A 280,656-nucleotide genomic window follows, 5' to 3' on the forward strand; every position below is an offset into this window, starting at 1 on the left:
GGCATGTTCTCTCTCCTGTTTTTCAAGTTTACTTTTTTTTTTTTTTTTGTCTTTTTTTGAGATGGAGTCTAGCTCTGTCACCTAGGCTGGAGTGCTGTGGCACAATCCCAGCCTCCCTACAACCTCCACCTCCTGGGTCCAAGTGATTCTCATGCCTCAGCCTCCTGAGTAGCTGGCATTACAGGCACATGCCACCACACTTGGCCTATATATTTTTTTATGGATGGGTTCTCACTATGTTGCCCAGGCTGGTCTCAAACTCCTGACCTCAAGCCATTCCTCCAGCCTCACCCTCTTGAGGCAGTGGGATTACAGGTGTGAGCAACCACACTCAGCCTTGACTAGCTCACATACAGGTTTTTTTGTGGTTTTTGCTTATTTGTCTGTTTGTTTTTGAGACACAGTCTGGCTCTGTCGCCCAGGCTGGAGTACGGTGGTGCCATCTCAGCTCAGTACAGCCTCCACCTCTCAGGTTCAGTTCAGATGAATTCTGAATGTGCAGCCTGGGCTGGGCAGAGCACAATCTGGAAATTTCATGCACAATCTGGAAGAGTTAGGGAGAGAAGGAGGGGGCATGCAGAAACCGGAAGATTCAGCGATTAACAATTGCCCACGCCTCCCTCAGCATGCTTTCTGCTTCTCCCAGTCCTTCACTCAGAAAGCGCTTACTGAGCACGTACTGTGCTCCAGGCTGTGTGCAATGCACTAGACACAGAGTGAGGCACAAGAAACCACACAGCCAGCTGGGTGCAGTGGCTCACGCCCATAATCCCAACACTTCAGGAGGCTGACGCAGGAGGATCACTTGAGGCCAGGAGTTTGAAACCAGCCTCGGCAACATAGTGAGACTCCGGCCTCAACGAAGAAAACAAAATATAGTAAAATTAGCCAGATGTGCTAGCATGCCTATGGTCCCAGATACTTGGCAGGTCGAGGCAAGAGGATTGCTTGAGCCTGGGAGTTTGAGACCAGCCTGGGCAACATAGCAAGACCCCATCTCTACAAAAATAAAAATAAATTAGCTGGTCGTGTGATGTGCATCTGTAGTCCCAGCTACCTGGGAGGCTGAGGTGGGCTGATTACTTGAGGTCAGGAGTTCAAGACCAGCCTTGCTAACACTGTAAAACCCCATCTCTACTAAAAATACAAAAATTAGATGGGAGTGGTGGCGTGCGCCTGTAACCCCAGCTACTAGGGAGGCTGAGATGGGAGAATCACTTGAACCCAAAAGGCAGAGGTTATGGCTAGCCAAGATTGTGCCACTGCCCTCCAGCCTGGGCGACAGAGCAAGATCCCATGAAAGAAAAAAAGAAAGAAAAGAAAGAAACAAAGAAAGAAAGCAAGCAAGAAAGAAAGAAAAAAAAGAGAGAGAGAAGGGAGCGAGGGAGGGAGGAACTTTGCAAAGTGGACTGGCTGCAGTTTGTACTGTGGGTCACCCTATTGTCTCAGCAGGAATGACTGGGATTTACAAGGATAAATAACCACGTTCCCAGAGTCTCACAGACCCATTTCCCCTGCAAATGTCTCTCTCTATATATAAACACAGCAAAATTTCCTTCCGGAGAGGTGGACAGTTCTATGAACTTTAACACCTGTCCAGATTCATGGAGCCACCAGGGCCATCAGACACAGCTGCCGCATCCCCCCGAAGCTCCCTGGAGCTGCCCCTCTGTCATCAGCCCCACCCCCCAGCCACAGGCAGGCATGAATCCATCTGCTGTCTCACACTGTAGTTTTGCCTTCTGAGAATATGATATGACTGGAATCATACACTATGGGGACTTTTGAGTCTGGCCTCTTTCAGGCAGCATCATGCATTTGAGACTCATCCAAGTACTTGCCTGTCTCAATAGTTTGCTCATTTCTGTTGCTGAAGAATATTCCATTGTAGGGAAAGATGCTGGTTTGTTTCACATTCACCCACTGAGGGACAACTCCATTGTTTTAAGCCATGGGTGATGAATAAAGCTGCTATCAACATTCATGTACAGGCTTTTCTTCTATTTTACTTTTTATTTTTTTAGAGACAGGGTCTCGCTCTGTCACCCAGGCTGGAGGGCAGTTGGTGTGATCATAGCTCACTGCAGCCTTGAACTTCAGCCTCAAGGGAGCCTCCTCCCTTGGCCTTCCAAAGCTCTAGGATTACAGGCATGAAGCACTATTCTGAGGCTTTCAAATTATTAATTTATTTTTTAGAGATGGGGTCTTGGGGGCTATGTTGCCCAGGTTAGAGTACAGTGGTGCAATCGTAATTCGTGTAACCTTAAACTTCCGGCCTCAAGTGATCCTCCCACCTCAGCCTCCCAAATAGTCTTGCCCAGCTCATGTACAGGTTTTTGGCTTGTTTGCTTCTTTGCTTTTGAGACAGAGTCTTGCTCTGTTGCCCAGGCTGGAGTGCAGTGGCACCATCTCAGCTCACTACAACCTCCACTTCTTGGATTCAAGCTATTCTCATGCCTCAACCTCCTGAGTAGCTGGGACTACAGGCACCCGCCACCACCCCCAGCTAATTTTTGTTTTTTTGGTAGAGATAGGGTTTCACCATGTTGGCCAGGCTGGTCTCCGACTCCTGGCCACAAGTGATCCATTCACCTCAGCCTCCCAAAGTGCTGGGATTACAGGCATGTGCCACCGTGCCCAGCCATATACAGGTTTTTGTGAATATCCATTTTCATTTTTCTTGTTTTTGTTGTTGTTAATATCCATTTTTATTTCTCTTAGGTCAATACCCAGGAATGGGGTTGCTGGATCATAGAGTGCTTACACGGTAAGTGTTTTAAGAACCACTGTTTTCTTAAACCCTTCGGGGGTCGGGGTTTCGTACAAAACAAAAAACCACCGTTTTCCAGGCTGGGTGTGGTGACTCATGCCTATAATCCCAGCACTTTAGGAGGCTGAGGCGGGCAGATCATGAGGTCAGGAGTTGAGACCAGCCTGGCCAACATAGTGAAACCTCGTCTCTACCAAAAATACAAAAATCAGCCAGGCATGGTGGCGCACGCCTGTACTCCCAGCTACTTGGGAGGCTGACACAGGAGAATCGCTTGAACCTTGGAGGCAGAGGCTGTGGTGAGCCAAGATGGTGCCACTGCACTCCAGCCTAGGCAACAGAGCAAGACTCTGTCTCAAAAACAAAAACAAAAAAAAACCAGAGAACTACCATTTTCCAAAGCCTGCTGCACCATCTTGCATCCCCACCAGCAGCGTATGAGGGTCCAGTTTCCCTGAATCTTCCTCAGCACTTGGTGTTGCTGGTATTTTTCATTCAGCCATTCTAATAGCTGTGAAGCAACAGTCTATTAAAGCTGGCCTTGTGAGCTGAGGTGCAGGATTTGAACTCGAGTCCCTGGGCATCTAACCACTGTAGGGTGTCAACGCCTTTTCTTTGCAGAGCTGCTGGGCTAAGAAAATGTGGTCCATCTAAAAGGTGGAGCTTTGTCAAAGTCATTGCCATCTGCTCTGAATGGTTGTGCTGAGAAGGATATATAGACCGGGTGCAGTGTCTCACATCTGTAATCCCAGCACTTTGGGAGGCTGAGGTGGGCAGATCACTGGAGGTCAAGAGTTCAAGACGAGCCTCGCCAACATGTGAAACCCAGTCTCTTCACTACACAAAACAAAACAGGGCCAGGTGTGGTGGCTCACGCCTGTAATCTCAGCACTTTAGGAGGCCAAGGTGGGCAGATCACGAGGTCAAGAGATCGAGACCATCTTGGCCAACATGGTGAAACCCCATCTCCACTAAAAATACAAAAATTAGCTGGGATTGATGTTGGGCGTGGTGGTGGGCATTTGTAATTCCAGTGACTCAGGAGGCTGAGGCGTGAGATTCCCTTGAACCTGGGAGCTGGAGGTTGCAGTGAGCCGAGATCATGCCACTGCACTCCATCCAGCCTGGGGAATAGAGCAAGACTCTGTCTCTAATTTTAAAAAAAGAGGCCAGGCATGCTGGCTCACGCCTGTAATCCCAGCACTTTGGGAGACCGAGGCAGGCAGATCACCTGAGGTCAGGAGTTCAAGACCAGCCTGGCCAACATGTGAAACCCTATCTCTACTTAAAAATACAAAAATTAGCCAGGAGTGGTGGCACGCACCTGTAATCCCAGCTACTCAGGAAGCTGAGGCAGGAGAATCGCTTGAACCTGGGAGGCGGAGGTTGCAGTAAGCAAGATCGCACCATTGAGCTCCAGCCTGGGAAACAGAATAAGACTCTCTCTCAAAAAAAAAAAAAAAGAATGTATTGAGATTGCATCATCAATTATAACAAATGTTCAGCAGGATGCAAGGTGTTAACAGGAGAAATTGTTGGAAGGGTGGAAACTCTCCACCATCTGCTCTATCTGCTGTCATTTATACTATTGTAAGCAATAAATCTATTAGTTAAAAAAAGAAAAGCATCCCTCCTGCTTGTCCCCCAGTCCCACCAGTTTCTTGGAAGACTGAAGAGAATGTCTGGAAAATCAAGGAAATACAGATATATACATTTTTCCAAATATTTTACACAAAATGTGGCCTCAGCCGGGTGTGATGGTTCACGCCTGTAATCCCAACATTTTGGGAGGCTGAGGCAGGAGAATCGCTTGAGGCCAGGAGTTTGAGACCAGGCTGGGAAACAAAGTGAGATACCGTCTCTAAAAATAAAATATTTTAAAATGAAGTGAGGTCCTGGGACAATGTACATGTCAAGCGTCCGGTGGCTGGGCCATCTGTTCAAAGAAAAACAGGAAGCCTGTGGCCTGCCCCTCTGGCCTGTCTAGGCCCAGCTTTTGTCTCTGTGACTTAACTTTCAAAGGTGGGCCTGGACACCCTGGTTGGCCTCCAGCTTCCTTCCCCAGCTCCGGAAACTGCAGGAAAAAAAAAAACAATTCAACATGTCAGCGTCTCCCCCACTTTTGTGCTCTGTAGACGCCACCTCACTGGCCCCATCACTGCCCTGTTAGCGCAGCACTGAGGTTACTGCACCCACTTTGCAGATGAGGAAACTGAGGCCCAGAGGGGTCCAGGTGATGCAGTCCAGCTGTGTGGCCAAGTCAGAACTTGAATCCAGGTCTCTCTGGACTCCAAATCCTGCTCATGACTGTTCCTACTATGAGTTCATCACCGATTGCAAGACACCCATTCATTCACTCATCCATTTATTCATTCAAGTAATTCACCAATTGCCACAATGCACCTGAAAAACCAGGGGAGAGAGCCCCTGAAGTGGGTTGGAGTCCTGCAACTCCAGTGTTGTGTGATTTTTTTTGTTTTTGTTTTTGTTTCTGTTTTGAGATGGAGTCTTGCTCTGTCACCCAGGCTGGAGTGCAGTGGCGCAATCACGGCTCACTGCAGCCTCCACTTCCCAGGTTCAAGCGATTATCCTATCTCAGCCTCCCAAGTAGCTGGGACTACAGGCGCCCACCACCATGCCTGGCTAATTTTGTATTTTTAGCTAATTCTCTACAAAGGGTTTCACCATATTGGCCAGGTTGATTTCAAAGTCCTGATCTCAGGTGATCCACCCGCCTCGGCCTCCCAAAGTGCTGGGATAACAGGTGTGAGCCACCGCCGCCTGGCTCACCAGTGTTGTGTGATTTGAGGCTGGTGGCTGCTCTTCTCTCAGCCTCAGTTTCCTGCACCTGCGGGATAGTGACTGGGGATGATGATTCCACCCCCCGGGGTGAGTCGGCGCCTGCAGATGGTAGATGCTTCGTGGATGCCTGTTGCGTGGATGTCCCTTGTATGTTATTCCCCTCAACCGGCCGGACCTGCTTGTTTTGCTCCTCAATTCTCCACGTACCAGCAGGGTTCTCTGCCTATGGGCAGGACGGAGCAAGCGTCCTGGGCTGGCTGGGCCCACCATTCCCACCATAGGCACCAGGGGCCAGTGGGCAGCCTCACTCAACCTCCCTCTTCCCCATCTCCCAACACCTCTCAGTTTGGGAGGCCCAGGCAGACTCCCTCTCCATGAGGCGGACTCTCCTTTCCCTGCTGTGGGACTGCACCCGCCACACTGATGGTATCAACACTGGACACCAGGGGACAGAAAAGCAGTGAGGTCCCCTGGCCTGTGGGGCCCTGTACTACTCTGGCTCACTCATTCTCTTACTGAGCACCTACAGTATGCACAGCCCTGTCCTGGGTGCTGGGAACACAGCAGTGAATAAGGCAGAGAGGCCAGGCACAGTGGTGGCTCATGCCTGCAATTCCAGCACTTTGGGAGGCTGAGGTGGGACGATTGCTTGAGTCCAGGAGTTCGAGGCTGCACTGAGCTGTGATCATGTCATGGCACTCCAGCCTGGGTGACAGAGCAAGAGCCTGTCTCAAAAAAAAAAAAAAAAAATGCTTGGGCAACATAGCGAGACCCCATCTCCACAGACAATTTTAAAACTACCTGAGCATGGCGGCATGATGCCCCTGTGGTCCCAGCTGCTCAGGAGGCCGAGGCAGGAGGATCCCCTGAGCCCAGGAGATCAAGGTTGCAGTGAGCTATGATTGCATCAGGACACTCCAGCCTGAGTGACAGAGCAAGACTTCATCTCAAAAAACAAACAAAAAGAGCAAAAACAAAAAGATATTTATGGAGTACCTGCTAAATGTCAGGTGCTAGGAACCCCACAGGGACAGGTAACCCAGCAACTGGGATGTGACGGGGGCCTCCATGGGGGAGGCAGCGGGCAGAGGCAGGGATGTCCACGCTGAGATTTAAGGGACAAAGAAGGATGCAGGCAGATGAGCAGTGGGTGGCACCGTATTCCAGGGGGAGGGGGCGGCATTAGCGCTGTGGGTGAGGGAGATGGTTTTCAGTCCCTCATGTGCAGACGGACTCCCTGTTCATTCACCAGTCAGTCCATCTGCCCAGCACCCACCGACTTCCCGCCTCCCCCGCACCCTCACCCCATCCAGCCTACTACCCCCGACCTGGACCAGCACCGTCCCTCCTCCCTGGCCCACCAGCTCCAGCCTCATGCCCAGAACATGTTCTCTGTGCAGCAGAGCAGAGGAGACCAAAGTCCCCCGCCACCACGCTCAGCCTCTGTTTGAGCAGCTGTCAGGGACACCCCAGCCGCACCCAGCTGAGTCAGGACTGATGGTGCCCTGGAGAGAAATATCCTCCCCAGCCAGGTCTGGCAGGCACTGGGGCGGGGACTGGGCTTGAGGAAGCTGGGGTAGGGCCTTTGATCGGAGGGATCTTTAAAGCAGCGTTCCCACCGAGGCAAGGCATGGTGGGCTTAGGGAGGAGATCAGCCCCTTTGGCTTAGGAGATCAGCCCAACAAGGGCCTGAAGTTTGCTGCTCCAGGGTTCAACCTACCTCCCAATGTCTGTGTCTCAAGCTGTGACCGACCATGAACTCTCAGGGAGCCAACAAGGAAACTGGGACTCAGAAAAGTCGAGCAATTTACCCCGGCTCACACAGCCAGGTCCGACGGAGACCCAGTGAGACTTCAGAGATAACCGCTGTGGGGTCAGGCTCCCTGGATCCAAATCTCGGATCTGACACTGATTCACTAGGCTAAATTAGGGCGAGTCCCCTCTCTGGGTGTTCCTCAGTTTCCTGATCTGTAAAAGGGGGCTAATGGCAGCACCCACAAATGGGAAAGGGAACAGGACATGCAAAGGTCCTTGGGTAGGTGGAGCTGTGTCCTGACATCGAGAGGAGCGTCCGGGAGGCTGGGGCGGCTGGAGTGGATGGAAAGAGGGAAAGAAAGGGAAGAGGCAAAGCCGGGAGGGGACAGGGCTGATCGCACGGGGCCTTGGGGGTTGTGGAAGGACTTTGTCATTTTTTGTTTGTCAGTTGGTTTGTTGTTTTGTTGCTGCTGTTGTTTTGAGACAGTCTCGCTCTGTCGCCCAGGCTAGAGTGCAGTGGTGCGATCTCGGCTCACTGCAACCTCTGTCTCCCGGGTTCAAGCAATTCCCTGCCTCAGCTTCCCAAGTAGCCGAGACTATAGGCAAGCCCACCACACCTGGCTAATTTTTGTATTTTTAGTAGAGATGGGATTTCACCATATTCACACTGGTCTCGAACTCCTGACCTTGTGATCCACCCGCCTCGGCCTTCCACAGTGCTGGGATTACAGGCGTGAGCCACCACAGCTTGTTGTCATTTTGAGACAGTGTCTCACTCTTTTGCCCAGGCCAGTGGCACAATCTCAGCTCACTGAAACCTCCGCCTCCCAGGTTTAAGCGATTCTCATGGCTCAGCCTCCCTCGTAGCTGAGATTACAGGTGCGTGCCACCGTGCCTGGCTAATGTTTGTATTTTTAGTAGAGATGGGGGGTTTCACCATGATGGTCAGGCTGGTCTTGAACTCCTGACCTCAAGTAATTCACCAGCTGTGGCCTCCCAAAGCGCTGGGATTACAGGCGTGAGCCACTGCGCCCGGCGGGTTGTAGGAGGACTTAGGCTTTGACCCTGAGTGAGGTGGGAGCCACAGAAGGTTCTGAACAGAGGGGGGACCTGATATGCAGGTGTTCCCAGGCTCTTTCTGGCCACTGATGCAGGAATGAGCTGTGGGAAAGATGAGCAAGGGAGCTGGGAGACCAGACATCAAGGGGGCTGGACTGGAACTGGGCTGAGAAATGTGCAGATCTTCACTCATCTGCATGTTTCCTGCCCAGCCCAGCTCCCAGCAGCCTGAGAGGCAAGGCGGGGACTTTAGCCGAGAGACTGCAGGGTGACGCTGGGTGGGGCACGGCAGGGAGTGATGGGCGGAGTTCCACCTGGTGTCTCCCAGGCCAAAGTGGCTAGACCACTCCGGGCAGGCGCGTGGGCACAGGTCACATGCCAGGCGGTGAGCAGCCCCACTGCAGCCTGACTAGCAGGATGCTCTCCTGGGTCTGAGTGGCAGGGTTTGGGGATTCCCCTACAATCCAGGCCTCCTTCCTGTGGGTTCAAAGACTGACATGGATTCACTGGGCAGCAAGGCAAGAAACTGTCTCAGGGCGGATGAGGTGGTTCACACCTGTAATCCCAGCACTTTGGGAGGCCAAGGCAGGTGGATCACTTGAGGTCAGGAGTTCGAGACCATCCTGGCCAACATGGTGAAACCCCACCTCTACTAAAAATACAAAATTAGCTGGGCATGCTGGCGCACACCTGTTAGCCACAGCTACTCAGGAGGCTGAGGCAGGAGAATCGCTTGAACCCCAGAGGCAGAGACTGCAGTGAGCATTGTACTCCAGCCTGGGCAACAAGAGTGAAACTCCGCCTCAAACAAAGCAAAAAACGAAAATAGAGGTTATAATGCCAGCAACCCACAGACGGGAAGGAGGACAGCACGTGCAGAGACCCTGAGGTAGAGCCTCGGCCTGGTGTGATTCAGCCTCAACTTCTCCCTGGCGCATTTGCTGAGCAGGGAAGGATAGGGCTGTCCGGAAGGACCTGGCGGTACAGAAGCATCCAGGTGGGAAAGGGGTGAGCCCCTCCAGAGGGTCGTGTGGGCTGGACGATTCTCTAAAAATGCTGCACAGGTGCCAGGAGAGAGGCCAGTGGGGAGAGATTTGAGACCGCAGATTAACCAAGACATCCCCACCTCTTCCTCTTGGTGGAGGCAGCCCGGCCCGTCCAGACTCCCAGACTGCCTCACTCAGGTCCCACCACTTGGACCTGGGTCACATCTCCTGGCACCCCAGTGCCTAGCCAGGCTCCTCTTCCTCCCATGCTCTAGACTGGGAACATGGCCCATGCAGGCCCCAGAGACCCCTGGGAGTCACTCTGAGCAAGCACCTGAACACCTCTGTGCCTCAGTTTACTCATCTGCAAAATGGAGGAAAACGATAATTTCTTCTGCATGTGTGAACTGCAGGCTAGATGCAATGACACCTTTTTTTTTTTTTTTTTTTTTCCTTGAGACAGGGTCTTGCTCTGTCACCCAGGCACAATCACAGCTCACTGCAGCCTCGACCTCTCAAGGCTCAAGCAATCCTCCTGCCTCGGTCTCCCGAGTAGCTGGGATTACAGGCACACAGCACCATGCCCGGTTACTTTTTGTATTTTTTGTGGACACGGGGTCTCATTATGTTGCCCAGGCTGGTCTCCAATTCCTGGGCTCAAACAATCCTCCTGCCTTGGCCTCCCAACGTGCTGGGATTACAGGGGTGGACCACCACCCACGGCCACGATTATACTTACAGGTATGATTATGAGATACGCAAAGGTCGTTACTGTTTTCCAGCCAGGAGTCAGAAAGCTGAAAAGCGTCCCCACCAGATCCCGGGAACCTATGGCCCACTCAGCCTGGGTCCCAGGGCCTCCCCTCCCTCCCTCCCTCCCTCCCTCCTTAGCCTCAGTTTCCCCAGCCCTGTTCCTGGGGTGAACAGAGCGACCTCCCTTAAACCCCGGGAGCCTGGGTCTCAGCGCCTCCCTTCTCTCCCTGCCCCCTCAGGCTCAGTTTCCCCAGCCCAGCTCCTGGGGTGGAAAGAGCGCCCCCCCCAGCCTGGGAGTCCGGGGCCCACCCAGTCTGGGTCCCCCACTTCCCTCCTCAGCGTCAGTTTCCCCAGTCCTACTAGGATGGAAAGGGCGTCCCCCCGAGTCCGTGAGTCTCAGTTTCCCCAGCCCCCAGGACTCCAGGCGACCCCTCCGCCCGGCAGGGGCAGCACGGAGCGGCCCGGGCCACCCGGAAGGGCCCCGCCCCCGCGCCGGCCCCGCCCCGCCCGGGCTGCCCAGAACCGGGAGACAGCGGCGGCTGCGAGGCCCGGGCGCAGGGCGGAGGCGGCGGCGGGACGCGGGGACCATGGCGGCCGCTGAGCGCCGTGCCTTCGCGCACAAGATCAACAGGTAGCGGGGCCCCCTCCGCCTCCCCCACGTGGCCCGGCCCCGCCCCGGGGCGGTGCGACCCTCCCCGCCGGGGCGCCCCCAGTTCAACCCCTTTCCTCCTGGGCCCGGGTCCCGCCCGCTTCCTCCTGCCGGGGCTGGGGGCTGGAGAAGGCGGGGAGGGAGGGCGGCGGGGGCCCGGCGGGGGAACCCCAGCTGGGAGTCGCGTCGGAGCCGGAGCCGGGAGCGCGATGGCGGCCGTCGTTCTGCCTTCCAGACGCGCGGGGGCGTGTCCGGAGGGCTTCGCGGAGGAGGCGGCGCGGGGATGCGGGTACCGGGCGCCCCCTGCACTCCCTGCGCGCCCTCGCTGTCCCCGCGCCCTCTGAGATCAGGGGGGCCGGACTTTCTGTTCCCTTCTCAGTGCCTGGTTTGGGGCAGGGCAGCTCCAGGCTCTGAGATTTGGGGACAGAGATGGGCTCCTTGTTGGCTTTTGAAGCCATTCGAGTTTCCCGTGCCCTTCCCCCTCCAGGGTCCGGTGCCCAGCTGTCGGGGGGCGGGGGAGGGGGACAGCTGTGGACGCCCCCCCACTCAGTGCTTCAGGCTCTCCCAGCACGAGCTGGACCGCGCTGGGGATAGATGGGTGATTGAATAGAGGGAGTGGGGGCTGGGGACAGAACCAGCTGGTGGGCAGACGGGGGAGGGGACAGACGCCAGGCGCTGGGGGATCCATTTTCGTGGCCACTGGTGATTGTGAGAGTCACAGCCTGGGAGGGGGATGTCAGACTCTCTGGGGCTGAAAGACCTTGTCCTCATGATTGGGAGGGGGGTCTTTGCGCAAGGGTGGGTTCAGAAACTCAGATAACCTCTCCCCCGGAGACATGTCCTGACTGCCCCCAGGTGAAAGAGCCGCCCTGTGGGTTGGGCCCTGGTGTCCTGTAGACAACCCAGTCTTGGGATGTAGTGACGGAGAGAGAGACCAGAAGCCTCATCAAATAGACTACCTGTCACTGCTAAGTGCTGTGGAGACAAGACAGAGAAGGGTGATGGGAGCACCCAGGCTGCTTGAGATGTGGGAGGTGGGTCAGGAAGCCCTGGATGAGCAGGTGCTTTTGAGCAAAGACCTCAAGGAGTTGAGGAAGGGATCAGGGCCTGTTTGTGGGGGAAAACAGTACGAAGAGTTTGTGCAAAGGCCCTGAGGCAGGAACAGAGAGCTGGAGGGGGCAGTAGGAGTAGAATGTGCAGGGTCCTCTGGGCTGTGCAAGGGACTTTGACTTTTGACCCCAAGTGAGATGGGAGCCATGGAGAGTTCTCAGCAGAGGAGAGATGTGGCTGGGGCATAATGGCTGGGCAATTTTTATGTTCTATCATTATCTTCGTCTGTAAATTGGCTCTCTGTTTTAGACTTTTGGCATCTTTGAGGCTGCAAACATTATTACTTTGTTTCTTTTTCTTTTCTTTCTTTCTTCCCCCACCCCCACCCCAAGATGGAGTCTCGCTCTGTTGCCCAGGCTGGCCAGTACAGTGGTGCGATCTCAGCTCACTGCAACGTTGGCCTCCCGGGTTCAAGCAATTCTTGTGCTTTGGCCTCCTGAGTAGCTGGGATTACAGGCGCCCACCACCACACCCAGCTAATTTTTGTATTTCTAGTAGAGATGGGATTTCACCATGTTGGCCAGGCTGGTCACAAACACCTGACCTCAGGTGAGCCGTCTGCCTTGGCCTCCCAAAGTGCTGGGATTACAGGTGTGAGCCACCGAGCTCAGGCTTTTTTTTTTTTTTTTTTTTCTTCTTCTTCTTTTTTTTAGACAGGGTTTTGCTCTGTCACCGAGGCTGGAGTGTGGTGGTGATACCTTGCTTGGCTCACTGCAGCCTCAACCTCCCAGCTCAAGTGATCCATCTGCCTCAGCCTCCCAGGTAGCTGGGACTACGTACAGGTGTATGCTGCAACGCTTGGCTAACTTTCTAATCTTTTGTAGAAACAGGATCTTACTATCCTGCCCAGGCTGGCCTCAAACTCCTGGATCAAGCGATCCTCCTGCCTCAGCTTCCCAAATGCTGGGATTATAGGCGTGAGCCATTGGGTCTAGCCTGCTGTTTCTCTGCATTTCAGTCCCTATGTCCTTGGGTCCTGGGTTTTACTCAAGTGAGAAAGAGGGGTGTGGGGTACTGTAGAGCTCCGGGTAAGAGCAGAGAATGATCCTGGGGCCCTAGTGAGCTGTGAGCAAGTGACCCAGGCCTTCCAAACCAGGCACTCAGGTATCTGCATACTCAGAGCTGTTTTTATATTCATCTGGTCATCCATTCAGTCATTTATTCCACAAATGCCAAATTAACCTGAAATATTAGGCCATCCAGATTTCTATTGAAAAGATTCTTGGCCGGGCGCGGTGGCTCAAGCCTGTAATCCCAGCACTTTGGGAGGCTGAGGCGGGTGGATCACAAGGTCGAGAGATCGAGACCATCCTGGTCAACATGGTGAAACCCCGTCTCTACTAAAAATACAAAAAATTAGCTGGGCATGGTGGCGCGTGCCTGTAATCCCAGCTACTCAGGAGGCTGAGGCAGGAGAACTGCCTGAACCCAGGAGGCGGAGGTTGCGGTGAGCCGAGATGGCGCCATTGCACTCCAGCCTGGGTAAGGAGAGCGAAACTCCGTCTCAAAAAAAAAAAAAAAAAAAAAAATTCTTTATTTGTTTGTTTGTTTGTTGAGATGGAGTTTCACTCTTGTTGCCGAGGCTGGTGTGCAGTGGCGTAATCTCAGCTCACCGCAACCTCCACCTCCCGGACTCAAGCAATTTTCCTGCCTCAGCCTCCCAAGTAGCTGGGATTACAGGCATGCGCCACCACACCCAGCTAATTTTGTATTTTTAGTAGAGACGGGGTTACTGAACCTAAGGGGTACTTTTTTTGCTTTTTGTTTTATTTTTGAGATGGAGTCTCACTCTGTTGCCAGGCTAGAGTGCAGTGATGCGCTCTCCACTCACTGCAACCTCCGCCTCCCAGGTTCAAGCAATTCTCCTGCCTCAGCCTCCTGAGTAGCTGGGACTACAGGTGTGCGCCACCACGCCCAGCTAATTTTTGTATTTTTTTGTAGAGACGAGGTTTCACCATGTTGGCCAGGATGGTCTCGATCTCTTGACCTCGTGGTCTGTCTGGCTTTTCCTCCCAAAGTGCTGGGATTACAGGCTTGAGCCACTGTACCCTGCCCTGAAACTGAGGTTTAAAGTGGTTGTCACTCTCGGCCAGGCATAATGGCTTACACCGGTAATCCCAGCATTTTGAGAGGCTGAGGCGTGCGGATCACCTGAGGTCAGGAATTCAACACCAGCCTGAACAACATGATGAAACCCCAACTCTACTAAAAATACAAAAATTAGCCAGGAGTGGTTGCACATGCCTGTAATCCCAGCTGCTTGGAAGGCTGAGGCAGGAGCATCACTTGAACCCAGGAGGTGGAGGTTGCAGTGAGCCAAAATCAGGCATTGCACTCCAGCCTGGGCGATAGAGCAAGACCCGTCTCAAAAAAAAAAAAAAAAAAAGGTTGTCACTCTTGAAAGTGTCCAAGAGGAAGTGAAACAAGAACAATTTTGGAGGCCGGGTGCGGTGGCTCAAGCCTGTAATCCCAGCACTCTGGGAGGCCGAGGCAGGTGGATCACAAGGTCAAGAGATCGAGACCATCCTGGTCAACATGGTGAAACCCTGTCTCTACTAAAAACACAAAAAAATCAGCTGGGCATGGTGGCACGTGCCTGTAATCCCAGCTACTCAGGAGGCTGAGGCAGGAGAATTGCCTGAACCCAGGAGGTGGAGGTTGCGGTGAGCTGAGATTGCGCCATTGCACTCCAGCCTGGGTAACAAGAGCGAAACTCCGTCTCAAAAAAAAAAAAAAAAAAAAAAACAATTTTGGAAACCTTTTTGTGAAGATGGAATCTTACTGTGAAGATGGGATCAAACTCCTGGCCTCAAGGGATTCTCCCACTTGGGCCTCCAAAGTGTTGAAATTCCCACTCTCAAATATCCCCCAGCATGTTTATTCGACTTCTTCCTGGGCCTCTCTGACAGTGACACCTTCATTTTCAGCTTCAGATGTCTGATGTGAGCCAGTTTACGTTTTACATTTAAAGAAGTAATGGCCGGCTGGGCACAGTGGCTCACATCTGTAATCCCAGCACCTTGGGAGGCCGAGGTGGGCGGATCAGGAGGTCAGGAGTTAGATGCCAGCCTGGCCAATATGGTGAAACCCGGTCTCTACTAAAAATACAAAAATTAGCCGGTGTGGTGGCGTGCGCCTGTGGTCCCAGCTTCTTGGGAGGCTGAGGTAGAAGAATCACTTGAACCTGGGAGGCAGAGGTTGCAGTGAGCCGAGATCGCACCACTGCATTCCAACCTGGGCAACAAAGCAAGACTCTGTCTCAAAATAATTAATTAATTAATTAATTAAATGAATATTTTTAAACAATTAAAAAATTTAACAAAACAAAACAAGGTCAGAAACCCAGCTGCCTAGAACTGTCTTTGAGGACAAGATGGTGGCAGCAAGCCTTAATTGAGCATTTACTGTGTGCAAAGCCTTAACTCAGAACAGCTTAAGAAGATGGGCAGTGTCCTGAGTGCTGAGGCTGAGAGGCTGACGGTCACTGCGTTCCATGGCTCCTCGTGCAGAGCCCTGTGATGCAGTCAGCTGGCTCCGTGGCCATGGTATTGCAGACCCAGCCTTTTCCACTGCAGCGGCCTCTCTCCAAGGCCAAGGGGAAAATGAAGCTGGAGGCCCAGCCGTCCCTGGTTCCCTCTCCCTCCTCCGGAGCAGCAGCTGCAGAACAGCTGGAACCAGGGCACAGCTTTGTCCCCTGTCCCAGCATCTTTTGTAAATTATCCCCGATCCCCTGTGTGCCCAGGGTTCTGGAGGCAGCGGCCCAACTTTGGGAATTTGAAGACAAAAGCCCTCATTTTTTACATCCTTTGAATTTCCCACAAGCGCCGTTCTCACCCCCGTCAGTAGAAGCAAGACTCTTAAGAGACTGTTAAGAGCAAAAATAGACGGACTATAGGGATGGAGGAGGGAGGCGGGGCCTCAGACTAGAGGCCTTCACATTGTAGGAAGGTAATGATCAAGTTTTGTGTTTGACCCTTACGATTTTTTTTTCTTTATTGAGACAGAGTCTCGCTCCGTCACCCAGGCTTGGAGTGCAGTGGTGCAATCTCGGCTCACTGCAACCTCCACCTCCCAAGTGCAAGCGATTCTCATGCCTCAGCCGCCCAAGTAGCCGGGATTACAGGCGTATGCCACCATAGCTAGCTAATTTTTTGTATTTTTAGTAGAGACGAGGTTTCACCATATTGGCCAGGCTGGTCTCGAATAGCTGACCTCAAGTGGTCTGCTTGCCTCAGCTTCCCAAAGAGATGGGATTTACGGGCATGAGCCACTGCACCCAATCAATTTTTGTTTTGTTTTGAGACAGGGTATTGCTCTATCATCCAGGCTGGAGTGCAGTGGCACAATCGTGGCTCGCTGCAGCCTCCACCTCCCAGGCTCAAGCAATCCTCAGCCTCCTGAGTAGCTGGGACCACAAACCCCTACCACCATGCCTGACTAATTTTTTAATTTTCTATAGACTGGGTCTCTCTGTGTTGCCCAGGCTGGTCTCAAACTCCTGGGTTCAAGGAATCCTCCTGCCTCAGCCTCCCAAAGTGCTGTGATAACAGGCCTAAGCCATTATGCCCAGCCAGACCCACATAGATTTTAATTGAGAGGCCTCCAGGCTGGGTGCAGTGGCTCATGCCTGTAATCCCAGCACTTTGGGAGGCCGAGGCGGGTGGATCATGAGGTCAGGAGTTTGTGACCAGCGTGACCAACATGGTGAAACCCCATCTCTACTGAAAATACAAAAAATTAGCCAGTATAGTGGCGGGCACCTATAATCCCAGCTACTTGGGAGGCTGAGGCAGGAGAATCACTTGAACCCAGGAGACGGGGGTTGCAGTGAGCCAAGATCGCGCCACTGCACTCCATCCCGGGGACAGTGCGAGACTCTGTCTCCAAAAAAAAAAAAAAAAAAAAAAAAGAGACCTCCAGACAGGGCTGAGACTCCAGTCTGGAGGCCTTAGTCTGCCCCACCCCCATCTGTCCTTAGAGACTTCTCTGTACCTGCCACACATTCAGCTCATTGATGGCCCCTGGGCCATGGGGTTTGCAGTAATTGGCATTGCACTTTTTTTGAGCACAACTGTTTTTTTGGTGTTTTGCCCTGTCACCCAAGCTGGAGTGTAGTGATGCAATCGTAGCTCACTGCAGCCTCAAACTCCTGGGCTCCAGCGGTCCTCCCACCTAAGCCTCCAAAGCAGCTGGGACTACAGGCACGCACCACCATGCCCATTTTTAAATATTTTATAGAAATGGGTCTTGCTACAACTTTGTCCCCACCTGGGGAGGCTTGTGAGTAACCCAGCTCCCTGGTGAGCCCTAGGTCCGTGAGCGGCTGAGAGATATGTTTATTTCTTCAATGTTTTTCAGGGTTCAGTTTACTCAGTGGCATGTGCAAGCTGGTCTTGAACTCCTGGCTTCAAGTGATCCTCTTGCTTCAGCCTCCCAAAGTACTTGGGATTAGAGGCATGAGCCACTGTGCCTGGCTGAGCACAGCTGTTTTGTTGTTGTTTTGCTTTTTTTTTGAGATGGAGTTTCTTTTTTTTTTTTTTTTTTTTTTTTTTTTTGAGACGGAGTTTCGCCCTTGTTACCCAGGCTGGAGTGCAATGGCGCGATCTCGGCTCACCGCAACCTCCGCCTCCTGGGGTCAGGCAATTCTCCTGCCTCAGCCTCCTGGGTAGCTGGGATTACAGGCACGCACCACCATGCCCAGCTAATTTTTTGTATTTTTGGTAGAGACGGGGTTTCACCATGTTGACTAGGATGGTCTCGATCTCTCGACCTCGTGATCCACCCGCCTCGGCCTCCCAAGGTGCTGGGATTACAGGCTTGAGCCACCGCGCCCGGCGAGATGGAGTTTCAATGTTGTTACCCAGGCTGGAGTGCAGTGGCGCGATCTCAGATCACCACACCTCCACCTCCCGGGTTCAAGCCATTCTCTTGCCTCAGCCTCCCGAGTAGCTGGGATTCCAGGCATGCACCACCACACCCAGCTAATTTTGTATTTTTAGTAGAGATGGGGTTTCTTTTTTCTTTTTTCTTTTTCTTTTTATTATTTTTTTAAAGATGGGGTTTCGCCATGATGGCCAGGCTGGTCTTGAACTCCTGACCTCAGGTGATCCACCCACCTCGGCCTTCCAAAGTGCTAGGATTACAGATGTGAGCCACCGCACCCGGCCCGAGACAGGGTTTCTCCACGTTGGTCAGGCTGGTCTCAAACTCCTGACCTCGGGTGATCCACCCACGGTGGCCTCCCGAAGTGCTGGGATTACAGGCATGAGCCACCACACCCGGCCCTAGCACAACTATTTATTGTGAAAATTTACTTACCACTCCACTGCATACCTTGTTGTCTCAGAAAAAAAAATTACAAGCACACAGAAAACTGGGACGCAGAAGGGAGTCAGGCCTGAACACCCAGGCAATTAGCTTCTCTATTTTAAGAGGGACAAAGGCCCAGAGAGGGTATCCTACCTGCCCAGAGCCACACAGCTAAAAGACCTGGGGCTTCCCCTCATGCAGCAGATTTGGGCAGGTCTTAGAAGAAGACTGAGAGGGACTCACTCATTCTATCAGAAAAAGTAGGAGGTGGGCAGATCGCTTGAGGTCAGGAGTCCAAGACCAGTCTGGGCAACATGGCGAGACTCTGGCTCTACTAAAAATAGAAAACTTAGCCAGGCGGGGTGGTGCAGACCTGTAATTCCAGCTCCTCTGGAGACTGAGGTGGGAGGAGGATCACTTGGGCCTGGGAGGCAGAGGTTGCAGTGAGCTGATATCACGCAGCCACACTCCAGCCTGGGTGACAGATCAACCCTGCCTCAAAACAAAACAAAAAATACATAGGCCAGGAGTGGTGGCTCACACCTATAATCCCAGCACTTTGGGAGGCCAAGGCAGGTGTATCACATGAGGTCAGGAGTTTGAGACTAGCCTAGCCAACATGGTGAAACCTCGTCTCTGTGAAAAATATTAAAAATTAGCTGGGCATGGAGGTGGGCACCTGTAATCCAAGCTACTCGGGAGGCTGAGGCAGGAGAATCGCTTGAACCTGGGAGGTGGAGCTTGCAGTGAGCCAGGATCACAGCCATTGCACTCCAGCCTGGGCAACAAGAGCAAAACTCCATCTAAAATACAAATTTTTTTAAAAAACTGGGTACAGTGGCTCATGCCTGTAATCCCAGAACTTTGGGAGGCCGAGGCGGGCAGATCACGAGGTCAGGAGTTAGAAACCAGCCTGGCCAACATAGTGAAACCCCATCTCTACTGAAAAATACAAAAATATTAGCCGAGCGTGGTGACAGGCACCTGTAATCCCAGCCACTCGGGGGACTGAGGCAGGAGAATCACTTGAACCCTGGAGGCAGAGGTTGTAGTGAGCTGAGCTTGTGCCATTGCACTCCAGCCCAGGCAACAGGGCCGGACTTGGTCTCAAAAAAAAAAAAAGTAGTGAGCGCCTAGTATGTGCAAGGCCCTCTCTGGGGGTGACACAGCTCTAGTTCCTGCCTTCACAGAGACCCCAGGGAGCAGGAGTCTCCACACTCAAAGCTCGGAGCCTCGTCTCATGGCCCTTCCGCCTGCTGTGACCCTGCCTGGCATCCTCCCCCACCACCCCACCGTAACTGCATGGCTCTCTCTCCCTGCCCTCCTGAGCTCAGCCAGAGGAGCTGGAGGCCTGAGCCGCCCCTGTCCCCACCAGCTCTGCTCCACATTCCTGCACAGTCCCCTCTGCTACGAGTGTTACCCCTCCACCACCCTCATCCTCCCAGATTTTGTTTCGTTTTGTTTTGAGATCAAGTCTTGCTCTGTCACCCAGGTTGGGGTTCAGTGGCACGATCTCGACTCATTGCAACCTGCGCCTCCTGGGTTCAAGCGATTCTCCTGCCTCAGCTTCCCAAGTAGCTGGGACTATGGGCGTCCAGCTAATTTTTGTATTTTTAGTAGAGATGAGGTTTCCCCATGTTGGCCAGGCCCGTCTTTACCTTCTGATCTCAGGTGATCTGCCCACCTCAGCCTCCCAAAGTGCTGGGATTATAGCTGTGAGCTACTGCACCCGGCCGTCCTCCCTGATTTTGAAGGCCTGCTCAAGTGGCCCAGGAAGACCTCAGGGCCCACCTTGGTTGCAGGGGGTTACTTAAAAGGCCTCCCAGCTCTGGGACCCGCAGGCCAGGTTGGCCTCTAACACAACGGCCTCATCTCAGAATCTCTGCACCTTCAGGCCAGGCCCCAGGCTCCGCTCTGCCCAGCAGCCCTCTGAAGTCAGGGCAATAGCTACAGGTGGGGAAACTGAGGTTCAGAGGTAGAAATGCCTTATCCCAGGCCTCATAGCAAGGATGGGCAGGGATGTGTGATCTGGATGGGGTCCAGGGGGCAGGGCTGGGTGTGTTGGGGAACACCAGGATGGACAGAGGTCCCCCAGGTGAGGGAGCAGAGGCCAGGGACCCGTGGGCCTCCCTCCAGATCTGGAAGGCCAGAGGCCCAGCTGGGAGGGGAAGACGAGTCTCTGAGTCTCTGATGGCTTCAGACCCCACTGTGGTAGCATTGCCATCTCCTGATCGGTGCTTGATAGGGAAAGGGTTGGGAGGGTCCAAGGCCCAGCTCGGGGGAAACTAGGGAGCTCTGGGCCCCCAAAGCCTCAGCAGTCCTGGTTCTCTTGGCCCTCAGCCTATTTATTCCATTCCACAGTCTGGATTTTCCTCATAGAAAGAATCTGTCGGCAGGCTGGGCACAGTGGCTCCCGCCTGTAATCACAGCTCTTTGGGAGGCCGTGGTGGGTGGATCACGAGGCCAGGAGTTCGAGATGAGCCTGGCCACCATGGCCAAACCCCATGTCTACTAAAAACACAAAAATTGGCCGGGCGCGGTGGCTCAAGCCTGTAATCCCAGCACTTTGGGAGGCCGAGGCGGGTGGATCACGAGGTCGAGAGATCGAGACCATCCTGGTCAACATGGTGAAACCCGGTCTCTACTAAAAATACAAAAAAATTAGCTGGGCATGGTGGTGCGTGCCTGTAATCCCAGCTACTCAGGAGGCTGAGGCGGGAGAATTGCCTGAACCCAGGAGGCGGAGGTTGCGGTGAGCCGAGACCACACCACTGCACTCCAGCCTGGTGACAGAGTGAAACGCCATCTCAAGAAAAAAAAAAAATCTTTCGGCCCGAAGCCTGGGTTCTCAGGGCCCCGCTGCCTGAGTTTTCCTGCCCCCAACGGGCCCCTCCCTGTCTTTTCAGGACGGTGGCCGCAGAGGTGCGGAAGCAGGTGTCCCGGGAACGCAGTGGCTCCCCGCACTCCAGCAGGCGCTGCAGCAGCTCCCTGGGGGTAAGTCTTTGGGGGTCCGCCCCCAGCCTCCAGCCCCCGCCCTCTCAGACAGAGGCACAGGCTTCCTTGTCTTAGGTCCCACCCCTCCCTCCCGTGCCCTGGCCTGTGGGGAAACAGAGAGGGACCCAGCAGGGTCGGGGGAGGGAGTCCCTGTCCTGGTCTTAGTACTGTCACCAATTCCTGTGGCCACTCTCCCTGCAGCTGCTTGTCACCTTGTGGGTGGTCACAGGGAGTGGCTCCCTCCTGATGTTGCCCGCCACCTGTCGCTTAGACCACCCAGATGGGAATAGAGGAGGGGGGCGTTGGGGGAGGGGAGTGACTTTCACCTGAGAGGGGCGGGGCCCTCTTGCCCAGGGGATTGGGGGGCTTTAGAAATTGTCTCTTGCCTGGCCTCTGTCAACTGTTCCTTTCCTTCCAACACGAGTGCCTGCCCTTTCAGGCCTGGGGTGTGGTTTCCTTCCTGGAGCCCCCGGAGGGAGAGGCCGGGCAGGGAAAGCTGAGCTGGGGGTGGAGAGTCTGAGGTCACCGTCCTCCGTAGCTCCAGCACCTCCATGGCTCCCACCGCCCTCCTGTTTGAGTTTGAAGCCAGCACACACCCACTCCCACCTCATGCCCCGTACCCCCAGCCTCCTGGGCAGTGCGACCACGGCCCCTCTGCTCCGATCCAGGTCCCGCTGACTGAAGTTGTTGAGCCGCTGGACTTTGAGGATGTACTTCAGAGCCGGCCCCCAGAAGCTGAGCCTGGGCCCCTCAGGGACCTGGTAGAATTCCCAGCTGACGACTTGGAGCTGCTGCTGCAGCCCCGGGAATGCCGGACCACAGAGCCTGGGATCCCCGAGGATGAGTGGGTTCAGCCTCACCCTCTCTACCTATGATTCCACTCTGTCTCTGCCACTCCCATAACAGCCGAGTTCAGCTCCTGGCTCGGTAGTGACCTTGGACAAGCCATGCTTTTCCTCTGAGCCTCCCTCTCCCCTTGTCTGGAGTAGGCAGGGCAGTATCAACCTCACAGTCCAGTGGGAGGATTCACAGAGGCCCTGACTCTGTTTACCCTGATTTTCTTTCTTTTCTTTTTTTTTTTTTTTTGAGACAGAATTTCACTCTTATTGCCCAGGGTGGAGTGCAATGGCACAATCTTGACTCACTGCAGCCTCTGCCTCCCGGGTTCAAGCGATCCTCCTGCCTCAGCCTCCCTTGTAGCTGGGATTACAGGCGCCCACCACCATGCCCAGCTGATTTTGTATTTTTCGTAAAGACAGGGTTTCTCCGCGTTAGTCAGGTTGGTCTTGAACTCCTGACCTCAGGTGATCCACCCGCCTTGGTGTCCCAAAATGTCTGGATTACAGGCGTGAGCCACCGCGCCCGGGCTTTTTTTTTCTTTTGAGGCAGAGTTTCACTGTTGTTGCCCAGGCTGGAGTGCAGTGGCACGATCTCGGATCACCGCAACCTCTGCCTCCCGGGTTCAAGTGATTCTCCTGCTGCAGCCTCCCAAGTAGCTGGGATTACAGGTGTGCACCACCACACCCAGCTAATTTTATATTTTTAGCAGACACAGGGTTTCTCCATGTTGGTCAGCCTGGTCTTGAACTCCCAACTTCAGGTGATCCGCACGCCTTAGCCTCCCAAAGTGCCGGTCCCCGGCTACCCTGGTTTTCTTCTGCTGCAGAAAACTGGATGCCCAGGTGAGGACCGCGGTGGAGATGTATGCTGAAGACTGGGTCATCATCCACAGAAGGTGGGTCTGACTTGGGGGCACATCAGGAGGTTCGGAATCCAAAAGGGCTGAGCTGCTGTCTGCAGCCAGTCCTGCTGTGTGTCTGCCCACTACCCCTGCAAGAGCAGGCAGACTCATCTGCTGGAGCACAAGGAGGGTGGCCACACAGGCACTGTGGTGTGGGCGAACGCTGGGGAGCCTCGGGGGGCTTCAGCCCTCCCTGCCTGCCCAGCCCCATTTCCTGCTAGATACCAGTACCTGAGCACCGCATACAGCCCCATCACCACGGAGACGCAGCGAGAGCGACAGAAGGGCCTCCCCCGCCAGGTCTTTGAGCAGGACACTTCTGGGGACGAGAGGTCCGGCCCTGAGGACTTGGTGAGGAAGTCCCTGGCTTGGGTCACTGCAGGGGTATGTGTGTAGGCTCCGGCCTCAGCTTTTGGTCACATGTGACAAGAAATGACCCAAACAGCCTTGAGCTCAAAAGGAATTACATCAGTCCCCACGAGTAAAAAGTTAGGGGTAGGCCGGGCATGGTGGCTCACACCTGTAATCCCAGCACTTTGGGAGGCCGAGGAGATCCAGACCATCCTAGTCAACATGGTGAAACCCCGTCTCTACTAAAAACACAAAAATTAGCCGGGTGTGGTGGCGGGTACCTGTCATCCCAGCTACTCAGGAGGCTGAGGCAGGAGAATCGCTTGAGCCAGGGAGTCAGAGGTTTCAGTAAGCCAAGATCATGCCATGGCACTCCAGCCTGGGCAACAGGGAGAGACTCCGTCTCGGAAAAAAAAAAAAAAAAAAAAGATACGTAGGGGTAATAATTATATAATTATAAGCATTTATTGAGTGTTTAGTATGTACTAAAGGTTTTATATGTATCCTTTCCTTTCATTCTGTGAGTCAGAGCAGCCATTACACCCAGGTAAGGAAACTGAGGCACAGCAAGGTTCTTAGAGGCCCTGAGCCTATATCTTGTCAATCAGCATTTACTAAGCACCTACTGTATACGAGTCATAATTATTCCAAGGATTATTGTTTTCATTATTATTATTTTGAGATGGAGTCTCGCGCTGTCACCCAGGCTGACTTGCAGTGGTGCAATCTCAGCTCACTGCAGCCTCCACCTCCCAGGTTCAAGCAATCCTCCCACCTCAGCCTCCTTAGTAGCTGGGATTACAGGCATGAGCCACCAGGCCTGGCTAATTTTGTTATTTTTAGATGTAGATAGGGAAACTGAGGCCCTTAGAGTTGCGGGTCAGAGACCCCGTGTCACAGAGCTGAGCTAGGATTTGATTCAGCACAGGAAGGTCAGGAAGAACTCTTCCCTCCCCTGGCAACAGTCCCAGGGAAGGCTCTCATTGGCCCAGCCCAGGCCCTTAGAGCCAATCCCTAGGGTGAGTAGATGTGTTCTGATTAGCCAAATAAGGATCACCTGAAGCCCCAAGTGTGGGATAAGGAGGAGCCTCCCCAACAATGGTAAAGGTTGGGGGGCTTGGTCAGGCACGGTGGCTCACGCCTGTAATCCCAGCACTTTGGAGGCCAAGGTGGGCAGATCACCAGGTCAAGAGATCAAGACCATCTTGGCCAACATGGTGAAACCCCGTCTCTACTAAAAATATAATACTTAGCTGGGTGTGGTAGTGGGTGCCTGTAGTCCCAACTACTCGAGACACTGAGGCAGGAGAATCACTTGAACTCGGGAGGCAGAGGTTGCAGTGAGCCAAGACTGTGCCACTGTACTCCAGCCTGGCGACTGGGCAAGACTCCGTCGCAAAAAAAAGTTGGGGTGCTCGCTAAAGTTTCTTGAAAGAGGGTAAGCAAAACCCCCAGGTAACCCTTACCGTGATGACCCTCACCCCCTGGCCCTCTATTTCCCCATCTCTAGAATGAGAATGAGGACACTCTCACCAGAAGTGGGGTGAGGGTGTATACAGTTGGCACTCAGTGCTTGTGCATTCTCTACTGGCAGGATGACTCCCGGCGCGGCTCGGGCTCCCCAGAAGACACCCCTCGAAGCAGCGGAGCCTCTAGCATCTTCGACCTGAGGAACCTGACAGCTGACTCACTGCTGCCCTCACTGCTGGAGCGAGCGGCCCCGGAAGATGTGGACCGGCACAATGAGGCCCTGCGTCGGCAGCACCGGCCCCCAGCCCTGCTCACGCTCTACCTCGCGCCTGACGAGGTGGGTGCCCCTTCCCAGATAATCAGCCGGCCAGAATTTACTGGGTGCCTATTGTATATTTTATGTTCATTCAATAGCTTCTACGGATGGACATCTACTATGTACCCCTATAAATAATCCAATCAGCATTTATTGGGCACCTACTGTATATCCTATGTTTATTCAATAGCTTCTATATGTGGACACCTATATACCCTTATATTTATCCAACCAGCATTTATTGGGTGCCTACTGTATACCCTACGCTTATTCAAGAACTTCTAGGCTGGACATGGTGGCTCATACCTGTAATCCCAGCAATTTGGGAGGATGAGGTGGGCAGGTTGCTTGAGGCCAGGCGTTCAAGAACAGCCAATATGGTGAAACCCCATCTCTACTAAAAATACAAATGTTAGTCAGGCATGGTGGCAGGTCCCTGTATTCCCAGCTACTTGGGAGGCTGAGGCATGAGAATCACCTGAACCCGGGAGGTGAAGGCTGCAGTGAGCCGAAATCACCCTCACTACACTCCAGCCTGGGCAACAGCAAAACTCTGTCTCAAAAAAAAAAAAAGTAGCTTCTGGCTGGGTGTGGTGGCTCATGCCTATAATTCCAGCACTTTGGGAGGCCAAGGCGGGTGAATCACCTGAGGTCAGGAGTTCGAGACCAGCTTGACCCATATGGTGAAACGCCGTCTCTACTAAAAATACAAAAATTAGCCAGGTTTGGTAGTGGGCACCTGAAATCCCAGCTACTCCAGAGGCTGAGCAGGAGAATCACTTGAACCTAGGAGGCAGAGGTTGTAGTGAATCAAGAGCACACCACTGCACTCCAGCCTGGGCAACAGAGCGAGACTCTGTCTCAAAAAAAAAAAAAATAGCTTCTTTATATGGACACCTACTTTATACCTCTATAGTTAGCTAACCAGCATTTATTGGACACCTACTGTATCCCCTATGTTTATTCAGTAGCTTTTATATGTGGACACATACTATCTACTCATACATTTATCCAATCATCAACACCACAGGAAAGGTAAAAAATAGAGAATAAATTTTTAAACATTATTTATCCAACAAGCATTTATTAGGTACCAACTGTATATCCCTATATTTATTCAATACACGAATGCCTACTATATAGTTCTCTATTTAATCAACCAATATTTATTGAGCACCTACCACATATGCCTTTATTTATCCAACCAACATTCATTTGGTACCTAGTATATACTCATTCCTGTGTTTGTATTTAGCCATTTATTGAGCACTTACTATATACGCCCATATTTATCCAATCAGTACTTATTGAGTGCCTTATTGGGTGTATATCCCTATATATCTCCAATCAACATGTATTGAATGCTTTCTGTATATGCTTATGTTCATCCAACCGACTTTTAGTAGGCACCTATTGTATACCTCTGTAATTATTTGACTAACATGTTTGGGTACCCACTGAATTATTAGCACTGGGGATATAGTCATGAATAGAGAGACCCAGTCCCTACCTTCAGAGTTTACTAGTGGAGGAGAGACCCCTCTTCTAGGAAATAACAACCCAGAGCAGCGCCATGATGAGGTGCTAGTCATCATCCTTTACAAGGTCCCCAGCGTCCCAGCCGCCATGGCTCATTACACCAGGCCACTGTGGGCACCTGGATGACGTGCCTGTTCAGGCCTCAGGGGTCAGGGAGGACTTCCGGGAGGAAGTGTTGGTTGAGCTGAGACCTGAACAATGAGCAGACATTGGCCAGACAAGGAGGAGCGGGAGAGGAAGGGCACTCCAGGCAGGGGAACAGCATGTTTGTAAAGGCTCAGAGGCAGGGGCGGAAAGCAGCTTAGTCAGGCTGGGGTAAAGCTGGTCTGAGGCTGGGCACTCCAGGCCCTTCCTGGAGGATGTCCCAGCTGCTCCCCCCCAGCCCCTGCCCCCGACTCTTGGCAGGATGAAGCTGTGGAACGCTGCAGCCGTCCAGAGCCACCCCGCGAGCACTTTGGACAGCGGATCTTGGTCAAGTGTCTGTCACTCAAGTAAGTGTACTGATGTGTCCCTCTTCTGAGAGGCATGAAAGGACCACATGGGCTCCAGTGGCGTACACACTACATGAGCAGTGCCATTATCATGTGCAGCCCTGTCACCTACAAGGCCACCTATGGCCACCACATACGCCTGTATTTATCCAACCAACATTTGCTTGGTACCCAGCGTATACTTCTGTGTTTGTATGTAGCCATTTATAGGGGGGAGTAAGACTTCCTTTTTCGTTATCCCAAGTTGCCAATCCTTAAGTGCCAATTGTGTGCCAGGATCGGCCCTCAGCCTCTCATATATATGAACCCACCTAATCTTCACCACAACCTCATGAAATGGGCACAGGTGGGGAAACTGAGGCACAGAGTGGTAACATTATCGTGCCAAGATCATATGACTTGGGAGGCTGGAGTCTGGCACTTGCCTACTCTGCTGCTGGGATCCGGGGTTTGGTAGGGAGGTTTTGGGGCGGGTGCTAGCGACCCTGGGCCTAGCTGTCAGCGGCCCAGGGCCCCCTCCACACCAGTCCCTGGGGAGCAGCAGAAGTGCGTGGGAACAGAGCTGAGCAGGATGTGGACTTGGACCTGAGCCTGGCCCTGCCTCTCCCCACCCGGAGTTCCTGCCTGGATTGGGGCAGGAAAGGGAGGCTCCATTCTGGCCTGAGGCCTGGGTGGGCCTCTTGCCCTAAACACAAGGATTGGGAACTGGCTCTGTGGGCTTATCCAGTCATTCAACAAATACTTATTGGCCTGGTGCGGTGGCTCACGCCTGTAATCCTAACACTTTGGGAAGCCGAGGCGGGCAGATCACCTGAGGTCAGGAGTGCAAGACCAGCCTGGCCAACATGGCGAAACCCCGTCTCTACTAAAAAAAACAAAAATTAGCCAGGCGAGGAGCAGGCACCTGTAATCTCAGCTACTCGGGAGGCTGAGGCAGGAGAATCGCTTGACCTGGGAGGCAGAGGTTGCAGTGAGCCAAAATTGTGCCACTGCCCTCCAGCCTCAAAAAATAAAAATTAAAAACAAACAAACAAAAAACACATACGAAGTCCCTACTGTATACAGGACACACAACCATGTGATGACCACACAGAGCCAGGATAAGACATGCTCAAAGTGCCTAGAGTCCTGGAGGAGGCTCCTGAACCAGCTTGAGGGGTGGAAGCGGGTATCTGGGACAGCTTCCCTGATAGGGGGATGTATACACAGAGACCCGAGGAGGAAGAGGAGCTGGCTGAATAGAGGGGTTAGAAGGGATGTAAGGGGCACACCACACGCAAAAGTGGGGAGACATGAGTGTTTAGGCACCCCTTCCTTCTGGAGATGGGGGAGTATGAGACTGAGCGTGGGGCGGGGCGGGGCCAGGATTTTGTGCTGGGCCCTGCTGCGGAGGCCAGGAGTGCCCAGTTTTTCAGTTTGGAGGTGTGTGGTGAGCCAGGGCCAGCAAGGTGGAGACAGAGAAGCAGGTATGGTGGCAATTCAGGTGAGCGAGATGGGAACTCCGTGCAAAGTGACAGTGGTGGCAGATGACACCCCAGAAAGGAGGGACAGGAAAGCCCAAAAGTTGAGATTTTCAAGATACGGGGATTGTTGAGCCCAGAACTGCTCCATACCAACTGAACAAGGGCTGTGGTGGTTGCAGGGAGGAGAAGCACTGTATGGGTTACTTACTGATGGTGTAGGAAAGGGGGAAAAAAAAAAACTTCAGTGCCTCAGTTTCCCCTTTGCAAAGTGAGAGGTACCTTTTCTGTAAGCCCTTAAGTGGCGGTTCCATGTGGCCCAGTGGGAGTCGGTGCCCCCCACGTTGGGTCTCAAGAGGGAGTGGGGTGTGTGGATGGCAGGGGGTGTCAAGGAGAGCCCCCGCCCTCCCACTTACTTCCAGGTTCGAGATTGAAATTGAGCCCATCTTTGGGATCTTGGCTCTGTACGACGTGCGGGAGAAAAAGAAGGTAGAAGCCCCTTTTTTCTCTTTCCTCCCCTTCCTCCTCCTTGTTGGGGGGCTGTGGGCTTCCTAGAGGTGGTGGCCCAGCTGCCTCTGGTGTCCCCAGATCTCAGAGAACTTCTACTTCGACCTGAACTCGGACTCCATGAAAGGGCTGCTTCGGGCTCATGGCACCCACCCCGCCATCTCCACCCTGGCCCGCTCCGCCATCTTCTCCGTGACCTACCCCTCGCCTGACATCTTCCTGGTCATCAAGGTGCCTGCTGGGGCTGGGCAAGGGGGTGGTAATGGTGAATGTCACTGGTTCAGTCCCTGGCTTCCCAGAATGAGAAAGATATATCACCAAGAAGGGTAATCAGGGCCGTTGTGGGAGAAGTACAGGCAGGGAGGAGGCCCCTGACCCAACTCAGGTGCGGAGAAATCACCGAGGGCTTCCAGGGAGAGGCAATAGGAGTGTCTGAGGGCCCATGAGGGTTCCAGGAGGCTGGGGAGCCGGGCGGAGGGGACAGAGGGTTTGAGCAGTGCCTCACTGGAATCATTCATCGGCCCCGCAGCTGGAGAAGGTGCTTCAGCAAGGGGACATCAGTGAGTGCTGTGAGCCTTACATGGTGATGAAAGAAGTGGACGCCGCCAAGGTAAGCGTGTGGCCGAACTAGGGGCAGGGCAGATCCCTGACTCAGCGGTCCTGGGATGCTGAGCTGGCAGGGGACGGGGATCTCCCCATAGAACAAAGAGAAGCTAGAGAAGCTGCGCCTGGCGGCCGAGCAGTTCTGCACCCGCCTGGGCCGCTACCGCATGCCCTTCGCCTGGACGGCCGTGCACTTGGCCAACATCGTGAGCAGCGCTGGGCAGCTGGACCGGGACTTGGACTCGGAGGGCGGTGAGGAGGCGGGGCTCGGGGCGGGGCTAAGGGGTGGGGCTGCCGGGCCTGGGGCGGGGCTACGGGGTCAGGAGGTGCGCCCTCTGCTGGCTGAACTGTGCCGCCCCTGAGTCTCCCAGTGTCATCTCGGTCCCCCGTTTGTTATTGTCACTGACTCCTCTAGAGCGCCGGCCAGCCTGGACGGACCGCCGCCGTCGGGGACCCCAGGACCGGGCGAGCAGTGGGGACGATGCCTGCAGCTTCTCTGGCTTCCGTCCGGCCACACTAACTGTCACAAACTTCTTTAAGCAGGTGTCCTACCCCGGGGCCAGGGACTCCCCCATTCCCCACTGGCCACATCATCCCTGGGGACCCCTAGCACCCTGGCCCAGTTTGACGGCAGCGGGTCCCATGTAGGAGGCTGAACGACTCAGCGATGAGGACCTCTTCAAGTTCCTGGCTGACATGAGGCGCCCATCGTCCCTGCTGCGGCGACTACGTCCTGTGACTGGTGCGTGGCACACCCTGTCCATACACAAGATGTGTACTCTCAGTCACTCAACAAACCTACGCCGACAGCACCTACTGTGCCAGGCCCCAGAAACCCAACGATGACCGTGATAGACAAATCCCTGTCCTCAGGGGCTGGCTGCACCTGCTAACGGGGACCACAGACAAGAAGCAGAATAAACGAGATGGCTATCCTGTCAGTAGGGGGCTAACAGCAGGGGACAGGCAGGAGTCCCGGGGACAGAGCTGATCAAATGTAGGGATAAGGCCGGGATGCAGTGGCTCAAGCCTGTAACCCCAACCCTTTGGGAGGCTGAGGCAGGAGAAGGGGCATTTGAGCCCAGGAGTTCAAGACCAGGCTGGGGGGGGCGGCCAGGTGCATTGGTTCATACCTGTAATCTCAGCACTTTGGGAGGCCGAGGTGGGTGGATCACCTGAGGTCAGGAGTTTGAGACCAGCCTGGCCAACATGGTGAAACCCCTTCTCTACTAAAAATATAAAAATTGGCCAGGAACGGTGGTTCAAGCCTGTAATCCCAGCACTTTGGGAGGCCGAGGCGGGTGGATCACGAGGTCAAGAGATCGAGACCAACCTGGTCAACATGGTGAAACCCCGTCTCTAAAAATACAAAAAATTAGCTGGGCATGGTGGCACGTGCCTGTAATCCCAGCTACTCAGGAGGCTGAGGCAGGAGAATTGCCTGAACCCAGGAAGCGGAGGTTGCAGTGAGCCGAGACCACGCCATTGCACTCCAGCCTGGGTAACAAGAGCGAAACTCTGTCTCGAAATAAATAACTAAATAAATAAAATAAAAAATAAAAATTAGCTGGGTGTGGTGGGTCACACCTGTAATCCCAGCTACCTGGGAGGCTGAGGCAGGAGAATCACTTGAATCTGGGAGGCAGAGGTCACAGTGAGCCAAGATCTCCAGCCTGGCAGAGGTTGCAGTGAGCACTCCAGCCTGGGCAACAGAGTTGAGGGCAATTTCTGTCCCTGGCATCTGAGGGACACAGCCCCAGTCCCCAGAGAACACTGTGGGAGACTCTGCCCTGACTTCACCATCCAGAGAGGGTGGGCTGGGCCAGGAGGCTCCCAGGCAGGTGCAGACCGGTTCTTCCCTCCCCAGCCCAGCTCAAGATCGACATTTCTCCAGCTCCTGAAAATCCCCACTTCTGCCTCTCCCCTGAGCTGCTTCATATCAAGCCCTACCCGGACCCCAGGGGCCGGCCCACCAAGGAGATCCTGGAGTTCCCTGCCCGAGAAGTCTACTCCCCCCATACCAGCTACAGGTACGGCCTCCGGGGCCCAGCTGGGCACTTAATGGGGGGTATTCCTGCATCATGCTGGGTGGGGTCTCCCTAAGCTGAGGACACACATAGACACCCCGAGTGAGATGCCACGACTCTGCTTTAATGAGGGGTGTATAGGCGTGAAAGGGTACACATCCTTCCTCCACCCCTCCGCAATGGGACTAGTCCTCCGCCTTTGTCCCGGCCCACGTCCGTCTCTGCTCTGTGCTCGGAAGTGGGGCCCGGCGCCCTGGCTGATCGCAGTGGACAGGCAGCGCCTCCCTGGAGGGGGGCCTCGTGGGGCATGGCAGTGTCCATTGCAGCATGACTGGTCCTCAGTTCCATCCAGGCAGGTTCAGGCTGGGAGCGCTGCTGTGTGGAGTCTGGGGAGGGAGATGTGGCTCAGCCCAGGTGAGGGGGCCCCTTTCTAGCTGCCCTGTGTGCCCCCCATCTAGCTGCCCCTCCTGCCAGACCCCCACCAGGCTCACCTCTCATGGATCTGTCGCAGCCGGTGCTGCTGTGCCACCATCTCCCGCCTCTGCCGCTGAATGTGGCCTGTGAGGGCCCAGAGGGTGTGGCTCTGCTTGTCGGCGTGAGCCTGTGGGGTTCAGAATGCAACCCTCAGCTGGCGGCCACCTCACTTCCCATCCCCTGACCCCCTTCCCAGGCCTCCCTGCTGTATGTGTGACCCAGCAAGTCATCAGTGCTCTTTGGCCTCAGTTTCCCTATCTGTAAAATTGGGATTAAATAGGACTTCATGGGGTGGTGATAAACATCGTATGGATTATTAAAGGGCATAAAACAGTGCTGGGTACTTATTGGATACTCACGAAATGTTAACAGTTTCTCTAGTAGTAAGAATTTATTGGCTGGGCACAGTGGCTCACACCTGTAATCATAGCACTTTGGGAAGCCAAGGCAGGCAGATCCTTTGAGGTCAGGAGTTCGATACCAGCCTGGCCAACATGGTGAAATCCTGTCTCTACTAAAAAATACAAAAATTAGTTGGGTGTGGCAGTGCACGCCTGTAATTCCAGCTACTCGGTAGGCTGAGGAAGGGGAATCGCTTGAACCCAGGAGGTGGAGGTTGTAGTGAGCCAAGATTGCACCACTGCACTCCAGCCTGGGCAACAGAGTGAGATTCCGTCTCAAAAAAAAAAAAAAAAAAAAAGAAAGAAAAAGAAAAAAAAGTGGCCGGGCGCGGTGGCTCAAGCCCGCCCGTAATCCCAGCACTTTGGGAGGCCAAGGCGGGTGGATCACGAGATCAAGAGATCGAGACCATCCTGGTCAACATGGTGAAACCCCGTCTCTACTAAAAGTACAAAAAATTAGCTGGGCATGGTGGCGCGTGCCTGTAATCCCAGCTACTCAGGAGGCCGAGGCAGGAGAATTGCCTGAACCCAGGAGGCGGAGGTTGCGGTGAGCCGAGATCGCGCCATTGCACTCCAACCTGGGTAACAAGAGCGAAACTCCCGTCTCAAAAAAAAAAAAAAAAAGGAATTGGCCAGGCGTGGTGGCTCACACCGGTGAACCCAGCACTTTGGGAGGCTGAGGCGGGCAGATCACAAGGTCAGGAGATCAAGACCATCCTGGCTATAAACCCCATCTCTACTAAAAATACAAAAAATTAGCTGATCATGGTGGTGTGTGCCTATAGTTTCAGCTACTTGGGAGACTGAGGCAGGAGAATTGCTTGAACCCAGGAGGCGGAGGTTGCAGTGAGCTGACATCGTGCCACTGCACTCCAGCCTGGGCGACAGAACGAGACTCCATCTAAAAAAAAAAAAAAAAATGATTGAGCACCAACTGTGCCCACCCCATGCTGGATATTTTACCTGCATTGAGTGCCTGGCTCTCCTGGGAGATATCAGGTGTTGCCCCTTATTTGCAAATGGGGAAACTGAGGCACACAAAAGGACATGGGTTTTGTCCGGGGATATGCTGGGTAGGGGCCATGGAGCTGAGAGGCTGATCTGGGAGGTCTTTGGGACTCAAGTTGCAGAAGCGAGTTCTGGCCAAGAATCAGGGTCTCAGCCCACTAGGGCTGGGGGAGACCCTTACCTTTAAGGCCTCCAATTCCTCGTAGGCATGCCCCAGCCAGGCGCGCCTCAGCTGGACTTCTAGTTGCCGCACACTGTCTTGTAGAACCTTCTGCGCCTGGGCCACCTCCCCCAGCACCTCAGCTGTGGCCTCTGCGTGCAGCTGCAGGATATCCTCCTCCTTCTGCTTAATAAACAGTGGGTCACTAGTAGGATGACCAACTCATCTTTGTGTACCGAAGACTTGCCTGATTTTATCACTGAAAATCTTGTATCCCAGGAATCCCCTCAGTCCAGGGCAAACCAGGATGACTGGTTACCCTAGACATAAACTCCACTTTGGACTCCTGGCCACCCCACAGTGTCCGAGCTATGGTGCCCACCTGAGTATCCAACAGGCTTGCTCGAAGTTCCTGGGCTGCCTCTCGGCCCTGGCTGACCTCCTGCCCCAGGAGTTCCACTGTGCGGCCGTAGAGACCCAGGTTGCGCCTGGCCTTGGCCAGCCGTGTCTCTGTGGTCCTGTACACACCATTGAGGGCCTGGCCCAGCTGCAGGGTCCCATGGAAGAGCAGGGTCAGCTCCTCATGGCGTGCCAGTTCTGTGCCGCCCCCAGGGGCCACTGAGGCAGGCCAGGCTACCATTGCCAGAGCCCACAGGAGGCACAGAGCGAGCACTGGCATGACGGAGGGTCTGAGTTTGCAGCCACAGCACTGCCACTGATGCCTTTTATGCCTCACACCCCGCCAATCCCCAGTCAATCGTTAACTGGCCAGCCGGGTGCCCCACATTGCACAAGGGCCTGGCGGTGGTGCGATAGTTGCATCAGGCGAATGTCCGGCTGGGCCATGCTGGGATCACGCTTCCTGGGGCTCAGGGCCAGGTGTGGGTGAGGGGCACTGGGAGAGGACGGGCTCCAGACCCTGCTGGGAGTTCCTGAGACTCACCGTGCTCGGCCTGTTTCTCCATCTATGAATAGGCATTGCAATGATGATGGTCATAATGGTAAAGAATTTATAAGTACTGATGGTTTGCCCAGAGCCATTCCAACTGCCATTACAATATCTGCTCGTTCCCCTTCCACACATTTGCCACACTGAGGGGGCTTTTATTGGCCTGGTTCGTGGCCAAGGGAGCAGGTGCAGGTGGCAGAGACTTTCCCAAGGTCACACAGCCTGATCCAAACCCTGCATATGCCTGGATCACCACTGACTGCCATTTTACTCCCTGGGTGACTGTGCAAGTACCTCAGTTTCCCTGTTTGTAAAATGGTGGTGATGTTAGTCCTGCTTCATGAGCTACTTGTAAGAAGTAAATGGGTTATTTCATGTTGAGTGCTTAGAATGGGGCCTGGCACACAGTAGGTGCAATTATTGTATTGTAGTAGTAGTGTGTGGTGCAATTATTGTCATTGCTGTTATTTTATCATCATCAGTATCATTACACAGGCTCAGCTGTGTAAAACCGAGTGCCCATTATACACACAGGGAAACTGAGGCCCAGAGAGGGGTCAAGGCTTGCACAGAGTTGCCCCTGAGGGAAGGAGGCAGGACTCTGACTCTGGCCTCAGTTTCCGCACCTGAGAAATAGGCCTCGTGACTCTAGTGACTTCCTGAGGGAAGGGCAGTCAGGCCCCTGGGTGCGGCTTAGGCTTGACCACTGGCCACATGAGCCACCTTGGAACTCTGGCCCTGAGTGCCTCGCTGTTCTCTGCCTTCTGTGTATCACTGTGCCCCGTGAGTGCCTCCAAGGTGCCTCTATTCCCTCCCTCTACCATGCTGTCCCCAATCTGTGCTTTGAGGGTGCTTACTTGTCCCCCACCCTCTGCCCTCTGTCCTATCTCCTACCTGATGCCTGTATGACCTCCTGCCTGGCCCTCAACGCCCCAGCCTCGTGACCCACTCTCCCCGGACAGTCTGTGCTCCCAGCCAGCCTTGTTCCATCAGCCCAGCCTTGTGTGTGTGCACCTTCAGGGGCCCTGTCCCTCTGACACCCCCGTCTCGTCCCCCACAGGAACCTGCTGTATGTGTACCCGCACAGCCTCAACTTCAGCAGCCGCCAGGGCTCCGTGCGCAACCTCGCCGTGCGAGTGCAGTACATGACAGGCGAGGACCCCAGCCAGGCCCTGCCGGTCAGTGGCTGCGCCCCAGGGGAGCGGGGCAGGGCGTCCCCCGTGGATCCCTCATGCATCCACTCCTGCAGGCCATCTTTGGCAAGTCCAGCTGCAGTGAATTTACCCGTGAGGCCTTCACACCGGTGGTCTACCACAACAAGTATGTAGGGGACACATGAGGACCTTTGGGGTACCCCTGGGGGTAGGAAGATGTCCCTTATATCTACACATGGGGCAGCACTGATGGGAATACAGGATGAAGGGAGGAGGAAGCTCCCAGAGTGCTAATCAGGGGAACTGAGGCAGAGAGCAGGAACAGCGGAACCCACAGCAATGAGGGGGTGGCACAGAAGATGCAGCGGGGCAGACAGTGGGGACCCCAGCCCCAAGCAGATCCCCCCAGCCCGATTCCGCCAGGTCCCCCGAGTTCTACGAGGAGTTCAAGCTGCGTCTTCCAGCCTGCGTGACGGGGAACCATCACTTGCTGTTCACCTTCTACCACGTCAGCTGCCAGCCCCGGCCGGGCACTGCCCTGGAGACGCCTGTGGGCTTTACTGTGAGCTGTCCCCTCCCTAACTCCCCCAGAGCCCTCCTCATCCCCAAGCCTGGCCACAGACCTGACCCCCAGCCTCTCCCCAGTGGATCCCACTGCTGCAGCACGGCCGCCTGAGGACCGGCCCCTTCTGTCTCCCGGTGTCCGTGGACCAGCCGCCACCCAGCTATTCCGTGCTCACACCCGATGTATGTGCCCCGGAGCTCCTGCTGCCAATGCACAGTCCCGAGAAGCCCTCCCAAGTCACCTGCCTTTCTTCCTGTCCATCCTGAGAGGCTGGTTGTCCTCTGCTGCATAGCTCATCACCCCGTTAGTGCCTAGCTGTGTCCTAGCTGTCCACGAAGATTCCCGTCGCCTCTCTGCTCCATTCTCACTTTAGTCACCTGATCGCTGTCCCCGGCCCCCTTAATACCTTGTCATTCCCCACGAGTGCACCATCGTTAATGCCCCAAGGCTGTGAATCCTCCCATGCCATTTCCTGACCTACAAGATGATTATTCATTCACCCTGTGTCTCCGTGCTCCATCCCCCTCCTTGGCATGTGGGTTTCCAGCCTGCCCAGTGGACCCCCTCAGTCTCCTGGGACCAGGGCTGGGGCCAGGGTGCTTGGCTGCACCCCCCTACCCAGCCTGGGCTACACTCCGGCCACAGTGTCGCAATGGCTGGGGCTGCTGGGTGACCTGATCAGTCAGGCAGGGTGACCAGTGCCCACGCGGGGCCTCCCTCCCACAGGTGGCGCTGCCGGGCATGCGCTGGGTGGACGGTCACAAGGGCGTGTTCAGTGTGGAGCTCACGGCCGTGTCCTCTGTGCACCCCCAGGTACGGGGTGGGGCGGGAACCCAGGAGTCCTGCCCTGCTCCCCTCTTGCCTGTCCTAGGATTGAGTAACAGTTGCCAGTGGCGAGGTCTGGCCTCGCACCGTGGACGTGACTTTGGTCAGCTGGTTCCAGCTTACAGGGAATCTGCTGATTCAGACGGGGGGTGATCTTCGTCCCCTGGGGCCCCACCCTGCTCACCCCACATCCCTACCCAGGACCCCCACCTGGACAAGTTCTTCACTCTGGTGCACGTCCTGGAGGAGGGGGCCTTCCCATTCCGGCTCAGGGATGCTGTGCTGAGCGAGGGTAACGTGGAACAGGAGCTGCGGGCCAGTCTTGCGGCCCTGCGCCTGGCCAGCCCTGAACCCCTCGTGGCCTTCTCCCACCACGTGCTGGACAAGCTCGTGCGTCTGGTCGTCAGGCCCCCGATCATCAGTGGCCAGATTGGTGAGCGACTTTGGCCCCAGATCTGTCTCTCCTTCCAGCACATGGCTTCTCCGTCCTGAGGAGCTCTTCTGTAAGCCCATTGACCTCTCTGGCCATTTTCCTTACTTGAGCAGCGACCCCCAGCCCCCTGTACCCAGAGAAGGTCTTCTGTGACCCTTTAATGGGTCATGATCCCACGAATCCTGATGTCTCTATATTTGGAAAGTGGGCGGGGAGGGGAGAGGCCTTGGGCCCTGGAACCTGACCTCTGCTTGCCCCACAGTGAACCTGGGCCGTGGAGCCTTTGAAGCAATGGCCCATGTAGTCAGCCTTGTCCACCGGAGCCTGGAGGCAGCCCAGGATGCCCATGGCCACTGCCCACAGCTGGCCGCCTACATTCACTATGCCTTTCGACTGCCTGGCACTGAGCCCAGCCTCCCGAGTGGTGAGTGTTTGTAGAAAACCCTGGGAGACAAGAGCTATGTGGGAGAAGAGGCCAGGTGTGGTGGATCACGCCTGTAATCCCAGGACTTTAGGAAGCTGAGGTGGATGGATCATTTGAGGTCAGGAGTTCGAGATCAACCTGGCCGACATGGTGAAACCCTGTCTACTAAAAATACAAAAATTAGCCAGGGCCAGGCATGGTGGCTCATGCCTGTAATCCCAGCACTTTGGGAGGCTGAGGCAGGTGGATCACTTGAGGAGTCAGGAGTTTGAGACCAGCCTGGCCAACATGGTGAAACCCTGTCTCTACTAAAAATACAAAAATTAGCTGGTCGTGGTGGTGGTGGGTGCCTGTAATCCCAGCTACTAGGGAGACTGAATTGAACCCAGGAGGCGGACATTGCAGTGAGCCGAGACCATGCAGCTGCACTCCAGCCTGGGTGACAGAGTGAGACTCCATCTCAAAAATAATAATAATAATAATAATAATTAGTCAAGCAGGGTAGCACACATTTGTAGTCTCAACTACTCAGGAGGCTGAGGCAGAAGAATCACTTTTACCTGGGAAATGGAGGTTGCAGTGAGCTGAGATCGCACCACTCCACTCCAGCCCGGATGACAGAGTGAGACTCTGTTTCAAAAAAAGAAAAAAAAAGAATGAAAGAGACATCTGGCAGAAGAGCATCCAGGTAGTGAGAATAACACGTGCAAAGGCCCTGAGGCCTCACAGGCCTTAGCTGGTTTGGGCAACTCGAAAGAGAGGCAATGTCTTGCCCACTTTTACCCCGTCCCTGGGGTGGGGTCTCTGTTTGTTTGGCTGGAAAGTGATTCAGACAGTCAGCAAGCCTCTTCAGTAGCTTGGAGTAGGGGCTGAAGCTGAGCTGCCTGGATGTGAATCCTGGCTCTGCTGCCTACAATCTCTATAACCTTGAGCAAGTGACGTCACTTCTCTGAACCTGGTTTTCCTTTTATAAAATAGGGATTATAATAGTATCCACCTCATGGGGACACTGGTAGTAGTAAGTGACATAGTAATGCACACGAAATGCTTAGCACATAGTGAACACTCAATTCTGCTGGATTTTTTTTTAATTTCCCAAAAACAAAAACAAAAAAATACTACCTCCTATGTGTCAGGATTATTCTCAGGATATTTTTTCTTTCTTCTTCTTTTTTTTTTTTAAGTCAGGGTCGACCGGGCATGGTGGCTCAAGCCTGTAATCCCAGCACTTTGGGAGGCCGAGGCGGGTGGATCATGAGGTCAAGAGATCGAGACCATCCTGGTCAACATAGTGAAACCCCGTCTCTACTAAAAATGCAAAACATTAGCTGGGTATGGTGGCGCGTGCCTGTAATCCCAGCTACTCAGGAGGCTGAGGCAGTAGAATTGCCTGAACCCAGGAGGCAGAGGTTGCAGTGAGCCGAGATCGCGCTGTTGCACTCCAGCCTGGGCAATAAGAGTGAAACTCCGTCTCAAAAAAAAAAAAAAAAAAAAAAAAGAGTCAGGGTCAGCCGGGTGCGGTGGCTCATGGCTATAATCCCAGCACTTTGGGAGGCCGAGACGAGTAGATTGCCTGAGGTCAGGAGTTTGAGACCAGCCTGGCCAACATGGCGAAACTCTTCCTCTACTAGAAATATAAAAGCTGGGCATGGTGGTGCACGCTTGTAATCCTAGCTACTCAGGAGGCTGAGGTAGGAAAATTGCTTGAACCTGGGAGGCAGAGGTTGCAGTGAGCCAAGATCAAACCGCTGCACTCCAGCTTGGATGACAAGAGCAAAACTCTGTCTCAACACAAAAAAAGAGTCAGGGTCTTACTCTGTTGGCCAGGCTTGAGTGCCAGAGTGTAGTGTCATGATCATAACTCACTGATGCCTTAAACTCCTGGCCTCAAGTAATACTGTTGCCTCAGCCTCTCCAAGTAGCTGGAACCACAGACATGCACCACCACGCCTGGATAATTTTTTCTTTCTTTTTTTTTTTTTTTGAGACTGAGTTTCGCTCTTGTTACCCAGGCTGGAGTGCAATGGTGCGATCTCGGCTCACCGCAACCTCCGCCTCCTGGGTTCAGGCAATTCTCCTGCCTCAGCCTCCTGAGTAGCTGGAATTACAGGCACGTGCCACCATGCCCAGCTAATTTTTTTTTTGTATTTTTAGTAGAGACGGGGTTTCACCATGTTGACCAGGATGGTCTCGATCTCTCGACCTCGTGATCCACCCGCCTCGGCCTCCCAAAGTGCTGGGATTACAGGCTTGAGCCACCGCGCCTGGCCTAATTTTTTCATTCATTTTTTGTAGGGACAGAGTCTCGCGATGTTGGCTGGGCTGGGCTTGAACTCGGGCTCAAGCAGTCCTCCCAGCTCGGCCTCCCAAAGTACTGAGATTGTAGGCATGAGCCGCTGTACAAGGCCTATCCTCAGTTTTTCAATACCCCCCACATCCCTGTGAGGCAGCAGCGATTATACCCGTGTTATAGATGAGGAACCTGGAAGCTCAGAGAAGAAAAGTGATTTTGCAAAGATTAGCTGAGTAGGAAGGGACTGAGAGGTGTCACATCAGGTGGGTGGGTCGTTGACCCTATTCATTCCATCCTCAGGGGCCCCTCCAGTGACAGTACAGGCTGCTACACTGGCCCGTGGCTCTGGTCGCCCCGCCAGCCTCTACCTGGCCCGTTCCAAGAGCATCAGCAGCAGCAACCCCGACCTCGCCGTGGCCCCTGGCTCTGTGGATGATGAGGTTTCCCGCATCCTGGCCAGCAAGGTAGGGCAACGGGGGCCCTGGAATCTCCAGCCTCAGTGGTGGTGGCTGCCACCTGGGTGGGCAAAGAATCTCTGTTGAGGAAGCACGGGAAACAACAGAGATGGTAACATGGATGAAGGCTTAACTCTGGGCAGTAGAGTTGGGCTGGGCTCTCACAGGCTGTGGGATATGAGTCAGACTTTGTACTGAATTCTGTACTCCACGACTGACCCGAGGGTGGGTGGTGGAACTTGGCGTGGCTGAACAAAGAGCAGCGTGTACCTAGTGTAACAGGTGCATATACACATCACCCATGCATATACCTGCACAGGTGCTTGTACACATTCACCCCAGGCATATACCTACACAGATGCGTATACACATTTACCCCACACATATGCCTGCACAGGTGTGTATACACATTCACCCCACACGTGTACCTGCACAGGTGCGTATACACATTCACCCCACGCGTGTACCTGCCCAGGTGCTTGTACACATTCACCCCATGCATGTACCTGCACAGGTGCCTATACACATTCACCCCAGGCATATGCCTGCATAGATGCATATACACATTCACCCCACGCATACGCCTGCACAGGTGCTTGTACACATTCACCCCACACATATACCTACACAGATGCGTATACAGATTTACCCCACACATATGCCTGCACAGGTGCGTGTACACATTCATCCCACACGTGTACCTGCACAGGTGCGTATACACATTCACCCCATGCATGTACCTGCCCAGGTGCTTGTACACATTCACCCCATGCATGTACCTGCACAGGTGCCTATACACATTCACCCCAGGCATATGCCTGCATAGATGCGTATACACATTCACCCCACGCATACGCCTGCACAGGTGCTTGTACACATTCACCCCACGCATATACCTGCATAGGTGCATGTACACATTCACCCCAGGCATATACCTGCATAGGTGCGTATACACATTCACCCTACGCATATGCTTGCACAGGTGCATATACACATTCACCCCACGCATATGCCTGCACAGGTGCGTGTACACATTCACCCCACGCATATGCCTGCACAGGTGCCCGTACACATTCATCCCACGCATATGCCTGCACAGGTGCATGTACACATTCACCCCACCCATATGCCTGCACAGGTGCGTGTACACATTCACCCCACGCATATGCCTGCACAGGTGCCCGTACACATTCATCCCACGCATATGCCTGCACAGGTGCGTATACACATTCACCCCGCGCATATGCCTGCACAGGTGCCCGTACACATTCACCCCGCGCATATGCCTGCACAGGTGCGTGTACACATTCACCCCACGCATATGCCTGCACAGGTGAGTGTACACATTCACCCCACGCATATGCCTGCACAGGTGAGTGTACACATTCAACCCACCCATATGCCTGCACAGGTGAGTGTACACATTCAACCCACCCATATGCCTGCACAGGTGCCCGTACACATTCACCCCACGCATATGCCTGCACAGGTGCGTGTACACATTCACCCCACGCATATGCCTGCACAGGTGCGTGTACACATTCACCCCACGCATATGCCTACACAGGTGCCCGTACACATTCACCCCACGCATATGCCTGCACAGGTGCGTGTACACATTCACCCCGCGCATATGCCTGCACAGGTGCGTGTACACATTCACCCCGCGCATATGCCTGCACAGGTGCATGTACACATTCAACCCACCCATATGCCTGCACAGGTGCGTGTACACATTCACCGCACGCATATGCCTGCACAGGTGTGTGTACACATTCACCCCCACACATATACCTGCACAGATGCGTGTACACATTCACCCCACGCATACGCCTGCACAGATGCTTGTACATATTCACCCTATGCTTGTATGTACATGGGTCCATGTACACATTCACCTCATGCATATACATATACAGGTGTGTATACACAAGCATCCCATGCACAGACATACAGGGGTGTGTATGCATGCACACACACACGCACATACACAGGTATGTATAGGCATGCACCTGATGCACCTACATACATGTGCACATTTTTCAGAATTTTATGTGGGTGCACACGTGGGCACATGTATGGTCCAGAACTGTGTTCACACTTGGTGTTTCATGCTGCTTTCCCTGCCCTCCACTGGGGATGCTACCACTTCTCCGTGTATCTCCAGGGCATCGATCGTTCACACTCCTGGGTGAATTCTGCTTATGCTCCAGGAGGCAGTAAGGCTGTGCTGCGACGGGCGCCCCCTTATTGTGGGGCCGACCCCAGACAGGTGCCCTTCCTACCTGTTCCTGCACTCATGTGACACCACCTCAGCATGAGCTCCTCCCACCTTTTTGGCTGCATCTGACTAACCTCGGGGCGGCTGCCTGAAGGAGGTAGCAGACCCATCTCCTGCCTTTGTTTGGGGCTGAGAAGTCTGTGTTTAGACTGACTGGATCATCTTAACTGGCCTTTTGCTGCCACATAGGCCACAGTCTCAGGTAGAGACAGAAGGCACATGGGTGATATGCAAATAGCATGCAAATGAACTGCAAATCCAGTCACCCACCACCTCACTGCCCTGCATGCCCTGTTCACCTCCCTTTAATCCACCCCGTTCATGGGACTCTCAAAGGGCTGGAATTGAGCCTGTTGGCTTCCCTATCCCGTTTTAGACAAAGAGCTCCCCTTACCCTGCCTTTTTCCAGGTACCTGGTGTGGTGGGGGGTGGGCTTTGCCTTCAAACAGACCTGGGTTCAAGTCCTAGCTCTGCTATGAGCTCACCCTATGCTCTGAGCAGTTGGATGCATCTTCCTGAGCCTCAGTTTCCTCATTTGTAAAATGAAATAACACTCCAAATGTTCAGATGCAGTTTGGGCTCACTAAAGTGTTCCCCCAGCAGCCCTGAGCCTGTGCTTGAGTTAGGGCTGAGGACGCCGCCAGCGGGATTTTGTTGGGATGATGGGTTCTTGGTCTGGCCTTGACCCTGAACTTCTAGCTAGCTGGAGAAAGAGACGTGGATCAAACAAATGGATAAGTATATAATCACACAGCATGGAAAGGAAGCCAATAGCACCCGAGTGCCAGCTTCCCTCTGGGTGGTCTTGGGGGCCTCTCCACGGGGGAGACATTTTTTGCTGGGACCTGAAGGGCGAGATAGAGTCAGCTAGGGAAGGGTGCGTGGGTGTGGGTATTCCAAGCAGAGGGCAAGGCACATAGAAATATTGGGACCAAGGTCAGAGGGCCGTAGGCAGGGAGAGGAGGCCACAGGGCTTGCTTCCTTACACACTTGGCCCTGGGACCTACTGCAGCTCTGTGCCCATCAGCAAGACAACCTGTACCCTATGACAGGCCCAGGGGACCATTAGCAGAGCAAGCAGGGGACCTTAGAGCAGTCATTTCCTTGGATTGCTGGGAATCTGGAAATCTGGGTGACAGGGGCTGGGCCTTTTCAATGGAAGGCCCTCCTGGTGCACACTGAGCAGTCAGGGCATGGCTGTGGCTGGGGTAGCTGGACAGAGCCCTCAAGGGTCAAGAGTAGGTCCCAGGGCTGGGTCAGCTCCGTCATCAGACCTCTTCTTCCTGCGAGCAGCCTCACCTCCCAGCCAGCGAAGGAGGAAGCAAGAGTGGAGCTTGAACAACTCTGCCCAAACCCATTTCACAGATGGGGACACTGAGGCTCAAGCCAGGCTCGGCCAGGCTCGGCCAGGGCCAGGCTTAGAACCCTGGGCTCTCTCTGCTTTTCCTGGCACCTCATCCACATCTCACCTCCTCTGTCCTCATCTTCCTGCATCATCTTTCTCTTCTTTACTCATCTTATGTTTAACCCTCTGTCTCCACACACCCTCCTCCACCTCTGCGCCCTCCTCTCTGTCCGCTATGCTCACTAACTCAGTCACACTCTGCCCCTCATCCGCACTCACCCTCACCTCCACTGGCCACACACGTTCTTGCTGTCAACACTGATTTCATCTCCTCTACCTTCGCCCCGCCTGCCAGGCACCCATTCCCAGCCTTCCTGTGTTCTCAGTCCTGCTCCATCCACACTCCTCCTGCCTGTTTTGGTCACACTGCTTTGTCACACACCACCTTACTGTGTTTTCATTGCTATTCTCACCTCCTCCATCACATTCTTTTTTTGTGAGATGGAGTCTTGCTCTGTCACCCAAGCTAGAGTGCAGTGATACAATCATAGCTCGCTGCAACCTCCCAGTCCCAGGGTCAAACAGTCCTCCTGCCTTGGCCTCTTGAGTAGCTGGGACTACAGGCACACACCACCAGCATTTTTTTTTCTTTTTTTTGAGCTGGAGTTTCCCTCTTGTTACCCAGGCTGGAGTGCAATGCACAATCTCGGCTCACCGCAACCTCGGCCTCCCAGGTGCAAGCGATTCGCCTGCCTCAGCCTCCTGAGTAGCTGGGATTACAGGCACACGCCGCCACGCCCGGCTAATTTTTTGTACTTTTAGTAGAGACGGGGTTTCTCCATACTGGTCAGGCTGGTCCCGAACTCCCGACCTTAGGTGATCCACCCGCCTCAGCCTCCCAAAGTGCTGGGATTACAGGCATGAGCCACAGCGCCCAGCCTACTTTTATTTATATATACATATACACATATTTAGTAGAGTCCGTGTCTCACTATGTTGCCCAGGCTGGTCTTAAACTCTAGGGTTCAAGCAGTCCTCCTGCCTCAGCTTCCCAAAGTGCTGGGATGACAGGTATTGAGCCACCCTCCCAGCCTCACATTCCTCTCCCACGCCCACACGCCTTGATCTTGACTCCTCAGCTGTCTCCAGCTCCTCCTTTGTTTGTCCCTGCCCCCACTGCCTTGTCTACCCCCACAGCACCCTGGCCATGCCAACCAGCCTCCCATACCCACACACGCCCACCCATCTCATCCCGGCCTGCCCCCACTGCCCGTCCGTGGCCCCATCCCATCCTTGTGGAAGCATTTCTTTCTCTCTTTTCACACTGACCCACCTCCTTTCCCCAATCCCCGTCTGCGTGGACACATCTCTCCTCCAGCCACGTAGCCCTCCCCTCATCCACACTAACCCTCTCCTCGCCATCACATCCCATCGTAGGCCACCGACCGCATCTCTAGCCGAGCCTCCTCCTACCTCGAGGGCTCCTCCTCGGCCCCACCAGCCACCCAGCCGAGACCCACTGTGCAGAAGGTAGTGGGGGGAGGGATGGATGACTCCATTTGTGTCCCAGCCCCCAGCAAAGGGGTCCAGTGTTCCTCCCCCATCCAGAGCCCAGGGAAAGGGCATGTCGGCTCCTCTGGCCCCTCTCCTCCTGCGTCACTGCTGTTGCACTAACCCAAGCCCGGCAGCTGCATCCTCCCCTGGCATGCCGTCCAGAGGGGTTCGGGAGGGGGTGGTGCCTGGCGCTCTGTGACCCCTGCCTCTGTCCCCAGCTGCTTCATGAGGAGCTGGCTCTGCAGTGGGTGGTGAGCAGCAGTGCTGTGCGCGAGGCCATCCTCCAGCATGCCTGGTTCTTCTTCCAGCTCATGGTGAGAACCCCTTCTCCCTCTGGTGGCAAGATACCCCCAAGAAGAGCCCCTTCCTTTTTTTTTTTTTTTTTGAGATGGGGTCTTGCTATGTTGCCCAGGCTGGAATGCAGTGGCTATTCACAGGCACAATCCCACTATTGATCGGCATTGGTCAGCACAGGAGTTTTGACCTGCTCCGTTTCTGACCTGGGCTGTTTCATCCCTCAGGCAACCTGGTGGTCTCCTGCCCCCGGGAGGTCACCATATTGATGCTGAACTTAGTGCGAACACACGGTCAGCATAGCGCACTACAGCCCAGAACTCCTGGGCTCAAGTGATCCTCCAGCCTCAGCCTCCCGAGTAGCTGGGACTACAGGCATGTGCCACTGCCCCCGGCACCCCTTCCTTTTTTAAGAGAGAGGGCCCCTGAGATTGCAGCTGAGATATTTGAGAAATGGCCCCAAGAGACCCTTCCCACTCCTAAAGAGATGAGAGGTACTTAAGGTGGTGTCTCCCTGGAGAGACTGCAGCTGAAACCCCCTTCAGTGAGAGACAGCCCCCCTTCCCTATGAGCCTCTTTAGGGACAGAAACCATTAAGAGATCCTCACCCAGACAGGAGACCTCCATCCTGCAAGAGATATTCCTTGATAGAAAGGGAAAGCTGTGCCGGGCGCAGTGGCTCATGCCTGTAATCCCAGCAATTTGGGAGACTGAGGTAGGTGGATCACCTGAGATCAGGAGTTCAAGACCATCCTGGCCAACACGGTGAAACTCTATCTCTGCTAAAAATATGAAAGTTAGCCGGGCATGGTAGCATGCATCTGTAATCCCAGCTACATGGGAGACTGAGGCAGGAGAATCGCTTAAACCCAGGAGGCAGAGGTTGCAGTGAGTCAAGATCATGCCACTGCATTCCAGCCTGGGCAACACAGTGAGACTCTGTCTCAACAATAACAAAAATGAAAGCTTTCTTTTTTTTTTTTTTTGAGATGGAGTCTTGCTCTGTTGCCCAGTCTGGAGTGCAGTGGCACGGTCTCAGCTCACTGCAACCTCCACCTCCCAGGTTCAAGCAATCCTCCTGCCTCAGCCCCGCTAGTAACTGGGACTACAGGCACGTGTCACCTTGCCCGGCTACTTTTTGTATTTTGTTATTTCTTTCTTTCTTTTTTTTTTTTTTCCTTTTATCCTGTCCCTCTAGAGAAGTTTTGTATTTTTAGTAGAGACTGGATTTCACCATGTTGGCCAGGCTGGTCTCAAACTCCTGACCTCAGGTGATCCACCCACCTAGGCCTCCCAAAGTGCTGGGATTATAGGCATGAGCCACCACGCCCTTCCCAAGGGAAAGCTTTCTGATCAAGGTAGAGACATCCCTAAAACTCTTCAATAGGTGCATTGAATGCCCCCTTCCCGGGGCCTGCTGGCCATATCCTCTCTGGGCCTCCAATAAAGCTCCCTTCAAGTCCAGTGCCTCTAGCCCCACCCTTTGTCCCACCTCTGGACTTTGCCCTGGTGAGACCTGCATAAGCCCCTCCCATACCTTCTCAGCCTTCCCACGCCCTATATTCCCGGGATGCTCACAGGATTGGCCCATGGCTTTGTCAAGCCCCAGCCACCCACATCCCTCAGGCTCACAGGATTGGCCCATGGCTTTGTCAAGCCCCAGCCACCCACATCCCTCAGGCCTCAACTTCCGCCTGCAGCTCTGGGGCTCAAACCTACCTGCAGCCCACCTCCCTTGCTACTAAAGCCACGCCCCTTCTGTCAAGCCTCCTCCACCCACAGCCCTTCAAGCCCCACCCACAGCCCTCTCACCTCACCTCCAGGTGAAGAGTATGGCGCTGCACCTGCTTCTTGGCCAGCGACTGGACACGCCCCGCAAGCTGCGCTTCCCTGGGCGCTTCCTGGACGACATCACTGCCTTGGTGGGCTCTGTGGGCCTGGAGATCATCACCCGTGTCCACAAGGTGGGAGATGCAGGGTCTCAACGTGGGAAGTAACCTCAGGGAGGACACAGCCAGCCAGGTGTGGGCACCAAGCCTGCCCAGTGCCTCCTGGCTGTAAGACTAAGAATCCACTTTGCCAGGTGGGTCCGTTCATGTATTGTTTCCTGAGTGCCTGCGGTGTGCACAGCCCTGTGCTGGGTGTAGCAACATAACAATAAACAAAACACCCAAATCCTTACCCTCATGGAGCTTTCAAAGGGTGAGCTGAAGAAAGTGACAGATCATTCCATGTGATGTCTGGGGAAAGAGCAGTCTAGGCAGGAGGAATAGCAGATGCAAAGGCCCTGAGGCAGGACCATGCTTGGCGAATAGATGGCTGGACTGCCGTGGGTGAGGAGGGAAACGGGGGTTGGTGGGAGCAGGGAGATGACAGGGTAGACCCATTAGCCCTTAGCACCGTCAGAGTATACAGCAAGTGCTCACTAAATGGATGTTGCTGTTCAGAGACCCTGACAATGGACTTGTTCAGCCCTGGATTACCAAGTCCAACGCCCTTGAGGGCTAGGCAGGCAACACTAATCATGATAGTAATAATATTGAGTTTTTTTTAATCTTTTAATTTTTAAAAGCCAGTCAAATTTAGCAGTGGGGGGCTGTATACCAACTTTAGTGACACTGATGTTAATAAGTTCTGATAACCCACTACCATTGTACCAGCCAATATTGAGCATTTATTGAGCACTTACTGTGTATCTATAGCACTTTATATGGATCGTGTCATTGAATTCTCACAACCTCGTGAAGTTAGTATTGTTGTTATCGCCACTTTACTGACGGGGAAACTGAGTCATCGAATGGGTGAGGAGCTTAACCTTGTATTGCATGACTGAGAAGGGCCAGAATGAGGTTTTGAATGTGAGCCACCAGCTCCAGAGCCCTTGCTGTCAATACGAGTTTCAGTTGGGAAAGTGGGGGCTTATGGTGGACAGCAGATGTCCCAGCTAACAGGGGTGACCAGCACTCAATCCAGCCAACAGAAACCCTGCAGGAATGCGGCTCAGCTGTGGCCAGATTGGCTGTTTTTGTTTTTTGTTTTGAGATAAGGTCTCTTTGCTCTGTCGCCCAGGCTGGAGTGCAGTGGCGTGATCATACTTCACTGCAGCCTCGACCTCCTGGGCTCAAGGGATCCTCCCTCCTCAGCCTCCCAAGTAGCTGTGACCAGAGGCACAAGCCACCATACTCAGCTATTTGTTTTTTATTTTTATTTTTTTTTAGTAGAGTCAGGATCTCACTATGTTACCCAGACTGGTCTCTAACCCCTGAGCTCAAGGAATCCTCCCACTTTGGCTTCTGGGGTTTCTTTGGGTGTGGTTTTGTTTTTGTTTTTATATTTGTTTTTGAGACAGGGTCTCACTTTGTTGTCCAGACTAGAGTGTGGTGGTGTGATCATGGCTCACTGCAGCCTCAAACTCCTGGGCTGAAGCAGTCCACCCACCTGAGCCTCCAGAGTAGCTGGGGCTACAGGTGCATGCTACCATACCCAGCTAATTCTTTTTCTTTCTTTCTTTTTTTTTTGGAGAGACGGGGTCTTGCTATGTTACCCATGCTAGGAGATGGTCTGGTTTCTAAAGTGAAATGGGACCTCTGGATTGGATGAGAACTTTCCAGATTTTTGAAATGGCATTCTGGCCCAGGCCAGCCCTTGCACAATCCCACATGACCTCCAAGCTGGTCTCAAAGGTTTTGACCTTGTCTCACTGGAGTCTTCCCAAAGACTGACATTCCCAGGCGCTGATCCAGATGGTGAGGAAATTAGCCCAAGAAAGAGATCCAGGGAAGAACAATGCCCTTAAGAATCCACGTTTTTTTTGTTTTTTTGTTTTTTTTGAGACGGAGTTTCGCTCTTGCTCTTGTTACCCAGGCTGGAGTGCAATGGCACAATCTCAGCTCACCGCAACCTCTGCCTCCTGGGTTCAGGCAATTCTCCTGCCTCAGCCTCCTGAGTAGCTGGGATTACAGGCACGTGCCACCATACCCAGCTAATTTTTTGTATTTTTAGTAGAGACGGGGTTTCACCATGTTGACCAGGATGGTCTGGATCTCTTGACTTCGTGATCCACCCGCCTCGGCCTCCCAAAGTGCTGGGATTACAGGCTTGAGCCACCGCGCCTGGCTTTTTTTTTTTTTTTTTTTTTTTTTTTTCTGAGATGGAGTTTTGCTCTGTTGCCCAGGCTAGAGTGCAGTGGCGCGATCTCAGCTCACTGCAGCCTACACCTTCCGGGTTCAAGCATTTCTCCTGCCTCAGCCTCCTGAGTAGCTGGGACTACAGGCATGCGCCACCACGCCCGGCTAATTTTTATATTTTTAGTAGAGACGGGGTTTCACCGTATTGGACAGGCTGGTCTCGAACTCCCGACCAAGATCGTGCCATTGCATTTCAGCCTGGGTGACAAGAGCAAGACTCGTCTCAAAATAAATAATAAAATAAAATAAAAATAAAAAATAAATGATGCTGAGAGCGGATCAGTTAGGGCAGAGGCTAATTTGCTTCAGCAGTTACAAGTGGTTTACATAACCAAAGCTTATTTCTGAGCGTTAAGTAGGTTGTGGAGGTGTCAGCGTGGGCCTGGCCCTGGCAGTTCACCGGCACCCTCGTGCTTCTGCCCTATAAGTGGCCGCCTCACTTTCCCCTCAAATCCCATTGGTCAGAATTGTTCATGTGTTTCCACTGCAAGGGAGGCTGGGAAATGTAGTCTTTCCCCAGCTCTGAACTCTGGACTAGAGAGGGCGAGAGGATCTCGCAGTAAGAGCCAAGCCGCTGTGGGGGCTGAGGTTTGGGGAGGAGGTGTGGATGTGTGAGTTGACAGGTCCCTGTGTCCCCAGGATGTGGAGCTGGCCGAGCGCCTCAACGCCAGCCTGGCCTTCTTCTTCAGTGACCTTCTGTCCCTGGTGGACCGCGGCTTCATCTTCAACCTGGTCCGGGGCCACTACAAGCAGGTAGGAGTGGGCGGGGCAGGGCGGGGTGGGTGGGGCGTGGGTGGTGGGTGGGGCGATGTTGACATCACTGCTGCCCGCCCCTCTCCTACAGGTGGCCACGCGGCTCCAGTCATCCCCCAATCCAGCCGCTCTGCTGACCCTGCGCATGGAATTCACCCGCATCCTGTGCAGCCACGAACACTATGTCACCCTCAACCTCCCCTGCTGCCCCCTGTCGCCTCCAGCCTCCCCCTCCCCCTCTGTGTCCTCTACCACCTCCCAGGTAGGTTGGCGTCTTTGACCTACCCCCTCTCACCTTCAGTCCATCTCATAGGGTTCCCTCATTCCTGTCCCTTTCACAGTGGGCCATTGCCTAGGTTAACTGATTCCTTATGTTTGACTTTTTTTTTTCCTTTTTTTTGAAATGGAGTCTCACTCTGTCACCAGGCTGGAGTGCAGTGGCGTGATCTCGGCTCACTGCAGCCTCCACCTCCTAGGCTCAAGCGATTTTCCTGCTCAGCTTCCCGAGTAGCTGGGACTACAGGCGCACGCCACAACACCCAGCTAATTTTTGTATTTTTAGTAGAGATGGGGTTTCACTCTCTTGGCCAGGATGGTCTCAAACTCCTGACCTTGTGATCCACCTGCCTCGGACTCCCAAAATGCTGGGATTATGGGTGTGAGCCAACGTGCCCGGCCCATGTTTGACTTTTTACCTCTAACCCTTCACCTCTCCTGTCATTCTCAGCAATTTCCCAGAAGGATTTTTTTTTCTCTCTTTCTTCTAATTAAAAGAACCAGAAGGACTAACTTCTGACTTCTCTCCCCTAAATCCTAACTCCAGCCTAGTGTTCGATCTGCTATTTCTAAGACCTCTGACTTTTGACCCCATTCCCTATTACATCACGGATGGGTCAACCTCAGCCTCTCACCTCTGGCCTTGAAACCCATATCTACTGTCACCTCCAGATGACTTGACCTCGGTTTCTCATCTGTGGCTACTGGCACCATGACTTCTGTCACCTCTCAGATGGCTTTAATAGTGACCTCTCACCTCTGACCCTTGACTGTTGGCATCCCCCACTTTCCCCCTACTCTCTGCAGAGCTCCACCTTCTCCAGCCAAGCCCCGGACCCCAAGGTGACAAGCATGTTCGAACTGAGTGGACCATTCCGGCAGCAGCACTTCCTATCTGGGCTCCTGCTGACGGAGCTGGCGCTGGCCCTTGACCCCGAGGCTGAGGGGTGAGCAGAGCCCCTGTCTAGACTCAGGGAAGGTGGGACAGTCCAGGAGCCATGTCCGTCCTGTCCTGAGCACCCCGTTATCCCATAGGGCATCCCTGTTGCACAAGAAGGCCATCAGTGCTGTGCACAGCCTGCTATGCAGCCATGACACTGACCCCCGCTACACCGAGGCCACTGTGAAGGCTCGTGTGGCCGAGCTGTACCTGCCACTGCTATCGATTGCACGGGACACCTTGCCACGGCTGCATGACTTTGCCGGTCAGTGGGCCAGGGGAGGATGTGGTCACATGATCCAGGGACTTGGTCACAGAAGGCACGGGATAGGAAAGGTGGGAGAAGACAGTCAGGGGTCGAGTATAGGCATTAGGATTAGCAGAGAAGGGTAAAGCGCTGGGACAGACTAGTCAAGTCATAACCTCGCCGAGCCTTAGGTTTCTCCCCTGTAATGGGAACAGTAATAACACCAACTACTTCATAAGGTTATGTGAAAATGTGGGGGGCTGTAGTACTGATATATTTTCAGCCTACAATAGATGGGAGATATTATTGTACCATTTATTATTTTCTAAGAGCAGAAAGTGGGGAACATCCAGGTGAGAAAATGATTGGAGTTAATTGATTCACTCATTTTCTTTTTTTTTTTTTTTTTTTTTTTGAGACGGAGTTTCGCCCTTGTTACCCAGGCTGGAGTGCAATGGTGCGATCTCGGCTCACCGCAACCTCTGCCTCCTGGGCTCAGGCAATTCTCCTGCCTCAGCCTCCGGAGTAGCTGGGATTACAGGCACGTGCCACCATGCCCAGCTAATTTTTTGCACTTTTAGTAGAGACGGGGTTTCACCATGTTGACCAGGATGGTCTCGATCTCTCGACCTCGTGATCCACCCGCCTCGGCCTCCCAAAGTGCTGCGATTACAGGCTTGAGCCACCGTGCCCAGCTTTCTTTCTTTTTTTTTTTTTTGAGATGGAGTTTCGCTCTTGTTACCCATGCTGGAGTGCAATGGAGCGATCTCGGCTCACTGCAACCTCTGCCTCCTGGGTTCAGGCAATTCTCCTGCCTCAGCCTCCTGAGTAGCTGGGATTACAGGCATGCGCCACCACGCCCAGCTAATTTTTAGTATTTTTAGTAGAGACGGGGTTTCACCATGTTGACCAGGATGGTCTCGATCTCTTGACCTCGTGATCCACCCGCCTCGGCCTCCCAAAGTGCTGGGATTACAGGCTTGAGCCACCGCGCCCGGCAATTAATAGGGAAATTTTTCGTTCATTACGAGTTCACCACTTATGGCTTCTGTTGTGCTGAGTGTCCTGTTGACCCCATCCACTGAGTTATTTATTATTATTATTATTATTATTTTAGATGGAGTTTTACTCTTGTTGCCCAGGCTGGAGTGCACTGGCTCGATCTCAGCTCACCACAGCCTCTCCCTCCTGGGTTTAAGCGATTCTTCTGTCTCAGCCTCCCAAGTAGCTGGCATTACAGGCATGCACCACCACGCCTGGCTAATTTTTATGTATTTTTAATAGAGACAGGGTTTCTTCATGTTGGTCAGGCTGGTCCCAAACTCCCAACCTCAGGTGATCCACTCAACTCGGCCTCCCAGAGTGCTGGCATTGCAGGCGTCAGCCACCACACCCAGCCCATTGAGTTCTTAATTTCAGATATTGGGTTTTTTTTTTTTTTCCATTGTAAAATATCCATTTGATTTTTTTGGTAGATCCCAATTCCCTGTCGAAATTCTCCATCTTTTGTCTCATTTTTGCTCAACTTTTCTTCTAATTTTAAAAGTTTCTCTTTGCTGACTTCCAGATTTGATCATCTATGTATCTGCTTCTTTTTTTTTTTTTTTTTTTTTTTGAGACGGAGTTTCGCTCTTGTTACCCAGGCTGGAGTGCAATGGCGCGATCTCGGCTCACCGCAACCTCCGCCTCCTGGGTTCAGGCAATTCTCCTGCCTCAGCCTCCTGAGTAGCTGGGATTACAGGCACACGCCACCATGCCCAGCTGATTTTTTGTATTTTTAGTAGAGACAGGGTTTCACCATGTTGACCAGGTTGGTCTCGAACTCTCGACCTCGTGATCCACCCGCCTCGGCCTCCCAAAGTGCTGGGATTACAGGCTTGAGCCACTGCGCCCGGCTATGTATCTGCTTCTGTTCTCTCTTTTTCTCTTTTATCCATCACATTTTCCTGCCTCATCACTTGTAGTTTTTTTTATTATATTCTGGACATTGTATAGAAAAAAACCATAGGGATGAAGCAATGTCATCTTTCAGTGAGAAGTCTCCTTTTTGTCTCTTAGGCAGATCGGATAATGGGCTGATCACCTCAGTTCAATCAGGAATTGAGCTAGGCTGGACTGGGCTAGAGCTTTATTTAGACTCAGTCTACCTTTTGTTTCAGGAGACTCTAGGGCAGGCGTCCCCAAACTTTTTACACAGGGGGCCAGTTCACTGTCCCTCAGACCGTTGGAGGGCCGCCACATACTGTGCTCCTCTCACTGACCACCAACGAAAGAGGTGCCCCTTCCTGAAGTGCGGTGAGGGGCCGGATAAATGGCCTCAGGGGGCCGCATGTGGCCCGCGGGCCATAGTTTGGGGACGCCTGCCCTAGGGCAAGATCTGCTATATATTTGTTGGCCACTTCTCCCTCCGTTGAGACTTTTTTTTTTTTTTTTTTTTTTTTTTTTGAGACGGAGTTTCGCTCTTGTTACCCAGGCTGGAGTGCAATGGCACGATCTCGGCTCACCGCAACCTCCACCTCCTGGGTTCAGGCAATTCTCCTGCCTCAGCCTCCTGAATAGCTGGGATTACAGGCACGCGCCACCACACCCAGCTAGTTTTTTGTATTTTTAGTAGAGACAGGGTTTCACCATGTTGACCAGGATGGTCTCGATCTCTCGACCTCGTGATCCACCCGCCTCGGCCTCCCAAAGTGCTGGGATTATAGGCTTGAGCCACCGCGCCCGGCCCGTTGAGACTTTTTAGGAGAGAAAATGGGGGTTACCTTGTTAAGAGCATAGACTTCAGAACCAGACTGTTGAGGATAAAATTGTAACTTTTGGGCTGGGCTCAGGTGGCTCATTGCCTGTAATCCCAGCACTTTGGGAGGCCAAGGCAGGTGGATTGCTTGAGGTCAAAAGTTCAAGACCAGCATGGCCAACATAGAGAAATCCTGTCTCTACTAAAAATACAAAAAATTAGCTGGGTGTGATGGCAGGCGCCTGTAATCCCAACTACTTAGGAGGCTGAGACAGGAGACTCGCTTGAACCCAGGAGGCAGTGAGCTGAGATCATGCCATTGCACTCCAGTCTGGGCAACAAGAGTGAGACTCCATCTCAAAAAACACAAAACAACAAGAACAAACAAACAAAAAACAATAAACATTAACTGGGCGTGGTGGTAGACACCTGTAATCCCAGCTACTTAGGAGGCCAAGGCAGGAGAATTGCTTGAACCTGGAAGATGGAGGTCGCAGTGAGCCAAGATCATGCCATCACACTGCAGCCTGGGTGATGAGAGCAAAACTCTGCCTCACACACAAAAAAAAAAAAAAGCATTGTAGCTCTTCCATTTACCTGCTATCTGACCCTGGGCAAGTAAGTTAACCTCTCTGTACCTCAGTTTCTTCATCCATAATGTGGGACTAATGAAAGTACTTATCTTCATAGGGTTGTTTTGATGATTAAGAGTTATTTTTTAGGCTGGGCGCGGTGGCTCACGCCTGTAATCCCAGCACTTTGGGAGGCCAAGGTGGATGGGTCACAAGGTCAGGAGTTGGAGACCAGCCTGACCAACATGGTGAAACCCCGTCTCTACCAAAAATACAAAAAAAAATTAGCCGGGCATGGTGATGTGTGCCTGTAATCCCAGCTACTCAGGAGGCTGAGGCAGAATAATCACTTGATCCCGGGAGGTGGAGGTTGCAGTGAGATCACGCCACTGCACTCCAGCCTGGGCGACAGGCTATCTTAAAAAAAAAAAGTAATTTTTGTTTTTCTCAAGCTGCTATGATTTGGAGGAGTATTTTTAAGGTCCCTAGAACAGCACCTGGCACATAGGAGATGCTATATCAGGGCTGACTGATGCTATAGTAATAGCATCAAGGCCAGGTGCGGTGTTTCACGCCTATAATCCCAGCACTTTGGGAGGCCAAGGTGGGCAGATTGCTTGAGTACAGGAGTTGAGGACCAGCCTAGACAACCTAGTGAGACCATGTTTCTATAACAAATACAAATATTAGCTGGGCATGGCAGCACACCCCCACAGTTCCAGCTACTCGGGAGGCTGAGGTGGGAGGATCACTTGAGTTCAGGAGGTTGAGGCTGCAGTAAGCCAAGATTGCACCACTGCACTCCAGCCTGGGTGACACAGTGAGATCCTGTCCGAAAAAGATAAAATAAAATTGGCCAGGCGCAGTGGCTCAAACCTGTAATCCTAACACTTTGGGATGCCGAGGCAGGCAGATCATTAGACGTCAGGAGTTTGAAACCTGTCTGGCTAATGTGGTGAAACCCCACCTCTACTAAAAATACAAAAATTAGTCGGGTATGGTGGCATGCACCTGTAATCCCAGCTACTTAGAAGACTGAGGCACGAGAACTGCTTGAACCTGGGAGGCACAGATCACAGTGGGCCGAGATGGCGCCTCTGCACTCTGGCCTAGGCAACAGAGCAAGACTCCATCTAAAAAAAATAAGTAAAATAAGAGAGTTCCCGGAGCAGATAACCAGAGACCCACTCTTGGAACTGTTGTGAGGGAAAACTTTGGTGGTGTTTTTTTTTATCCAAGACAGATTCTCACTCTGTTGCCCAGACTGGAGTGCAATGGTGCAATCTTGGCTTACTGTAGCTTCCACCTCCTGGGTTGAAGCAGTTCTCCTGCCTCAGCCTACCAAGTAGCTGGGATTACAGGTGCCAAAACCATGCCCGGCTAATTTTTTGTATTTTTAGTAGAGACAGGATTTTGCCATGCTGGCCAGACTGGTCTCAAACTCCTGACCTCAGGTGATCCACCTGCCTCGGCCTCCCAAAGTGTTGGAATTACAGACATGAGCCACTATGCCTGGCTGTGAAGGAAGACTTCGGAAATCTGAGATAGGGATAGCAGTTACCAAGGCTTTATCCTTCTCTCCCTCTGTTGTTCCCTGCCAGAGGTCCCAGGTCAGCGGTCAAGACTGGCCTCGATGCTTGACTCAGACACAGAAGGCGAAGGGGACATTTCGGGCACCATCAACCCCTCTGTGGCCATGGCCATTGCTGGTGGCCCCCTAGCCCCTGGCTCCCGGGCCAGCATCTCCCAGGGGCCATCAACGGTGAGTAGGGACACTTGTCCCCATAGATGTCATTCATTTTGAATGAGAGAAGCCATGTATCAAGATACATATTGGGCCGGGTGCAGTGGCTCATGCCTGTAATCCCAGCACTTTGGGAGGCCAAGGCAGGTGGATCACGAGGTCAAGAGATGCAGATCATCCTGGTCAACATGGTGAAACGCTGTCTCTACTAAAAATACAAAAATTAGCTGGGCGTGGTGGTGCATGCCTATAGTCCCAGCTACTCAGGAGGCTGAGGCTGGAGAATCATTTGAACCTGGAAGGTGGAGGTTGCAGCGAGCCAAGACGGCACCACTGTACTCCAGCCTGGCAACAGAGCGAGACTCCGCCTCAAAAAAATAATAATAAAGATACTGATTGGCCAGGATTCACCTCACATGGAGAAAATGGAAATTGACTTTGATTCCTCTCTGGCCCCAGGCTTCTCGGGCGGGCTGTGCCCTCTCTGCAGAGTCAAGCCGGACCTTGCTGGCGTGTGTGCTGTGGGTGCTGAAAAACGCAGAGCCAGCGCTCCTGCAGCGCTGGGCCACTGACCTGACGCTCCCCCAGCTGGGACGTCTCTTGGACTTGCTGTACCTCTGCCTGGCTGCCTTCGAGTACAAGGTTCGAGGATGTGGGCAGGAGATGATGGAGGAGGCAGGCTAAGGATGTACTCAGGGCCCAGGGTGCTGCAGGCTGAGTGGAAAGGGGTGGACTGTCTTTGTGCAGAGGACTCTGTGGGACTGAGAGAAAAGGGGTGGACTATTTCTGTGCTGAGTCAAGGAATCAAGTGAGAAATGCCTTTGTGAATAGAATTTGGAATGTGGAGGCCAGGTATGGTGGCTCACGCCTGTAATCCCAGCACTTTGGGAGGCTGAGGTGAGTGGATCACTTGAGGTCAGGAGTTCAAGACCAGCCAGGCCAACATGGTGAAACCCTGTCTCTACTAAAAATATAAAAACTTAGCCAGGCATGGTGGTGCATGCCTGTAGTCCCAGCTACCTGGGAGGCTGAGCAGGAGAATCGCTTGAACCCAGGAGGCAGAGGTTGTAGTAAGCCAAGATTGCACCACTGCACTCCAACCTGGGCAACAGAGTGAGACTCCATCTCAAAAAAAAAAAAAAGATTTTTATTAAGGGCCCGGTGCAGTGGCTTACGCCTGTAATCCCAGCACTTGAGGATGCCAAGGCTGGCAAACTGCTTAAGCCCATGAATTTGAGACCAACCTGGACACCATAGTGAAACCCCATCTCTACAAAAAATACAAAAGTTAGCTGAGCATGGTGGTGCATGCCTGTAGTCCCAGCTACAGACGTGGCTGAGGTGCATCGCTTGAGCCTGGGAGGTGGAGGTTGCAGTGAGCCATCGCGTCACTGTTCTTCAGGCTGGGCAACAGAGTGAGACAGACTCTGTCTCAAAGAAAAAAAAAAACTGGTAATTGCTAAAAATTTAGAGGAAAGGGGTAAACTGTCTTTAAGCACAGGGGCCCGGAGGTGAGGAAGAGCACAAAGAAAAAGATGGGGCCAGGCCAAGCATGGTGGCTCACGCCTGTAATCCCAGTACTTTGGGAAGTTGAGGTGGGCGGATCACGAGGTCAGGAGACCATCCTGGCCAACATGGTGAAACCCTGTCTCTGCTAAAAATACAAAAATTAGCTGAGCGTGGTAGTACCATGCCTGTAATCCCAGCTACTCGGCAGGCTGAGGCAGGAGAATCACTTGAACCCAGGAGTCGGAGGTTGCACTGAGCTGAGATCGCACCACTGCACTCCAGCCTGGCAACAGAGCGAGATTCCATCTGAAAAAAAAAAAAAAAAAAAAAAAAAAAGGAAAAAAAAGGGCCAGCTCAGGTCCCACCAAAAAGAGCAGAGTCGACCTTGAACCCCAGTTCTCTGCCCTCCCAGGGGAAAAAAGCCTTTGAGCGCATCAACAGCCTCACATTCAAAAAATCACTGGATATGAAGGCGCGACTAGAGGAAGCCATCCTAGGCACCATCGGAGCTCGACAAGAAATGGTTCGGCGAAGTCGTGGTAAGAGGGTGACACAGCCACGTGTCCCCATCCCACCAGCTGCTCCCACCTTGTGTCAAGGGACCCCGTGAATGGGGCCGTCCCTCACTTACTTTCTGCCTCACTTTTCCCGGAGAGAAGTCCAGGCGTCATCACTGTACACATGGGCCTGTGCGTCCCCATCTGTCACTCGTGTCTGCCCGTGTGTGTCCACCCAGCAGGCTTCTGCTCCACCCAGTGTCCTCAGGGGTCAGCCCGCCCGAATATCTTCATGCCTGTGCGTTTCTCCTGGTGTTCACATGTGCCCTGTGTTTTTACACATCTGTGATCATGCGCCCACGTGCCTCAGAGAGGAGCCCATTTGGGAATCCAGAGAACGTGCGCTGGCGGAAGAGCATCACACACTGGAAGCAAACCTCAGATCGCGTCGACAAGTGGGTGTGGGCGGGAGGGAGTCTGCTGGGTTCAGAACGGTTCAGGCTGAGGAGGGAGGATTGCTTGAGTCCAGGAGTTCGAGACCAGCCTGGGCAACACAGTGAGACCCTGTCTCTACAAAAAATTTAAAAATTAGCCAGGTGCTGGGTGCAGTGGCTCACACCTGTAATCCCAGCACTTTGGGAGGCCAAGGCGGGTGGATCACAAGGTCAGGAGTTCAAGATCAGCTTGGCCAATATGATGAAACCCCGTCTCTACTAAAAATGTAAAAGTTAGCCAAGTGTGGTGGTGGGTGCCTGTAATCCTAGCCACGTGGGAGGCTGAGGCAGAAAAATTGCTTCAACTCAGGAGGAGGATGGAGGTTGCAGTAAGCCAGGATTGCGCCACAGTACTCCAGGCGATGGAGTGAGACTGCATCTCAAAAACAAAAAATTAGCCAGGAATGGTGGCATGTGCCTGTGGTGCCAGCCACTCACAAGGCTGAGATAGGGGGATGATTTGAGCCTGGGAAGTTGAGGCTGCAGTGAGCTGTGATCACACCACTGCACTCCAGCCTGGGCAACAGAGTGACACCCTCTCTCAGAAAATAAACAAACAAACAAAACATACAAAAAAAAACAAAACCAGAACAGCTTCGAGGGAGCCAGCACCCCCGGACTGCCAGGGGAAGGAGAGAGCTCAGCCATGGAATAGGATCTCACCCTGAGTGGGGCCCCAAGAGTTCACTTCCCGTTCCAGGACCAAGGATGAAATGGAACACGAGGCCTTGGTGGAAGGGAACCTGGCAACCGAGGCAAGCCTAGTGGTTCTGGACACACTGGAGATCATCGTGCAGGTAGGGCTTGATCCAGCATCTGCCTTGCACTCTGAGCCCAACTGCAGTGCTCTGTGATCTCTGACCCCATAATCCCTCTCCTTCCCTGTCCCCATAACCACCGTAGGCTCTAACACCAGGATTTCTGACTCCCTCCCTTCCAGACGGTGATGCTGTCAGAAGCCCGGGAGAGCGTCTTAGGGGCAGTGCTGAAGGTTGTGCTGTACAGCCTGGGCAGTGCCCAGAGTGCCCTCTTCTTGCAGCATGGCCTGGCCACTCAGCGGGCCCTTGTGTCCAAGGTGAGCACCACTCAACAACCATGATTCTTAGAAAGCAATAGAAGCTTAGGCTGGTGCAGTGATTCACGCCTATATCCCAGCACTCTGGGAGGCCAAAGTGGGAGGATCGCTTGAGGCCAAGAGTTTGAGACCAGCCTGAGCAACACAGCAAAACCCTTATCTCTACCACAAATTTAAAAAATTACCTGAGACTAGGCATGGTGGCTCACACCTGTAATCCCAGCACTTTGGGAGGCTGAGTTGGGAAGATCATGTGAGCCTAGGGTTGGAGACCAGCATGGGCAACATGGGAGACCCCATCTCTACAAAAAAAATCAACCAAGTGTGGTGGCATGCACCTGTGGTCATAGCTGCTAGGAAAGCTGATGATCAGTTGAGCCCAGAAGGTCAAGGCTGTAGCGAGCCATGATCCTGCCACTGTACTTCAGTCTGGGCAGCAGCATGAGACCCTGTCTCAAAAAAACAAATGTCAGCCAGACTGGGTGGCACACACCTGAGATCCCAGCTACTAGGGAGTTACTAGGGAGGCTGAGGCAGGAGGATGGTTTGAGCCTCGGAGTTCAAAGCTGCAGTGAGCTGTGATCACACTACTGCATTTCAGCCTGGGCTACAGAGCGAGACCCTGTCTCAAAAAAAAAAAAAAAAAAAGTACCTCAATCATTGAGGTACTTACTGTGTGCTCTGCAACTCCATGGAGCAGACTGCTTTGTCACAGTTTACAGTGGAAGGCAGGCAGGATCAGAGTGGCCAAGTCACTCGCCCAGGGTCACACAGCAAGGCGCTTAAACCCAGGTCTGAGTCCGAACCCAGTGGCACTTGGCCAGAGAACAGAACACAAACAGACGTCTCTGCCCAAGCAGTCTCATTTAGGCCACTCGCCTTGCGAGCCAGAATGGGGAGGGGCTGGACAGTGTCTGTCTGGGTCCTGGGGGGCAGTTCCCAGAGCTGCTGTTCGAGGAGGACACGGAGCTGTGTGCCGACCTGTGCCTGAGGCTCCTGCGACACTGTGGCAGCCGCATCAGCACCATCCGCACACACGCCAGCGCCTCGCTGTACCTGCTCATGCGACAGAACTTCGAGATCGGCCACGTGAGTGGGGCAAGGGGCTGTGGTCCACACAGGGCTCTGGTCAGGGTGGCCGGTGGGGTCCTGGGGCCATAGAGGGAGTGAGAGATGGGGAGGCAGTCACTGAGCATAACGGGCAAGAGGAGGGCTCAGAACGCAGTTGGGGGTCAGGTGCCCTGGCTCATTCCTGTAATCCCAGCATTTTGGGAGGCTGAAGTGGGAGGATCACTTGAGACCAGGAGTTTGAGGCTGCAGTGGGCCATGACTGCACCACTACACTCCAACCTGAGCAACAAAAACAAGGCAGGCTGGGCATGGTGGCTCCTGCCTGTAATCCTAGCACTTTGGGAGGCCGAGGCAGGTGGGTCATTTGAGGTCAGGAGTTCAAGACCAGCCTGGCCAACACAGTGAAACCCTGTCTCTACCAAAAATACAAAAATTGGCCAATCGTGGTGGCATGCACTTGCAATCCCAGCTACTTAGGAGGCTGAGGCAGGAGAATCACCTGAACTCGGCGGTTGCAGTGAACTAAGATCACACCACTGCACTCCAGCCTGGGCAACAGAGTGAGACTCCGTCTCGAAAAAAAAAAGAAAGAGCTGGGCGCAGTGGCTCACGCCTGTAATTCCAGCACTTTGGTTTTGGAGGCCGAGGTGGGGGGACCACCTGAGATCAGGAGTTCAAGACCATCCTGGCAAACATAGTAAAACCATGTGTCTACTAAACACAAAAAATTAGCTGGGCATGGTGGCGGGTGCCTGTAATCCCAGCTACTAGGGAGGCTGAGGGAGGAGAATCACTTGAACCCAGGAGGCAGAGGTTGCAGTGAGCTGAGATTGTGCCATTGCACTCCAGCCTGGGCAACGAAAGTGAAACTCTTGTCTCCAAAAAAAAAAAAAAAAAAAAAAAAAAAAAAAAAAGAATGCAAGGGCCATGTGGGCAGGTTGAGCAGACCTGAGGTGGGGTCTGCAGTCTGAGACTGCCAGCTCCACTCTCGCTCCCCTGTCCCTGCAGAACTTTGCCCGCGTGAAGATGCAGGTGACCATGTCGCTTTCATCGCTGGTGGGAACAACGCAGAACTTCAGTGAAGAGCACCTGCGACGTTCACTCAAAACCATCCTCACCTATGCTGAGGAGGACGTGGGGCTGCGGGACAGCACCTTCGCGGAGCAGGTGACCCCTACTGGGCCCTCCCCTGCCTCCCCTTCGCGTAAGCCTCGTTCCCACCACCTTGGCTCCGTTCACTTCCTAGCGCTCTCACTGGCCCCTGCACATTCCCCGGCTCTAGGTCCAGGACCTGATGTTCAACCTGCACATGATCCTGACAGACACGGTGAAGATGAAGGAGCACCAGGAGGACCCTGAGATGCTCATCGACCTCATGTACAGGTGAGGCGGGCCAGCCCGTTCCTTCAGCCACACCCACACCCCCACAGGTACAGAGAAAACAGGGATGAGAGCAGATGTCTGAGGAGGTGAGGAGGGAGCAGGGGAGCAAACAGTCCCTCACAGAGGCAGGTGAGGGGGACAGGTGAGCGGACAGGTGAGGGGGACAGGTGAGCGGACAGGTGAGGGGGACAGGTGAGCGGACAGGTGAGGGGGACAGGTGAGCGGACATGAGGGCACAGGTAAGGAGAGAACAGGTGAGTAAACAGGTAAAGAGGATGCCAGAAGAATGTACTGAGAATGCCAGATGGGAGCCAGGACAGGTGAGGTGCCCCAGGTAAACGGATGTTGAGGAGTGTAGGAACGGGCGGACGCGTGATGGGGATGCGGGGTGGGGCGTATTGGAGGGAGAGGTGGGTAGCAGGTGAGATGGCGCACAAGCGAGGGGAAAAGAGCGAGTTCAGGTGACTCAGGTTTCCACAGGTACAGTCAAGTCATGAGCGGCTGGAGAAGTGAGGGGACAGGTGAATAGAGGAAGTGGGAGGTGCTGCACAGGCGAGGAGACAGCTGGGTGGGATGGATGGGTGCGTGGGAAACAGGAAAAGGGTTGCACAGGCAGGCGAGCGGGTGAAGAAATGGACAGGTGAGGACACGAGTGGGGGAGTGTCTGTCCCCTCATCTGTCTGTCCTAGACCCTTCCAGCAGGGGATTTAGAAAGGAGACATATGAGGACACAGGTGACAGGATAGACCGGTGAGGGGATGGACAGGTCGGGGGTAGGGCAGTCAGGGTGTGGACAGGCGAGGACACAGGTGAAGGGATGGACTGGTGAAGAGATGGCCAGCTGAGATGAACAGGCGAGGAGGTGGACAGGTAAGGAGACAGTTACAGGGATGGCCAGGTGAGACGAACAGGTGAGAGAGTAGACAGCTGAAGAGAGTGAGGGGGTGAACAGGTGACAGGACAGACAGGTGAAAGGATAGACAGGTGAGGGGGTGGACAGGTGAGGGCGTGGACAGGTGGGGTGGACAGGTGAGGGAATGGACAGACAAGGGGGTAGATAGGTGGGACAGACAGGTGAGGGGATAGACAGGTGAGGGCGTGGACAGGTGAGGGGATAGACAGGTGAGGGGGTAGACAGGTGAGGGGGTGGACAGGTGAGGGGGTAGACAGGTGAGGGCATGGACAGGTGAGGGGGTAGACAGGTGAGGGGGTTGACAGGCGAGGGAATGGACAGACAAGGGGGTAGATAGGTGGGACAGACAGGTGAGGGGATGGACAGGTGAGGGGATGGACAGGTGAGGGGATGGACAGGTGAGGGGATGGACAGGTGAGGGGACAGACAGGTGAGGGGGTGGACAGGTGAGGGGGTAGACAGGTGAGGGCGTGGACAGGTGAGGGGGTGGACAGGTGAGGGGGTGGACAGGTGAGGGGGTAGACAGGTGAGGGCGTGGACAGGTGAGGGGGTGGACAGGTGAGGGGGTGGACAGGTGAGGGGGTAGACAGGTGAGGGGATGGACAGGTGAGGGGATGGACAGGTGAGGGGGTGGACAGGTGCGGGGGTGGACAGGTGAGGGGATAGACAGGTGAGGGGATAGACAGGTGAGGGCGTGGACAGGTGAGGGGGTAGACAGGTGAGGGGGTAGACAGGTGAGGGGATGGACAGGTGAGGGGATGGACAGGTGAGGGGGTGGACAGGTAAGGGGGTGGACAGGTGGGATAGACAGGTGAGGGGATAGACAGGTGATGGCGTGGACAGGTGAGGGGGTAGACAGGTGAGGGCGTGGACAGGTGAGGGGATGGACAGGTGAGGGGGTAGACAGGTGAGGGGGTTGACAGGCGAGGGAATGGACAGACAAGGGGGTAGATAGGTGGGACGGACAGGTGAGGGGATGGACAGGTGAGGGCGTGGACAGGTGAGGGGGTAGACAGGTGAGGGCGTGGACAGGTGAGGGTGTGGACAGGTGAGGGCGTGGACAGGTGAGGGGGTGGACAGGTGAGGGGGTAGACAGGTGAGGGCGTGGACAGGTGAGGGTGTGGACAGGTGAGGGCGTGGACAGGTGAGGGGATAGACAGGTCAGTAGGCTACAGGTGAGGGGACTGGCTGGTCAATGGGAGATGGCAGGACAGAGGCGGAGGAAGACGGCAGGTAGGCAGGTTAAGAGATGACTGGCCAGCAGGTGGGAAAACAGGTGAAGGGAGACAGGTGGGGAGACAGGTGAGGGAATGAGCGAGGAGATGGGGTGCAGGTGAGATTGGCTGGTGCTTGGGGCAGACCTGGGGGTAACCAGTGAAGGGAAGCAGGTCCCCTCCTCACATCCTCCCTCACCTCACCTCGACTCCAGAATTGCCCGGGGCTACCAGGGCTCTCCGGACCTGCGGCTGACCTGGCTGCAGAACATGGCCGGGAAGCACGCGGAACTGGGCAACCACGCCGAGGCCGCCCAGTGCATGGTGCACGCGGCCGCCCTCGTGGCCGAGTACCTCGCGCTGCTCGAGGACCGCCGCCACCTGCCCGTGGGCTGCGTCTCCTTCCAGGTGAGCGCTGAGGGAGCGGGGGCGACAGGCAGCACGTGCGCACTGGGGACCACGGTCTGACGCCACCTCTCCCGCACCAGAACATCTCATCCAACGTGCTAGAGGAGTCGGCCATCTCCGACGACATCCTGTCGCCCGACGAGGAGGGCTTCTGCTCCGGGAAGCACTTCACTGAGCTGGGGCTGGTCGGGTTGTTGGAAGAGGCAGCCGCCTACTTCACCATGGTGAGACTGTGGGGACTCAGGGCAGGCGAAGGGGCTCGGGCCGGGGAGGCATCATCGGATCTGCTTCCTGGGCACTGTGGCTCACACCTGTAATCTGAGCGCTGTGGAAGGCTGGGGCAGGTGGATCACGAGGCCAGGAGTTTGAGAACAGCCTGGCCAACATGGTGAAACCCTGTCTCTACTAAAAATACAAAATCAGCTGGGCATGGTGGCAGGGTGCCTGTAATCCCGGCTACTCGGGAGGCTGAGGCAGGAGAATCGCTTGACCTTGGAAGGCAGAGTCGCTTGACCTTGGAAGGTCACCCTGTGGTGACCCGGGATCACACCACCGCACTCCAGCCTGGGTGACAGAGTAAGATTTTGTATCAACAACAACAACAAAGGAGAACTGGATTCTCAGAGGCCCTGTTATCTGTCTGTGCCTCCATGAGACCCCTGACGCAGGCCTGATACAGCAAGCCTTCCATACATTGGAGATACTTTCAATTTTCCTTTCTTTTTCTTTTTTTTTTTTTGGACAGAGTCTCACTCTTTTGCCCAGGTTGGCATACAACCCGGTGGTGCAATGGTAGCTCACTGCAGCCTTGAACTCCAGGCTAAAGCCATCCTCCTGCCTCAGCCTCCCAAGTAGCTGGGACTACAGGCATGTGCCACCATGCACAGCCAATTTTTACATTATTATATAATTTTTTCTTTGTAATATTTTGTGAGACAAGGGCCTCCACTCTGTCACCCAGGCTGGAGTGCCGTGGCGTGATCATGACTCACTGCAACTTTGGTCTCCAGGACTCAGGTTATTCTCCTACCCTGTTCTCCTGAGTAGCTGGGACTACAGGCACACATTACCATGCCCAGCTAATTTTTTATATTTTTTTTGTAGAGATGGGGTTTTGCCATATTTCCCAGGCCGGTCTGGAACTTCTGAGCTCAAATGGTTTGCCTGCCTCAACCTCCCAAAGTGATGGATTACAGGCATGTGCCACCACACTCTGCCAATTTTTAAATTTTTTACGTAGAGAGAGTCTTCTTATGTTGCCCAGGCTGGTCTCAAACTCCTGGACTCATGCAATCCTCTCACCTCAGCCTCCCAAAGTGCTGGGATTACAGGTGTGAGCCAGCATGCCCAGCGACTGATTTTCCACTGTTGTGAAGGGGTTTTCTCTAGTTTGCTTGTTTGTATGAGGGCAGTTGGTGGCTTCTGCATTTGACTTGCAGGAGCCCTGGGGCCTTTGCTCCGTGTGTTTTTCTGGTTTGTGTGAGGCTGGCTGTGTCCATGTGATGTCACTTTACCTGCTTCTCGGTTCCTCGCATTTCTGGGGAACTGGCAGTTTCATCTGAGAGCCCAGTGAGATTCAAGGTCACACTTGAAGTCAGGTGTTCCACTGAGATTTCTTCTGTGGTGCTGGCCCTTTAGTGACACTGTATTCATTATTGTCACTTTACTAGATTCTTGGAGACAAAGGCCTCAGGGGTCGGGAGTTCAAGAGCAACCTGGGCAACATGGAGAAACCCCGCCACTACTAAAAAATATATATATAAATGGAGGGAGTTTTGGGGGGAGGGAAAAAAATTAGCTGGGCATGGGCGCAGTGGCTCATGACTGTAATCCCAGCACTTTGGGAGGCCAAAACAGGCAGATCACAAGGTCAGGAGTTTGAGACCAGCCTGGTCAACATAGTGAAACCCCATCTCTACTAAAAATATAAAAATTAGCCTGGTATGGTGGCAGGCACCTATAGTCCCAGCTACTCGGGAGGCTGAGGCAGAAGAATTGCTTGAACCCGGGAGGCGGAGGTTACAGTGAGCCAAGATCGCGCCACTGCACTCCAGCCTGGGCAACAGACCGAGAGACTCCATGTCAAAAACAAAACAAAAAAATTAGCCAGGCATGGTGGCAGGTGCCTGCAGTTCCAGCTACTCATTTCTGGTTAGGATGAGGCAAGAGAACTGCTTGAACCCAGGAGGCAGAAGTTGCAGTGAGCTGAGATCACACCACTACACTCCTACAGAGTGAGGAAAAAAAAAAAAAAAAAAAAGCTGGGCGCGGTGGCTCACGCCTATAATCCCAGCACTTTGGGAGGCTGAGGCAGGCGCATCACCTGATGTCAGGAGTTCGAGAGCAGCCTGACCAACATGATGAAACCCTGTCTCTTAAAAAAAAATTAAAATTAAAATTAAAAACAAATAAATAAAAATAAAGGCCAGGCGCGGTGGCTCAAGCCTGTAATCCCAGCACTTTGGGAGGCCGAGGCGGGTGGATCACGAGGTCGAGAGATCGAGACCATCCTGGTCAACAAGGTGAAACCCCGTCTCTACTAAAAATACAAAAAATTAGCTGGGCATGGTGGCGCGTGCCTGTAATCCCAGCTACTCAGGAGGCTGAGGCAGGAGAACTGCCTGAACCCAGGAGGCGGAGGTTGCGGTGAGCCAAGATCGCGCCATTGCACTCCAGCCTGGGTAACAAGAGCGAACTCAGTCTCAAAAAAAAAAAAAAATAAAATAAAATAAAATAAAAATAAAAAAGCCATGCTCACACAAAGGTCTCAGGGAAAAAGCCAGGGAGTGGACACAGACCTTCTGACAGTCAGCAAATCTCACAGGGCGCCTGTTTTGAGCCAGGCTTGATGCCAGCACCCTCTGGGGGTGAGGGGCATATTACCACATGCCAAGAGGTAGTTGGGCATAGAGGTCATGGGCCCAGGGCCAGATGGGCTAGTGTTTGGGTCTTGGCCCGAGGAATGCCTCCATATGTCTGAGACTCAGTTTCTCCGTTGAGGAGTAGGGGAAAAAAAAACCCTGCTTCTCCCATCAATGAGGGGACACAGAGGGGAGAAGTGCAGACGGACATCATCCCTGTCCCATAGGATATTCTCGTTAAAAGTGGCAAAGGGGCCGGGTGCGGTGGCTCACGCCTGTAATCCCAGTACTTTGGGAGGCCGAGGCAGGCAGATCACAAGGTAGGGAGTTCAAGACCAGCCTGACCAATATGGTGAACCCCGGTCTCTGAAAAAGTAGGTGAAAGGCTGTAATCCCAGCTAATTGAGAGGCCAAGGCAGGAGGATCACTTGAGCCCAGGAGTTCAGACCACCTGGGGCAATACAGTAACAATCTTACTCCATAAAAAGTAAACTTAGCTGGGCATGGTGGCATGTGCCTTAGTTCAGGTACTTAGGAGGCTAGGGTGGAAAGATCTCTCAAGCCCAGGAGTTGGAGGCTGCAATTAGCTATGATTGTAGCACACCACTACACTCCAGCCTGGGTGATGGAGTGAGACCCTATCTCAAAAAAAAAAAAAAAAAAAAAAACAGAAGTGGTGAAGACCATGGAGCCTTCTGTAGAAGCTGAGTGGAAAGGATCAGCCACCATCTGGGATGGGGGTGGTCAGGGTGGGCTTCCTGGAGGAGGTGATGGAGAGTGGGTAGAAGCACAGAGGATCAAAGAGGAGATGGGTAGACAGGGGCACAGTGGAGAAGGGGAGAGAGTTTGGAGAATCCTGACCACACCTCACCCTCAGGGCGGGCTGTACGAGGCGGTGAATGAGGTCTACAAGAACCTTATCCCCATCCTGGAAGCCCACCGTGACTACAAGCGGCTGGCTGTGGTACATGGCAAACTGCAGGAGGCCTTCACCAAGATCATGCACCAGGTGGACCCAGGCCCGCTCCCCAGGCCCCACCCTCAGCCCCACTCCTCATCCTCAGGGCTGCTGACCTTGGCCCTTCTCTCCCCGACAGAGTTCCGGCTGGGAGGTGAGTCAACCTCGGTGGACAGCCACCTGCCTCTGGGACCCCCACGATGAGTGGCCAGCAGCCGTCAGTGAACACCAGGGGGCGCCAGAGGAGCATGGCCGCTGGCCGCTGGGGCTGGGGCTTAGCAGCCAGGACGCACTCACCCCATCACTTCCCTCCCTTCCCCAAAAATGCCCTCCCTCCCGCCCCAGATCTCGAGGGCAGCTTGTGACTCACTCAGCTGGGAGCTCTCCAGAGACACCCCTCCCTCTACCAGGGCCAGCTTGGTCACTGCAGGGGGGTGGCGGGGTGGCTCTGACTCCCTCATGATCTCTTTCTCATCTCTCCGGGTCTCTCACGTGGCTTTCCCTATCTTGCGATCTCTCCATCTCTGTGTCTCTTGGTGTCTGTCCCTCCCAGCCTCCCCCATTTCTGGTTAATGTGTCCCCCCACCGCTCCACCCCTACCCCAACCCTGCTTCTTGCCTGCTTAGGTCTATTTTTAGGCATCTCCTAGTTTGGGGAGAATTTTCTGGCCAAAGACGGCAGAAACCCAGCGCGCAGGCAGGCATGCTGGGTGGGAGCCGGGTGGGCAGGTCCCGTCCCTCCCCAGTCTCTGATCTCTCTCCCCATGGAGTGATTCTTACAGGGCAGTGTTAACCGGGACCCTGGGGGTTGAGGGCACTCTGTCCTCTGACCTCTCCCATGACATTGTCTCTCTGTCCCCCACACCTCTGGCCCCACCACGTCTGCACCACCCTCCCTGGATCTGCCTTGGTAAGTGAACGTGCAGCCATCCCACTAACTTTCCAGTTACAGGGCTGTGTTCTTGGGGTGGTGGGGAGGGGGTTCCTTCTTCCAAACTTAGGGCTGGGGACAGGAGGAGGGGAATGTCATGGAACAAGGGAGCCAGAGCCCCTGTCCCAGAGTGAGAGACAGCCATCCCTTCCCGAAGCCATTCAAGCATTTATTGAGCACCTACTGTATACCCATTCTTGTGGGCAAATCAGGGGAGGGGAACGGGATACACTGGAACAAAGGAGTCAGAGCCTGTGCCCCAGAGTGGGAGACAGCCATCCCTTCCCTCAGCCATCCAAGCATTTACTGGCCATCTTTTGTATACCCTGGACACACCTGTGAGCAATACAGCCCCAATCCTAATTTCATACTGTGATCCATGCCCCGACGTGTTCAGGGTCCCCTGCCTGAGCCCAAGCCCTGATGGTCCCGGGGTCCTCACACGCCCTTCCTGATACTCAAGGAAACCTGTCTCTGGGGCGGGGAGACCTCCAGCAGGGGCCTCCCAGACAACCACACCCCTTCTCACAGCCCCAGCGTGTGTTCGGGACATATTTCCGTGTGGGCTTCTACGGCGCCCGCTTTGGCGACCTGGATGAGCAGGAGTTCGTATACAAGGAACCATCGATCACGAAGCTGGCGGAGATCTCACACCGGCTGGAGGCACGTCCTTGTGGTGGGGGGTGGAATGGAGTGTGGGGCTACCTTGGGGATGGAGTAGGGGCTGTCCCCGGGGGGTCCCAAGTCAGCCCTGTGTCCCCAGGAGTTCTACACGGAGAGATTTGGTGATGACGTGGTTGAAATTATCAAAGACTCTAACCCTGTGGACAAGTCCAAGCTCGACTCACAGAAGGTGGGTCCCCCGACTGTTTCCCCAAAACAGAGCCTCCCAAGTGCTATTTCCTAGGGACCCTCAACTCCTCTTTCTCTGGGAAACCCCAATCATATTTCACAAGGGACCCCAAAACCTATTCCTCAGGGGATTCCCAAACATCCAGACTTAAGACGACCTAGAAATCCCAAAGTCCCCAGACGCTCCTCTCCAGGAGCAGGGTCTAGGCTGCGTGTGCTGCGGACGTGGGCCCCTCACACCCGACCCTGCACGCAGGCCTACATCCAGATCACGTACGTGGAACCGTACTTTGATACCTACGAGCTCAAAGACCGGGTGACCTACTTTGACCGCAACTATGGGCTTCGCACGTTCCTGTTCTGCACGCCCTTCACGCCGGACGGGCGCGCACACGGGGAGCTTCCGGAGCAGCACAAGCGTAAGACGCTGCTCAGCACCGACCACGCCTTCCCCTACATCAAAACTCGCATCCGTGTGTGCCACCGGGAGGAGGTGGGTGGGGACCTTGCGCCCAGGGTGGGGAGGTGGGGGGACATCAGACCCTGAGAGGGGAGGGGAGGGAAGACACAGGGACCCAGACCCAAGGTGGCCCACGGATCTCAGACCCAGAGAGGGGTGGCACAGTGACCCTAGACCAGATTCCCAGGGAGGGAAGGGGAGGAGACATCAGAGCCAGGGGGACCTGGGAAGCAGGATGCAGGGACCCCAGACCCAGGGTAGCCCCAGGGATTCCAGACCCAGAACGAGGAGGCACAGGGAGCCCAGATCTAGGAAGGCCCAGGGAGGAGAGGTGTGGCCCAAGTATCCCAGCACTGGGCTGAGAAGATACGGGGACCGTGAATTCCAGTCTCTAAACGGAAACCTCTACCTCCAGACCCAGGGATTCTAGACCCACAAAGGGGAGGCACAGGGACCCCAAATCTAAGAAGGCCCAGGGAAGAGAAGTCCAGGGACCCCAGATCTGGGGAGGAGAGATGTGGATACGCTAGACCAAGAAATTGGCTCATGTACCCCAGAACCAGGCTGGGGACTCCAAACTCCAACTTCCAGGCTCAAACCTCTACCTCTAGACCCGAGGAAGTCTGGAGACCCCAGATGTCAAGCCCCTGGACTCCAGGGCAACACACCCAGCAGACCCAAGGCTGGAACCCCCAGAATCAGACCCAGGAAACCCCCCCGGGTTCTGTTCATTGCCTGGGTTCCAGGACCCCCTCTTGCTCCCAGCGGGGTGTGAGCTGCCCCCAACTGGCTTCGATCAGGACACCCTCAGTCCCAGCAAGAGCACGCCCCTCCCCTCACCCCGCAGACAGTGCTGACGCCGGTGGAGGTGGCCATTGAAGACATGCAGAAGAAGACACGGGAGCTGGCCTTTGCCACCGAGCAGGACCCACCAGATGCTAAGATGCTGCAGATGGTGCTCCAGGGCTCCGTGGGACCCACCGTGAACCAGGCACAGGCTGGCGGAAGAGGGATGCAGGCCCCACGGGGGGTTCCAGGCACCATGCAGCCTGGCTCACCAGTTCCTCTCACCCCACAGGGTCCCCTGGAGGTGGCCCAGGTGTTTTTAGCAGAGATCCCAGAAGACCCCAAGCTCTTCCGGCATCACAACAAATTGCGGCTCTGCTTCAAGGACTTCTGCAAGAAGTAGGCACAAAACCCTCCAAGAGGGCCCTCGTGCCTGCCTGGCCTCCGTATGATAGCTCCCTGCCTACCTGATCTCTGCACGGCTCCCCCATCTCCTTGATTCCCATTAAGTCCGCTCTCCCTACCTGACTGCCTGTTGCAGGTCTTTTTGCATGTCTGGCCCCGCCTTACAGATGCCCCCACCCCTAGTCCTGCTTCCGATCCCGTGTGCCATCTGTGAGCATCTCTCACCCTCTGGCCCTCAGATGTGAGGACGCGCTGCGGAAAAACAAGGCCCTGATTGGGCAGGACCAGAAGGAGTACCACCGCGAGCTGGAGCGCAACTACTGCCGCCTGCGGGAGGCTCTGCAGCCCCTGCTCACCCAGCGCCTGCCCCAGCTGCTGGCACCCGCCCCACCTGGCCTCAGGTGCCTGCCCCGCTGCCCCCATCCTAGAGACTGGAGAGGGGACACAGAGGCAGGCCGGACAGATACAGGATGGGGACTGTCGTACGTACACAGCAACACGTTCGATTGTAGCTTGGACTTTGTTTCCGGATTTTTTTTTTTTTTTTTTTTTTTTTTTTTGAGACAATGTCTCGCTCTGTCGCCCAGGCTGGAGTGCAATGGCGTGATCCTGGCTCACCGCAACCTCCGCCTCCCAGGTTCCAGCAATTCCCCTGCCTCAGCCTCCTGAGTAGCTGGGATTACAGGCATCCACCACCACACCCAGCTAATTTGCTTTTTGTTTTTTGTTTTTGTTTTTTATTTTTTAAAGAAGGAATTTCACCATGTTGGTTAGGCTGGTCTTGAACTCCCAACCTCAGGTGATCCGCCCGCCTTGGCCTCCAAAGTGCTTGGATTACAGGCATGAGCCACCACGCCCGGCCATTAGTTGTATTTTTAGTAAAGACGGGGTTTCACCATGTTGGCCAGGCTGGTCTCGAACTCCTGACCTCCGGTGATCCACCTGCCTTGGCCTCCCGAAGTGCTGGGATTACAGTATGAGCCGCCACCACACCCAGCTTCGGTAGCTTCAGCTTTGCGTCAGCATCTGAGTATGTCATCCAGGTGTACAAAGGCAGGGCAGGTTCTGAGCAGTCATTTCCCTGCTATATGAATTCATCTTTCTGAGCCTCAGTTTCTACATGTGTAAAATGGGGATGATTCATCCCTAACATGGTGGACTGCAAGAGAGAATCTGAGAATCCCATAGCCAGATCAGGGGCAGGAGAGATGCCAGAAAGATCCTCCGAGGAGGACGAGGAGAACAAAGAAGATGATACGGGCTGGGGCGGTCTATGGAGTTGGGGGCCCCACGGCCATGCTGACACACCTTCATTCCTTTCCCAGGAACTCCTTGAACAGAGCAAGTTTCCGAAAGGCAGACCTCTGAGCCCGCAGGGACCAACGCCGCACCTAGAGGAACGGGCACCCAGGCCTCAGCTGTCTGTGCTGGGAGGAGAGTCTCCCCTGGTGGCCACTGGGCCGTGGGGTGACCACATTGTACTTGGGGCTGGGCCCTCTGTCCCTGTGTCCCCATCTGTGTGCGCACTGATGCTTCCTCCTCCCTTTTTTAATTTAAAATGGTTTTTATAAGCAACCTGTGCAGTGTGGTGTGGTGACTAGGGGCTGGGTCCCATGCTCCTCACATGCTCACAGTCCACACTGCCCCATATCCACACATCCTGCATCATTGATGGAGGCACCAAGAACCTACTGGGTGCCAGGGACATCATAACAACAGACACAAATGTCACATGCTTAATGGGAATAATAATGCCTGGTTTTTTGTTTTGTTTTTTGTTTTTTTTTTCTTTTTGAGACGGAGTTTCGCTCTTGTTGCCCAGGCTGGAGTGCAATGGCGCGATCTCGGCTCACCGCAACCTCCGCCTCCTGGGTTCAGGCAATTCTCCTGCCTCAGCCTCCTGAGTAGCTGGGATTACAGGCACGCGCCACCATGCCCAGCTAATGCTTTGTATTTTTAGTAGAGACGGGGTTTCACCATGTTGACCAGGATGGTCTCGATCTCTCGACCCCGTGATCCACCCGCCTTGGCCTCCCAAAGTGCTGGGATTACAGGCGTGAGCCACCGCGCCCGGCCCCATAGTTTTTTGGTGCAGTGGTGCAACCTCGGCTCACTGCAACTTCCACCTCCCGGGTTCAAGAGATTCTCTTGCCTCAGCCTCCCAAGTAGCTGGGACTACAGGCTCGTGCCACCAAGCCTGACTAATTTTCGTATTTTTAGTAGACGGAGTTTCACCACATTGGCCAGGATTGTCTTGATATCCTGACCTCCTGATCTGCCTGCCTCAGCCTCCCAAAGTCCTGGGATTTATAGGCGTGAGCCACCGCACCCAGCCCACTTTTTTTTTTTTTTTTTTTTTTAAGAGAAAGAGTCTTGCTTTGTTGCACAGACTGGAGTCCAGTGGCATAATCATGGCTCACTACGGACTCTTCCTCCCAGGCTCAAGCAATCCTCCTGCCTCAGCCTCCATAGTAGCTGGGACTACAAGTGCACACCACCATGTCCAGCTAATATTTTTTTTTTTTTTAGACGGAGTTTTGCTGTCACCCAGGCTGGAGTGCAGTGGTGTGATCTTGGCTCACGGCAACCTCTGCCTTCCGGGTTCAAGCAATTCTCGTGCCTCAGGCTGCCAAGTAGCTGAGATTACAGATGTGTACCACCATGTCCCCCTAATTTTTGTATTTTTAGTAGAGGAGGATTTTATGTTGGCCAGACTGGTCTTGAACCATGGACCTCAGGTGATCCACCTGCCTCAGCCTCCCAATGTGCTGGGATTACAGGCGTGAGCCACCTCGAGGCCCTAGCTGAATTTTTTTTTTTTTTTTTTTTTTTTTTTTTTTTTGGTAGAGATGGAGTCTTACTATATTGCCAAAGCTGGTCTCCAACTCCTGGACTCAAATGATCAGCCCACCTCGGCCTCCCAAAGTACTGGGATTACAGGCATGAGCCACTGCACCTGGCCTGATTTTTTTTCACTTAAATTTTTTTTTGTAGAGACAAGGTCTTGCTCTGTTGCCCAGGCTGGTCTCAAACTCCTGAGCTCAGGGAGTCCTCCTGCCTCAGTCTCCTTAAGCACAGAAATTACAGGTGTGAGCCACCTCGTCGGCCTAATATTTATGAAATCCTTACTGAGTGGCTGGCTGTGTACTAAAGGGCTCCCAGAAAGATCTCTGCAAAAATAGGCCACTCATTTACAAGCCTTTTTAACCCGAGAGACCTCCTTCCTAATGGTGAGGCCCCTTCCTAATGGTTAGTGAATTTTCTCAACACTCCTATCAGGTAGCTAACATGATTATCTCCATTTTACAGATGGGTAAACTGAGGCACAGAACAGCAAAAGTTTGGTGGATCTGGGATGAGAATCCAGGTCTGGCCGGCTCCGGCGCCCGGGCTTGTGCAGCCTCCCCTCTCGCGCGGCGGTCACGCCACTGTGTGCCAAGGCTGCGCTGGGCCGCTTCCAGGCCTGGGCCGCCTGGGGGAGGGGTGACCTCCCGCCGCCGCGCACGCCCCGCGCGCCCTCCCCTAGCTGGGCCCCTGCCAGCCCCACCCACTCCCGCCTCCGAGCCGTTCCGCCCCCCGCAGCAGCCCAGGGACAGCAGGCGGTGGGGGGAAGCTGGCGGTGGGGGAACCCTACCTCGGGGACTTAGGGAGGAAGGAGGGACAAAGCCGGACACCCCGGCGCGCACGCACCTGCAGTCCAGGTGAGATCCAGTCTCCAACCAGCGCCTTTGCACCCCCGCCCCCCACCGCGGCCGGGGCGCCCTGGCGGCTGGAGGGGGCGGGGCCGGCTGGGGGCGGGGCCAGGGGAGGGGCGGAGCCACCCCTGAGGGCCGGGCGCCCAGGCGGCGGCGCGCGAGGACGCACCGGCGGCGGGACGCAGGGACGGCGGCGGCCGGAGCGCGCCAGGCGAGTGGCACCCGGGGCTGGGTCGGGGTTCAAGTTCGGTCCGGAGATCGCACCCCCTCCACCTACTGCCCTACCCCCACCTCCGACCCTGAGACACGACCTCGCTGGTCTCAACCAGCCGCTGCCTCCAACTCCACCTTCTGTGTCCGAACTTTCCGGACTTGGAGTGGCTCTGTCCCCGCGTTCCTGCCCCCTCCCCATCTTTGGCCCCTTACCCCATCGATTCTTGGTGCCCTGCCCGTTTCCCCGGTCGTGGCTCCCCTCTCCCCCCTCTCCACTGACTCTGTCCCCTCCCCGCACTATCCCCCCTCGCTGTCCTCCCCGGCCGTGCCCCAGGCGGCGGGAAGACCGCGGGGCGTCCGGCCGGGCTGGGCCTGGGCTTGGCGGCTGGGCCGGCGTGGGGAGCGGCAGCTGTTTGCCATTAGCCGGGGATCCCACAGGCCCCACCCGCTCCCTGCACGGGGCGGAGTCCTTCTCACTCCCCTAAGTTTGGGGCGGGAAGAGGGCCGGGAAGACCCCTGAGATGTGCAGGCCGGTCTGGGGTGGTGGGTTGGGGAGACCCGCGCCCCTTCCCTGAGCTCCCTACCTGTCCCCTCTGGTAGTCTCCAGTCTTTCCATCTCCGTCTTTTCCCGTCTCCCGCTCCCCAGGGGTCCCATAGCGAGAGAAGGGTCTCAGCCACAGACATCCATCTTCCCCATCACACCCTCTCATCTCCTTTCTCTTCTTACCCGCGACTCGCTGGTCCTCATCGAGGGCGGTCAGATGACTGAGGACCCTCAGACCTCAGTCTCCGTATCTGGGAAATGGGTAGAGATATCTGGTGTGGAGTCTGGGGGGGGTGGGGGATCCACCAGGCTTAGGTTCACCTTCAGGCCCAGCCACTTCCCCATGGCCCCAGTGACCCGAGGCAAGTCACTGTACCTTTCTGTGCCCTCTGTATCGCCTTGTCTGTGAAACGGGGTGATAACTGCCCATCTCATGGCATTGCCATGACGAAGGAGTTGTTGTAAGGCCGGGCGCGGTGGCTCAGGCCTGTAATCCCAGCACTTTGGGAGGCCAGGGCATGTGGATCATGACGTCAAGAGATCGAGACTACCCTGGCCAACATGGTGAAACCCCACCTCTACTAAAAATACAAAAATTAACTGGGCGTAGTGGGGCGTGCCTGTAGTCCCAGTTATTTGGGAGGCTGAAGCAGGAGAATCCAGGAGGCGGAGGTTGCAGTGGGCTGAGATACCGCCACTGCATTCCAGCCTGGGACAGAGGGAGACTCCACCTCAAAAAAAAAAAAAAAAAAGAGTTGATGTTATTATTACTGTTACTAATACTATTTGCCCAGGAGCACCGTCACTTCCCCCTGTTATTCTAATCCCGCTCTCTCCCTGCTTCTCCATCTCTCTTTGGTCGCCAGAAAATATTTTCGATCAACTTCCTGTTGCTCTGGGGCGAGCCTCCAGGCAAATGGAAAAACGAATTTCCTGCAATTGGTGACCTGTGTTCCAGGTGTTGAAAGACAGAGAAGCGAAGGCAGGTGAGGAAAGACAGGGAGAGAGACACGGAGAGAGAGAGAGAGAGAGACACGGAAGGACAGAGACGTGGAGACAGAGAGAGACTTGGAAAGAGAAAAGGCACGACGGGACAGGAGAGCAAGGACCAGCTCAGCTGCCCCTGGAGCCCCAGCCCTGCCTTCATGCCCAGCAGGTGCCCTACCTGGCCCATCCTCCCAAGGTACCTGCTGCCCTGGCCCCCAGAAAGGATCCAATCTGGTGGTGGGATGGGCTGGGACCTCTGCAGCATGATGGCTGGAGGTCAGATAACAGAAAGGACCAGCCAAGTTCAGGCTGGTTATATTGGGGACAAAAGAGCCCTGGCCAGCCTCCAGGGCTGAGGGGGGTTTAGTGAGAGGCTCTGATTGTCCCTCCCTTTTGCAGCCTCCAGGCGCCCCCTCTTACTTCCTCCCCTCCACCCCCCTGACTTCCCGGGGCCACCGCCCGGCCCTCTATCCCTACTGAGCCCCTAAGCCCAGACGCATCCTAGGCGGGCAGGAAGTTCTGTGTAGCCCGGCAGTGAAACTGTTTATTTTTAGAGAAAATTGTTTCCATAAAGGGGAAAGGCTTCACTCCTAGCTGCCTCCCCAACTTTCCCTCCTGTGCCCGTGCTGCCCCATCCAGGCCTGCCCGAGCGCTCAGCTTTGGGGTCACTGGGTGTCCCCTTTGCCGCGCTTGGCCTCTCTTCGTCCCCCTGTGCCTCTGTCTCCTCAGATCCTTGCCAAAAGAGGAGGTTCCTCTCTTCCCCCACCCGTTAGCGCCTCAACCCCCGTCTTCCCCTGTGGCCAGCTCTGGGCCTGGGCTGAGGGGAGGGGATGCCGGAAGGGTGGGACCTATTAGGCTTGGGGCCCCCCAGCCCAGGGGCCACGTGGAGGCCAGGCTCTGGGAACAGCTGGAGCCTGTCCAGAGGCTGGACAGATGTGCAGGCAGGCAGTGAAGTTTGATTTCTTTGTTCCAGACCTGCAGTGGGGGGAGGGGGCGGGGAGCCCACCCCTCCTTCCGCAGCCAGGCTGGGTTTGCGCCTCTGAGGGGGTCCCAGGCCTGGGTGGAGGGCCGGGTGGGCCAGCTGTGGAGGGGGCTGCCCTCATGTCCTCCCCTCCCCCTACAGACTCCTCACTCCCGTCAGCGCGGTTCCCTTTCCCCAGGTAAGCCTCAGCCGGTGCTGCAGGCAGTCTGACTCGCAGTTCCTCAAGTGACTTCCGAGGAGCATCTGCAGACAAGAGGATGGCCCAGGTCCTGCACGTGCCTGCCCCCTTCCCAGGTCAGGGGACTCGGGGAAGAGGGCCCTGCCCCGGGGAGCTTCAGTCCTGGAAGGCTGAGGGACAGGGGACCCTGCCTTGGGGGCTTTGCGGGTGGGACACACAGCCCAGCACTTAGAGGTCGAAGGGAGGAGTAAGAGTCCTGCCCTGGGAGGGTCTGAGGCGGGTGGCAGAGTCTTACCAGGAAAAGGGGGTTGTCCAAGCGGGGAGATAGCGCCCTGTCCTGAGGGCCTTTGGGAGAGGACAGGGCCTAGCGCCCGCAGTCTGATGGGGGGACAGCCCTGCCCGGGAAGGTCTGAGAGCAGACACAGTCGAGCACTGCGTCTCCCATCTCGTGGGCACATGAACCCACCTCTCCCCGGGCATCAGTCTTCGTCCTGAGAATGGAGACAGCAGGATTCAACGGTTCTGGTGTTTCTCCCACCCCAGGGACCCCCGGCCCAGCCTCCCCGCCCGCCTTCCCTCCCAAGGAGCCCGACCCACCCTACTCCGTGGAGACCCCCTATGGCTACCGCCTGGACCTGGACTTCCTCAAGTACGTGGACGACATCGAGAAGGGCCACACGCTGCGTCGTGTGGCAGTGCAGCGCCGCCCCCGCCTGGGCTCTCTGCCCCGTGGCCCCGGCTCCTGGTGGACGTCCACCGAGTCGCTGTGCTCCAACGCCAGTGGGGACAGCCGGCACTCAGCCTACTCCTACTGCGGCCGCGGCTTCTACCCTCAGTATGGTGCTCTGGAGACCCGCGGTGGCTTCAATCCGAGGGTGGAGCGCACACTGCTGGATGCCCGTCGCCGTCTTGAGGACCAGGCGGCCACACCCGCCGGCCTGGGCTCCCTGACCCCCAGTGCGGCCGGCTCGACAGGCTCCCTGGTGGGCGTGGGGTTGCCACCCCCGACGCCACGGAGTTCGGGACTGTCCACGCCAGTGCCTCCCAGCGCTGGTCACCTGGCCCACGTGCGGGAGCAGATGGCAGGCGCCCTGCGGAAGCTTCGACAGTTGGAGGAGCAGGTGAAGCTGATCCCCGTGCTCCAGGTGAAGTTGTCGGTGCTCCAGGAGGAAAAGCGGCAGCTCACAGTGCAACTCAAGAGCCAGAAGTTCCTGGGCCACCCCGCGGGGTGCCGGGGCCGCAGCGAGCTCTGCCTGGACCTCCCCGATCCCCCGGAGGACCCGGTGGCACCCGAGACCCGGAGTGTGGGCACCTGGGTCCGAGAGCGGGACTTGGGTGTGCCTGATGGGGAGGCCGTCCTTGCCGCCAAGGTCGCTGTGCTGGAGACCCAGCTCAAGAAGGCGAGGCAGGAGCTACAGGCAGCTCAGGCCCGGCAGGCCCACCCCCAGCCCCAGGCCTGGCCACCGCCGGAGAGCCCGGTCCGTGTGGACACTGTCCGGGTGGTGGAAGGGCCGCGGGAGGTAGAGGTGGTGGCCAGCAGAGCCGCTGGCCCCCCTGCACAGCGGGCCCAGAGTCTGGAGCCTTACGGGGCAGGGCTGAGGGCCCTGGCAATGCCTGGTGGGCCTGAGAGCCCCCCTGTGTTCTGCAGCCAGGAGGTGGTGGAGACGATATGCCCAGCGCCCGCTGTGGCCACCAGCAATGTCCACGTGGTGAAGAAGATTAGCATCACGGAGCGCAGCTGTGACGGAACGGCAGGTAAGCAGCTGCAGGCGGGGAGAAGGGCTAGGGGCAACAGCGGGGGGCTCTTTCTTCCCATGGCTCAGCCTGGACTCTCAGAATGCCAGGGTCCAGGTGGGGTGTGGTGAGGCACACCTATAATTCCAGCAATTTGGGAGGCCAAGGTGGGGGCAGCTCACTTGAGCTCAGGAGTTCAAGACCAGCCTGGCCAACATGGTGAAACCCATCTCTAAATTCAAAATACTAAATATTACTAAAAATTCAAAACAGCCAGGTGTGGTAGTACGTGCCTGTGATCTCAGCTACTCAGGAGGCTGAGGCAGGAGACTAGCTTGAGCCTGGGAGGCGGAGGTTGCAGTGAGCCGAGGTTATATCACTGCATTCCAGCCTGGGCAACAGGAGACTCTCTCAAAAAAAAAAAAAAAGAATGCCAAGTTCCAGCCCCAGCCCTGGCCTTCCACCAGACACATCACTCCAACTCTTAGCGTCTCTGTCTTGTCATCAAGAAAACGGGGAGATTCGTGCAGTCAACATTAGGGCTGTAGCAACCACACAGAGAAATTAGGTGACTGCCACTTTGTCAGTATCCAGGAAGCAGGAGGTGTTTGGGGGAAAGTTCCGCAAGGCTGTTGGTTTGCGAGGCAGGAATCAATCTCAGACCAGTTTAAGCAGTGGAAAGAAAATGTGGTGTTATGTACCTTATGACAGCTTTAGGCATGGCTGGATCCAGGTGCACAAACATCTTGTTGTTGTTTTGTTGTTGTTGTTGTTGTTGTTAAGAGATAGAGTCTCAGCAGGGTGCAGTGGCTCACGCCTGTAATCCCAGCACTTTGGGAGGCCGAGGCGGGTGGATCCCAGAGGAAGTACTGAATCCTCATGCCAGGAAAGGGGGTGCTGGCAGTGCAGAATGTCAGCTGCCGGGTTACCCTGAGGTCCCTGGGAGAAGCCACCCAAATGATTCATAATAATGACAACTGGGCCGGGTGCAGTTGCTCACGCCTGTAATCTCAGAACTCTGGGAGGCTGACGCAGGTGGATCACTTGAGGTCAGGATCACTCAGGAGTTCAAGACCAGCCTGGCCAACACAGTGAAACCCTGTCTCTACTAAAAATACAAAAATTGGCCGGGCGCGGTGGCTCAAGCCTGTAATCCCAGCACTTTGGGAGGCCGAGGCGGGTGGATCACGATGTCGAGAGATCGAGACCATCCTGGTCAACATGGTGAAACCCTGTCTCTACTAAAAATACAAAAAATTAGCTGGGCATGGTGGCACGTGCCTGTAATCCGAGCTACTCAGGAGGCTGAGGCAGGAGAATTGCCTGAACCCAGGAGGCGGAGGTTGCGGTGAGCCGAGATCGCGCCATCGCACTCCAGCCTGGGTAACAAGAGCGAAACTCCGTCTAAAAAAAAAAAAAAAAAAAATACAAAAATTATCTGAGTATTACTGGTGGCATGCACCTGTAATCCCAGTTATTCCAGAGGCTGAGGCAGGAGAATCACTTGAATCCGGGAGGTAGGGATTGCGGTGAGCTGAGATGGCAACACTGTACTCCAGCCTGGGCGACAGAGTGACTGTGTCTCGAAATAATAATAATGACAGCCAGCTGAGCATGGTGGCTCACGCCCGTAATTTCAATACTTTGAGCGGCAGAGGCAGACCACTTGAGGCCAGGAGTTCAAGACCAGCCTGGCCAACATGGTGCAACCCTGTCTCTACTAAAAATATAAAAATTAGGTGGACATGGAGACGCACACCTGGATTCCTAGCTATTTGGGAGACTGAGGCAGGAGAATCACTTCAACCCGGGAGCCAGAGGTTGCAGTGAGCTGAGATCACACCACTGCACTCCAGCCTGGGTGACACAGTGAAACTCTGTCTCAAAATAATAATGATAATAATAATAATGACAGCTGTTCTTGAAACATGGTTGGGGGGGCTCTGGCAGGCGCACTCAGATTCATACTGTGTGATACCGGGTGAGCAGCAGCAGCACCTCTCTAGGCCTAAAGATTCCTCTAGAGAGGTGGAGAATTGATGAATTAATGCATACAGTTAAGTGCTGGTTGCTGCTTCTGCTGATAATGTTCTGTCAACCCTCTTGGTTGGTTGGTTGGTTGGTTGGTTGGTTGATTGATTTAGAGACAGAGTCTTGCTCTGTCGCCAGGCTGGAGTGCAGTGGTGCAATCTCGGCTCACTGCAGCCTCCACCTCCCAGGTTCAAGTAATTATCTTTCCTCAGCCTCCACAGGTGCTTGCCACCGTGCCCCGCTAATTTTGTATTTTTAGTAGAGACCGGGTTTCACCATGTTGGCCAGGATGATCTCGATCTCTGATCAACCCTGTTTATACCTGGGGAAACTGAGGCTTAAGGAGAGGATTCATTTGTCCTGTGTCACAGCCAGGAAGTGGCTGAACTGAGCCAGGATCTAAACCCAGGACATCAAACCTGTAATCGTAGCACTTTGGGAGGCCAAGGTGGGTGGATCGCCTGAGATCAGGAGATCGAGACCAGCATGGCCAACGTGGCGAAACTCCGTCGCTACTAAAAATATAAAAATTAGCTGGGTGTGGTGGCACACGCCTGTAATCCCAGCTACTTGGGAGGCTGAGGCAGGAGAATCGCTTGAACCCAGGAGGCGGAGGTTGTAATAAGCCAAGAATGCGCCACTGCACTTCAGCCTGGGTGACAGAGTGAGACTCCATCTCAAAAAAAAAAAAAAAAAAATAATAATAATAATAATAATGATTATAAATAAATAAACCCAGGACAGCTTGAACCTGCAGCAGGTCTCGAAGGTAGGGCCAAAGTTCTCATCCCAGCCTCAAACGCCAGGTGGCCGGAGTCCGTACCAGCAGACTGGAGGGCACAGGCTGGAGGGCAGGGACCCAGCTCTTTTCTCGCTGGCCCGTGTTGTTCCTGGCCAGCTCTGGACACCACTCGCCTGTTCTATGTCTATCCCGAACACCCGGCCCTGCGGTTCTGGCCCCCTCCCAGAGGCCTCGCCTGGCCCAGCCTCTAAATCTCTGAAAGGCAACCACCATTCCAGACGTGCCTCCCAGAGCAGCCAGAGGCCTTCTGTCTGCAGGACAAAAGGACAAACAGACATAGCGATGTCCACCTTCTGTGCATTCGAGCTGCTGTCCTGAAAGTTCTTCCCAGAGTCTCATTTTATTCCCTCTTGCTGCAACCAGCCCCAATTTCTGCCTTGCTTGGGCCAAGCTGGAATGTCTTAATTCATTTCTATATCTTCCTTTTTTGTTGTTGGTTTTTTTGAGACTGAGTCTCACTCTGTCGTCCAGGCTGGAGTGCAGTGACGCAATCTTGGCTTACTGCAACCTCCACCCCCTGGGTTCAATGCACTTCTCCTGCCTCAGCCTCCCAAGTAGCTGGGACTACAGGCATGCACCACCATGCCCAGCTAATTTTTGTTTTTTTAGTAGAGACGGGGTTTCACCATGTTGTTGGCCAGGCTGGTCTTGAACTCCTAACCTCAGATGATCTACCCGCCTTGGCCTCCAAAAGTGCTGGGATTATAGGTGTGAGCCACCACACCCAGCCCTTAATTCATTTCTATATCTTTTGTGTTTACCGAGTGCCTACTATGTTCCAGATTCTTCTGTGCACTGAGGACAAACCAGTGTACAACACAGACACAAAAACCACTGCAGTATCAGCCAACACGGTGACACATTCCTGTGGTCCCAGCTACTTGGGAGGCTGAAGGTGGGAGGATGGCTTGAGCCCAGCCGTTCAAAACTACAGTGAACCACGATGGCACCATTGCACTCCAGCCTGGGTGGCAGTGAGACCCTATCTCTAAAAAAAAAAAAAAAAAAAAAAAAAAAAAAGCCACTGCAATAAATTAAATAAATAAGAGAGTGCAATAGATGAAGGATGAATTATCATTGCAGACAATGTGTGGGAAGCAGATAGGACAGGCATGGCGTTGATTCCAATCCTGTTTTCCCTACTCCTTAGCTCTGTATCTTTGAGCAAGCGATTTTTTGTGTGTGTGAGATGGAGTCTTGCTCTGTCACCCAGACTGGAGTGCAGTGGTACAGTCTCAGCTCACTGCAACCTTCACCTTCCTGATTCAAGAGATTCTCCTGCCTCAGCCTCCCAGATAGCTGGAATGACAGGTGCCTACCACCATACCTGGCTAATTTTTGTGTTTTGTGTTTTTTTTTTTTTTTTTGAGACAGAGTGTTGCTCTTGTTACCCAGGCTGGAGTGCAATGGCGCGATCTCAGCTCACCGCAACCTCCGCCTCCTGGGTTCAAGCAATTCTCCTGCCTCAGCCTCCTGAGTAGCTGGGACTACAGGCACGCGCCACCATGCCCAGCTAATTTTTTGTATTTTTAGTAGAGATGGGGTTTCACCATGTTGATCAGGATGGTCTCGATCTCTCGACCTCGTGATCCACCCACCTCGGCCTCCCAAAGTGCTGGGATTACAGGCTTGAGCCACCGCGCCCGGCATTTTTGTGTTTTTAGTAGAGATGGGGTTTCACCGTGTAGGCCAGTCTGCTCTCAAAGTGATGCTGACCTCAAGGATCGCCTGACCTCAAGTGATCCACCCACCTTGGCCTTTGAGCAAGTGATTTAATCTCTCTGTGCCTCAGTTTCCTCATTTGCAAATTGGGAGTCCTGGTGGCACAGCATCACTGGATAATGTGTTCATTTGTCTGTGCGCCGTGGCTTATGCCTGTGAGCTCTGGGAGGCTGAGGGAGGAGGATTGCTTGAGCCCAGGGAGTCGAGGCTACAGTGAGTCATGACCACGCCGCTGCATTCCAGCCTGGGCAAGACCAATCTTGTCGGGGGGTGGGGGGAAAAGAATCACTTCATGTCAAGTATTCATCACGGTACCAGGCACATGTCGATATTTGGTGCCTAAGGTCAGCTCTTGGCTCTATAGCCTCTCCAGGGAGCATCTTTGAATGAAGACGGGAAAAGAAAGAAGTCGGATGGGCATGGTGGCTCACGCCTGTAATCCCAGCACTTTGGGAGGCCGAGATGGGCAGATCACTTGAGGTCAGGAGTTCAAGATCAGCCTGGCCAACATGGCAAAACCCCATCTGTACTAAAAAGATAGAAAATTAGCTGGGCGTGTTGGCGCATGCCTGTAATCCCAGCTACTAGGGAGGCTGAGGCTGAAGAATCACATGAACCCGAGAGGAGGAGGTTGCGGTGAGCTGAGATCCTGCCACTGCACTCCAGCCTGGGTAAGAAGAGCAAAAACTCCATCTCAAAAAAAGAAAAGGAAAGAAAGAAGTCGGGAAAGCCAATGTTCCAGGGAGGGACACAGCAGGGACAAAGACCCTGAGATAAGCAGAGGCTCGGGCGTGTCAAGGGGGTTGAACAAACTGGAATGTGATGAGATACACAAGGTACAGGGTAGTCTGATCACTGGGGGTGAGTCCTTCAGAGCTCCTGGGCTGTGAGGAGGAGCATTGTGGGAAATGAGATGACCCAGGGCAAGGAGTTGACAAGTGCTCAGAGGATCCACAAGTGCTCAGATGACCCACTTGTCACTTAGGTGGGTCAGCTTGGTGGGTAAATCAGGGAGGGCTCCTTGGAGGAGGATGCACAGAGGGGCCCAACCTTTTTTTTTTTTTTTTTTTTTTGGTAAAACAGTATCTTCATAACAGCTGGGTACCATGGCTCATGGCTGTAATCCTTTGAGGGGCTGAGGCGAGTGAATCGCTTGAGCCCTGGAGTTTGAGACCAGCCTGGACAACATGGCGAAATGCCTTCGCTACTAAAAATACAAAAATTAGCTGGCTGTGGTGGTGCATGCCTGTAATCTCAGTTGCTCAGGAGGCTGAGGTGGGAGGATCCCCTGAGCTCAGCAAGGTTGAGGCTGTAGTAAGCCATGATTGTACCACTGCACTCCAGAGTGAGACTCTTTCTCAGAAAACAAAATATATAAAATATTTTCATAACATTCAGAGGTCCAACCTCTCTGCTGTCTACTGAGGCCACTGTTTTTCATTTTGTTTTTAGTAGAGTAGAAATCCATGCACTGTAGCCAAAGGGCCGGGGAGATGGAAGGCAGGCTTCCCCTCAGGCTGGCGAAGGTGGGTGAGGCAGGCAAAGGCCTGGAGATCCCACAAAATCCCGCCACTCCCACCCCAACCTGGCAAAGCCACCACAGGGGTATCCATGAACAAAGGAGAAACCTGGTGCTGGGGGCTTCTCCCACAGCTTTCACGTTCCTCTACTCTTTCTACTCTTGTTCAAAGTGTATTCCAGTGAAAGCAGTTTATGTTCTTTGTGAAAGGTTTGGAAAGTACAGAAAAATCTAGAACAGCCTGGGCTCGGTGGCTCACACCTGTAATCCCAGCACTTTGGGAGGCTGAGACAGGTGGATCACCTGAGGTCAGGAGTTCGAGACTAGATTGACCAATATGGTGAAACCCATCTCTACTAAAAATATCAAAATGAGCTGGGCATGGTGGTGTGTGCCTGTAGTCCCAGTACTAGGGAGGCCAAGACAGGAGAATTGCTTGAACTCAGAAGGTGGAGGTTGCAGTGAGCCAAGATTGCACCACTGCACTCCAGCCTGGCTGACAGAGCTAGACTCCATCTCAAAAAAACAAAGAAAAATCTAGGCCGGGCGCGGTGGCTCAACCCTGTAATCCCAGCACTTTGGGAGGCCGAGGCGGGTGGATCACAAGGTCAAGAGATCGAGACCATCCTGGTCAACATGGTGAAACCCTGTCTCTACTAAAAATACAAAAAAAAATTAGCTGGGCATGGTGGTGCGTGCCTGTAATCCCAGCTACTCAGGAGGCTGAGGCAGGAGAATTGCCTGAACCCAGGAGGCAGAGGTTGCGGTGAGCCGAGATCGTGCCATTGCACTCCAGCCTGGGTAACAAGAGCGAAACTCCGTCTCAAAAAAAAAAAAAAAGAAAAATCTAGAACAAATAAAACCCTTTTAAACCCACCACTGCCCAAGTATAGCTGCCATCAAAGCTGCTTTGCTTCTGATTTTTTTTTTTTTTTTTTTTTTTTTTAAGGGATAGAGTCTTTGTCGTCCAGGCGAATCTTGAATTCCCGGTGTCATACGATCTTCCTGCCTCAGCTCCCCAAAGTACCAGATTTTTTTTTTTTTTTTTTAGACAGATTTTTGCCCTGTCACCCAGGCTGGAGTGCAGTGGTGCAATCACAGCTCACTGCAGCCTTGACCCCTCCTGGGCTCAGATGATCCTCCCACCTCCCACCTCAGCCTCCCAAGTAACCACAGGTGCACACGACCATGCCTGGCTAATTTTTGTATTTTTAGTAGAGACCATGTTTTGCCATGTTGGCCAGGCTGGTCTCAGGCTCCCAGCCTCGAGTGATCCACTCACTTCAGCCTCCCAAAGTGCTGGGATGACAGGTGTGAGATACCACACCCAGCCTCAATTTTAAAAATAAACATATTTTAGGCCAGGCATGGTGGCTCACGCCTGTCATCCCAGCACTTTGGGAGGCTAAGGTGGGCAGATCTCCCCACTTTATTATTTGTATTCTTTTTACTAAGATAGGGTCTCACTGTGTTGCCCAGGCTGTTCTCAAACTCCTGGACTCAAGTGATCCTTCCACCTCAGCTTCCTAAGTAGCTGGGGTTACAAGCATGTACCTCCACACCCAACTTTTTCTGGTTTTACTGAAGTATACTTAATATGCAAAAAAATGCACATATTTATTATATACATTTTTGAGTCTGCTGCTTCAGTTCCTTCATTTGGAGTTGCAAAAGCAGCCATAGACAATATGGAAATGAACGAGGATGGCCGAGTTCCAATAAAACTTTATTTGCAGACCCTGAAATTTCTATTTCACATACTTTTCATGAGTCCCAAATTAAATTATTCTTTCCCATCCATTAAAACATGTACACGCAGCACCCACAGGCTGAAGCTCCCCACCCCGTGCTTTCCACTGTCAGTGCCACCCCCACCCTGTCTAATACCATTCCTTGCAATCCACCTTCCAGAAACTCAGAAACTTATTTAGACATTGGAGTGTCCTTGAAAAATATGCCTTGTGCATGTTTAATTTCCTTAAATGGTATTGTGCTTCAGAGAAACAAAAATCTCTTTCTGTTTCTTATTTTTTCCCCTCCGTACACTATTTTTGAACACTCCACACTGATGTTTGTAAATCTGGTTTGTCACTTTTTATTTTCTTCCCTTTTTTTTTTTTTTTTTTTTTTTATCTTTTTCTTTTTTGAGATGGAGTCTTGCTCTGTAGCCCAGGCTGGAGTGCAGTGGCACAATCTCAGCTCACTGCAACCTCCACCTCCCAGGTTCAATCAATTCTCCTGCCCCAGCCTCCTGAGTAGCTGGGATTAGAGGCACTTGCCACCGCCCCCAGCTACTTTTTGTATTTTTAGTGGAGACGGGATTTCACCATATTGGCCACGCTGGTCAGGAACTCCTGACCTCATGATCTGCCTGCCTCAGCTTCCCAAAGTGCTGGGATTGCAGGCGTGAGCCACAGCACCCGCTTACCGTCTTACCTAACCCCCTCATGGTGGGTACCTGGCTGCTTGCAATTTCTGGCCACCATGAACAATGCTGGCATCATCCTCACACATCCCCTCCTGTGGGACTGCCCGTTCCTTGAGGAGGTGCAACTTCAAATTCTGTCTCATCCTCTCCAAAAAAAGCTCTCCCTGTCCACACTGCTAACACCATGCTCAGGTTCAAGGTGTCTGTTTTCCCATATCCTCATCATACCCTCACCAACATATGGCTTTATCTGTCTTTCTAATTTTTCTTTTTTTTTTTTTTTTTTTTTTTTTTTGAGACGGAGTTTCGCTCTTGTTGCCCAGGCTGGAGTGCAATGGCGCGATCTCGGCTCACCGCAACCTCCGCCTCCTGGGTTCAAGTCATTCTCCTGCCTCAGCCTCCTGAGTAGCTGGGATTACAGGCACGCGCCACCATGCCCAGCTAATTTTTTGTATTTTTAGTAGAGACGGGGTTTTCCATGTTGACCAGGATGGTCTCGATCTCTTGACCTCGTGATCCACCCGCCTCGGCCTCCCAAAGTGCTGGGATTACAGGCTTGAGCCACCGCGCCCGGCCTCCTTTTTTTCTTTTTTTTCCTTATTTGAGACAGAGTCTCGTTCTGTTGCCAGGCTGGAGTGCAGTGGCAACATCTCGGCTCACTGCAACCTCCACCTCCTGGGTTCAAGTGATTCCTCCTGCCTCAGCCTCTCTACTAGCTGGGATTACAAGTGTCCGCCACCACAACTGGCTAATTGTATTTTTATTAGAGACGGGTGTCACCACGTTGGCAAGGCTGGTCTCAAACTCTTGACCTCGTAATCTTCCCTCCTCAGCCTCCCAAACGGCTGCAATTACGGGCGTGAGCCACCAAGCCCAGCCCCATCTTTCCAATTTTTTTTTAAACTATCTGATAGCTGCTATGTAATGGTATCTCCTTACTGTTATGTTTGAGACGGGGTCTCATTGTGTCACCCAGGCTGGAGTGCAGTGGCACAGTCATGGTTCACTGTAGCCTCAACCTCCCGGGCTCAGGTGATCCTCCCACCTCAGCCTCCTTAGTAGCTAAGACTAAAGACCTGCGTCACCATATTTGGGTAATTTTTTTTAGAGACGGGGTCTTGCTGTGTTGCCCAGGCTGGTCTCGAATTCCTGAGTTGAAGTGATCCACCTCAGACTTCCTAAGTGCTAGGATTACAGACATGAGTCTCGGAACTCAGCCCTCCTTACTGTTTTCATTGGCATATCTCTGATAGGCAGTGAGATATGGCTTCTGCGTGTGAGCCTAATAAGCTTCCTCTGTAAGTCAATTACTTGTAGCCTCTTGTCCATTTTTCTCTCTGAGCAGTTTTTAGAAGTTCCTGGTATCTTGCAGAATCAAGACAGGCAAACTATGGCCTATGGGCCAGATACAGCCTGACACCTGTTTTTCTACCACCCACAGCTAAGAATGATTTTTATATTTTTTTAAATGGTTGAACGATTTAATTTAAAAGTATATTTTGGGCCGGGCGCGGTGGCTCAAGCCTGTAATCCCAGCACTTTGGGAGGCCGAGGCGGGTGGATCACGAGGTCAAGAGATCGAGACCATCCTGGTCAACATGGTGAAACCCCGTCTCTACTAAAAATACTAAAAATTAGCTGGGCACGGTGGCGTGTGCCTGTAATCCCAGCTACTCAGGAGGCTGAGGCAGGAGAATTGCCTGAACCCAGGAGGCGGAGGTTGCGGTGAGCCGAGATCGCGCCATTGCACTCCAGCCTGGGTAACGAGCGAAACTCTGTCTCAAAAAAATAATAATAATAAATAAAAGTATATTTTGGGCCAAATGCAGTGGCTTACACCTGTAATGCCAGCACTTTGGGAGGCCAAGGCAGAAGGATCGCCTGAGGCCAGGAGTTTGAGACCAGTCTAGGCAATGTAGTGAGACACCATCTCTACAAAAAAATTAAAAATTAGTTTGGCATGGTGGCACACATGTGTAGTCCCAGCTACTCAGGCTAAGGCAGGAGGGTTTCTTGAGCCCAGAATTTTGTGTGTGTGTGTGTGTGTGTGTGTGTGTGTGTGTGTGTGTGAGTGAAGATGGGATTCCACATTTCCCAGGATTTTGAGGCTGCATCATGCTATGATCGAACTCCAGCCTGGGCAATGAAAGTTGCCTAAAGTAGACCAGGCACAGTGACTCCTGCCTGTAATCCCAGCACTTTGGGAGGCCCAGGTAGGCAGATCACCTGAGATCAGGAGTTTGAGACCATCCTGGCCAGCAGGGTGAAACCTGTCTCAACAACAATACAAAAATTAGCCAGGCGTGGTGGCAGGCGCCTATAATCCCAGCTACTCCGGAGGCTGAGGCAGAGAATTGCTTGAACCTGGGAGGCAGAGGTTGCAGTGAGCCAAGATGGTGCCATTGCACTCCAGCCTGGGTGACAAGAGCGAGACTTTATCACAAAAAAAAAAAAAAAAAGTTGCCTGAAGCACTGCCTGCTTCTCTGTTGGGGCAGAATGGGCTTTGGGTGCTGCTCTAAGTTTATTTATTAATATTTTTTTCACATTAAAAAAAAAATAGAGACAGAGTCTCACCCTGTCTCAAAAAAAATGCCTTGACATGAACAAGATTATGTGAAATTCAGACTTACTGGATACAGCCACATGGAATCATTTATATACTGTCTGTGGCTGGTTTTGCATTAGAACTGTGCCAGAGTTAAGCAGTTACAACCAAGTCCTTACATTTGAGGTAACCAAGAATGTTTGCTGTAACCAAGAATGTTTGCTATCTAGCCCTTTCCAGAAAGTTTGTTGACCCTGTTCTAGAAGATTATCCCTTGCCTGTGCAAATGTTGGGCACCACCCTCCACACCCATGAGGATCTTTTTTTTTTTTTTTTTTTTTTTTTTTTTGAGACAGAGTTGTTTCGCTCTTGTTGCTCAGGCTGGAGTGCAATGGCGCATTCTCGGCCCACTGCAACCTCCGCCTCCTGGTTTAAGCAATTCTCCTGTCTCAGCCTCCCAAGTAGCTGGGATTACAGGCATGTGCCACCACATCCTGCTAATTTTTTGCATTTTTAGTAGAGATGGGGTTTCACCATGTTGGCCAAGATGGTCTCGATCTCTTGACCTCGTGATCCACCCGCCTCGGCCTCCCAAAGTGCTGGGATTACAGGCGTGAGCCACTGCGTCTGGCCCACCCATGAGGATCTTAAAGGTCTTCTCTTTTTTTGTTTTTTTTGTTGAGACGGAGTTTCGCTCTTGTTACCCAGGCTGGAGTGCAATGGCACGATCTTGGCTCACCGCAACCTCCTGGGTTCAGGCAATTCTCCTGCCTCAGCCTCCTGAGTAGCTGGGATTACAGGCACGCGCCACCATGCCCAGCTAATTTTTTGTATTTTTGGGGTTTTACCATGTTGACCAGGATGGTCTCGATCTCTTGACCTCGTGATCCACCCGCCTTGGCCTCCCAAAGTGCTGGGATTACAGGCGTGAGCCACCGCGCCTGGCCCATTTTTGTTTTTGTTTTTGAGATGGAGCCTTGCTCTGTCATCCAGGCTGGAGTGCAATGGCACAATCTCAGCTCACTGCAACCTCCGCCTTCCTGGTTCCAGCGATTCTCCTTCCTCACCCTCCCAAGTAGCTGGCATTACAGGTGCCCGCCACCACACCTGGCTAATTTATGTATTTTCAGTAGAGACTGGGTTTCACCGTGTTGGCCATGCTGGTCTTGAACTCCTTACCTCATGTGATCCACACACCTTGGCCTCCCAAAGTGCTAGGATTACAGGCATGAGTTGCCGCGCCCGGCCAGAAGTCTTCATTTTTGATATAGTTAAGACCATTGTGTTCTGCATTTACGGATTATGCTTGGAGGAATTTTTAAAAGAATCTTAACTAGGCAGATTGACTCACCTGTAGTCTCAGCACTTTGGTGGGAAAATTGCTTGAGTCTAGGAGTTCAGGGCCAGCCTACGCAACATAGTAAGACCCTCATTTCTACAAAATACAAAAGCTAGCCAGGCATGATGTTGCGTCCCTGTAATCCCAGCTACTTGGGAGGCTGAAGTGGGAGGATAGTGAGCTGTGATCATGGTGCTGCACTCCAGCCTGGACAACAGAGGGAGACCCTGTCATCCTGAATGAATGAATATGAAGGAATGAATGTGAATGAATGAATGAATCTTTCCCCTTCCTGAGTCCCTGATACTCTGCTACATTATACCCCTTTAGCTTTGTAGTTGTACTTTCTTTTTTTTTTTTTTTTTTTGAGGTGGAGTTTCGCTCTTGTTACCCAGGCTGGAGTGCAATGGCGCGATCTCGGCTCACCGCAACCTCCGCCTTCTGGGTTCAAGCAATTCTCCTGCCTCAGCTTCCTGAGTATCTGGGACTACGCACCACCATGCCCAGCTAATTTTTTTGTATTTTTAGTAGAAACGGGGTTTCACCATGTTGACCAGGATGGTCTCGATCTCTTGAACTTGTGATCTACCCACCTCAGCCTCCCAAAGTGCTGGGATTACAGGCTTGAGCCACCACGCCCGGCCCTGTAGTTGTATTTTCATCTTAATCCTTCACAAATTTTTTTTTTTTTTTTTTGAGATGGAGTCTCCCTCTGTTGCCAGGCTGGAATACTGTGGTGCAATCTTGGCTCACTGCAAACTTCGACTCCCAGGTTCAAGCGATTCTCCTGCCTCAGCCTCCCAAGTAGCTGGGATTACAGATACACACAACCATGCCCAGCTAATTTTTTTTTTTTTTTTTTTGAGGCGGAGTTTTGCTCTTGTTACCCAGGCTGGAGTGCAATGGCGCGATCTCGGCTCACCGCAACCTCCGCCTCTTGGGTTCAGGCAATTCTCCTGCTTCAGCGTCCTGAGTAGCTGGGATTACAGGCACGCGCCACCATGCCCAGCTAATTTTTTGTATTTTTAGTAGAGACGGGGTTTCACCATGTTGACCAGGATGGTCTCGATCTCTTGACCTCGTGATCCCCCCGCCTCGGCCTCCCAAAGTGCTGGGATTACAGGCTTGAGCCACTGCGCCCGGCCTCCAGCTAATTTTTATATTTTTAGTCAAGATGGGGTTTCACCATGTTGGCCAGGATGGTCTTGATCTCCTGACCTTGTGATCTGCCTTCCTCGGCCTCCCAAAGTGCTGGGATTACAGCTGTGAGCCATCACGCCCGGCCCACAATTTCTTTCTTGTGTATAGTATGAGATAGAGATCCAGCTTGACTTTTCCCATGTAAAGTAAGCTGCTTCTCCCAAAACCACACCACAGAATCCACCCTTTCCCACTGACTTGTGGAAACCCCCTCCGTCTTACCCTAAGTGCCCAAAGATTGGAGCGTGTGCTGGGCTGTCTTCTCTGTCCCATTGGTCCATTTGTTAATGCAAAAATGCCCTGCTGTTCTGATGGTTGTGGCTTTGAAATATGTTTTACTCTCTCAGAGACTGACTACTCCCTTGTTCTTCTTTTGTAGAATTGTCTTAGGTCATCACTGGACTTTAGTTCTTTTGTGTAAATTTTGGTGTCAGCTGGCCCCATTCCCCAGTGGGATAACAATAATAAGTATGATCAATTTTATTATTACTTGTTGTTATTCTAGCATTCCATGTCTAACCTTGAACTCCTTAGACTAGAAGGAGCCATCCCAGGTTTTGAAGTCACTTCCTGCATTTCTGTTGGGACAGAATGGGCTTTAGTTTTACACTAGTTTCTTTGGTTTTATTTTTTTTCACTTTTTTTTTTTTGAGGTGGAGTCTCACTCTTTCACCCAGGCTGGAGTGCAGTGGTGTGATCTTGGCTCACTGTAACCTCTACCTCCTGAGTTCAAGCAGTTCTGCCTCAGCCTCCCTAGTAGCTGGGATTGCAGGCAAATACCACCACACTCAGCTAATTTTTGTATTTTTAGTAGAGCCGAGGTTTCACCATGTTGACCAGGCTGATCTCAAAACCTGAGCTCAGGTGATCCGCCCGCATCTGCCTCCCAAAGTGCTGGGATTACAAGTGTGAACCACCACGCCTGGCCCTTTTTTTTTTTTTTTTAAGACAGGCTTCACTCAATCACCCAGGCTGAAGTACAGCAGTGTTATCATAGCTCAGTGTAACCTCAAACTCTTGAGCTTAAGTGATCCTCTCATCTCAGCCATGTGTAGTCCCAAGTAGCTGTAGGCACACTCCACTACACCTGGCTAATTTGTAAATTTTTTGTAGAGATGGAGCCTTCCTTTGTTGCCTCGGCTGGTCTTGAACTCCTAGCCTCAAGTGATCCTCCTGCCTCAGCCTCTCAAATTCTTTCACTTTTTAAAACTATTGTGGTAACATACATACAACATAAAATTTACCATCTGGCCGGGCATGGTGGCTCACGCCTGTATTCCCAACACTTTGGGAGGCTGAGGCGGGTGGATCACCGGAGGTGAGGAGTTCGAGACCAGCCTGGCCAACATGGCAAAACCGCATCTCTACTAACCCTACAAAATTAGCCTGGTGTGGTGGCACACACCTGTAATCCCATCTACTCTGGAGGCTGAGGCAGGAGAATCGCTTGAACTCAGGAGGCTGAGGTTGCAGTGAGCCGGGATCATGCCGTTCGTTGCACTCCAGCCTGGGCAGCAGAGCAAGACTCCATCTCAAAAAAGAAAAACAACTTATCCTGTTAGCCGTTTTTGAATATATCATTCAGTGACATTAAGTACATTTGTGTCATTTTGTTTTGTTTTGTTTTTCTTAACGTTTTTTAGGAACAGGATCTCTCTGTGTTGCCCAAGCTGGTCTCACACTCCTGGGCTCAAGTGATCCTTCCACCTCAGCCTCCCAAGTCCTGGGATTATAGGTGTGAGCCACTGCGTCCAGCCCATTCACATTATTGTGCAACCATCACCACCACCCATCTTTAGAACTTACTCATCTTTCCAAACTGAAACTCTGGCCCCATTAAACACTCACTCCCCATTCCCCTTCCCCAGTCCCTGGCACCCACTGTTCTATTTTCTGTCTGTTTAAATCTGACTACTCTAGGGCCAGGCGTGGCAGCTCACACCTGTAACCCCAGCACTTTGGGAGGCTGAGGCAGGCAGATCACCTGAGGTCAGGAGTTCGAGATCAACCTGGCCAACGTGGTAAAACCCTGTCTCTACTAAAAATACAAAATTTATTTTGTATGGTGGGCACCTAAAATCCCAGCTATTCAGGAGGCTGAGGCAGGAGAATCACTTGAACCCAGGAGGCAGAGGTTGCAGTGAGCCGAGATTGTACCATTGCACTCCAGCCTAATCAATGGAGTGAGTGTCTGTAGCAAATAATAATGATAATAAATCTTAACAACTGTAAGGGACCTTGTGTGAATGGAATCATGCAATGTTTTTGTCTCTTTTGCATCTGGCTTCTTTCACTTAGCATAATGTTGCTCTACCTCATTTATGGCTTCCCCAGGATTTCTTTTTTCTTCCTTTTTTTATTTTTTTAAGACAGGGTTTCATCATATTGGCCAGGCTGGTCTTCAACTCCTGACCTCAGGTGATCCGCCCACCTCGGCCTTCCAGAGTGCTGAGATTACAGGCATGAGCCACCACGCCTTGCCTCTTTTTTTTTTTTTTTTTTTTTTTTGAGACGGGGTTTCGCTCTTGTTACTCAGGCTAGAGTGCAATGGCGCGATCTCGGCTCACCGCAACCTCCACCTCCTGGTTTCAGGCAATTCTCCTGCCTCAGCCTCCTGAGTAGCTGGGATTACAGGCACAGGCCACCATGCCCAGCTACTTTTTTGTATTTTTAGTAGAGATGGGGTTTCACCATATTGACCAGGATGGTCTCGATCTCTTGACCTCGTGATCCACCCGCCGCGGCCTCCCAAAGTGCTGGGATTACAGGCTTGAGCCACTGCGCCCGGCCCTTTTTTTTTTTTTTTTTTTTTTTTTTTAAAGATGGGATTTCACCATGTTGGTCAGGGTGGTCTTGAACTCCCGACCTCAGGTGATCTGCCCACCTTGGCCTCCAAAGTGCTTGGATTACAGGCGTGAACTACCATGCTCGGCCTTTTTTTTATTATTATTGGAAACAGAGTCTTGCTCTATCCCCCAGGCTGGATGGAGTGCAGTGGCATGATCTCGGCTTACTGCAACCTCCACTTCCCAGGTTCAAGCAAATCTCGCGCCTCAGCCTCCTGAATCACTGGAATTACAAATGCCCACCACCACGCCCAGCTAATTTTTGTATTTTTAGTAGAGACGGCGTTTTACCATGTTGGCTAGGCTGGTCTTGAACTCCTGACCTTGTGATCCGCCCACCATGGCCTCTGAAAGTGCTGGGATTACAGGCATGAGCCTGCCTGCCAAGACATGTTTTTATCTGATTTTTTTTTAATTTTTTTTTTTTTTTAATATGGGGTTTCACCATGTTGGTCAGGCTGGTCTTGAGCTCCCGACCTCAGGTGATCCGCCCGCCTTGGCCTCCAAAGTGCTTGGATTACAGGCATGAGCCACCACTCCTGGCCCATCTGATTTTTTTTAAAGAGGTAGGTCTTGCTCTGTTGCCAGGCTGAATTGCAGTGGCATGATTTCTGCTCACTACAACCTCCGCCTCCCGGGTTCAAGTAATTCTCCTCCCTCAGCCTCCCGCATAGCTGAGGCTATAGGTGTTCGCCACCACGCCTGGCTAATTTTTTGTATTTTTAGTAGAGACCGGGTTTCACCATGTTGGCCAGGCTGGTCTGGAACTCCTGATCTCAGGTGATCCACCTGCCTTGGCCTCCCAAAGCCACCTGCTCAAGGGGCGACCTTGGCAGCTCTGTGCCTCAGTTTCATCATTCATAATAATCCAACTTCCCTCTGAGGTCCAGGAAGACTGGATGTGGTAACAACAAAATCAGCCCTTGGACAGCACCCGGCCTGGGGTGTGTGACCCGCAGGGTGGTGGTTTGGCTTTTAGCAGATTCCTCATTTCCTGTCCCTCCAGGCCTCCCACAAGTTCCTGTTGAATCATCCTCGTCACCCCCAGGGTCCGAGGTAGCCTCCCTGACAGAGCCTGAGAAGACCCCAGGCTGGGTGCCCACCCAGGACACCCACAGGGAGCCCACCAGGCAAGCAGCCTCCCAAGAGTCTGAGGAGGCCAGGGGCACCGGTAAGTGGTGGGTAGCCACCAAGAGGCATGGGCACCTGAATGACTTCAACTCGGAGTCTGGCCTTGAAGGGTTCTCATAACACCGCTTCTGTCCTCCCGTCCAGGCGGGCCTCCGGCAGGCATGCAAACTATCATGAAACAGAAAGAGGAGATTGCAGACCCCGTGACCCACCAGAGGAGCCTCCAGTTCGTGGGGGTCAATGGCGGGTGAGAGAAGACCCCCCCCCAACTCCATACTTCCCGCCCCTCCCTCCACTCATCCACACACACGAGTCTCCTAATTTCCTCATTCCAAGCCCCTTGCTTTGGTTAATTCATTTATTAACCAAACCACAATGGAGAGATGAGGAAACAGGAATGAGGAGGCTGAGCACGTTGCTGGAGCTCACTCTGTGTCCTAGGAGTTGGCCCCGGGTGGCCTGGCTCAACTGCTCAGGGTGTCAGCACTCCACTGCGCTGCCCCACGGAAGGTGCCGGACTCCACTTCCTGCCCCGAGAGAGCTCCTGGTCAGTGGGGAGCTGGGCGCTGATGGGTAGTTGGAGCCACTTAGCAGGTTGTGGTTGGAGCTGTGAGGGGGACGACACTCAGGTGGTACAGGGGCCTCAAGGAAGACACAGGTGCCGGGCGCAGTGGCTCAAGCCTGTAATCCCAGCACTTTGGGAGGCCGAGGCGGGTGGATCACAAGGTCGAGAGATCGAGACCAACCTGGTCAACATGGTGAAACCCCGTCTCTACTAAAAATACAAAACCTTAGCTGGGCATGGTGGCGCGTGCCTATAATCCCAGCTACTCAGGAGGCTGAGGCAGGACAATTGCCTGAACCCAGGAGGCGGAGGTTTCGGTGAGCCGAGATCGTGCCATTGCACTCCAGCCTGGGTAACAAGAGCGAAACTCAGTCTCAAAAAAAAAAAAAAAAGACAGACACAGGTGGCCCTAGGGTGATTCCAGAAGGAGGAGACACAGGTGCTGCAAGAGAAGTGGAATCCAGCAAGGCAAAGATAGGGCATGAGGATGGCTCTCCTGGCAGGGGCACAGTGTGGGTAAAGGCTCAGAGGCGGGAAAGCAGAGTGACATGAGAAGCAGGAGGTGCAGGGAGTGATGGCTGGTTTGGGGCTTTGAATGCTGAGCCTAGAAGCTTGATTAGGTTTTGTCCAGAGGCAGCAAGAAATAGGAGAGAGCCCTATTTGCAGTGGGATGAGTGTGTGAATCACCTGTGTTAAAAGGGCTAGAGGGACCAGGCGTGATGGCTCACGCCTGTAATCCCAGCACTTTCGGAGGCTGAGGCGGTCGGATCACTTGAGCTCAGGAGTTCAAGACCAGCCTGGCCAACATCATGAAACCCTGTCTCTACGAAAAATACCAAAAAATAGCTGGGTGTGGTGGGCACAGTTCCAGCTACTTGGGAGGCTGAGGCAGGAGACTCGCTTAACCCAGGAGGCAGAAGTTGCAGTGAACCTAGATCTCACCATTGCACTCCAGCCTGGGCAACAGAGTGAGACTCCATCTCAAAAAAAAAAAAAAAATGCTAGAGGTCGTGTGCAATGGCTCACGCCTGTAATCCCAGCACTCAGGGAGACTAAGGCAGATGGATCACCTGAGCTCAGGAGTTTGAGACCAGTCTGGCCAACATGGCAAAACATTATCTCTACTAAAAAATACAAAAATTAGCCGAGCACAGTGGTATAAGCGGTAGTCCCAGCTACTCTGGAGGCTGAAGCAGAATTGCTTGAACCCAGGAGGCAGAGGTTGCAGTGAGCCGAGATTGCACAACTGGGCACTAGCCTGGGCAACAGAGTCAGACTCGATCTTAAAAAGACAGGGGTGGGCGTCGTGGCTCATGCCTGTAATCCCAGCACTCTGGGAGGCTGAGGTGGATGGATCACTTGAGGTCAGGAGTGTGAGACCAGCCTGACCAAATAATGAAACCCTGTCTCTATTAAAAATAAAAACATTGGCCGGGCGCGGTGGCTCAAGCCTGTAATCCCAGCACTTTGGGAGGCCGAGGCGGGTGGATCACGAGGTCGAGAGATCGAGACCATCCTGGTCATCATGGTGAAACCCCGTCTCTACTAAAAATACAAAAGCTGAGGCAGGAGAATTGCTTGAACCCAGGAGGCGGAGGTTGCGGTGAGCCGAGATCGCGCCATTGCACTCCAGCCTGGGTAACAAGAGCGAAACTCCGTCTCAAAAAAAAATAAAATAAAATAAATAAAAAATAAAAAATAAATAAAAACATTAAGGCCGGGCGCGGTGGCTCAAGCCTGTAATCCCAGCACTTTGGGAGGCCGAGGCGGGTGGATCACGAGGTCGAGAGATCGAGACCATCCTGGTCAACATGGTGAAACCCCGTCTCTACTAAAAATACAAAAAACTAGCTGGGCATGGTGGCGCGTGCCTGTAATCCCAGCTACTCAGGAGGCTGAGGCAGGAGAATTGCCTGAGCCCAGGAGGTGGAGGTTTTGGTGAGCTGACATCGCGCCATGGCACTCCAGCCTGGGTAACAAGAGCAAAACTCTGTCTCAAAAAATAAAAATAAAAAATAAAAACATTAGCTGTGCATGGTGGTGGGCACCTGTAATCCCAGCTACCCAGGAGGCTGAAGCAGGAGAATTGCTTGAACCCGGGAGAGGGAGGTTGCAGTGAGCCAAGATCGTGCCACTGGACTTCAGCCTGGGCAACAGAGTGAGGCTCCATCTCAAAAAAAAAAAAAAAGCAGGGAGTGGTGTGCTAGAAATGTCAAAGAGCAGCAAGTGAGAAGCAGTGCCCCTCGCCCCAAGCATGCTCACGATCACTGCTAATGTTCCCTGAGCACTTACCATGGGCCCGTTGCTGTAGACCACATCCCCGCAGCCCTGAAATGCCAACACTGCCACTGAACAGAAGGGGAAGCTGACGCCCACAGAGGTCAGGCAGCCAGATCCTTGCCTTCCTTTCCCGCCATTTCTCATCCCATCTGCAGCATCTCCCCCACCCTGCTCGTTCCTCCCCAGGTATGAGTCGTCATCCGAGGACTCCAGCACAACAGAGAACATCTCAGACAATGACAGCACAGAGAACGAGGCCCCAGAGCCGGGGGAGAGGGTTCCGAGTGTGACCGAAGCCCCCCAGCTCAGACCTGCAGGGACGGCAGTGGCCAAGACCAGCCGGCAGGAGTGCCAACTGTCTCGAGAATCTCAGCACATACCCACAGCAGAGGGGGCGTCGGGATCAAACACAGAGGAGGAGATCAGGTCAGTTTTGTGGGTGGGAGGGATTTAAGCAGGGCCAGGAATGGATGACCTCTACCTCAAACCCCACCATTCACGCCCTTTGAAGGACCCTCCTATCAGCCATGCTCACTTTAGTCTGAATTATCAAACAATCGCTTGCTCCTTCTGGGCATCTGAAGTTCTAGAGGCTTTGCTAAAGGCCCTGGTGGAAGTATTTTGGGCTGCCGGGGTTAGGATTTAGGGGGCCAGCCAAAGTTTATCCTGAAGCTACCCACCTACTTTGGGACGTTCGCTCTACCTGCCTGTTCTGTTTATGTCTCTTTTTTATTTCCCTGGTGAAAAAATTTGCCCTTGGGAAATATCTTCCATCTGCCAGTGGGCATTTAGAATGAACTTCAGCTTGTGTGTCCATTCTCCCTTGGGGGTCTGCGTGTTCCCCACATCTGCCTTTTGGGGTGCAATGTAAATGTGTGTTCCGGGTGAAGGAGGGTCTGAGATGCCACCATTCAGGTCTCCCTAGTGTGGGTGACATGGTGCAGAACGTCAGGTCCCTTCCCAGGCACCAGCGTGGGATATGAGGATTTGGAGGGAGAACGCAGGGGGCTGGGGGTTACTTAGTTCCCCGCTTGTCTGTTCCTGGCAGGATGGAGCTAAGCCCTGACCTCATCTCAGCCTGCTTGGCCCTGGAAAAGTACCTGGACAATGCCAACGCCCTCACAGAGCGGGAGCTGGTAAGGTCTGGCCCTGGGCCCGCCCTGGACCCCTACTCCCACCACACCCGTGGCCTCTCCTCATCCTCAGTGACTTCCTGCTCCTGCCTAGTGGGGACTCTAAGACCCAAGCCCAAAGCTTCGGGGTGGGTGGTGCTCGAGTTACGGGCCTCGGAGAGAGGCCAGGGAGATAGGGCGAGGCTGGAGGGTGACTGTTTGCTGGCCAAGCCTGGCCTGGGGTTCCTGTTCTTACTGGGAGCTTCCGGGGAGGGACATCCAGATTTCCCTTTTTGGGCGTCTACACTTGACTTTGGAGATTATAACCAGGGCCGGGCGCAGTCCCTGTCATCCCAGTGCTTTGGGAGGTCAAGGCAGGAGGATTGCTTGAGGCCAGGAGTTCAAAACCAGCCTGAGCAACATAGTGAGACCCCATTTCTTTCTTTTCCTTTCTTTCTTTTTTGAGACGGAGTTTCGCTCTTGTTACCCAGGCTGGAGTGCAATGGCACAAACTCGGCTCACCGCAACCTCCGCCTCCTGGGTTCAGGCAACTCTCCTGCCTCAGCCTCCTAAGTAGCTGGGATTACAGGCACGCGCCACCATGCCCAGCTAATGTTTTATATTTTTAGTAGAGACGGGGTTTCACCACGTTGACCAGGATGGTCTCGATCTCGACCTCGTGATCCACCCGCCTCAGCCTCCCAAAGTGCTGGGATTACAGGCTTGAGCCACCGCACCCGGCCCGTGAGACCCAATTTCTACAAACAAATTCTTTTATTTTTTGAGACGGAGTCTCACTCTGTCGCCCAGGCTGGAGTGCAGTGGCATGATCTCAGCTCACTGCAACCTCTGCCTCCCCGGTTCAAGCAAGTCTCCTGCCTCAGCCTCCCAAGTATCTGGGACTACTAGCACGCCTGGCTAATTTTTTGTATTTTGAGTAGAGATGGGGTTTTACCATGTTGTCCAGGTTGGTCTCCAACTCATGACCTCAAGTGATCTACCCACCGCAGCCTCCCAAAGTGCTGGGATTACAGGCGTGAACCACTGTACCCAACCTCTACAAATATTTTTTTATATTAGCCAGTCATAGTGGTGCTTGCCTGTAGTCCCAGCTACTTGGGAGGTGGAGATGGGAAGGTAGCTTGAGCCTAGGAGGGTGAGGCCGCCATGAGCCCTGATCATGCCACTGCACTCCAGCCTGGGCAACAGAGCAGACCCCATGGTTTTAAAAAAAAAAAAAAAAAAAAAAAAGGAAGCCAGACACAGTAGCTTATGCCTGTAATCCCAGCACTTTGGGAGACCAAGGCTGGTGGATCGCCTTAGGTCAAGAGTTCTAGACCAGCCTGGCCAAAACATGACAAAATTCTGTCTCTACTGAACATACAAAAATTAGCTGGGCGTGGTGGCAGGTGCGTGTAATCCCAGCTACTTGGTAAACTGAGGCAGGAGAATTGCTTGAACCCAAGGTGGACGTTGCAGTGATCTGAGATCATGCCACTGTACTCCAGCCCTGGCAACAAGAGCAAAACTCTGTCTCAAAAAAAAAAAAAAAAAAAAAAAAAAAAGCTGGGCACGGTGGCTCTTGCTTATAATCCCAGCACTTTGTGGGGCTGAAGCGGGTAGATTACTAGGTCAGGAGATCAAGACCATCCTGGCCAACATGGTGAAACTCCATCTCTATTAAAAATAGAAAAAATTAGCTGGGTGTGGTGGTGGGAACCTGTAATCCCAGCTACTCAAGAGGCTGAGGCAGGAGAATCGCGTGAAACCAGGAGGCAGAGGTTGCAGTGACCTGAGATCACGCCACTGCATTCCAACCCGGTGACGGAGTGAGACTCCATCTCAAAAAAGAGAGAGAGAAGCTATATCCAGGGTGGAGGCGCTCACACCTTCCTCGAGGGAACATGTTGGGGATTAGAGTCTGCACCCTACTCCGAGGGTCTTATTGGGACAGGGATGTCTACGCTTCCCTCTGGGAGTGTCTGCACTTCCCTTGAGAGCCTTTTCCAGGACGAGGGCACCACACTTTGCTCCAGGGGGCCCGTCGGGGTTGGGGGGTGTCCCAGTGGGCCTCCCCGCCCTCACACCCTTCCCCCGACTCGCATGCAGAAAGTGGCCTACACCACGGTGCTGCAGGAGTGGCTGCGCCTGGCCTGCCGCAGCGACGCACACCCCGAGCTTGTGCGGCGGCACCTGGTCACGTTCCGGGCCATGTCTGGGCGGCTGCTGGACTACGTGGTCAACATCGCCGACAGCAACGGCAACACAGCGCTGCACTACTCCGTGTCTCACGCCAACTTCCCGGTGGTGCAGCAGCTGCTGGACAGCGGTGAGCCCTGCGGGGAGGACAAGGCTCCAAACCGGCTGCTGTCCGCCGTCCCCAGCCTGATAGGGAAGGCACTGCCCTCCCTGTCTGATGGAGGAGGAGGATGATGGGGGAGGTGTGGCCTTCTCAGTATAATAGAGGGAACACCTCTCTCCCAGTCTGACATGGGAGATGCCACCTTCCAATCAGATGTGGAGGGACACCTGTTCTCCAGTCCGATAGAGGAGACACTATCTTCCCAGTTCCATGAGGGGGTACATGATGGCCCTCCCAGTCTGATGGAGGAGATGCTGCCTTCCCAGTTTGATGGGGGAGATGTGACTTTCCCAGTTTGATATGGGAGATGCCACCTTGCGAGTCTGATGGTGGGGGGACACCACCCTCCCAGGCTGATGGAGGAGATACACCTGCCTAGCCTAATGAAGGAGACATCCTCTTCCCAGTTCATTGTCTGGGGGAGGTGGCCCTCCCAGTCTGATAAAGGAGATGCTGTCTTCCCAGTCTAATGGTGGAGACACTGCCCTCCCAGTCTAACAAGGGAGACATGACTCTTCCTAGTCTGACAGCAGAGACTCCATCCTCCTGGTCTTACGGGAGAGATGCTGTCCTCCCAGTCTGATGGAGGAGACACCGCCTTCCCAGTCTGGTGGGGGAGGTACACGTCCTACCTTTAGCCAGCGTAATGGAAAAGGCAGAAGTGATCTTAGGGAAAACACGTGGCCCTCCAGCATCCCCAGACACACCTGCAGGATGGAGGTGACATCCCTGGAGCCCTGGTCTAAGAGAAGGATGCGGCCTCAAGTCAGGCTTGGAAGGAAGACATGGTCCTCAGTTAGGCAGGAAGAAACATGCCCTTCTATTGGGGAGACGGCCTCCCAGGGTGATGAAGGATGCAGGGCCCACAGGCTGATGGGGGAGACATGGGCCAGTCTGAGAGTAAATGGCTGTTCCAAATTAATGGGGGAGACCCAGTTTCTGTTCTCAGCCCTAAATACAGATGCCCAGCATCGGGGGCCCCAGATCTGATGAAGGAGGGATCGTCTCCAAGTTCAGGAGCCCCTGGTCTAGTGGGGTGACCCAGTGGAGATGGAGGCCTCTGGGCAGAGTAGGGTCCTCTGTCTGAGAAAAGCAAGGGAGGGAGGCATGCTAGACTGATGGAGGAGACGTGATACCCATGTTCCTTGGGGTGGTCCACCAGCAGAGATGCCTGGTCTGAGGGTTCACACCACCCCTCTAGGTGTCTGCAAGGTGGATAAACAGAACCGTGCTGGCTACAGCCCAATTATGCTCACTGCCCTGGCCACCCTGAAGACCCAGGACGACATCGAGACTGTCCTTCAGCTCTTCCGGCTTGGCGACGTCAATGCCAAAGCCAGCCAGGTAGGGTCCCTCGGCAGCTGCAGACCCAGGCGGCTCTTCCTGCTTTGTGGCATCCCAGCTGGGTGCCAGGCCCAAATCCGGGTGGTCTAGCTCTTCATGGCCAGGCTGCCTCTGACACAGGCCCTTCTTGTGGAAACTGGAAGGAATGGAGGATATGGGGGTCCTTACCTTTCTTTTTTTTTTTTTTTCTTTTCTTTTTTTTTTTTTTTTGAGACAGAGTTTCGCTCTTGTTACCCAGGCTGGAGTGCAATGGCGCGATCTCGGCTCACCGCAACCTCCGCTGCCTGGGTTCAGGCAATTCTCCTGCCTCAGCCTCCTGAGTAGCTGGGATTACAGGCACGCGCCACCACGCCCAGCTAATTTTTTTGTATTTTTAGTAGAGACGGGGTTTCGCCATGTTGACCAGGATGGTCTCGATCTCTTGACCTCGTGATCCACCCGCCTCGGCCTCCCAAAGTGCTGGGATTACAGGCTTGAGCCACCGCGCCCGGCCCCTTACCTTTCTTAATATGACCCTGTCCTACATCCTGCTGGACAGTTCATTGAGCAGCAACTGGGTTCCCCGAGCTGGATACTGGGGACTCAAATGGTGAATAAGCAGGCATGGTCTCCTGAAGCTCACTAGCTCGTGCTTTGAGACATACACATTTCAGGAAGCACCAGGACTCAAGCCAGTATGGACTCAAGGGCTACAGGAAGCCACCAGGGGAGTTTAAGCAGGGAAGTGGCGTGGACTGATCCCTGGTTTGAGAGCTCCCTTCGGATGTGTGTTGGAAAGCAGAAACAGTTGACTGTGGAGGTGACTGGGGCCTATGAACAGGTGTCTGGGCAAAAGCGCAAGGAAGGCCACGTGCAGTAGCTCACACCTGTAATTTCAGCACTTTGGGAGGACAGTGCGGACAGATCACCGGAGGTCGGGAGTTCCAGACCAGCCTGACCAACAAGGAGAAACCCCATCTCGACTAAAAATACAAAATTAGCCAGGTGTGGTGGCACATGCCCGTAATCCCAGCTACTCAGGAGGCTGAGGCAGGAGAATCGCTTGAACCCGGGAGGTGGAGGTTGCAGTGAGCTGAGATCGCGCCATGGCACTCCAGCCTGGGCAACAAGAGCGAAACTCCTTCTCAAACATAAAGAAAATTTAAAAAAGACCAGAGAAGCAGGGACCTGGTGGGGACAGTGAGGAGGAGGATTGGGAACAGCCTGCAGACAGCAAAGGAACACAACAGGGAGCTGTGATGAGCCATAGAAGGCATGACTTGCTTTATCTTTATTGATTTAATTTTGCTTTAATTTCCAAGAATTTTTTTTTTAGTGACTTCATTTTCAAAAAATGAAGGCCAGGCACCGTGGCTCATGCCTGTAATTGCAGCACTGTGGGAGGCTGAGTTGGGCAGATCACTTGAGGTCAGGAGTTCAAGACCAGCCTGGCCAACATGGTGAAACCCTGTCTTTACTAAAAAATAAAAAAATTAGCCGGGCATGGTGGCACATGCCTGTAATCCCAGATACTCAGGAGGTGGCAGTAAAATCACTTGAACCTGGGAAGTGGAGGTTGCAGTGAGCTGAGATCACACCGCTGCACCCCAGCCTGGGTGACAGAGTGAGATTCTGTCTCAAAAAAAAAAAAAAATTAAGGTGAGGTTTGGCAAGGTGGCTAATGCCTGTAATCGCAGCACTTTGGGAGAACAAGGCAGGAGTATTGCTTGAGGTCAGGAGTTCGAGACCAGCCTGGGCAGCATAGGGAAACCCCCCCCCACCCCCCACCAACCCTCCTCTATTAAAAAAGAAAGAAAAGAAGGTGAAATTCACAAAACAAGATTAACCCCTTTATTTCTAACTTTTTTTTTTTTTTTGAGACAGGGTCTCACTTTGTCACCCAGGCTGGATTGCGGTGGCATCATCACAGCTCACTGTAGCCTTGACCTTCTGTGCTCAAGCAGTCCCCCCGCCTCGGCCTCCCAAAGTGCTCGGATTACTGGCCTGGGCCACAGCGCACAAAACACCCTTTGAAAGGGAACAGTTTGCCTGGGCAACATGGAAAACCCTATCTATACAAAAAATACAAAAATTAGCCAGGCACTGTGGCTCATGCCTATAATCCCAGCTACTCAGGAGGCTGAGGTGGGAGGATCACCCAAGCCTGGGGAAGTCGAGGCTGCCGTGAGCTGCAATCGTGCCACTGCACTCCAACCTGGGCAACAGAGCAAGACCCTGTCTCTCAAACAAAACAATACTAAAATCACTGCTGGCATGAAAACACCTTCACCGTGTTGTGCAACCAGCACCTCTGTCTAATTCCAGAACGTTCTCATCACCCCCAAAGGAAGCCTGTATCCAGTAGTAGTCATTCATTATTTCTCCCCCTGCCTCCGCTTCTCCTAGCCCCTCACAACTACTCTTCTGCTTTCTGTCTCCCCCAGTGATGAGAAGGGTTGTTTGAGATTCAGAAGGAGACCAGCAAGTTGAGGGTACATTTCACCATCAGAGTATGTGGGAGCCACAGCAGGTTCTAGAGCAAGGGTGTCCTGCCCCGGGGCCTGCATGAGCCATAATCCTGTTCCTTGCCCTCCCCAGGCCGGACAGACAGCCCTGATGCTGGCAGTCAGCCACGGGCGGGTGGACGTGGTCAAAGCCCTGCTGGCCTGCGAGGCGGACGTCAACGTGCAAGATGATGATGGCTCCACGGCCCTCATGTGCGCCTGTGAGCACGGTCACAAGGAGATCGCGGGGCTGCTGCTGGCTGTGCCCAGCTGTGACATCTCACTCATGGATCGCGTGAGTCTCCAACCAGGTGCACCCCGGGGAGGGCGGCAGCACAGTGTGGGGACATCCTTCCTAGCACCGATACTTTGCAGGACGGGAGCACAGCTCTGATGGTGGCCTTGGACGCGGGGCAGAGTGAGATTGCGTCCATGCTGTATTCCCGCATGAACATCAAGTGCTCGGTGAGTCTCAACCAGGCAGGGCGGGTGCGCAGCGGGCGGGGCTCTGAGAGGAGACAGATTTGTTTTTATTTTTGTTTTTGTTTTTGTTTTGAGACAGGATCTTTTTTTTTTTTTTTTTTTTTGAGACGGAGTTTCGCTCTTGTTACCCACGCTGGAGTGCAATGGCGCGATCTCGGCTCACCGCAACCTCCGCCTCCTGGGTTCAGGCAATTTTCCTGCCTCAGCCTCCTGAGTAGCTGGGATTACAGGCACACACCACCATGCCCAGCTAATTTTTTTTTTGGTATTTTTAGTAGAGACGGGTTTCACCGTGTTGACCAGGATGGTCTCGATCTCTTGACCTCGTGATCCACCCGCCTCGGCCTCCCAAAGTGCTGGGATTACAGGCTTGAGCCACCACGCCCGGCTGAGACAGGATCTTTTTTTTGAGACGGAGTTTTGCTCTCGTTGCCCAGGCTGGAGTGCAATGGCATGATCTCGGCTCACCGCAACCTCCGCTTCCCTGGTTCAAACGATTCTCCTGCCTCAGCCTCCTGAGTAGCTGGGATTACAGGCAGGCACCACCACACCTGGCTAATTTTGTACTTTTAGTAGAGGCGGGGTTTCTCCATCAGGCCGGTCTCAAACTCCCAACCTCAGGCGATCCCCCCACTTCAGCCTCCCAAAGTGCTGGGATTACAGATGTGAGCCACTGCTCCCAGCGAGACAGGGTCTTACTCTGTCACTCAGGCTGGAATGCGGCAGCACATTTATAATTCACTGCAGCCTCCACTTCCTGGGCTCAAGTGATCCTCCCACCTCGGCCTCCTGAGTAGCTGGGACTACAGGCTCATGCCACTATACCTGGCTGAGTTTTGTTTTGTTTTGTTTTCAGACGGTCTTGCTCTATCACCTAGACTGGAGTGCAGTGATGCAGTCTCCACCCGCTGCAACCTGTATCTCCCAGGTTCAAGCGATTCTCCTGCCTCATCCTCCAGAATAGCTGGGATTATAGGTGCACACCACCACGACCGGCTAATTTTTGAATTTTTAGTAAAGATAGGGTTTCACCAGGCTGATGTTAGCCAGGCTGGTCTTGAACTCCTGAGCTCAAGTGATCTGCCCACCTCTACCTCCCAAAGTGTTGGGATTACAGGCGTGAGCCATCGCACCTGGCCATTTTTTTTCTATCTTTTGTAGAGATGGGGGTCTCACTATGTTGCCCAGGCTGGGCTTGAACTCCTGGGTTTAAGCCATGCTTCCTCCTCGGCCTCTGAAAACGCCAGGATTACAGGGGTCGGCCACTGTCCCTGGCCAGGGGGACGGAGGCTTATGAAGAGCTGATTGTGTCTGGGGTTCCTGCTGAGAGCTTCATGGTCAGCTGCTTGCTAAACCCTCATGGTGCCCCAGTGAGGAAATTAGTCACAGAGAAGCTGCACGGTCATGGATGGCATAACAGTTTTCGCGCCTGGGTCTGTCTGGCTCCAAATGCACGTCTTAGTCACCATTCACTCATTTGAAAAATATTTATTGAGCACCCGCTGTGTGTTAGACCCAGTTCTAGGCAGTCCTCAGGGGTCACAGCACTGATCAAAACAGAAAACAGTATCCACCCATATGGAGGGGGCATTCTGGTAAGAGACATAATCAGGCGGGGCGCGGTGGCTCACACCTGTCATCCCAACACTTTGGGAGGCCGTGTACCTGTAGTCCCAGCTGCTCTAGAGGCTGAGGCAGGAGAATCGCTTGATCCCTGATCCCTGGAGGCAGAGGTTGCAGTAAGCAAGAGATCATGCCACTGCACTCCAGCCTGGGCAACACAGAGAGACTCTGTCTCAGAAAAAAACACGGGACGTGGGATGGCGAGGGATGGGGAGGTCCTCAGAGAAGAGATGACATTTGAGTCAGCACCTGGAGAAGTCAACGAGTGAATCACGTGGCCTTCCAGGCAGCAGGAGCAGGCGGTGCAAAGGCCCTGAGGCAGGAATGTGCTTGATGTGTTTAAGGAGCATTTAGGCCGGGCGCAGTGACTCACGCCTGTAATCCCAGCACTTTGGGAGGCCAGGGCAGGTGGATCACCTGAGGCCAGGAATTCAAGACCAGCCTGGCCAACATGGTGAAACCCTATCTCTACTAAAAATATAAAAATTAGTTGAGTGTGGTGGTGGGCACCTGTACTACTCGGGAGGCTGAGGCATGAGAATTGCTTGAACCCAGGAGGTGGAGGTTGCAGTGAGCCAAGATCACACCACTGCACTCCAGCCTGGGTGACAGAACAAGACTGTCTTAAAAAAAAAAAAAAAGAAAAGAAAAGAAATTAGCGGGGCTTGGTGGTACGTGCCTATAGTCCCAGCTACTCAGGGGGCTAAGGCAGGAGGATTGCCTGAGCCCAGGTGGTTGAGGCTGCAGTGAGCTATGATTGGACCACTACACTCCAGCCAGGTGCAGTGGCTCATACCTGTAATCCCAGCACTTTGGGAGGCCAGGCAGGCGGATCACCTGAGGTCAGGAGTTCGAGACCAGCCTAGCCAACATAGCAAAACCCTGTCTCTACTCAAAATACAAAAAATTAGCCAGACATGTGACAGGCGCCTGTAATCCCAGCTACTCAGGAGTCTGAGGCAGGAGAATCACTTGAACCCAGGAGGTGGAGGTTGCAGTGAGCCGAGATTGCACCATTGTACTCCAGCCTGGGCAACAAGAGTGAAAGTCCACCTAAAAAAAAAAGAAAAGAAAAAAAAAAAGCCAAAATCCTCTCCAAAACCCACCAAGCCGTATACAACCACCCTCACCTTCCCCACTCCCGCTTCTCTCCCCCTCCACCCACACTGGCCTTAATGCCACGCCTCCTCTGCACTTACCCCAGGGCCTTTGCACATGCTGTTTCGGCTGCCTGGAATTCCCTTCCCCTATGGCTGGCCCCTCGATGCCATTCACAGCCAGCTGAGACTTCCCCCTCCCTGACCAGCCACTGTCCACTCTCATTCCCTTCCATCCCTCACCCCCGTGAAGCTCCTTGGCCCCAGTTTGCCTCTTCAAAACGGTGCCCCCAGATGGCCGCCTCCTTGGGGCCAGGGGCCATGCCTCCCTCCCACTCACCCACCACATCTACCAGGCCAGCCACCACATCGGCGCCTCGGGATATTGGCAAGGATCCCAAATGAAAAGAATGCTGCTTCTCCTTTCAGTTTGCCCCGATGTCGGATGACGAGAGCCCTGCATCATCCTCGGCAGAAGAGTAGCCGTGAGGAGGCCACACGCGGACCTCCCCTGGGGGGCCAACCGTCCCTTGTCCCGTCTCCTCCTTGCTCTCGTTCATCCCTGACCCACCCGACTCCCGCTCCCCAGGGCCCACAGCTCAAAGGCAAGCACATTTTCCCTCTGCTTCCCTGGGGGAGCCCGCCGGCCACAGGACTCCAGCTCCAAGCCGGTTTTCTTGGCTCCTCGGTTCAAAGCAGCCGCAGCGCAGACCGAAGCAAAATTCTTGTATACATTGGCGCCAGGGCCGATGCTGGGGTATGGGTTTCATGAAGAACACTGAGAACAATCAGCTGGTAATTATGGATGGAGGAAGAAGGAACAGAAAAAAATAACCGTATTTTTGAATCATTGTTGCAGAAGAGGGGGTGGGAGTCTTATGATTTGTTGCCAGATTTGAAAGTCACTGGAACTTGCATCTTTTCATTTTAATGTTAAGTGTTATTTCGCACCGGTTGGGGCTCACCCTTCATCCCTCACATTTAATTGTCTGATGTAGACTAGTGTTATGTCCACTGCCTCCCAGACAGCTTTCTTAGGGGAATTTTCTTCTGATTGCTTCCCAAGACAGATTCTGTCCTTGTCACCTCTGTCTTTTTACCCTCATTCAAATGAAGGGACTCAGGACAGGCTATGTGACTTACAGGGAACAAATTCACAATTGAGAAAGTACGGGCCAGGCATGGTGGCTCACGTCTGTAATCCCAGCACTTTGGGAAGCCAAGGCAGGAGCTTGAGCTTGAGCCCAGAAGTTCAAGACCAGCCTAAGCAACACAACAAGACCCATTTCTACAAGAAATTTACAAGTTAGCCGGGTGTGGGTGGTGCGCGCCTGTAGTCCCAGCTACTTGGGAGGCTGAGCCCCGAGGTCAAGGCTGCAGTGAGCTGTGATCACACCACTGCATTTCAGCCTGGGCCACATGGCGAGATCCTGTCTCAAGGAAAGAAAGAAAGGGAGAGCAAGAGAGAAATTACTCAGAAACCCGTCCCTTCCCCACATGGAAGCCTTGGCAAAGGTTATTTTCCTAGAAAATCCTTCAGACCTGGAGATGCAGGAAAGGGATCTGGCTCTCAGGTTGGCTTCTGCATCCCCCCACCCTGCCAGGCCCCAGACTACGGTCACAGGGCCATCCTGTTCCTCCCCAGGGCTCCAGAATTTCTCTCCTCAAAGGAAAGAAAACAGGGCATGCGCTTGTTGGCAAAGCGCAGGGCCAGCTCCCAAAAACCCCATGTGTGCACGATTAAAAGTTGGCCGTCCCCAGGCCTCCCGGCGCAAACTTAAAGAGACAGGGCTTTTCTGAAGACCAAACATGGGCCAGCTGGGTTTTTTAACAACCCAGAGACTTTCCGGAGCTGCCTGGACCAGAGCCTGCGGGAAATGGGGCTTGCCAGAGACACTCACAGTTTCCTTCATGGCCTGCTCTGTCCCCCAAGAATCTCCACATCATTTTCTTGTGCCTTTTCCTTGGTGAGCAAGAGAAAGGGAAGGGTTCCAAGCCTCTAAAAATGTGCCTTGTGATCAGGAGTGTGCTCCAAACCAAATATGTGTACTGCCCTTTGGAGGCCAGTGGGCTCAGCCTCCACGGCTTTAAAGCCAAATTTCAGCAAGAGAGTGCAGAGAGCTCGCAGGTTCATGAAAGAAAGCAAAGCAGTGGTTTCTCTCCTTTGAAAAGTAGGTTTCTTGGCTCAGTGTAGATTGGCTTGCTTTGATTTTTAGTGAAGGGAATGTACGTAAAACAAAATAGGGCTTGGCTGTTCAAAAGAGACAACAAGCAGGATGGCTTGAGGATGGATGGATGGATGGATGGAGGATGGGTGGATGGATGGATGATGGATGGATGGATGGACGGATGGAGGATGGGTGGATGGATGGAGGATGGGTGGATGGATGATGGATGGATGATGGATGTATGGATGGATGGATGGAGGATGGATGGATGGATGGAGGATGGGTGGATGGATGGATGGATGATGGATGGATGGATGGATGGAGGATGGGTGGATGGATGGGTGGAGGATGGGTGGATGGATGATGGATGGATGATGGATGGATGGATGGGTGGAGGATGGGTGGATGGATGATGGATGGGTGGATGGATGATGGATGGATGATGGATGGATGGATGGATGGATGGATGGATGGATGGATGGATGGACGGACAGTAGGATGGTGTTTGTGTGTAAATTGCAGAGAAAACAAAACCAAAGCTGATTGGGAACCATTGCTGGTGTCTGACGGGGAAGGGGCAGCTTTGAGAAGCGGTACAAGAGTCCTGTGCCTGTGCGTCCAGCCCTGGAGCCAGCCAGCACATGTATTTTAAGCTCTTGGAAGCAACTCCTGGGCCCAGAAATGTGTGACCCCTGAGATGGGTCTATGGGTCTCTCTGTACTTCCTTCTCTCAGTGGGCTACAGGGATCCTGCCCGTGTGCCCATTCTCTTCTCACGCATCTCCATGAGCTTTAATTTCACTTTCTGATCACGGTACGTCCATAAAGCCAGTATTACACTTACATGAAGTATTCTTTTTTGTAATCGTTTTTTTAGAAGGTAAACAAATTTAATAAACCTACCAATAATTATGATTCTGTGTCTTTTTTCACTGTGCTCCCTTTTAAGCTTTAAAATAGATACATTTTTCTTTCCTTTTTTTTTCTTTTTTTGAGATGGAATTTTGCTCTTGTCACCCAGGCTGGGGTGCAATGGCACAATCTTGGCTCATTCCAACCTCCGCCTCCTGAATTAAAGTGATTCTTCTGCCTCGGCCTTCTGAGTAGCTGGGACTACAGGCACCTGCCACCACGCCCAGCTAATTTTTGGTTTTTTTTTTTGAGACATTGTTTCGCTCTTGTTACCCAGGCTGGCGTGCAATGGCGCAATCTCGGCTCACTGCAACCTCCGCCTCCTGGGTTCAGGCAATTCTTCTGCCTCAGCCTCCTGAGTAGCTGGGATTACAGGCACGAGCCACCATGCCCAGCTAATTTTTTGTATTTTTAGTAGAGACGGGGTTTCACCATGTCTTGACCTCGCGATCCACCTGCCTCGGCCTCCCAAAGTGCTGGGATTACAGGCTTGAGCCACCGCGCCCGGCCAATTTTTTTTTTTTTTTTTTTTTTTTTTGAGACGGAGTTTCGCTCTTGTTACCCAGGCTGGAGTGCAATGGCGCGATCTCGGCTCACCGCAACCTCCGCCTCCTGGGTTCAGGCAATTCTCCTGCCTCAGCCTCCTGAGTAGCTGGGATTACAGGCACGCACCACCATGCCCAGCTGATTTTTTGTATTTTTAGTAGAGACGGGGTTTCACCATGTTGACTGGGATGGTCTCGATCTCTCGACCTCGTGATCCACCTGCCTCGGCCTCCCAAAGTGCTGGGATTACAGGCTTGGGCCACCGCGCCCGGCAATTTTTGTATTTTTAGTAGAGACGGGGTTTCACCATGTTGACCAGGATGGTATCAATCTCGTGACCCCGTGATCCACCTGCCTCGGCCTCCCAAAGTGCTGGGATTACAGGCTTGAGCCACCGCACCCGGCAATTTTTGTATTTTTAGTAGAGACGGGGTTTCACCATGTTGACCAGGATGGTATCGATCTCGTGACCTCGTGATCCACCCGCCTCGGCCTCCCAAAGTGCTGGGATTACAGGCGTGAGCCACCGCGCCCGGCCAATTTTTGTATTTTTAATAGAGATGGGGTTTCACCGTGTTGGCCAGGCTGATCTCAAACTCCTGATCTCAGTTGATCCCCCCACCTCAGCCTCCCAAAGTGCTGGGATTACAGGCCTGGCTTGGTTTTTTTGTCGTGGTTTTTTTTTTTTTTTTTTTGACACAGAGTCTCACTCTGTCTCCTAGGTTGGAATGCAGTGGTGCAAATCATAGCTCACTGGAGTCTCCACCTCCAGGGCTCAAGTGATCCTCCCACCTCAACTGCCTGAGTAGCTGGGAGTACAGGCATGTAACACAACCCCTATTTTTTTTTTTTTTTCTTTTTTTTGAGGCAGAGTTTCGCTCTGTTACCCAGGCTGGAGTGCAATGGCGCGATCTCGGCTCAGAAACCTCGCTTCCTGGGTTTAAGCGATTTTCCTGCCTCAGCCTCCTCCCTAGTTGCTGGGATTACAGGCATCCACCACCATGCCTGGCTAATTTTTATTTTTATTTTTATTTTTTTATTTTTTATTTATTTATTTTTTTGAGACGGAGTTTCACTTTGGTTACCCAGGCTGGAGTGCAATGGCGCGATCTTGGCTCACCGCAACCTCCGCCTCCTGGGTTCAGGCAATTCTCCTGCCTCAGCCTCCTGAGTAGCTGGGATTACAGGCACGCGCCACCACGCCCAGCTAATGTTTTGTATTTTTAGTAGAGGCGGGGTTTCACCATGTTGACCAGGATGGTCTCGATCTCTTGACCTAGTGATCCACCCGCCTCGGCCTCCCAAAGTGCTGGGATTATAGGCTTGAGCCACCGCGCCCGGCCTAATTTTTATATTTTTAATAGAGACAGGGTTTCACCATGTTGGCCAGGCTGGTCTTGATCTCCTGACCTCAAGTGATCTGCCCACCTCAGCTTCCCAAAGTGCTGGGATTACAGGCGTAAGCCACTGTCCGGGCCTAATTTTTAATTTTTTTGTAGAAGCGGTTTTGCTATGTCTCCCAAGCCAGTCTCAAACTTCCAGACTCAAATCATCCTCCCGCCTCAGCCTCCCTAAGTGCTGGGATTACACACATGAGCCACCACAAATCTGTTTTTCAAAATGGCCTTATCTTGGAAAATGTTCAAAGCCACAGAACAATTGCAAGAACATCACAGTAAACACCTTCATGCTCTCCTAGACCAGCACCCAACAAGAGTGCAGCCACTAGCCACATGTGGCTATTTTCATTTAAAGGTAAATGAGGCTGATGCCTGTAATTCCAGCACTTTGGGAGGCCAAGGTGGGTGGATCACCTGAGGTAAGAAGTTCGAGACCAGCCTGACCAACATCATGAAACCCTGTCTCTACTAAACACACACACACACACACACACACACACACACAAACTAGCTGGGTATGGTGGTGGGCACCTGTAGTCCCAGCTACTTGGGAGGCCGAGGCAAGAGAATCAATTGAATCCGAGAGACAGAGGTTGCAGCGAGCTGAGAGTCATGCCACTGCACTCCAGCCTGGGCAACAGAGCTAGGCTCCATCTCTAAATAAATAAATAAATAAAGGTAATTATAATTAGCAGGCTTGCTGGCTTTTTTCTATAGGCCCAGCTACTCGAGGCTGAGGTGGGTGGCAGGTCACTCATGGCCAGGAGTTCGAGGCTGCAGTGAGTGAATATTGTCCCACTACACTCCAGCCTTGGTGACAAAGTGAGACCTTGTCTCTTAAAAAAAAACAAGTTTTAAGTGAATGAATTATACCAGGTGCAGTGGCTAATGCCTATACTCCCAACATTTTGAAAGGCTGAGGCAAGCGGATCATTTGTGTTTGAGACCAGCCTGGCCAACCATGGAAACCCTATCTCTAGTTAAAATACAAAAAAATTAACTGGGCATGGTGGTACATGCATGTAATCCCAGCTACCGGAGGCTGAGGCATGAGAATTGCTTGACCTTGGAAGACAGAGGTTGCAATGAGCCGAGATTGCAGCACTGTACCCCAGCCTGGGCGACAGAGTGAGGCTCCGACTCAAAAATAAATACAGTAGGCCGGGCGCGGTGGCTCAAGCCTGTAATCCCAGCACTTTGGGAGGCCGAGGCGGGTGGATCACGAGGTCAAGAGATCGAGACCATCCTGGTCAACATGGTGAAACCCTGTCTCTACTAAAAATACAAAAAAAATTAGCTGGGCATGGTGGCGCGTGCCTGTAATCCCAGCTACTTAGGAGGCTGAGGCAGGAGAATTGCTTGAACCCAGGAGGCGGAGGTTTCGGTGAGCCGAGATCGCGCCATTGCACTCCAGCCTGGGTAACAAGAGCGAAACTCTGTCTCAAAAAAAAAAAAAAAAAAAGAGAGACAGGGTCTCACTCTCACACCCAGGGTAGAGTGCAGTGGTACAATCATAGCTCACTGCAGCCTCGACCTCCAGGGCTCAATGAATCCTCCCAACTCAGCCTCCAGAGTGGTTAGGACTCAAAGTGTCTAAATTCAAACAATACAGCAGTGTTTGCTGATTGCAGGGTGCCATATCCCACTTAATAGAAATACCGTTGTCGACAATTTAGAGTGTTTCCTACCAAATCTTTTTCTAATATGTTTGGTCTTAATTTTTCTTTACAACACTTTTTTTCTGGAGTTATAAAATGCATATATTTTGTGTACAAATGGTGCACAAAAGTGTACAGCTTCATCCATGCCTTTTTTTTTTTTTTTTTTTTTTTTTTTGAGACACAGTCTCACTTTGTTGCTGGGGCTGGAGTGCAGTGGTGTGATCTCAGCTCACTGCAACCTCCACCTCCCATGTTCAAGCGATTCTCCTGCCTCAGCTTCCTGAGTAGCTGGGACTACAGGTGCCCGCCACCACCATGCCTGGCTAATTTTCTGTATTTTTAGTAGAGATGGGGTTTTACTATGTTGGCCGTGCTGGTCTTGAGCTCCTGACCTCTCGATCTGCCCACCTTGGCCTCCCAAAGTGCTGGGATGACAGACGTGAGTCACCGTGTCCGGCAATATCCATGGCTTTTTTGCAAACAGCACTTCTGGAGTCACCCGCACCGGTATAGAAAAAGGAATATCTTGGTCCCAGCAGCCCGGGCCCTCCCCCTCAGATCTCCCAGAGGGGATCATATCTCCTGACTTCTCATTTCCTCTGTTTATCCCCTAGACTGCTCAGCCAGGAGATAACAGAAGGTTTTGGAAGCCCCAGAAATGTTATGCTAAGGAGTGTATTTCTAGGCAGAAGATCCATTGCTCTTGTCAATTTCCTCTGGATTTGCCAGCCAAGAAGGGATTTTAGGAAAGAAACTTTCTCACAATGCAACTGCCAGACCCATTTGTCATGATCTTTATTTCTTTTGTTCAGCTCACCCTTGAGACCCCATTCCTCCCACCCTCCCCTCACATAGTTTCTTGCTTTGCTTTTTTTTTTTTTTAGTTTATTTTAAATTTTAATTGTGGTAAAGTATACACAGCATGAAGTGTACCATTTTAACCATTTTAAAGTGCAGAGGTCAGTGGTATCAAGTACATTCACACTGTTGTGCAACCATCACCACCCTCGAGCTCCAGAACTTTCTCAGTTTGCAAAACTGAAACTGTCCCCATGAAACACTCCGAATCCTCCTCCCCAGCCCCTAGCCCCCACCATTCTACTTTCTGCCTTTATTAATCTGATGACTCTAGGGACCTCATATAAGTGGAATTACACAGTGTTTGTCTTTTTGGGTCTGGCTTTTTGAGACGGAGTCTCACTCTGTCACCAGGCTGGAGTACAGTGGTGCAATCTCAGCTCACTGCAACCTCTGCCTCCTGGGTTGACATGATTCTCCTGCCTCAGGCTCCCTAGTAGCTAGGATTACGGGCACGTGCCACCACAGCCCACTAATTTTTGTTTTTTTTTGAGACGGAGTTTTCGCTCTTGTTACCCAGGCTGGAGTGCAATGGCGTGATCTCGGCTCACCGCAACCTCCGCCTCCTGGGTTCAGGCAATTCTCCTGCCTCAGCCTCCTGAGTAGCTGGGATTACAGGCACGCGCCACCATGCCCAGCTAATTTTTTGTATTTTTAGTAGAGACAGGGTTTCACCATGTTGACCAGGATGGTTTCGATCTCTCAACCTCGTGATCCACCCGCCTTGGCCTCCCAAAGTGCTGGGATTACAGGCTTGAGCCACCGCGCCCGGCCCTAATTTTTGTATTTTTAGTAGAGACAGGGTTTCACCATGGTGGCCAAGATGGTCTTGATCTCCTGACCTCGTGATCCGCCCACCTTGGCCTCTCCAAGTCCTGGGATTACAGGCGTTAGCCACTGCGCCCGGCCCTGCCTGTTTCTGGCTTATTTCACAAACACATCTTCATCCACCTTGTAGCATGTATCAGAATTTCCTTTCCTTTTTTTTTTTTTTTTTTGAGACTAAGTTTTGCTCTTGTTGTCCAGGCTGGAGTGCAGTGGCGCCACCTCAGCTCACTGTAACCTCTGCTTCCCAAGTTCAAGTGATTCTCCTGCTTCAGCCTTCCAAGTAGCAGGGATTATAGGCATGCACCACCACGACTGGCTAAATTTTGTATTTTTAGAAGAGATGGTGTTTCACTATGTTGGCCAGGCTGTTCTGGAACTCCTGATCTCAGGTAATCCACCCACCTAGGCCTCCCAAAGTGCTGAGATTACAGGTGTGAGCCACCGCATCCAGTCAGAATTTTCTTCCTTTTTAAGGCCTATAATCCCAGCATTTTTCGAGGCTGAGGCAAGAGAATCATTTGAGCCCAGGAGTTTCAAACCAGCCTAGTAATATAGTGAGACCCCCATCTCTAGAAAAAAAAAATTCATGCCTGTAATCCCAGCACTTTGGGAGGCCAAGGCGGGCAAATCACGGGTCAAGAGATCAAGACCATCCTGGCCAACATGGTGAAACCCCGTCTCTATTAAAAATACAAAAAAAATTAGCTGGGCATGGTGGTGCGCCCCTATAATCCCAGCTACTCAAGAGGCTGAGGTGGAAGAATTGCTTGAACTGGGAGGTGGAGGTTGCAGTGAGCTGAGATTGTGCCACTGCACTCCAGTCTAGAGACGGAGCAAGACTCCGTCTCTCAAAAACAACAAAAAAAAAATCAGCTGGGTGTAGTAGCATGTGCCTGTAGTCCCAACTATTTGGGAGACTAAAATGGGAAGATTGCTTGAGCCCAGGAGGTCGAGGCTGTAGTGAGCCATGATCATATACATCACTGCTGCACTCCAGCCTGGCAGACAGAGAGCCTGTCTCAAAAAAAAAAAAAAAAAAAAAAAAAAGGCTGGGCGCGGTGGCTCAAGCCTGTAATCCCAGCACTTTGGGAGGCCAAGGCGGGTGGATCACGAGGTCAGGAGATTGAGACCATCCTAGTCAACACGGTGAAACGCCGTCTCTACTAAAAATACAAAAGTTAGCTGGCCATGGTGGTGCACGCCTGTAGTCCCAGCTACTCGGGAGGCTGAGGCAGCAGAATTGCTTGAACCCAGGAGACGGAGGTTGCGGTGAGCCGAGATCATGCCATTGCACTGCAGCCTGGGTAACAAGAGCGAAACTGTCTCAAAAAAAAAAAAAAAAAATACTGTGGCCTGGGCATGGTGGCTCACACCTATAATCCCCACACTTTGGGAGGCCTAGGTGGGTGGATCGTCTGAGGTCAGGCATTCGAGACCAGCCTGGCCAACATGGTGAAAATCTGTCACTACTAAAAATTTAAAAATTAGCTGGGTGTGGTGGTGGGTGCCTGTAATCCCAGCTACTCAGGAGACTGAGGCAGGAGAATCGCTTGAACCCGGGAGACAGAGGTTACAGTGAGCTGAAGTCACACCACTGCACTCCAGCCTAGGGGACAGAGCCAGACTCCATCTCAAAAAAAAAAAATTGGGGTTGTACGACGGACCACGTTTTGTTTATTAATTCTTCTAGCTAAGAACACTTGTGCTGTTTTCACTCTTTATCTCTTGTGAATAATGGCTGCTATGAATATGTATGGGCAAATACCTGCTCTAGAACCTGCTTTCAATTCTTTTTTTTTTTTTTTTTTTTTTTTTTTGAGACAGAGTTTCACTCTTATTGCCCAGGCTGGAGTGCCATGTCATAATCTTGGCTCACTGCAACCTCTGTCTCCCAGGTTCAAGCGATTCTCCTGCCTCAGCCTCCCAAGTAGCTGGGGTTACAGGCGTGCACAACCACACCCGGCTAATTCTGTATTTTTAGTAGAGATGGGGCTTCTCCATGTTGGTCAGGCTGGTCTCAAACTCTCAACCTCAGGTGATCCACCCACCTCGGCCTCCCAAAGTGCTGGGATTACAGGCGTGAGCCACTGCGCCCGGCCTTGCTTTCAGTTCTTTTGGGGATATACCCAGGAGTGGAATTGCTGATATAGTAATACTATTTTTAATTTTTTGAGGAACTGCCATACTGTTTCCCGCAGCAGCTGCACCGTTTTACATTCTCAGCAAGGGTACACAAGGATTCCAATTTCTCTACGTCTTGGTCAACACTTGTTATTTTCCAGGTTGGTTGGCTGGTTGGTTGGTTTTGGACAGGAGCCATCCTCATGGCTGTGAAGTGGTTCTCTCTTTGCTTTTTTGGAAGGGAGGTGGGCGGGTGGCATTTTTCCACAGGAGCCTTTGCACCTATCGGGCTCCAGTTGCCCAATCTTGCCTGGCTTATCTCTGGGACACCTCCTGGCAGCTGCTAAGAGAGGGCTATCTTTAGCCACTGTGGTTTAGGAAGGTTAGGAACCTGCCAAGGTCACAGGTAAGCTGCAGCATCAGAAGTGGAACCTGAGGCCTTAGCCCCTCTTGATTTCACTGTGCTGTGCGTCTTCGTTATTCGCTGCCTTTAGCCACAGAAAAGGTGAGTCCTGTGACAAGATCACACCGCTGCTCATAGAAGGCATGGTCTCAGACACCAAAGGGTGACGCACACCTGTAGTACCGACTACTGTGGAGGTTGAAACGGAAGGACCACCTGAGCCACTGCACTTCAGCCTGGGGGACAGAGCAAGACCCCGTCTCAAAAAAAAAAAAAAAAAAAAGAGAAAAGAAAAAAAAATCATAGGAAAGCAACGACGTGTTCTTCAGGTGGTAGCACATAAAAAAATGATACCAGGCTGGGCGCGGTGACTCACGCCTGGAATCCCAACACTTTGGGAAACCAAGGCGGGCGAACCAGGCCAGGAGTTCAAGACCACCCTGGCCAACATAGTGAAACCCTGTCTCTACTAAAAATACAAAAAATTAGGCCGGGCGCGGTGGCTCAAGCCTGTAATCCCAGCACTTTGGGAGGCCGAGGCAGGTGGATCACTAGGTCAAGAGATCGAGACCATCCTGGTCAACATGGTGAAACCCCGTCTCTACTAAAAATACAAAAAAAATTAGCTGGGCATGGTGGCACGTGTCTGTAATCCCAGCTACTCAGGAGGCTGAGGCAGGAGAATTGCCTGAACCCAGGAGGCGGAGGTTGCGGTGAGCCGAGATCGTGCCATTGCACTCCAGCCTGGGTAATGAGCAAAACTCCGTCTCAAAAAAAAAAAATTAGGTATATTTTTGTGGCGTGTGCCTGTAATCCCAGCTACTCCGGAGGCTGATGTAAGAGAATCACTTGAACCTGGAAGGCAGAGGTTGTAGTGAGCCAAGGTGGCACCACTGCACTGATCTTTTTTTGTTTGTTTGTTTTGTTTTTTCTAAGACAGGCTGGTCTCAAACTCTAGGGCTCAAGCAATCCTCCTGCCTTAGCCTCCCAAAGACCTGAAACTACAGGTGTGAGCTACTGCATCCAGCTGCGTGCTAGGATTCTATGTTTCATTAAACAACTATATAGCACCTGCTGAATACTAGGCACTATCTTCATTTAATCCTCATGCCAGGTGGTCTAGGTGGAGTTATGCCTGTAATCCCAGCACTTTGGAAGGCGAAGGTGGGAGGATTGCTGGAGGCCAGGAGGTCGAGGCTGCAATGAGCTACGATTGTGCCACTGTACTTCAGCCTGGACCACAGAGCAATACCCTAACCGCTACCCCAAAAAAAGTAATAAGAAGAATCCTCACGGCAACCCTGACATAGGCACTAATATGACCCTGTCTTACTAAGGAGGAAAGTACCGAACAGAGGGGTGAAGTCTGCCTAGGATAACACGGCTACTAGGTGGCAACGCTGGGATTCGAACCCAGTAAATCTGGCTGCAGACGCCATTCTGCTATGCAGCCTGTCATAGAATCTACTCATTCTCTATGCTTATTGTGTGTATCCCACGCACACACTGTAGGATGTAAGTTCCGGGAGAAGCTGCTCTCTGTTTTGCCCTTAGAACCCCTCTCTCTACAGAGAAGGCGCTCGACTTAAGGACAAATAAACAGCTTATTTCCACCCCGCGCAGGCGCATCGGGCGGGATAACGGAGACTCCCCCTTCTTGCGCCGATTGGTCATCTCGGATGACTGACGGATGATTGGGCGCAGGCGCACCAGGCCAGACCCAAGGCGGCCTCCCGCATTCTGGGACGCCGTTCCCTATGCCTATTGGCCATTGCTTACGACTGACGTAGAAAAAAGCCAATGGAAAGCAAACTCTCTGGGAAGTGGGCGGGCCCCTCGGGCAGTCAAATTTGCGCGGGTTGGGGACTGGGGTAGTCATGGCTGCCTTCCGCGACATGGAGGAGGTGAGCCAGGGGCTGCTCAGCCTGCTGGGCACCAATCGCGCCGAGGCTCAGCAGCGACGGCTGCTGGGGCGCCACGAGCAGGTGGTGGAGCGGCTACTGGAGACGCAAGACGGTGCCGAGAAGCAGCTGCATGGTGAGGGCTGGAGCGCGGGCGCGGGCCGGGGGGTACAGGGCCCGGGTGCTGGGAGGGGGCGACCAGGCCGACCTCAAAACCCCTTTTCTCCTGGACTCTACCATCTCCTGCCCTATTCCCCTGGAACGGCTCCCTCTGAGTCTCAGTTTCCCCCTCTGCGAAATCGGCTTTATGACAGCAACCATCCCCCGCCCCCCCCAGAGGTTTAGTGGTAAATATAGGAGCCCGGAGGGGTTGATCCCTTCTGAGCGCTCCGTGAGCAGGAGCTGGGAGTCTCAGGGTTTGAACTGGGGCTTAGGAGTCAAAGCGCCGGGTTTGAATCCCAGCACCCATCCTCACGTCCTCTGTGAGACTTGAAGTGAGTTTCTTAACTGCTCTGTGCCTCAGCTTCCTTCCTTGTCAAATCGTTGTGAAAATAGCCCACCCCTTCTTCCTGAGAAGAATGCACTAGCATTCAGGTGTTTTATGGAGCACCTGCTGCCGCCAGGCCCTGGGTGGCGGCAGGGAACAAAATAGACAAAATTTTTGTCCTAGGGGACTGACATGCATTCTAGTGCCTGGGAGAGGGAGCAGGATTAACAAGACAAATCCATTTGTCGGTCCCGCGCGGTGGCTCACACCTGCAATTCCAGCACTTTGGGAGGCCGAGGCAGGTGGATCACAAGGAGGAAAACTAGGTTGTGTAGGCGGAGTGGTGAAGTTTTGGGGGAAACTTTCTGTGAAGATGATGTTTGAGTAGAAGCCTGAAGGAGGCCTCACACCTCTAACTCCAGCACTTTGGGAGGAAAGGTAGGAGGATTGTTTCAGACCAGGAGTTGGAGACTAGCCTGGGCAACTTGCTGATAGCTCATCTCTTCTGAAAATAAAAAAGTATTATCCCGGCATGGTGGTTCCCACTTGTAATCCCAGCTACTTGGGAGGCTGAGGTGTGAGAATCATTTGAGCCCAGAAGTTGGGGATTGTATTGAGCTGCCCTCCACCACCAGCCTGGGCAACAGGGCAAGATAATGTCTCTTTTTTTTTTTTTTTTTTTTTTTTTGAGACGGAGTTTCGCCCTTGTTACCCAGGCTGGAGTGCAATGGTGCGATCTCGGCTCACCGCAACCTCCGCCTCCTGGGTTCAGGCAATTCTCCTGCCTCAGCCTCCTGAGTAGCTGGGATTACAGGCACGCGCCACCATGCCCAGCTAATGTTTTGTATTTTTAGTAGAGACGGGGTTTCACCATGTTGACCAGGATGGTCTCGATCTCTCGACCTCGTGATCCACCCGCCTCGGCCTCCCGAAGTGCTGGGATTACAGGCTTGAGCCACCGCGCCCGGCCACGATAATGTCTCTTAAAAAGAAACCTGGGGCCGGGTGTCCTGGCTCACACCTCTAATCCCAGCATTTTGGGAGGCCGAGGTGGGTGGATCACCTGAGGTCAGGAGTTCAAGACCAGCCTGGTCAATATGGTGAAACCCCGTCTCTACTAAAAATACAAAAATTAGGGGGACGTGGTGGTGGGCACCTGCAATCCCAGCTACTTGAGAGGCTGAGGCAGGAGAATCACTTGAACCGGGAGGTGGAAGTCTTAGTGAGCTGAGATCATGTGATTGCACTACAGACTGGGTGACAAGAGCGAAATTCCACCTTAAAATAAAAGGGGGGGGGACCATTTTCATGCATCCAAGATGCCATTGAATGTTAAGACTTACTTTATATTAAAGGAGGATTAATTTTTTTGAAAAAAGACTTACTTTAAAGAGGAAAAAAAAAATCTGGGCTAACCAATATCTTTGTGTGTGTGTGGGTTTTTTGTTGTTGTTGTTTTGTTTTGTTTTTTGAGACAGAGTTTCCCTGGGTCACCAGGCTGGAGTGCAGTGGCACAATCTTGGCTCACTGTACCTTCCACCTCCCAGGTTCAAGTGATTCTCCTGCCTCAGCCTCCCAAGTAGCTGGGACTATAGGCACGCGCCGCCACAGCCAGCTATTTTTTTGGATTTTTAGTAGAGACGGGGTTTCACCATGTCGGCCAAGATGGTGTCTATCTCCTGACCTCAGCCTGCCAAAGTGCTGGGACTACAGGCATGCCCAGCCCATCTTCACCATTTTTAAGTGCGCAGCTCAGTGGCGTTAAGCACGTTCTCACTGTTGTGCAGCTATCACCACCATCCATCTCCAGAACTTTCTCATCTTTACAAACCGAAGCTCTCTCCCCATGAAACACTCACTCTCCATCCCTGTCTCAGACCGTGGCACCCACCTACTACTTACTGTCTCAAATTTGACTCCCTAACATCTACCCTTCATAGTGGAGTCATACAATACCGTACCCTTTTGTGTCTGCTTATTTCACTGAGCCTAAGGTCCTCTATGTTCATTCATGTTCTAGCCTGTGTTCCTGGCAGTGTGGATCGCAAATGCAAAGGTCAGGAGGTGAGAATGAACTTGGCCATTAGAAGGGAGTGTTAGAAGGTGAGCTCAGCTGCCGCATGACTGCCAGGCCTGGGGAGCGCCCGGGAGGAGTCTGAATGTTACCCTGAGTGTGATGTCCCGGGCAGCCTCTTCCCTCTTCCTCCTTCCACCCCTCCATTGGAAAAGATGGCCAGGGCCAGAACTGTGTTACTTATAGTTAAATGACTACAAGCTTGCTTTGCTTTTTTACACTGAGATTTGTACCATGGATCAAATATTGAATTAAGAAAACTCCAAACTATGGCACAGTAAAATAAAAGCAGAGATCAAGTGGTAACAGGGGTCCTATAGTAAAGACCATCTGGGAGCGCTATAACCGCGGAAGCTGTGGTGTGGTTGCAGAGCAGGAAAAACTGCTCTGGTCCTACGTCTCTTCCCAACATAGTCTGCGTGAGGGTCTCGTATAAAGAGGGCTTGTGCAAGAACTCTGGGAAGGAATGCAATCTGTGCTCTCCAGACCCAGAGGGTCTTTGCAGATGGGAGCTTGCGAGGCCGGAAGGCCTTCCAGGGCGGTGATAACCGGAACTCCACGCGCTCTATGTTCTCAGAATGTGGAGCAATTCTGATTGCTCTGTGTCCACCATGCTCAGGAGATAAAAGCCCCTGGATGCATTGCATGTGCTCAGACCTTATGGTGCCTTATCAGCTGTCTCTTGCCAGCGCACCTGGATAGGCAATGGGTGGCAGAAACTCAGTGTCCTTAGTTAGCATTTCTTAGAAGAACCACAGTTGCTATTGAATGCTGCAGAGACATGCTTCTCCCCACCATCCCCCAATCTTCCTTCCTAACTCCCCTCCCCCCAGCCTGCAAGATTAACAAGGTAATGCACCCAAACCCGCGTGAGAGTGCCTGGGACCCCTGGACCCATGCTGTGAACTTTTGTCTCTGTCTTCTTTTCTCACTCTCTCATCACCACCAGGACACAGGGCACCCACCTACAGGGTTGGGCTGGTTCCCAACAAACTCCCCCTCCTCTGATGGCCTGGGATAACAGTGTGACTCAGCCAGCCTGGCCTTAGCAGAATGGATGAATCTGGGGCCAAGGAAACGGAGAGTCCGGGTCCAGGATCCTGGGCTTTGAGTCAAACATATGCAGTTCACATCCTAGGTCTGGCGCTGTGTACCTGTAGGCGACTCACTGAACTTCTCTGAGCTGTTTTTCTCATGTCCCAGATGTGGGGCAGAGAGTTAAAGTACCCGCACAGGGCGGCGGGGCAGCTCATGCCTGTTAGCCCAGCACTTTGGGAGGCCAAGGTGGTGGATCACTTGAGACCAGGAGTTCAAGACCAGCCTGGCCAACATGGTCAAACATGTTCTCTACTAAAAATACAAAAATTAGCTGGCCATTGTGGCACATGCCTGTAATTCCAGCTACTTCGGAGGCTGAGACAGGAGAATTGCTTGAACCCGGGAGATGGAGGCTGAAATGAGCTAAGATCATGCCACTGCACTCCAGACTGGGTGACAAAGCAAGACTGTTTAAAAAAATAGGCCAGGTGCAGTGGCTGACGCCTATAATCCCAGCACTTGGGAGGCTAAGGCAGGTAAAACACCTGAGGTCAGGAGTTCGAGGCTAGCCTGGCCAACTTGGTGAAACTCCAGCTCTACTAAAAATACAAGAATTAGCTGGGCTTGGTGGCACATGCCTGTAATTCCACCTACTCTGAAGGTGGAGACTCGAGTATTGCTTGAACCTGGGAGGCAGAGGTTGTAGTGAGCTGAGATTGCGCCACTGTATTCCAGCCTGGGCAACAGAGGGAGACTGTATCTCAATAAGAATAAAATAAAAAGTACCCCCTAAAAGAGTTGTATGAGAATATGTCAAGTAGGAGCACCTTAATAATGAACAGCTGTGGGGTAGAGATTACTACTCAGGGCAGACTCCAGAAAGACTTGTTTGTCTTTGGGAGGGCGAACAGATAGCGGGTGGGAAGGCTGTGTGAGCCGGCTGGAGCCTCAGCTGTCCCAACAGGAAATCAGCAGGCACCGTCCGAACCAGACCCATCAAGAAATAGCAGCATAAGCAAGTTGTTTAGAAATGTGGAGGCCAGTGCCAGAGAAAACAGCTACGACTTGAAAGTGGCTGCTCTGGAGGGGTGGAGAGGCTTGGAGAAGGGTGTGTGCATCTGTGTTTATGTTTTCAGAACCATGTACATGTCGTACTGTGATTAAAAATAACATAAACCCCCCACTGCTACATTTGACTGGCTTTTAAAAAAAATAATGTACGTTTCTAAAAACTTAAACATGGGCCCTTTGGGAATCATTTAACCTGCCTTCTCTGAGTCGGCGGGTTTCTAGGAAGGAACCAGTAGCCTCTTTTTTTTTGTTAGTGGTTTGGTTTGGGTTTTTGGGATAGAGTCTCGTACAGTTGCCCAGGCTGGCATGTAGTGGCACAGTTAGGACAATTATGTCTCACTGTAGCCTTGACCTCCCTGGTTCAGACTATCCTCCCACCTCAGCCTCCCAAGTAGCTAGGACTACAGGTGCACACCACAACGCCCAGCTAATCTTATATTTTTAGTAGAGATGGGGTTTTGCCACATTGCCTAGGGTGGTCTCAGACTCCTGGGCTCAAGGGATCCTCCTGCCTTGGCCTCTCAAAGTGCTGGATTGCAGGCATGAGCCACCACACCCAGCCAACTATATTGTTATAAATCATTTCGGGTGTGTGAAGAAGGACCAGGTTTTATTTTTGGTGTATTTCAATGTGTTTTGATGAAATAGTAGTTGTACAAGTTGCCAGTGGAACTCTCTGGACTCAGGGCTGCAGGCAGGAAGGGGCATGTTTCTTGCCAGTGGAGGTGGCGACCCACCTTCTCTCTACCCACCCTGGGGAAGGACGGACCCTAGGGAGCCTGCTTCTCTCCACGCTGCAGAGATCCTCACCATGGAGAAGGAAGTGGCCGAGAGCCTTCTCAGCGCAAAGGAGCAGATGCACCAGGGTGGTGTGGATCTGCAGCAGCTGGAAGCTGGGCTTCAGGAGGCCAGGGAGGAGGACACCCAGCTGAAGGCCAGCCTCCTATATCCTTTTCTGCAAAAGAGTCAGCCTTGGTGGAAAACATGCATTGGGTGAGGCACAGTGGCTCACACCTGTCAGCCCAGTGCTTTGGAAGGCCAAGGCGGGCAGATCATGAGGTCAGGAGATACAGACTATCTTGGCTAACACAGTGAAACCCCGTCTCTACTAAAAATGCAAAAAATTAGCCAGGCATGGTGGCGGGTGCCTGTAATCCCAGCTACTCAGGAGGCTGAGGCAGGAGAGTAACTTGAACCCAGGAGGCAGAGGTTGCAGTGAGCTGAGACGGCACCACTGCACTCCAGCCTGGGCAATGGAGCCAAACCAAAAACCTGCATTGGGCCAGGTTCAGTTGCTCACACCTGTAATCCCAGCATTTGAGAAGCCTTGGAGTTGACCAGTCTGGGAAACAGAGACCGTATCTACAAAAGTAAAAAATTGGCCGGGTGTGACAGTGCGTGCCTATAGTCTAAGCTAGTTGAGAGGCCGAGGTGGGAGGATTGCTTGGGCCTGGGAGATCAAGGCTGTACTCCAGCCTGGGTGACAGAGCCAGACCCTGTCTCAAAAACAAAGAAAGAAAGACTGGGCGAGGTGGCTTAGACCTGTAATCCCAGCAATTTGGGAGGCTGAGGTGGGTGGATCACCTGAGGTCAGGAGTTCGAGACCAGCCTGGCCAACATGGTGAAACCCCCCTCTCTACAAAAAATACAAAAATTAGCCAGGCATGGTGGTGGGTGCCTGTAATCCCAGCTACTCAGGAGGCAGGGGCTGGAGAATTGCTTGAACCTGGGAGGCAGAGGTTGCGGTAAGCCAAGATCCCACCACTGCACTCCAGCCTGGGTGACAGAGCAAGACTCTGACTCAGAGAAGAAAGTGTGTAGAGCTGAGGCCTCGGCCTCCTGGCTGCACTGAACGCAGGGGCAGCTCCCTCTCAAAAGCTGGAGTCCTTAACTACCTGCCCTACGCAGCTCACCAGAGAGCTGGAGGAGCTCAAGGAGATCGAGGCGGATCTGGAACGACAGAAGAAGGAGGTCGACGAGGATACGACAGTCACAATCCCCTCAGCTGTGTAGGTTCCGCCAAAGCATGCGCCCGCCTGTGCCTCCTTGTTCACTTGTTCAGTCCGGCTCATGGCTGAAGGCAGGCTGGGTAACTTTCTTTTTTTTTTTTTTGGCCTCTTGTATAGGTACGTGGCTCAACTTTACCACCAAATTAGTAAAATCGAGTGGGATTACGAGTGTGAGCCAGGGATGATCAAAGGCAGTATCCTTTTTGGGAGACATTGTAACCCTTATGCTCTGTAGGTAGGGAGGTAAAATGGTGCATAGCAAGACCCTGTAAAAATTAGCCAGGTGTCGGGCTGGGTGCGATGGTCACCACTGTAATCCCAGCACTTTGGGAGGCCGAGGTGAGCAGATCACAAGGTCAGGAGTTCAAGACCAGCCTGACCAACATGGTGAAACCCTGTCTCTACTGAAAATACAAAAATTAGCCAGGCATGGTGGTGCACGCCTGTAATCCCAGCTACTGAGGAGGCTGAGGCAGAAGAATCACTTGAACCTGCGAGGCAGAGGCTGCAGTGAGCTGAAATCTTGCCACTGTACTCCAGTCTGGGTGACAGAGTGAGACTTTGTCTCAAAAAAAAAAAAAAATTCACCGGGCGTGGTGGTGTGCACCTGTAGTCCCAGCTACCTGGGAGGCTGAGGGGGGAGGATCATTTGAGGCCAGAATTTTGAGACCAGCATGGGTAGTACTGAGACCCCTCCGTCTATGATAAATATATAGTAAAGGCAGGTCAGGTGCTGTGGCTCACGCTTGCAATCCCAGCACTTTGGGAGGCCAAGGCGGATGGATCACCTGATGGTCAGGAGTTTAAGACTAGCCTGGCCAACATGGTGAAACCCCGTCTGTACTAAAAATGCAAAAATTAGCCAGGTGTGGTGTCATGGGCCTGTAGTCCCAGCTATTCGGGAGGCTGAGGCATGATAATCGCTTAACCCCAGGAGGTGGAGGTTACAGTGAGCTGAGATCGAACCATCGTACTCCAGCCTGGGCAACAGAATGACTTTGTCTTAAAAAAGAAAAAAGAAAAATCCTGGGCGTGGTGGCTCACTCCAGTAATCCCAGCACATTCAGAGACTGAAGCGGGTGGATCACCTGAGGTTGAGAGTTCAAGACCAGCCTGACCAACATGGAAAGACCCCATCTCTACTAAAAATATAAAATTAGCCAGGGGCATAGTGGCATATGCCAGTAATCCTAGCTACTCTGGGAGGCTGAGGCAGGAGAATCACTTCAGCCTGGGCAACAAGAAGGAAACTCTGTCTCAAAAACAAAAAGTAAAGGCACTGTCCTTTTCCCCGTAGGGTTGTGTGAGGGGCTGTGTCCTGAGCTTTCCTTACATCTGTGCCTCAGTCCATCATGGCCCAAGTGTGGCCCAGCCCATCCACCTTGACAGCACCCAGCTCTCCAAGAAATTCATCAGCGACTACCTCTGGAGCCTGGTGGACACCAAGTGGTAGCCAGGAGCCTCTTGGCTGCGTCTTGCACCCAGCGGGCATCTGCCACCATCAGATCCGTTTCAGCTCCCACAGGTGTTAGAGACAGAGGAAGCAGGGTACCCGAGAGGAGCTGGGAGTTAAGCAAGGGACAGGGCTGTGAGGGGTGGGACGTAATTGAAGGGACAGGAGCTCAGCCATGGCCATTTTTCCCTGTGACCTGTTGGTGTGGTGGATACCACCACTTAGGCTTTCCTTTGGGGACTCACGGGTCCTGTGGCTTACAGAGGAGCCCATCTCTGGCTCCAGGGTGGACTCTGTGTCAGAGACCATGAGATGTGTCTTTTGTCACTCGTTCTCCCCTCCCTCCTTCATAAAGGGAGTCCTTTTAGCTGCCCAGTTAAAACAACACATCCCAGCACCCTTGTAGTTAATGTCCAGCCAGTGAAATGTACATGGAACTGTCAAATGACGCTTCTAGAAGGATTTTTTTTTTTTTTTTTTTTTTAATAATGAGAGGGGGTTTCACCATTGTGACCCAGCTGGTCTCGAACCCCTGACCTCAAGTAGTCCACCTGTCTCAGCCTCCCAAAGTGCTGGGATTACAGGTGTGAGTCACCACACCTGGCCTAGAAGGATTCTTAAAAGACAAGTACACCCTTGCTTCCCCCTTCCTATTTCCTGGAATTTGAGCGTGATGGCTAGAGCCCTGGCAGCCATACAGCCACGTGTGCAGAGGAGTGCAGTCCTGTGGGGATGACGGAAGTCTGCTTCCCTGGTGACGGCAGAGCCAGGTAATCAGCACAGACTTATGCAAATGGGAGAGGCCAGGCGCAGTGTCTCACGCCTGAATCCCAGCACTTTTGGAGGCTGAGGTGGGCACATCATGAAGTCAGGAGATTGAGACCATCCTGGCATACATGGTGAGAGCCCATCTCTACTAAAATACAAAAATTAGCTGGGTGCGGTGGCACACGCCTATAATCCCAGCTACTTGGGAGGCTGAGGCAGGAGAATCGCTTGAACCGGGGAGGCGGAGCTTGCCGTAAGCTGAGATCACGCCGTTGCACGCCAGCCTGGAGATAGAATAAGACTCTGGGCCGGGCGCGGTGGCTCAAGCCTGTAATCCCAGCACTTTGGGAGGCCAAGGCGGGTGGATCACGAGGTCGAGAGATCGAGACCATCCTGGTCAACATGGTGAAACCCCGTCTCTACTAAAAATACAAAAAAAATTAGGTGGGCATGGTGGTGCGTGCCTGCAATCCCAGCTACTCAGGAGGCTGAGGCAGGAGAATTACCTGAACCCAGGAGGCGGAGGTTGTGGTGAGCCGAGATCGCGCCATTGCACTCCAGCCTGGGTAACAAGAGCGAAACTCCGTCTCAAAAAAAAAAAAAAAAAAAAAAAAAAAAAAAAAGACTCTGTCTCAAAAAAAAAAAAACAATAGGGGAGAGAAGGGGAAGAACCAACTTCAACTTCTGCCTTGTGTAAGCTGCTGGTTTGGGGGTTTTCTATGACAGCAAAATAAACCGTAACTGAACACATACTCTAGTCCAGAGCCGGCCAATTGATGTGTTCACCATTCCCCCCTCCTTAGCGTTTGGGGTATCACTAAGGAGAGGAGGCTTGCACTCCACCTGCCTGCCTGAGAGAGGAGAGAGGGACGTGGAGTCCCACTGACACAGCCGCCCCCAGATACAGCTTTGCCCTTGGGTGGGTTCGTTCCATGAACTTGGGCTTGGGTTTCATCATGTCCCTTTCCACAACTAAGTTTCAGTGCGGGTTTTTTTTTTTTTTTTTTTTTTTTTTTTGAGACAGAGTCTCACTCCGTCACCAGGTGCCAGGCTGGAGTGCAGTGGTGCGATCTCAGCTCACTGCAACCTCCACCTCCCAGGTTCAAGCAATTCTGCCTCAGCCTCCCGAGTAGCTGGGACAGCAGGTACGGGCCACCATGCCTAGCTAATTTTAGTAGAGACGGAGTTTCACCATGTTGGCCAGGATGGTCTCGATCTCTTGACCTCGTGATCCACCTGCCTTGGCCTCCCAAAGTGCTAGGATTACAGGCATGAGTCACCGCGCCCGGCCTTTTTTTTTTTTTGAGACTGAGTCTTGCTCTCTAGCCAGGCTGGAATGCAGTGGCACAGTCTCACTCAGCTCACTGCAACCTCCGCCTCCTGGGTTTAAGCGAGTCTCCTGCCTCAGCCTCCCGAGTAGCTGGGATTACAGGTGTACGCCACCATGCCTGGCTAATTTTTGTTATTTTTAGTAGAGATGGTTTCATCATGTTGGCCAGGATGGTCTCAATCTCTTTTTTTTTTGGGGGGGGGGGTTATAAAAATTTATTATACATGAAGAATATTACCACTAACAAATGCAGACAGGCTATGACACCACGGCACTGGGTGGAAGACGGCCGGCTCTTCGGAAAGTGAAAGGTGTGGGTGGCGTGGGCCTCATGCCACGCTGATTGGTCAGTAGACGGGAGGGCACATGCCGAACGCCACAGGGCACCAGGGCAGCGGGGGCCTGCTCTGAGTGCCCACAAGTGTTCCCCGTCTCATCTGGGCCTTCAAAGGGAGCACACCCAAAAGCGGGCACCTGAAGCGGAGGGGCTTCCTAAGGTGCCCCAGGCCTGTCTCTGCAGTCACAGCAACACCATTTTAAGCAATGTGTTTCATTGGATGACTTCCACAAACTGTCCACGAAGTTTCTAACCATCACCATTCAGTGAAGTACAAAACATTAAGTTACAGGCTGTGGGAAGAGAAGGCAGCACCACTGGTGGCACCGTCCAGTCCTGGTGGTTCTGGGGGCAGGGAGAGGAGAAGGTCTTTTTAAACCAAGCCCCTCGCTTCAATGTACAAAAGAATTACTCTGAGCGATATTAAATTGTATTGAAAACAAAATGGACTACAAAGCAAATACTACTCCATGCTGGGGAGGAAGTGGGAGGAAAGAATGAGTCCTTCGAAGCAGGAAGGGAGAGAGCAGGGGACGGTCCTGTGCCTGTGACCCTGGGCGGCCACTCGCGCTGCTCATTTTTACTTTTGGTGGTCTCAGGAAGGTCCGGTTTTTCTTCTCTTTCTTCCCCTCTGTATTGGCTTGGAAATTCCGCCAGCGGTCTACACGACCGTCTCGACCTTCCTCAAAGTTTTCTGCCACTCTCTCTCGTTTGGCTTCTCCTTGAGCTTCGATCTCTTCTTCCCTTTGTTTCCTTCATGCATCTCTGGCTTCTCTCTCTCTCCTTTTATTCCAGCTCAGCAAAGAGTTTCATTGTCTGTTTACATAGAGCTTGTTTGAAGGGCTCAGGATCATCCTCCTCTACAGTCGCGGGTTTTCCTTCCTTTGTTTTTTTCGCTCTTTCACGGTGCGTCCCACGTATTCTTTTCCTGCCTGAATTACATCCAGGGCCCTGTTCTCTTGCTCCTGATCCAGTAGCAACTTGGAAGCTTTGTCCACAGCTTCCAAAGCCTTTTGCGCTCGGTCAGCCTCATCTTGATTTTTGTCAGGATGCACCAGTACGGATAACTGCCGAAACCTCTTATTTCTTCATCTGTAACTTCAGGATCTATCTGAAGAACCTCGAATGGGTTCAAATTGAAGTAAGAGGAACCAGGACGGGTCAGTCTTTCAGTCTGATTTTTGGATGTTAGAACCGAGTCTCTCTTCTCTATTTGTTTCACCTCCCTGTAGAAGGTCATAAATGCCTCCTCTGTGCTGCCTCCGCTGCCCCAAGTCCCGCTGTCTCCTTCAGGGCCCCATTTCCCCGGCCAGCCACGACGTGACCCCGTCTCGATCTCTTGACGGTATTATCCGCCCACCTTGGCCTCCCAAAGTTCTGGGCACGCCCCCACCCAGCTGCAGTTCATTTTTCATCAGAGATGGGCGTTTTTAGGCAGACGGAACAGCTTTAACAGCATCTGTGTACATCAGGTGGACGCTGAAATGGTTCATTGAGGTGACCCTAGGAGCTCTTCGGTGAGAAGGCTGAACTGGTAGCCTCTAGGGAGATCAACGTAGAAAAGAGGGATCTGATTACACCTGTAATCCCAGCACTTTGGGAGGCCGAGGCGGGCAGATCACAAGGTCAAGAAATTGAGACCAGCCTGGCTAACATGGTGAAAGCCGTCTCTACTAAAAATACAAAAATTAGCTGGGTGTGGTGGCACATGCCTGTAATCCCAACCACTCGGGAGGCTGAGGCAGGAGAATTGCTTGAACCAGGACCCAGGAGGCAGAGGTGGCGGTAAGCCGAGGTCGCGCCACTGCACTCCATTCTGGGCCATAGAGCGCGACTCTGTCTCAAAGGAAAAACCTGTTGCGTGCCTGGAAGCCCCAGGCAGGGACCAGTCTGCAAGTCGGGTATCAGGGTTGGCTGAGTGCTGCTGTCACCACCTCGGTCATTCCTCAGGACAGGAGATGCTACCACCAGCCAGTCCCCTCAGCCCACGGCTGGGAGTCCTGGGGTTGAGGGGATGGGAACATTTCCCTCTGGTCCTGCAAACTGCAGCTCCGAGTGCCCTGGAGAGAAAGCAGGCATGGGGGCAGGGGGGCCACTGTGGTGAGGATTCTGGGAGCTGGGGCTTAACTGTACCCCTGGCCCAGTGCCCACACCCCCTCTACCCTGGGGTTGGGGCTCCCTCCCACAGGAATGGCCTGGCTTTATTCCCAGAGGGGGCCAAGGAGCCACTGCCCTGCTCTGTCACTCCCTATCCTCCATCCCAGCAGTCTGGACCTCAGTTTCCCCAAGGAAGAGATGGTCACATCACGGAGCCTGTGCTGGGTCTCAAAGGGGCCCTGCCCACTACCCACATTCCCATCCCCATCCCCTGCAGGCAGGCCCAGGGTCCCCTCTATGGGTCAAGGGAGTTGGAGAGGAACTTGGCCTGGTGGGGACCCAGCAGGCGGGTTCCGGGAGGTGCCTGATCTCCGGGCCGGGAGAGGCCCCACTCCGCATGCCTGGTCCCTGACTCACTGCCGGCGCTGGCTGGATGCCCAGGACAGCATGAGGCCCGTGGCCTCCAGCCCCACCCCTGCCCCCCGTTTGTTCTCCCTCTGAGAGCTGCCCCTTTGGCCACCAGCTCTTTCTTGGATGATGGAGACAGGCCAGAGGCTTGCTGATGGCTCAGCCCAGCCCTGCTGAGGTGGGATAAGGTTCCAGTCCCCAGGACCATCCATTTTACAGATGGGGAAACTGAGGCACGCAGGATAAGGACCACCCTGGAGTCTGAACTTCAGCAGTGAAGCCCCCAAACCTTCCCTAGGTTAGGGTGGTCTTGCTCAGGATCAGGGGCAGTACGTGTATATCAATAACCCCTGGAGGGTCATCCTGGCATCTCCAATGAGAAGCATACCCCTCCTGAGGAGTCTGTCCTGTGTCTGAAGCCACCCAGGTGGAAAGAGGCCAAACAGGGTGGGCGCCCACACCTGCACCTGCCCGAGCCCCAGAGGGCGGTGATGGGACAGCCCGAGGGTCTAGCCACTTAGTCCTTACTGGCAGGCGGTGTGTAGGTCACGAATTCACACCACGCCGACCCTCTGCTGGTGTTTCTGGGGAAGGGAGCCCAGGGGCTGCGGAGGGAGTAGCCTCCTTACTCGGGCCCTGCTGCTCACTGGGCGGCTTCTCCTGAGGACTAGATTTCCCCAGGACTCCCCAGGCCCTGGCGGGGATAAAGTGCATGGGGGCCACCCAGAGGGGCAGGCAGCTGGAAGCAGCTTAGGATGGCTGAGCCTTTTTTTTTAGTGACAAGGTCTCAGTCGACTGCCCAGGCTAGAGTGCAGTGGTGCCATCACAGCTCACTGTAGCCTCAAATTCGTCAGCTCAAACAATCCTCCTGCCTCAGCCTCCCAAGTCACTGGGGTCTAGCTTTTCATGGAACCCCTCTCTGACTGGCATTCAGTGCCTCTTCCCTGATAGTTCTGGACTAAGACGTTCTCAGAGTTCTTCCAGTTTACGGTTAAAAGAAACAGATTGCCCAGGCGCGATGACTCACACCTGTAATCCCAGTATTTTGGGAGGCCGAGGCCAGTGAACCACAAGGTCAGAAGTTCGAGACCCGTCGGCCAACATGGTAAAACCTGTCTCCACTAAAAACACAAAAATTAGCTGGGCGTGATGGCACGCACCTGTAATCCCAGCTACTGGAGAGGCTGAGGCAGGAGAATCGCTTGAACCCGGGAGGTAGAGGTTACAGTGAGCCAAGATCACATCACTGCACTCCAGCCTGGCAAGAGTGAGACTGTTTCAAAAAAAAAAAAAAAGAATCCATTTTCAGGCCTTGTTAAAAAGACAGATGGTGATGGGGCTTGTCTGTGCACAGGAAGCAAGTTTCCAAGGCTGGATTTGAACCCAGGGTTGTTGGATCTGAAACCTGAGTCTCCCTTCTGGACTGGCCAGGAAGACTGGTTTTGCATCATTGGATGACAATGCCAGGATTCCCAGGGGACCCCCTGAGGTCTGGGACTGCAGCCTCCAGGCAACTCACCTAAGTATGTGGGCCACCCTGGTCTGCTCTCAGGGTGGCCCCACGATCTCTGGTGGCCCCTCTCCCCCTTTTTTAAGACAGAGTCTCTGTCGCCCAGGCTGGAGGGCAATGGCACAGTCTCAGCTCACTGGAACCTCCACCTCCCAGGTTCAAGCGATTCTCCTGCCTCAGCCTCCCAAGTAGCTGGGATTACAGGCGCACGCCACCACACCCAGCTAATTTTTGTATTTTTTTAGTAGAGACAGGGTTTCCCCATCTTGGCCAGGCTGGTCTGGAATTCCTGACCTCAGGTGACAGACCCACCTTAGCCTCCCAAAGTGCTGGGATGACAGGTGTGAGCCACTGTGCCCAGCCGGCCTCCCATATTTACTCAGAAATGTGGGCTGGGCCAGGCGCTGTGGCCCACGCCTGTCATCCCAGCACTCTGGGAGTCCAGGGCAGGAGGATTGCTTGAGCTGAGAAGTTCAAGACCAGCCTGGATAACACGGTGAGACCTCTGTCTCTACAAAAAAACTGAAAAATTAGCCAGGCATGGTGTGTGCATCCGTCCTGGCTACTTGGGAGGCTGAGGTGGGAGGATCGCTTCAACCCTGGGAGGTTAAGGCTGCAGTGAGCTAGGATCGAACCACTGCACTCAAGCCTGGGTGACAAAGTGAGACCCTGTCTCAAAAAAAAAGGTGGGGAAGGGAAGGGGAAAAGGGGAGACAAGGGAAAAGGAAAGAAGGGAGCCGGGCGCGGTGGCTCAAGCCTGTAATCCCAGCACTTTGGGAGGCCGAGGTGGGTGGATCACAAGGTCGAGAGATCGAGACCATCCTGGTCAACATGGTGAAACCCCGTCTCTACTAAAAATACAAAAAATTAGCTGGGCATGGTGGCACGTGCCTGTAATCCCAGCTACTCAGGAGGCTGAGGCAGGAGAATTGCCTGAACCCAGGAGGCAGAGGTTGCGGTGAGCCGAGATCGCGCCATTGCACTCCAGCCTGGGTAACAAGAGCGAAACTCCATCTCAAAAAAAAAAAAAGGAAAGAAGGAGAGGGGAGGGGAGGGGATGGTGGTGGGGGTGTGTTGGCTCATGCCTATAATCCTAACACTGAGAGGCCATGGCCGATCACTTGAGGTCAGGAGTTCGAGACCAGCCTGGCCAGTGTGGTGAAATCCCATCTTTACTAAAAATGCAAAGACTCGTCAGACATGGCGGTGTGTGCCTGTAATCCCAGGTACCCTGGAGGCTGAGGCAGGAGAATCGCTTGAACCCAGGAAGCAGCTGTAAGCTGAGATCACACCACTGAACTCTTGTCTGGGCGACAGAGCAAGACTCTGTCTCAAAAAAAAAGAAAGGAGAGAGGGTGGGGAGGAGAGATAGAACAAAAAAAGAGAGAAAAGAAGAAAGAAAAAGGAGGAGGGGGAGGGAGGAAGGGAAAAATGTGTACTGTAAGCCTAACCCGACAGGCCCTCCTTCATAGAGCCACACCCCAGTAGAGGGCACCAGGAGGACAGGGCAGTGCTGTGTGCCTGGGTCTGCGTTACCTTACAAGTGAGGAAACTGAGGCACAGAAGTTTAAGCTATTTGTGTCAGGTTTTCTGCAGGTGGGTGGCAGACCAGCGCTTTAACCCGAGCTGTGTGTGTTCAGAGCTTGTGCTCTTAATCCCGACTGACAAATGAGATCATTTCAGAAAGCAATGAATGAACTGAAGAAAATAAAATGCTATGGGTTGGTGCAGTGGGGACACTGTGGCTCTGTGGGAGGCCCAGGGAGGAGGTGTCATTTGTCTCAGACGTAAAGGAATAAAAGTGTGGAGACTGTGAGCCAGGCAGGGGAAACAGCAAGGCTGGTATGGAGGAAACCGAGGGGGGCAGCAGGTGCTCAGGGGTCCTTGATCACGCCAGACCTGCAGTCCATGGGGCAATGTGCAGAGGATTTTCCTATTTCAAGACAAGCCCCAGCTCTGGGAGAAGGAAACCTGACATGGGTCCCTTGACACACAGGCCCTGCCTGTCTAGGAGACTGATGTCACTATTTACCCCCAGCTCCCTGCTCCCCATCCTAGGAACAGCCCCAGAGCCGCCCAGCCCAGAGGAGGGACAGCTCCAGATAGAGCAGAAAGTCACCAGGAAACTAAAGCGGCTCTGCTCAGTGGGGTGATGAGGTCCGGGGACTCCCACTAAGTGGCTTTTTTATTCCTTCGTCATCACGGAAAATCACTGCCTAAAAGGGAGGCGGATGCTGACCCCAGCCTGGGAGGGGTGTAGGGGGGAACTAGGCTGGGGCCAGCTGCAGGGCTGGGCAGCCCGCACGCCTCTCTCCACCTCCCTCCTGCAGCCCTGGCTCAGCCCAGTGGGCTCCAGGCTGACTCACTGCAGACAGCTGTGGTCTGGGATGCCTCGGGCTGCTGGAAGGAGGCCGGCCTGGGGATGGGAACCGGGGGAGGGGCAGCAGGAGGCACTAGCTGTGGGTGTCATACTGATGAGGGGCGGTGGTGGGGGGGACAGATTCCTCTCACCATCCACCCTGTCCTGGCCAGAGCTCTTGAGCCTGCGGGGACAGGACAGGACCACCGCCTCTCACACCGTCTGCAGGGGTGGCGGTCCCCAAGCTGCAGGCTGCCTCCAGCCCTGCAGGACAAGCACCTTTGGGTGGGTGGGTGGGTGCTGAGCCTGCAGACCAGGGAGCTGGCAGTGCGTTCTACCAGGGCCCCATTCTGAGCAGCCCGAGAGGATCACAATCCAGCCACAGTGACCTGAGCCTCATGTTCCTCTCTGTAAAATGGGCAGCTGCCATCACCTACCGTCGGGAGTTCGAGACCAGCCAGACAAACATGGAGAAACCCTGTCTCTACTAAAAATACAAAATTAGCCTGGAGTGGTGGCGCATTGCCTGTAATCCCAGCTGTTCTGGAGGCTGAGGCAGGAGAATCGCTTGAATCCGGGAGATGGAGGTTTCGGTGAGCTGAGATTGCGCCATTGCACTGGGCAATAAGAGCAAAACTCTGCCTCAAAAAAAAAAAAAGGGCAGCTGTCACCCTCCCTTGCTTCAGCAACCATGAGGGGCAGAACAGTCGATTGTCAGGAAACGCTGAATGCCTGCATGTCTGTGTAACCCTCAAAGCCCTGGTACAGGCTCCCAATGCAGCAGCCAAGGCCGATGCCAGAACCTTGTATCACCCCTGCCTCTCCTCTGGACTGTGCCCCACCCGTGCTGTGCTCCGGCGCCCACCCTGCCTGGGGATGCACCCTAGTCCGGCCCACCCTCCCAGCTCAGTCTCAGCACCCACCAGCTGCCGCCTCCCGGGCCCTCCCGTTTTCCTGGCCACCCGAGCCTGCTTATCCTGTTTGCCACTCGGTTGAGCACCGATTTCGTCAATCAAGCAATTATTGAGCGCCTGTGTGCCGGCCGGGGGCCACTTCCTGTGTGGGCTGCTCGGTTTTCCCTCCCAGGGGCGTTTTGGAAGCTTCCCAAAACAAAAGGCGGAAAGGCAGGAAGGAAGTGCCACCCTGTGGACAGGGGAAAGATGACAGGCCCTGCCTTTGTCTCCGGGCGCCTGCGCAGCCCCCATCCCGCCCCACTTCCAGAGCCCCTGAGGAGGGGGAGATCAGCTTTGTCTCCATTGTTGGGTGGGGAAACTGAGGCTCTGAGGTGCCTGTCACACAGCGAGTCAGTGGCAGAACCGGGATATGAACCCAGATGGCCCGGCCAGTCTGCTCTTTTTGGTTTCTTCCGGGGTTTAGTTTTTTTTTTTTTGAGACAGAGTTTCGCTCTTGTTACCCAGGCTGGAGTGCAATGGCGCGATCTTGGCTCACCGCAGCCTCCGCCTCCTGGGTTCAGGCAATTCTCCTGCCTCAGCCTCCTGAGTAGCTGGGATTACAGGCATGCGCCACCATGCCCAGCTAATTTTTTGTATTTTTAGTAGAGACGGGGTTTCACCATGTTGACCAGGATGGTCTCGATCTCTCGACCTCGTGATCCACCCGCCTCGGCCTCCCAAAGTGCTGGGATTACAGGCGGGAGCCACCGCGCCCGGCCTGGGGGTTTAGTTTTTGAGATGGATTTTTGCTCCTCTTGCCCAGGCTGGAGTGCGGTGGCCTGATCTCGGCTCTCCACAATCTCCACCTCCCAGGTTCAAGTGATTCTCCTGCCTCAACCTCCAGAGTAGCTGAGATTACAGGTATGGGCCACCACGCCCAGCATATTTCGTATTTTTAGTAGAGGCGGGGTTTTCTCCTTTTTGGTCAGGCTGGTCTCGATCTCCCAACCTCAGGTGATTTACCCGCCTTGGCCTCCCAAAGTGCTGGGATTACAGGCATGAGCCACCACGCCCCCAGCCACGTTTGTGGACCTAAGCACCCCAGTGTCTCCCCGACCCTGCCCCTCCTTCGCTCCACCCAATAAGGCACCATTTCTCGGGTGCCATCAGCCTGTCCCTGTTGGGTTCAGCCTGTGGGAGGCACTGGTGGGAGATGGAGCCTGGGGCAGGAGACAGGCTGGGGTCTTCCTTCCCTCGCTCTCCCAGGGGCCATGTCTGCAGCAGTTCTTTTGCTCCTTTGAGTTTCCGGCTCCCCCCAGCTCCCGGGCTCCGGAAACACTGCATTTTCCTCTCCTGGTTTTGTGGTGGTAGCACTTTCTGCTGTTGCTTATTTCTGGCGTATCTCACTGTACCCCCCATTTAATATTGAACACTTTTTATGATATTATGGTCCACTACACATCATATAAAATTGACCGTGTTAACCAGTATATATATATTTTTTTTTTCTGAGACAGAGTCTTGCTTTGTCCCCAAGCTGGAGTGCAGTAGTGCGATCTCAGCTCACTGCAACCTCTACTTCCCGGGTTCAAGCAATTCCCCTGCCTCAGCCTCCCAGGTAGGTGGAACTACAGGCGCGCACCACCATGCCCGGCTACTTTTTCATACTTCAGTAGAGACGAGGTTCTACCATGTTGGCCAGGATAGTCTCGATCTCCTGACCTCGTGATCCGCCCACCTTGGCCTCCTAAAGTGCTGGTATTACAGGCGTGAGCCACTGCACCCAGCTAATCTTGAACATTTTTTTTTTTTTTGAGACGGAGTTTCGCTCTTGTTACCCAGGCTGGAGTGCAATGGCGCGATCTCGGCTCACCGCAACCTCCGCCTCCTGGGTTCAGGCAATTCTCCTGCCTCAGCCTCCTGAGTAGCTGGGATTACAGGCACACGCCACCATACCCAGCTAATTTTTTTGTCTTTTTAGTAGAGACGGGGTTTCACCATGTTGACCAGGATGGTCTCGATCTCTCGACCTCGTGATCCACCTGCCTCGGCCTCCCAAAGTGCTGGGATTACAGGCTTGAGCCACCGCGCCCGGCCGAACATTTTTAATGATTTTAATTGTGGTCCATTACACGTCATATAAAATTGGCCATGTTAACTGTTAAAAACGTGCGCGTTGAATGAAGAGACCCCCCCCAAAAAAAAAACAGGCTTTGTGTGAGCAACATGGCTGTTTATTCACCTGGGTGCAGGTGGGCTAAGGCCGAAAAGGGCGTTAGGGAAGGGCGGTGGGATAGGAGTTGGTGTTACAGATTTGAGGTGGGCAGTGGAAAGTTACTGAGTAAGATGAGCTGCAGTGGTGGGGGGAGGGCAAGGAGTATCCATCACCATCAGTTCAGTGACAATGGCGGGTGGGGTGAGGCATGAGAGTAGTTACAACGGCAGGGGGGAGGGGAAGCTTATGTGTTGGGGGGAAGCTCCGCTGGGGATAATGTCGAAGGCGGGTAGGGTGTGGAGGGTGATCAGCTAAGGCAGGCGGGACTTCAGACTTTCTGGGTCCAGGAGGCCTGACATACCTGTCTTTTTGTATATAGAGAGAAAGAAGTAGAGAAGAGGGGGTGATAACAGGTTTTGGGGGGTAGGGGGCAAAGTTTCTCAAGGCTTTTTCGAGTGGGCTTGGGGGCGGCACAGAATGGTTAAGACTGCTGGGAGATTTCGGGAAAAGGGGTGATATTGTGGGGCTGGTTATTGCCTGTACACGATTTTGTAGGAAGTGAGAGATTACTTGGAAAAACACAGTGTCCGATGAGAGAAAGAGAAAGATAGGATCAGAGGACTACGAACTGGAAGAAGCCGTGAGTCCCAGGCAGGGTCCAGCCGGCCCAGCAAGTCCAGGAGAACCATTTGCCTGATGAGTGAGCTTTCGGCTCTGTCTCTGAATTTATTGATGGTATCATATACGAGGCAGGCTGCTTTGCATGAAAACAACGTTTTTCACTTAGCAATAGGCAAAGATGTTTTTCAGCAGTTAGTAAATGAAGACCTCAGCGGTTTTTCAGGACAGCTGCAGCTAGGGCGTTGACTTGAGCTTGAAGAAGGGGTAATGATTGAATCGATTGTGCAGCGCTGCCAGAGAAATCACTGGAGAGGCCACGGAAGGTGCCGACTGAAGTGGTCAGGCCTGTGCCGAGTGCAGCAGCAGTTCCTAACCCTACAAGTCAGGGGATTCATGGAAGGACCTGCTTGTGTCATGCTGGGACCACTAGGGGGACGGGGAGGCTTTCATCCCCATTTGCAAACTGAATTTTGGGAGTAAGGAAAACCGGGGTGCAAGTGCCTGTGCAGTGGGTGGGAAGGCAGATGTAAGAGGCACCACAGAGGAAAACCGTGCCGGGCTTAGCACTGGAAGTGAAAAGGTGAGGAAGTGTCCTGAGGCGGCTGGGGCTTTGGACCCCAACGCCAAGGGAACCGGCAAGGGCTGGGGCTGTGAAGGGGGCTTGGCCCGGTGGCTGTGGAGGGAGAGCTGCTGTTTTCATGGTGTACGAGGAAGCGCGTGGTATTTATAAGGAAGCGCTCACTTTCATTGACAAGTTTGGGTTTGAGCAGAGAACAGGAGCCAGATGAAGAGTGAAGTATCAGCTGTGATTGCCTGGAGGAAACGTGTAAACCCGCAACTTGAACAAAAGCAGGGCGCGCGAAAGTAAACGAGTACAGGGAATCCCAGACAGACTTTCTGAGGTGTGGTTTACGTAGCAGGGGCGACTGCATCGAGCTGGAGAAGGGTGAAGTCAGCGCATGAGTTGTGCAGAGAAAGGCTGTGAGAGCTCTAGAGGGTAAGGGGGCATAGCCTGTGGCTGAGGGACTTTAAAAGCATTAGGGAGGCCGGGCGCGGTGGCTCAAGCCTGTAATCCCAGCACTTTGGGAGGCCAAGGCGGGTGGATCACGAGGTCAAGAGATCGAGACCATCCTGGTCAACATGGTGAAACCTCGTCTCTACTAAAAAGACAAAAATTAGCTGGGCATGGTGGCATGTGCCTGTAATCCCAGCTACTCGGGAGGCTGAGGCAGGAGAATTGCCTGAACCCAGGAGGCGGAGGTTGCGGTGAGCCGAGATCGCGCCATTGCACTCCAACCTGGGTAACAAGAGCGAAACTCCATCTCAAAAAAAAAAAAAAGAGCATTAGGGCAGCAGCTGCTGCTGCGCGGAGTCCTGAGGGCCAGCCCAGGACTGTGGGGTTAGGTTCTTTGGATAAACAGGCTGCAGGCTGCGGGCCTGGCTGCTGTGTAAGAATTCTGACGGCACAGCCTGTGATTTCTGCTGTGTGGGTAGAGAAGGTTGACAGGAGTTGGGAGTGCTAGGGTAGGGACTGTTTCTAAGGACTTCCTTAGCGACTGAAAGGAAGAATGCGGGAAAAGTTTTGGTTTATGGGGTTAGCTAAGTTTCCCGTCGTAGGTTCATCAAGTGGTTTGGTTACGGGGACAAAAACCTGGCATCCAGAGGTGAAAGTATCTTACAACATCCAGGAAGGAGGGAAGCTGTTGTTTAGTGGATGGGGCTGGAGTTTGGGAAATTCACTGGATACTGTTGGCAGGGAGCCTGTGCCAGCGAAACATTGTAACAGATGGGGAAGAAATCTGGGCTTTAAAAAAAAAGCATTTTTGAGGTCAAGAACAGAACAGTGAGTTGTGGAAGCGGGTATGGAAGGTAGGAGAGTGTGGGGGTTTGGTACAGCCAGGTGGGTGGGAAGTATGATCTGAGGCGGAGGTCTTCGACCAGCCTGTAGAATCTGTCTGGTATTTTGGACAGCTGGGTTAGGGGAAGAAATTTGGGCTTTGGAAGGGTAAACATGATACCCCTTTGAGTATAGATGCTGAAGAAGCAGGAGGGTGAATTAAAAGGCCATGTTGCAATAGAGGGGTGATAACAGCTTTACTTTTTTTTTCTTTTGAGACGGAGTTTCGCTCTTGTTACCCAGGCTGGAGTGCAATGGCACAATCTCAGCTCACTGGTAACCTCCGCCTCCTGGGTTCAGGCAATTCTCCTGCCTCAGCCTCCTGAGTAGCTGGGATTACAGGCACGCACCACCATGCCCAGCTAATTTTTTGTATTTTTAGTAGAGACGGGGTTTCACCATGTTGACCAGGTTGGTCTCGATCTCTTGACCTCGTGATCCACCCGCCTCGGCCTCCCAAAGTGCTGGGATTATAGGCTTGAGCCACCGCGCCTGGCTGGGTGGTTAGGCTTTAAGGGGATGATGAGGGGTGAGTGACTTGTAGGAACAGATGGGAAGGCGGTGTTTGACACCCTAGGGTTAAGGTTGGGGACACAAGGGGAGCTACTGAGGGAGGTGCAGGTTCGCAGAGGAGGACAGCAGTGAGCTGTGGCTGTGGCCCAGGAATAGCGAAGGAGGCAATTTTGTGAGGATATCTCGGTTTAAACACGGGAACTGGACACGTGGGGATGATTAGGAAAGAACGTGGAAAGGAGTGCGGGCCTGATTGACACCAGGCTTGGGGAGTTCTGAGCGGCCCGGAGGCCTTGCCGTCAGTCCCCACAGCGGTTAGGGAGGCCAAGGAGACAGGTCCTTGAAAAGAAGGCAGCGTGGAGTGGGTGCCTCATGAAGATTAAGAAGGGGATGGACCTACCCGCACCGTAAGAGTTACCCGAAGTTTGGCGTCCGTGATGGTCCAGGGGCTTCCGAGATGCCCCGGCAGCGTGAGTCTTCAGCCGCCAAGCCGAGGATTGGAGCTTCAGGAGCGCTGGGGGCAGCCCGGTGAGTCGGACGGTCAGCTTTCCGTGGGGGCCGCGCACAGACGGGGCAGGGCTTAGGAGGAATCCCGGGCTGCGGGCGTTTCTTGGCCCAGTGGCCGGGTTCGAGCGGCTGGACGCTGCCGTCTGGGCGCTTTGAAGCCTTTGTGAGCCGCGGTGGGGCTGGGGTTTGTCTTACGGAAGAGGCAAGCATCTGTAGTTCTGAGATGTGCCGCCGGGCAGATTTTTCCCTGTTATTGAACACCTTGAGGGTGAGGCTGCTTAATTCCTGTTGTGGGGTTTCAGGGCCAGGTTTTAATTTCTGTGCCTTTTTGTAATGTTGGGTTTGATTGGGTGATAACATGCATATTAAGCGTTTTTTAGGGGTGAGAATAAGGATGACATTTAAGTTCCTCCAGGTGAGATTGTAGGACTGGGTTAAGTACTGGGGGATTGGATGAAAAGGAGCCTAACCGGTGGCCAATCGGGAAAGGTTGGATAAAGGGAAAGGAACGTGCGCCCTAACTGTGCCTTTGGCTCCAGCCGCCTCTGGAAGGGGGGATTGTTGGGAGGGGCAGAGGAGGTAGCGGCGGGACTAAACTGTAAGCCAGGCCGCATATGAGGTGGGGAGGGGGCAGGAGGGGCGTAAGGAGGTGGGTTGTGGGCAGAGGCAGAGGAGGCGGCTCTGGGGGGTGGGGTTAGGTCCTGGGTCAGGTCCTGGGTCACAGACGGGGAGGAGAAAGGTCGGAAGGGTTGATGGACAAGGAGGGTTCTGGCTTACTGGCAGAGGAAGGAGGGGCAGACGGAAGGGAAGAGAAGGAGTAGAGATGAGGGAGGGATTGGTGTGTAAAAAAGGCCTGGATGTCAGGAATTTCAGACCATTTGCCGGTGTTGCAACAAAAATTTTATAAAATAGAGAGGTTGAAGGTGCCATGTTTTGGCCGGTTGGAGCCGTTGTTAACTTGTATTGTGGCCGTGCAGCGTTCCAGAAGATGAGACGTTTGGGTTTTAGGTCAGACAGTTGAAGAGGCTTGAGGTTCTCTAGAACGCAGGCCAGCGGAGAGGAGGGAGGCCTATGGTTCTGGAAAGGCAGCGAAGACCAGAATAGGCCATCCAGTCGCTCTATAGGCGTCCCTAGCTGAGCCTGGGTTGAACCTCCTCATTAGTGTGTGGCCAAAGAGAGCGTCCTCCACGTTGGCCTGCCACCAATATCAGCCATGAGCCTGGTGGGCGAGTGACTGGGGTGAACGTCTCCACGACAGTCAAAGCCCTGGGGAAACGGTCCCCGGATCCGTGACCTATGTAGGATTTTTTCTGGTCCTGAACTACACAGAAGAACCCGGTTTACCTGATTTTCCTTGTCTTTGCGGTGGAAAAAGGATGAAACCGAGAGGGGGAGGAAGTGGAAGGGAAAAGACAAGAGAACGGGAAAGCAAAAGAGAGAGACTGCTTACCGAAACGGCCGGTGGTGTGCGTCTGTGGGCTGGTCCGATGGCCCCAGGTCGGTGGGTAGATCTCTTCATGGAGCGGGCACAAGAACAGGGCGGGGCTTGGTCTCCTGCAGGAGTTCCCCCTACCCGGATTTCGTCACCAAATGTTAAAAATGTGTGCATTGAATGAAGAGACCCGCCTCAAACAGGCTTTGTGTGAGCAACATGGTTGTTCATTCACCTGGGTGCAGGTGGGCTAAGGCCGAAAACGGTGTTAGCCAAAGGCGGTGGGATAGGAGTTGGTGTTACAGGTTTGGGTAGGCAGTGGAAAGTTACCGAGTAATCCCAGCTACTCGGGAGGCTGAGGCAGGAGAATCGCTTGAACCCGGGAGGCGGAGGGTGCAGTGACCCGAGATTGTGCCATTGCACTCCAGTCTGGGCAACAGAGCAAGACTCCATCTCAAAAAAACAAAAAGACGGGTACAATGGCTCACGCCTGTAATCCCAGCACCTTGGGAGGCCAAGGTGCGGAGATCACAAGGTCAAGAGCTCGAGACCTTCCTGGCCAACATGGTGAAACCCTGTCTCTACCAAAATTACAAAAATTAGCTGGGTGAGGTGGCATGTGCCTGTAGTTCCAGCTACTTGGGAGGCTGAGGCAGGAGAATGGCTTAAACCCAGGAGGTGGAGGTTGCAGTGAGCCAAGATTGTGCCACTGAACTCCAGCCTGGTGACGGAGCGAGATTCTGTCTCACAAAAAAAAAAAAAAAAAAAAAAAAGACACCTAGCCTTTGTTTCCTCCCCTTCCCTCAAAAAATAAAAATAAAGAACATACAAAATAAAGGCAGAAATGAGCAAACAGAAGAAAGTGCATCAACAAACTGGTCCATTTAAGAAATTTAATCGATCACAATAAGACATTCAGGCTACAAATTCTTCTATACAGTGGTTTAAGAAGTGACACCCCTCCCCCAGAAGCCACTCATACATACCACGGGGACATCATTCTACCGAAAGGTGTCGCACACAGTCCAATTTGTGCAAATAATCTTTGTACATGAAGAAGAGGCTACCAAGTAAAACACTTGAAAAAAGAAGCATTTCGGAGACAGTAAGCCCCTCCTCAGGGCCCCGAGGACAGTCACTGAGCAGCAACCAGGGTTTGCAAAAATAAATAGATTTATGTACATACAAGTGATAACAGTGTCGACCAATATACAAAGTGCAAACATAACAAAAAACCCTGCAACCTGTACAGGGACGCGTGGACACGTTCTGAAACCAGAAAAGCTTGTCATGGTTCCCTGCAGTGGGAGGCCGGGGGTAGGGGCCACAGTGTTTCATCCCTGGGGACAACCGCCAATCCCTCGCGGCAGTCAGCAGGCAGGAATCTGAGGGAGGCTGCCCCTGTCTCTCAGGACGTCAGTGCAATAGTAACATTTAGGGCAGTTACAGAAAGAATCTGAAGTCCCGTGAAACAATCCAGACTGGAGGATTTATGTTTTAAAATAATTTATTTATTTATGAGCTAGGGTCTTGATCTGTTGCCCAGGCTGAGGTGCAGTGGCGTGATCACAACTCACTGCAACCTCCACCTCCTGGCCTCAAGCGATCCTCCTGACTCAGCCTCCCAAGCACCTGGGATCAGATCACAGGCATGCACCACCACACCTGACTGATTTTTAAATTTTTGTAGAGACAGGATCTCACTTTGTTGTTCAGGCCTGGTCTCCAGCTCCTGAGCTCAAGCGATCCTCCCAACGCAGCCTCCCAAAGTGCTGGGATTACAGGCGTGAGCCACCTGTGTCTGGCCAACTTCATGGCCAGACTGGAGTGCAGTGGCATCATCATAGCTCACTGCAGCCTCAAACTCCTGTGCTCAAACAATCCTCCCATCTCAGCCTCGCCATGCCTGGCCAGAGGCCACGGGGTGCTCATACACCATGCATGGTTTTTTTTTTTTTTTTTTTTTTTTTTGAGACAAGAGTTTCATTCTTGTTGCCCAGGCTGGAGTGCAATGGTGTGATCTTGGCTCACTGCAGCCTCCACCTCCTGGGTTCAAGCGATTCTCCTGCCTCAGCCTCTAGAGTACCTGGGATTACAGGTATGGGCCACCACGCCCAGCTAATTTTTGTGTTTTTAGTAGAGACGGAGTTTCACCATACTGGTATGGCTGGTCTTGAACTCCTGACCTCGTGCTCCGCCCATCTCGGCCTCCCAGAGTACTGGGATTACAGGCTCACACCTGACCGTCGTGCCCAGCCTCACCATGCACATTTTAAATGCATGCCCATACACGACAAGATCGGGGAGGTGAATGGCTTGGAGGCATTTGCACAGAAGGGGAGGCACTGGGCAGGCAGGCGCAAAAAAGACAAAGGCAGTTCTCCACATTCAGGACCTCGGCTTAGCAGTCCCGGTCACCCTGCCCTCTCTGGCTCTGGCATTCATTGATATGGGCCTTTCCTGGCTTGGGATCCCACCCCAATGCACAGGACAGAAAACAGTGCAAAATCATAACAGCAATGCTGGATTTACACAGTGTACAACTCGGAACCGAGAAAGTGCACAGGGACCGGGGGGGAGGAAGTGGGGAGGAGTGAGGTGGACGGACACGAGGCTGGTGTCCTCACGGGCAAGGCAACCAGGCGTCTCAGGCACTTAATAAGTATTAAGAGGGACCAGTAACCCCGGCTCTCCCTGTGACAAGTGGCATCATTTGGTGAATGAGTTTGGGTTTTTTTTTGAGATGGAGTTTCGCCCTTGTTACCCAGGCTGGGGTGCAATGGCGCAACCTCTGCCTCCTGGGTTCAAGCAGTTCTCCTGCCTCAGCCTCCCGGGTAGCTGGGATCACAGGCATGAGCCACCACACCCGGCTAATTTTATATTTTTAGTAGAGACGGGTTTCTCCATGTTGGTCAGTCTGATCTCGAACTCCTGACCTCTGGTGATCCGCCCGCCTCAGCCTCCCAAAGTGCTGGGATTACAGGCGTGAGCCACCACGCCTGGCCAGATGAATTTGGTCTCGATTGGCGTCACCACCTCTGGCACCCAGGATTCAGCCAGATCAGTAGCAACGCCTTGAATCCCTTTCCTGGCTGAAAGAAGGTACGAACCCAGCTTGAAAAGCACTGGGTGGGTCATGATTCGGGGGTGACAGGTTAAGGCTACCCTGGCTGTCGAGCAAGGCTTGCACAGAAGAGGTAAATGCTTAGAGTCCTGAGTTTAGGGGCTCAGCTTAGAGACTGGTGGACAAGGCAGGGTCCGGGGTCCCGTTGGTGGCATCTGCTGTCATGTGTTGAAAGCCACTGGCTTCTCTGGGCCTGCATCCCCTTCCCTTTCATCCTCCATCTTTGGAGATTGCATCACGATGGAGAGAAACTCACAACTTCCCAGAGAGAAATAGAGGCATCATCCTGGCGGCCCCCAGGCTCGTTTCTCTTCTCCTTCATAAGGAAATAAAGAAACCAAAAATCCCAACCCAAGCCATTCCATGGGCACCGTCCGAAGCCTGTTCTGCCTCCCAGATGAATAAATATATAAAACAAAGCTCTGGCAGGCAATACTTTGGTCTTCTCTGTCTCGGAATGAAACAGAAGGCCGGTGAGGTCTTAGGAAGGGTTGTGGGCAGCAACGGGACGCCAGGCAGATGTTCACGCCACGTCATCCTCCAGGCTGACCATCTGTCTCTGCCAACACACGGTAAACAGCGGAAACTATCAGTCAGCATTCAGGAAACGCGGTCCGAGTCCACCCACTTCTCACCTCCTGGACCTGGCAGCCTCCCCGATCCTGATCCCCAAGTATATTCCCCCAGCGGCCATCAGGGGGTGCCGGGGAGTACCTGATTCAGACACCCTGTCTGGTCCCTCCTGTCTTTTTTTTTTTTTTTGAGACGGAGTTTCGCTCTTGTTACCCAGGCTGGAGTGCAATGGCGCGATCTCGGCTCACTGCAACCTCCACCTCCTGGGTTCAGGCAATTCTCCTGCCTCAGCCTCCTGAGTAGCTGGGATTACAGGCACGCGCCACCATGCCCAGCTAATTTTTTGTATTTTTAGTAGAGACGGGGTTTCACCATGTTGACCAGGATGGTCTCCATCTCTCGACCTCGTGATCCACCCGCCTCGGCCTCCCAAAGTGCTGGGATTACAGGCTTGAGCCACCGCGCCCGGCCCTTTTTTTTCTTTTTTTGAGACAGAGTTTCGTTCTAGTCACCCAGGCTGGGTGCAGTGGCGTGATCTCAGCTCACTGCAAACTCCACCTCCCGGGTTCAAGCGATTCTCCTGCCTCAGCCTCCCGAGTAGCTGGGGTTACAGGTGCCCGCCACCAAGCCTGGCCTCTGAACCCCTTTTGACTTTCTTTGCTCCGTCACCATCGGACAGAGCTGCTTTGCTTATCCAACATTCCTCCATGCCACCAAGGCCACTATTTGCTGACAGAAACATTCACCCAGTGCTGCCCTTGATCTAGAGGCTGGAGAAGCCTCAGCCTGGTCCCTCGAGGATCTAATGCCTCCAGCCACGAGGGGGCTGCCGTGGGCTCTGGCCTCCTAGAGGGCTCACTCACCGAGGGGTAGCTGTAGCCGTCCTGGTTGCGGCAAATGTGGACCTCATCCTCCGTGGTCTTTTGGTAGACAGGGTTGTCAAAGTTGATGCTGTTGATGCTCTTAAGCCGCCAGTTCCTCCAAAGGAGGAAGGCCCCGACGCAGAGGAAAACCAGGAGCACTGTAGGGTTAGATGCCCTCGGTCACACAGCTGCCCCCGAGACCAGAGACCCAGCTCTGTGGCTGGAGTGGAAATACGGGGCACGTACCGTGCCCTGGATCCCTGGTCTTTGATGTTTTCTTAGAGAGCGTCTTGCTCTGTGTCCCAGGCTGGAGAGCAGCGGCACCATCATAGCTCACTGCAGCCTCAGTCTCCTGGCCTCAAACAATCCTCCCAGCTCAGCCTCCTGAATAGCTGGGACTGTAGGCACGCACCACCATGGCTGGCTGATGGATTTTTTTTGTGGGGGAAGGATTTTTTACTTGATAATGTTTTTGTTCTGAACTGATAGTAGTACTTATTGTAAAAAAGAAATCTATCTCGGCCAGGCGTAGTGGCTCACGCCTGTAATCCAAGCACTTTGGAGGCCAAGGCAGGCGGATCACCTGAGGTCGGGAGCTCAAGACCAGCCTGACCAACATGGTGAAACCCCGTGTTAAAAAAAAGAAAGAAAGAAATGTATCTCATGCCTGTAATCTCAGCACTTTGGGAGGCCAAGGTGGGAGGACTGCTTAAGCCAAGGAGTTCAAGACCAGCCTGGGCAACATGGTAAAAACTTGTCTCTACACAAAAATACCGAATAAATAAATAAAAATAGCAGAGTGTGGTGGCACATGCCAGTGGTCCCAGCTACTCCAGAGGCTGAGGCAGGCGAATCACTTGAACCCAGGAGGCCGAGGCTGTAGTGAGCCGAGATTGTGCCACTGCACTCCAACCTGGGCGATAAGAGCTAAACTCCATCTCAAAAAAAAAAAAAAAAATCTAAAGCACACTGGGTGAGCCATGCCCCAGAAGCAGCTGACTTCTTCCGGATTTCTGCCCAGGATTAGCCACACACAGGGCTGTGGCTGCTTTTTTTTTTTTCTTTTTTCTTTTTTTGAGACGGAGTTTCACTCTGCTGCCAGGCTGGAGAGCAGTGGCACCATCTTGGCTCACTGCAACCTCCAACTCCCTGGTTCAAGTGATTCTCCTGCCTCAGCCTCTTGAGTAGGTGACGTTACAGGCACATGCCAGTAGGCATAAGGTGGCACTGCAGGCGGCGGTGACCTGGAGGACACCGGGGAACTGGTCTGCACTTACCGATGGGGAGGATGATGGACAGAGCCCCCACACTCCTGGGCTTTTCCTCAGTTCCTTGGCCAGCAACGTTGCCCAGGGCTGCAGGAGAGAAGCAAGAGTGAGGCCCACGTCTAAAGGAAAGGTCACCAAGAAATGCAGCAGGCAGGCCGGGCGCGGTGGCTCAAGCCTGTAATCCCAGCACTTTGGGAGGCCGAGGCGGGTGGATCACGAGGTCGAGAGATCGAGACCATCCTGGTCAACATGGTGAAACCCCGTCTCTACTAAAAATACAAAACATTAGCTGGGCATGGTGGCACGTGCCTGTAATCCCAGCTACTCAGGAGGCTGAGGCAGGAGAATTGCCTGAACCCAGGAGGCGGAGGTTGCGGTGAGCCGAGATCGCGCCATTGCACTCCAGCCTGGGTAACAAGAGCGAAACTCCATCTCAAAAAAAAAAAAAAAAAAAAAAAAGAAATGCAGCAGGCAGAGGGCGGTGGTCACGGGCCGGACAGTGCCCAGCACATCTTCCTAGGCACCTGGAGAATTTCCCAAGTCTGCGAGAGGTCACATGGGCTTCTTTGTGAGTTATTAAGGTTGTGGAACTCAATTCAGGTTTAAGAAGGTTCTTTTTTTTTTGAGATGGAGTCTTGCTCTGTTGCCCAGGATGGAGTACAGTGGTGCGATCTCAGCTCACTGCAACCTCCACCTCCCGGGTTCAAGCGATTCTCCTGCCTCAGCCTCCCGAGTAGCTGGGACTACAGGCATGTGTCACCACGCCCAGCTAATTTTTATATTTTTAGTAGAGACAGGTTTTCACCATGTTGGCCAGGATGGTCTTGATCTCTTGACCTCATGATCCGCCTGCCTCAGCCTCCCAAAGTGCTGGGATTACAGGCATGAGCCACTGTGCCTGGCCAGAAGGTTCTTTTTAAATTAGCTGAGTGTTGTGGCACACACCTGTAGTCCCAGCTAATGGGGAAGCAGAAGAGTGGTTTGAACCCAGGAGGTGGAGGTTGCAGTGAGCTGAGATTTAAAAAAACAAAAAACAAAAAAAAAGGTTGTGTCCACAGCAACCTTGGTTTGTATTCGAGTCATGGCACCAAAAACAAACAAACAAAAAAAGGTTCTGTTTTTGCAGGGCTAGAATCAGTGGTCTGGCTATGTATGTTGCCCAGGCTGGTCTTGAATTCCTGGTCTCAAGTGATCCTCCCATCTCAGCCTTCCAAAGTGCGGGGATTACAGGCATGAGAAGAAGGTTCTTGAGCCTCACATTAACGAGGCTTTAGTGGAGAGTCACAGAGGAATTCATGCGAGGTGGTTGACAGGTGGAATTTTTGTCAACCTACTTCTGCATTTTATTAAAATGAGCATATTTTGGGCCGGCTGTGGTGGCTCACACCTGCAATCACAACACTTTGGGAGGCAGAGGTGGGCGGATCACCTGAGGTCAGGAGTTGGAGAACAGCCTGGCCAATATGGTGAAAGGCCATCTCTACTAAAATATAAAAATTAGCCAGGTGCTATGGCATATACCTGTAGTCCCAGCTACTCGGGAGGCTGCAGCAGAAGAATCACTTGAACCCAGGAGGCAGAGATTGTGGTGAGCTGAGATTGCACCATTTTACTCCAGCCTGGGCAACAGAGTGAGACTCTGTCTCAAAAAGTAAAAAAAAAAAAAAAAGAGGCTGGGCACAGTGGTTCATGCCTGTAATCCTAGCACTTTGGGAGGCTGAGGTGAGTGGGTTGCCTGAGGTCAGGAGTTCAAGACCAGCCTGACCAACATGGTGAAACTCTGTCTCAACTAAAAATACCAAAATTGGCCAGGCTTGGTAGCGCATACCTGTAATCCCAGCTACTTGAGAGGCTAAAGCAGGAGAATTGCTTGACTCTGGGAGGGAGAGAGGTTATAGTGAGTTGAGATCACTCCACTGCACTCCAGCCTGGGCAACAGAACAAGACTCTCTTTAAAAAAAAAAAAAAAAAAAAAAAAAAAAAAAAAAACGCGTATTTTGAAGGGCACAAGGGAGTCACCTTCTGACCCCACAATGCCCAGCATGCTCAGGACTGAGGTTGAAAGGCACGAAAGCTGATTGTCCTGCGTCAACTGTCCCAGGCGTTATGGGATGGGAGTAACCTTGATACGGAAACATGGGAGTAGACCTGGGCCATTCAACATAAAGGCCCAGGGCAAGCCAACATTTCAAATCCACTAGAGCTGGGCACGGTGTCTCACGCCTATAATCCAAGCATACTGGGAGGCCAAGGCGGGAGGATCACTTGAGGCCAGGAATTTGGGACCAGTCTGGGTAACATAGCCAGACCCCCCTCGATTCTACATGAATGAATGAAGGAATGAATGAATGACTTCTTTGCCAAGTTTGAGGAGTTCTGGATGGACCTGGCTGTGAAGTAGTCATTCTAGCAGTGCCCACCTCCCCCAGGCAAGGTTTCCCAGTCTCCCCCAGGGCAGTTTCCACTTTATCCTGCTTGTAACTGAACAAAGGTTTCAGCTACTCTGGGGAGGAAAATAAAGAGTAGTCTGGAATCTGCTGATGTGCCATTTTTTTTGTTTGCTGGAAAAGTCTACCAGCACCATTTCCCAGCAGCGCAAAGGAGGTTGGGCGCCCTCTGGTGGACAAACAAAGGAGGTCCTGACCCACGTCCGGGTCTCATCACATCCAGGGAGGACAGTGTGAAGACAGCCAGGTGCTCACTCCAGCCCCCAGTCTAAATGGGGAGCCAGAAAGCTTAGGAATCCAATAATACTCCTTTTTTTTTTTCCTTTGAGACAGAGTTTTGCTCCTGTCACCCAGGGTGGAGTACAATGGTGTGATCTTGGCTCATTACGACCTCTGCCTCCCGGGTTCAAGCGATTCTCCTGCCTCAGCCTCCCGAGTAGCTGGGATTACAGGCGTGTACCACCATACCTGGCTAATTTTTTTTTTTTTTTTTTTTTTTTTTTGGGGACGGAGTTTCGTTCGTTACCCAGGCTGGAGTGCAATGGCGCGATCTCGGCTCACCGCAACCTCCGCCTCCTGGGTTCAGGCAATTCTCCTGCCTCAGCCTCCTGAGTAGCTGGGATTACAGGCATGCGCCACCATGCCCAGCTAATTTTTTGTATTTTTAGTAGAGACAGGGTTTCACCATATTGACCAGGATGGTCTCGATCTCTTGACCTCGTGATCCACCCACCTCGGCCTCCCAAAGTGCTGGGATTACAGGCTTGAGCCACCGTGCCCGGCCTAATTTTTGTATTTTTAGTAGAGACGGGGTTTCACCACATTGGCCAGACTGGTCTCGAACTCTCGACCTCGTGATCCACCTGCCTCAGCCTCCCAAAATTCTGAGATTACAGGCATGAGCCACCGCGCCCAGCAAAATAGTTGGGGTTTAAAAGTAAAAAATAAATATTATTTTGTTTATTATTTATTTGTGTTTATTTTGTAGTAGAGATGTGGTCTTCTTGTGTTGCCCAGGCTGGACTTCAACTCCTGGGCTCAAGCGATTCTCCCACCTTGGCTGCCTGAAGTGCTGGGATTACAGGTGTGAGCCACCAAAAGATAAATTATAGGGCAGGCACAGTGGCTCACACCTATAATCCCAGCACTTTGGGAGGCCGAGGCGGGAAGATCACTTGAGGTCAGGGGTTTGAGACCAACCTGGCCAACATGGTGAAACTCCATCTCTACTAAAAATACAAAAATTAGCAGGGCGGGGTGGTGTGTGCCTATAATCCCAGCTACTCTACTCGAGGGCTGAGGCAGGAGAATCACTTGAACCCGGGAAGCGGAGGTTGCATCATGCCACTGCAGTCCAGCCTGAGCGATAGTGAGACTCTGTCTCAAAAAAAAAGAAAACAAAACAAAACAAAAAAGTAAAATTGTGTTAAAACGTTACTGGGTTCCTGAGCGTTTTGGAGCCTGTGAAAGGCTACGTGCTGAGGAATGCCTCCCTCCTCGCCTTTGTCCTGGCCGTCTTGGGCAGATGCCTGAAACTGAGGCAGCGAATGGGCCTTGATAAAATTTTGGGGCTCAAACTGTGTGGCTGACTGGGAACCAGGAGCTTGAAGGACCAGGGCCCCTCATATGGTTTGGCCCATTTAATTCTTGCAATGAGGGCAAGAGGTGTTATTAGGCCTACTTTACAGATAGAAAAACTGATGCTTCAGAGACACATGGCCCAAGTGAGAGAGGGTCAGCCAGAGAGTGAGGACGCCACCCACACTCCATCACATCATCAAAATGTTTGTGGCCGATGAAGGGACCCACCTCCCAGTGAACAGGGGCCCAGGGAGGGCCCAGCCTTTACCTTGGTGAGACATTGTCACTATCTCTGTCGTGGTGAGCTCAGGGGTGGCCCCAGGCAGCCGGAAGGTGTCAGGAACAGGCTGGGTGGTTGTGTGCTGGGTCCCTGCAGCTATGGAGCTGACCATTCGCCTGATGGTAGATGTCTCCTGGGTGGCCACTGCAGGCTCAGCCTCTGAAAGAATAAAGAAGCATCTCCTAGGCTGGGCTCAGTGGCTCAGGCCTGTAATCCCAGCACTTTGGGAGGCCAAGGCAGGTGGATCACGAGGTCAAGAGATCGAGACCATCCTGGTCAACATGGTGAAACCCCGTCTCTACTAAAAATACGAAAAATTAGCTGGGCGTGGTGGCGCGTGCCTGTAATCCCAGCTACTCAGGAGGCTGAGGCAGGAGAATTGCCTGAACCCAGGAGGTAGAGGTTGCGGTGAGCCGAGATCGCGCCATTGCACTCCAGCCTGAGTAACAAGAGCAAAACTCCGTCTCAAAATAAATAAATAAATAAATAAAAGCCAGGTGTGGTGGTGCATGCCTGTACTCCCAGCTACTAAGGAGACTGAGGTGGGAGGATTGCTTGAGACCAGGAGGTAGAGGCCACAATGAGCTATGATCTGACCACTGCACTCCAGCCTAGTCAACAGAATGATACACTGTCTGAAAAAAAAAAGAAACTGGCCGGGCGCGGTGGCTCAAGCCTGTAATCCCAGCACTTTGGGAGGCCGAGGCGGGCGGATCACAAGGTCAAGAGATCGAGACCATCCTGGTCAACGTGGTGAAACCCCGTCTCTACTAAAAATACAAAAAAATCAACTGGGCATGGTGGCGTGTGCCTGTAATCCCAGCTACTTAGGAGGCTGAGGCAGGAGAATTGCCCGAACCCAGGAGGCAGAGGTTGCAGTGAGCCGAGATCGCGCCATTGCACTCCAGCCTGGGTAACAAGAGCGAAACTCCGTCTCAAAAAAAAAAAAGTCAACAAAGGGGACCATTTCCTCCCTCAGGGCCCCTCTCAGAAATCAGATCACCTCTCCAGGGGGCCGGGAAAGAAGAAACCAGACATCAAAGGGGAACTGGGTAAATGTCCAGCCTAGTGCTAATGTGCCCATCCAAGAGAAGTTAAGGTTATCCCGACTCACAAGTCCTTACAACAACCTCGAGGTACCCATTTGACATATCAGCAGAGACAGGCTGGCGGGGGGGCGGGAGTGGAGGACACAGGAAGCAGAAACAAAGCGTGTGTCGCACCTGTGAGGCAGCTCCTCATGTCCCTGGCCAGCAGCATGCCGTCGGGGCAGGCACAGGTGAACTTGGGGGAGCGGGGGTTGATCTGGGGAGCGGGGAGACACAGGTACTGGCATCCGCCGTTGCTCGGGGTGGTCCTCTCACACCAGTTCACTCCTGGGGCAGAAGAAGTGGAGTCAGGGCAAGAAGGAGATCAGCTAGGCCAGAACATTCCAGAGTTTGCACAAGGAAGTTTCAACGTGTGTGGGGTCTGTGGCTGACCCGCCCTTACCGCTTGGCTGGGTGAGGTTGTGGAAGAGGACCATATCCTCTGGGGACAGCAGGTTTTCTGCCAATAAATGGACATCGGAGCCTGTGAGGCGGTTGGCGCTGAAAATGGCTTCATTGATGATATCTGTCCAAAATACTTTGTCCTAAAGGGGCAGCAAGGAAGATGGCAAAGCCTGTAAAACACCGGGAGACACAGACCACCTTCTCCCCACAACTAGATTTTGTTTATTTATTTTTGAGACAAGAGTTTTACTGTTGTTGCCCAGGCTAGAGTGCAGTGGCCTGATCTCAGCTCACTGCAGCCTCAGCCTTCCGGGTTCAAACATTTCTCCTGCCTCAGCCTCCTGAGAAGCTGGGATTACAGGTATCCACTACCACACACGGCTAATTTTTGTATTCTTAGTAGAGACAGCATTTCGCCATGTTGGCCAGGCTGGTCTTGAACTCCTGACCTCAGATCATCCACCCACCTCGGTCTCCCAAAGTGCTGGGATTACAGGTGTGACCCACTGTGTCCAGCCCACAGCTACTTTTTCATTGTGGTAAAATTCACGTAACATAAAATGTGCCATCTCAGCTGTTTGTTAAGTACACAGTTCAGTGGCCTTAAGTACATTCGTGCTGTTGTGCAAGTATCACCGCCCCCACCATCCATTTCTAGAACTCTTTTTTTTTTGAGACAGAGTCTCACTCTTGTCCCTCAGGCGCAATGGCACGGTATCGGTTCACTACAACCCTCACCCCACCCCCGGATTCCAGTGATTCTCCTTCCTCAGCCCCTGAGTAGCTGGGATTACAGGTGGGTACCACCACGCCTGGCTAATTTTGTATTTTTAGTAGAGACTGAGGTGGGAAGATCAATAGAGGCCAGGAGTTCAAGACCAGCCTGGGCAACATAAGAGACCCCATCTCTACCAAAAAGAATACAAAAATGCCGGGCGCGGTGGCTCAAGCCTGTAATCCCAGCACTTTGGGAGGCCGAGGTGGGTGGATCACGAGGTCGAGAGATCGAGACCATCCTGGTCAACATGGTGAAACCCCGTCTCTACTAAAAATACAAAAAATTAGCTGGGCATGGTGGCGCGTGCCTGTAATCCCAGCTACTCAGGAGGCTGAGGCAGGAGAATTGCCTGAACCCAGGAGGCGGAGGTTGCGGTGAGCCGAGATCGCGCCATTGCACTCCAGCCTGGGTAACAAGAGCAAAACTCCACCTCAAAAAAAAAAAAAAAAAAAAAAAAAGAATACAAAAATTAGCCAGGTATGTTGGCACACATGGAGTTTCGCCACGTTGGCCAGGCTGGTCTCAAACTCCAGACCTCAGGTGATCTCCCACCTCAGCCTCCCAAAGTGCTGAGATTACAGGCGTGAGCCACTGTGCCCAGCCTAGAATTTTATTTTTTTTTTTTTAGACAGAGTTCTGCTCTGCCGCCCAGGCTGGAGTGCAGTGGCATGATCTTGGCTCCCTGCAGCCTCCACCTCCTGGGATCAAGCAGTTCTCCTGCCTTGGTCTCTTGGGTACCTGGGATTACAGGCGTCCACCCCACACTGGCTACTTTTTGTATTTTTTGTAGAGACAGGGTTTCGTCATGTTGGCCAGGCCAGTCTCAAACTCCTAGACTCAAATGATCCTCCTGCCTCAGCCTCCTAAAGTGCTGGGATTACAGGCGTGGGCTGCCGTTGCCCACCTGAAGCCTCTTTTCTTTACAAATTACCTGGCCTCAGCTACTCCTTTATTGCAATGCCATGGACGCACACACTTGGGGGATTCCACTTTTGTTGTTGGCAATCACGCTGCCATGAACGTGGGGTTATGAAACAGTGCTGTTTCCTGAGAACAGGGTTTCCCCACCACGGCTCTAGCTGCTACTTCTCTGTTCTGGGTGTTCAGGACCGTCGCCAGCCTCTACCCACTAGATGCCAACAGTCTTCCCCATCGACTTGTGACAACCAAAAAATTGCCAAATGCAGGCCGGGTGCGATGGCTCATACCTGTCCTCCCAGCACTTTGGGAGGCCAAGGCGGGCAGGTCATGAGGTCAGGAGATCAAGACCAGCCTGGCCAACATGGTGGAACCCCCTCTCTACTGAAAATACAAAAAGTTAGCCAGGCGTGGTGGTGGGTGCCTGTAATCCCAGCTACTTGGGAGGCTGAGGCAGGAGAATCTCTTGAACCCAGGAGGCAGAGATTGCAGTCAGCCGAGATCCCACCACTGCACTCCAGCCTGGACCACAGAGCAAGACTCCGTCTCAAAAAAAAAAAAAGCCAGCCGGGCGCAGTGGCTCAAGCCTGTAATCCCAGCACTTTGGGAGGCCGAGGCGGGTGGATCACAAGGTCAAGGGATCGAGACCATCCTGGTCAACATGGTGAAACCCCGTCTCTACTAAAAATACAAAAAATTAGCTGGGCATGGTGGCACATGCCTGTAATCCCAGCTACTCAGGAGGCTGAGGCTGGAGAACTGCCTGAACCCAGGAGGCGGAGGTTGCGGTGAGCCGAGATCGCGCCATTGCACTCCAGCCTGGGTAACAAGAGCGAAAACTCCGTCTCAAAAAAAAAAAAAAAAGCCAAATATCCCGTGAGAGCTAAGATCATATGTGACCAAAGATCACTGCCTGTCACGACTTTCTGTACAAAGCAAACAAACTGGGCGTGGTGGCTCATGCCTGTAACCCCAGCACTTTGGGAGACTGAGGTGGGAAGAGCGCTTGAGGCCAGGAGCAAAAAAAAGCTGGGCACAGTGGTGGCTCATGGCTGTAATCCCAACACTTTTGGGAGGCCAAGGCAGGCGGATCACCTGAGGTCAGGAGTTCGAGACCAGCCTGACCAATATAGACAAATCCCTACTCCACTAAAAAAATTCAAAATTAGCCGATGTGGTGACACATGCCTGTAATTCCAGCTACTGTGGAGGCTGAGGCAGGAGAATTGCTTCAACCAGGGAGGTAGAGGTTGCAGTTAGCCAAGATCGTGCCATTGCACTCCAGCCTGGGAAACGAGCAAAACTCTATCTCAAAAAAAAAAGTTGGAGGCCAGGCGTGGTGGCTCACCCCTGTAATCCCAGCACTTTGGGAGGCCGAGGCGGGTGGATCACGGGGTCAACAGATTGAGACCATCCTGGTCAACATGGTGAAACCCCATCTCTACTGAAAATACAAAAATTAGCTCGGCATGGTGGCGCACGCCTGTAGTCCCAGCTACTCAGGAGGCTGAGGCAGGAGAATTGCCTGAACCCAGGAGGTGGAGGTTGCAGTGAGCCGAGATCGCGCCATTGCACTCCAGCCTGGGTAACAAGCGAAACTCCGTCTCAAAAAAAAAAAAAAAAAAAAAAGTTGGACATGGCGGTGTGTACCTGTAGACCCAGCTGTTCAGGAGGCTGGGGTGGGAGGATCACTTGAGCCCAGGAGGTTGAGGCTGAAGTAAGATATAATTGTACCACTGTACTCCAGCCTGGGTGACAGAGTGAGATCCTGTCTTTTTCAAAAAAAAAAAAAAAAAAAAAAAGGAGCCGGGCGCGGTGGCTCAAGCCTGTAATCCCAGCACTTTGGGAGGCCGAGGCGGGTGGATCACAAGGTCGAGAGATCGAGACCAACCTGGTCAACATGGTGAAACCCCGTCTCTACTAAAAATACAAAAAAAATTAGCTGGGCATGGTGGCGCGTGCCTGTAATCCCAGCTACGCAGGAGGCTGAGGCAGGAGAATTGCCTGAACCCAGGAGGCGGAGGTTGCGGTGAGCCGAGATCACGCCATTGCACTCCAGCCTGGGTAACAAGAGCGAAACTCCGTCTCAAAAAAAAAAAAAGGAAAGAAAACAGGAATAACTGGGGTCTAAGACTGCCTCCCAGTCACGGCCAATTTTCCACGTGCCTCCTGGCTTGAGTGACCTGCAGCCTGCGTCTGTCCGCCCCCTAAGCACTTGCATCTCACACGAAGGTCGCTCTCAGGCAACAACAGGAAGCCCGGATTTCACTCAAGCTCCCAAGCCGCACCTCAAAGATGGCCAAGGAGAAGGGGTGGGCCAGCCTATCCTCGTCCTCCAGGATGGTCTTCCGGTTGCCCCCATTGACATCGATGCTTGAGATGGAGTGAAGTTTGGAATCAACCCAGTAGAGGCGGCCCCTGGGAAGATCTAGAACACACAAGTGGGTAAGGAGAGGTCACGTGCTGGTGTCAGTCCCAGAAGGGCCTGCAGGCCTGGCCATGCTGCCCTGGACAGGAAGAGCCCCCCAGGAATCCAGCACAGAAGCACCTGGAGAGGCAGCTCCGACCACCTGTGAGCCTGAAGCCCTCCTCTGTGACGTCCAATCCAATGGGCAGGAAGGGAGCCAGAGGAGAGAAAAGCTTCAGGGAGGCTGGGTGCAGTGGCTCACGGCTGTAATCCCAGCAGTTTGGAAAGCTGAGGCAGGAGGATCACCCAGGAGTTTGAGATCAGCCCGGTCAACACAACAAGACTTTGTCTCTTCCCAAAAATAAAATAAAATTAGTCTGGCATGGTGGCATATCTATAGTCTCTGCTACTCAGGAGGCTGAAGCAGGAGGATCACGTGAGCCTGGAAGGTGGAGGCTGCAGTGAGCTATGATTGCACCACTGCACTCCAGCTTGGGTGACAGAGCAAGACCTCATCTCAAAAAAAGAAAAAACTGAGCCGGGCGCGGTGGCTCAAGCCTGTAATCCCAGCACTTTGGGAGGCTGAGGCGGGTGGATCACGAGGTCGAGAGATCGCGACCATCCTGGTCAACATGGTGAAACCCCGTCTCTACTAAAAAGTGCAAAAAAAAATTAGCTGGGCATGGTGGCGCGTGCCTGTAATCCCAGCTACTCAGGAGGCGGAGGCAGGAGAATTGCCTGAACCCAGGAGGCGGAGGTTGCGGTGAGCCGAGATCGCACCATTGCACTCCAGCCTGGGTAACAAGAGCGAAACTCTGTCTCAAAAAAAAAAAAAGAAAAAGAAAAAACTGGCCGGGCGCAGTGGCTCACGCCTGTAATCCCAGCACTTTGGGAGGCCGAGATGGGTGGATTACAAGGTCAAGAGATCAAGACCATCCTGGCCAACATGGTGAAACCCTGTCTCTACTAAAATATAAAAATTAGCTGGCCGTGGTGGCAGGTGCCTGTAATCCTAGCTACTCAGGAGGCTGGGGCAGGAGAATCGCTTGAACATGGGAGTCAGAGATTGCAGTGAGCCAAGATTGCACCACTGCGCTCCAGCCTAATGACAGTGAGACTCCATCACAAAAAAAGATAAAAAAAGAAAAAACAGGCTGGCTATGGTGGCTCACGCTTGTAATCCCAGCACTTTGGGAGGCCGAGGTGGGCGGATCACCTGAGGTCAGTTTGAGACCAGCCTGACCAACATGGAGAAACCTCGTCTCTACTAAAAACACAAAATTAGCTGGCCATGGTGGCGTATGCCTGTCATCCCAGCTACTTGGGAGGCTGAGGCAGGAGAATCACTTGAACCCAGGAGGTAGAGGTTGCAGCAAGCTGAAATCTCGCCATTGCACTCCAGCCTGGGCAAGAAGAGCGAAACTTTGTCTCAAAAAAGAAAGGCTGGGCGCGGTGGCTCAAGCCTGTAATCCCAGCACTTTGGGAGGCCGAGGCGGGTGGATCACAAGGTCAAGAGATCGAGACCATCCTGGTCAACATGGTGAAACCCCATCTCTCCTTAAAATACAAAAAATTATCTGGGCGTGGTGGCGCGTGCCTGTAATCCCAGCTACTCAGGAGGCTGAGGCAGGAGAATTGCCTGAGCCCAGGAGGCGGAGGTTGCGGTGAGCCGAGATCGCGCCATTGCACTCCAGCCTGGGTAACAAGAGCGAAACTCCGTCCCAGAAAAGAAAAAAAGAAAAGAAAGGAAAATCTTCAGGGAGCAGCTGGCGACCACCCTCTGGCCTCCAGCCTGTGCCCAGCTCTGGCTGGGATGGCCGTCCCGCAAACATACCTAGGGTGATGCCATTGGGCCACTGGATGTTGTCAGTCACCAGCGAATAGACGTCCACACCATTCAGGCCCCCTTTCTTGATCTTGGCGGAGATGCCCCAGTCAGTCCAGTACATGAAGCTGGCGGGAAGACAGAGAATAGCTGTGAGGCTGGGGGGCGGGGGAGGATTCCAGCTAACATGTGAGCTCTGGCAGAATCAGCCAGTCCCAGACTGAGGAAGAAGCCCTGCTAGGAACTCCAAACCGGTTTGTTGTTGGTTTTTTTTTTTGAGACAGAGTCTCACTTTGTTGCTTAGCCTGGAGTGCAGTGGCATGATCTTGGCTCACTGCAACCTCCACCTTCCTCTGGAGTAGCTGGGATTACAGGCGCCCCCCCACCACACCTGGCTAATTTTTTTTTGAGACAATCTCACTCAGTTGCTAGGCTGGAATGCGTCGCGCAATCTTGGCTCACTGCAACCTCCACCCCCAAGGGTTCAAGCGATTTTCCTGCCTCAGTCTCCCGAGTAGCTGGGATTACAGGTGTGCACCACACACCCAGCTAATTTCTGCATTTTTTGTAGAGCTCCCAACTGTAGCTTCGAGGACAGTGTGTGTCCCGGGTTGTCAGCACCACACTGAAACTGTGAAATGCCACCCCTCACCTGCTTAGGTGGCAGATGTCGCCTGACAGGTACAGAGTACGCTCGGCAGGCGGTGGGGGTGATGTTTCCTGCCAGGGGACTTGGGTCGGAGTTTCTGAACCCAGGAGCTGCTGAGTCAGCCACAGGCTTGGAAGATACCGTCCTTGGGCCCAGCCACTAACTAGTTATTTTTTTTTTTTTTTCCGAGCTGGAGTCTCGCTCTGTCACCGGGCTGGACAGCAATGGAGCGATCTCAGCTAACTGCAACCTCTACCTCCCGGGTTCAAGGGATTCTCCGGCCTCAGTCTCCTGAGTAACCAGGACTACAGGCACGCTCCACCATGCCCGGCTATTTTTGTATTTTTATTAGAGATGGGGTTTCACCATGTTGGCCAGGATGATCTTGACCTTGTGATCCTCCCGCCTTGGCCTCCCAAAGTGTTGGGATTACAGGCGTGAGCCACCACGCCCAGCCCCCAGTTCTTTTTTTTTTTTTGAGAAGGAGTCTCATTCTGTCACTCAGGTTGGAGTGCAGTGGGGCGATCTCGGTTCACTGCAACCTCCCCCGCCTGGATTCAAGCGATTCTCTTGCCTCAGCCTCCCAAGTAGCAGGGATTACAGTCACGCCCCACCATGCCTGGCTATTTTTTGTATTTTTAGTAGAGATGGGGTTTCACCATGTTGGCCAAGCTGGTCTTAAACTCCTGACCTCAGGCGACCCACCCACCTTGGCCTCCCAAAGTGCTGGTTACTGGCATGAGACACCGTGCCCAGCCAACTAACCAGTTCTTGAAGCCCCTTCCTGCTCCCTGCGTTCCCTCTGCACCCCTCGGCATGTGGATACGCACCCGTGAACAGGATCCACCACGATGGCCCTTGGCTTGGAGCCAGGCTCCCTGAAGAGCGTTTTCCTCTTCACACCCCTGGTATCCGCAACGGAGACAGTGCCCAGGACCGAGTCGGTCCAGTAGATGTTGCTGTGGATCCAGTCCACGGCCAGCCCATCCGGGGCCTGGAGGTCCTTGCTGATGACGGTGTGGTAGGAGGAAAAGCCGTGGGCTCCATCAAGCTGGGTGCTGAGGCAGGAGGAGAGGAGGGACGTCAAGGCCAGGAGCCCTCATCTCACCCTAGGGCCGGGGCTGCAGGAAGGGGCGACGCTCACCTGTAGATCATTCTCTGGGACAGGTCGGACCAGTAGATTCGGTTGCTGGCCACCTCCATGTCCAGAGCGACCACGTTCCGCAGGTTGGGGATGAGGCTGGTGTACTCGCTGCGGTCCAGCGTCATCTTCCTGACCTCGTGCCGATTGGTGAAGATGAGGTAGGCAATGGAGCCTGGGGACCCAGGGAGCAAGGTCAGGGGTGTAGAGGGGACCCGTCAATGGAACCGAGAGTGCCTCCCCATTCCCTCGTGTCACCCCGCAGGATGCAGCTGATCCAGGAGGCACCCAGAAAAACAGGGTGGAAAAGACTTCCCGATGGGAACAGGCACAGTGGTGCCTGCCTGTGATCTCAGCATTTTGGGAGGCCAAGGCAGGAGGATCACTTGAAGCTAGGAGTTCAAGACCAGCCTGGGCAACACAATTGCCACAAATTTAAAAAAAAAAAAAAAAAAAAAAAAAAAGGCTGGGGTGTGGTAGCTCATGCCTGTCATCTCAGTACTTTTGGAGGCTGAGGCGGGCAATTCACTTTAGGTCAGCAGTTCAAGACCAGCCTGACCAACATGGTGAAACCCTGTCTCTACTAAATGTACAAAAACTAGCCGGGAGTGGCAGTAGGCACCTGTAATCCCAACTACTTGGGGGCTGAGGCAGGATAATTGCTTGAACCTGGGAGGTGGAGGCTACAATAAGCCAAGATGGCGCCACTGCACTCCAGCATGGGCAACAGAGTGAGACTCTGTCTCAAACAAACAAACAAACAAAAAATTAGCCAGGCATGGTGGCACATGCCAGTAGTCCCAGCTACTCCAGAGGCTGCACTGTGCTACGGGCTGGAAGACAGAGCAAGACCCTGTCTCTAAAAAATAATAGATGGGTGCAGTGTTTGTAATCCCAACACTTTGGGAGGCCAAGGCAGGAGGATCACTTGAGTTCAAGAGTTCAAGATTAGCCTGGCCAACATGGTGAGACCCTGTCTTACCTCTACTAAAACTACAAAAATTACTGGGCATGGTAGCATGCATCTGAGGTTCCAGCTACTCTAGAGGCTGACTTGGGAGGATCAGGCAATCCTTCTGGCCTCAAATGATCCTCCTGCCTCAGCCTCCGGAGTACCCTGGACCACAGGTAGGCGGCACCACGCCCTGCAAATTTTGTTTCTTTAACCCCTTGAAGTCACTCCCTAGATTGTCACAGAAAGGAAAGCCGGTTCCTATTCCACCAGCCGGGCTAGGGGTTTCGTTAACTGGATTTTTTTTTTTTTTTTTTTTTGAGATGGAGTCTCACTCTGTTGCCCAGGCTGGAGTACAGTGGCATGATCTTGGCTCACTGCAACCTCCACCTCCTGGGTTCAAGCAATTCTCCTGCCTTAGCCTCCCGAGTACCTGGGACTACAGGCATGCGCCGCCATGCCCAGCTAATTTTTGTATTGTTAGTAGAGGTGGGGTCAGGCTTGTCTCAAACTCCTGACCTCGTGATCTGCCCGCCTTGGCCTCTCAAAGTGCTGGGATTACAGATGTGAGCCACCTTACCTGTCTGCCTTTAACTGGCTATTTCTTTCTTTTTATTTTTTAAAGATGGGGTTCCACCATGATGGGCAGGCTGGTTTTAAACTCCTGACCTCAGGTGATCCACCCACCTCACCCTCTCAAAGTGCTAGGGTTACAGGCATGAGCCACCTCACCCGGCCTTAACTGGATATTTCTAAAACCTAGGACACACACAGGCATCCCCCTGACTTCGAAGCCCAAATCCTCACAGGGCAGCAAACTCCCCTGCCAGAGCCCTCGGGAGCAGACAGCCTCCTGGTCAGGGGATGTGAATTTGTGCAAAGTTCAGGTGATGAAACTCCCCAGCACATCTGCCTGCAAGGGGTGAGGCCGACCCCACCCGTCACCACCTCCCCTGCTCACCCACAGCCTTGCAGGCCTTGGTGTGGGGGTCCAGCTGGAAGCCTTCCTCACACTGGCACTTGTAGCCACCCTCCAGGTTCACACAGAGCTGGCTGCAGGTGTCGGGGTCCTGACACTCGTCAATATCTGGGAGACAGAGAAAGAGGCTTGGTCGGGGGGAGGGCTCTTCTCCAATAGCTAGAGATGGATCGATGGGACCCAGGCCAAAACGCACACCTTCAAAGGGAGCCAGGGTACAGCCCAGCCCGTCTGGGTGATGTAATCAAAGAAACAGCCAGGTAACATCCCCAGCCAGGACCCGACCTCACCATTCACATGGGAGCCCAGCCAAGAGTGTAAAGCTGTGTCAGCTGAAATGTCTTAATTAGTAATCCCCAGAGGCAAGAACCTCTGGGCAGCCAGTGCTCATTTTCCATGCCCGGTGGAATCTCATGAAAGCCTCATAACTGCTTTCATGCCCACTTAACAGATGGTGAAACTGAGGCACAAGGCATTTGGTTGCCATGTTGGGAAGTGCCGAGGTGGCCCAGGGGTCGGTCCCACCCGGGAATCACCTTCACATCTTCGCTGGGCCACCAGCTGGAAGCCGTCGGGGCAGAGACACTCGTGGCCAATCTTAAGGTCGTTGCAGATGTGGGAGCAGCCGCCGTTGTTATCCAAGCATTCGTTGGTCCCTGTGCAGCGGCAGGGGACACAGACTGGTCACTCTCGGGCCTCCACCCATCCCTTCCCAGCCAACCTGTGTTATTTCAGCAACTCTATCCCACTCAAAGTAACTTGGAGGCTGGGTAGCAGCAGAACTCTAGAGGAATTCAATAACCATGTCACCTGCCAGGCCACCTAGGAACCCTGAGGACATTTTGGGGATTTTTTTTGGTTTGTTTGTTTTTCTCAAGACAGAGTCTTGCTCTGTCGCCCAGTGGTGTGATCTCGGCTCACTGCAACCTTCACTTCCTGGGTTCAAGTGATTCTCCTGCTTCAGCCTCCCAAATAGCTGGGACTACAGGCATGAGTTTTTTGTACTTTTAGCAGAGGTGGAGTTTCACCATGTTGATCAGGCTGATCTCAAACTCCTGACCTCAAATGATCTGCCCACCTTGGCCTTCCAAAGTGCTAGCATTATAGGCATGAGCCAACGTGCCCAGCCACGTGTTTTGTGGTTTTTTGTTGTTGTTGTTGTTGAGACGGAGTTTCGCTCTTGTTACCCAGGCTGGACTGCAATGGCGCAATCTCGGCTCACCGCAACCTCCGCCTCCTGGGTTCAGGCAATTCTGCCTCAGCTTCCCGAGTAGCTGGGATTACAGGCATGCGCCACCATGCCCAGCTAATGTTTTGTATTTTTTTTTTTTTTTTTGAGACGGAGTTTTGCTCTTGTTACCCAGGCTGGAGTGCAATGGCACGATCTCGGCTCACCGCAACCTCCGCCTCCTGGGTTCAGGCAATTCTCCTGCCTCAGCCTCCTGAGTAGCTGGGATTACAGGCACACGCCACCATGCCCAGCTAATTTTTTGTATTTTTTGTATTTTTAGTAGAGACGGGGTTTCACCATGTTGACCAGGATGGTCTCGATCTCTCGACCTCGTGATCCACCCGCCTCGGCCTCCCAAAGTGCTGGGATTATAAGCTTGAGCCACCACGCCCGGCCTAATGTTTTGTATTTTTAGTAGAGATGGGATTTCACCAGGTTGACCAGGATGGTCTCGATCTCTTGATTGAGATCCTTGTGATCCACCCACCTCGGCCTCCCAAAGTGCTGGGATTACAGGCGTGAGCCACCGCGCATGGCAATTTTTTGTATTTTTAGTAGAGACAGGGTTTCACCATGTTGACCAGGATGGTCTTGATCTCTCGACCTCGTGATCCACCCGCCTCGGCCTCCCAAAGTGCTGGGATTACAGGCTTGAGCCACCGCGCCCGTCTTGTTTTGTTTTTTTTTTTAAGAGACAGAATTTTGCCATGTTGCCCAGGCTGGTCTCATATTCCTGAGGTCAAGCAATCTGCCCACCTTGACCTCCCCAAGCACTAGGATTACAGGCATGAGCCACCACGCTTTGCTCAGTCAAATAAGCCAGTCAAAAAAGGGAAATGCCATCTGATTCCACTAAAAGGAGGTCCCTAGAGTCATCACATTCACAGGGACAGAAAGTGCCAGGGGTTAGGGAGGGAGATGGGGAGTGAGTGTTTCATGGGAGTTTGGGAAGATAAAAGAGTTCTGGGGCCGGGCATGGTGGCTCATGCTTGTATTCCCAGCACTTTAGGAGGTCAAGGTGGGATGATCACTCGAGGTCTGGAGTTTAAAACCAGCCTGGCCAACATGATGAAACCTGGTTGGTCTCTACTAAAAACATAAAAATTAGGCCGGGCGCGGTGGCTCAGCCTGTAATCCCAGCACTTTGGGAGGCCGAGGTGGGTGGATCACGAGGTCAAGAGATCGAGACCATCCCGGTCAACACGGTGAAACCCCGTCTCTACTAAAAATAGAAAAAATTAGCTGGGCATGGTGGCGTGTGCCTGTAATCCCAGCTACTCAGGAGGCTGAGGCAGGAGAATTGCCTGAACCCAGGAGGCGGAGGTTGCAGTGAGCCGAGATCGCGCCATTGCACTCCTGCCTGGGGTAACAAGAGCGAAACTCCGTCTCAAAAAAAAAAAAAAAATTAGGTGGGCGAGATAGTGGGTGCCTGTAATCCCAGCTACTCAGGAGGCTGAGGCAGGAGAATTGCTTGAACCTGGAAGGCAGAGGTTGCAGTAAGCCAAGATCGTGCCACTGCACTCCAGCCTGGGTAACAGAGCAGGACTCTTCTCAAAAAAAAAAAAAAAAAGTTCTGGGCCGAGCACAGTGGTTCACACTTGTAATCCCAGCACTTTGGGAGGCCAAAGCGGGTGGATCACCTGAGGTCAGGAGTTCAAGACCAGCCAGCCTGACCAACATGGAGAAACCCCGTCCCTACTAAAAAATACAAAATTAGCTCCCTACTAAAAAATACAAAATGGCGACACATGCCTGTAACCCCAGCTACTCGGGAGGCTGAGGCAGGAGAATTGCTTGAACCTGGGAGACAGGTTGCGGTGAGCTGAGATCGCGCCATTGCACTCCAGCCTGGGCAACAAGAATGAAACTCCATCTCAAACAAAAAGTTCTGGAAGTGAATGATAGGGATGGTGGTACTTGCATAACAGTGTGAATGTGCTTAAGGCCACCGAACTGTGCACCTACAAATAGCTGAGATGGCACATTTTATGTTGTAAGTAATAATAGGACAGGTATGGACTCTCACTTTGTTGCCCAGGCTGGCGTGCGGTGGTGTGACCTCAGCTCACTACCTCTACCTCCCAGGTTCAAGCATTTCTCCTACCTCAGCCTCCTGCAGCAGGGATTACAAGTGCATGCTACCACATCTGGCTAGTTTTTCTATTTTTAGTAGAGAGGTTTCACCATGTTGACCAGGCTGGTCTTGAACTCCTGACATCTAGTGATCCACCCTCCTTGGCCTCCCAAAGTGCTGGGATTACAGGCATGAACCACCCTGTCACGCCTAAAAATGGCTTTTACATGTTTAAATACTTGAGAAGAAAAATAAAAAGAGAAATTGTCTGGGCGAGGTGGCTCACGCCTGTAATCCCAGCTACTCAGGAGGCGGAGGCAGGAGAATCACTTGAACCCGGGAGGTGGAGGTTGCAGTGAGCCGAGATCGCACCACTGCACTCCAGCCTGGGAGACAGAGTGACACTCAGTTTCAAAAACAACAACAACAAGCCGGGCGCGGTGGCTCAAGCCTGTAATCCCAGCACTTTGGGAGGCTGAGGCAGGTGGATCACGAGGTCGAGAGATCGAGACCATCCTGGTCAACATGGTGAAACCCCGTCTTTACTAAAGATACAAAAAATTAGCTGGGCATGGTGGCACGTGCCTGTAATCCCAGCTACTCGGGAGGCTGAGGCAGGAGAATTGCCTGAACCCAGGAGGCGGAGGTTGCAGTGAGCCGAGATCGTGCCATTGCACTCCAGCCTGGGTAACAAGAGCGAAACTCCGTCTCAAAAAAAAAAAAGAATTCATACATTTTAGAATTTGCTTTTTTTTTTTTTTTTTCCCCCGGCTTTGCCCTTTGTGGCCGGGCGCGGTGGCTCACGCCTGTAATCCCAGCACTTTGGGAGGCGGAGGCGGGTGGATCACGATGTCAGGACATCAAGACCATCCTAGCTAACATGGTGAAACCCTGTCTCTACTGAAAATACAAAAATTAGCCAGGCACGGTGGCAGGCACCTATAATTCAAGCTACTCAGGAGGCTAAGGCAAGAGAATCACCTGAACCAGGAGGTAGAGGCTGCAGTGAGCCGAGATTGCGCCATTGCACTCCAGCCCAGGCAACAACAACAAAGGAGCCCTCTGCACAGGGTGGGCAGAGTGGAGATCCCAGAATCCTACAACACTCATGTCTCAGTCCCATTCCTGGCTCCCACAAGCTCTGCAAGCCGCCTGCACCCGAGGCTCACCGCACTCCTTGAGGGGCTCATCCGACCAGTCCCGGCAGTCTCTAGCTGAGTTGCAGACTTTGTCCAGGGTGATGCATTCGCCGCTGTGACACTTGAACTTGTTGGGCCCCTCACACAGTGTCACTATGAGAGCCAGAGAGAGGAAGGAGGAAGGTCAGGTGTGTCTGAGCTGCAGTCTGCTTAGCACTCATTCACATAATAGTTCATTCACACAGGAACGCATGCAAATGGATTCATTAAGAAAACATGGCATGTTGTGATGGCTCACACCTGTAATCCCAGCACTTTGGGAGGCCGAGGTGGGTGGATCACCTGAGGTCAGGAGTTTGAGACCAGCCTGACCAACAAGGTGAAACCCCATATCTACTAAAAATACAAAAATTAGCCAGGCATGGTTGGGGGTGGCGCATGTAGTCCCAGCTCCTCGGGAGGCTGAGGCAGGAGAATTGCTTGAACCCAGGAGGTGCAGGTTGCAGTGAGCCGAGATTCCACCACTGCACTTTAGCCTGGGTGACAGAGCAAGATTCAGTCTTAAAAAAAAAAAAGTTAGGCCAGGCTCGGTGGCTCACACCTGTAATCCCAGGACTTCAGAAGGGCCAGGTAAGCAGATCACTTAAAGTCGGGAGTTCGAGACCAGCCTGATCAACATGGTGAAACCCCCTGTCTCTATGGTAGAATGGGCTGGTGTATTTTGTACTTTTGTAAAAATACAAAAATTAGCTGGACGTGGTGGTGGGCACTTGTAATCCTAGCTACTCAGGGAGCTGAGGCAGGAGAATTGCTTGAACCCAGGGGGTGGAGTTTGCAGTGAGCTGAGATTATGCCATTGCACTCCACCCTAGGTGACAGAGTAAGACTCCATCTCAAAAAAATAATAGTAATAATTCTACACTGATGAACCTCTGGTTGCTATAGATTTTGCCAGTAGACGCTACTGTGGAAGCTGAAACGCTGGTCTCTGCTGCTCAGATGCAGTTGTCTCCTGGGTACAATTATCTCCTGCCTACATTTCCAAAGGTGGCGCTGTTGCTTTGGGAATTTGGGAAAATGCTTTCTGTTGCAGTGTGTACATCAAAGACACAAACTCTGGACGCAGCAATCTTATGAAATCTCACAGTCCTGAAAACTGTGCTATCATTATGCACATTTTTTTTTTTTTTTGAGGCGGAGTTTCGCTCGTTACCCAGGCTGGAGTGCAATGGCGTGATCTCGGCTCACCGCAACCTCCGCCTCCTGGGTTCAGGCAATTCTCCTGCCTCAGCCTCCTGAGTAGCTGGGATTACAGGCATGTGCCACCATGCACAGCTCATTTTTTGGATTTTTAGTAGAAAAGGGGTTTCACCATGTTGACCAGGATGGTCTCGATCTCTTGACCTCGTGATCCACCCGCCTCAGCCTCCCAAAGTGCTGGGATTACAGGCTTGAGCCACCGCACCCGGCCCATTATGCACATTTTTTAGAAAAGTAGAAGTGACCTGTAATCCCAGCAGTTTGGGAGGCCGGGGCCGGCAGATCACATGTGGTCAGGAGTTCGAGATCAGCCTGGCCAACATGATGAAACCCCATGTCTACTAAAAATACAAAAATTAGCTGGGCGTAGCGGCGGGCTCCTGTAATCCCAGCTACTTGGGAGGCTGAGACAGGAGAATTGCTTGAACCCAGGAGGCAGAGGCTGCTGCAGGCTGAGATCACACCACTGCACTCCAGCCTGGGCGACAGAGCAATCTCCAATGTCAAAAAAAAAAAAAAAGTAAGGCTCTGGGAAGTCAAATCACTTGTCCAGGGATACACAGCTGGTGCAGAGCTGACCTGGGACGTGCCCTCTGACTTCACAAATTATTTGTGAACAGGAAGGCACGGAGAATGGGGGATAGGAAACCAGATGGACGGCGCTCACCGTTAACACAGCCGACTTCATCGCTCATGTCCTTGCAGTCATTCTCCTGGTCACACTGGCGGCTGCCGTGGATGCACTCTCCATCAGAGCACTGGAATTCGTCAGGGCGGCAGGTGGCCACAGCTGGAAAACAGGGCAGAGTATTGATTTTCTCAAGAAGGGACACCAGAGAAAAAGGACCAAGACCTTCAGCTGGGCGCTGCTTACACCTCTAATCCCAGCACTTTGGGAGGCCAAGGCAGGAGGATCACTTGAGGTCGGGAGTTGGAGACCAGCCTAGCCAATATGGTGAAAACCCGGCTCTACTAAACATAGAAAAATTAGCTGGGCACTGTGGCAGGAGCCTGTAGTCCCAGCTACATGGGGGGCTGAGGCAGGAGAATTGCTTGAACCTGGGAGGTGGAGGTTGCAGTGAGCCGAGATTGTGCCACTGCACGCCAGCCTGGGTGACAGAGCAAGACTCCATCTCAAAAAAAAGAAAGACTAACTGGGCATTAAAGACAAAGTCTGCTTTGGGGACTGCCCCCTCTTCAATGTTATCAGAAAGACTGAAAACGACATAAAATGGACCGGGCGTGGTGGCACACACCTACAGCCTCAGCGGCTTTGGAGGCTAAGGAGGGAGGATCACTTGACCCCAGGAGGTCAAGGCTGCAGTGAGCTGTGATTGCTGCTGCACTCCAGCCTGGACAACGGAGCGAGACCCTGACTCAAAAAGAAAAAGAAAGAGACCAGGTGTGGTGGCTCACTCCTGTAATCCCAGCATTTTGGGAGGCCAAGTTGGGCAGATCACCTGAGGTCACGAGTTTGAGACCAACCTGGCTAACATGGTGAAACCCGTCTCTACTAAAAATACAAAAATTAGTTGGGTGTGGTGGCGGGCACCTGTAATCCCAGCTGCTTGGGAGGCTGAGGCAGGAGAATCGCTTGAACGCAGGAGGTGGGGAGGTTACAATGAGCCAAGATCACACTACTGTACTCCAGCCTGGGCAAAAGCAAAACCACACCTCAAAAAACAAATAAACAAACGAAAGAAACAAACATGAAATGGGAATGCTTTCTTGGCATGTGGTTCAAAATCCACTTCAGCACCTAAGTCACTGCCTGTCCCACACCTTCGGAAACCTGGGGACAGGTGATGGGGCATCCCACCCCCTGCCCGGCCCCTCCCTGCCCCCAGCCCCGCCCATACTGCAGTTCTCCTCGTCAGACTTGTCCTTGCAGTCGGGGTCGCCGTCACAGTGCCAGCCAGAGTGGATGCACTCGCCACTGCGACACTGGAACTCGAAGGCCGAGCAGGGGCCATTGTTCTGTTGGGACACGTCAAGAAGAGCCCCACAGTGCTCCGGCCACTCATCCGAGCCATCTTCGCAATCGGGGTCGTTGTCGCAGGCCCACAGCTGAGGGATGCAAGTGGAGCTGTTGCAACGGAAGCTGGCGGGGCCGCAGGTGACCGCCGGGCAGGAGACCTCGTCTGAGCCGTCCAAGCAATCTGGTTCTGAGTCACAGAGGAACTGCTGGGAGATACATTTTCCATCGTGGCAGCGAAACTCGTCCTGGGAGCACGTCTTGGGGACTGCAGGGAAGGAGGGGCCGAGACCACTGTCACCATGAAGTCCTCCTGACACCAGCCCATTCTATAGCCGAGGATGCTGCCACAGAGAGGCCAGGGCACTGGAGAGGCGGGCTGGGAGGCAGTCAGAGGCCCTGCACTCTGATGAACCACTGCTTTCTCTGTGCCTCAGTTTCCCCATCTGTAAACATCTCCCAGCACTGCTACCAGGACTGGTGCGTTAATAGGCATAAAACTGTTCAGCTGAGATCTCAAGATGGCAGCACCATTTATTTATAGGATTGCTGCCATTATTTGGGGTTGAGTATCCCTTCTCTGAAACGCTTGGGAACAGAAGCATTTTGGATTTTCATTTTTTTTTTATTTTGGAATGTTTTCAGATTTGGAATATTTTTCTGGATTTTGGAATGTTTTGAATTTGGAATGTCTTTAATGTCGTGGGCAAGTACTGACTATCTGGACCCGTGGCGTGGGGCTAACAAGAATTTACCAAGACAGTTGTAGGTAGGTACAGCCGGGCTCAGTAGCTCACGCCTGTAATCCCAGCATTTTGGGAGGCTGAGGTGGGCAGATCACTTGAGGTCAGGAGTTCAAGACTAGCCTGGCCAACATGGTGAAACCTCATCTCTATTAAAAATACAAAAATTAGAGCCGGGCGTGGTGGCTCAAGCCTGTAATCCCAGCACTTTGGGAGGCTGAGGCGGGTGGATCACAAGGTCAAGAGATCGAGACCATCGTGGTCAACATGGTGAAACTCCGTCTCTACTAAAAATACAAAAAATTAGCTGGGCATGGTGGCGTGTGCCTGTAGTCCCAGCTACTGAGGAGGCTGAGGCAGGAGAATTGCCTGAACCCAGGAGGCGCAGGTTGCGATGAGCCGAGATCGCGCCATTGCACTCCAGCCTGGGTAACAAGAGCAAAACTCTGTCTCAAAAAAAAAAAAAAAAAAAAAAAGGCCGGGCACGGTGGTACACCCCTGTAATCCCAGCAACTCAGGAGGCTGAGGCAGGAGAATCGCTCAAACCCAGGAGGCTGAGGTTGCAGTCAGCCGACATTGCACCACTGCACTGCAACCTGGGCAACAGAGACTCCATCTCAAAAAAGAAGAAATTTAAAAAGGGCAGCTGTAGGTCAAGAAAGACAGATTTATTCCAGAAAGTAGGAAAATACATGGCAAGGAAGCAACGGGCAGGTCGGCAAGAGAGGAGCTACCTGCCAGGAGACAGAGGCTTGCCGAGGGTTTTGTAGAATGATGCTGATGCTGTGGGCTGAAGAGGGCTTTGTGCAGTTCTGACAATTCCACAGTTGTAGTGCTAATGCAATTTTCTATCAGCTGAGGTGTCTCGTAATAGCTGGGCACAGGAAGATGGGGAGTTATTTACACAGGAGGGCTGTCTGTTCTGGACCATGAAGAAAGGCAGGCAGAGTTTTGCTCTTATCCCCCAGGCTGGAGTACAGTGGCACAATCTTGGCTCACTAAAACCTCTGCCTCCCGGGTTCGAGCGACCCTCCTGTCTCAGCCTTCCAAGTAGCTGGGATTACAGGATGAGCCACCGCGCCCAGCCCTACCTGCCTTCCTTTATTGCTTTCCCTTGGTTTGGCCAGCCTGACTTCCTTTTCCTAATTACGACTCCACACTTAATAGTGGTTGAATACCTGAAATCCTTAAATCCAAAATCCAAAATGCTCCAATAAGCATTTCTTTCTAAATGTCAGTACTGAAGAAGTTTCAGATTTTAGAGCGCTTTGGATTTCGGGTTTTTGGATTGAGGATGTGCCGGTTGTATTAAGACAGCCAAGACGCCCAGCTTCAAAGCCTATTTCTGTTCATGATTCTTGACCTTGCTCCTTGGCAGAACTTTCTAGCTTTTTCCCCTTCGTGGTTACGTGGGTCACTGAGGTGTGGCTAGCCAAGTGTCACTATGTGTTCAGCCTCACGGGGCGACTGGCCGGCGGGGATCACAGTGGCTTGCCAGCATGTGTGCCAGGTGGCCAGCCCTGGGCAGGGACAGCCTCCCTGACTGTGCTTGACAACCTGAAGAGGTGGCACCATCCCCACTCTGTAATGCCTCCTGGCCAAGGGAAGGTTTGAGGGGCAGAAGAAGCTTGGTATGAGCCCTCAAGAGATGGAGCTCGGGGTGGGGCAGCTGGCCTGCAACTTGAGCAGGACCACATAGGGACAAAGTCAAACTACTCCCCAGAACCCAGACGGGCTGGTAGCAAGGGCAGGGCCACACTTACGGCAGCCTTGCTCGTCAGAGCCGTTCTCGCAGTCCACTTGGCCATCGCACCTCCAGAACTGAGGAATGCAGCGGTTGACACGGCCCCCACAGCTGAAGTCCTCGGATCTGCAGCTGACAGACACTATAGGAGACACAGGATTGAGCTGTCACTCAAAGAAAAGACCCACTGAGGCCGGGTGCAGTGGCTCATGCCAGTCATCCTAGCACTGTGGGAGGTCGAGGTGGGTGGATCACCTGAGGTCAGTCTGGCCAACATGACAAAACCCCATCTCTTCTAAAAATACAAAAATTAGGCCGGGCGCGGTGGCTCAAGCCCGTAATCCCAACACTTCGGGAGGCCGAGGCGGGTGGATCACAAGGTCAAGAGATCGAGACCATCCTGGTCAACATGGTGAAACCCCGTATCTACTAAAAATACAAAAATTAGCTGGGCGTGGTGGCGCCTGCCTGTAATTCCCCCCAGCTCGGGAGGCTGAGGCAGGAGAATTGCTTGAACCCAGGAGGCGGAGGTTGCGGTGAGCCGAGATCGCGCCATTGCACTCCAGCCTGGGTAACAAGAGCGAAACTCCGTCTCAAAAAAAAAAAAAAACTACAAAAATTAGCTGGGTGTGGTGGCAGGTGTCCGTAGTCCCAGGTACTCAAGAGGCTGAGGCAAGAGAATTACTTGAACGCAGGAGGTGGAGGTGCGGGGAGCCAAGATTGCGCCACTGCACTCCAGCCTAAGCAACAGAGTGAGACTCCATCTCAAAAAAAAGAAAAAAAAAAAAGACCCCTGGCCTCGCCAATCCTGTCTTTTATTTATTTAGTTATTTATTTTATTTTATTTTTTTTAAAGACGGGGTTTCACCATGTTCGTCAGGCTGGTCTTGAACTCCCAACCTCAGGTGATCCGCCTGCCTTGGCCTCCAAAGTGCTTGGATTACAGGTGTGAGCCACCACGCCCGGCCCTGCCAATCCTGTTTTAGCAAAGGAAAACCCCCAGAACTTTCAAAAGAATGTCAATCCCAATTTTTTTTTTTTTTTTTTTTTTTAGTAGAGATGAAGTTTCACCATTTGGCCAGGCTGGTCTCAAACTCCTGGACTCAAGTGATGCACCCACCTCAGCCTCCCAAAGTGCTGGGATTATAGGCATGAGCCACTACTCCTGGCCTCCAATTTTGTTTTTGAGACAGAGTCTTGCACTGTCACCCAGGCTGGAGTCTGGAGTGTAGTGGCTTGATCTCAGCTTACTGCAGCCTCCACTTCTTGGATTTAAGCAATTCTCCTGCCTCAGTCTCCCAAGTAGCTAGGATTACATACACCCACCCCCATACCTGGCTAATTTTTTGTATTTTTTTTTGTTTAGTAGTAGAGATGAGGTTTCACTATGTTGGCCAGGCTGTTCTCGAACTCCTGACTTCATGATCCGCCCGCCTTGGCCTCCCAAAGTGCTGGGATTACAAGTGTGAGCCACCTCGCCAGGCCCCCATTCTTTCTTTTTTTTTTTTTTTTAATGTATTTATAATTTATTTTTTAGAGATGGGGGTGTCTAGCCATGTCACCCAAGTGGCCCTCAAACTCCTTGGCAAAAGCGAAGAGCTGCCTCAGCCTCCAAGGTAGCTGGGACTACAGACACGAGCCATTGTGCCCGGCCAACTCTACCCTTTTCTGAGTCAAAACAAAGGGCACTGGCAGGGCGCGGGGGCTCACGCCTGTAATCCCAGCACTTTGGGAGGCTGAGGCGGATGGATTGCTTGAGGTCAGAAATTTGAGACCAGCCTGGCCAACATGATGAAAACCCGTCCCTCAAAAAACAAAATACAAAACAAAACCCAGAGGGCATTTAATGAAGCTTGTTAAAAATTGGACATTAGGCCGAGTGCGGTGGCTCATACCTATAATACTTTGGGAGGCTGAGGAAAGAGGATCGCGTGAGCCCGACAGATCAAGGCTGCAGTGAGCTATGATTGTGCCACTGCACTCCAGCCTGGGAAACAGAATCAGACTCCATCTCAAAAAAAAACAAAAAAAAATAGACATTAGGTTATGCAAAGTTTTGGAACGAGATAGAGGTGGTGGCCACACACCATTGCAAATGTATTAATGCCACTGCACTAGTTAATTTCATGTTATGTGAATTTCATATCAATTGAAAAAAACAATAAATTCATTTAATCACTTTAAGGAAAGCTCCAGTAATTCCTTCTCTCCCCACCTTCCAACTTATGAATGAATACATCAAAATCCACTGGCCACTTTTCCAGCTGCCATCATCAAAAAGGGGTTAAGAATGGTGTCACAGGCCAGCGTGGTGCCTGTAATCCCAGCACTTGGGGAGGCTGAAGCCAGTGGATCACTTGAGACCAGAAGTTCAAGACCAACCTGGCCAACATAGTGAAACCCTGTCTCTATTTTTTTTTTTTTTTGAGACGGAGTCTCCCTCTGTCGCCAGGCTGGAATGCAGTAGCACAATCTCAACTCACTGCAACCTCTGCCTGCCGGGTTCCACCGATTCTCCTGCCTTAGCCTTCCGAGTAGCTGGGACTACAGACACGTACCACCACATCCAGCTAAGTTTTTTTTTGTATTTTAGTAGAGACAGGGTTTCATCATGTTTGCCAGGATGGTCTTGATCTCCTGACCTCGTGATCCGCCGGCCTTGGCCTCCCAAAATGCCGGGATTACAGGTGTGAGCCACCACGCCCAGCCAAAACCCCATCTCTATTACAAAACAAAACAAACAAACAAAAAGCAGCACATCACGCCCAAAGGGGACTCACAGCACGTCTCCTGGGATTCATCAGAGCCATCCTGGCACTCTGGACGGCCATCACAGACCCACTTGTAGGAGATGCATTTCCCATCTTGGCACTGGAACTCATTTCTTTCACATCTGTTGCCCACTGAGAGAGAAAGGAGGAAGGGTCACTCAACACCAGAATCAGAAACTGACCACATTTCCTGTGTCTATTTCCTGCTAACTAAAAATTAGCCAGAAATGTCATCCTATCAGGAGCAGTCTGATTCCCAGGAAATTAACCAAGTGAAACAAATAAAATTTTATGAACCCCGAAATACAGTGGAGGATGCAAAGAAGAAACCCAAGAGAGACTTGTGAACAAAGGCTGATGTTGATTCCAGAACATGGACTCTCTCAGGTATGGGAAAAAAACATTAGAACTTCCATGCACATTAAGCCGGGTGCGGTGGCTCAAGCCTGTAATCCCAGCACTTTGGGAGGCTGAGGCGGGTGGATCACGAGGTCAGGAGATCGAGACCATCCTGGTCAACACGGTGAAACCCTGTTTCTACTAAAAATACAAAAAATTAGCTGGGCATGGTGGTGCGTGCCTGTAATCCCAGCTACTCAGGAGGCTGAGGCAGGAGAATTGCCTGAACCCAGGAGGCAGAGGTTGCGGTGAGCCCAGATCGCGCCATTGCACTCCAGCCTGGGTAACAAGAGCGAAACTCCGTCTCAAAAAAAAAAAAAAAAAAAAAAGAACTTCCATGCACATTAATAAAGAAAGGAAGAGTATTTGGCATATTAAAAACCTGTACTATCCAGGAGATGTGGCTCATGCCTGTAATCCCCGCACTTTGGAAGGCAGGGGTGGGTGGATTGCTTGAGCCCAGGAGTATGAGACCAGCCTGGACAACATGGAGAAACCCTGTCTCTACTAAAAATACAAAATTAGCTGCGAATGGTGGTACATGCCTGTAATCCCAGCTACTTGGGGGGCTGAGGCAGAAGAATCACTTAACCCCGGGAAGCTGAGGTTGTGGTGAGCTGAGATCGTACCATTGCACTCCAGCGTGGGCAACAAGAGCAAAAAAAAAAAAAAAAATTTCCAAAAGTTTTCAGGAGAAAAAAAAAAAAAGAATTATGAAACATTATAAATGTAGAGGCCAGAGAACACAGATTTAGCAGTGAAGATAATCATGTATCTGAAGATCAGATCAAAAGAAATGGGACAGAAACATTAACAAACAATATAATAAGAGCAAACTTTTCCTTGGAAAACTAAGACATGGATTATTAACGTTAAAATGAGAACAAAATAAGTATGTGGAAAATTTCCCAAAATATATTATATTTACACCTTGGAAAAGAGATAAAAATCTTTTTTTTTTTTTGAGACAGAGTTTCGCTCTTGTTACCCAGGCTGGAGTGCAATGGCACGATCTCGGCTCACCGCAACCTCCGCCTCCTGGGTTCAGGCAATTCTCCTGCCTCAGCCTCCTGAGTAGCTGGGATTACAGGCACGCGCCACCATGCCCAGCTAATTTTTTGTATTTTTAGTAGAGATGAGGTTTCACCATGTTGACGAGGATGGTCTTGATCTCTCGACCTCGTGATCCACCCGCCTCAGCCTCCCAAAGTGCTGAGATTACAGGCTTGAGCCACCCCGCCTGGCTCCTGCCAGTATTTTCATTGCAACTTCATGAGAGACCCTGAGCTGGAACCATCTAGCCGTGCTGCTTCCAAATTCCCAACACACGAAAACTGTGAAATCATAAATGTGTTGTTTTCAGCCACTACGTTTTGGGCTAATTTGATACGTAGCAAGAACTGAGTCATTTCCTCCTGTAAGCACAGTGGAAACTGAGCTGTAGATAATTAACACACAACCTAACTTCAAAAGGTATCTTTTTTCTTTTTCTTTCGGACACAGGGTCTCACTCTGTCAGTGAAGCGCAGTGGCATGACTGAGGCTCACTGCAGCATCCACCTCCCAGGTTCAAGAGATCCTCCTGCTTCAGCCTCCTGAGCAGTTGCTACTAGAGGTGTGCACCATCACGCTCAGCTATTTATTTATTTATTTAAGACAGAATTTCACTCTAGTTGCCCAGGGTGGAGTGCAATGGCACAATTTCGGCTCACTACAACCTCCGCCTCCCCAGTTCAAGCGATTCTCCTGCTTCAGCCTATCGAATAGCTGGGATTACAGGTATACACCGCAGAGATGAGGTTACTCCACATTGGTCAGGCTGGTCTCGAACTCCTGACCTCAGGTGATCCGCCCGCCTCAGCCTCTCAAAGTGCTGGGATTATGGGTTTGAGCCAACGCACCTGGCAGTTTTTTATTTTTTATTTTTTTTTATTTTTATTTTTTTTATTTTTTGGAGACGGAGTTTGGCTCTTGTTACCCAGGCTGGAGTGCAATGGCACGATCTTGGCTCACCGCAACCTCCGCCTCCTGGGTTCAGACAATTCTGCCTCAGCCTCCTGAGTAGCTGGGATTACAGGCATGTGCCACCATGCCCAGCTAATTTTTTGTATTTTTAGTAGAGACGGGGTTTCACCATGTTGACCAGGATGGTCTCCATCTCTTGACCTCGTGATCCACCCGCCTCGGCCTCCCAAAGTGCTGGGATTACATGCGTAAGCCACCGCGCCCGGCTTTATTTTATTTTTAAAGACGAAGTTTCGGGCCGGGCGCAGTGGCTCAAGCCTGTAGTCCCAGCACTTTGGAGGCCGAGGCGGGTGGATCACGAGGTCAAGAGATCGAGACCATCCTGGTCAACATGGTGAAACCCCGTCTCTACTGAAAATACAAAAAATTAGCTGGGCATGGTGGCACGTGCCTGTAATCCCAGCTACTCAGGAGGCTGAGGCAGGAGAATTGCCTGAACCCAGGAGGCGGAGGTTGCGGTGAGCCGAGATCGCGCCATTGTACTCCAGCCTGGGTAATAAGAGCGAAACTCTTGTCTCAAAAAAAAAAAAAAAAAAAACCAAATTTCACCATGTTGGTCAGGCTGGTCTTGAACTCCCAACCTCAGGTGATCCACCTGTCTTGGCCTCCAAAGTGCTTGAATTACAGGTGTGAGCCACCACGCCCGGCCCGCAACTTTTTATTTTTATTTTTTATTTTATTTTATTTATTATTATAATTTTTTGAGACGGAGTCTCACTCCATCACCAGGCGCCAGGTTGGAGTGCAGTGGTGCGATCTCGGCTCACTGCAACCTCTGCCTCCTGGGTTCAAGCAATTCTCCTGCATCAGCCTGCCAAGTAGCTGGGACTACAGGTGCATGCCACCATGCCCAGCTAATTTTTGTATTTTCAGTAGAGACGGGGTTTTACCATGTTGGCCAAAATGGTCTTGATCTCTTGACCTTGTGATCCACCCACCTCGGCCTTCCAAAGTGCTGGGATTATAGGTGTGAGCCACTGTGCCCGGCTATTTTTATTTTTTTGTAAAGACAGGGGTCTCACTATGTTGCCCAAGCTGGTCTCAAACTCTTGGGCTCAAGTGATCCACCTACCCACCTCTGCCTCCCAAAGTGCTAGGATTACAGTCTTGAGCCACTGAATCCAGCCCCCTTTATCCCCTTCTACTTGGATGGTTGACCCAGCATATTCATATAGAGTCCCTCAAAGACACAGTAGTAACGAGGTTAGACAGACATTCCTGGGATTCAGTGGCTTTCCAGGCCATTTAACTAGAATGACTTGGGTAACTGATTTAATCCTTCTGGGACTCGGTTTCCTGATCTGTAAAATGGGGGAGAATAGCAGTCTGTATTTCCTAGAGAGTGTTTTGAGAATTAAGGAACAGAACAGGCTAGGCGCAGTGACTCACCTCTCTTATCTCAGCACTTTGGGAGGCCAAGGCAGGCAGATTACCTGAGGTCAGGAGTTCGAGACCAGCCTGGCCAACATCGTGAAACCCTGTCTCTATCAAAAATACAAAATACTGGGCCAGGTGCAGTGGCTCAAGCCTGTAATCCCAGCACTTTGGGAGGCTGAGGTGGGTGGATCACGAGGTCAAGAAATCAAGACCATCCTGGTCAACATGGTGAAACCCCGTCTCTACTAAAAATACAAAAAATTGAGGCCGGGCGCGGTGGCTCAAGCCTGTAATCTCAGCACTTTGGGAGGCCGAGGCGGGTGGATCACAAGGTCGAGAGATCGAGACCAACCTGGTCAACATGGTGAAACCCCGTCTCTACTAAAAATACAAAAAATTAGCTGGGCATGGTGGCGCGTGCCTATAATCCCAGCTACTCAGGAGGCTGAGGCAGGAGAATTGCCTGAACCCAGGAGGCGGAGGTTGCGGTGAGCCGAGATCGCGCCATTGCACTCCAGCCTGGGTAACAAGAGCGAAACTCCGTCTCAAAAAAAAAAAAAAAAAAAAAAAAAAAAATACAAAAAATTAGCTGGGCATGGTGGCGCGTGCCTGTAATCCCAGCTACTCAGGAGGCTGAGGCAGGAGAATTGCCTGAACCCAGGAGGCGGAGGTTGCGGTGAGCCGAGATCGTGCCATTGCACTCCAGCCTGGGTAACAAGAGTGAAACTCCACCTCAAAAAAAAAAAACAAAAACCAAAAAATACAAAATATGAGCTGGCTAGACAGCGAATGCCTATAATCCCAGCTATTCCGGAGGCTGAAGCACAAGAATTTTTTGAACCCAGGAGGCAGAGGCTGCAGTGAGCCCATATTATGCCACTGTACTCCAGCCTGGATAACACAGAAGGAGAGTCTGTCTCAAAAAAAAAAAAAAAAAAAAAGTCCAGGTGTGGTGGCTCAAACCTATAATTCCAGCACTTTGGGACCGAGGCAGGTGTATAACCTAAGTTCAGGAGTTCGAGACTAGTCTGTCCAACATGTCGAAACCCTGCCTCCACTAAAAACACACACACACACAAACACACACACACACACACACACACACACACACACACACACAAATTAGCCAGGCATTGTGGCAGATGCCTGTAATCCCAGCTACTTGGGAGGCTGAGGCAGAAAATGGCACGAACCCAGGATGCGGAGGTTTTGATGAGCTGAGATCCTGACATTACACTCCAGCCTGGGCAACAAGAGTGAAACTCTGTCTCAAAGAAAAGAAAGAAAAGGAAAGGAAAAAGGAAAAGGAAAAGGAGGAAAATAGGGAAGAAGAGAAAAGCAAATGAGTTGAGCTTTGGAATCCGCTGTGGTCAGGAACTCTGCTAATTCTCTGGCCCAGCTACATATCTGTCTAGGATGTCTCCACTGAAGGTGCTTTCGCAATATCGTTCACACCCCACTGACTCACAGCTCAATTTCAAATGTGCTTAAAGGAGGAAATGACTCATTTCTTGTGCTGACAAACCGGGTGGGCGAAAAGCAATTGAGATTCCAGGAGGCTTGCGATAAATGGAAAGTTGGGGCCAGAAGCATTGGCAATAAAGATCTTAAGGGAGGAGTCTCTGATCACCCCACTATGTGACGGCAGCTTTGGTGACCACTAATCCAATGCTGTCACCTCCCTACCGCTGCATAAGGGTCCAGTTTACAAACTAAATGTGTCACCGGGAAAGTGAGTAACACCTGAAGGTCCTTTAAGGAGGGATAAAGAACAATAAAAGGCTGGGTGCAGTGGCTCATGCCTGTAATCCCAGCGCTCTGAGAGGCCAAGGCAGGTGGATCACCTGAGGTCAGGAGTTCGAGACCAGCCTGACCAACATGGTGAAACCCCGTCTCTACTAAAAATATATATGGACAAAAAATTAACCGGGTGTGGTGGTGCATGCCTGTAATCTCAGCTACTTGGAAGGCTGACAGAGGAGGATCGGTTGAGTGCAGAAGCTGGAGGCTGCAGTGAGATATGGATGCACGGTTCACTCCAGCCTGGGCGACAGGGCAAGACCCTGCCTCCAGAAAAAAAAGGGGGGGCGGGATTTAGCAACAGGTGCAGCCAGACAGCAGTTGCCTGCAAAATGAGCTCCCTTGGCCTGGCTAGCAGGGACAGGGTTTAGGAACAGAATAGAACTGAGTGACAGTTCTATTCTGAGTGACATCGGGGAGGTGTCCTCACAGTTGCTGCCCTTCCTGAGCTGAGGCAGGAGAATCGCTTAAAGCTGGGAAGCAGAGGTTGCAGTGAGCCGAGATCACACCACTGTCAGCCTGGATGACGGATAAGACTCCCTCTCAGAAAAACAAAAACAAAAACCAACCTCTATAAATTCTAGCCCTCTGGCCCTCCAATCTCCCAAGTCATGAATGACAAGTCAGGGACAAGGTTATCGAAACAGAAATAGAGAATACACATTTCTGCTTTTTCCCCCAGTACACAAATGAGGTGGTGAACACTTTTGATGTTTTCTTGCCCTATGCTACTGAAGACAGTTGTATGAGGAAATCGGAATTGTAGCTAGAATCATTTCTTTGAAGTGGAAACAAACAAACAAACAATCCCCTGGCTGGAGGGAACAGAGCCAGCTGAAAATGAATGAGAACTCAATTCATCAGCCAGGCACGGTGGCTCAAGCTTGTAATCCTAGCACTTTGGGAGACCAAGGTGGGCAGCTCATGAGGTCAGGAGTTTGAGACCACCCTGGCCAACATGGTAAAACTCTGTCTCTACTAAAAATACAAAAATTAGTGGGGCATGGTGGCATGCACCTGTAGTCCCAGCTACTTGGGAAGGCTAAGGCAGGAGAACTGCTTGAACCTGGGAGGTGGAGGTTGCAGCGAGCCGAGATCACGCCATTGCGCTCCAGCCTAGGTGACAGAATGAGACTCCAACTCAGAAAAAAAAAAAAAAAAAAACAATTGGTTAGTGCTTTTTCCAAACAAGGTGGGTATTTTCCCGAGGGTGATCTCAGCAATAGATTTTGTTTCCTGCTGCTTTTCAGAGAGAATGCCTGACTCTGTCACTGTTTGCTGCTGGTTAGTTACATCTACAGTCCCTTAGCAACAAAAAGCTATTTGCTTGACAGTTGGTACAGAGTGTGGAAGGCAATAGGGACATCAAAAAGCCCATCAAAGCACCAATAGAAGCAAGCAGCAACAGACCCATCTCGAATTGGATATTATCTGGAAGGAAGTCTACGATAAGAGCAGAAATAAGGAACAGAATTCCCTCCTGAAATACCACAGGGGAAGAAAGAAAGGAAAAAAAAAAAAAAAAAAAAAAAAAAAGGAACAGAATACCCCTACAGGTTGTCTGTCTCAACAAAGCTCACCCTCTTTTTTCCCAGTATTCCCTGAAGATAGGCACTTCAGGAAAAGACAAGGGAATCGTCCTGGAACTCCCTAAAGCAGACACAACTCCCTTATTCAAGTTTGGGTGAGCCATTAACATGTTTGACGATGAGCTCCCCACTGTTGCCTGATTTTGATCTAAATGAACGCCTGTGGTTCAGATTTCAACAACAAAGTCCCTTCCTAAAGAAAACTGACAAGAAACGCCCCCCTGGATATGCCTTGAAGCCAGCTAGAGCAGCTAGGAGTGCTAGAAACACACATCACCTAGTTCTCAGAAGCCTGGAGGAAAACATCAGGGGTGTAGCCTCCTTGACAACAGAAGAAATGTCACATTCTCAGTCATCCCGTGAGAGAGAAAACTAAAGTGATGTATCACGAGGTCGAGACATGGAGACCATCCTGGTCAACATGGTGAAACTCCGTCTCTACTAAAAATACAAAAAAAAAAATTAGCTGGGCATGGTGGCGCATGCCTGTAATCCCAGCTACTCAGGAGGCTGAGGCAGGAGAATTGCCTGAACCCAGGAGGCGGAGGTTTCGGTGAGCCGAGATCGTGCCATTGCACTCCAGCCCGGGTAACAAGAGCGAAACTCCGTCTCAAAAAAAAAAAAAAAAAAAAAGACTTCTTAGCAACATTTTCTCTTAAGGAAGAGGCTGATCGGTGAGTGAAATACAAGTTACTCCAGTGCCTCTGTTTATTTTATAAAATTGGGTGGCAGACTTTGGGAGGCTGCAGTTAGAATTGCTTAAGGCCGGGAGTTAAAGAGCAACCTGAGCAACAAACTGAGATCTCATCTCTATAAAACGTTAAAAAAATAAATAAATAAATATAAGAACAATCATGCATCCTCCCTCCCTCTCTGGCCTCCCAGAGGAAACCGGTGTGTTAGTTACCATGTGAATTTCAAGACAGTCGGAAGCTCTCCCTCCAATCAAGGCCAACCCCTTGCCAATGAAAAAAAAGTTTCCTGCCATCCTTGTGATCATCAGGTAACCCCAGTTCTTTTCCAGGCTGGGCTGGTTTTCAGGAGGGAGAGGGCCATGTAGCTATAGTCTAAGGCGAGGCTGTCTCTCTGCAACTAATTCAGAGCTACCTAAAAAGCTCTAACTCAGGATCATGTACCAGCCAGACTCTGTCGAAATCTAAAATCGAAACAATTTTCCCCAAAGGAAAAATCGCCACTTGGACAGCAGAACCGAAGCCATTCACATCCTCTGAAGAGGCGAGGCCACCCCAAGGAGTCGGTCCCAGGGGGTCACCGTCCCACCGTGGCTGAAGATCTCGGCTGCAGACCAAGGAGGGGCGGGGAGATTCTGAGGCAAAGTTTCAGCCTCGGAAGAAACCGAGACCTTGAGGGTGGCAGGGGTTCCCTCTATGAACCTGACCGGAGCTGACGGGGCGAGGGCGGCCCCCAGGACAAGGTGGGGATGGAAGTCTCGCCACAGAGCACGGGGGAATCCGAGGCTTTCACCGGGAGGGCCGGATCAAACCGAGGGCGCCTCCTGTTTGTCGCGGAGGCGGCTCTGGGGTCCCGGGAGTTGTCGCCGCCTCTCTGACAGGAATCGCACAGGGACACGGGGCTTCCGCTGCAACCGCCTCACCCCGGACAAGGTGCGGCTCAGACTTCCGCGCCAGTCCCGCCCAGCTCGTACGCAAGCCCCGCCCACCGGACGCCCGCCTCCGCCTCCGCCGCTTTCCATTGGACGAGGGGAGTGGCTCGAGGCTCGCCTGTTCGTACTGCGACCAATGGGATCCGGGAGGCGGGCCAAAGGGGTGGAGGCAGGGGCGGGTGGGCCCCAGCCCAGAGCACGCGGCGGAATCGGAGGGTGCACCCAAAGCCTGTGGAGACCCCTGCGCCCCTGCCCGCGGGGGCCTCCAGGCACGGCATCCGGGCCTCCAGTCGCCGTCGCCCCCAGAAGGACTTAAGGAGGGGGAGGTCGCTCCTTTTAGGACTGGAGGTCCCCGTACGCCGCTCTGAGTTAGAAAGGAGGGTCCCGGCCGGACGCGGTGGCTCGCGCCTGTAATCCCAGCCCTTTGGGAGCCGAAAGCGGGTGGATCACCTGAGGTCAGGAGTTCGGGACGAGCCTGACTGACACGGTGAAACCAACGTCTATACTAAAAGTACAAAAATTAGCTGGGCTTGGCGGCTTGCGCCTGGAGTTCCAGCTACTCGGGAGACTGAGGCAGGAGAATCGCTTCAACCCGGGAGGCGGAGGTTGCAGTGAGCCACTGCACTCCAGCCTGGGCGACAGAGCTAGATTCCGTCTCAAAAAAAAAAAAAAAAAAAGAGGTTGGCCCCTTACCCGGTGGAGACTTGGGGGAGCCGTGCCCCGTTTCCCCGAAGTCCCTCAGACTCCCTCCAGCCGTTTGGGAAGGACCTCGTGCCATTATCCCACAAGTCTCCCAGGGATGGAGTGGTAATTTTTACAAAATAAATAAATTCCCAAGGGCCCCCCAACCCCGGGGGCTCCTTCTCGCCCTAAGTGGGCGCCTAGAGCAAGCCTTACCTGCAGCCCCCGCCGCGGTGAGGAGCAGGGCGACAGTCCAGCGCAGTTCCCAGCCCCAGGGCCCCATGCTCCAAACCTGTCCCAGGCAGTGTTCCGACCCAGATCACGGCCCTCTGTGTCCTCACTGGAAACCCCAACTTCCCACGACTGCACCCAGGGCTGGCGTCATTTACAGCATTTCAAAGTGAGGTTCCTAGCAGGGGGAGGAGTTTGCAGTGGGGTGATTTTCAACTGTCTTCACCTCACAGCGAGAGGAGGAGTTTCGAACGGCCGATGTGACATCGCCTCTTTAACCCCTGAAGCTCTGACGATCACTCCAGTCCATTGAAAGTGTCGCCAGGGCAGGCGGTTTGAGTTGTTATGTTTGGGTCTCTGGTGAAGAGCTGAGTCCCCCCAAAATTGGAAATGCATCTTCTGAAAGATCCCCCTGACATTTCCCGATTTTTGACTGTTAACGTTTCTTTTCGTTGTCCGCAGAAGGGTAACAACAGCCTCTCAAAATCCTCTAATAGCCTAATGCTAATCTCCTCTCTGCCTCAAAAGGAAAACACCGGAAATGATGGAAACGTCCGCCACTCTCTACATTTGCCTTTTCCTTTCTAGGAATTGTATATAGGTGTTTAGCTTACTTTCGTTGTATATTGTTTTTACATGGTTATTCCAAATCGCCGTATAACCAGTCATCAATAATGAAATTAAATAAAATCTTCACAAAAGTACAGCAAATATATGTATTTTGTTTTTGTTTTGTGGGATCCTGCCGTTGGATGAATTATGAGGATAAACATCTGAAAAATCAGTTGTACAGACACCTGGAATCTGGACATGAATATTGATTTCTCCTTTTAGGAAAAGGAGCTGAACAAACAGAAGGGTGGCTTCCTCTCCCTCAAAGCAAAATCGAAACAAAACAGGGCTTTTCACAGTTGAACTTGAACCCCTAGGCCACAGAGAGCTGGTGGAGAACAACTTTTAGAATTGAGTCTCCGCCGGGCGCGGTGGCTCAAGCCTGTAATCCCAGCACTTTGGGAGGCCGCGGCGGGTGGATCACGAGGTCAAGAGATCTAGACCATCCTGGTCAATAAGGTGAAATGCCATCTCTACTAAAAAATACAAAAATTAGCTGGGCATGGTGGTGCGTGCCTGTAATCCCAGCTACTCAGGAGGCTGAGGCAGGAGAATCGCCTGAACCCAGGAAGCAGAGGTTGCAGTGAGCCGAGATTGCACCATTGCACTCCAGCCTGGGTAACAAGAGTGAAACTCTGTCTCAAAAAAAAACAACAACAAAAAACATAGAATTGAGTCTCCTTGGGGATTTATGGGGTTGCCAGAGGCCTCTTGCCAAAAAGGCACTTTTGAGAAAGTTGCCTGAACCCCACACAGGTCCGGGCAGTCTTGGCAGTTTCCTCCTGGCATGAGGTGGATTTCTCCTGGGTTTTGCAAACTGACTTTGGCAGGGAGTAGTAACCTTTCAGCATGATTTTAGGGAAACCTAGGAGAGGAGGTAGAAAAGGGACAAACTGAACTCTCAGAAGGAAAAAATAATAATGAATCATGGAGAATAATTATTTAAATTATTTTTATTATCTTTTTTTTTTTTTGAGACGGAGTCTGTCTCTGTCACCAGGCTGGAGTGCAGTGGCGTGATCTTGACTCCCTGCAACTTCTGCATCCCGGGTTCAAATTATTCTCCTGAGTAGCTGGGACTACAGGTGCATGCCACCATTCCCAGCTAATTTTTGTATTTTTAGTAGAGATGGGGTTTCACCATGTTGGCCAGGATGGTCTCCAACTCCTGACCTCGTGATCCACCTACTTCAGCCTCCTAAAGTGCTGGGATTTCAGGCATGAGCCACCATGCCCAGCCATAGCATTATGTTTTATTATTATTTGTTTATCATTATTTCTACCCAGGCTAGAATGCAGTGGTGTGATCATAGCTTTCTGCATTGTCAACCCTAGGCTCAAGGGATCCTACTACCTCAGCCTCCCGAATAGCTGGGACCACGGGACTGCACCACCATAACTAGCTAATTAAAAAAAAATTTAAGGCCAGGTGCGGTGGCTCAAGTCTGTAATCCCAGCACTTTGGGAGGCCGAGGCAGGTGGATCATGAGGTCAAGAGATCGAGACCATCCTGGTCAACATGGTGAAACCCCGCCTCTACTAAAAACACAAAAAATTATCTGGGCATGGTGGCACATGCCTGTAATCCCAGCTACTCAGGAGGCTGAGGCAGGAGAATTGCCTGAACCCAGGAGGCGGAGGTTGTGGTGAGCCAAGATCGCGCCATTGCACTCCAGCCTGGGTAACAAGAGCGAAACTCCATCTCAAAAAAAAAAAAAAAAAATTTATAGATGGGGTCTCACTGTATTGCCCAGGCTGGTCCTGAACTCCTAGCCTCTTGCAATCATCTTCCTCTTGCCTCAGCCTCCCAAACTGCTGGCATTATAGGCATGAGCCACTGTGCCCAACCCAGAAGAAAAAAATGATAAGAATTTGTGTCAGTGAAGACTCAGTTTCAGAATTTGGCCTTGGACACATAAATTAGCTTTCTCAACCTGTAAAGGGGCCATCAAAATGCTTGAACCTACTTGACAGTGTCAAGGATAAATTGAAATAATTCACAATCATCTAGGAAAGTTTACAAGGATAGGCAAGTTCTAGGAGATGCTGCAGCATTTATAAATGCGTCCCCATTGAATCCATTCCTTATGCCATTTGTTGCATTAAACAAAAAAAAGTGAAGGCTGGGTGCAGTGGCTCATGCCTGACATCCCAGCACTTTGGGAGGGTGAGGTGGGAGAATCACTTGAGCCCAGGAGTTCAAAACCAGCCCGAGCAACACAGCAGGACCCCATCTCTACAAAAATAGAAAATCAAGCTAGACATGTTGTGTGTGCCTGCAGTCCCAGCTATGCGGGAGGCTGAGGTGGGCGGATGGCTTGACCCGGGAGGTCAAGGCTGCAGTGAGCTGTGGTTGCGTCACTGCACTCCAGCCTGGGTGACAAAGTGAGACTGTATCTCAAAAATAAAGATAAATTTTAAAATGCAACTTAAAGCAATAAATAAATAAATAAAAATTTAAAAAGTCAGTGTCAGGCCAGGCGCATTGGCTCACACTTGTAATCCCAGCACTTTGGGAGGCTGAGGAGGGCGGATCACAAGCTCAGGAGATCGAGACTATTGTGGCCAACATGGTGAAGCCCCATCCTACTAAAAAAAACAAGAAACAAAAAACAAACCAAAATTAGCAGGGCATGGTGGCATGTGCCTGTAATCCCAGCAACTTGGGAGAGTGAGGCAGGAGAATCTCTTGAACTAGGGAGTCAGAGGTTACAGTGAGCCGAGATCAATCCATTGCACTCCAGCCTGGTGACAGAGTGAGACTCTGTCTCAAAAGAAAACGAAAAAAAAAAAAGTCAGTATCTCTGGGTTTTTGTTTGTTTTTTAGACAGAGTCTTGCTCTGTCACCCAGGCTGGAGTGCAGTGGCGTGATATCGGCTCACTGCAGTCTCTTCCTCCCAGGTTCAAGCATCACTACACTGCAGCCTGGGTGACAGAGTGAAACTCCGTCTCAAAAAAAAAAATTATAAGGTATAGTCTCAGTGTGTGCCATGAGTCCACACCTGGTGGTAGGCAGGCCCAGAAAGAGTTTCCAGGAGGGGGGCTCCCTTCCCAGAAGGCACTTGGCTTAAATACTACCCAGAGCTAGAGGTCAGCGCAGGTCTGGAATAGAGCCACAAAAACTCTGAAAAGCACATTTCTGGGGTGCCAAGGCCTGGCCAAGGTTCCAGAACAGCATTTGCCAGGCCCCTGACCCGCCTGCGAAAATCTCAGGGCCTCTTTTCTGCCTGCCACGCATGGACACGGTCATACACGGCCCTGAGACCTGAGTCATGCTGATAAATTTTTCTGTTTCCTGGTTTCCATTTGTGTTCTGTAACTAGCTCATAGGGCTCTTGCGAGCATTAAATTAACATATATAAAGTGATAGCCCAGCGCAGGGGCTCACGCCTGTAATCCCAGCACTTTGAGAGGCCAAGGCTGGCAGATAATCAGGGGTCAGGGGTCTGAGACTAACCTGGCCAACATGGCAAAACCCCACCTCTACTAAAAATACAAAAACCAGCCAGGCGTGGTGGCAGGCACCTGTGATCCCAGCTACTCAGGAGGTTGAGGCAGGAGAATCGCTTGAACCAGGGAAGTGGAAGGTTGCAGTGAGCTGAGATCATGCCACTGCACTCCAGCCTGGGGTACAAGAGTGAGACATCATCTCAAAAAAAAAATATATATATATTTATATATATTTACATATATCACATATATATGTAAATATATATATTATATATTTATATATTTGTATTATATATTGTATTATATTTATATATTTATATTATATGTATTTATATATATCACATACATGTGATATATACATAAATTTATATATAAACATAAATATATGTAAGTATAAATACATATTCTTTATAAATATATTAATATATATGTACATATATATGTATGTGTATATATATATATATATAAAGTGATTAGAGGCCAGGCAAAGTGGCTTAATCGCCAGCACTTTGGGAGGCAGGGGCGGGAGGATTGCTTGAGCCCAGGAGTTGGAAACCAGCCTGGGCCACACAGTAAGACCCTGTCTCTACAAAAAATAAAACCAGTCGTGGTGGCTCACACCTGTGGTCCCATCTACTCAGGAGGCTGAGGTAGGAGGATCGCTTGAGCCCAGGAAGTTCAGGCTGCAGTGAGCTACAATCATGCCACTGCACTCAAGCCCACCCAACAGAGCCAGGCTGTCTCTCAATTAAAAAAAAAAAAAAGTAAGCTGGGCGTGGTTGCTCACACCTATAATCCCAGCACTTTGGGAGGCTGAGGCAGGTGGATTGCTTGAGGTCAGGAGTTCGAGACCAACTTGCCCAACATGGTAAAACCCCCTCTCTAAAAAAAAAAAAAAAAGTGATTAGAGCCGCACTTGGTGCCTAAGAAATACCATATGTGGGTTTTCTTTTTTCTGTGGCTGCTTGTGTTGCAACTGCATTTTTTTCTTTAATCTCTTTAGGGAAGACCTGCCTGTTCCTGCCTTCTTTCTATGAGGGAGTCAGTAAGTGATCCTGCTGTAGAAACTGCTTTAATTGGAAAGTTCCTGAACTCCCAAAGTTAATCCACTACAACTCAGGGTGGGTGATTTCCTTGTTGTAATAGACAGCCCACCTGCCCTCGTCCTCACATTTTCTTCCTCTCTAATTCACTAGGAGGATCCGACCAGAAAAGGTCTCTGCCCCAACCAGCCTGGCTTTGTGACAGAGCTGAGCCATGGCAGCTGTGGCCTGGCCTTAAACCCATCAGTCCACAGAGAAACCATAAGTAACAGCAGAGACCTTGGTGCCTGAGAGTGGGTGGAATTAGGAATCTGGGTTGGCTCAGCCCTCATCAGTTCTCTTCACAAAATGCCCGTAAGTCACTTGAGGACAGACTCCATGGCTTGCTGGAATACAGCAATATTAAAATCCCACAGTGGCCGGGCGCAGTGGCTCAAGCCTGTAATCCCAGCACTTTGGGAGGCCGAGGCGGGTGGACCACGAGGTCAAGAGATCAAGACCATCCTGGTCAACATGGTGAAACCCCGTCTCTACTAAAAATACAAAAAATTAGCTGGGCATGGTGGCGCGTGCCTGTAATCCCAGCTACTCAGGAGGCTGAGGCAGGAGAATTGCCTGAACCCAGGAGGCGGAGGTTGCGGTGAGCTGAGATCGCGCCATTGCACTCCAGCCTTGGTAACAAGAGTGAAACTCTGTCTCAAAAAAAAAAAAAAAAGCTTTTACGTCGGCCTTCTGGCTCGTTTGGCCGTTTGCTAAAAACAATGGCGCTGTCTTTCAGTGACACAGCGGAGTCTCTCGGTGAAGATGCAGAGGTACGTTAAAAAAATTCCAACACATCTGGGAGAATATTTAATGGAAAATCGCTTGGTTAAAACCTAACACTCTTAACAGCGTTCTGGGTGCTGACAAGCAGCTAACGAAGATATGAATGTCAGATGTCACTGACTGGCAGCTTCATTTTGAATGAGGGTCACTGTCTGCCCATTGATAGAGGCCAGATTGTCTTGGAAGTTCCAAAGTTACAACGATTTCTGGCTAGTACCACGAGGTTTACTTGACTGTGGTATGAAAAGCTGATAAGAAAACCATCCAGAAAAAAAGCTCTTCATTTTACAAACATGAAAATAAAACATGTAATTTTGGATTAAAAAAAAAAAATCCCACAGTGGAGGCCGGGCGAGGTGGTTCACACCTGTAATCCCAGCTCTTTGCGAGGCTGAGACAGGTGGATCACCTGAGGTCAGGAGTTCGAGACCAGCCTGTCTAACATGGTGAAACCCCGTCTCTACTAAAAATACAAAACATTAGCTGGGCATGGTGGCGCATGCCTGTCGGATCACTTGAGATTAGGAGTTCAAGACTAGCATGGGCAACATGGCAAGTCCCTGTCTCTACTAAAAAAGAAAATAAAGGGGGCAGGCGAAGGCTAGGGGAGGGATAGCATTAGGAGAAATACCTAATGTAGATGACAGGTTGATGGGTGCAGCAAACCACCATGGCATGTCCTGCATGTTCTGCACATGTATCCCAGAACTTAAAGAAAATAAAAAGGCTGGTGAGGTGGCTCATGACTGTAATCCCCGCACTTTGGGAGGCCAAGGTGCATGACCTCACCTGAGGTCAGGAGTTCGAGAGCAACCTGATCAGCATGGTGAAATTCTATCTCTATTAAAAATACAAAATTAGCTGGGCATGGTGGTGCATGCCTGTAATCCCAGCTACTCAGGAGGCTGAGGCAATAGAATTGCTTGAACCCAGGAGGTGGAGGTTGCAGTGAGCTGAGATCGCGCCATTGCACTCCAGCCTGGGCAACAAGAGCGAAACTGCATCTCAAAAAAAAAAAAAAAAAAAGAAAAGAAAAAGAAAATAGCTGGGCGCGGTGGCTCAAGCCTGTAATCCCAGCACTTTGGGAGGCCGAGGCGGGTGGATCACGAGGTCAAGAGATCGAGACCATCCTGGTCAACATGGTGAAACCCCGTCTCTACCAAAAATACAAAAAAATCAGCTGGGCATGGTGGCGCGTGCCTGTAATCCCAGCTACTCAAGAGGCTGAGGCAGGAGAATTGCCTGAACCCAGGAGGCGGAGGTTGCCGTGAGCCGAGATCGTGCCATTGCACTCCAGCCTGGGTAACAAGAGTGAAACTCCGTCTCAAAAAAAAAAAAAAAGAAAGAAAAAGAAAAAGAAAATAATTAGCTGGGCATGGTAGCACACATAGTCCCAGCTACTGGAGAGGCTGAGGCAAGAGAATCACTTGAACCCAGGAGGCAGAGATTGCAGTGAGCCGAGATCACACCATTGCTCTCCAGCTTGGGCGACAAGAGCTAGAGTCTGTCTCAAAAAAAAAAAAAAAAAAGGAATTACCTTTTAATTTAGAAATTCCACATCTGAAATATGTCCAAAAGCATTGAACGCAGAGCCCCAAAGAAGTATTTGTATATCGAGACCGGGCGCGGTGGCTCACGCCTGTAATCCCAGCACTTTGGGAGGCCGAGGTGCGTGGATCACGAGGTCGAGAGATTCGAGACCATCCTGGCCAACATGGTGAAACCCCCGCCTCTACTGAAATACAAAATATTAGCCTGGCGTGGGGGCTCACTACTCAGGAGGCAGAGGCAGGGGAATCGCTTGAACCTGGGTGGAGGAGGTTGCAGTGAGCCTAGATCCCACCATTGCGCTCTACCTTGGTGACAGAGCAAGACTTCTTCTCCAAAAAAAAAAAAAAAAAAAAAAAAAGCAAAAGGACAGATAGATTTGACTCCACTTCGATTAGGTCCTAGAATAGGCAAATTCATACAAGTAGAATAATGATTAGACCAGGGGCTGATGCGAGGAAGGACGGGGGAATTGGGTATGGGTTTTCGTTGTGGAAGATGAAACACTTCTGCAGGTGAGCGGCGGTGATGCTTGCACAGTGTGAACGCACTTTAATGCCTCTGAACTTGAAGATGGCTAATAAGGTACATTTGAAGGGGGCTGTCGGGTCGGTCTCTGCCCGCGGCTGTGGCGGCTCCAGCCTTAGTGGTTCCTCCCGGGGCGGCGGCAGCTCGGTCGACGCCTCCTCTGCCAGCTGAGCCCGCGCGAGCCCCGGACGCCGCTTCCCTGCCCATCCCCGCCCCCGAGGCCGGCCTCCTGGTCTTGGCGCCGCCGGGCGCGGCTTCCCTGCGTGACGGTGAGGCCTCGCGGGAGGACCTCCGGGCGGGCGGCGGGGAGCGCGCGCGCAGGCCCAGGGGTGACCCGCCGGGCGGAGGCGGGAGCGTGCGGAGGCGGGAGCGTGCGGGAGGCGGGAGCGTGCGGAGGCGGGAGCGTGCGGGAGGCGGGAGCGTGCGGAGGCGGGAATGTGCGGGAGGCGGGAGCGTGCGGGCTGCGGCGCGGGCGCGTTGGCGGCCGTCGCTGCGCTCGCTCGCGGGAGGACGCCGGGAACGGGGTGGGGAGGCTACTGGGTAGCGTGGGGGCGTGTGGGGAGGGAGTGGTTCCGGGTAGCGGGGGATGGGCACGTGGGTTCTGCCCGAGGGGGAGGATGAAAATCGGGAACAGGTGCTATAATCGTTAAAGGAAAAAGATCTGCCTAGGGAGCGAGCTCTCCCGCCATTCCAGTCCTTACTGTGGAGCTCTTTGCATCCAGTTACGTGACGCGAAACTAGTTGGGTACAGTCACTGGATTCAGAAGCATTCCCTGAGTGGCAGTGTGGCTTAATGGTAAGTGTTGGGGCCTGGGAGTCTAAAGGACCTGGTTTCTTTCCCCCCCACCCCCCCCTTTTTTTTTTCTTTTTTTTTTTTTTTTTGCTAGGCTGTCATAATCAAGTTTCAGCATAAAGGACCTGGTTTCTTTCTTTCTTTTTTTTTTTTTTGAGACAGTCTTGCTCTGTGTCCAGGCTGGAGAACAGTGGCACAATCTCGGCTCACTGCAACCTCCGCCTCCCGAGTTCAAGCAATTCTCCTGCCTCTACAGGTGTGCACCACCACGCCCAGCTAATTTTTGTGTTTGTTTTTTTTTTAGTAGAGACGGGGTTTCACCATGTTGGCCAGGATGGTCTCGAACCTCGTGATCTGCCCGCCTCTGCCTCCCAAAGTGCTGGGATTACAGGCATGAGCCACCGCACTTGGCCAGGACCTGGTTTCTTAACCGGCAAGCTCAGCGTTCATTTCTTAGCTTCCTTAAACCTCAGTATTTTCACCCACGAATTAACCAAGAGGTTAATTCATGCCTTTGTATTTTATCTCTAAAAATAGCAACATGAATGTGCATATAAAATGATAGAATTATTTTGGAGTATTAGGAATAATAGCCGGGCACGGTGGCTCAAGCCTGTAATCCCAGCACTTTGGGAGGCTGAGGCGGGTGGATCACAAGGTCGAGAGATCGAGACCATCCTGGTCAACATGGTGAAACCCCGTCTCTACTAAAGATACAAAAAATTAGCTGGGCATGGTGACACGTGCCTGTAATCCCAGCTACTCAGAAGGCTGAGGCAGGAGAATTGCCTGAACCCAGGAGGCGGAGGCTGCGGTGAGCGGAGATCGTGCCATTGCACTCCAGCCTGGGTAACAAGAGTGAAACTCCGTCTCAAAAAAAAAAAAAAAAAAAAAAAGGAATAATAAGAATGGAATTGAGTATGCGAGGCCTACTTGCACTACTTGATGATTGTGGCACTAAAAAAAAAGTGAAGTCGAAGGAATATGTCATTTATGGTATTTATATTCTTGGAAGGAAAAAAACGCCCCAATCTAAATAATCAAAGTTGGTTTTCAGAGCCCTTTATGACCTTCTGGGAAATTGTACCAAGCTGTGCTTCACAGATTGACTGACTGACTTTATCATTCCAGGTTTTACCACCTAGAATTGATGTTTGGAAATAATGGGCTTGGTCTTTAACAAGATCCTGCTGTATCTAGTTGTGAAAGTTCTTTCTGGTATACTTCTATAATCAGCGTGTGTGCTTAGCGTCTTTAAGTGTGAGTGGAGTAGAATGTTGGAGAAAGGTGCTTGGTACGGAGTAGGTAGTTTAAAACTTGCATTTGCAGCTGGGCGCGGTGGCTCACACCTGTAATCCCAGCACTTTGGGAGGCCAAGGCGGGTGGATCATGAGGTCAAGAAATCGAGACCATCCTGGTCAACATGGTGAAACCCCGTCTCTACTAAAAATACAAAACATTAGCTGGGCATGGTGGCACGTGCCTGTAATCCCAGCTACTCAGGAGGCTGAGGCAGGAGAATTGCCTGAACCCAGGAGGCGGAGGTTGCGGTGAGCCAAGATCGCGCCATTGCACTCCAGCCTGGGTAACAAGAGCGAAACTCCGTCTCAAAAAAAAAAAGATGATCTCATCATAGGCATGTATCATGCATGATTTATTGCCTGTTTCTCTATTGTGCGGCAAGTAGATTGTTTCTAGTTTTTAATTATGTTATAAGCAGTGTTATAATGGATGTCCTTGTGCATGTTTTTTTAGGTATTTTTTTTACTTCTGTGAGACTAGTGAATTAAAGGGCATGAGTAGTTCTCAGTGGTTTAAATTTTAATACCTGTTGCTAGCTTCCTCTCAAAGGGATCAATTTATGTACTTGCCAACAATATGTGGCAGGTGGAGTTTCCCTGTAATCTTACAAGCTCTGGATCATGTCATTTGTTTGAAATTTGTGTCTTTTGATACATTTTTAAAAAATGGTATTGTTTGACCAGGCATGGTGGCTCACGCCTGTAATCCCAGCACTTTGGGAGGCTGAGGTGGGTGGATCACAAGATCAGGAGTTCGAGACCAGCCTGGCTAACTTCGCAAAACCCCGTCTACTAAAAATACAAAATTGGCTGGGCGTGGTGGCTCACACCTGTAATTCAAGCACTTTGGCCAAGGTGGGCGGATCACCTGAGGTCAGGAGTTCAAGACCAGCCTGATGAACATGGTGAAACCCCGTCTTTAAAAAAAAAAAAAAAATTAGTTGGTTATGGTGGCATGTATCTGTTATCACAGCTACTTGGGAAGCTGAGGCAGAAGAGACCAAGAGGTAGAGGTTGCAGTGAGCCAATATCATGCATGCTACTGTACTCCGGCCTGGCCAGTAGAGTGAAACTCTTGTCCAAAAATAAATAATAAATAAAATTTATATCTATTTTACTATAATAAAAAGATTTACAGGCCGGGCGCGGTGGCTCAAGCCTGTAATCCCAGCACTTTGGGAGGCCGAGGCGGGTGGATCATGAGGTCGAGAGATTGAGACCATCCTGGTCAACATGGTGAAACCCCGTCTCTACTAAAAATACAAAAAATTAGCTGGGCGTGGTGGTGTGTGCCTGTAATCCCAGCTACTCAGGAGGCTGAGGCAGGAGAATTGCCTGAACCCAGGAGGCGGAGGTGGCAGTGAGCTGAGATCGCGCCATTGCACTCCAGCCTGGGTAACAAGCGAAACTCCGTCTAAAAAAAAAAAAAAAAAAAAAAAAAAAAAGCAAAAGCGTTCAAAAGATGGACATACAGAAAAACGTCTATCCCACCCAGGTTCCTTCCCCTCTTACAATTATGCTAACCTTTTTTTCATTTTTTGTTGTTTTTTTTTTTTTTGAGTCAGAGTCTTGCTCTGTTCCCCAGGCTGGAGTGCAATGACACAATCTCAGCTCACTGCAACCTCTGCCTCCTGGGATCAAGCGATTCTCCTGCCTCAGCCTCCCAGGGAGTTGAGATTACAGGCGTGCACCACCACACCTGGCTAATTTTTGTATTTGTAGTATAGACAGGATTTCACTAAGTTGGCCAGGCTGATCTCAAACCTCTGACCTTGTACTCCATCCTCGTTGGCCTCCCAAAGTGCTGGGATTACAGGTATAAGCCACCACGCCTGGCCAGGACTGCTGACATTTTAAGTGTATTTTTCTAGAACATTCTAAGCATACACAAGGAAGAGAGTACATCATATTCCCCTCCATTTCCCCCCGTAGATTGTAGTACCCATTCATACTGTTCTATATCCCAGTTTCACTTATTGATATATCTTAAAGAAGGTTCTGGAAAATAATGTTCCATCTCAAAAAACAAAATAAAAAGTTGTAGTGGCTTGAAAATCTTTAGAAATGAAGATCCCCAGGAAAGGGGAAATTTGTGTATTTTTATTTTTATTTATCTTTTTTTTTTTTTGAGATGGAGTCTCACTCGATCACCCAGGTTGGGGTGCAGTGGTTCGTCCTTGGCTCATTGCAATCTCCACCTCCCAGGTTCAAGCGATTCTCCTGCCTCAGCCTCCTAAGTAGCTAAGATTACAGGCACCTGCCACCACACTTGGCTAATTTTTGTATTTTTAGTAGAGACGGGTTTTACCATGTTGGCCAGGTTGGTTTTGAACTACTGACCTCAAGTGATCCGACTGCCTTGGCCTCCCTAAGTGCTGGGTTTACAGGCCTGAGCCACCACACCCACCCTGTGTATTTTTGTGCGAAATTTGATGACTTGGATACTCGTGAAGTTTGATCAGACAAAGGCAATATGATCTAATAGTGATAAACTAAGGGAACGCCAGGGTTTGTGGCTCACAATGGTCATCTCAGCACTTTGGGAGGCCAAGGCGGGAGGATCTCTTGGGACCAGGGGTTCGAGACCAGCCTGAGCAACACAGACACCCCGCCCCCCCAACCCTTCTGTACTGAAAAATAAAAAAATCGGCCAGGCATGGTGGTACATGCCTATGGTCCCAGCTACTTGGGAGGCTGACGTGGGGGAAAAAAAACTAAAGGTAAAGCTGAGGGAAGGGTGCTGAGGGCAGAGGAAAGAGCAGATGTGAGGTCCCTGAGACCTTATGGAAATAAGGTTGGGACATTCCCCTGGGGAAGAGAAGTCATTGTGGCTGGAGTGGAGGGAGTGGGAGGCTGTGGGGGCAGGGATGTGACAAAGTAGAGCAGGCAGAACCTTAGGGGGTGCGGGCAGAACCTTAGGGGGTGCAGGCAGAACTTTGCCTTTCACCCCAAGCAGGGGCCATAGAGGCTTCTGAGCAGAGAAGGGATGTGCCCTGACTCAGATGCTCACAGGCATCCTCAGTGGCCAACAGGAAAGGTTAGATTCTGTTTTTTTTTTTTTTTTTTTTTTTTTTCCTGAGACGGAGTCTCGCTCTCGTTACCCAGGCTGGAGTGCAATGGCGTATTCTCGGCTCACCGCAACCTCCGCCTCCTGGGTTCAGGCAGTTCTCCTGCCTCAGCCTCCTGAGTAGCTGGGATTACAGGCACGCGCCACCATGCCCAGCTAATTTTTTGTATTTTTAGTAGAGACGGGGTTTCACCTTGTTGACCAGGATGGTCTCGATCTCTTGACCTCGTGATCCACCCGCCTCAGCCTCCCAAAGTGCTGGGATTACAGGCGTGAGCCACCGCGCCCGGTTAGATTCTGTTTTTGTTTGTCGCCCAGGCTGAAGTGCAGTGGCGCGATCTTGGCTCACTGCAACCTCCACCTCCCGGGTTCAAGTGATTCTCCTGCCTCAGCCTCCCGAGTAGCTGGGATGACAGGTGCCCGCCACCATGCCCGGCTAATTTTTCTATTTTTAGTAGAAACAGGGTTTCACCATATTGGTCAGGCTGTTCTCAAAATCCTGACGTCATGATGCCCCCTCCTCAGCCTTCCAAAGTACTGGGATTATAGGCATGAGCCACCAAGCCTGGCCTTGCCCAGCTAATTTTTGTATTTTTAGTAGAGACTGTGTTTCATCATGTTGGCCAGGCTGGTCTCAGTCTCTTGACCTCATGATCCGCCTGCCTCGGCCTCCCAAAGTGCTGTGATTACAGGCGTGAGCCAGCGTGCCTGGCTCCAGATTCTCTTTGTATTTTGGCTGAGATGCCCTGGAGGTTCCAAAGGCCAAGGTCCGGTGTTTGTTGACCACAGTCTACTGGTGGTCTACAAAGGCCTGGGCTTCGAGGTCTTCCATTTCCCAGAGGTGAGCACATCAGGTGTGGTTGCTGGGGAACAGACTCTGTTACCTGGCATCGGGTGACTGTGGAAGAACCAAGGCTGAAGGAAAGATGTTGGTGGGAGCCAAGATGGGCCAGAGTCCAGGACTCCACCCTGACTGAGACTGAATGTCAACTACACAAGCAGCAAGTGGCTATAACCTTGAAAACTGCACAGCTGTGGGTCCTGGTCTGGAGACGGGGACGGGGGCAGTGGGTGTTTCTCACTCGTGTCTCCTATGTTGGACCTCATTACCTGTGTGTCATATTGGCCGGGCACAGTGGCTCACACCTGTAATCCCAGCACTTTGGGAGGCTGAGGCAGGAGGGTCACTTGAAGCCAGGAGTTTAAGACCAGCCTTACCAACATGGTGAAACCTCATCTCTACCAAAAATACAAAATTTTCCCGGGCTCATGCCTATCAGCCCATCACTTTGGGAGGCTGAGGCTGACAGATGACAAGGTCGGGAGTTTGAAACCAGCCTGACCAACATAATGAAACCCCATCTTCTCTACTAAAACAAACAAACAAACACACACACACACACACACACACACACACACACACACACAAATTAGCTGGGCATGGTGGTGCACATCTGTAATCCCAGCTACTCAGAAGGCTTAGGCAGGAGAATTGCTTGAACCTGGAAGGCAGAGGTTGCAGTGAGCCAAGATTGTGCCATTGCACTCCAGCCTGGGCTACAGAGACTCCATCTCAAAAAAAAAAAAAAAAAAAAAAAAATGCTTAAGAGGGCTAGGCGTGGTGGCTCATGCCTGTAATCCCAGCACTTGGGGAGGCTGAGGCAGGTGGATCACCTGAGGTCAGGAGTTCGAGACTAGCCTGACCAACATGCCAAAACTCTCTCTGCTAAAAATACAAAAATTAGTCGGGTGTGGTGGCTGGTGCCTGTAATTCCAGCTACGCAGGAGGCTGAGGTAGGAGAATTGCTTGAACGTGGAAGGCAGAGGTTGCCGTGAGCCGAAATTGTGCCATCGACTTCCAGCCTGGGTGACAGAGCGAGACTCTGTCTCAAAAAACAAAAACAAAAAAAAAACGAGGAGTTACAGATTAATTGTAGCAGTTTTGTCAAAGAAACGTCAGATTTCTCAAAATGTGAGGCCCTATTTTAAAAAAATGGTTAAGATAGTAAATGTTACATGTATTTCACCATAATTAGAAACAGAACGAAAGGGAGAAAGAGAGAGAGAGAGAGAGAGAGAGAGGTCAGGCATGGTGGTTTGTGCCTGCAATCCCAGCAATTTGGGACCCTGGAGCAGGAGGATCTCTTCAGGCCAGGAGTTTGAGAACAGCCTGGGTAACATAGCAAGACTCCATCTCTACAAAAAATAAAGTTAGTTGAGTGTGGTGAAGCATGCCTGTGGTCCCAGCTAATCAGGAGGCTGAGGCAAGAGGACTGCTTGAACCCAGAAGGTTGAGGCTGAAGTGAGCTGGGATCGTGCCACTGCCCTCCAGTAAGGGCAACAGAGCAAGACCCTGTCTAAAAACTAATAATACTGGCCGGGCGCAGTGGCTCACGCCTGTAATCCCAGCACTTAGGGAGGCCAAGGCAGGCGGATCACCTGAGGTCAGGAGTTCAAGACCAGCCTGGTGAACATGGTGAAACCCCATTTCTACTAAGAATGCAGACGTTAGCTGGGCATGGTGGCACATGCCTGTAATCCCAGCTACTCAGGAGGCTGAGGCAGGAGAATCGCCTGCATCTGGGAGACAGAGGATGCAGTGAGCCAAGATCATGCCACTGCACTCCAGCCTGGTTGACAAGAGCGAAACTCCATCTCAAACTAATAATAATAATTCAGGGCCGGGTGCGGTGGCTCAAGCCTGTAATCCCAGCACTTTGGGAGGCCGAGGCGGGTGGATCACGAGGTCGAGAGATCGAGACCATCCTGGTCAACATGGTGAAACCCCGTCTCTACTAAAAAAAAAAAACACAAAAAAGTAGCTGGGCGTGGTGGCACGTGCCTGTAATCCCAGCTACTCAGGAGGCTGAGGCAGGAGAATTGCCTGAACCCAGGAGGCGGAGGTTGCGGTGAGCCGAGATCGCGCCATTGCACTCCAGCCTGGGTAACAAGAGCGAAACTCCGTCTCAAAAAAAAAAAAAAAAATTCAAAAAGATAAGAAAACAGAAAGAAATGAAGAGAAAAAAGGAAGGAGAGACAGGAGAAAAAAAGAAAAAAGGAAGGTAGGAAACAAGGACAGAGGGATGGAAAGAGAAAGAAAAGAGAAGATTGTTTAAAGCTCCTCCGAGTCATCTGATTAACTTTGGCTTCCCCAGCTTCTGTGCGTCATCAGTGACAAACTCCTGCCCTCCAGCTCAATGTCAAGGGTGCTGTGGCCTCATGCGTCTCTCTTGCCAGCCGACCTAACTCTGCTGCCAAGAACCGATGGGAATCCAGGGAGAAAACGCTGGTGAGAACCCTCTGCAGGGGCCCCCAGGCCTTCGGTGTCTGCTGTTCTCACTCTGCGTCTTAGTTCACAAGGCGACACTGGTGCCCTGCCTGGGATTGATTGGGGCTCCGTCCTGGGTTGAAATGGTTGGAACTGGTGGTCTTAAGGAAGAGACATCATCCCCGTCTCAGTGTGCTGGATAGGGCTAGGCGCCTGCCACAAGAACATTCTCCTTTTCTTTCCTTTTGAAATTAAGAAAACCTGTTTATATTTGTTTGGAGACAGGGTCTCATTCTGTCATCTAGGCTGGAGTGCAATCATGGCTCACTGCAACCTCTGCCTCCCAGGTTCAAGTTACTCTCCTGCCTCAGCCTCCCAAGTAGCTGGGATTACAGGTGCATACGACTGTGTCTGGCTGATTTTTATATTTTTAGTAGAGATAGGTTTTGCCATGTTGGCCACACTGGTCTCAAACTCTTGACCGTGTGTGGTCCAACCACCTCGGCTTCCCAAAATGCTGGGATTACAGGCACAAGCCACCGAGCCCAGCCTAATTTTTTTTTTTTTTTTTGAGACAGAGTCTTGCTCTGTCACCCAGGCTGGAGTGCAGTGGCTTGATCTCGTCGGCTCACTGCAACCTCCACCTCCTGGGTTCAAGTGATTCTCCTGCCTCAGACTCCTGAGTAGCTGAGATTACAGGCATGCGCCACCACACCTGGCTATTTTTTGGTTTTTAGTAGAGATGGGGTTTCACCATATTGGTCAGTATGGTCTTGATCTCCTGATCTCATGATCTACCCACTTTGGCCTCCCAAAGTGCTGGGATTACAGGTGTGAGCCACCGTGCCCTGCCCGTCTTAACCACTTTTAACTGCACAGTTCAGTGGCATCAAGCACGTTAACGTGGTTGGGCAACCACCAGGACCACCATCCATCTCCAGAACTTTCTCATCTTCCCAAAAGGAAACTCTGGCCACCCTGCTCCTAGCCCGTGGCACCTGCCATTCCACAATTCTAGGGACCTCTTATGAGTGCAATCAGACAGTATTTGTCCTTTTGTGTCTGGCTTATTTCACTGAGCATAACATGCTCAAGGTTCATTGGAGTTGGAGTCTGTGACAGAACTTCCTTTTTTTTTTGAGACAGAGTCTTGCTCTGTCAGCAGGCTAGAGGGCAGTGGTGGGATCACAGCTCACTGCAGCCTCACACCCCTCAACTTAAGTGATGCTCTCACCTCACCCTCCTGAGTAGATGGGACTCCAGGCAGACACCACCATGCCTGGCTGATTTTTTTTTTCCTTGTAGAGATGATGTCTTCGTATATGTTACCCACACTAGTGTCAAACTCCCGGGCTCAAGCAATCATCCTGCCTCAGCCTCCCAATGTGCTGAGATTACAGGCATGAGCTACCATGCCTAGCTTCCTTGTCAACTTCTCAAAGTGCTTATTTATTCAGCATACATGCTAGCATTTTCTTTTATGTTTTCACCATTTTTTTTTTTTTTTTTTTTTTTTGAGATGGAGTTTCGCTCTTGTTGCCCAGGCTGGAGTGCAATGGCGCGATCTCGGCTCACCGCAACCTCCGCCACCTGGGCTCAGGCAATTCTCATGCCTCAGCCTCCTGAGTAGCTGGGATTACAGGCACGCGCCACCATGCCCAGCTAGTTTTTTGTATTTTTAGTAGAGACGGGGTTTCACCATGTTGACCAGGATGGTCTCGATCTCTCGACCTCGTGATCCACCCGCCTCGGCCTCCCAAAGTGCTGGGATTACAGGCTTGAGCCACCGCGCCCGGCCCACGTTTTCACCATTTTTTTGAAATGGAGTCTCAGCCAGGTGTAGTGGCTCACGCCTGTAATCCAAGCACTTTGGAGACCAAGGTGGGCCGATCACCTGAGGTCGGGAGTTCAAGACCAGCCTGACCAACATGGTGAAACCCCATCTTTATAAAAAAGAAAAAAGAAGAGAGAGAGAGATGGAGTCTTGCTCTTGTTGTCCAGGCTGGAATGCAATGGTGCAATCTTGGCTTATTGCATCTTCCACCTCCCAGGTTAAAGCAATTCGTCTGTCTCAGCCTTCTGAGTAGCTGGGATTACAGACATGCACCACCACTGGCCAATTTTTATGTTTTTAGTGGAGATGTGGTTTCTCCATTTTGGTCAGGTTAGTCTTGAACTCTTGACCTCAGGTGATCCACCTGCCTTGGCCTCCCAGTGCTGGGATTATAAGCGTGGGCCACCTCGCCTGGCCTCTTTTTTATTACTGAGACCGTCCCACTCTGTTGCCCAGGCTGGAGTGCAGTGATACAATCTCAGCTCGCAGCAACCTCTGCGCCTTCCAGGTTCAGGCAATTCTCTTGCCTCAGCCTCCCAAATAGCTGGGATTACAGGCGTGTGTCACCATACCTGGCCAGAAATATGCTTTGAAAATGGACCTTCATAGGACTTTCTTAAGAAGAAACTGCAAGTGTTTCTCATTTTTTGAATTTTTAAGTTTTAAATTTGTTTGTAGAGCCTAGGCTGCTTTTGAACTTCTGGGCTCAAGCAATCCTCCTACCTCAGCATCCCAAAGTGCTGGGCCCCAAGTACTTCCTGCTCCAGATTACCAAGGAAGGCAAGAAGAGGCAGGAACTGATGTCTGAGAGCTCAGAGGGAGACTGGCCACATGAGGGGCCCTGTACATGCCAGTGTCTAGAAGTATGTGGTGTAGAATTTTGGCTGAGGCTTGGACTGGGCAGGCAACCAGGCTCAGCTGACGAGGAACTGTGAGAGTTTAGAACCTTCTGGCCATGTGGAGTGCAGTGGGGGTGAAAGCAGAGAAACCAAGGTGTTGACTATGCTGGTCTAGGCCAGCCACGGGCCTGGGGCTGGAGCAGGTGAAGGCCAAGGGTGGAGACAGAGGTGTGTGGGTTGAGGGGATGTTTAGGAAGGAGAATGAGGAGGGTAGGGATTGGCTGATGTGGCCTGATGGAAAGGGATGGCAGCTGAGAGACTCTGTGGAGGCCAGTGGCTACTTGTGATGTGCAGACACAGAAGCCGAATCAGACATGGGTCAATCGGGAGTAGCTGGGCTCTGGACACCTCATTTATATTAACACTCCAGCAGGTATTTTTTTTTTTTTTCTGAGACAGAGTCTCACTCTGTCACCCAGGCTGGAGTGCGGTGGCGCAGATGCTGGTCACCACAACCTCTGCCTCTCAGGTTCAAATGATTCTCCTGCCGGGCGTGGTGGCTCAAGCCTGTAATCCCAGCACTTTGGGAGGCTGAGGCGGGTGGATCACGAGGTCAAGAGATCGAGACCATCCTGCTCAACATGGTGAAACACCGTCTCTACTAAAAATACAAAACATTAGCTGGGCATGGTAGCATGTGCCTGTAATCCCAGCTACTCAGGAGGCTGAGGCAGGAGAATTGCCTGAACCCAGGAGGCGGAGGTTGCGGTGAGCCGAGATTGCGCCATTGCACTCCAGCCTGGGTAACAAGAGCGAAACTCTGTCTCAGAAAAAAACAAAAAAACAAACAAACAAACAAAAATGATTCTCCTGCCTCAGCCTCCTGAGTAGGTGGGATTACAGGCACGTGCCACCACACCCGGCTAATTTTTTGTATTTTTAGTACAGATGGAGTTTCACCATGTTAGCCAGGATGGTCTTGGCCTCCCACAGTGCTGGGATTATAGGCATGAGCCACTGTACCCAGCCCAAAAAGTGGTTCTTAAAACAGCTAGTGGACTAGGTGCGGTGGCTCACACTTGTAATCTCAGCACTTTGGGAGGCCAAGGCAGGTGGATTACCTGAGGTCAGGAGTTTGAGACCAGTCTGGCCAACATGGCAAAACCCTGTCTCTACTGAAAATACAAAAAAATTAGCTGGGCATGGTGGCAGGTGCCCATAATCCCAGCTACGTGGGAGGCTGAGGCAAGAGAATCAATCACTTGAACCTGAGGGGCAGAGGTTGCAGTGAACTGAAATGGTGCCACTTCATTCCAGCATGGGCAAAAAAAAAGCGAAACTCCATCTCAAAAATAAAATGGCCAGGTGACCTCACCACCTTGGGGAATCTTCTTAACTCCACTCTTCCCTCCCCTACTGCCAAGGGTAATAGCAGCAGTTCAGGGTGTTGTGTTTTGGGGGTGTGTCCTGACAAAGCTTTCTCTAAATGTGATGTAGAAGTGACATGGTCCACAATACATATCCAGGATGCAGTGTGTCCAAACTGGCATCTAGCTGGACATCTGCTTCACTGTGCAGCACTCCTAAGGAGTCCATCTCAGCTGCCATCCCTTTCTGTATCCTCAACAATGTTCTCAAGATCTTTCCATGTTTAATTAGATCCCTGTCATTTAAAAAATTGGTTTATGATGTTCCAGTGACTAGTTGCCTAACAAATCACCCTAACAGCTTTGTGGCTTCAAACAATGGGTTTATTCGCTCTCGTGGTTTTATCGGTCAGGAGTGTGGGAAGGAATCAGCATGGCAGTCTGGGCTCAGGGTCTTTTATATAGCTCATGACAGCTGAGGGCTACGGCTGGGGCAGCCATTGCTCTCGGTTCCCATGGTCTTGGTGGTCTTACAGCATGGGCTTGGTTGGGCTTTCTCACAAAAGGGCAGGCTCCAGAAAGTCAGGCTGTTATATGGAAACTGGTCATTCAAGAGTGAGTGAGCAAGGTGGAAGCTGTAGTGCTTTCTGTGACCTACTGTTAGTAGTTGCATGATGTCACTTCCATTGAACTGTGTTTGTTACCAGTGAGTCCCACGTCCACCCAAACTCAAGGGAAGGAAAATAAGACTCCATGATGGGAGCAAGACCCTAGGAGAGGCCAGGTGCAGTGGCTCATGCCTGTAATCCCAGCACTTTAGGAGGATGGGGCAGGCAGATCACCTGAGGTCACGAGTTCGAGACCAGCCTGACCAACATGGCAAAACTACACCTCTCCTAAAAATACAGAAATTGCTGGGTGTGGTGGCTCATGCCTATAATCCCAGCACTTTGGGAGGCCAAGGTGGGCAGATCACCTGAGGTCGGGATTTCGAGACCAGCCTGACCAACATGGAGAAACCCCGTCTCTACTAAAAATACAAAAACAAACAAACAAACAAAAAATAGCCAGTTGTGGTGGCGCATGCCCGTAATCCCAGCTAGCTGGGAGGAGGAGGCAGGAGAATCGCTTGAACCTGGGAGGTGGAGGTTGCTGTGAGCCAAGACTGCACCATTGCACTCCAGCCTGGGCCACAAGAGTAAGACTCCATCTCAATAAACAAAAAACCCACAAAAATTAACTGGGCGTGGGTGTGTGCCTGTAGTCCTGGCTACTCAGGAAGCTATGGCACCACTGTACTCCATCCTGGGCGACAGGGCAAGACTCTGTTTCAAAAAAAAAAAAAAAGACTCTAGGAGAGCCTATTGGATGGGAAAGAACGTGGCCATCTGCCAGGTGTGACGTCCCTATTCTTCCTTTTCTTTTCTTTTTTTTTTTTTTTGAGACGGAGTTTCGCTCTTGTTACCCAGGCTGGAGTGCAATGGCGCGATCTCGGCTCACCGCAACCTCCGCCTCCTGGGTTCAGGCAATTCTCCTGCCTCAGCCTCCTGAGTAGCTGGGATTACAGGCATGCGCCACCATGTCCAGCTAATTTTTTGTATTTTTAGTAGAGACGGGGTTTCACCATGTTGACCAGGATGGTCTCGATCTCCTGACCTTGTGATCCACCCACCAAGGCCTCCCAAAGTGCTGGGATTATAGGCGTGAGCCACTGCGCCCGGCTTTTCTTTCTTTTTCTTTTTTTTTTGAGGTGGAGTTTCACTCTTGTTATCCAGGCTGGAGTGCAATGGCGCGATCTCGGCTCACTGCAACCTCCGCCTCCTGGGTTCAGGCAATTCTCCTGCCTCAGCCTCCTGAGTAGCTGGGATTACAGGCACGTGCCACCATGCCCAGCTAATGTTTTGTATTTTTAGTAGAGACGGGGTTTCACCACGTTGACCAGGATGGTCTCGATCTCTTGACCTCGTGATCCACCCACCTCGGCCTCCCAAAGTGCTGGGATTACAGGCTTGAGCCACCACGCCTGGCAGTATTCTTCCTACTACCCCTCCTAGTCCAGGCCGTGTCAGGGCACCCCATGGGCTCCCATCATGCCTTGACCGTCGGTGCTTCAGCTTTAAGGTCCTGCTCAGTTGTGTCTTGTGGAAGCCTCTCCTGATTCCTGGGGACACACCCACCTGTCCCCCATTATTTAGTTCACCACTTGGTTCCAGGGGACCTTTTTTTTTTTTTTTTTGAGGCGGAGTTTCACTCTTGTTACCCAGGCTGGAGTGCAATGGCGCGATCTCGGCTCACCGCAACCTCCGCCTCCTGGGTTCAGGCAAGTCTCCTGCCTCAGCCTCCTGAGTAGCTGGGATTACAGGCACGCGCCACCATGCCCAGCTAATTTTTTGTATTTTTAGTAGAGACGGGGTTTCACCATGTTGAGCAGGATGGTCTCGATTTCTTGACCTCGTGATCCACCCGCCTCGGCCTCCCAAAGTGCTGGGATTACAGGCGTGAGCCACCGCGCCCGGCCTCCAGGGAACCTTTTAACCTTCAAGTCTTAGTGTCACTGGCTTCAGACCCCAGAGCAGGTGGCAGCCCCCGAGGACTCTTGTGCCCCCCAAAACCCGAGCTCAGATCTGTGTAGCCTTACACCAGTGGTTCAACCTCCCTGTGCCCCACTTGCGTCATGTGGGAAACGGGAATGAAGTCCTGCAGCCCTGGGGGTTGTTGGGAGAAAGGCGCTGGGCAGCAGGACTGAGAGAGAAAGAGAAGCCAGAGGGGCAGGTGCAGAGAGCAAAGGGCAGGAAGGGTAGCGGCCAGCTGGCAGCTGTCACCAGGACACGTGGGTGAAGGAGGCCCCTGACTTGGGCTCACTGTCCACATAGGGATTAAGCTGGTTCCAGGCCAAGGTCGATGTCTGAGATCTAGGCCAGTCGGGGCTGCAGCCCGGACCACTCACCTGCACCGTAGCTAACGTGTCCCCGGGACCCCACGAATGGGCTTCGCACAGGTGGTCAGACAAAGTTCTTTCTGTAGGCTCCCCTCATTTTTTCTCTTAAAAATTATTTTCCTTAAAAAAAAATTTTTTGGGGGGCCGGGTGCAGTGGCTCACGCCTGTATTCGCAGCACGTTGGGAGCCTGAGGTGGGTGGATCATGGGGTCAACAGATGCAGACTATCTAGGCCAACATGGTGAAACCCCATCTCTACTAAAAAATATAAAAATTAGCTGGGTGTGGTGGCACATTCCTGTAGTCCCATCTACTTGGGAGGCTGAGGCAGGAGAACTGCTTGAACCCAGGAGGCAGAGGTGGCAGTGAGCCAAGATTGTACCACTGCACTCCAGCCTGGTGACAGACCCACACTCTTGTCTCAAAAAAAAATTTTTTTTTTGGCCAGGCACGGTGGCTGACGCCGGTAATCCCAGCACTTGGGGAGCCCAAGGCGGGCAGATCATCTGAGGTCACTCCAAAGAGAGCCTGATGCACGTCTCTGCCCAGCGGAGCTCAAGTGCACCCCGAGAGGAACCACGGGCAGAAAACAAAGGTAGGGCCAGCCTGCAAACTGCCTGGGCAATCACTAACTCAGTGTTTGGACGAAAGTTCTGACCAATCACCAACTGACGTCTCAGCTCGGCTGACCCAGGGTGACTCCTTCAAAAGAAAAACAAGAGCAGCCGAGTGCAGTGTAATCCCAGCACTTGGGGAGGCCGAGGCAGGTGGGTCACGAGGTCAAGAGCTCAAGACCATCCTGGCCAACATGTCGGACTTAAAAGACTTCAAAGCAGCTATTAAAAATAGATGCAAGCTGGGCTTGGTGGCACACTTCTGTGGACCCAGATGCTGTGGAGGCTGCAGAGGGAGGATTATCTGAGCTTTGAATTGAAGCTGTAGTGAGCTATGACTGCGCTGCTGAACTCCAGCCTGGGCAACAGAGCAACACCCTCTCTCGATTTAAAAAACAGGGTGAGGTAGGAGGATCGCTTGAGCTCAGGAGTTCGAGACCAGCCTGGGTAACATGGTAACACCCCGCCTCTACTAAAAACACAAAAATTAATGGCCAGGCTATTCTCTGCACTTTCACTTTGGGAGGCCAAGGTGCGTGGATCGCCTAAGGTCAGGAGTTTCAGACCAGCCTGGCCAACATGATGAAAGCCTGTCTCTACTAAAAATACAAAAAATTAGATGGGCATGGTGGCCTGTAATGCCAGCTCCTCAGGAGGCTGAGGAAAGATAATGGCTTGAACCTGGGAGGCAGAGGTTGCAGTGAGCCGAGATCGTGCCTCTACATTCTAGCCTGGGCGACACAGACTTCGTCTCAAAAAAAAAAAACCCTCAAATTATTTTCTGGATTTAGAAGCCCTCCCTGACCACCGGGACTCCCATTATGCCCTGAGCTTCCTGCGTCATGGGCCTGACCGAGAGCTCTTCTGTTTCTGTGAGGGTCTCCCCAACCCAGCCTTGGCCAAAGGCAGGGAAGGGGCGGAGCCGCCTGCTCCCCGCACCGCAGGACCCAGGTGAACACATGCTGGAGAGCTGCAGCAGCAAAGGCCACCCGCGTAGCCAGGCAAGTCCTCTTCCCCTGCCGCGCCTTCAGGGTCTGCCTCTGTGAAACGGGCCCCATGGGTTTTGGTGCTGGAAGGAGGACGGGGACCTGGACAGGAGGTGGCCCCACCAGTACTGCTGGCAGAAGCCCCGGGAGCCAGGCATGAGTCCACCTGTAGGCTGTGCATTTTGTTCTTGGTTTAATTTATTACTGATTGACATCCAGTGACACTGACATACCCTCGCCGGACCCCGGCGAGTCTGACCTGTCCAGTAAAATACAGTACGAGGAGTGGACGGTGACGCACATGCATCCACGCTGAACTACAGTGACTCCAAACTGCGGCGCGACAGTACTGCTAGGAAAGGAAAAGAAAAACGGTATCGTGTGTTCCCCAATTCAGAATTCTCTCTCTCTCTCTTTAGACAGTTAATGCTGTTACAAACGCTACTGATGCCAGGACAGGGCCAGTCACAAACAGTCCTACAGCTTCTCTGCCGTATAAATATGGAAGATTCTTTTGTTTATACAGTTTTATCCCAAGTCTGAAACTACGTCTGTTGCTACCCGTTACTGCTAAGGCCTACGCCGTCTCGGCTCTGGAACGAGGGGCTCGGGGTCGAGACTGGAATGTCGGGGTTCAGTCTTCCTCGCTGCCACTTCCTGAGCGGTCCTGGAGAGGAGACAGGAGAGAGGGTGTGTTGGTTGCCCCTGCCAGGGAACCTTGCCAGGGGCCTGCCAAGCATTAAATAAACTTGCTCAAGAAAACACTGAAGCTGGCCACACAAGCTGCCGCGGCCACGGCTATGCCCCAACTTCATGTTTCTCTAGAGGAGCAGTCCCTGCGCCCACACTCGACTCCCTCGGGACCCGTGAGGCTCCACGTGCCTTCCCTGCTCCGTCCCATGTCACTTGCCTGGCCTTGGGCCCCTGACCTACAGTTTCCAAAACATTTTGGCTCTTCCTGACTGTGAAAGATCTTTGTACTTTTATATAATTTTTTTTTTTTTTTTTTTTTTTTTTAGACGGAATGCAGTGGCTCGATCTTGGCTCACCACAACCTCCACCTCCTGGGTTCAAGCAATTGTCCTTCCTCAGCCTCCTGAGTAGCTGGGATTACAGGTGCGTGCCACCACATCTGGCTAATTTTTGTCTTTTTAGTAGAGACAGGGTTTCACGATGTAGTTCAAGCTGGTTCTCAATGCCTGACCTTGTGACGCACCTGTCTTGGCCTCCCAAAGTGTTGGGATTATAAGCATGGGCTACCATGCCCAGTCCTTTTACTTTTATTAAAAAAAAAAAAAAAAAAAAAAAAAAATTTTTTTTTAGATAGGGTCTTGCTCTGTTGCCCAGGCTGAAGTGCAGTGGTGCGATTATGGCTCTCTACAGCCTCTACCTCCTAGGCTCAAATAATCATCCTGCCTCAGCTTCCCAAAGTGCTGGGATTAACAGGTGTGAGCCACCAGGCCTGGACTCATAAAGCCTTTTTAAACAGCCTGGCATGGGCCATAAAACATGCTGCTCTGGGTTGGGCAAGAGAGATACCACCACAGCCCAGACCCTCCTGTCTGACACATGGGCCTCCCTTCCCCACGAGGACTTCATGAATGTCCTCAAAGGTCACGTGCCTATTTTGTCAGACTAATTCCCAGGCACAGAAATTTCCTGCTTCTGTAATGACAAAATGGTATTCATCAGGCTTCTGTGGGAGCCAGGCCCCGAGCGGGGGCAGCCCCCATAATCCATGCAGCCTCCTTGCTTTGCTAAGAGGAAACTGAAGCTTTCAGAAGCAAAGTGACCTGCCAGGTCCCATAGCCAGAAAGGGCCAGAGACGGACATCATGTAGCTTATTTACAGCTAGCAAGTGGGCCAGGCACAGTGGCTCACGCCTGTAATCCCAGCACTTTGGGAGGCTGAGGCGGGTTGGATCATGAGGTCAGGAGATCAAGACCATGCTGGCCAAATGGTGAAACCCCATCTCTACTAATATACAGAAAAATCATGGGGCGTGGTGGTGTGTGCCCATAGTCACAGCTACTTGGGAGGCTGAGGCGGGAGAATCGCTTGAAGCCAGGAGGTAGAGGCTGCAGTGAGCTGAAATGATGCCACTGCATGCCAGCCTGGCAAGAGAGCGAGACTCCGTCTCAAGACACTTTCCACTGTGCGCCACTAAGGAGATGGGGCACTGCCTGGTGAGTCCCCAATCCTGGCACCTCCCACCTGACCCCAATCAAGCACTGGCCTGCCCAGCCTTGGCCCAGAAGCCCTGGTGCCCTGGGCCTACCTCCTGCCCATCCTGAGACCTCAGGTCCCCCAGTCCCGAGATACCCACAGGTACTGACAGCTGGTTTTAGGGTCACACAGGCCTGGGCTTGAGTGGCAGCTCTGCCATGTACTTGCTGTGTGACCAGGGGTCAGCCATGGAATGTGAAGCCTCAGTTTTCCCATCTGCAGAGTGGGAGTATCGCCCTGCAGGGCCATCCCGTCAGGGCCCTGGGCTGCCTCCTGCTGCCCGCTACCCCTGCCTGCCATGCCTGCCCTGGGGCCTGGCCTCACCTCCTCTTGTTCCTCCTCACTGTCGTCGTCACTTACAACTGGTTTGGCTCGGGACCCTCGGCTCGGCCGCCGCCGGCTGCCTTTTAGCCGGTCCTGTGCCTTCTCCTTCCGGCCAAGCTTGATCTTCACTTTGACAGATCGAGCTGGAGGGGACCAGGAGGGAAAGGGAGCCATGAGCTCTGGGAACACAGCACCCCCACAGCAAGGGGCATCTGGGAGCTGGGAGGGCTGTGAACAGCTGGAGCCTTGGGGACTCTCAGACCAGCGTGAACCCTGACATTGTGAACCCCCCACCCCCGGAACTCACACTCAGATTCAGAGCCTTCCTCCTCGCCTTCTTCCTCCTCCTCACTCTCCTCGCCTTCGCTGTCATCCTCCTTCTCAATTTTCTGCCGTACGCTGGTGAAGACCGACTGCAGGACGATGGAGTCTTCATAGATCTGGGTGGAGACACCAGGGGCTTGAGTGGATGGGCCTGATGGGAGGGCTGCCTGCCCGGCCCCAGCACCAGCCCTGTCTTGCCCCTGGACAGCTGATCAGTGGCCAATATGAGTCTCAGTGGGCTGGGGCTTCAGCCCACCCAGGGTGGAGGGCCCTCTCTATAATCGTCCTGCACAGGTGCCCCAGAGAGCATCAGGCTTCTGCAGTGCTCCAGGATGAATGGTCAGGCACACTGGTTTGGGACCGGCTGCAGGTGCCTTCCTCCTCCTGCAGAAGCTCTGAGGTCTGCAATAACATTAGAAAAGCATGCCCCTAGGGCTGGGTGAGGTGGCCCACACCTGTAATCCCAGCCCAGGCGGGAGGATCATGAGGTCAAAAGATCAAGAGCATCCTGGCCAACATGGTAAAACGCCATCTCTACTAAAAATGCAAAAATTAAGGCCGGGCGCGGTGGCTCAAGCCTGTAATCCCAGCACTTTGGGAGGCCGAGGCGGGTGGATCACGAGGTCGAGAGAGTGAGACCATCCTGGTCAACATGGTGAAACCCCGTCTCTACTAAAAATACAAAAAACTAGCTGGGCGTGGTGGCGCGTGCCTGTAATCCCAGCTACTTAGGAGGCTGAGGCAGGAGAATTGCCTGAGCCCAGGAAGCAGAGGTTGCGGTGAGCCGAGATCGCGCCATTGCACTCCAGCCTGGGTAACGAGAGCGAAACTCCGTCTCAAAAAAAAGCAAAAATTAGCTGAGTGTGGTAGTGGACACCTGTAGCCTGTAGTCCCAGCTACTCGGGAGGCTCAGGCAGGAGAATCGCTTGAACCTAGGAGGCTGAGGTTGCAGTAAGCCGAGGTCATGCCACTGCACTCCAACCTGGGCAACAGAGTTAGACTCCGTGTAAAAAAAAAAAAAAAAAAAAATGAGCCGGGCACGGTGGCTCAAGCCTGTAATCCCAGCACTTTGGGAGGCCGAGGTGGGTGGATCACGAGGTCGAGAGATCGAGACCATCCTGGTCAACATGGTGAAACCCCGTCTCTACTAAAAATACAAAAAATTAGCTGGGCATGGTGGCACATGCCTGTAATCCCAGCTACTCAGGAGGCTGAGGCAGGAGAATTGCTTGAACCCAGGAGGCGGAGGTTGCGGTGAGCCGAGATCGCGCCATTGCACTCCAGCCTGGGTAACAAGGGCGAAACTCCGTCTCAAAAAAAAAAAAAAAAAAGCTCCGTGTGGAAGCCAGCATCTTCCCCAAATTCATCAAAGTCAAATCTTTTTTTCTGAGGGTTAGCGATGCCAAACACACTAAGAAAACTCTGCCAAGCTGAGGCTGTGTGCATCACTTCCATCATGGGAAAGAACACAACCATAGTGTTTCTTTAAAGACAGTATGCCCCAAGAAATTTAAAACAAAATTCCAACAACAGAGGACTCTGCGTCTACTTCTGTTGTGCCTATCCTTATTTTCTTCAGTAAATACTCATTGTTTTTGTAATTACTAAAATATCCCAATTTGTTCGAAATTTAAATATTTTTGAGACAGGGTCTTGCTATGTTTCCCAGGCTGGTCTTGAACTCCTGGTCTCATGTGATCCTCCCACCCCAGACTCCCAAAGTGCGGGGATTACAGGCAGGAACCACCACACCTTGCAGGAATTGTGTGGTTCTTTCTTTTGGTTGTGGTTTTTTTTTTTTTTTTTTGAGACGGAGTTCCGCTCTTGTTACCCAGGCTGGAGTGCAATGGTGCGATCTTGGCTCACCGCAACCTCCGCCTCCTGTGTCCAAGCAATTCTCCTGCCTCAGCCTCCCGAGCTGGGATTGCAGGCAGGCGCCACCATGCCCAGCTAATTTTTATATTTTTAGTAGAGACGGGGTTTCACCATGTTGACCAGGATGGTCTCGATCTCTTGACCTCGTGATCCACCCGCCTTGGCCTCCCAAAGTGCTGGGATTACAGGCTTGAGCCACCGCGCCCGGCCTTGGTTGATGTTTTTTTTTGTTTTGAGACCGGATTTCACTCTTGTTGCCCAGGCTGGAGTTCAATAGCATGACCTTGGCTCACCGCAACTTCTGCCTCCAGGACTCGAGTGATTCTCCTGCCTCAGCCTCCCAAGCAGTTGGGATTACAGGTGCCTGCCACCATGCCCAGCTAATTTTTGTATTTTTAGTAGAGATGGGGTTTCAAGCTGGTCTTGAACTCCTAACCTCAGGTGATCCACCTGCCTTTGCCTCCCAAAGTGCTGGGATTACAGGTGTGAGCCACCATGCCTAGCCAGGGAATTGTTTTTAATCCGTCAATTCAGAAGGGACGGTGGGGTGGGTTCAAAGCCCAGCTGTGGGAGTGGCCCACCCCACCCCCAAGCAGTGCCCTTACCAGGGAGCCCTCCAGGTTGAAGGTCTGCGCGTTCTGGCACAGCAGCATGACGTCCTTCTCTAGGTCATTGAGGCTGCGGTACTTGTGGTTGCGGATGCGCTCCTGCAAGGGATGAGAAGAGCAGGCCTCATCTCTGGACCCCACCTCCCCTGCTTGCAGGCCCTGCTGTGTGCTGGGAACCCCGAGGGCTAGGATTCCTCACGCCTCTGAGTATGTGGCTGAAGCCCCAGCCTTGGTAACCCGGCTCACCAGACACAGGAATTGCATGACCGAGGCCCAGCACTGAGTGTGTGTGACCTCGAAGGAGCAGCCAACACCAACGGCCCACTGACATCCCTCGGGGAACCCCTAACCCCCACAAGGAACCCCAAAAGCCCATGAACAGGTCCCTAACCGGGTAGCCCAAGGCCCTGCCCAGGTGGTTTCCGGTCATTCTTCCCATAAACCACCGCGCTTAGATGGGGGTGCCCCTGCGTCAGACTCCCCCCTGGGCAGAAGCACGTCAGGGTTACCTTTATCTTCTTGAAGTCCACGGGCTTGCGGATGAGCTCGTAATACTCGGGCAGCTCCTTTCGAGAGGGCAGCTGGATGAAGACCTCACTCAGCTGCCGTCCACTGCTGCTGCAAGGCAGAACCGGCGGGCGTCACCTCCAGGCCCACCCACCCAGGGGCCCCCACCCCACTTCAGCAGGACCCCACACTGAGAACAGAGAGGATGAGAAATTCAAACTCGGCTCATGAGCTATTTCTTGCATACGTGCTTTCTGTTGCTTCTGGAACATTCCTCACAGACAACCACACACATAGGCCCGTGATGCATTTGTTTTTGAGACAGGGTCGTGCTCTGTTGCTCAGACTGGAGTGCAGTGGCGCAGTCGTGGCTCACTGCAGCCTCAACCTCCTGGGCTCAAGCAAACTTCCTAGCACAGCCTCTCGAGTAGTCGGGACCATCACACACAGCTAAAATTTTTTTGTACAAACAGGGGTCTCACTATTTTGCTGAGGCTGGTCTCAAACCTCTAGCCTCAAGCAATCCTCTCTCCTAAGCCTTCGAAGGTGCTGGGATTACAGGCAGGAGCCACCACACTCGGCCTGGGATGCATCTGGATCTCTGCTCTGTCCTTGATGAAGACTCATCTAACTCCCTTTGCCCCACAGGAAATGCCCTGGTGCACTCAGCACAGCGGGTGGTGATGAGACGCTGCCAGGCCTCATGCACCTGCTCCCAGCTCTTACCAGGTTATGCCCGTACCAGGAGGACACAGTGGGTGGGGACAGAAGCTCTGAGAGCTGACCTTTTTCTGATGGAACCCAGCCTGCAGGCTGGGAAAATGAGAACGAATGGCAAATGCACTCTCCTCTCTGCTTTGGCCCCAAGGAAGGGCCTAGCCAGGGAATGTCCCCAAGCAGGAAGCCAGCAGGTGGATGAAGCCTGAAAGTGGCCAATGGGACCGATGGGAAGAGGGAGCTGAGCTTGGGTCATGACAACTCCGGCTGCCTCATCAGCACCTCTTCTTTCCTTTTGTTCTCTTGTTGCCCAGACTGGACTGCAGTGGCCTGATCTCGGCTCTCTGCAACCTCCGCCTCCCGGGTTCAAGTGATTCTCCTGCCTCAGCCTTCTGAGTAGCTGGGATTACAGATCTGTGCCACCATGCAAGGCTAATTTTGTATTTTTAGGAGAGACGGGGTTTCTCCATGTTGGCCGGGTTGTTCCCAAACTCCTGAGTTGAGGTGATTCGCCCGCCTTGGCCTCCCTAAGTGTTGGGATTATGAGCCACCACACTCTGCCCTCCTCATGTTCTTTTCTACAGATGCATCTGCCGATCTGTGGCCTTGGAGAAAGACGCGAATCCCCTTTGAGTCAGGAAACATGTGTCCGACCTGCAGCTAAGGCAGAGCAAGCCTGTGCCTACCTCTTCCCTCTCCTAAGCCGGCATGTCCTATTCTCCACTCCACGGAATTTCTAAGCAAACAGCTCTCCCCCTCTTCGTATCCACCTTACACCTGTTATACCGTAAAGCACAGCAAGAGCTGCCTGTACGCTGCAAAGAGGGACACACAGCATAGGCAAGAGCGACACAAGGGCCCCAACGTGATCGTCTCTTCTGTGAAAAGCAGTGCACTATGCAATTTTATTTTAGAAATGCCAGTTGTAGGCTGGGTGTGGTGGCCTATGCCTGAAATCTCAGCACTCTGAAAGGCCAAAGCAGGAGGACTGCTTGAGCCCAGGAGTTTGAGACCACCCCGGGCAATGTGGCAAAACCCCGTTTCTATTTCACTGGAGGAAAAAAAAGCTACTTTTCTGATCCACTCAATTCTCCAAGTGGCAGCTAACAGCGCAGACTCTTGGCTTGAAATGCCCTGCCCTGGGGCCATGAAGGGCTTGCTGCATACTGTGGCCCTTGCCGTGGAGGGCAGCTCCTTATGCAGGAAGTGAGACCCCAGGGCTTGTGATACAACAGAAGGCTTTATAATAGCACCCTGCCACTTCAACCCCCACCTCCATCAGGCTAATGAGAAATAGCTACAGGCAGCAAAAAACACGGTGCCCTGGGTGCAGTTGCTCATGCCTGTAATCCCAGTACTTCGAGAGGCCAAGGTGGGTGGATCATAAAGACTGGAGTTCAATACCAGCCTGTCCAACATGGTGAAACTGCATCTCTATTAAAAATACAAAAATTAGCTGGGCGTGGTGGCAGGAGCCTGTAATCCCCAGCTACTCAGGAAGTGGAGGCAGGAGAATCACTTGAATCCAGGCGGCAGGGGTTGCAGTGAGCTGAGATCCAGCCGCTGCACTCCAGCCTGAGTGACAGAGTGAGACTGTCTCAAACCACCCAAAAAAACAAAACCAAAATGCAAGAGCGCCCCCTTCCTGACCTCTAGGAGAAATTACATTCTAGATGAATAAAGACCACCCAGCCGCCCATCCCAGGATTCTGCTCTGGAACAGAGTGCCCTGAAGGCCCTGTCCTCAGGTTTTGCTGCAGCGGGAGGGGTGCCGAGGTCCTCCTTCACCTCTATATTAAAGAGGGACACACTGCAGCCTCGTCTCAGTTGGAATGAAACCCGGAGTCCTCTGGATAGGTGCCCATCACCTCTGATGTCAGAGCTCCTACCTCTGCTCCATTGCTCATATCAGGTCCCACAAAGGGGATGTCCCTCCATGGGAACTTCAGTGAAAGGCTAACGATCTGTCCCTGTCATACTTCCCCTAGGGGTGACCCTGGGCCGAGGTTGGCTGCTTCTTGAACTTGGTGATGTTGAAGCACACCCCCACACCTGGCCTAGCCTGGCCTGGCCTAAGCCCTCCTTGCTGTCCCTGTTGCCAAGTGCAGCAGCAGGTCCCGAGGTGCACACACCAGCCATGCCCAGTTCCCACTACTGGGCATGTGGGCTGTGCACACTCGGGAACACGTGTTTGGTTTGCAGTTCTCCTGGGAATTTATCTGGGAGAAGAAACTCTAGGTCACAGGGTGGGGACGTTCTACTTGGTAGATACTGAGCCAGCGTAAGCAGTCCTTGTCCTTCCAGCCACGTCCTTCCAGTCCTTGTCCTTCTACAATGTGGCACTAACCACGTTTCCTTGCTGTGCAGAGAAGCCAAGCACCATTTCACAGGTTCCTCCAAACAGCTCCTGTTCCCATCTTTTGCCCATTTTCCTCCCTGGGGCATCCTTTGTTGGACACGTTATTGCAAACACCTGCTCCAGTCTAGGAACTGTTTTTTTCTTTTTTGAGATAGAGTCTTGCTCTGTTGCCAGGCTGGAGTGCAGTGGCGTGATCTTGGCTCACTGCCACCTCTGCCTCTCAGGTTCAAGTGATTCTCTTGCCTCAGCCTCCTGAGTAGCTGGGATTACAGGTGTGTGCAACCACGCTGGGCTAAGTTTTATATTTTAACAGAGACAGAGTTTTTCCACATTGGGCAGACTGTTCTGAAACTTCTGACCTCGAGTGATCTGCCCGCCTTGGCCTCCCAAAGTGCTGGGATTATAGGTGTCATCCACCGCACCAGGCCCACATGGTCTTTAGCACAGCAGCATCTGCCCCATGACTCTCGCAGGTAGGCTGATGGCCAGCGGGGTGCACTTCTGCAGCCTGCCTGCTGGGACTGCGTGTTTCAGCAGATACCCTTCTCTGAGTCATTACACAGAATACCAAGGGGGGTGCCCCCGACACACATGCGGCCTTGACACTTGGAGAGAGTGCCCCAAATGCCTCAGCCACCAACTGACAACTGCTATAAAGAACCCAGGAGAAGGTACTAACAGGCAATGCACAGCCCCACAAGGCCAAACCTAGCCTGGAGCCCACAGCAAACGTTTCTGCACGTTCTGATTTTAAAGTAAAATCTACTTGCAACTTAGTTTCTTCATTCTGGTTTCGATTTTTGGCAGGTTCCTCAATGTGGTTTGAGATTTCAAACCACTAAGGAGAAACGTCCTTGGCCGACGGCAGGTGTGCAGCCCAGGGCCCCTGTGAGGTCCCTGGTGCTGGCGCAGCCCTGCTCAAGCCCCCAACCTCCCTCCAGCCTCCCAGCCTCTGCATGCACTGTCCTCTCCTCCCAGGGGACACTGCTCAGGCCTCCTGTTCTGTTTATGTCGCTTTTCCCACTAGAGCCACCCCAAGTCCCTGGACCACCAGGGCAGCACTCCCCACATGGTACCACAGAGCACTCCAGCCTGTTCCCACTGCAGCCCTGAGGAGGACGTGCATGTCACTGCACTCTGCGTACACAATAGAAAGCACTGTGGCTGTGACGGCCGGCAGTGCCACACTTCGGGGCCTCGGGAGGAGGGGCCTCGTGGCTGTGAATCTGGGTGCAGAGGGACACAGTAAAATATTCCCAAACAAGACAACTGTCCATGTATGATAAGGTCAACACAGAGGGCAGGTCAAACACAATCTTGCCAGTATAAAGTACAACCTAGGGGGTCGTGAGTATCTCCAACGACCAAAGGCAGTACTCGAAAAGATCCACCTGATGGGAAGGACGCCCCTGCCTCTCCAAAAGGGTCTGGCCCCAATACCGAAGCGGGTGCCCAGCTTAGCCACTTCTATCCTCAGGTGTCGCCACCTAGAAGGACAATGTGGCTCCCACCTGCAGTCATGTGGCTCCCACACTCTCCAGCTTGGTGAGGCAGGCTCCCAACTCCTAATCCAGAGGACAATGTCCTGTGTTCACTCTTTTGAATTGTTAGAACTCACTCAGGTCTACACAGACACTCATCTCTTTTCAGGCTCCATATTTACTCGGTTTACCAAACTGAGCTGAACTAATTAGGGGGTTCCAGAAGGCAAGTTAGAAAACAAAAATTCCAGCCAGGCATGGTGGTGGTACATGCCTATAATCCTAGCTAGTTGGGAGGCAGGAGAATCACGTCAATCTGGAAGGCGGAGGTTGCAGGGAGCCGAGTGTGCCCCTGAACTCCAGCTTGGATGACAGAGCAAGACTCCATCTCAAAGTAAAAAAATTCCAGTTAAAATAAATTTTTTTTTTTTTTTTTTTTTTTTTTTTTGAGACGGAGTTTCACTCTTGTTACCCAGGCTGGAGTGCAATGGCGCGATCTCGGCTCACCGTAACCTCCGCCTCCTGGGTTCAGGCAATTCTCCTGCCTCAGCCTCCTGAGTAGCTGGGATTACAGGCACACGCCACCATGCCTAGCTAATTTTTTTTAGTATTTTTAGTAGAGACAGGGTTTCACCATGTTGACCAGGATGGTCTCGATCTCTTGACATCGTGATCCACCTGCCTCGGCCTCCCCAAGTGCTGGGATTACAGGCTTGAGCCACCGCGCCCGGCCTAAGAAATTTCTTTCTTTTTTTTTTTTTTTGAGACGGAGTTTCGCTCTTGTTACCCAGGCTGGAGTGCAATGGCGCGATCTCGGCTCACCGCAACCTCCGTCTCCTGGGTTCAGGCAATTCTCCTGCCTCAGCCTCCTGAGTAGCTGGGATTACAGGCACACGCCACCATGCCCAGCTAATTTTTTGTATTTTTAGTAGAGATGGGGTTTCATCATGTTGACCAGGATGGTCTCGATCTCTTGACATCGTGATCCACCCGCCTCGGCCTACCCAAGTGCTGCGATTACAGGCTTGAGCCACCGCGCTCGGCCTAAGAAATTTCTTTTCTTGGAAAGGAGCAATTAAAAGTTGGAGACAAAAAAGTGAGCTGTTCTGCTGTGTCTGACGTTATTCCACTCAAGGTCTTCTTAGCCTGGTACAGCTGTGTGGGGCCAAGGAAGGGCCAAGTGACATAAGCACCACCTGCCTGCCACACAGTCAGTGGTGTGGAACCTTCCAGGGGTCTGACGGATGTGTCATAAAGAATGTAACTTCTGGCCGGGCGCGGTGGCTCAAGCCTGTAATCCCAGCACTTTGGGAGGCTGAGGCGGGTGGATCACGAGGTCAAGAGATCGAGACCATCCTGGTCAACATGGTGAAACCCCGTCTCTACTAAAAATACTAAAAAAAATTAGCTGGGCATGGTGGCGTGTGCCTGTAATCCCAGCTACTCAGGAGGCTGAGGCAGGAGAATTGCCTGAACCCAGGAGGCGGAGGTTGCGGTGAGCCGAGATCACGCCATTGCACTCCAGCCTGGGTAACAAGAGCGAAACTCTGTCTCAAAAAAAAAAAAAAAAAAAAAAAAAGCCATCCTTGTAGTCCTACTTGTAATCGCAACATTGTTACTCCCAGTCTAATGGACAATTCCCCTGCCTGAGAATCCATCCATTCCAGGAAGATGTGATGTTAAAATGAAAACACAGATGACGGCTGGGCGTGGCGGCTCACGCCTATAATCCCAGCACTTTGGGAGGCCGAGGCGGGTGGATCACGAGGTCGAGAGATCGAGACCATCCTGGTCAACATGGTGAAACCCCGTCTCTACTAAAAATACAAAAAATTGCCGGGCGCGGTGGCTCAAGCCTGTAATCCCAGCACTTTGGGAGGCTGAGGCGGGTGGATCATGAGGTCAAGAGAGATCAAGACCATCCTGGTCAACATGGTGAAACCCCGTCTCTACTAAAAATACAAAAAATTAGCTGGGCGTGGTGGTGTGTGCCTGTAATCCCAGCTACTCAGGAGGCTGAGGCAGGAGAATTGCCTGAACCCAGGAGGCGGAGGTTGCGGTGAGCCGAGATCGCGCCATTGCACTCCAGCCTGGGTAACAAGAGCGAAACTCCGTCTCAAAAAAAAAAAAAAAAGAAAAGAAAAGAAATAAAACATGGGGAGGGTCTGTCACCATCATTAGATTTTTGCAAATTCCGATTTTTTGTGTGTGTGAGATAGAATCTCAACTGGTCACCCAGGCTGGAGTGCAGTGGTGCCATCTTGGCTCACCGTACCCTCTGCCTTCTGGATTCAAGCAATTCTCATGCCTCAGCCTCCCGAGTAGCTGGGACCACAGGCACACATCGCCACATCTGGTTAATTTCTTTTTTGTATATTTTGTAGAGATGGGGTTTCACCATGTCGGCCCGGCTGGTCTCAAACTCCTGACCTCAAGTGATATGCCTACCTCAGCCTCCCAAAGTGCTGGGATTATAGGCATCAGCCACTCTGCCTGGTCCACATTGTAAATAAGTATTCTGTATTTTTTTATTTTTATTTTTAAAGAGACAAGGTCTCACTCTGTCACCCAGGCTGGAGTGCAACTGTGTGATCATGGCTCACTATAGCCTGGACCTGCTATGCTCAATTGGTCCTCCCACCTAAGCCTCCCGAGTAGCAGGGACCACAGGCATGCGTGACTGCCCCCAGCTGTATCCTGCACTTTAAGTAAATGAAGTCCTCCACTTGCTTTCCTCTTTGAGGACTTAGCCTCAGGGTTAGGATTGTAAATCAGAGTCAGTATTTTTCTCAATACTGACAACACGTGACATTTTCAAATCTAATACTGAACTTGAATATGTCTCCTTTCATTCATCATCTGTTTCTCCTGCAATAATAATAAAACCTTTTTAAGCAGTACTTTTTTTTTTGTTTTTAGATCCGGAGTCTTGCTCTGTCACCCAGGCTGGAGGCAGTGGTGTGATCTTGGCTCCCAGCAGCCTCCGCTTCCTGGGTTCAAGTGATTCTGCTTCAGCCTCAAGTAGCTGGGATTACAGGCACACACCACCACGCCCAGATAATTTTTTTTAAATATTTTTAGTAAAGATGGGTTTTCACCATGTTGCCCAGGCTAGTCTTGAACTCCTGACCTCAAGCAATCCTCCTGCGTTTGCCTCCCAAAATGCTGGGATTACAGCCACATCTGGCCTTATGTGGTAATTTTTACCCATTAATTTAGACCCTACAATTGTTACCATCCTCTAAAATTTCATGCTTGGTAAGGTTCTCTCCAAAGGATACATGTGGGCTCCCGCCACTTTCCCCTCCGACAGATACAATTCCCCCACACTCTGCTTCATGACTAGCAGCAAACTGTTGCAGTACAACCCTCCCATTACGGGGCCAGCCGTACTGGCCAGTGTGTACCAAGAAGTGGAATAAGACTTTGGGGAGTGGAAGACGGCGCCAGTCCTAGGCCAGGCATGGGCCTCACACCCCTCACTGGCTCCTGCCCAGCTCTGTGACTTGCCCTGGGCTGCTAGAAGGCGCACACGTCTCCCTGGGGAGCGACTCAGAACCATTCCTTTCTTCTTATTTTTTATTTTTATTTTTTTTTGAGACGGAGTTTCGCTCGTTACCCAGGCTGGAGTGCAATGGCGCGATCTCGGCTCACTGCAACCTCCGCCTCCTGGGTTCAGGCAATTCTCCTGCCTCAGCCTCCTGAGTAGCTGGGATTACAGGCACACGCCACCATGCCCAGCTAATTTTTTGTATTTTCAGTAGAGACGGGGTTTCACCATATTGACCAGGATGGTCTCGATCTCTTGACCTCGTGATCCACCCGCCTCGGCCTCCCAAAGTGCTGGGATTACAGGCTTGAGCCACCGCGCCCGGCCTCCTTTCTTCTTAAATGGCACTCATATACAGTGGCTCACGGAAGAGAATATTAGTGAATAAAAAAATACGTAAGCGGCACTCATGATCCACCACTGCATTATGATCTACCACTGGGCCGTGGCCAAAGCTGGAACCGCAAGCTACCTCGGATACAGGACATGTCTGTGAGGACAGGGACCTCCAGGCCCAGAGCAGGGCCTAGCAGAGGGCAGGAGAGTGGCTACAACCTCAGCAACACAGAGACGGCACGGGTATCCCAGAAGGCTGCAAGGACAGGAGCAGGCTGCCACTTTCTCTGCTCTAGATACACCAGACTCTTGTCCCCGTCCCCCTGGCTGCACAAGCAGCATGGATCCCCTCATCCCGCCTCGCCCCTTGAGGCCACCAGGCCTCGGCTTTGGCAGAGTCTCTCTGCCTGCTGTGGCCTCTGCTGGTGGACTCTCCCCAACCTCCTGTCTCTCAAGGCTCTGCTCCAATGTCCCATTCCCTGAGACCTGCACCCTTGCCTCTCCTTCCGACCCCATGGGACATTCCCTCTCAACATGGATAATACATGTGTGCTTCCATTCCAGAAAGCATGTTCCTCAGGGCCAGGCTCAAAGACACAGAAATTCAGTGTTTGTGAATGACTGAGTGAGCAGCCCCCAGTCTGAGTGTGCAGGGTCAGAGTGCAGAGGCCAGGCCTGCTCCCACAAGGACCCCCGTGGTCCCCACTCGCCCTGCCTCCTCGTTTACCTGTCCTTGTACTTGATCACAGCATCCACGATCTTCTTCATCTTCTTGGTGAGGTTGGGCGGGTTCGGGGAGAGCTTCTCAGCGGGAGGCCGCCCGCGCTTCTTCTGCTTCTTGCTCTCATCGTCCTTGTCACGGCTGCGGGTGCTGGTGGTCGGGGTGGAGGAGCCGGCGTCACTGTCTCGCTTGCGCTTCCGTGACGATTTCTTCTGCCGGACCTCCTCTTCGATCTCCTCCAGCGTGCCCTCCTCGATGGCCTTCAGGGTCAATAGTAGTGAAATAGGACAGCCAGCACCCAGGTCGACAAACAGAGGGCGCGACGCAATCCCAGGGGCCGGGCTGGGACACGGAGGAGGGCCCCTGCACCCACTCTCCCTCCAGCGTGGCTGGCTCGGGGCGTAACACATACTGGGACTCTCGCAGGGTCCCTGGGCTGCAGTGAAGGACCAGCACTGCCCCCAGCAGGCACATCACCCAAGCTTGTCCTTAAAAACCTAAGAGTTGAATTTCTTGACTAAAAAAAGACATATCTTCTCTGTACAGAGAAGAATGTGATCCTGAAATCCCTTCAACCAGAGGTGATATTATTGACACGTCTGTTCCACACTCTCCCCATCTATTTCTTTTAATTATTTATTTTTAGAGACAGGGTCTAGCTCTGTCGTCCAGGCTGGAGTGCAGTAGCACCATCATAGCTCACTGAAGCCTTGAACTCCCAGGGCTCAAGAGATCCTTCCACCTCAGCCTCCTAAGTAGCTGAGCCTACAGGCACATGTCACCACACCCAGCTAATTAAAAAAATTTTTTTGTAGCTATTGGGTCTCATTATGTTGCCCGGCTGGTCTTGAACTCCTGGTCTTAAGCAATGCTCCTTAGTCTCCCCAAAGTGCTAGGATTACAGGTGTGTGCCACCGTGCCTGGCCTCCATCTATTTCTTCTTTCATGAATTTTTATTTTTTTTTTTGAGAGACAGAGTCTTGATCTGCTGCCAGGCTGGAGTGCAGTGGCATGATCCCAGCTCACTACAACCTCTACCTCCTGAGTTCACGTAATACTCCTGCCTCAGCCTCCCTAGTAGCTGGGACTACAGGCGTGTGCCACCACGCCCAGCTAATTTTTGTATTTTTAGTAGAGACAGGGTTTGACCATGTTTGGCCAGGATATCTTGACCTCGTGGTCCACCTGCCTCAGCCTCTCAAAGTGCTGAGATGACAGGCATGAGCCACTGCTCCCAGCGTTTTTAAGATATTTTAAACATTATTTTTGTTTTTATTTATTTATTTTTTTTGAGACAGAGTTTTGCTCTTGTTACCCAGGCTGGAGTGCAGTGGCGCGATCTCAGCTCACCGCAACCTCCGCCTCCTGGGTTCAGGCAATTCTCCTGTCTCAGCCTCCTGAGTAGCTGGGATTACAGGCACACACCACCATGCCCAGCTAATTTTTTTGTATTTTTTAGTAGAGACCAGGTTTCACCTTGTTGACTAGGATGGTCTTGATCTCTTGACCTCATGATCCACCTGCCTCGGCCTCCCAAAGTGCTGGGATTACAGGCTTGAGCCACCGCGCCCGGCCCCTATTTTTATTTTTTTGAGACGGAGTTTTGCTCTTGTCACCCAGGTTGGAGTACAGTGATATGATCTCGGCTCACTACAATCTCCACCTCCCAGGTTCAAGTGGTTCTCCTGCCTCAGTATCCCAAGTAGCTGGAATTACAGGCGCCTGCCACCACAACCAGCTAATATTTGTACTGAGTTATTTTTAAATTTTCTTAGACATGCGGTCTTGCTATGTTGCCCTGGTTGAACTTAAACTCCTGGGCTCAAGCAATCCTCCCATCTCAGCCTCCTGAGTAGTTGGGCATTTTTAATTAAAAAAAATTTTTTTGAGACAGAGTCTCACTCTGTTGCCCAGGCTGGGGTGCAATGGCGTGATCTAGGCTCACTACAACCTCTGCCTCCTGAGTTCAAGTGAATCTCCTGCTTCAGCCTCCCAAGTAGCTGGGATTACAGATGCATAACACCATGCCCAGCTAATTTTTGTATTTTTAGTAGAGATGGAGTTTCACCATGGCCAGGCTGGTCTGAAACTCTGGACCTCGAGATCCACCCACCTTCAGCCTTTGAATGTGCTGGGATAACCGGCATGAGCTACCGCACCCGGCCTGGGCATTTAAAAAAAATGATGAGAAATCATATGTAAGGTAGAATTTACCATGGTAGTCAGGTTTTAGTACCTAGTTCAGGGCATTAGGCACGTCCCCAGTGTTGTTCAGCCCTCAGTGCCACCCACCTCCAGAACTCTCCCCACCTTTGATGCACGTGTGCAGAACTGAAGGCCACGCTGGAATTGTAGCCCCCGTGCCGCACTGCTGGCTGTGTCATGGATATCTTTTCCTGTCATTTTCTACAACAAAATGTTTTAACGTCTGTTTAGTGTTTCCGTGCACAACGTGCCCTAATTGAGCCTCCCCTTGTTCTTGGGCATTTGGGTCATTTCCCTTTTTTTCTGAGATAGGGTCTCATTCTGTCACCCAGGCTGGAGTGCAATGACGCGATCTGGGCTCACTGCAAACTCCACCTCCTGGGTTGGAATGATTCTTGTGTTTCAGCCTCCCGAGTAGCTGGGATTACAGGCGCCCGCCACCACACCTGGCTAATTTTTGTATTGTTAGTAGAAACGAGATCAGGATGGTCTTGAGCTCCTGACCTCAGGTGATCCACCCACCTTGGCCTCCCAATGTGCTAGGATTACAGGCATGTGCCATTGTGCCCAGCATTTTTTTTTTTTTTTTTTTTTTTTTTGAGACGGAGTTTCGCTCTTGTTACCCAGGCTGGAGTGCAATGGTGCAATCTCGGCTCACCGCAACCTCCGCCTCCTGGGTTCAGGCAATTCTCCTGCCTCAGCCTCCCGAGTAGCTCGATTACAGGCATGTGCCACCATGCCCAGCTACCTTTTTGTATTTTTAGTAAGGACAGGGTTTCACCATGTTGACCAGGATGGTCTCGATCTCTTGACCCTGTGATCCACCTGCCTCGGCCTCCCAAAGTGCTGGGATTACAGGCGTGAGCCACCGCGCCCGGCATTTTTTTTTTTTTTTAAATAGAGACAAAGGTCTTGCTGTTTTGGCCAGGCTGGTCTCAAACTCCCAAGCTGAGATGATCCTCCTGCTTTGGCTTCTCCAAGTGCTAGGATTACAGGCGTGAGCTGCTAGGTCTGACCACTTTTTAAAAAAATTGTTGTTGCTATTTTAAGTAATGCTATTGACAACTGACTATTTTTTTTTTTTTTTGACATGTAGTCTCACTCTGTCGCCAGGCTGGAGTGCAGTGGTGTGATCTCAACAAACTGTAACCTCCACCTCCCAGGTTCAAGCGATTCTCTGGCCTCAGCCTCCCGAGTAGCTGGGACTACAAGTGCCAGCCACCATACCCAGCTAATTTTTTGTATTTATTGTGGAGATGGGGTTTCACCGTGTTAGCCAGGATGGTCTTGATCTCCTGACCTCATGATCCACCCACCTTGGCCTCCCAAAGTGCTGGGATTACAAGCATGAGCCACCGCACCCGGCCAACAACTGACATTGTTTAAGATGGATTCCTTATGGTAACATTGCTGAGAAGGACGTGAATATGAACAATATGAAATTTAAGAGAATCCCTATGTATTAATTTTCAATGGCAATAACTAATAACTTATCCCAATGGTAAAAAATGCAGTCATGGGAGTCAGGTGTCCAAGGAATCTTCGAATTGGAAAAGTAAGGAGGGCCTGGACCCAAAAGTTGGCTGCTCCTCTCACGCTGCAGCTGTGCCAGTGGGCTGGGCACTGTGCCTGGCTCTGAGCATACAGCAGTGACTTAAACCCTTGCTCCTGGCCCTTCCCCCCACCCCTGGAAGGGAGATGGCAATCAGATGGCAACATCACACAAGTGGGGTGGCAAATGTGTCAGGTACCAGGAAAGAGGAAAGAGAGATTCCAGAATGATAAAGCAGATATGTCTTAGAGGAGGTGGGAAGCTGAGAGCCTGAAGGGGCTGGGAGGAGGTTAAGGCATCCGGGCCAGAAGATGCAGCAGGCAGGAGGCATTGGGAGAAGGCCCTCTGCCAGACCCAGGGAGGAGTGGTAGGTCTCCCCAGATTCATGTCTACCTGGAACCTTGGAATGGGACCTTTTTTGCAAATGAGGTTTTTACATTTAGGATTAAGGTTTTTTTTTTTTTTTTTTTGAGACAGTCTCAGCTGGAGTGCAATGGCATGATCTCGGCTCACTGCAACCTCCATCTCCCAGGTTCAAGCAATTCTCTTGCCTCAGCCTCCTGAGTAGCTGGGATTACAAGTGCCCGCCACCATATCCAGGTAATTTTTGTATTTTTGTAGAGGCAGGGTTTCACGAAGTTTGTCAGGCTGGTCTCAAACCCCTGATCTTGTGACCCACCCACCTCGGCTTCCCAAAGTGCTGGGATAACAAGTGTAAGCCACCATGCCTGGCAGGGATTAAGTTTTAAAAAATGTTCTTAAAAGAGACAGAAGGGGACACAGAGTTCTTGCAAAGTCCCCATGCAGACAGAGGCAGAGACGGGATGACAGTGCACCAAGCCAGGAGGCTTCTGGAGCTATCAGGAGCTAGAAAAGCCAAGGGGCCCTCCCCTAGGCCCTGGAAGGGAACACAGCCCTGCTCACACCATGGATTCAGACACCACAGATTGAGAATGGAAGAAAAACAGTACTGTTGCTTTAGGCTGCCACTGTCATGGCCATGTCTGATGGCAGCCACAGGAAATGAATATACAGGGTCAGCCCAGCAGGGCAAGGGCCAGGAGCATTTTGAAGGCTTTGAGTTCATGTGGCCACACACTGGCTGCCAGCAAAGTGGTGCCAATGACATGGTGGGAAAAGCCTGTTTTATATAACATTTTTCACAACTGTGAATTTGGATATAACATGGAATAAGATGGGCTCAATGGGAAAAAATACTCTCTTCAACAAATGCTGCTGGGACAACTGGATTTCCACACACAAAAGGATAAAGTTGGACCCTGACCTCACATCATGTATAAAATTCAACCCAAAATGGATCTTACATGGATCTAGATGGAAGGCTCAATCTAGAACCCTCCTAGAAGAAAACACAGGGGCAAGTCCTCGTGACCTTGGATATGGCAATGTTTTCTTAGATACAACACCAAGGCACAAGTGAAAAAGAAAAATAAATAAACTGTAAGTACAACGAAAAACTTCCTGCTTCAATGGCTATCAAGGAAGTGAAAAGAGAACATGCAGAATAAAACAAAACATTTACAAATGATATAAGGCACCTGTAAATAACTTAAAATTTGGTATTAAGATAAATGTATTTTAAATTTGGGTAAAGGATGTGAATAGACATGTCTTTACAGAAGGTATACAAATGGCCAATAAGCACATGGAAAGATACTCCACGCTGTTCGCCATCAGGGAAAAGCCAATGGAAGCCACACTAAACTGGCACTTCCTGCCTGCTGGAATGGCAGCAAGGGCTGCTGAGGATGTAGAGAAACAGCAAACCTCGTACACAGCTGGGGGGACTGTGAACTGGCACAGCCACCCAGGAAACCAGTCTGGGGGTCCCTCTAAAGGTTAAACAGAGAATTAACAATGCTCCAGCAACTCTATGTCTAGGCATATATTGAAGAGAAACGAGAACACGTGCACACAAAAGCCTGTAGGTGAACGTTCCCTGTAGCATTATTTGTAATAGTCCGAAAGCAGAAACAGCCCAAGCGGCCAACAAGAATGGACAGAAAACCAAACGTGACTTATCTGTGCGAGGCAGGGTTATTCCACCACCAAAGAAGGAAGCACCGCCACCTGCTGCATCACGGGTAAATATGCTACATTGCGAGAAAAAAGTCTGACACCAAAGAACCCCACACTCTAGGACTCCACTGACGGGAAATGCCCAGAACAGGCAAAACCATACGGCCAAAAGGAGCATCAGCGGTTGCCTGGGGCTAGGCAGAATCCATGAACTAACAGGAAACGACAAAGGGGCAGGGCTTCTTCTGGGGGTGGTGAAAATGTTCTAAAATTGACTGTAGTGATAGATGCACAACTCTTGGATACGTTAAAGACGACTATCATGCATCTTAAAAGGGTGAACTGTATGGTATGTAAATTACACCTAGAAAAAAAATGTACATAGAACATCCACATATGAACTGATCTTAAATTTAAAAGGCACTCACTGCCTCACGTGTACAGGGCTCAGCCAGGCGCGGTGGCTCATGCCTATATTCCCAGCTACTCTGGAGGCTGAGGCAGGCAGACTGCTTGAGCTAAGGAGTTTCAGACCAGCCTAGATGACACAGTGAGACCCTGTCTTTACAAACAAATTTAAATGAGCCAGGCATGGTGGTGCGTGCCTGCAGTCCCAGCTACTCAGGAGGCTGAGGTGTGAGGATCACTGGAGGCCCCCAGGAACTGGAGGCCAGCCTGGGTAACACAGCAAGACTTTGTCTCTATTAAAAAAAAAAAATGCAGGGCTGGTGACGCTCATATGGCAGCCAAACAGCTCTGCTGCCACACAGGTCTTCGTGGCCTACACTCCCTTCACCTGGGCACCTGATGCGTTTCAACAGCGCCCTCTGGTGCACAGCTTGGCAGGCAAGCTCATGAGTCTGGGCTGCTCTGACGTTGGAGGAGGGGCCAGGGCTGCTGGGCCACATGGGTTGGGCTACATGGCTCATTCCTGGGTGTGGCACTTTGCGCTGCATAGCCAAAAGCTGCCACCTACCTTCTCGGAATTTTTGTTTCAGGGACATTTTAGTGGTACAACTTTAGGGATGGATTCTGAATCATCATCTCTGTAACACAAAACTCACAGCCCCTGAGCTGGGAAGGGGTCTGATTTGTCACTGTAACCCCAGTGAGGACGTCAGTACTAGGTACCTGTCACAGTGTGCACTGGGGCTGGGAAGGGTGGGGGGGAGGCCCCAGGAGCACCACACAACTGACTCAGACATCTGCAGCTGCTGTGGCAGGGCCAGATGCCATCTGCTGAGAATGAGCCTCACGCCAGCTCCATAAGCAGCTGCCAGTCCCGGGCAGCGCTTGCCAGGTTCACAGGCCCTCGAGGGCTTGCCCCCTCCTTCCTCTCCATGACCGAGTCTCCCCAGCTCGTGCGGGGGGACTTGCCTAGACTGAGGCTGCCCTGCAGGACACCTTAATGGTCCACGATTCGCCCTTGTGTCTCCTTCTGGCAGGTACTGGGAACCCACAGAGATCAGCGACGTCATTTCTACCCTCGGGAAGAGGTAAACCCTTGACCTCAAAGACCAACCATACCCAAGCAGCAGGTCCAGCTGCGCAGGGACCGTGGGCCCTTCCTGCATACCGAGGCGGAGCCGGGAGGACCTGACCATCCCCAGTCCACTTCGGAAAGCTCTGGGCCGTTCACAGAGCCTGACCAGGAGTGGCCCTAGGGAAGCGTTTTGGACCCAGGCCCAAGTCCTGGCCGTGGGCCCCGTCTCTCCAGCCCTGCCTGGCGCCGGCCTGTGGGGGCTGCCAGGCCTCTCCGGCATGTACCTTGAGCCACTGCTTCTCCGTTAGTGAGTCGCTGTAGTCCACTTCCTTGCGGTGGCGGGAGCCACGGCCAAACATCTTCTCCTCCTCCTCCTCGCAGGTCAGCCGCTCCACCTCTGCGTCGTCCTTGATGATCCACGAGGGGAGCTCGTCCTCCTCCATGAGGCGCGGCTTCCGCTTGGGGTTGCGGGCCTCCTCACGCCTGCGGTCCAGGTCCATGCGCTGGTGGGCAGGGAGGCAGAGGCAGAGGCATCAGCATGCGGGCGCCAGGGGCACGTGCGAGCCAGGATGCTGGGGACTCAGGAGGGCCTTTCTCTGTCTGTGGGGACCCACGCTGCTGTGGGAGTTAAATGTCAGCTCTTGATTTTTTTCGTGGCTGACCTCACCTGGCTACGTCAGACCCTGACTAGGGGCTTTGCCTTGAGAGGCAGCAGAGACTCGAAAGGATGGAAGGCTGCATAAGATGAACCGGAGACCTAGCAGAGGGGTGGCAGCTGCACAGCATGGTGGCGCTGGAGGCACAAAGCCTGCAGGCCTAGAGGTCCTGCTCCAGTGGCTTCCTGTTTTCCACCTAGGGGCAAGGGGCACTGAAGCCGTTGTCAGTCCTTGGCCTCGGACAGGGTGAACTTCCTCTGAAAGGGCGTGCATGAAGCCCTAAAGAGCCGGTTAGAAAGCACAGATGGCCGGGCAGGACTAGGGCCACATGCAGAATGGCTGGGTGTACATCTCGCCCTCCAAGGCTGGGGTGGAAGACGGGTCAGTCTGGAGACATGAGTGGGCTACACTGTGAGCTATCCCTGGCTCCCTGACCTGCTGGGGACGCCACCACAGGCACGGGCACTAAGACCTCTGCTTTGCTCCTGACAGCAGCAGAGCGGGATGCCTGAACCCCACTGCGCAGCCTGCGGTGCTTACCATGAACAGGTCAAACTCCTCCTCGTGCCGGGCAATCATCTGGTTGACAGTCTCATCATCGGGCACCTCATCTTCCTCCTACAAGATTGCAAACTGTCAGTGCCGCTGCGGAGGGGCCAGGGTGGGCGGCGGTAGAGCTCAGCAGTGAGCAGCGGCGTCCGTGGGAATGAGCTGGTGGTCCCGGCGCGGCTGCGGTGGATGGGGACCCACACGGCAGCGAGAGGCATACACACGCACACGCACACACACGCTCCGTGGGACCAGGGCCCTTGCTGGCCGTCTCAGCCGAGAAGCCGAGGATTGAATGGGCATGGAGACTGAACTACCCCTCTCACCTTTAGAGGTGGCTCCTCCAAGTCGGGGTTGACGCCCGCTGGCGGAGGGGCAGTGTGGGCGAAGCTGGCACTGCCGCTGCCCGTGCTGCAGTGTCTACTCTGTGGATAAATAGAGGACTTCAGTCTCCAGGGCTGTCAATCCGGCGTCTTTCACCAGCAGTTTAGAAAAAAAACCACTTCAAAGAAAAAGCAAGTACTCATCCTCTTTCCGTTCAGCCCACACTCCCTTTACTCCAAAGGGATGCAAAAAAAATAAGAGTGCAAAAAAGGTAAAAAAACAAAAATGAAAGCCGCTCATGCATCCACCACTCACGCTGGGGGGGTTCAGGGCTGGCGCTGGGCTCACCTCATCCTGCTCCTCGTGCTCCAGGATGGCCTGCAGGAAGGCGCGCCGCTCGTGGCTGGAGGACTTCTGGTCGAACATGCCGGCCTGGATCACCTTCTGGTCCACATTGAGCTTGTACTTGGCCGCAGCCAGGATCTTCTCCTCCACACTGTTGACCGTGCAGAGGCGGAGCACGCGCACCTCGTTTTGCTGCCCGATGCGGTGGGCTCGGTCCTGCGCTTGCAGGTCCTGGAGGAAGAAGTGCCAGTCAGTCCCAAAGGAGCTCAGAAGGGAGAAGGCGGCCTCCGACACGAGCTGGAGAGGTGTGGTGTGAATGCCACCCTCGGCCTGGCAATTCTGTCCAGCCTGACCTGCAGCCACATGAGCTGGAAGCCTGGGTCGCCATGTGTCCCTGGGGATATGGGAGCTCTCATCACGTTCCTCCAGAAGTGCCACCTTCTACCTTACTGGACCTGACAGATACTCGCGAAATCACCAACCCCCAGGGGGTTATATTCTCAAGCAGCTCCTGTGGCAGTTGCATAGCTCCCCAGCGTGGCCTTGCACAACTGAGCACTGTTTACAGGATGGGGCTGAAGCCCAGCTGTGCTCTGTCGGTGCTTGGTTTGGCTGCGCGCCCTGCTGTTCTCTCACTGTGCACACAAAACCGGAACCAGGTGCCACTTTTGTGAGCCTCAAAACTCCGTCTACTGACATTGGGCCCACCCTGTCGCTATTGTGTGGCCTGTATGAGTGAATAAACACCTGGAGCATGGCCCAGTGACTAGTGCAGTCAGGTCCCAACAACGTAGGTGCCGTGGCTGGCTGTTAGTTTTTTTGTTTTTTTGGGGGGCACGACAAGGTCTCGCTCTTTCACCCAGGCTGAAGTGCAGTAGCGTGATCTCAGCTCATTGCAACCCGTCTCCCGAAGTTCAAGCAATTCTCCTGCCTCAGCTTCCTGAGTAGCTAGGACTACAGGCGCCCACCACCATGCCCAGCTAATTTTTGTATTTTTAGTAGAGAGGGGTTTTCGCCATGTGCTCGGCTTCCCAAAATGCTGAGATTATAGGTGTGAGCCATTGCACCCGGCCTGGGCTGTTAGTTTTATCATCACCCCAGCAAAGAGCAAGGAGGCTCCCATGAAATCCTGTCTCTGCGCCGAGGAGCTGCAGGAACAGGCTAAGCACCAGTGATACTCCTAAACTCAAGACTGGCACCCATGTTGTGGCAGAGGCCACAGCCGGTGGAGTCCAGGAGTGCCTTGTGTCTGCTGCTCAGGCCTCCTGCCCTGTCAGCACACTTCCCGGCAGGGCCAGCCTTCCTCAATGTGCCCCTAGCCCTGGGGTGCAGTCTCTGCCCACTGCTGGCCTGCCAACAGGGAGGCACAACCCCACCAGCTCTCAGGAAACTGACTAGTCACCAGGGTCTGGGCAGAAACTACACCCCAGCCTGATCACAGGAGGGGACACCAGCGACCACCAGGGCATTCACCCATCAGACTAGTGACAATTTAGACACAGAGAATGCTGGCGCCCCCAAGCTGCGGGGAAGGGCAGGAAATGTTCACACCCCAGCGGTAGGAGTGAAACTGCTTTGGTAGAAGCAACCAGCACATGAAAGGGACAACGCTGGGGGTGGACCGACCCCATGTCTGAGGGCTGAGCAGACCTTAGGGTATTGGCACAAGACGTCCTGGGGCAGCCATCTGCTGGGATGCCTGGTGGCCGATTAGATGGCCAGGCAGCTTGTTATGCGTACTTGGCGGTTGACACCCACTGCTCGGTGGAAGAGGCACCTGCCAGGCCACACCACCTCTGTTAATCTCAGTACACACGTTGACGAAGGCAGACGGGCTGGCAGAGACTCGGGAGAGAGCAGGGTTGGAGAGGAAGGGAAAAGGGACTCCTGACCATGTGTCACTGGTGTTTGCATATTAAAAATAGTAAGAATGAATTCACCTTATAATGAAACACAGAGAAAAGTTTTGTGTATTTGGAAATTCTTGTAGCTACCTAACAGCATGACCTGGTATCTACCGACACCGAGGTCCATGGGGAGTACATGGTTATGGAACAAGAGGAGGAAGTAAACAAGGGGCATTGAGTTCACCCCCAATTCTGTCTGAACAAGTGCCAGCATGTGCACACACACAGCATGCCTGTGGGGGCCGGCCCACAGTGACGGCATGGGACTGATAGGGTACTTTCCACCTCCTTCTCATTGGGGCCATTCCAAGATGTAAGAAAAACCAGCCAGGTGCGGTGGCTCACGCCTGTAATCCCAGCACTTTGGGAGGCCGAGGCAGGTGGATCACGAGGTCGAGAGATCGAGACCATCCTGGTCAACATGGTAAAACCCCGTCTCTACTAAAAATACAAAACATTAGCTGGGCATGGTGGCACGTGCCTGTAATCCCAGCTACTCAGGAGGCTGAGGCAGGAGAATTGCCTGAACCCAGGAGGCGGAGGTTGCGGTGAGCCGAGATCACGCCATTGCACTCCAGCCTGGGTAACAAGAGTGAAACTCCATCTCAAAAAAAAAGAAAAGAAAAACCAACCGATAGATGGCTTCTACACTGCTTCCCCAATCAGAGGGAAAGGCTGTTTGTATTTTGGGAAACAAGACCCCTTCTCTGCTGTCCCGATGACCTAAGGAGATATCAGTGTGGCTCTTTCTGGCTACTGGAGGCCAGGACAATGTGGAGGAGGCTGGAGGACCCTGAAGCCAGGGTTGGTGTGGAGGTTTCCCAGGTACCCCCTTCTTTTTCCCCAACCTGCGCTCAGCCCGCTTTTACCTGGTGAGGATTCCAGTCGCTGTCGAAAATGATCACAGTGTCAGCCGACTGGAGGTTCAGGCCGAGCCCCCCGGCCCGGGTGCTGAGCAGGAAGATGAAGTACTCGGAGCCGGGCTCGTTGAAGGTTTTCAGCAGCATGCCCCGGTCTTCTGCCTTCGTGGTTCCTGACAGGCACAGAGGAGAACAGGGTCAGTGGGGTGACCTCAGGGGTGGGGAGGGGGTGCCAGGGAAAACCTTCTGATGCTGGAACAGAATCGGTGCCCGCCAGTGTCCCTAGATCCCTGACTCTGCACTCTCCACACAGGCCTGTGGGCCACTGGTGAGTACCCAGATTTCGAGTTTTACCACCCAACGCCTCTCCACACATCTCAGAGATTAAAACAGGTCTTGGTGGGAGAACTAGAGGAGGCGGGCCTGGAGCACAGAGCCTGGCACCAGACTCACAGCCACGCCACAGGGTCAGCACGGCCGCCGCGCCACAGCCCTGGACTCTCCCCTACTCTGCCCTGTGCCATTCCATGGGGAGCAGAAACACAGCGGCCACTGCTGGCAATACCGCCGCCCGAAAAACAAAGGACTGGGTGTGAGTGGACAGTAACTGTGGATGCACCTGCCTTCAGCCCTGTCTCAAAAGGTTTTGTGATTCACAAAGAAAATCCTCTACAGGTAAGAGTATGGGGCTCGTGTCCCTTCTGGCAGGATCAGTGTCCCCATGCCCCAGAAAACCCAAGTCAAGGAGCCAACACAGGGCTCCCGGGTGACATGCCCTCAGTGTTGTGTGCATTAAGGCAATGTCAACACTCCCTGGGCTGCTGGGAGTTCAGATGGAGGTGTCCTTGGAACACTGAGGTCATTTTGGTGATGAAATAAAAACTGGCCACTTTCTGACACCGGCCTATATGTGCCCAGGCACAATGCGGAAGCCCACAGGAGCCTGGCCATCAGCTAGCCATCCGCCCTCTCTCAGGCTCCAGATGTGCTCCTAGCACCCCAGCTTGGAGGAGGGGCTGAGGAGAGGGGCCGCCCAACTCCCAGACACCAGCCCACCAGTGGGAGATGCAGTCTCAGGAAACTCCCTGAGCTTCTGCCCCTCCTCCATTCTCAATGGATTATCTGTCTCTGTGGCCATGACCACATCACAGGCAGAGGGCACAGCTGTAGTTGAACTGACCCAAGTCCTTGTCCTTATGGAGTAGCCATAGGGCACTGGGATGGGTGGGACTCAGGCTGTCTCCTGCGGGAGTCAGAGACATGACATAGACAGGGGCCGGCCCTCAGGAAGCCCTGGCCTGCCCAAGGACAGGAGACGCCCCTGGAGAGATCAAAGAAAAGCAAAAGGTGGGGGTGGCCCTGAAGGCTTTTGGTTTTCAGCCTCAAAGCAGTGGGAAGCCCCCAAGAAAGAAGGAAAGCTGGGGAGACCCCTGCAACAGACTTGTGTCTGTAGAGTGGGCCTGGACAGAACCCCAGGGGGAGCTGCGGGCTGGAGGGCCACACAGGACAGACTTCGGGTGGTGCCCGGGCAGGTCGACCCAGGAAGCACAGGTCCGAATGATCAGTGGGAAGGGGCTTCAGAGGTCTGTAGTGTCCTACCGAGAGACAGACCTTGCGTGGGAGCTTCAACAAAGGCTCTGGGACGTCGTGTAGGGAGCAATGGACCAGGTGGGCCGTGTCTGTCCCAGCAGTTCACGCTTGTGTTTCTAGTAAGCCCCGTTCTAGTGACTCCCACAGAGAACTCACTCCAGGGCCTCCCTGACCCAGTGGGACTGACAGACCACATGTCCCACGCTCTATCAGTGCCTCACAGCCTCTTCCTCCCTGATCTCCCATGTGCTGGGGCACGCGGGCACAGAAACACACACGGTGACCTTTCTTTCCCACCAGGGACCACAGGGCAGGGGGTTGGGCCGAGAGCCTCTCTATGGCAGCTGCTGCTCCTGCCCGGCAGTGCTTGCTTCCCTACCTCCGTGCTCGCCAGAGTCTGATTCGCGCTTCAGGCCTGACCTGTGGCAAGGTGGCAGTTACTGGGCTGTTACAAATGGCCCAGGGATGGGCATGTGGCTCACAGCAGCTAAATGAGCACCAGCCTGGGACCTGCCTTTGCTGGGGACACTGAGCAGATGCAAGGGGAGTCAAGATGGAAGAAGGCAGAGCCAAGAGCTGGAGAAAAGTCTCTCCAACACCACCTATGCACCTGGATCCAGCTGTGCCTAAAGCATGTTTAACCCCTGGGGTTAGAGCTATGTGAGTCTATCGGTGCTTTTTTCCCTATGTCCACACGGTATGGAATTCTGTCACTTCCAGCTCAAACAGTGTAGGGCACCCCTTCCCCAGTGTGCCCAGCATTGCAGTCTGTCAACCCACGAGTCAAGACATCCGGCATCTGATCCAGCCCCAATGCCTCCAGGGCCCCTTCCAGTGCCGAGTGCCCGAGATGCTCAGCCATAGCCTGAGCCCACTCTGGCTGCAAGACCCTGAGCGCCTGGGCCTCACCCTGCCTCACAGGAGGGCATGCCAGCGAGAAGCTTCTGTGGCTACCGCAATGACAAAACCCTACAACTAACGTCTCACTCGCTCATACTCACCATCAAGCCTGAGGTATTTAAAGCCGCGATACGCAAAGTAATCTTCCATGATGGTCATGAGGGAGGTCATTTGGCAGAACAGCAGCACTTTGTGGTTGGTTGCTCGGAGTTTGGGAAGAATTCTATCGAGAAGCTCAAATTTACCCGAGGCTCGGTACAGGTCCAGCCTGGAGTGTGGAGGGAGGCGGGAGAGAAGGCGCAGGATGTTAAACCCGGCACCCTGCAGGCAGGCGATGCAGTAAGTGCATCACCCGCCTCCAGGCCGGGCGCCAGGTTCAAGGGCACAGAGGGGGCTTCCTAAGCAGACGCCACCCAAAGCTTCTGCCAAGCTGTTTCCCCTAACTGAAATAAGCCCAGCCACCCTCACTGGAAAGCGCATCACCAGGGTGACACATACACTTCTTATCTAACCCAGACACTCATGACAATGAAAGGAGGTGCTGTTAGTCACGTGGCCGGGGCAACATGGGGGTGGGAACAGGGCTGCTCTGGGAAGCCAGATCTTATCCTCTCACCCAATAAAGAAGCCCCAGGAGCAAATGCCACACTGGAGGCACCCATGCCCTGCCAGGCCTGGGAGGAAGGGCCACCTCGGCTCCTCACATTCTCTCCAGCCAAAAGCCCCTGGTTTATAGATGTAGCAAGTGAGGCTGGCGGAGGAACAACATGAAATGGCTGATCACATGCCCAAGCCAGGCCTTCAGCCTCCGACCCAGGTGTACAGGACCCTGCTACACAACTCAGTATAAAAAAACACATCAGGCCGGGCGCGGTGGCTCAAGCCTGTAATCCCAGCACTTTGGGAGGCCGAGGCGGGTGGATCACAAGGTCGAGAGATCGAGACCAACCTGGTCAACATGGTGAAACCCCGTCTCTACTAAAAATACAAAAAATTAGCTGGGCATGGTGGCGCGTGCCTATAATCCCAGCTACTCAGGAGGCTGAGGCAGGAGAATTGCCTGAACCCAGGAGGCGGAGGTTGCGGTGAGCCGAGATCGCGCCATTGCACTCCAGCCTGGGTAACAAGAGCGAAACTCCGTCTCAAAAAAAAAAAAAAAAAAAAAAAAACACATCAAAAAGAATTTGTTGGCTGGGCGGTGGTGGCTCATGTCTGTAATCCCAGCACATTAGGAGGCTGACGCAGGCAGGCAGATCACAGGGTCAGGAGATCGACACCATCCTGGCCAACATGGTGAAACCCTGTCTCTACTAAAAATACAAAAATCAGCTGGGCGTGGTGGTGCCTGCTTATAATCGCAGCTACTCAGGAGGCTGAGGCAGGAGAATCACTTGGACCAGGGTACTGGAGGTTGCAGTCAGCCGAGATCGCGCCACTGCACCCCACTTTGTCGAGCCTGGAGACAGAGCGAGACTTTGTCTCAAAAAAAAAAAAAAAAAAAAAAAAAGTGTTGTTTTCACTAGGTGCCTCTTTTCTTGCAAATGGATTAATACTCCAGGAGAATTTAATGGAGGCTTCAGTGTAAGAATGTTTTTAGCAAGGTTCTTTGTAATGGTGAAACTCCAGAGACAGCATCCACATCCATCAGGGGCTTAAAGGAGTCTGGGCTGCACCTTACAAAGCGTGCTATAGAAAACACCCACACAGTGTAAACAGTGCCTCTATACCAGTGAACAGAGTTTGGGCTCACAGGGGTTAGGAAAGCTGTCTAGAGTCAGAACTTGGAGGCAGTAGAATGGGAGCTGTAAGCCAGGTCTGCCTCAGAAATCCTGTCTCTTGCGGTAATAGTGGTCAGCTCTCCGAGCACTAAAGATTTATGTTCTAGCTGGGCACAGTAGCTCACACCTGTAATCCCAGCACTTTGGGAGGCCGAGGCCAGCAGATCACTTGAGGTCAGGAGTTCGAGACCAGCCTGGCCGACATGGTAAAACCCCATCTCTACTAAAAATACAAAAAAGTTAGATGTAGCAAGTTAGATGGGTATGATGGCAGGAGCCTGTAATCCCAACTGCTCGGGAGGCTGAGACAGGAGAATTGCTTGAACCCCGGAGGTGGAGGCTGTGGTGAGCCAAGATCACAACAAGAGCAAAACTGGGTAACAAGAGCAAAACTGTCTCAAAAAAAAAAAAAAAAAAAAAAAAAAAAGTTTGTATTCTTTGCTTTGGATTCTTTTGTTTTTTTTTAATTTTCTGCTTTTGAAGTTGGACAAACATAACAGCAACAATAAAGCCAACAAAATGACAGAAAACCTCTGTGTGGACCACCTGCCCACCCCACCCAGTTGGGAAGCTTCTCACCCTTGGACGATGCCACCAGTGAACCCCAAGTGCTCAGAAAAGGACTCCTGCAAGGGAAGGAGAAAGGGGTCAGTGCCAGGCAGGTACAAGCCACTGGACCCCACTGCAGTCCGCACACACCTCTGGTGCTCAGAAGACAAAGCCCCTGCACCGTGTGCTCAGCATTCACCCGCTGCAGCTCTGAGGCGAGACTTGGATGCCAAAACCATCTTTCTCAGTCCACTGACCACCTTTCCCTCATGCCCCTCCAGAGAAGGAAAGGACATTGCAGTACAGCACTCCTCACACCGTGAACGCACGAGGACAGCATTGGGCCACAGCCACGCTCAGGGTGCTCAAACCGCCCCGAGGGCTCTCCTAGTGGGCATCACAGCGTCTCCAACAACTCCAACACTTTACACCAAGAAACACAAACACATACGTGCTTCTAAGAACCCAGATTCTCAAAGGCACCAGGACCCAAAATAGTTCACTGAAGAGGATGGTGACTCTTGATGCCCCGCAATGTGAGAAAAGCCAGTGTGCCAAAAAGACGCAGCATGACCCCACTGGGGTAGGGGGGATATGTCCCCAGAGAAGTCTCCAAATGCTCCTGTTCTTTGAGGGTGAGTTTTCAGGGCCTTGGATTCCTATTGCACCCTGCACCCTAACTGCTGCGATTCTTTCCGTTGAGTACTGGTGAAGTGAAGACCAAACAACAAACAGATGTACAGGCATTACCTAATGAAAAGGTTCAAGTCTATTGTAAAGAGCTCTCCGGGAGGGGCAAGCCAGCTCTGCGCAGGAGCCCCGCGGAAGCAGGCCCTGAGGTCCCGGCCGCGGTGGGCTCACCTCGATGTGCTGGAACATGTAGGGGTGGTTGCAGATCTTCCGCAGCTGCATGATGGTATTCATCAGGGTCTTGGTGCCACCTTTGCCCTGGGAGGCAGATGAGAGGGTCCCAAATGGGGTCTTGCTCCCCAGGGGCGGGGCGAGGTGGGGTGGGTTTGGTGGATGGGTAGGTGCTGGGAGAAGGAGCGTGAGGATCAGTGGCTTTTGGCACAGCAATTAAGAATGAGGAAATGGCTGGCTGGAAGCCTGGAGGCCCCTAACAAGCCTGGGGAAACACAGGACTGCCTGGCACAACAGAGGGCAGACGGACAGGACAGAAACAAAACTGGCAAAATGCTGAGGTAGAGTACCTGATGCTATGTGATACCAGCTTTGTCCTGGGCATTGTGGGGGTCCCTAGAGAGTCTCAGCTAGGTGAGCCATGACTCAGGAGGTTCCCTGGGCTCCAGGGTGAGGAAGGAGGCGGGGATAGGGGGCTGCATGATTTGGGCTGGGAATGGAATAGGGAACATGCTACTGCTCAGCTCAGGGTAGGAGGGGCCCAGATACGTCTTAGCCAAAGTCAATGCCAGGCTGAAGTCAAGGCCTTGGGGACAGATTCAAGGGATCTGGTGCGTTCCCTTGGAGGACAATTTCACTAGCGGTGAAGAGCGCCCGGCAGGTGGGGCCTGGGATTCTCAGACAGCCTCTGAAGGCGACAGCCGGCTCCTTCCCTTCACTTAATAACAGAGAGAAGGGGTTCAGAGCCTCAGCTGCAAAGGCTGCTCTTCCTAGCTGGGAAGGGGGGCATTCTAGTATGCTCTAACCCTGCTGGGGTTAGTGTGGGGACCATGTTGCCAACTGCAGAAGGAGCCAGTTTCATAAGCAAAGGGAAAGCCATCGGCAGCTCAGTCAGTGTGTCCGGACCCGGTCCACCAGCCATCATCACCAGGGCTGACCAGACGCCCTGGGGATCACGACCAGGTCAGGACTCAATGAGAACGAGGCGAATGGCCCCGCTGGTCAGAATACACTCTGCCCTGCCTGCCAAGCTGCCCGCCTGGACACCCGGAGGGGAATGCACCTGGGGGACTCCAGGGCCCACCTTCTTGTCCTTCTCGGAGCCATCAGTCAGCAGCACGCCCTTGGCCTGCATGTGGCGGTAGAGTACTCGCTGCAGTGCAGACATGTCGCACTTGATGACGTACTCCACCTGCAGGGGACATGCGATGTTCACGAGGACCCAAGCTGGCCTGAGGCCTGACCCCCACCCAGACCCAGCCCTGATCCCCACCCAGACCCGGCCCTGATATGATCTCTGACCAGGGCATATAGGGGTGAGAGTAAGAAGCCCCCAAGGTGGGGAGAAAAGGTAAGACCTGGGCAACAAGAGGAAGCACAAGGCAGAGACACCAGGGGGATCCTGGGCCAGAAAGGGCCCCTTGGCCACCTTCCAGGGCCTCTCCACAGCTGTCCAGGGAAGAAAGCGCAAGAGGGGCAACTGCGGCCGGGGACCGAGTCCATGGGTCTTGCTGTGAGGGACTGGGCCCCAGGGTGTGGCTGGAGCAGGCCTTGAGAACTCAGAGCCATGACAGGGAGCCGGGGGCCACCCCAAGCCCATGGCCCCTCCTGATGTGGTCAGGAAAGCACATGCAGGCACCTGGCCCCCGACAGGAAGTGGGACTGTGTGCTCTCACCTATCGTGAGCTATGTGAGCCTACGAGCACTTTTTCGCCCCTACGGCAGAACAGCAGCATAGGGCTTTACAGACCCAGTGGCATCATCGCCAACCCCAAGATGGATTGACCAGGGCAGGCCCAGAACTGTGGGAAGAGGGCCTGAGCATGCCCAGCCCTGGGGAAAGCCCCCATGTGAGGCTGCTTCCCTGGTGGCTCCCCTCAAAACTCCGTTACCTTTTCGGGCAACTGGGCCTCGACTTCCTTCTTGAGCCGTCGGAGCAGGAAGGGCCGCAGCACTTTGTGGAGACGCCGGATGATGAGAATGGTTTCCTCCTCATTCAGGTCCACCTGGAGCCCCCCAAGACAGAAGAAACACGCGTTACTTCCAAAGGAAGGTGACAGAGGTCTCACTAGAAGGCGCGGATGCAGGGAAAGGGTAGACAGGGTCCCGTGGGTGACCCTGCCCTCAGCACATGGCTCTTCAGACTGCCTCATGCTTTCTTGGGGCCCAGCAGGGCATCCTCTTCCTTAGGAAACCGTGAGGATCTGATTCCCTCCACAGAATTCCTGGGACATGGAACCGCAGTAACCAAGGCACCCTGCTCCCTGTGCCTCACCAGAAAGACCCCGGGCAGCAGGCGTGCTGCCTCTCCACGAGTAACACCCACTGGAGTGTGCGCAAAACCCACCCCATGCCCAGCTCATGCCAGGAGCACAGCAGGGGCCAGGCTGACCACGTGGGGCTTACAGAAGGTGATTCACAGGGAGGACTCTGCCACTGGGATCCTGCAGGGACTCTCATTCAGCCTGGGTGGAACCAGGTGAAAGAAACCCTGACTTCCCATGAGACCTACTTCCCTACTAAGAAATTTAACTTTAAGTGTTTTTTAGCTAAAAGAGTTAAAGGAAAGTGAGGCGTTGCCTGAACTTTCCTTCTGATATGGCTTCCCAGGTAATCTCCTGGCAGAGCTTTTGCTCAGCTCAGAAAGTGACAAAACTGCAGCATCAGATCCTGGCCTTTGGTGTGGGGTTCCCAGGAGTCTAAAAATTGGGGACTCCTTTATCATGAGGATTTGGGGAAAGCCTTGGTTTCTCCGGTCACAAAGACCTCTGCCTTGATCAGCAGCCGAGAGGGCAGGAACTCATGGATGAGGCCAGTGAGACCCTACCTGCCCTGGACCTGTCTAAAGTGGGAAGAAAGGGGTGGGCCCAGCCATCCCAAGCAGGACACTTTGAGGTAATCTCTGTAGTTCTGCCCACACTTCAGCATCTGGCTACTTAAAGCCCTCAGCTGGAAACATAGCCCATGCCCCCCGTTTCAATCTCCAACAGCAAGGGGGGCTCTAGGCTCAAGGATCAGTGCTGGTGTGGGACTGCTCATCAACAATGAAGCTGCCAGGTCTCAGTCTGGCTGACAGTGCCACCCAGACACTGAGACAGACCAGCCACAGCACTCTATGAAAACAACCTAAGACAGAACCTGACCATGTGGCCCCGTTAACCACCATCTTCCAACCTTCCCACTGCCCTGAGGGTGAGTTCTGAGGGCACCTAAAGGGGCCTACAGGATGCTGTGCCTCCAGCTGTGCTCTTCACACCCTTGCTGGACCCACAGCTGCCTCAGGGTCATATTCCTCACTGTCCCCTCTCTGCACCTGGAGCACAGGGTCAGAGACGCCCCAAGCATCCTCAGGTTCATTGTCCTAACCTCTGCCCTGCTGCCCTGGGGCCCTTGTGGCTGCCCAGCCTTGGGTGCCAGGGCTCCCCTGCTCCGTACAGATAAGGACTCTCGCCAGGTACCCAGCACAGGCCCAGTCAGCTGTAGCAGGTGCTCAACGCGCTCTGATGCACTCTGACCACCAGAGTCGGCTGCACCCAGAACCATAAGCATGAGCACAGCTGGGCGCACCCACCTTTTCCCCGGTCATGGCAAACGGTGCATTGAACCACTGCTCGAAGGTGCTGCAGCTCTTGAAGATGGTGGGCAGCAGGAAGTTGAGCAGCGCCCAGAGCTCGGGGAGCTTGTTCTGCAGCGGTGTGCCCGTCAGCAGCAGGCGGCGAGGCGCCACATAGTGCGTGTTGAGCACCTGCGTCAGCTTGCAGTGGTGGTTCTTCATGCGGTGACCTTCATCCACGATCATGTACTTCCAACGGATCTGCGGGCCCCAGAGCCGGCAATCAGGGGACAGGGAAGCAGGTCGTCTGGCACAGGGGGAGACTCGTCCACCCTGTGCCCAGGAGGCAGGAAGGCTCCAGGTGGAAGAGCACAGCTGGGTGGAGAGCACAGGCCTAGCGCCCCCTGGGGCCAACTCACTAAGTTCGAGCCACACAACGCAGCCTCTACCAAGCCTGGGTAGAGACAGGCCCATGACCCCTGACTATGTCAGGGGAACAAAGTGAGGTGCAAAAAGTCCTCTGCTTCCCCCCAAAATCATGCATATTAATCTACAGCACAGAAAAACGTGCAGTACATTCCAGCATAAGATATATCTTGCTGACTGGGGTTTGTCCTGCTGGTGTGGAGGGTCTCAGGGAGACTGGGTTGGTGACAGGTACATTTCCAACGAGAAGGCTGTGATTCAGAATGTGCGATCCATGGGGTAGGGGCCACGCCACAACATACAGGGCCATGCGGGTCGGGAGGGGGTGCAGTGGCCGCACTCAAGGAGCACTCCCACTGCAGGGCAATGACATCAACTGAGCCACGGGCAGGAGGCACGGGGATTCCAGAGCCTGGTTCTTGGGCCTGTGAAGGGCCTGGCTTTGTAGTCAGCAGGGGTGAGCTGCAGAGGAGTACCTGCAGCACAGGCCTGAGGGAAGAGCCTGCACACGGGATACCCAGCACCCTGGGCCTCAGTTTCCTCTCCTGTTGACTCAGGGATAAAGCACCCAGTCCTTGGAAGGCTGAGGCAAAAGAATCGCTTGAACCTGGGAGGCAGAGGTTGCTGCAGTGAGCTGAGATCATTCCACTGCACTCTAGCTTGGGTGACAGCCATGAGACTCTGTCTCAAAAAAAAAAAGAGAAAGCCCAGCATTGTCACTGTAGCCAAGCACTTAGAGGCAGGGTGACCCGTAAACAGCTCCTCCATCCCTCCATCCCTGGGTCAAGAACTCTACTATTAGGCCGGGCACAGCTGTCTGGTGCTTTGTGAGGCCAAGGTGAGAGGACTGCTGGAGACCAGAAGTTTGAGACCAGCCTGGGCAGCACAGCAAGACCCTTATCTTCACACACAAAAAATTTTTTTAATTCGTTGAGCATGGTGGCGCGCACCTGCATATAGTCCCAGCTATTCAGGAGGGTGAGGTGGCAGGATCACTTGAGGCCAGGAAATCAAGCCTGCAGTGAGCTGTGATTGTACCACTGCACTCCAGCATAGGCAACCAACAGAGTGAGATTTGGTCTCAAAAAAAAAAAAAAAAAAAAAAAAAAAAAAACCAAAACCCAAAAAAATTCTCTACTGTTCAACACTCACTCAGCTGGAAGTTTAGGGATGAGACCAGATACATCTTTGTGGGCAACCCCTCCTCAAATGAGGAGCATGAGTTTTGAAGGCAGAGGACTATGTTTTCTATCCAGGGCATATTCTCAGTCATCACTGATGGCCATGCTAGGATTCCCTTCAGTTTCATCCCACAAGAGGCTCCCAGGCCAGTAGGACACTCACAGAGCAGCCTAACCCAGCTACCCAAGGCCAACAGGTGGTCATGATGCTGGGCCCTCAAGCTCTCCTCCACATGCTGAATCTCAGCCCACAGCCTGTGGTGACAAGCCAAGGCTGCAGGGAGGGATGACCAAGGTGATGAGAAACAGCAGGACACAAGGCCGGCCTGGCCAAGACCCCATGGGGACCCTGCAGGTGGATCAGGAGGGGACGTGGTGCTGAGGCTCTCTGGGCAGAAGCCCCAAGAGAAGGCAGGGCACCCCGGCTTCTACGCCCTGGATTCTGTGTAGACAGCCCTAGCTTCTGGGCCTGACACAGGGCCAGCCTGGAGATAGTTAGGGATATAAACCCTAGGTTGACCCCCCCTGGGCCCTTCCCCTACATGGGACAGTTGTCTTCATGTGCATGCAGGTAGCACTCCCGAAAGTTACTGTAGGGGCTTTGAAGAAGATGGGCAGCGTGACACACATGTAAGCACTGTGGTCAGGCAGCAGCCTCTGACGCACATGACCCATGGCCTGGGGTTTCCCATGAGTACACACTACCTTGGCGAGGATGTGCTTGTCTTTGATGATGTACTCATATGTCGTCAGCAAGACGTTGAACTTCCCGCTCCGGAGCTGGGGGACGAAGGCCCGTCTTGCGGCCGGGGATCCCTGCAAGGGAAGCAGGATACGCAGCTCAGCTTTTGGGGCCAGGTGGCCAGGTGAAAGGAGGGGCACAGGCACCCCCTGCAGCTGTCCAGCGACATGGTGGGAAGGCTCATCCTCACCAGAGGTAGTGAGGAAAGGTGCTGGAACATGCACCGCAGGAAGAAGAGGAAGCAGCGCAGGCCAGCGGTGGCCGGGGCCTGGGGGAAAGATGGGGCATGCACTGCCATCTGCACATTCTTGGTGGCTGACAGGCTCCTCTCTTGCCAAGTCCCCATCTCAGTCCCCCAAGCTGGCCTCTGAGTGCTGGCCACCACGCTCACTCCTGCCTCCTCCCCAATGAGCGCCCTGTCCCTGCCCAGTCCCAAATCCCGGATCTACGTGACTGGGGTTCCAGGCTGTGGACCCAGCATTCTCCCCAGGTTCACCATCCAGAGGTATGTGTGGACTTCCCACCCGCCACCACCTGCACCTCCGTGCTCCTGCCCCGCCCACACCATGTGCCGCAGCAAGAGAGCGGAAACCTCTGCGGCTGTGACCTACCTTGTAGGACACCTTCACCACGGACGGGGCCCACTTGTCGAATTCGTACGCCCAGTTGGACAGCGTTCTGACGGGACAAGGAAGTGAGAGTCAAGCGCTAGTCTCTCATCAATGGCTCACTGTGCAAACCCACAGCCACTGACTGCTAGGGGCAAGGCCAACACCACGGCCGTGGTGAAGGCTGGGGACAGCTCTTAAAAGAGCATAGGGAGCAGCGGACTCAGCAGCCATTCGCTCCCGCTGCCCTTTGCCCTGCCCACTCTGCTGGAACCTGGACGAGGCAAGGGAGGCAGTGCAGTCTTCTTGCAACTATGAGGTAAAGAGCCTGAGGGCTGGAGTCACCCAAGAATGACTGGACAGAAACCTGGGGAGGCTGGGTCCCTAATGGCATCTTGGAGCTACTGGGCCTGACCCTGCACTTTCACTGACTTAGGAACAGCAAAACCTCCCTGGAGTGATAGGGGACAGTCAGGGCACCAAGGGAGAAGCTGGAGGTAGGGGGAGTACCTGTGGCAAAGGGAGAAGAGCCAGGAGCAAGGGTCAGGAGGGAACTGAGGGGACAGGTCCAGGAGACAGAGGTCCAAACAGAGGCAGGACAAGCAGCTCATGGCAGGAAGCGGCAAGTCCCAGTAAGAGGTCTGACATGACCAGATGCCTGTACACTGTAAACATTCCCTAGGGTGCGGGCCCTCTTCTGGCCACAGGAGCTGATGCTCCACAGTGTGGACACCTGCCCAGGTGGGGTGCAATGTGAAAAGACTGCAGGCGCGCCCACAACACAACCTCATTAAAGTAGAGAAAGGAGCTGACCTCCATCCCCATGGAATTGGAATCTGACTGCAATCTGGAGGCCTGAAGACACAAGGAACTGGCCCCAAGGCCTGCACCCTAGTGGGTCGAGATGCTTCTCGGGGATATGGGCTCACCACTCTGAAAGTGCCGTCTACAATGCTGAGAATGGGCAGACACAGAGTGGAAGTGTGAGAAGGAGCCAGTGGTCCTCACTCAGAGCCACAGACAGTAGCATAAACTCATGTTCAGCTTAACACAGAAACAGATGCCGAGGCAGAGAACACCTTTTAGACGGGTGTGCACATAGCATCAGCATGTAGGCAGCAGACACGAATCTCCTAGAGCTGACCACTGAGAGAGCCTGGAAGCAATGACACCCCAGAAGCAACGGGCCCATCCAGGACTCAGGTCTTGGTTCCCAGTAAGAGGGGAAACCAGGGCTCCTTGGAGAAATGGCTGACTCCAGGGAGAGGGCAGAAAATGAACTACATGAGCATGCAGCATCTCTTGGTGCCAAAAAGCAATAAAGTTCTCGAAATTCACCACGAGGCTGGGGACGTGTCACAGGACAGAGGAGCAAACTGAAAGAGCTCTCAGAGACCAAAGCTGGATGGATTTCAGCCACAAAATGAGAAACCCAGCACTGGTGCATAGCCTGGAGTATAAAATAAATATCAATGGGTCCATACTTATATTAAGAAATGACTGAATAAATTCATAGAGAAAACACTATTCTTCCAGGGAGAATTCTCCCATGCCAGATCTGAAACAACTGAAGCAATGAAATACATGTTTGTGCCTGTGAGTCCACACTCCTATAATAATTACCCAAACGAGCACATGGGTAAGAAAGGACAGCTCTTCCTGAGGGACAGCTCTTCCTAACAGCAGAATTCCAACTAATTTGTAGAGAAGGGCAGACAGAAACAGGTAACCATGTGTTTGGCAACTCCTATTACTTTATCAGGCAAAACTTATCCGATGTTTGCTGCTATAGTTTGGGTATTTGGTGCCTCCAAACCTCAGGCTGAAATGTGATTTGGAGGTGGGGCCTTGTAGGAGGCATTTAGGTCATGGGGACAGAACCCTCATGAATGGCCTGTACTGTACTGGGGACTGGGGGATGAGTGAGATCTTGCTGTATGAGCTCCTGTGAGAGCTATTGTTAAAAAGAGACCGGCACTCCCATCTCCCTCACCTCTCTCCCCACGGGATCTCTCCCCACTGATTCCCCTTCGCCTTCTACCAAGAGTGGAATCTCTGCCTGAAGCCCTCACCAGATGCTCAATCTTCCAGCCAGCAGAATCATGAGCCAAATAAACTCTTTTTTTTTTTTTTTTTTTTTTTGAGACGGAGTTTCGCTCTTGTTACCCAGGCTGGAGTGCAATGGCGCGATCTCGGCTCACCGCAACCTCCGCCTCCTGGGTTCAGGCAATTCTCCTGCCTCAGCCTCCTGAGCAGCTGGGATTACAGGCACGTGCCACCATGCCCAGCTACTTTTTTGTATTTTTAGTAGAGACGGGGTTTCACCACGTTGACCAGGATGGTCTCGATCTGTTGACCTCGTGATCCACCCACCTCGGCCTCCCAAAGTGCTGGGATTACAGGCTTGAGCCACTGCGCCCGGCCTTTTTTTTTTTTTTTTTTTTTTTTGACAGAGTTTCACTCTTGTTGTGCAAGCTGCAGTGCAATGGCACGATCTTGGCTCACTGCAACCTCTGCCTCCTTGGTTCAAGTGACTCTCCTGTCTCAGCCTACTGAGTAGCTGCGATTACAGGCATGCGCCACCACACCCGGCTAATTTTTTTGTATTTTTAGTAGAGACAGGGTTTCACCATGTTGGTCAGCGTGGTCTCGAACTCCTGACCTCAGGTGATCTACCAGCCTCAGCCTCCCAAAGTGCTGGAATTACAAGCGTGAGCCACCGCACCCAGCTAAAGCTCTTTTCTTTATCATCTAGGCTCAGGTATTCCTTTACAGCAACACAAAATGTAGTAAGGACAGATGCTGAAATTATTGGGGAAAATAGGAACAGAAATGGGATATTCACAAGCCGGGCGCGGTGGCTCAAGCCTGTAATCCCAGCACTTTGGGAGTCTGAGGCGGGTGGATCACGAGGTCAAGAGATCGAGACCATCCCGGTCAACATAGTGAAACCCCGTCTCAACTAAAAATACAAAAAATTAGCTGGGCATGGTGGCACGTGCCTTTAATCCCAGCCACTCAGGAGGCTGAGGCAGGAGAATTGCCTGAACCCAGGAGGCGGAGGTTGCGGTAAGCCGAGATCGAGCCATTGCACTCCAGCCTGGGTAACAAGAGCAAAACTCTGTCTCAAAAAAAAAAAAAAAAAAAAAAAAAAAAGAAAGAAATGGGATATTCACATAGTGTTGAAGTGCGTTCCCAAGCGATAGTTATTAATGACAAAGTGTAAATCCTCGGTTTACGGTAGGAAACCCAGCAGGTACCTGGCATGAGACCAGGGCCTCAACATCACATGCCTTCCCTAAGACACATCAAGCAGGGCGTGGCGTCACTCCCTGGGATCGTGTCAGACAAACCCAAACTGAAGGAAAGTCTACCAATGGTCCGACAATAGCGTCAAACTGGAGAAGGACGAAGAAGAAATGAGGAACTGCCACAGACAAGACCATGTGGAGTCCTGGACCAGAACAAGACCAGTCATGCGAAAACTGACAAGATTGGTAAAAAAGGCCTCTGGTTTGCTAATAGTATTACATCCATGTTATTTTCCTGGTTTTCATAATTGTCCTGGGGTTATGAAAGAATTGGGAAGATGGGTGAAGGGTGCATAGCAATTCTCTACACTAACTCTACAATGTTTTGTGAGAATTAGATCATTTCGGCCAGGCATGGTGGCTCACTCCTGTAATCCCAGCACTTTGGGAGGCCGAGGTTAGTGAAACACGAGGTCAGGAGTTCGAGACCAGCTGCCTAACTGACAATGGTGAAACCCCATCTCTACTAAAAATACAAAACTCAAAAATAAATAAACAAATAAAATAAAAATACAAAACTTAGTTGGGCATGGTGGCATGTGCGTGTATCCCATCTACTCAGGAGGCTGAGGAGAATCGCTTGAACCTGGGAGGTGGAAGTTGCAGTGAGACAAGATCACGACATTGCCCTCCAGCCTGGGCGACAGTGTGAGACTCCATCTCAAAGAAAAAAAAAAAGATTATTTTGAAATGAAAAGTTTAAAAAAAATTATTCTGTAAGTAGATAACAAAGAAAAAAAAATTTAAAGCAAAAAAATTAACAACTAAAACCCAAGGCTGCAGAACAGCACCCTGGAGAGTGCCATTCCAGTAGAGACAGTGATCTGAGCCGTCTGAAGCGCAAGGGAGAAAACCGGGAACTGCAGAGGACGGCACCCATAAGCCTCTGGGGGAAGCGGGGCAAAGGCAGAGCTGGGAGTCAGGTGGGTGGAGCTGTAAGGAACAGCATCCAGACACAGACAAGGGACAGAGCTCAGGCAGGTGCAGCCAGAGGGAACTCTACAGCAGTCCAGGTCTAAGCAAGAGGGGAGGTGAGGCCACCTGTGGCACTGTGGCCGGGGCGCCTTGCTCCTCCAGGGCAGTCTGTTTCGTGCCATGTGGGAAGCCAGGGAACAAAAGAAAGAAATGCCTCCACGGTAAACCTGGGAGGGTTCTGGGGTCCCTCGCCTTTCCTCTAGTCTTCCCTGCAATGGTCAGGAGTCAGGCCCACCCTATAGGGGTGGGACCCCTGGGGCCCAGCGGTCTTACAGGCACAAGGCCATTTTCCCATGAGCTTGGGGCATGAGCTCGCAGCTTGCCAGCCTGCTGCGGATGGGGGTGCGCTGCTAACGTGCAGCAGCACTGGTCTCAGTGAGTGCCAGGTTGGAGTTAGGGGCTGTGCTCTAAGGCCAGACCAAGTGCCGTGCTGAGGTTTGGCCAATCACAGCAGACTAATCCCCAGGCCAGTGACTGTTTGCGTGCTGGACATGTGACCTGAACTGGACCAGTAAAAGCCAGCCCTGGACTTTCTGGGAAAACCCTAGGCAGGTCCCCCTTTCGGTGCAGGTGCTGAACTTCGTAGAGGGATGTTCTGAGAGGTGGGCGGGGGTCGGCTCTCGGTTTGCTGGGAGAGAAAGGCAAGAGGAGCCAGGCAGTGGCAAGTGACAGCCTCTTAGGGTGTCCAGATCCCAGCATGTCCCAGCACCTGGGCCAAGCCAGGATGTGCCTGAGCACTCTGGTGCCCTGCACATAGAAACTGCTTGTTCAGTGGAGTCTAAATGGCCTCACCCTACTTTTTTAGTGTGACATTCTTGTCTCCTGCAACTCCCCTATGTGAACTTTGCTGGTTGTGGGACTTGAAAAGGACACCAAGGACATCCCAGGAGAGGGACCCCATGTCTCCCCAGGTATAGAAGGGACTCTCAGTCATGCCCTCACTTGCTCCTGGATCCAGAGGCAGGCTGTGACAGGTGGAGCTGTGTGCACCCCAAAGGCTGGTGTAGTAGTCCTCACCCCGAGTAGCTCAGGATGACACTGTGCTTGGAGACTGGGCCATTACAGAGGCAGCAAAGGTAAAACCGGCCATTAGGGTGCGCCCTCATCCAATCTTACCAGTGTCTTTATAAGAAGAGATGAAGACACAGACACGCACAGAGGGAGGACCACATGAAAACACAGGGAAGGCAGCCTCTGCAAGCCAGGGAGACAGGCCTCAGGTGGAAGCAATGCTGTTGACACTTTGACCCTGGACTTCTGGCCTCCAGGAAAATACATTTCTGTCATTTGTGGTATTCTACTGTGGCAAACTAACGAACACAGGAGCATGTGAGTGTCCTATGGGGTGGTGCTGGCACCAGGTACTCACGAGAGAGGCACGATGATGAGGAAGGGCCCATTGATGCGTTTGTGCTCCATGAGGTAAGTGATGAGAGCAATGGTCTGGATAGTCTTCCCCAGGCCCATCTCATCGGCCAGGATGCCATTCAGGTTGTTGTTGTACAGGGACACCAGCCACTCCAAGCCTTTGATCTGCAAGGACAGACATGGCCACGCCAGGACCGAAGGCTGAGCTGGACATCAGAGGGTTCCCCACATTTCAGAGACTCAGACAACACCATCAACCACGAGTCCTGCCCGAGCCACATCCCACCCACGACTGCCTTTACCGAGTGTATTTTCTCTGAACCAACCCTATCCTTTATGCATTAGCCTCATCCTTAGCAATTAATGTCTATGAAACTGCAGGGTGACTACTAATGATGGGTGTGAGTAGTATTTCTGGTGCACATCTGAACAGCTTGTTCCAACTGTTACACTGTCCGCCTGTTCCTGCTTGACGATGACCCACAGAGCACACAGGAGAAAACTGCCCACACCATGGGACACTTGGGCTCAGGAAACCACGGAGGCTTCAGGGTGACTCAGTGAGGAATTCACGGACTAAACATCATTTCATGATTAAGGGAGGGCTTTCCAAAGCCTGGGAACTTCCTGAAATACAGGCATTAAATAGAAGACTATTTGCAAACTGAATATAATGTTAGGAAGGAAAATTTGGAAATTTTCATAATGGATTGAGGAAGTAAGTTCTGGCCAAGTTCTAAATCTTTTTTTTTTTTTTTTTGAGACGGAGTTTTGCTCGTTACCCAGGCTGGAGTGCAATGGTGCGATCTCGGCTCACCGCAACCTCCGCCTCCTGGGTTCAGGCAATTCTCCTGCCTCAGCCTCCTGAGTAGCTGGGATTACAGGCACGCGCCACCATGCCCAGCTAATTTTTTGTATTTTTAGTAGAGACAGAGTTTCACCTTGTTGACCAGGATGGTCTCGATCTCTTAACCTCGTGATCCACCCGCCTCAGCCTCCCAAAGTGCTGGGATTACAGGCTTGAGCCACCACGTCCGGCTATCTTTTTTTTTTTTTTTTTTTTTTTTTTTGAGATGGAGTCTCACTCTGTCACTCAGGCTGGAAGACAGTGGTACGATCTCGGCTCACTGCAACCTCCGCCTTCCAGGTTCAAGTGATTATCCTGCCTCAGCCTCCCAAATAGCTGGGATTACAGGCAGGCACCACCACACCCAGCTAATCTTTTGTATTTTTAGTAGAGTCAGGGTCTCACCAAGTTGGTCAGCCTGGTCTCGAACTTCTGAACTCAGGTGATCCACCCAATCTCGGTCTTCCAAAGTGCAGTGAGTCACTGCACCCAGCCAAGTTTTAATTCTTCTAATTGCATGGGACTCTTGGAAAACTCCACTGACCATGAGATTTGCCTTCATTTCACTATTGTTTTATAGAGATGGGGTCTCGCTATACTGCCCAGACTGGAGTGCAGTGGCTATTAACAGGGACTATCTCACTACGGATCAGCGTTAACAGTTTTGACCTGCTCCATTTTTGACCTGGGCTGATTTCCCTCTCCTTAGGCCACCTGGTGGCTCCCCACTCCTGAAAGATCATCATATTCATGCTGAACTTGGTACAGACACCCGATTCATACAGGGCACTACAGCCTGTGCTTGGGTGCTCCTCCAACCTCAGCCTCCCAAGTAGTTGGGACTACAGATGTGTGCCACCACCCCCAGCTAATTTTAAAAATACGTTTGTAAAGGCAAGATCTCACTATGTTGCTCAGGCCCACCTTCAACTCCTGGGCTCAAGCCATCCTCACATTTCAGTTTCATAAGTAGCTGGAACTACAGGCACATGAGTAGCTTTGAATGTTGATATTAGTACAAAAGGTTTGAGAGTTCTCTTTAAGAAAGCTGGGGCCAGGTGCAGTGGTCCACGCCTGGAATCCCAGCACTTTGGGAGTCCAAGGCAGGCTGATCACCTGAGATCAGGAGTTGGAGACCAGCCTGGCCAACATGGTGAAACTCCATTTCTAATCAAATTACAAAAATTAGCTGGGCATGGTGGCATATACTTGCAGTCTCAGCTAGTTGGGAGGCTGAGGCAGGAAAATCACTTGAACCCAGGAGGAGGAGGTTGCAGTCATGCCATTGCACTTCAGCCTGGGCAACAGAGAGAGAGAGAGTCTGTTTAAAAAATAAAAAAGAAGAAGAAAGAAAAGAAAAAAGAAAGCTGGGGAACAGGGATCCCAACCTGTTGTTTTGTTGGAGTTGTACTGGTTATATTGTGGGGCCTTGTAAATGAGCTCGGGAGGTGGGGCCACATTAAGAGGCATTCCTCCATGAACAGCTGTTTCTTGACTGTTCCAAGTCAGGCCCAGATGAAAAGCTTCAGAGGCACCGTCTTTACACCCTCACACAGGACCTCATCCCCAGAAGAAAGAGCTGAGTCCAGGGCTGCCAGCTTCTAGTGCTAACCTCCTGCCACTCACCATTTCACACCACGCAGAGCTCAGGTAACCTGTCCTGAGCATGCAGATGCCCAGACCTCAGCTCCAGCCCTGGATGAGCCCTACGCCTGGTGGGATGCTGAGGAGTTGCTGCACCTCTCTGCTCCTCAGATGGCCCCATGTCCTCTGTGCAGCGCCTGCCATGTAAATCGCTCCCACTCTGCCTGGCGCATCAGGCACCCAGTAGACACCGACTTTCTGCAGTTTCACTTCCTCCTGGTGGCTAACCTACCAGACCACATCTCTGCTTTACACATGGGGAAACTGAGGCTCAGAGAGGAAGAGTGCATTGCCCACAAAGAGGAAAAGGAGAACTCAGGTGTGTCTGAAGTCTGCGTCCCCCACCACCTGGTACCATCTGCACCAAGGCAGCTTGTGGTGGCAGCCTCCCTGCCCCACACCTCACCTGATACTGTTTGAGGACACCATTGACCATAAGTGCCGACTGCTTGTCCACTCTCTCTGTGACAGCGTGGGCCACAGCATAGTAGGACTGCAGGCCACGCGCAAGGGCCTGGGACACGCCGTACTCATCATCGACATCTTGCTTGGCATTCCTGGGAGTGAGATGAAAGTGGCAGGTGAGAACTCACGTTCCTACCCGTGACATCATGCTCGCTCCTGACATAAGCTCTGTGGAGTAACCCTTTCTGCCGAATGACCTGTGGCCTGCACTGTAACATACACACAGGTGCAGGCAGACAGTGTGGGGCCAGGCAGGACAGCCCACACTAAGCCTGAGGGGTCCAGACTGGACTCCTGGGAGCTCTGGGTCCTGACTGCACACCACAGAACAAGAATTCTGTCACTCAGATGGGCACGGTGGCTCACACCTGTAATTCCAGCACATTGGAAGGCTGAGGTGGGTAGATCACTTGAAGCCAGGAGCTCGGGACCATCCTGACCAACATGGTGAAACCCCATCTCTACTACTACAAAAAAAAAACCCAAAAATTAGCTGGATATGGTGGTACATGCCTGTGATCCCTGCTACTTAGGAGGCTGAGGTATAAGAAGCACTTGAGCCCGTGAGGCAGAGGCTGCAATAAGCTGAGATCGAGCCACTGTACTCCAGCCCGAACGAAAGAGCAAGACTCTGTCTCAAAAAAAAAAAAAAAAAATGCTGTCACTTGCCACAGCACAGAAAGAGACACTGCATCTAGCCAGATGCTCATCATATAACCCACCTTTCTAATAACAATTCACAAGCCTAAAGGTGAAAAGAAACAGACTGAGCAGATATATACAAAACCAGAATTGTTAAATGTTGGCAATTCTGTGGTCTAATCTGAACATTTTTCTTTTCTTTTATTATTATTTTTAAAAGACGGGGTTTCACCATGTTGGTCAGGCTGGTCTTGAACTCCCGACCTCAGGTGATCCACCTGCCTTGGCCTCCAAAGTGCTTGGATTACAAGTGTGAGCCATCATGCCCGGCCACATTTTTCTTTTAAAAAGTGACTTTGGCCAAGCGAGGTGGCTCATGTGTAATCCCCCATTTTGGAAGGCAGAGGCAGGCAGATCATGAGGTTAAGAGATTGAGACCATCATGGCCAACATGGTGAAATCCCATCTCTACTAAAAATACAAAAATTAGCTGGGCATGGTGGCATGTGCCTTTAGTTCCAGCTACTTGGGAGGCTAAGGCAGGAGAATCTCTTGAAGATGGGAGGCAGAGGTTACAGTGAGCCAAGATCGTGCCACTGCACTCCAATCTGGCTACAGAGCGAAACTCTGTCTCAAAAAAAAAAAAACAAAAAAAGTGACTTTTGACTACCTACATTTATTGCTATATTAGATATGTATGATCTAACTTTTATTTTATGTCACGCTTTCTGTTCTTATCTCTTAGAAACCGTTCATAGTGGGTTCTGTTTTCTTAGCTTAGCGGGTTGTTCCCCTGTATATTTCTTCTGTTGATTTCCAAGTATTCTATCTTCATTCTGCTGTTTGCCTCCATATCTATAGTGTATGTAATACCCTCGATCATCTCTTGCTTTTTTTTTTTTTTTTGAGACAGACTCTTTGTCTGTTGCCCAGGCTAGAGTGCAATGGTGTGATCTCGGCTCACTGCAGCCTCGTCCTCCCCAGTTCAAGCAATTCTCCTGCCTCAGCCTCCCGAATAGGTGCATTACAGGTGCCTGCCACCACACCCAGCTAATTTTTGGATTTTTAGTAGAGATGGGGTTTCACTATGTTGGCTGACTGGTCTACATGTTGGCCACTCCAGATCTCAAGTGATCTGCCTCCATCAGCCTCCAAAAATACTAGGATTACAAGGCGTGAGCCACTGCACCCAGCCCACTCCTGCTTTTTAACAAAATCCGTTAATTCCTTACCATAAGCAGTAATAAGATTAGTGTGTTAACTGTGATATGTTACAGAAGCAAAAGATGAGAAATATAAGCTAAATGCCTACCACCAAAGGACAGACTAAGAAAATGAGAATATAACGTAACGAATTAAGACTCTGTCCACTGAGGACCAGACTGGGAGCACTCTGCACGAACACAGCATCAACTCTGAGAGGGAAGGTTCAGGGAAAATAGCAAGGTGCACACCAGTGTACACTGGAGACATGTATGCAACTGAAAACACAAAAATGGCTGGGCATGGTGGCTCACGCCTGTAATCCCAGCACGTTAGGAGGCCAAGGCAGGCAGATCATGAGGTCAGGAGATGAAAACCATCCTGGGCAACATATTGAAACCCCAACTCTACTAAAATTACAAAAAATGGACAGGCACAGTGGCTCACCCCTGTAATCCCAGCAATTTGGGAGGCTGATGTGGGAGGATCACAAGGTTAAGAGATCAAGATTATCCTGGCTAACACAGTGAAACCCCATCTCTACTAAAAATACGAAAAACTGCCAGGCGTGGTAGCCCACGCCTGTAATCCCAGCACTTTGGGAGGCTGAGGCAAGCAGATGATGAGGTCAAAAAGATTGAGACCATACTTGCAACATGGTGAAACCCTATCTCTACTAAAAATACAACAATTAGCTGGGTGTGGTAGCGCACACATGTAGTCTTAGCTACTCAGGAGGCTGAGGCAGGAGAATCGCTTCAACCTGGGAGGCAGAGATTAGAGTGAGCCAAGATTGTGCCACTGCGTAACAGCCTGAAAACATAGCAAGACTCCATTTAAAAAATAAATAAATAAATACAAAAACTTAACTGGGCAATCAGGCGCGATGGCTCATGCCTGTAATCCCAGCACTTTGGGAGGTTGGGGCAGGCGGATCACCTGAGGTCAGGAGTTGGAGACTACCCTGACCAACATGGAGAACCCGCGTCTCTACTAAAAACACAAAATTAGCTGGGCATGAAGGCACATGCCTGTAATCCCAGCTACTCAGGAGGCTGAGGCAGGAGAATCGCTTGAACCTGGGAGGCAGAGGTTGCAGTGGGCCAAGATCGCACTATTGCACTCCAGACTAGGCAATAAGAGCAAAACCCCATTTAAAAAAAAAATTAGGCCGGGCACAGTGGCTCAAGCCTGTAATCCCAGCACCTTGAGAGGCCGAGACGGGTGGATCACGGGATCAAGAGATCTAGATCATTCTGGTCAACATGGTGAAACCCTGTCTCTACTAAAAATACAAAAACTAGCTGGGCATGGTGGCGCACGCCTGTAGTCCCAGCTACTCGGGAGGCTGAGGCAGGAGAATTGCCTGAACCCAGGAGGCGGAGGTTGCAGTGAGCCAAGATTGCGCCATTGCACTCCAGCCTGGGTAACAAGAGCGAAACTCCGTCTCAAAAAAAAAAAAAAAAAAAAAAAAAATTGCTGAGTGTGATGGCGCATATCTGTAATCCCATCTACTCGGTATGTTGAGGCAGGAGAATTAGTTGAACCTCTGGAGGTTGCAGTGAGCCGAGATTGTGCCACTGCACTCCAGCCTGGGCAACAGAATGAGACCTCGTCTCAAAAAAAAAAAAGATAAAAAATAAAGACAAAAATATGCACATTTTGCTTGCTAATGCAGAGAACATCTCTGGAATATGACACATGAGGCTCGAAGTTTCCCCAGAAAGGGCAGTGGACAGGGAGGGAACTCGGGGGTGGGGAGGGCTTCTGCCGCACACCCAACTGTACCTCATAAGCATATGGTGAACCCTGCGAACCCATTTGTTCTATTAAATCCCTATCAAATACATAAAATGTGAAGTAAATTTGGTCTCTGTGGTTCCACAGTGGCAGCTGGCTGGACAGTGCTGAATGTCATCTAGTGACAGGCTGAGATTCTAACCACTCCCACCAGCGCCACCTCACAGGAAGCTGGCACAAAACGGTGCGTGTTGGGACCCCTTACTCGATGATGTGCCGTGCGTCCACCTCAGAGACGTCGTCGCTGTCTGGATCTGGAATCTTCTTCTTCTCCTCCACGGGCAGGGTGGGAGGCTGCGCTGCCTGGGGCTGCTCCTCCTCCTCCTCCTACCAAGAGACAAGCCCGTGTCATTTCAGTTCATCCCCAACAGAGTGGGGTGGGGCTCCCATGGAAAGAACATCATTTTAGAAGCAAGTGATCTTCTAGTAACCCTCACCTCCTCTACCTATCCTGGAATCTCTGATGTTTGTTATTTACATCTTCCTTTTAAATTATTTATTTATTTAATATACGGGAGTCTTGCTATGCTGCCCAGACGGCTTCAAACTCCTGGGTTCAAGTGATCCTCCTGCCTCAGCCTCCCCAGTAGCTAGAAATACAGATATGCTCCACCATACTCAACTCAAATTTTTAAAATTTTTGTAGATACGGGGTCTTGCTATGTTGTCTGGGATCAAACTCCTGGCTCAAGCAATCCTCTTGCCTCTCCCCAGTAGCTGAGACTACAGGCAAATGCCACCACACCACCTACATCTTTTAATGTTCAGTAAATCAGTTTTTATTGTTGTTGTTGTTCTGGGGGGCACATAGGGTCTTGCTGTCACTCAGGCTGGAGTGCAGTGGCGCTATCTCAGCTCACTGCCACCTCCACCTCCTGGACTCAAGCGATCCTCCCACCTCAGCCTCTCAAGTAGTTGGGACCACAGGCGTGCACTGCCACACTCAGCTAAATGTTTTTATATTTTTGGTCAAGGCAGGGACTCGTTACGTTGCCCAGGCTGGTCTCAAATTCCTGAGCTCAAGAATCTGCCTGCCTCGGCCTCCTCCCAAACTGCTGGGATTGTAGGTGTGAGCCACTGCAACCCACCCCAATACTTCTTTGTAAGGCTATCTCAGAGTATTTTGTACTTTTGTTACTAATTAGAAGTAGATTCCATATCCCTTCTACCCCTATTACACAATGAACATTACAGATTTATTCTCTGCTAACCTACTAAAGCAGTTTTTCAGTTAATTCTCTTGGATTTCCTACATATTAAATATCTTAGACCCTGCCACCATGCCCAGCTAATTTTTGTATTTTTTAGTAGAGACAGGGTTTTATGATGTTGGCAGGCTGGTCTCGAACTCCTGACTTCAGGTAATGAACCTGTCTCAGCCTCCCAAAGTGCTGGAATTACAGGCATGAGCCACCTTAAATGTCTTAGAGCCAACTTTCAATATTTATTGCTTGTAATTTACTTCCAGCTTTACGGACAAGTCTCAACCATCTACGACATGTCTACTAATACTGGCGACAATAGGTTTCTTAGTTCACTGAAAGTTATCTATAAACTTGTTTAAGCATTAATGTTGTGCCACGTATGGCTTTCCAGCCTTCACTGGGATTTTGCATAACACATATTGATAAAATACACATGAATGCATTTCCTTACCTTAAACTATTCTTATATCCCCATTTAAATCATACAAATACACCACAATGGATTGTTCCCTCATCTGTAATGGAACTGCTACAAAGATTTACAAATGTGACCTATAATTAATGTGTTATATCATTCCAGTGAAAAGCCAATGGGATGTCCCTTGGATCACAAAAAACGATTTTATAGGTCACTTGGAATAAACATGGTAATCACACCGACATTTTAGGCAAGAAACCAGAGCTGGTAGATATCCTGGAATTAAAAGAGGAGGGAGACTTCTGGCTAAAGCCAAATCAGGAGGTGGGCAAATTTCCTCCCCAAAAAGCAACTTTAAAGCTGGACAAATTGACAAAGTGACCATTTCAGAGCTCAAGGAGTTGACCAAAGGTCTACTAGTATCAGTAAAGCTTAAAAAACTGAACTTCTGGCAGGAAAAGTAGGAGTCTGTAGCTCTTTTACTGGGGGCCACTTTCACCTCTTCTACCTCATAGCTTCAGACACATGAAGGTCTTATTGCAGGCTGGAGAGAGGGGCAGGCTATGAGGCTTGGCAGTGAGGTGGAAGGGGCTCAGTCACTTGTAGAAGGAAGCAATGCTCACGTCCAATGGCACTACCAACAGAGGTGAGATCAGCCATAGGGAAAAGCATATCATTGGCTGAGTCTGTGCCCTTGCACAGAGATGTCAAAGGACCCAGTAGAGCACAAGGGCCAGGGAGAACCCAACAATGGCACAAATGTAAAATGCACCTCCTCATACAACTGAACCATCAGCAGGAGAAGGCAGGTATCTGAGCATAAACTGTGCCCAATCTTCAGATGACCACAAAGTGACGAAGAAACACTGTCTGCCTCTAACGATTCAGGGAAAAAAAATAAAACAAGGAAGAGATGACCAAAAATTGTTTAAAAGAAACATATACAAATCTTCATTAGTATAGCAGTAAGAAAAAAAAAAAAAAAAGAATTGAGCAAATACAGCAGAGGCCACACACACTGTATGGGAACCAGATTTCACAGATTTAGCCCCAGGAAATTACTAAACAGACTAGATGCCACCACAGCCTCTCAGGGGTAAAAGTCAGACTCAGGGTAGCTAAAGTAGGCTTAAACTAAACATGAAGAAGAGGTAAGCAAAAAAAAAAAAAAAAAAAAAGGAGAGGTCGGGCATGATGGCTCATGCCTGTAATCCCAGTACTCTAGGAGGTCAAGGTCGGGGGGAGGGGGGGAATCACCTGAGGTCAGGAGTTCGAGACCAGCCTGACTAATATGGTGAAACCCTGTCTCTACTAAAAATATAAAAAATTACCCGGGCATGGTGGCGGGCACTTGTAATCCCAGCTACTTGGGAGGCTGAGGTAGGAGAATCGCTTGAACCCAGGAAGCAGAGGGTGCAGTGAGCTGAGATCGCGACACTACACTACAGCTTGGGCAACAGAGCAAGACTCTGCCTCAAAAAAAAAAAAAAAAAAAAAAAAAAAAGAGTATGATATATACTCAAGAGGAAAAAAACCGGTATACTGTTCCTGTCCTCAGATGTTGGAATTCACATACAAAGTCTTTTGAAGCAGCCAGGATTCTAAATATATTCAGAGGAATCGTAAATACATGCGTACAACTAAAGGAAACCTTGTTTAATTTAAGCACAATGAACTGACAAATACAGAATTTCAATAGAAGACTGAAATCATAACCTTCCCAAATTTGATGAAACACTTAACTACCCATAAAAGAAGCTGAGCAAACCCCAAAGAGAATAAATACAATATATTTCACAGTCAAACCACTAGAAGCCAAGACAAAGAAAATCTGAAGAGCAGAAAGAGAAAAAGGAATCATCATCAAATAAAGATGTGCAACAATACAATTAATGGCTAAATTCTAAACTGAAACAAGATCAGAAAGTAGAATGACATGTTCAAAGTGCTAAAAGGAAAACAAAAAGCCTCTCGAATGAGTCTTCTATGTTCAGCAAACCTACCCTTTCCAAAATTAAGGCTAAAGAGATCCATTCCAAGATGTAAATGGATTGACAGAAAGTATGGCTAGCAGATATGCCTTATGAAAAAATATTATCCCAGCACTTTGGGAGGCCGAGGCAGGCAGATCACCTGAGGCCAGATGTTCAAGAGCAGCCTGGCCAACACTGTGACATCCCATATCTACTAAAAATATACAAATTAGCCAGGCATGAAGGTATACACCTGTGATCTCAGCTAGTCGTTAGGCTAAGGTACGAGAATCACTTGAACCCAGGAGGCAGAGATTATAGTGAGCTGAGATCTCGCCACTGCCATCCAGCCTGAGAGACAGAGCAAGACTCCATGCCAAAAAAGAAAAATTATTATAAGAAATCTTCTAAGCTAAAAAAGGGCACAATAGTAGACAACAGTGCAAACTACAGGAAGAATTAAAAAACACTGAAAATTGTAACTACAGTATAGGCGATTCTTTTTTTTTTTTTTTTTTTTTTGAGATGGGAGTTTCGCTCTTGTTACCCAGGCTGGAGTGCAACGGTGCAATCTCGGCTCACCGCAATCTCCACCTCCTGGGTTCAAGCAATTCTCCTGCCTCAGCCTCCCGAGTAGCTGGGACTACAGGCATGTGCCAACATGCCCAGCTAATTTTTTTTGTATTTTTAGTAGAGATGGGGTTTCAGCATGTTGACCAGGATGGTCTTGATCTCTTGACCTCGTGATCCACCCACCTCGGCCTCCCAAAGTGCTGGGATTATAGGCGTGAGCCACCGCACCTGGCCCAGTATAGAAGATTCTATAAATATATCTTCCCTTATTTCTTCTCTGCTAATATCTTTAAAATCAACAGATTGTGTAAATCGCTGATTTTAAGACTGTGCTGCAGGGTTTATTCTATACAGAGAGGTAAAGCTGTGACCATAACAGCACAAAGGAAAGGGGAGAGAACAGAATTACACTGGAGCAAAATTTATTTTACTCAAAGTGAGTTACCATTAATCTGATGTATACTGTGGCAAGTTAAGATGCATACCCCAGGCCCAGTATGGTGGCTCACGCCTGTAATCCCAGCACTTTGGGAGGCCAAGGCAGGTGCATCACCTTAGGTCAGGAGTTCAAGACCAGCTTGGCCAACATGGTGAAACCCTGTATCTACAAAAATACAAAAATTAGCATGATGGCAGGGGTCTGTAATCCCAACTACTGGCAAGACTGAGGCAAGAGAATTGTTTGAACCCAGGAGGTAGAGGTTGCAGTGACCCAAGATCACACTATTGTACTCCAGCCTAGGTGACAAAGCGAGACTCCATCTTAGAAAAAAAAGAAAAGGATGTACACTGTAATCCCTAGAGCAACTACAAAGAAATTAAAAAGGCACTGGGCCGGGCGTGGTGGCTCACGCCTGTAATCCCAGCACTTTGGGAGGCCGAGGCGGGTGGATCACGAGGTCAAGAGATCGAGACCATCCTGGTCAACATGGTGAAACCCCGTCTCTACTAAAAATACAAAAAATTAGCTGGGTATGGTGGCGTGTGCCTGTAATCCCAGCTACTCAGGAGGCTGAGGCAGGAGAATTGCCCGAACCCAGGAGGCGGAGGTTGCGGTGAGCCGAGATCGCGCCATTGCACTCCAGCCTGGGCAACAAGAGCGAAACTCCGTCTCAAAAAAAAAAGAAAAAGGAAAAGAAAAAAAAAAAAAAATTAAAAAGGCACTGTAAAGTCCAGGTGTGGTGGCTCACGCCTGTAATCCCAGCACTTTGGGAGGCCAAGACAGGCGGATCAAGAGCTCAGGAGACGGAGACCATCCTGGCCAACACAGTGAAACCCCATCTCTATTAAAAACACCAAAAAAATTAGCCAGGTGTGGTGGCATGAACCTGTAGTCCCAGCTACTCAGGAGGCTGAGGCAGGAGAATCATTTGAACCCGGGAGGTAGAGGTTGCAGTGATTCAAGATTGCACCACTGCGCTCCAGCCTGGGCAACAGAGTGAGATTCAGTATCAAAGGAAAAAAAAAAAAGGCACTGTAAAAAGAAGAATCTTAAAAAAAAAAAAGGTACACTAAAAATAATATTAAGCACAAAAGAAAGCAGTAAAGGAGAAACAAAAACAGGAGATACAGAGAAAAGAAACAGGAAACGTAAGCCCAATCAAATCAGAAATTACAGTAAATATAAATGCTCTTAGAAACTCAGTCAAAAAGCAGTCACTATCATACTAGCTTAAAATGCAAAACCCATACGCTGTTTTAGATTCAAAGAAACAGGTTGAAAGTAAAAGAACGGGAAAAGATATATCATGCAAACAATAACCACAAGAGGCTAGAGTGACGGAGACAGAACAGACATTAAAACAAGAAATAACACCGGAGGTTGGGCACGCTGGCTCACACCTGTAATCCTAATACTTTGGGAGGCCCAGATGGGTGGATAGCAGGAGGTCAGTAGTTCGAGACCAGCCTGGCCAACCTGGTGGAACCCCATCTCTACTAAAAATATTTTGAAAATGAGACAGGTGTGTGGCAGGCGCCTGTAATCCCAGCTACTCTGGAGGCTGTGACAGGAGAATCACTTGAACCTGGGAGGCAGAGGTTGCAGTGAGCCAAGATCGTGCCACTGCACTCCAGGCCAAGCCTCAATTTAAAAAAAAAAAAAAAAAAAAGTGGCTCACACCTGCAATTCCAACATTTTGACAGGCCGAGGCGGGCAGATCACAAGGTTAGAAGATCAAAACCATCCTGGCTAACATGGTGAAACCCCATCTCTACTAAAAATACAAAAAAATTAGCTGAGCTTTTTTTTTTTTTTAATGTAATGCAACTGATTTAATTTAAAATAGAAACAGTGACATGTTGCCAAAAGCTGCCCTACTGGATAGCACAGCTCTAAAGCATTGACTTCAGCCAGGCCTGGGCCTCAGCTGTTCCCTGCCCTGCAAGACGCCCAGCTAGGATAGAAGAGGGTCACAGCACACAGGGTGGACATCACTGCCAGCGGGCACTGGGAGCTTTGAAAGAGCCAGGAAATGCACTCTTACCTCTTCCTCTTCTTCTGAGCCACTTTCTTCACTATCAGATCTCGGAGCTACCTCATACCTAGAAAAAATATAAGGGCTTTCATATAAATCTGCTCAGACCCATCAGAATTCACTTTTCCTAGCAAACCAGCCAGGGATCCAAATAAAAGTAGAATCACCCCTAGCTGCCACCTCCCTGGAATAAGGCCCACCGAGGACTTGGGATCCCAACTGCGTCTGGAATGAAAGGCCCAACTCACCCCGGGTTCATTTCCAGCCAGGCCTCCAGTTGCCCAGCTTTAGGGGCGTCTGTGCCTGTGAGGATCTTCCCGCTCTCCACGTGGATCACTTTCACCGGGAGGTCGCTCATCTGGCTGGTCTCATCCAGAGGCTAAAAAAGAGTCATCCATGTGACATTGAGGTTGCGGGGCCTTCAGATCAAAGGTTTACAGATGTCAGGGTGGGAACTGCCCACTCAACTCTATACACTCATCTCTATATACATGCAAACATGGCCAGTGGTGGTGACAATGGGCAAACTGTATATTCAGTAATTCAGTAAAAATACATAACCCATGAATCCTGACTAAGTGACACTTGTTTCTTTAAGGTAACTGACATGTACACTGTAATTTTCAAATAGTCCAGAGTCACACGGTTGAAAATTCAGGCCAGGCTGGTCTCAAACTCCTGGCTTCATGTGATCTACCTGCCTTGGCTTCCCAAAGTGTTGGGATTCCAGGCATGACCACTATGCCTGACCCATTTTTTTTAAACGAAAACTGAAGAGTATAATGTGGGTGCTCCCCCTTCTCCTGCTCTCCAGCCTAAGTTTTTCCCTTCAGAGGCATCCACTGGTATCCGATTCCTGTACATCCTTCCAGATCAATTCCATGGATAAGAAACAAGGACTCAGACATTTCCACTTTCTCCCTGTTTTTTTCCACTTACGGCTATACTAATTGACATTCTTTGGATCTTGATTTTTTTTTTAACCCAACTTATACTCCCTTTGTAGATTTCATCAGGGGTCCTCATTTTTTTTTGTTAAAAAGCTAACTGGAGCCGGGCGCGGTGGCTCAAGCCTGTAATCCCAGCACTTTGGGAGGCCGAGGCGGGTGGATCACGAGGTCGAGAGATCGAGACCATCCTGGTCAACATGGTGAAACCCCGTCTCTACTAAAAGTGCAAAAAATTAGCTGGGCATGGTGGCACGTGCCTGTAATCCCAGCTACTCAGGAGGCTGAGGCAGGAGAATTGCCTGAAGCCAGGAGGCGGAGGTTGCGGTGAGCCGAGATCGCGCCATTGCACTCCAGCCTGGGTAACAAGGGCGAAACTCAGTCTCAAAAAAAAAAAAAAAAAGCTAACTGGAATATTTCAAAAATAAGTTCCTTTTAGCAACAAATATGAAACTCCAACTGTTGAGATTCAATGGATAAACATTTCCTCCTTCATTGATTTTTTTTTTTTTTTTTTTTTTAAGATGAGGTTTCACCATGTTGGTCAGGCTGGTCTTGAACTCCTGACCTCAGGTGATCCACCCACCTTGGCCTCCAAAGTGCTTGGATTACAGGCGTGAGCCACCACGCCCGGCCCATTGATTCTTTTGTATTTCCAAGAGAAAACTTCCAGAATGAGGACAAAGTTCTTGGTTTAAATTTTGGTTTTTATCTTCCAAAAATTTATTACCACCTGCAAAACTGCTACACTCACTGTCAAAGCCATCCACACAGTGGAGGGATATCAATCAGTCTCTACACGTTAGTGTCACAGCAACCCCTTACCCCAACAATGGGCTCTGCAGGCTGCCTCAATTGGGGACTTTCAACTCCGCATTCTCTCTGGTGGAAGCAGTCAAAGATGCTGATTGCAAAATACTTCCCCCACACCCAAAACTCTGAACTGCTCTGGAGTGAGGCTTGGCATCCTTGCTTTTTAAAAAATTTTTAATTTACTTTATATTTTTTTGAGATGGGTCTCACTATATTACATAGGCTTGGTATTCACAGGTGTAATCATAGTCTCAAAGCCTCAGGCTCAAGTGATCCTCTTACCTCTGGCTCCCAAGCAGCTGAGACCACAAGTACACACCACCATGCCCAGGAAATTATTTTATTTTTTGTAGAGACAGAGTGTCTCTATGTTGCCCAGACTGGCCTTGAATTCCTGGACTCTAGCAATCCTCCCACCTCAGCCTCCTGAGCAGCTGCAACTACAGGCACATGACTTCACACCTGCTACTACTTAGAAAAAGCTCCCTGGAGGATCACTTGAGCCCAGGATGTTGAGGCTACTGTAAACCATGACCTCACCACTGGACTCCAGCCTGGGCAACAGAGAGAGAGGGAAGGACACCTTGTCTCAAATAATAATAATAGAGCGCTCCCCAGGTGACTAGAACATACAACAGAGGCTGAGTACCACTGGCTGAGAACAAGGAAAATCCACCGCCAGCAGCAAGTGCCGGTGCCTGTTATCAACACTAACAGGACGAGCAGCCACAGCAGTACTGAGCACAAGTTCCTGAGCTGCACTTTCCCACTTCATGACATTTTTCTTGAGTCCTCCAGATGGCTCTAGAACTGTGATACAGAACTGGCTGACAGAGACCCTGTCTGAAGTAATAATAACAAAAAGCTCCCCAGGCTGGAGTGCAGTAAGATAAATGCAATGCACTGCAGCCTGGACCTCCTGGGCTCAAGTGATCCTCCCACCTCAGCCCTTCAAGTAGCTGGAATGACAGGTGTGTGCCACCAAGCCTAGCTAATTTTTTGTAGAGATAAGGTTTCGCTACATTGCTCAGGCTGGTTTCAAACTCCTGGGCTCAAGCGATCCACCCAGCTCAGCATTCCAAACTGTGGGATTATAGGTGTGAGCCACAAGGCCTGGTCCCAAGTAACTTCTTTTTTTGAGACAGAATCTGTCTCTGTCACCCAGGCTGGAGTGCAGTGGCTGTGAACCTGACTCACTGCAACCTCCACCTCCCAGGTTCAAGTGATTCTCCTGCCTCAGCCTCCCAAGTAGCTGGGAGTACA

At 52.1% G+C, this 280,656-nt stretch overlaps 6 protein-coding genes, 2 long non-coding RNA genes and 1 pseudogene across 26 annotated transcripts in view; 5 read left to right on the top strand and 4 right to left on the bottom strand.

The window, feature by feature from the left end:
• Positions 1 to 10,625: 10,625 nt before the first annotated feature.
• On the top strand, positions 10,626 to 75,154 carry DOCK6 (dedicator of cytokinesis 6). Of its 5 annotated transcripts, XM_039465450.2 has the most exons (50): positions 10,643 to 10,756; positions 21,100 to 21,187; positions 21,856 to 22,031; positions 22,854 to 22,922; positions 23,150 to 23,279; positions 24,874 to 25,086; positions 27,010 to 27,095; positions 28,978 to 29,044; positions 29,144 to 29,293; positions 29,592 to 29,672; positions 29,764 to 29,917; positions 30,081 to 30,208; positions 30,314 to 30,407; positions 31,533 to 31,695; positions 35,745 to 35,862; positions 35,934 to 36,004; positions 36,262 to 36,400; positions 36,484 to 36,585; positions 37,130 to 37,216; positions 37,430 to 37,661; positions 37,924 to 38,085; positions 40,679 to 40,842; positions 43,001 to 43,105; positions 45,897 to 45,989; positions 46,232 to 46,327; positions 48,131 to 48,271; positions 51,134 to 51,247; positions 51,339 to 51,509; positions 52,331 to 52,470; positions 52,559 to 52,728; positions 57,621 to 57,781; positions 58,223 to 58,405; positions 59,685 to 59,811; positions 60,140 to 60,224; positions 60,964 to 61,060; positions 61,204 to 61,338; positions 62,275 to 62,427; positions 63,418 to 63,576; positions 63,692 to 63,792; positions 66,135 to 66,327; positions 66,408 to 66,551; positions 70,066 to 70,197; positions 70,286 to 70,300; positions 71,614 to 71,739; positions 71,840 to 71,929; positions 72,185 to 72,421; positions 73,236 to 73,379; positions 73,467 to 73,573; positions 73,819 to 73,980; positions 74,905 to 75,154. In XM_039465450.2, exons 1-50 carry the CDS (start codon positions 10,713 to 10,715, stop codon positions 74,945 to 74,947), a joined length of 6,342 nt encoding a protein of 2,113 aa, XP_039321384.2. In that variant the 5' UTR covers positions 10,643 to 10,712; the 3' UTR covers positions 74,948 to 75,154. The 5 variants fall into 5 exon arrangements, with proteins under 5 accessions (XP_039321387.2, XP_074240715.1, XP_039321384.2 ...); XM_039465453.2 differs by lacking the exon at positions 45,897 to 45,989 and having other exon boundaries at positions 10,626 to 10,756; XM_074384613.1 differs by lacking the exon at positions 43,001 to 43,105.
• On the bottom strand, positions 31,778 to 34,454 carry ANGPTL8 (angiopoietin like 8). Its single transcript, XM_010329528.3, has 4 exons — positions 34,118 to 34,454; positions 33,757 to 33,918; positions 32,184 to 32,293; positions 31,778 to 32,078 (listed from the first exon to the last, which is right to left on the bottom strand). The coding sequence occupies exons 1-4, from the start codon at positions 34,412 to 34,414 to the stop codon at positions 32,051 to 32,053; spliced, it is 597 nt and encodes a 198-aa protein (XP_010327830.1). The 5' UTR covers positions 34,415 to 34,454; the 3' UTR covers positions 31,778 to 32,050.
• A 2,243-nt stretch (positions 75,155 to 77,397) lies between the features above and the next one.
• Positions 77,398 to 113,691, top strand: KANK2 (KN motif and ankyrin repeat domains 2). Of its 2 annotated transcripts, none has more exons than XM_010329533.3 (13): positions 77,398 to 77,485; positions 78,990 to 79,214; positions 80,142 to 80,294; positions 80,722 to 81,933; positions 99,352 to 99,516; positions 99,621 to 99,723; positions 102,508 to 102,747; positions 103,370 to 103,457; positions 105,543 to 105,762; positions 106,997 to 107,139; positions 109,717 to 109,917; positions 109,998 to 110,087; positions 113,255 to 113,691. In XM_010329533.3, the coding sequence occupies exons 3-13, from the start codon at positions 80,258 to 80,260 to the stop codon at positions 113,306 to 113,308; spliced, it is 2,553 nt and encodes an 850-aa protein (XP_010327835.2). In that variant the 5' UTR covers positions 77,398 to 77,485; positions 78,990 to 79,214; positions 80,142 to 80,257; the 3' UTR covers positions 113,309 to 113,691. The 2 variants fall into 2 exon arrangements, with proteins under 2 accessions (XP_010327835.2, XP_003941837.2); XM_003941788.4 differs by having other exon boundaries at positions 80,179 to 80,294.
• Positions 113,692 to 125,585: 11,894 nt separating this feature from the next.
• SPC24 (SPC24 component of NDC80 kinetochore complex) lies at positions 125,586 to 135,274 on the top strand. Its single transcript, XM_003941789.4, has 5 exons — positions 125,586 to 125,758; positions 131,093 to 131,237; positions 132,197 to 132,301; positions 132,419 to 132,495; positions 133,648 to 135,274. The coding sequence occupies exons 1-5, from the start codon at positions 125,599 to 125,601 to the stop codon at positions 133,752 to 133,754; spliced, it is 594 nt and encodes a 197-aa protein (XP_003941838.1). The 5' UTR covers positions 125,586 to 125,598; the 3' UTR covers positions 133,755 to 135,274.
• Positions 135,275 to 136,110: 836 nt separating this feature from the next.
• Positions 136,111 to 139,408, bottom strand: LOC101051793 (dnaJ homolog subfamily C member 8-like; annotated as a pseudogene).
• A 14,715-nt stretch (positions 139,409 to 154,123) lies between these two features.
• LDLR (low density lipoprotein receptor) lies at positions 154,124 to 194,764 on the bottom strand. Of its 2 annotated transcripts, XM_039465794.2 has the most exons (18): positions 194,568 to 194,764; positions 184,866 to 184,988; positions 182,105 to 182,227; positions 179,483 to 179,866; positions 178,291 to 178,413; positions 176,394 to 176,516; positions 172,456 to 172,575; positions 171,902 to 172,027; positions 169,992 to 170,163; positions 169,678 to 169,905; positions 168,208 to 168,326; positions 166,255 to 166,394; positions 162,269 to 162,410; positions 162,001 to 162,153; positions 160,766 to 160,936; positions 156,479 to 156,556; positions 155,202 to 155,359; positions 154,124 to 154,324 (listed from the first exon to the last, which is right to left on the bottom strand). In XM_039465794.2, exons 1-18 carry the CDS (start codon positions 194,632 to 194,634, stop codon positions 154,289 to 154,291), a joined length of 2,586 nt encoding a protein of 861 aa, XP_039321728.1. In that variant the 5' UTR covers positions 194,635 to 194,764; the 3' UTR covers positions 154,124 to 154,288. The 2 variants fall into 2 exon arrangements, with proteins under 2 accessions (XP_039321728.1, XP_074240716.1); XM_074384615.1 differs by lacking the exons at positions 184,866 to 184,988; positions 194,568 to 194,764 and adding an exon at positions 183,981 to 184,844.
• A 5,463-nt stretch (positions 194,765 to 200,227) lies between these two features.
• On the top strand, positions 200,228 to 200,845 carry LOC120362741 (uncharacterized). Its single transcript, XR_005578548.2, has 2 exons — positions 200,228 to 200,499; positions 200,579 to 200,845. It is a non-coding gene; the product is annotated as an uncharacterized LOC120362741 (long non-coding RNA).
• Positions 200,846 to 202,974: 2,129 nt separating this feature from the next.
• On the top strand, positions 202,975 to 220,565 carry LOC141581033 (uncharacterized). The gene is made up of 2 exons (XR_012513446.1): positions 202,975 to 203,384; positions 218,444 to 220,565. It is a non-coding gene; the product is annotated as an uncharacterized LOC141581033 (long non-coding RNA).
• SMARCA4 (SWI/SNF related BAF chromatin remodeling complex subunit ATPase 4) overlaps positions 219,776 to 280,656 on the bottom strand; it is a 96,217-nt gene continuing 35,336 nt past the window's right edge. For 5 of the 13 annotated variants that reach the window (XM_039466216.2, XM_074384619.1, XM_039466215.2 and 2 more), the window contains exons 12-36: positions 277,882 to 278,012; positions 277,643 to 277,700; positions 271,193 to 271,314; positions 267,284 to 267,434; positions 264,388 to 264,551; positions 258,736 to 258,802; positions 258,088 to 258,198; positions 255,794 to 256,036; positions 254,115 to 254,228; positions 253,307 to 253,414; positions 252,223 to 252,309; positions 251,392 to 251,438; positions 249,136 to 249,302; positions 246,554 to 246,717; positions 243,781 to 244,008; positions 243,435 to 243,533; positions 243,100 to 243,177; positions 242,188 to 242,406; positions 236,934 to 237,029; positions 234,630 to 234,883; positions 225,462 to 225,570; positions 224,950 to 225,051; positions 222,453 to 222,585; positions 222,146 to 222,288; positions 219,776 to 220,262 (exon numbers count right to left, since the gene is read on the bottom strand). In XM_039466216.2, coding sequence (XP_039322150.1) covers positions 220,230 to 220,262; positions 222,146 to 222,288; positions 222,453 to 222,585; positions 224,950 to 225,051; positions 225,462 to 225,570; positions 234,630 to 234,883; positions 236,934 to 237,029; positions 242,188 to 242,406; positions 243,100 to 243,177; positions 243,435 to 243,533; positions 243,781 to 244,008; positions 246,554 to 246,717; positions 249,136 to 249,302; positions 251,392 to 251,438; positions 252,223 to 252,309; positions 253,307 to 253,414; positions 254,115 to 254,228; positions 255,794 to 256,036; positions 258,088 to 258,198; positions 258,736 to 258,802; positions 264,388 to 264,551; positions 267,284 to 267,434; positions 271,193 to 271,314; positions 277,643 to 277,700; positions 277,882 to 278,012 — 3,228 coding nt within the window. In that variant the 3' untranslated portion in view covers positions 219,776 to 220,229. Of the gene's footprint in view, positions 220,263 to 222,145; positions 222,289 to 222,452; positions 222,586 to 224,949; positions 225,052 to 225,461; positions 225,571 to 234,629; positions 234,893 to 236,933; positions 237,030 to 242,187; positions 242,407 to 243,099; positions 243,178 to 243,434; positions 243,534 to 243,780; positions 244,009 to 246,553; positions 246,718 to 249,135; positions 249,303 to 251,391; positions 251,439 to 252,222; positions 252,310 to 253,306; positions 253,415 to 254,114; positions 254,229 to 255,793; positions 256,037 to 258,087; positions 258,199 to 258,735; positions 258,803 to 264,387; positions 264,552 to 267,283; positions 267,435 to 271,192; positions 271,315 to 277,642; positions 277,701 to 277,881; positions 278,013 to 280,656 lie in introns of all 13 variants that reach the window. The other 8 variants (XM_074384620.1, XM_039466220.2, XM_039466224.2 and 5 more) reach the window with 6 other exon arrangements.

This window comes from Saimiri boliviensis, chromosome 14, assembly GCF_048565385.1.
Source record: "Saimiri boliviensis isolate mSaiBol1 chromosome 14, mSaiBol1.pri, whole genome shotgun sequence".
NCBI lineage: Eukaryota > Metazoa > Chordata > Mammalia > Primates > Cebidae > Saimiri > Saimiri boliviensis.

Coding starts and splice junctions, on each gene's coding strand:
- LDLR (XM_039465794.2), bottom strand. CDS start 194,634: ATGGGGCCCTGGGGCTGGGAACTGCGCTGGACTGTCGCCCTGCTCCTC. Junction 178,414..179,482: donor GTCTGACGAGGAGAACTGCA/GTATGGGCGGGG, acceptor CCTGTTTTCCAG/CTGTGGCCACCTGCCGCCCT. Junction 156,557..160,765: donor AGTGACAATGTCTCACCAAG/GTAAAGGCTGGG, acceptor TCTCTCCTGCAG/CCCTGGGCAACGTTGCTGGC.
- ANGPTL8 (XM_010329528.3), bottom strand. CDS start 34,414: ATGCCAGTGCTCGCTCTGTGCCTCCTGTGGGCTCTGGCAATGGTAGCC. Junction 32,294..33,756: donor AGGAATTGGAGGCCTTAAAG/GTAAGGGTCTCC, acceptor TGAACCCCACAG/GCTCACGCCGACAAGCAGAG. Junction 32,079..32,183: donor CTGCGACAGATCCATGAGAG/GTGAGCCTGGTG, acceptor CTCCCTCCCCAG/ACTCCACACAGCAGCGCTCC.
- SPC24 (XM_003941789.4), top strand. CDS start 125,599: ATGGCTGCCTTCCGCGACATGGAGGAGGTGAGCCAGGGGCTGCTCAGC. Junction 125,759..131,092: donor TGCCGAGAAGCAGCTGCATG/GTGAGGGCTGGA, acceptor TCCACGCTGCAG/AGATCCTCACCATGGAGAAG. Junction 131,238..132,196: donor CAGCTGAAGGCCAGCCTCCT/ATATCCTTTTCT, acceptor TACCTGCCCTAC/GCAGCTCACCAGAGAGCTGG.
- KANK2 (XM_010329533.3), top strand. CDS start 80,258: ATGGCCCAGGTCCTGCACGTGCCTGCCCCCTTCCCAG. Junction 81,934..99,351: donor CAGCTGTGACGGAACGGCAG/GTAAGCAGCTGC, acceptor CTGTCCCTCCAG/GCCTCCCACAAGTTCCTGTT. Junction 99,517..99,620: donor TGAGGAGGCCAGGGGCACCG/GTAAGTGGTGGG, acceptor CCTCCCGTCCAG/GCGGGCCTCCGGCAGGCATG.
- DOCK6 (XM_039465450.2), top strand. CDS start 10,713: ATGGCGGCCGCTGAGCGCCGTGCCTTCGCGCACAAGATCAACAG. Junction 57,782..58,222: donor TCTCCCAGGGGCCATCAACG/GTGAGTAGGGAC, acceptor CTCTGGCCCCAG/GCTTCTCGGGCGGGCTGTGC. Junction 63,577..63,691: donor ACAGCACCTTCGCGGAGCAG/GTGACCCCTACT, acceptor CCCCGGCTCTAG/GTCCAGGACCTGATGTTCAA.